We start from the raw sequence: 288,358 nt of genomic DNA on the forward strand, positions 1-288,358 counted from the left end.
ATAGTCAAAATCCCTGTTAGACAACAAAGGCGGAGGCTAGTCATTGTATTTCCTGGATACAGAAGAGCTTGGCAATTAAAACGGCTTCGGGGAGGGAGGCGGAGAGAGGGAGGCGGAGAGAGGGAGGCGGAGAGAGGGAGGCGGCGGCTTTATTCTGTTCCTATGGCAGCGAAAGCTTCGTCGGAGGCTGCTCGCTGGTGTGCCGCTGTTAATGTCTGGCAACTTCGATTAGTGGTTTGCGTTCATTGACACATTTGGGGTGACTACACGCACGCACACACACACACACACACACACACACAGAATCATCTCTGTACATCACTTCAGTACCAACATTGGAAGTTGGGAAATCGGGCCACACTTCAAAAGCTGCATGAATAGATAACTATTTGTATCACACACAAACGCACATAGTGATGCAGACACACACTGTAGACACACTGTTATGGAGGAAATTAATGATTCTAATTAAAAGATTAGAATGACAAATTCTTGGACATATGGGGACCTTTCCTTGTCTATTACAACAAAATCAATGTGTCATAAGCTACTGCAATGTGTGCCTTTTATTATCCCTCTATGTAACTTATGTACTGTTTTGCACAATTTTAGATACAGCGGTCTGGCGGCCCCTTTCTTTGTTTTTATTATTATTTTTTTTTTTATATCTGTCTATGTCCATGTGTATGTCTGTTCACTTTGGTTAAGAACATGCTTAAATAAAACATATATATATTAAAAAAAAGATTAGAATGACAAAAAAAACCTGCTGCTTTTGTTCCCCAGGTATAAAGAAGCAGACGCCCCCTTTAGCTATGTGAGACAGGTGCACACATGTATAATCTCTCACATGCACGCACACACACACACACACACACACACAGTGGGGTGCCTTAAAGTCTGTGTGTTTCCGGTCCTTGGTGGAATGCCCAGATTACTTGAACCCCCTGTCTTTACGTCTTCATTAGCGCGAGGATGTCTTTGTGCATATTCACAAATCCCCCCTACAGGAAATGAATGCATTACCTTAACCGTGCATGCCAAGGGAAGGAAGGCAGCGGAGTGGAGGAGGGTTAGGAGAGTTAAAATGCCGTGTTAAACCCATTTGAGGAGACAAAGGGGTAAAGAATGTGTCTAAAGAAATCACAGTTCAATCCATATCTGAGCCTGCAAATAGTACCAGGGATGTTTTTCTTTTCTTTGGTCTAAAGCTGAAATCCTGTGTGTGTGTGTGTGTGTGTGTGTGTGTACGTGTGTGTGCACGTTTAGAGTGTACAATACCAGCAGTACCAGTCACGATTCGCACTTTGTGTAGTCCTGTGTGCATTTGTGTGTGTAACAGAGAGAGAGAGAGAGAGAGAGAGAGAGACAGAGAGAGCAGGTGGGGTTTGAATATGGTAAATCAATTTGTAGAATAATACAAACATCCACTTCTGAGAACACACTAGCTGAAAGAGAGCAAACAATGCCCGTTCACATCCTTCACACACACACACACACACACACACACACACACACACACACACACCCAGCGCTCCTGTCACACCCACAGGGGTTAGTGGTTTTCTCGTTAAATGGGTGTCATTATCACTAATGCCACGTATTTGATGCAGCATTATGCCTGCAGCATTCTGCTAGTCAGCTTCACTTCAACTCCTCCACTGGAAAAATGACAGAGAGAGGGAGGGAGGGGGGAGAAAGGAATGAGGAGGGGTAGAACGAAGAGGGAAGGAGGGAGAGAGAGAATGAGAGAGACAGTTCAAAGTTGGAGGAGGTCTTTTTTTTTTTTTCTCCTCCTGTCCCTCAGGGGAAAAGATAACTGTCTGTCTCGTATACTCATTTATTGCTTACCCCAGGAAAAACGTCTGATACATGAAAACATGAACACACACACACACACTAACACATGCAGCGATACACACACACCACACACCAACCACGCTCTCACACGTTACACACAACCATACAGGCATAAATCAGAGCAGACAATTAGCCATTGTGGATTTATCTCTTTTCTTTTGCGCCGCTCTCGCAGCGTGGAAGCGTGTTGGGAGGCTGGATGAAGGGAGGGAGAGAGGGAGAGAGGGAGGGGAGAGGGAGAAATCATTAAAAAATGAGAGCGCGGATAGACGGATGGAAAGATTGGGTATTAGCTCGACTCTGGCTGCTAAATCTACCTGCCTGATCCGAAGCTTTGTGTGTAGCTCGGTGCATTTCCGTAGGGGTGTGTGTGTGTGTGCGTGTCTGTGTGTGTGTGTGTGTGTATGTGTGTGTGCAGGAGACATGTCACTCAGCTGTGATGCGGGAGACAGTGACAGAGCGTTTCTGATAGCCAGTCTGCCACGTTCCTCAAACAAATCCCCCTATGAAGGCAGCAGTCAGGAGGAAGTGTACTCACGGCTGTTAACAGCTCTGACAATCCTCGTCTGTGTGTGTGTGTGTGTGTGTGTGTGTGTGTGTGTGTGTGTGTGTGGGCGTGCATGCGTGTGTGTGCGCGCCTCCCTGTGAAGCCTGCAGACATAAGGAACTGCACTCACAGCTTCGCAACTGTGAACAACTCTGACAGACTGTGCGTGAGAGCGACCACTCACACAGCTAGAAGTTTCACTGCTCTCTCTCTGTGTGTGTGTGTGTGTGCGTGTGTGTGTGTGTGTGTGAGAGCCTCCCCACGAAGGCTAACAGCTAACACAACTGTTAAGATGACAGGGCCCTGAAATACTTGAATTCAACGCCGTCCTACCTGTGTAGAAGTTCTGACGTCCCGTCTCGACGCGCGGCTACAGAAGCGCCGGCGCGCCTCTCCGGAGCGATACTGACACGGATCCACTGATGCTCTCTGCGCTCATGGGAAGTGTAGTTAAACAGCTATCAGACGCGCTGACACAAATGAACAGTGTGTTACCGCTGCGGGAATGTTCGCAGCCGTCTCGGCGCGCAGTGTGAGACGTCTCCTAATAAATCTATACGGAGCGGTGGAGTCTGCGCTGGAAGAGTAAAGCGCACTCCGTCCCGCTGCATCAAAGACCTTCATGTTGGAGGGTTTAAAAAACAAGTGTGTTCTGTTCTGTTCTGTTCTGTTCAAGCCTGCCTGGCTTCACGAGTTGTGTTCTATGTTACAAAGTCAAACCGTTTGTATATAATTGTCGGATCTAGTGGGAGGTAGGGCTGGGCGATGTGGCTGAAATCAATATCACATAAGGATTTTTTTTCAATGTCATTGGTTTACTGCAAAATTACATGTTAAACCTGCAATAAGTGATATCAGACCTTATAACCAATCCTGAAACTAACATGTGCTATGTGGAGATTTCATTGAGACATAATGATATAAAACCACTATCCACACGGCAGCAGCTGTGTTGCTGTTTTCACCTCTTTTCTAAAGCTTGTTGTCAAATTCCGCTCGAATGAAGCTCCTCCCGCTCCATTCAGTAGCTTTTCATTTTTTTTAAAACGAGCTTAGCACCTCCCTGCTGTTTAAAAGCGGTGCTCACCCTCTCCCATTCCTGAAAAAAAATTCCTGTAACGGCAGAATCGATGAAGCGAGCGAGTAAACTTGTTCAACTAGTAAACTTGCTGCCTGCCTCTTCACTTGTCATTGTGGGACATGTGACCTTCAGCGGGAGAAAGATCTGTCAATGTGAGTCTGGTAACTGGTGACACTTCTCTGTAGATAAGGTTAGCTTAGCTGTTAGCCTTTATACACTGTGCTTTGCAATGAATGTCCTTCGTAGGCTTCCGTAGTGCAGTGGCCTTGCTGTGTGTTATTGTGTTGTGGTTTCCGTTGCCCTCTGGTGGTCAGAAAATTTCGCTTATTGCAGCTTTAAATAAACAAATTGATGTTCATCGCATTTAACTTTATGGTAATGTTAAGTGTGATGTCAAATAAAACTCAAATAATATTCCTTAAAATGTTTTATACCTCATTTTGTCAGAGTTTTTAAAGAAGATGTGCTTGTTATCATCAATTTAGACAAGGCCATCACGATATCACAATATCATCATATCATCACGATATGATTCCACTGAAAGACGATAAACGATAATATTGAATGCTAAAAAGCTAACTGCTAAAAGTATGTCCACTGGCTGCAAGTCATAAGAAGGTGTAGTTTTGCTTCATAGTTTTGCAAATATCTGGTTTAGAAATCTGCAGAAGATAGCAAAAAAAAAGCTCCTGTTACCATTGCAGTCCACCCCAGGTCTGACAAATCATGATGATCATGAATCTCTCTGATACACTAGAGAACACTGTTCCTGCCCCAAGACCAGCATTAGTCTATATACAATAGACTGATACTAGGGTAACATGTTTGCCTGCTGTACACTTTTCCTGCTCCGAGAGCAGCATTATAAAGTACTATTACTAATCTTAAGGTAGCATTACAATACACTATTCCTGCCCCAAGAGCATCAATACTCTGTATACAATAGACTGATGCATGAGGTTGGTGTTGGTTGATGAGGATAGCATGCCATACACCTACAGTAAACTATTCCTGCCCTAATAGCAGCATTATTCACAGCAGAGTAATACAAGGGTGGCATGATATATGTATACAGTACACTATTCCTGCCCCAAGAGCAGCATTACCAGCATTTCTCTATACAATGGGCTTATGCAAGGGTAACGTGATAAATGCATACAGTACACTATTGCTGCCCCAGGAGCAGCATTACTCTGTACATAGTACACTAGAGAACACTGTTCCTGCCCCAAGAGCAGCATTACTCTTATCCATCTACTGTCCTCCACCCCAATCTGAATGCAGCTTTTGGCTTGATTCGATTCATCAACTCGTTATAATCCCCTCTCTTGGCATCGCCTCCTCCGTTAATTCTCCCTACACCCTCCGACTTCTCCCTTCATCCCCTTCCCTCACTCATTTCCCTTTCACCTCATTACTTCACTCCCATCTTTCTTGTATCCCTACCTTCCTCCTTCTCCCTGCTTCTTTCCCTCTCTGCCTACTTGCCTCCATATCATGTGATCAGTTTAAACTTAACTAGCAGCCTTTTTCCATTGAAGTTTACTCTGTTAATTATGATAACTGGGTAAAAAGCTGGGTAAACGTTTTCAGGCTGACATAATTCTTTTGTGATGTATGTAAATTCATAGTACATTTTATACTAAACAGTATCAAACATGTAAGTTATTTAAAGATAGGGTATTTTAAGGGGGGAAAGCATAAACATATGCTTTTCTGAGAATCTAATTGATTTTTGTTGATACTGGTGGTGGTTTGGAGCTCGCAGTTCACCCACATTTTTATTTACCACTACATCACTGCTTATAACCCTCGCTCCCTCCCCACACAGGGTGCTGTGATCACCCCAGCCGCAGCCATGGAGCCCAGTTTGTCTCTGCAGCCCTCCAGTATAATGGCTCCTCTCACCCAGCAGATGAACCACCTGTCTCTGGGCACCACAGGCACCGTGAGTATGCACTGTGTGTGTGTGTGTGTGTGTGTGTGTGTGTTTACCCTCTGAGGTTATGCCTTCTACCTCTAGATGCAGAAATTACTGGAAATAGGGATTTTTGTAATCAATTGTAATCGCCTTACTGCAGAAACCTCATAGCCAATTTTGCCTCAGTGAACTTTACTCTGACTGACAAGTAGCACTGTTTCCAACAAGTAAAAAAAATTGTGTGATGACTCTGGGACCAAGCCAAACTGTTAGTAATGTATTGTGAAATGTCAAAAAAAGAGTCTGTCTAAATGGGAAAATTGTCCAGTTTTCTCAGTTCTTGAAATCCAGTGTTTCTGCAGGACAAATTGTTCATGCTTATTATGATAAAGTCTCTGTCTCTGTAAACCCCCCCCCCTCACACACACACACACACACACACACTCACACACACACCTTTCTCTCTCTGCAGTACATGACTGCTGCAGCGGCTGCTCCTATGCAAGGAACCTACATTCCCCAGTACACTGCAGTGCCTGCCTCTGCCATCACAGTGGAAGTAAGGACAAAAAGACGTTGTTTCACTGACTTTATTCAGAGAGAAGGACACATAAGCCGCTTTTCCACAGTAGTCCATATATAGCACTTTTATGGGCCAGGGTGAACTTGAAATCTTTATAACATGGGATTGAAAGCATTTTTGGTTCATTTAATACCATGGCTCACCTGGTAAATCTGCGCTATTGATGAAAAGATGCAAAAAGAATCAGACATTTTGGAGAAAACCACTTGTTTTCAGGGCTCAGATATATGTTTTGTTAGGACAATTCAATTTGTATTCGCATTACTGTCTCCTGCAACCAGAAACAAGAGAAAATAATTTGTACTGCCTCCAAGATCCCAAGAAGTTTTTCTTCCAGTTTGTAGTTTAGTTTGGCTAAATGAAACTAATATTTCTGTATGAAAACTCAATAATCCCAGTTTGTAAGTCTTGATAATATCACAGAATTGGGTTTTGATTCTATGACTAATAGTTAAGGGAGAGTTTCCCACTATTTATTACTGAGCTCTCAAAGGCCAGAGGAACTATATCTGAATTCTTAAAATGAGTGGCAGGAATTGAACTGAACCCACTTGAAGCAGTTGAACCCATCACCTCTAATCAATATCAAGTGTGGATGCTGTCAGTGTATCTTTCTCTCAGGATAACACATTGATCTTTAGTTGATTTTCATGATGTTTAATTAACTGTTGGAAAAATAGTTAAAAGGTTTATAAAAAGAAAGATTGGGAAACTGGATTGCTAATGTCTCTGAATATAACTGTTTGCAGCTGGACTTATCATAAAAAGAAAGTGCGCTTAGTCAGCCTCCCTTGGCTGGATGAAGGTTGAAATGCGTTCTGACAGGAGCAGATCTTGCATGTTTCACGTGGGACTTGTGTGTAACTGTGCCTGTGGTGTCAGGGCGTGGTGACAGAAGCCTCTCAGCAGACGGCCCCCCCCTCCTCGCAGGACGCCAGCGGGCAGCAGCCCCTATCGGTGGAGAGCGCAGGAGATCATGCCACAGCCTACTCCTACCAACAGACTAAGTGAGTGTAATAGGTGCAAGTCTTCTCTCTACCTCTCTGTTTACCACATGCAAAAAAGATCAAAAAAGAACATTTGTACAGCTGCTGCCCAGTTGCTACATTACTGCTTTATTACTGCTGCACTGCACTGTCCACAGTAGTTTTATGCTTCAGTATAACACTTTTGTTCTAATGTACAACATTCAAGTAAGAACTGTCTAAAGTGACAGTGCTATTGAAGGTTACAAGCAGGATGGATTTCCATACTTACAACTAGGACTGCAACTAACAATTATTTTCAGTATTGATTAATCTAGTGATTATTTTGTCAATTAAACGATTAATCATTTAGTCTAGAAAATGTAAAAAAAAAAAGCAATGACAAATGCCCATCACAAGTTACCAGAGTCCAAAGTGATTCTTAAAATTTCTTACTTAGTCTGACCAGCAACCAAAAAACACCCAAAGTATTCATTTTATAATGATATGAAACAGAGAAAAGCAGAAAACCTTAGCATTTGAGAAGCTGTAGCAAATGTTTAATGTTTTAAAACAATGAATCGTTTAATTTTCTGTCAGTCGACTAATCGATTAAACAACTAATCGGTTCAGCACGACTTACAACTATATTACAAGTATGCGGTGGATTATGTCCTAGTGTAACAGAGATTGATTAGACTTGCCATACAATTTTCTTACAGGCAGATTCATCAGGACAGATAGACAACAACTCCTTCCTTCAAAACTTGATTTACAAGAGTTTTAAAAGTCTGCAGATTCATAGGTGGAGACTTGTAGATGTCTCTCCATGACCCAGATATGTCAGACATATTTTCAGTGAATCATGTTCAACAGGTTGAGTGTTGTGCCTCGCTTTCTCTAAACCCTTCTCTAAAGGCTGCTGGTTTCTGTTGCACACAATGGTTGCACACAAACAAGGTATCAGATCTTTAGCTTCCTAAGTTACCCCTTTTTTACTGTCTCCTTATTGTTTCCTTCAGATAAGCAGAAGATGGTGGGATTATTGCTGCATTGCCTTGAGAAGGACTGCACTGAACACAGAGGGAATCAAAGTGAAACAAGGAAAAAAAAAAAAAGGTGAGATGGACAACACTGAGGGGAGAATGCTTCCACTTTGCACAGGCACCAAATAAAAGAGAAAACGAAGAAAAAAAAGGGTGGGGGGGGGGGGGGAAATCAATTCTATTTCTTACCATGAGAAAGAGAGAGGAAAAGTAAGTGACGGGAGGTCGAACTCGAGGACAACGAAACGAAATGCATTCTGCGACTTTGAGTTTATCATTTGTCGCCGTGGGACTGGACTTTGCCTCCAGACTCACGGGATGGAAGAGAAGAGAAGAGAAGAGAAGAGAAGAGAAGAGAAGAGAAGAGAAGAGAAAGACTGAAATCTAAACTCAAACAGCAAGCTGTACAGAAAAAGAAAAAAGAACATTTGAATGTGCAGGTAGATTTTCAGACTTTTTTATTAGAAGAGGAAGGAAGCAAAGTCTAGAAAATAAAAAAAAAACAGGTTGTCTTCCTTTGATATTAAGCTACATTATTTTCATTCTTTTTATGATTTTAGTAGTTTTCTAGAATGTTAATGGTTTCTTAAATCTTTATTGCCTTAATTTTGTCAAACTTTGGAAAAAAAAAAGTTTTCCATAGTCTTGAATTGTTAAAAAAAAAAAAAAAAGTAAGACTGAATGATTGAATGATTTGAGAGGTTCTCGGGAGTTTTAGAGTTCCTAGAGCCACGGAGATGAAATCTACAAATATATCTGTACAGGATAAAAAAAAAAAAAAAATAAGGCTGTATTTGTATGAAGATGATTTTAAATTATGTGGTACAGTGCAACTCATGTTGTTAGAATAAATCTCCTGAGTCTAATGTGACTAGCGGGGAAGGGTTCATCCACTGCTTCATGGAAAATGCAGTTTAGTTTCATTACGGAAAAAAACAAAGTTTGGTTTCTCCATGGCATTCGTGTTTTTTTTTTTTTTATTTTTTTTTTTTACTTGCAATCTTTTAATGACCTTCAAAAAGTTGTTGTTTTGCCTGCTATGCTTGTCTCACTGCGAAAAGAAAAGGATAAAAAGTAAAATTTCTGACTTTGACAAAAAGCAGTAAAAAAAAAAAAAAAAAAGCTAGGATTTTTAAATGTGCAAAGAGCAATAGTTTTAGGGAAACTGTTGACAAATTCTTTAGTCTTTCTTAACTGTCGAACAAACGCAGCCTACAGGTGGCATATTTTATACCAAAGATGAAGAACCAGAAACTAGGTAGTGAAGAGAACTTCCTTATTTCGCTTTTTTATTTTCTGTTTTTTCATTGTTTTTTTTTACTTCTGAAACTGAGATTTCTCTTGCTTGATGTGTCATTGGTGTGTGAGATTAGAGTTTTAACGGTGACAGAGAATGTATGTCACTAAGGGGCTTAATTAAACCCACATAGGCGCACTTGACCGTGCCGCAAAAATAGCGCTCAGAGATTGTTTTGTTTTGTTTTGTCGTGTGATCCGAACTCGATGGAGATCCAGGTCTGGTGATAGTAGAAGAAGCGGGAGGAGGTGGGTGTACCATGATCCCAACACCCTACTGTATGTATGTCAATGGGAAATGGACTGAATGGCAGGGACATGAGAATGATGGGTGTGTACTCTTTATACCTGTGTATACAGAAAACTGGCTCCTTTGGCTGCATCTGTCATCCAAAATGCCCACAGTGAGATTTAACTCCCTTAATGATGGTTGGCCAACATACCGCGGATAAGATTGAATTCTTCCTATCTTAGATGTATCCATGCGTCCTCTTCAGCTTCATCTCAGCCTGAGCAACATGCCACTGTCTTGCCAAACACAAGCCATTTCAAATGTGAGCAGGGCCACGATCTCTGTGAGAGGAAAGGGCATTTCTGTCCCGCTAAAGGTCTGCCAAGAAATCACTGCAGCTTACTTACTGTGTGCGTGTCCTCTCCCAGGAGGACAAGGACAGAATTTTTGACTTTTTTGCATTGCCTTTTTGTTTTTCTTTTGAGAATTGACTTTGACGTGTGAGCTGCTATTAACTTTTCAGTATTGGGGAGCGAGATGGTGTCGGGTCGGCCAGGTGGGGGAGAGGTGTGGCCGAAAGCATCCTGCAGGTTGTGCGCCTCTGTACTGGTTAAAGAGGTACACTCTTAAAAAGGATGTGTCATTTTAACACATCTGTCTGTCTTCTTTGGGACTACACACACTTGTGTTACTTTTCAACACAAGATATGTTAATAACACACGTTGTGTTAAAATGTATTGTCATTAACATACTGTATGTTGTGTTGAAAAGTAACGTGTTGTCCCAAAGAAGACACACAGATGTGTTAAAAATGACACTAATTATTATAAAGAGTGTATGTTCCTGGTTGCAGCCCTCGAAAAACACAAAAAGATATGGGAAATTACAATAAACATCAATCTCTTTTTAGATATGGAAAAGCTGCAAATAAGAATCTGCATTATTTGCATTGAATAATAGCACATAGTATGTGTTTGAGTACAGCATGTCTGTATTTGAGTGTAATTGGCTGTCAGAGTTGGCTGCTATAATAAGCCAGAGACATGATTGGCTGTCAGTGTTCTGCTCTGAGGTCACACCTTCTAAGCCCCACCCCCCTGACCCTCCACCAATGAGAGGAAGGTAATGGAGATGGAGGAAACGCACTAAAACCGTGGTTCAACCAAAATCAAGCAGATACAAACCTCTATTGGAAAATAAATTATTGAAAGAGAGAGAGAGAGAGTAGAGAAAGAGAGAACAAAAGTAATATTTATGAGATCTTTTTTTGTACAGGTGTTTAAAAGAAGATGCAACAGAAATACTTTGATGATGCTATTTTTTTATTTGCTTGGTCATATGCCTCCCATGTCTTTCAAATTGTGATTCTGAGAGTGTCTGTAGAACCAGTGGATATTACTGTAGTTTCAAATGTCTCTTTTCTTTTTTGTTTTCTTTTTAGACAAATCTTTCAATAAAAAATAAAATGTTTCAAACAACTGACATCCTGGCTATACTGTATATTCTGCATGTGCAAAACAATACCACTAGAGCGCACCATAGTACACAATGTGAGGGGAGGGAAGGGTGTTTGTGTGTGTGTGTGTGTGTGTGTGTGTAGAAATTTTACAGTAGGTCAGTGGTCACAGATGCTAGAGAACCATTCAGATTTACTATTAAACATGCATAGTTGCATTTTCATATCTCTTCTTTTGATTATTAAATCCACAAGATTTGAAGAACAAGCCACTAATGATTCACAAGTGTCAGTATGAAATAACCTCTAGAGCTCAGCTGATTTCATCACTAGTGGATTAGTAATATTATTCAGTTTATTCAGCATATACAGCCCAGCACACAGTAACCTGCATCTCATACAACAGCCAACGAAATGCACAGTTATTAGATCGTTTTATTAGATATGTTATATATGGAGTTATTATCAAAACATGAATAATACAGTCAGTGCATCAGATGAGAATCATGCATAATTCTCTTGGAGGCAGAGAGAGAGGCAGAGAGGCAGACTTTATTGTCAATGCTACCCAAGTAGAATATGATGTATACATACTGTCTAATTACACATTTACAGGTGTTTCAACCATGCTGCCTTCAGTCACAAATGATGTCTGATCAACTTTTTTTTGTTTTTGAATAAAACATTTCAGAATGATTGAATTTATCTTGAAACAATGTCCCTCATTTGTTAACATTACTGTGTGTGTGCCTATTATGCCTATGTAAACACAGTGAAAGTTTATCTACAGAATCCAGGACACAGATAACGGCCACATGCACAAGGCTTTATCCTCAACTCAAAATTTTCATCAGTTCTTCATAACTTTCCTAAAATCCTCCACTGACTTTTTTTGGTAACACTTTACTTAATTTAAATCCTGTGCATTAACCTGTGAATGAACCTATAAATTATGAGTAGCCTATACAATAATACTCTATAATAATACTCTTTAAGTACTTAATGAAAATCGTCCCAAAACATAATTACAAACAAAAACCACACAACAAAATGTTCAAATCGGATGTGCTGAAAAATAAAAATTACAACAGAGTTCCAGCACTCTTAAATAACAATTAATTTTTGCCAACCAGCTGGCCACTGCCCGAAACTCAAATTCATGCATTTGCATTTAAATTAATTATCTGTTGGCAAATAATAGAATGTATTACTAATGAGCCGTTGGTTTTTTTTGTAAGTTCTTATTTTAGTATGCAATGTTTGTATACTTTGTACTCACATTATTGTGTTGTTACACAGTGTCAATACATTACATGTTAGGGAGATTTTCATTAAGTACATACAGAATATTATTGTGCACTGATACTTTTCAATACTGGAATAAAGCCATGACAAAGCATTTTTCATATAAAGAAGACACATTCAGTGCAATTGTAATACAGTGAAAATCATAATCAGTAGGCGAGTGGATGGAAGTGGATGGACAAAATGAGTCGCTGTGTGTGTGTGTGTGTGTTGCCGCTGTTTCGGGATATTCACACCACACAGTGTCACCTCTTTGCCTTTAAAACTGCCATGTCTCCCTGCCTTTAGCGGAGCATATGGCAGATACTGAAAAAGACCGGAGTCAATTGTTACCCCAAAAAATGTATCCCATTACTTTAGTCTAGCTGAGTATACCTGAAGTGCAAAATGAACTTGAGCTTGTACTTTTTTTTAGAGAAATCTATTTGTTTACCATCTACCAAGTAAGAGAAACCAATCTCAAAACAGTAACTGAACATCCGATCTGAAGCCGAAGATGCTAGCAGGATATATACAAGCTGAGTGTTTTCAGTCTCTTGGCCACTTCAGTGTTTAGAACTGGTTTGTCATCATTAAATAGCTTAGGCTCAAAGATACGAACATATTCATGATTAACTTTCCACAGGGGAACCTGGGCACATGCTACCGTAGCGCCTCCCAGCCACAAACAGCTACGGCGGCGGCCGAGGCTTACAATGACTGTCCGGTCCCTTTTGTGAGTGGCGTACCCGCTTTGACCGCGTCGCTTCAGTAGCAGGTGCGAACGAGGACGATGAAGAGGAAGACAACGGTTATGATGGTGAGAGCGGAGAAGAGGAAGATGAGGCCGGCGAAGACGGGGTTTGCCATGGGGAGGATTTCCTTCGCCTCGGATGGGATCATGTTGGACATGCTCAGCATGTAGCCCAAGCTCCAGCCTACACTGGTCTCCTTCACCTGGAGAGGAGAGGAGAGGAGAGGAGAGGAGAGAAAGATAAAATTTTGTCATTTTGCGTTTTGTTCTACGGATTTTGCCTGATGCACTTTTTCATTTGCATGCTGTTGCCCCCTTTTTTCTTTCACATGCCACCTGCTATACGTCGCTTTGAATTTCTCCAGAAGTCAAGAGTGTCAAACAGGCCTGCCGTGACAAAGTGAACTAATGAAAGCCCCGGGACCGCACATGACTCTGAACAGCCGTCTAGTTTCCCTGGAAAGTGTGTCTGTTTTGTAACCTCCTCTTAAAGGAGCTATCAATTTGTCCCGCTCCAGATCCCCCAGAGGCATGAGCCGGCACACGCAGCACAGTAACTCGCTTGTTGGCGGCTTTTGGAAACTGGGGGACAGCACCAGGCCCAGTGAGGGAAGCCCTTGTTTTCAGTGAATGAGTCTTAAAGGGTAATAACGACGTGCAATTTGGAAACAGTGACTGTGTATGTGTGACTTTTTTGGAGAGCTACTTTCTTGTTATGCGACATGAGTCTGAGACTGAATCTCACAGCCTGGGAATCTCCTTCTGCTGAGGGAGTTCCATTGTTGAGAGAGGCTTCGTGTCCCCAGGGTGGAGGCATGGAATAAATCGCCTGCCTTTCACGCTGGCATTCACTTTTTTTTTTGTCTGTACATGATGAGTATGCCAGGCATCCATCTCTGCCTGGCTCCCAATGGGTGGTCTCATCCGCTTAGCATGGAGAGCATGAAATATATGGGATTTAATGTGCTGCAAAATGGGAGATGATAGTGTTCAAAGAAGAACAGCTCAAAACCTATTGTCATATTTACGTATATTCTCATATTCTCTCACTATTTGTCTAATGTGAGCGCTTTTGTTGCAAGAATAGAGAATAAATAATAGAGCAGACAGAATAGAGTAGGACAGGCAGTGTCTAATGGGAGGAAATTATCTTTGCTTTCTGTCTTCGTCTCACTCTTAAACACTTCGTATTGCTCTTTTTGTCTTCGCAGCTCAGATACAACAGTGGGTCAGTCCGGCATCTTTCCTTTTTTGACCGACCTCTTTTTGGAACGCAATGTTTCTCCAGGTCTCTTTGTCGAACTTGTATCCGTCTGCCAGCAGGGTGAAGACATAGTGACCAGCGTAGCAGTACGTCTTAAGGAATCGGTCAGAGATCCAATCTTTCTCTGCCTTCAGCTGCAAGAGAGAAGAAACAAAGATCAGAGTTCAGCGATTAAGACAAACTGCAGCCCACATGAAGTGAATGTTAGTGAAGTGAATGTTAAATGCTAAATAGCGGCAGAAGAAATGACTGCAGACAGTAACAGACTGCTGTGACAACAAGCCCAAACTGACTTGTTCCAACATTCATCTGTGTGGCTGTGTATGCCTGTCACCACGGGCCTGTTAGTGAGTTTACACAGTTATCTGTGTAATGGGCCAGCAACATGGTAAACCCATGGTGTTTGTCTATGTCTATGTTTCATTTGAACTGGCCTGTGTCTAAAGGCTAAGCTATGGCCGTGATAGATCCATGGTCCCTGCCTCTATATTGTATGTCTGTTGTTAACTTTTCTTAGCATTTTTATACCTGTGAGCCAGAGACATTACATCACATTTGTAATGGACAACAAAGGTTTTTATTCTATTCTAATCATTCCTGCTTCATCTTACTTTACTTACTATATGGTATGCTGGGCATGATGTTCTTTCATCATGTTTGGAGACTCACAGCTGTAAAGTTTGTGGTAGAGAGTATCAAATAGGAAACGTTTCTGTGTTTCTTTTGTTTGTTTATTTGTCTGTTTGGTAACCCTTTAAATTACAGGCCGTTAATTACGCAGTAATGACTGGAAATAACTAAGTAATATCCAAGTAAAATAGATGTAATAACTAGTAACAGCATTACAATGACTACTGAGTGGTAGGTAATTACTGAGTAATATACAAGTAAAAAAGACGCTTTTTACCAGTAATTGTATTGTAATGACTAGTGGTTATTTTTAGGCAATAATGGTATACAACACTGACAGACTGCTCATTGCCTATTATTTCCCTAGTAATTACTGGTAATGGTAATATGTCGTCTGGTAATTACTGAGTAATATACAGGCCAGAACAGGGCTTTTTACCAGTAGTTGTATTATAATGACTCGTTATTATTAAGTAGTAAATTGTATGTGTACATGGTAACATCTTATAAATTTCACCCCAATTTCCTCCCCATGGCCTGTAAAATGTAGTGGCCGCTGTTTCCATGCTATAGCTGAGTAGTTTTCCAACAATATAATAACATCTTTGACATTTCGGCAGAATTACCTTACCATGGCTTCCATGCTATAGCTGAGTAGTTTTCCAACAATATAATAACATCTTTGTTCCATTTCTGCAGAATTACCTTACCATGGCTTGTAAAATGTAGCGGCCGCTGTTTCCATGGAATAGTACAGATCAAATAGAAAAGATCAAAACTGAACTAACTAAACAAACAGAAAACATAACATCAATAGAAAAAAATCTTAACTGAACAGATGTATACACACACACACACGCACGCACACACGCACGCACGCACGCACGCACACAGACACACACACACACACACACACACACATGCATGCATACACTCACTCACTCATTCACACTTTAAGCTTCAAAGCATTGTTCAACTTCTGATGGATGACTGGCTTCAGTTTTTTTCCAACCCCAAGTAATTACCAGACGACATATTACCATTACCAGTAATTACTAGGGAAATAATAGGCAATGAGAAGTTTGTCAGTGTTGTATACCATTATTGCCTAAAAATAACCACTAGTCATTACAATACAATTACTGGTAAAAAGCGTCTTTTTTACTTGTATATTACTCAGTAATTACCAGTCATTGTAATGCTGTTACTAGTTATTACATCTATTTTACTTGGATATTACTTAGTTATTTCCAGTCATTACTGCGTAATTAACGGCCTGTAATTTAAAGGGTTACCATCTGTTTATTTCTCTTCCTTTCTTCCAGCCTCCTTTCCTCCTTCCTTCCTTCCCTCCTTCCTTGCTTTCTTCCCCCCACCCTTCCTTCCTTCCTTCCTAAATTCCTTTTTTTGTCCATCCCTCCACCCCTTCCTTCTTCCTTTACTCCCTCCCTCCCCTTCCTCTGTCCCATCCCTTCCATCTTCCTTCCTTCCTTACTTTGCACTGTAGCAGCAGGCAAATTTGAGAAACTTACAACTGTCCAGTGTGTGTTGCAGAATTCGTCTACTGCAGCCTTGAATACATCCAGCTCTGAGGTCCTGTTCTGTCCCAGAGCCCTAGCAGTGTAGAAGAATCCAGCATATGCCTGGTAGGAACAACAGACAGAGTTATAGTAAATTATTATGAATGTACCGTACTGTATTTGTCTGCGTCTGCGTGCAGCTTCGTCACAGTGTGTTACCATAAATTCCCCAGTGACCGGTGGCTGCTGGACTCCGTTGAAGGAGCAGTTGGCTCCGGAGCAACTCTTGAAGTCAAATATGGACTTGACGATGCTCCTGCACTTGTCCGAGTCCGGAGCCCCCACCATGAAGATGTCTTGGTCTGGGTTGTAGTTCGCTGGCTTCTCTGTGCACTGCGTTTCGTAGATGGATGAGGCCTTCACCGTGATGCTGAAGCCCTCGGCGTAGCAGGGATTGGGAACGTAGGTCAGGTCCTGCGATGCCTGGAGGGTTAAGAGGAAGAAGAAAAGGGGAGAAGGGGAGGGAAGATGAAAGACAGTGCTTATCTCACGATACGATTCAATACGCGCTAAAATGGAGCTAATATCACAATTTATTTTTCTGCCCCACGATACGTATTGTCACATTTTTGTATCGCGATATATTGTATTTCGATATATCGTCCCATCCCAGTTGCTTATATAATCAACACCTTCTATATGTCCAAAACTTCTTTGCTTGAATTCCTCATGAAGCAAATTTACCACACACACAACTTGCCAATCAACATTTCACCCCAGGGCGATTCTCAAAACATGCGCAAGCAGTGCTGCAATTTTACACCCATAACATATTCTCATAGCATCCCTCCCTCTAATTACTATGAGCTTCAACTTTGTATTTACTTACAAGCTACCAGAGATAATGCATTTTCTCCCAGTCTAGCTTGATGACATTGACGGTCTGATCAATTTCCTTAATGACATAATGCATCCTTGACTGGTCTCCCTTTGCCTGTTAGCAGCTCAAGGACACCGTTCCCTGATCAACTCTTAACTGGGCGTTAATGGATTTTTGCGTGCACATGCACACAGACACAGACACACATGCATTCTCACCACCACATGCATGCAACACACACACACACACACACACGCACACAAAAGCAATCTCAGGAAAGGGCCTCTACCATATAGTGATTCCTTGAGAGATCTCATCTGCGCATACACACACACACACATACCAAAGACAAGCTGTGTACCTTGACTATTTTGTCCAGAACCTTCTTCTCAACCTCGTTCTTGCCATAGCAGAGGAAACTGTGTGTGTAGACGTTGTAAGGATAGCCGTACAGTTTGACCGGCATATAGTCAGACCCCCTGGTGCCATCCGGGACTGCAAAGGCAATCTGGGTGGATGCTCCACCAAGGTCCATGGACCCCACTGTCTTCGCCCCATCAGGACGGACATAGGCGTTCCACAGGTTCTTCTGCAAACACAATGGAAGGAAAGCTTTTGCAGACCTTTGGTGTGTAACATGCAATGGCCTACAAACTGATTTTGCTGATATATTTTTTATACAAACAATAAAGTCACATTTTCACAATAGAGATGAGCTAATTTTAGCAGAGATCCAAAAGAAACAGCGAGTGAAGAGGTCACATATCACGTTGCAAAATAATATCATCATAATAATGCTGCTTTGTATTGCTTTTTTGGCTTGAGAACAAGAACCATCATCCATCACTGAGCAGATGAAAATGCGAGTGTGTGGGAAGAAATTGGGAGTGTGTTACAATCGGCAGGGAGTTTTTGTCCCAAAACAGGCACTACTGGCTGGAAAGTGAGGTTTGAAAGCCAGAAATCTCTGTGCTTGGTGATGTAATCTCTCTATCAACCTCCTGCAGTTATGGTCATTTTGTGCTATGGAGCAAGAAAAATCTTACATATTGCCCCTTTGATATGGTATTTGATCTGTTCAGTTAAACAAAATTCTGTCAAACTTTCCAACGATAGAGATAAATATTGAGTTTTCAAGGCACCAGCTGAACCAAAACAAGCCTTTGGCCCAGCACATTCATTGGTGGCTACAAGAAGACTTGGGCTAGTCTTTGTTTCCAATACCATTTTCCCCAGTTTACAGTCTTCTGCTGCTATTCTTATTAAAACTAAGAGTTGGATCGCCATATCATCATCTCATCAAAATAAATTGTTTAATCCAAATATGTGAGTTGTCCCGACTGAACTACTAAAAACCAATGTATTATATTTGACATTTCAGTTCATTTCTGCCTTGTTTTCCTTACCTCCAGGAAGTTTCCCATGAGGTAGTTGACAGTGATCCACCCATACAGCCCCTCTTCCTCTCCAGTGATGATGGAGGCGTTTTGGAACATGAAGGGCAGAGACTCCAGGTAGCTTCTGAGGCTAGCCAGGATCTCATTGGACCTCTGCTCATTCTGCTCACTTATGGCAAAACAGAAGATGGATTAGGATTAGAGTCGGGGCAGAAAATGGATCGGAAGCAGTCAAAATTGGAATCAGAATAATCGTCATCATGTCATTCATCATCACCTTGTCATCATCATTATCATTGACTACAATAGCAACAACATCAATAACATCATATTTATTCTTATGAATGACTTGTATAATCAAATGGATCTACCCAAATCCACAAGGCACAATATAGCTGTCAGACTTGGGACAGTTTGACACTGCCTAACGAAAGTAAACCAAAAAAAATCAAATCTGGTTACCCATTCACTACTGTGGAAATGTCCTCTTCAAACAACATAACTTGGGCCCAGTACAGTACAGGCCCTAGGTCTAGGTGTAAGAATTTTTTACGCCCCCCTTTTCTATAAGAAAATGACTACTGTGAGAAGGCCCCATATGTGGTCCTCCCTGCATCACTGACCTGGGTGCAGTAGTCTGCAGTGTAAACATGTTTTTACTACTGGAGCTTCCTGGTGGCTCAGCAGGCTTGGGGGAAAACCATGTGGTGCATGAGGACATACCATGTGAACATATACTGTGCAGGTTGAATCTCTTCTGTCTTTCCGGTCACCCTGCACTATATTCTAGCTACTGAAGACACTTATTTCAACATGTTCTTACTGGAGCAGTCTCATTCCAGCAGTAGCTCCCAGAAAGATAGGCGTGTTTTTGTGTTTTCCAGCAGGAATGGCTTTGGTGATGTTGTCCATGCAGGCTTTGAAGGCTTTCCATGATGCATCATCTTTATCTGGGTCAACTTTCATTTCCGAGATACCGTCACCTGTGGACACAAGGCCAGGCTTACATTACTGCACTAATAGCCTTGAATAAAATGGCTGAGTAAATGTGTTTTTTAATATTTTCAGTTAAGCCAATTGAATAAAGGCTTTTAAAACTCAAAAATGATCAATAACCTCTGATTTTCCCCAAAAGAGCAACTCAAGATTTTTCTGTTCATTATATCCAAGAATTCAGTTGACTTTACCCTCACATTTTCATTTTGTCATCATTCCTCACAGTTTTTTGATACCAAAACAATTTTAGAACATACTGTACACACACAGTAGCTATAATTCACTGCTCTCATTTGAGAGAAAAGAACTCACCGGCAACTCTGCAGTTCTGCACCTCCGTCACCACTCCTGTGTCATTCTGCTTCTCCCCCGGCCACTTGTACAGGTATACGTTGGAACGGGACGAGCCGGAGTCGATCACTATGCCATACTGAAGAGAGCAGGGGAGAGAGACAAACAGAAAGAAAGAAAGAAAGAAAGACAGTTAAAAATTGAAGGAGAGAGACAGACAGAAAGTAAAGAGAAAGAAGAAGGCAGAAAGAAAGGAAGGGAGAGAGAGAAAGAGGTAGATGAATGAATGATTTTCCCTCTACTCACTCTACTTGCTCTTAAAAAAAATCCCCTCTATCTCTCTCCTTGGCTCTTACTCTATTTCTTTTCCTAGCACTGATGCTTACATTGTCACCATGGTCACAATACCATATAACTCTAAGGTTGACTTTTGCACTCCTTCATTTTGGCTGCTGGTAATTTGGAACTAGGAATTGAACCTACTCATGCACTCATTAAGTCACTCTTGTCAGCCAAATGCGCCAAATGTGGACTTTCAGACGCAGGCATCTCCATTTCACTCTTGTTTTGTGCACAATCATCATGTTTTCACTGTTCCAGTTTGCACTCGGGCCCAGCTGAGTGCACCCCTTATTAGCAAGAGACATAAAAGCCCCGTAATGATATTGTAATGTCTTCCCACAAAGAGCTGGGACTATAAAGGTAGGATTAAAAATGCAAGGGAGGGGTTAACCCTAACCCAACCACACATGGTCCATCAGTGCAGGGCAACCCCCCTCCGCCTTTAACCCTGTCACTGACGTCTGGATAACATTAGGCTTCACATTCCCAGAGGGATAGTTGTATGGGAGGTAAGGTATGTGTGTGTGTGTGTGTGTGTGTCTGTCTATGGTATGTGCGTGTACATTTGTGCATGTGCATAGTGTTCACCTCCAGCGTGTATTCGTGAGACTTCCAGGTGTCCTGGATGATGGCGACAGCGATGATGGCGGCGATGCTGGCCAGGAGGAGCAGCAGCACGGCCGCCGTGCGACACTTGCAGCCCCGCTCCCGCTTGGAGGCCATGTCCTGCGGGAGAGGGAAGGCAGACGGATCGAAGAGAATTGAGAAAAGAAGCGTGTTTTTTCTTTTAATGAAGGCATCTTAGTGCCGAAAGTGATGATACATGAAGAATTTTACAAGGTGAGATGAGCAATAATAGCACTTATCTAAACGCAGAGTACTACAGGGAGTACTCTGCTTTTAGTACAGGGAGGCAGAAAACAAGACTAGTAACAGATTTCTTTGAAATGTATAGTTAGTGGTATGTGTGTTTATTATCTGCCCAAATAAAGAGAAAGCCATTAAGTCACCCACAATGTTAAGATTCTTCTAAGGAAGTGAGGAAGTTTTGTAGTTTTATTTAAGGTCACACAGAAATTAAAAATGACTTTTCTGCCTTTTCATCTCATTCTGTCTATCATAACATACACCTATTTGACAATTTCTGCCAAAAAAAAGACAAACATTTTATTTTCTTGTATTTTTATATCAAAATCTCATTACTTTTACAGTCAACCAATAAAACCATCACAGATATTCGTACAGTTCCGCCCCTCTGCCCCAACTACTCTCCCTAACTGATATCCCATTGGTTAGTTTCAAGTCTGGGATGATGGGTTGGAGGGCATGAGGAGGACTTGGGTCCTAAGTACAGTACAGTTTTTTGACAGCCAGCAATTGTGCTTGCTGCTGTCTTTTATCTCCAAAAGCTTTGGTAGTTAATTTTTTTCTTTCTTTCTTTTTTTTTTTAATTTGAATTGAAAGCACACACAGACTTCCATGTGCCAGTGATCCTGAACGTTATTTGGAAAGTCAGTCTGTTTTCAGTCTCGGATCATAGAAACAGAGGTTCTGCAGCATGATAACCTCACTGGTGGATTATGTTCATTCGTGTACCCACCTATTCCAAAACAATCACAGGACTTGCCAAAACCTGTTCAAGTCTCAAGGAAGGATTAGAGAGGGTATTGGTATAGAGGTAATGTGCTGCCACTTTTCAACAGTACTGAAGAGACAATATTAACTTTGTGTGTACATCTGCCTGTGTGTCCAGTTCATTTGAGGAAGAATTAGCCGAAGCAGCCAGCCATTCGCAGCACTAACACCGGACAGCTGCTGGGGAGGTGCATAATGGGAGGTTCCTAACATGGCTACCACTCCACCAAAGCCTCCAGAGCCCAAGGCCATTCGGCATCAGAGAAAGATTTGGGCTGTAGGTCAGTGTGGCATCAAGCTGCAGGCGGTGGAAAAGAAATGTCACCTCACAGAAAGATGAGTTTCCATCACATCTTGGCCTCGTGCAAAAGCATAACACGGCTTGCCAGAGACATTTCCGCTGGAGTCTCATGGGTTAGTTCATTGACAAAGAACAGTGCTGCAAGCCGGATCCACTGTCCATGGATGAATGCTACGTACACAAACACTGGCTCACAACATAATGTTTCTCATATGCCGGTGTGTTGCTCTTATACCCAGAGGTGGGAAGTAACTACATTAACTCAAGTACTGCACTTAAGTACAATTGTGAGGTTCTGGCACTTTATTTGAGTATTTCCATTTTGTGAGACTTTCTACTTTTACTCTACAAGTTTTACCTGCAAAACATATGATAAGCTCATAAAATATGTTGCATTGTTAGAGTTTAAACTCCCCAACAGTATATGGAGCAGTTAGACCGACAACATTAAAATACTTCTTTAGGTTAATGCTTCAATAATTTAACACTCTGAAAGAATGACGACTTCTACTTTTGATACTTCAGTACACTTTACTGCTAATACTTCTATACTTTTACAGAAGTAAACTTTTGAATGCAGAACTTTTACTTTTAATGAAGTAATCTTTCCGTTATGGTATTGCTACTTTTACACAAGTAAAGGATTTGAGTACTTTTTCCACCACTGCTTATACCAGTGTACTTTTCTCATTTACATTTCTCACATATGAATGCGATTTGGCTGCAGGTCTGATGGAACACACACACACACACACACACACACACACACACAAACTCTGTAACACACTCAGTAACACTGCACACTGCAGTGCACTGTCTCTCAACACACACACACACACACCCTCCCACTCACTACCATACTTTCACTTACCCAGTGCTTCCAGTATCATTATCTGCAGGTGTTTTATTGTATCTCCCTTGCGTGCTATTGATAATATTAATAATAAACTTTATTTATATAGCACTTAGTAAATACATAAAAGCATGCATGGTAAGACATCTGGAGGGAAAAATCAAACCATTTATAAAGGACCGAATTTAGAAATAGCTGCAGGACAAGAACTAAAAGATGAGGTGCTAAAATGAAAAAAAAATCACAAATGACATATATATATATATAAAAAAAAAGGATTCAAGTAAAAGCAAGATGAAAAAGTTTTTAAAAGTGATTTAAACAAATACATCGAATTGACTGAGTAATAGAGTAATAGAGGTGTGTAGAAATAAAAGCACGTGTTACAATTTCCAAGTGTTTGAAAGATAAAAAAAAAAAAAGCATTAATCTTAGAGTTGAAGGAAGCTAGACTGTACCAATTTTTTGACATGATTTATCTAGGGTTGAACTGGAGTCAAAGATGACAAATTTCTGCAGCTTGTTGTTACATTTGCAGAGAGAGAGTGCCAAGACTGTTATGGGTGTCGGCGCATTAATGATAATGATAAGAACTTTAGATTTATCACTATTGAGCAGAAGGAAGTTGAGTGACATCCAGGGCTGAATATCCAGAAGGCAGTTTTGTAAAATGGTTAGCTCTGCCATATCACCAGGTTATTTATGCATTAGTTGTGTGTGTGTATGAGATGTGAGTTTTATCCTTGATATTACAGTATGTGCAAAAAAAATGTAATCTAAGCCTAAACCCCAGTTTTCCCATGTCACGTTATGTAATAACTTGGGGAAAATCTGTTGTTTTGTAACCAGGATTTGTTTTATGTGAAGTATACTCAAAGAAGATGAGGAAAGAATTTGTTCAAATGAAAATATTAAGTGGAGAAAAAGAAAAAAAACTCTGGCTAAAGTATGAAATCCACCTCTACTAACATTATTAGATATCAATATGACAGTGACTATAAAGATTTTGAAAAATACTCCCCCACGCTTTGCTTAAACGTGCTGAAAACGCTGTACCCTGCTGCAAGAGTGTTCAGTAATGAGCGGTCATGAGCGGTTGCGACAGCGTATGATTACAACGTTGCATCAATGCACAGCAGGTAAATGCTGCTATTACATCTCTGCCTGGCTATGTAGGTGTTATTATCAGATTCTCAAACAGTATGGTATCTCTCTCTCTCTCTCTCTCTCTCTCTCTCTCTCTTTCACTTTCTTTCTTACCTTCCACGCAATATGAACACAAAGTAAACATTTGGCTCCACCATTGTTGACATATCCATAACGGTTTGTTGTGTTTTGAAATGACAGACTCCTGCTTTTTAAAATTGCCCCTATAACTGCAGTGAAGCCAAACAGACAGGGTGTGTGTAGACACTGATGACATGTCAACAAGCTGTGTGATGTCTTTCACAGACGCTACCTTGGTCTGCTGAACACCCCGAAAGATTACACAATAGTTTTAAACCGCCAGGTTTTTAGATTTGGTTGCTTTTCCTTGATGGCTATACTGACATTTTTCATTTTCAATATGTTGGCTTGGTTCCAAGGTCATAACGTGTTCTATAGGAGATACAGGATATCTGTGGGATACTGACAATGTGTTTAAGTACTTAGCCTATCACCGCTGCTAGAGAGTCACAAGAAATATTGATCCAAAGTATGTCTAATTTATCTTTTCACACTTTTATCTACAATAAACTTCAGTCAGACTAACAGAATTTAAAAGCCTGAAAATACAATTGCATCCTACTGTGCTGCAACATTAAAGTATAAGAGTGTCTGCTCTGCTGTGTGTCTGAGCACAAAAACTAAATAGCAATAGTAATCCCAAAATTATTCTACATCGCTATTGTGTTACAACATGTATGAACATGTATGGACACCACGGTTTTAACCAACCTAATCATTTGCACTGAATGGACAGTGCATCTAATGCAACTAATGGTTTAATGGCACATCTTTTGAAGCAAATGAAGGAAAAAAATCATCTTCTAAAAGCACAACATTGATCTTTGGCCTCATAATTAGCCGGCCGGTGGTTAGTCTAATCCTTAACATCAATGTAAAGTAGAGGTGTGTTTATTCCTCCTGGCTGCAGGTTGCTTGTGCAGCTTCGGGGCAAGTTTACACAGACTGTCAACTGCTGTCCATTATACCTGCTTCCTCTGCACTGACCACATTTGTCAAATGAAAATTTCTCAGCGACCTAAATCAAGTTTGTGGACAGTTGCATGCGTTTCTCTAACAAAAGTTACCTGCTTTTGTAGGATACCGAGCGACAAGCCTGTATTATTTCATTTAGTCTATCTGACATTGCAGACACTTGGGAATTCAATGGCAGCACACATTTGAGTTTACCAGCAGATTTAGCATCAGCACATTTAATTGAAACCATTCTACTGCTTCCTAATGTTGGCCTCCCCCATTCCAATGGCTACTCTATTCAGCTATCTGAAACATTGGAAGAAAGTTTTCTCTCTCTCTCTCTCTCTCTCTCTCTCTCTCTGCAGAACAATCCTCTCAGAGTTTACTCTACATTTCAAGCACAGGGCAAACCACACAGTGCAGCAAGATTAGTTTTTCAATTGCCATGACAGATAAACACAAGGGTCAGCAACATGTGTCAGCAAGTCTGCACCTAAAGCTTGTATTTTTTTTTGTTTTGTTACCATGGATGAAATATGTCCCAGTAAAGACAGCGCTATGGAGCTGGGAGTCAAAGAATTCCCACATATTTGCCCATCAAGGTGTTGCTTCTGCTTGTAGGGACTGGTCCTGGCAGTGTGACCTCAAAGGGGCGAGGAGGACAGAAAAAAAATCTGGTATAACGCTTGATACATGCAGCCTATTACACTACAGCAGGTCCAACTGAACCATCCAACTCACCCCACATGAAACAAACTTACTAAATTAACCCTTCGGTCACATATCTTCTACTTTCGTGTACCGCCCCTGGTGTTTTCCTTTGGAAGGAATGAATGAGACAAGTTGTTTTATTTGCTTTTCCTACCTTGAAGAGCAGGCTTGGCGGATCCTGGCTTGGGGAAGGGAGTGAGACGACTCACAAGGAGGGAGAAAGAAGCACAGGAGGTAATAGGAGAGCTGGAGAGAGAGAGAGAGGGAGAGAGAGAGAGAGAGAGAGAGACAGCAAGAGCGAGAGAGTGAGAGTGGTCTGAAGATTGTAAGCTCCTCATTGATCGGTCCGCGAGGACAGGAGTGGTGTACCCCAATAGAGAGAGGGAGGGAGGGAGGGAAGGAAGGCGGGAGGGGCATTACATACACACTCCAGCTTTCACCACTCCCACCACAAGGGATAACATCAGTGAAAACTGCCAGGACTGTTTCCACACACAGGGAGCACAGTCAATGAGTGATACTGGACTGGTCCTAGTTCATTGTAAATGACTTAGGGCAGATACAACCATATACAGTACATGCTACCCCTATTTATGCCTTGTTAGTATCCCATGGGTGAAACAATGCGAGAAAGAGAGAGGCAGAGCGATTGTTCAGTAGTTTGTTGATGTAATCAATGGGACAAAGTGGTGTGGATGATTTACCGTCTTCCACACAGTTTATCACAACGTCAGCTCCTGTTTGATGGGCTTGAACTGAAGCTATCAGACAGCATAATCTGAGCTCTTCAATGCAAAGCGAAGTGGGAATTAAAATGGCTTTGTGGGCCATGTGACAAACTCTCACTGTATCCCTGGGGTTCTGTTACTTTTTTCACCCTGGGACTCAAACAACATTCTTTTTCCCCAATAACTAGAGACTCTTCCCCCCCTGAAATGAGCTTGAGGCCTTTTTGGGGGGCCAAACTTCTAGTTTTAAGAAGCTATTATGATAAAAAAATATCCTTTTTTTTCTTTTGAGCTGAGTTTTGATATGAGCTGCTTGTGTGGGTGGTGACAAGGTGTAAGTCAACTGCAAGTCCCCCTGGGTTGGTGTGAGCTAAACAATATTGTGGATGTAAATTGCTAGCCAAAAGGTTCACACCTGGAGCGACGAGTGACGAGCAAATAAACGCGGGCCACGTCATGCCCCTGCAGCAACTGTTAACCCACAAACCAGTCCAACGGAAGGTCTCAGTAATTAGCCCTGGACTGAGTCTGGGCATGTTGGCTTAATGATGAGGTCCCGGAACACCAAGTGGTCGGTGTTCCCGTGAGTCAGTCTGGAGGGAAAAGGTTCCGGAACATATCAAGACAACAAGCGCATTGGAGGCACGGTGGTGCTCAGTACAGCCATACAGCTTACTGTAGACCTAACAGCCTAAACATTACTAAATGACCGACTATATGACCTTAGAGCTCCGACTACTGGGGACCTATAACAATATTTGATTATTGCATAGGCTACATAATGCTCATTTTGTCCAAACTGCCCTTCAAGTAGCCGAGTGGACTAAAGATATAACTGTGCTGTGCACAACATAAAAATGCCCACATACTTGGCTGTGAGATACCCTAATCATAGCCTACATAAACACATGAAGGAAACTGCAATGGCTTCAACCATTGCAACACACATACAACACAAATACTTCCATAGGGTATCTATTTTAAACGTAGGAAACAATGTCAGCGAATAATGAAATGACAGCAATAAAACGTATCATGGTCATGCCATGCAGCTAGTCGGCCTAAATGCAACACTCAGCTGGACCGCGCTGGTTTTGAAATACCCACATTGATGTGGGGATTACAGCCCTTCACTCAACCAATTATATTACCAATTATTTCTGGACACTCAACATAACATGCACAATTGCCCACATATTTAACTGTTGGACTTACAGGTCCGCACTCCAAATAATTTCTGTTTTAATCTATGCAAATATGAATTTAGATGTTATTGTCCCAGCAGAGAACAGTTTACAAACAAAAAAAAAACACGCATACCTTGTCTAATTTTCCAAAAATAGCCCACACAGCGGACATATGGACAGCAAATTCAACTGTCTTTTAGCCATGACGCTGTCTGAAGTTTACCATAACACACTCAGCAGAGCAGCTCACTCATGTGATGTGATTACTATGCGCTTGGTGCTACTTTCTAATAGGGTAATTACCTGTCGTCTTATGGAAATGAGCCAATTCATTTTTTGGCAGGGAGGGGAAAGGAAGAGTCAATTATTGGGATTATTACATGGCAGACAAGACACACACACACACAAAAAAAAAAAAAACTTTCAGAGGTGCCGGGTCCACGCAAATAAGTAGGCTACCAGAATGCAGGTAGTCCAAAACCGCGAGGTGAAAGCTCTGGGCTTAATTTGAAACGGTGATATTCTGTTTTTACAGATGAATTATGTAATTTCCCCACGTGTGCGCACACACACACATTTTCCTTGAATTATTGTTTTTATTCCAAATCAAAAGGTTTGTTGATGTTTGCCGGCTTCAGCCTTTACTTACAGTAAAGTCATCGATCTTACAAACTTTGCTGTCACTCAAAGTGCAACATTCGGCTGTAATCCAGTATGTTTGTTTTGCTTACAGAGGCAGACAGCGAAGAGCTGAAAGCATACTTTTAATTGCGTGTGTTTCTCTGTGTGTGTGTGTGTGTATGTGTGTGTGTTTTCTGCAGCACTTTCTGGAAACATGAGAACTGTCTATATGCGTGTGTGTCTGTGTGTGTGTTTGTGTGTGTGTATTATGGTAAGGGCTTAATTTTCTGAGGGAAAACAGGAGAAACCACATTAGAGAAGAGTCATTAGAATGCATCAGCCTCCCCAGTCCAGATCAATGGGCAAAACAACCTCAACTAGCTCTCACACCGACAACACGCTGCCATACCAACCTGTCCTGAACAAGTCAAAAACTCCCATTCAGCCATGCATTCATTTATTTAGTCAGGCAGTTAGTCAATCACTCGCTCCCTACCTCACCCCTGTCCTCTCTCTCCTCTTTTGTGCTTTATCCAATTGCTAACATGTCAATGGAACATTCTAAAGAGGACTTTTGCCCGGAGCTAGCAACCCCTGCTTTGGAGCAGGGTTAACCCCAATTTTACAGGGTTTCTAATAAAATTCTCAAACCTCTCAAGCCTTGGGCTCACTGGTGCAGTATAAAGCTTGTCTCACTTAGCCGGAGCTAACTCAGCCTACGGCCGAGGGCTCAGTTATGTGATCTGAGCTGACTTAGAGTTTGCGATGTGAACAGCACTCTTGCGGATCTTGCAGTTGGTCTCACTACCTGGCTCTTGGCTTCACACTGGCCCGGTCATGTCTGTTCCATTGTAAGTCAATGGGACAAAGATCATCATTTTCATATCGTACATATTTTCAATTATTTTCCCTCAGTATGTTAATCTGCTGTTACAGTAGAAATGGCCCAATTTTCCCACAGGGATCATTCAAATTTCATCTTCTCTTCTCTTCTCTTCTCTTCTCTTCTCTTCTCTTCTAAAAAAGTAACACTTCTAAAATGGCACCATCTGTGCCATGTTAACAATGCCATCACACAGATTTTTGTTACTACCGCTGATGTTTGTTTACTATCACTGCGGCTGCGTGACAAATCCGTTGGATTCCATCACATCTCAGGGTGTGGGTGGTCCTCTGGTGTCTGGGCTGACTACAAAGACACTGATGGGGCCAGTCAAAGTGAATTACGTGTCTGATTCATTGGGTAGCGAATGAAGATAAAGTATTTTTAGCAGCCTAAAGTGAGATCTGACACCCAGCAGTCTGAATGAACCGGAAAGATAGACGGTTGGCAATTAGATTTGCGCTGAAGGAGGAAGCAGAAGGAAGCCAGAGAGCTCCTGCTTAATCTCATGTATTTCAATCCTCCTGGACACAGATTAGATGTCTATCCTACAAATAGTGTATTTCTTACTGTAGGGGTTCTACTAAGGTGCTAGATGCTAAGGTGTACCCATATAGGCTCACTTTCTTGGACATGTTTTACATGGGTGCTGCTGCTGCACTGTTGCCCCACCACCCTCACAAAATATTTGGGAAATCCAGCAGTACTAATGGAGGACAGATGCAGGGAGGCTACCCAGTAGTGATGTTACGTGCGGTGCTGAGGCTTCGAAGCGTGCCGTCCGTACCATGTGATTGGTTTGAGAAGTGCTTCGGATCTTGCCCTCTGCCCAGTTAAAGCACTGCCACTTTCCAGTTTTAGCACACTAATATTGCCCCTCCCGTCATGATAAAATTATTTACCCTAACCCTAAACCCTAACCTTGACCAAAGGACTGATTTACAAAAATATGTGGTGCATTACTCATAAGATTCTAGTTTATTATAGAGTTATGTTATATTTGAGTTATATGATATAAATGGGGACTTTGGGGGGATGGGGACTTTTGCTTACTAACACACATGTTTTACCATTTCCCATATGAAGCTCCACAACACACCTCCACAACCAAATTAAGTGTTTTGTTCAATGCTATTAGCAAAACAGTGCACTGATCACTATTCACACTATTTAAAAAAAGAAAAATCAGTCACAGAAATCGTCCTGGATACTGTGATAGTCTTTTTTTTTCTGACTATAAGAAGCCGGAGGGAATATTCACTAATACTTACCAAGATTTTTGTGGTTATATGAATATTTCACTGGTATTGCCCTAGTAGGATAGTACTCTGTGGTGTATATTGGTGTATACCGTCAGTCTCACAACGTTACCAACTATACATTAGGACATCGAAAGCCCACTGAGTATGTGTGTCTCTAATTTGAAGCTTTCACAATGCACTAAACATCCAGCTGAATCTCTGCCACAGGCCTGGGAGGAAATGTTGTGGCCGCGCTGTGGCCGGATCGATTAGAGGACTGAGGCACTCCAAATCCACAGACAGACCCAGCGCTCCACCATTCCAGCATCTCAATTAGAACAATGACTGATAATGGGCTGTGCTCGCTCTTTCCCAAACTCTCTCTCAATTGATTTCTTGCTCTCTTTTCTTGTTTGCGCTCCTGCTGTCTCTCTGTCACTCTCTCCGCTGATGCTGACACATCTGTCAAACCTGTAATCTTTGATTTCCACACTCTCCTTCTCAACCACAATATAACATGGATATTTTTACAGCGTATGAAAATTGATCCAAATGTGTGGTCATACAATTGTAATGGATTCAATTCATAAGTTGGCATATCAATATCTGAGGTTACGATCAAACTTCATGCCCCATCATTATCTCAATTATAGTGAATTGATAGTGATGTGATAATGAATTGTCGTAAAAATCTCAGTGTCATGTCTGACGAGCAATATTGATGGTGTCTCTTATTTAACGGTTTGCAGCTCTTAAGGAATGCATTATCACTGAAGTAACAGGTAAAACAAACCCCCTCTTTCCTCAGAAATCCACTACGCCTGCTTGTTTGGAGCAGAACATTCTGTGATCTGCCCTGTGTCTTAGCTAGACACTGTAAATCTCACCTAAAAGCCTAAAAGCATGTGATGTTTGGATTTGGATTTGAAGTGACTAAAGGGGACAACAATTTTTGAAACACTAAGTGGACATTAGTGGACATTTTTGTCCACTAAAAGTGCTTGTTGCCACTGACAGGCTCAGATTGTTATTATAAGTGTCTGACAACATTATGGAAAGGACCCTACAGAGAAATGAAACGTTTTTCTTTACCTTTCGCTTGATCCGGTCTGTGTGTAACCAAGTCTCGCTCAAGTCTCGCGAGAGTTGAGTTGTTGCAGGAAGTTACACACAGACCGGATCAAGCGAAAGGTAAAGAAAAACGTTTGATTTCTCTGTAGGGTCCTTTCCATAATGTTGTCAATTGTTGTCCCCTTTAGTCACTTAAACACAAAAAGATGGGAAAATAGGGTCCAGGTTGAAAAATACCGAAGTTACCCTTTAAAATGAAGGCAGGGTTTCAACGTTTCTACCTTTTCCGTCTTTTTTCTGCTGTAAACTGTCTAATAAAACAAATATAAATGATAAGAAAAAAAGACAGTTCAGCTTTTAAAGAAGAAGTAACTCTCCATCACACGCATTTAGGAGGATGGGTGTTAGGAATTTGTACTGTTGAGGGTGCAGCTGAGCTGCAAGTCAACTCACACAGAAGAAGGTGGTTTCCGTTTAGTGGGCACACTGGGCACGTAATGCCATGTCTGAGTATGTGGATCTGCATACCTGCAAGTGCACACATGTATTTTCTGATGTGTGATGTTGAGTCATGAGACAGAGCCTTAATCTTTGCCTTAATCTTTGATGACAGCAGCAAAGATTATACAAACAAAATCAAGCAGGAAAAAAGTGTTGAAATTACCAACCGACAGTATAGCATTATTATAGCAAAGCCTCCAAGCCTGTTTAACTCCTGCAGCTGCAACCATATCTGTTTCATTCATATATACACACTCACTGGCCACTTTATTAGGTACACCTATCTAGTGCCGGCTGGTCATCTGCTGCTAAAGCCCAGTTATCATAAGGGCCAACAACTTGTGTGTTGTGAGATGCCCTTCTGCACATCACTGTTGTAAAGACTGTTATTGGAGCATTTGTGGCCTTTCTGTTAGCTTGAACCAGTCTGCCCATTCTCCTCTGACCTCTGACCTCTCTTATTAACAAGCTGTTTTCTCTCACTGGATGTTTTTTGTTTCTCGCACCATTCTCAGTAAACTCCACAGACTGTAGTGTGAAACTCCCAGGAGGGCAGCAGCTGCTTCTGAGCTGCTGAACCAACAGTCAAACCACAGTCAAAGTCACTTAGATCACACATCTCGCCCATTCTAATGTTTGGTCGAAAAAGAAACTAAACCACTTCACCATGTCTGCATGCTTTATATATTGAGTTACATCTACATAATTCGCTTTTTGGAGGAGCAGGCTATTTGCGTTGATGAGCAGGTGTACCTAATAAAGTGGCCAGTGAGTGTAGTGTAGATAGACAGATAGACAGATAGAGAGACAGATAGTTCCCCTCACCTATTGAAGCACTCTACACTGCCATATTGATAGAAATTGACCCACCGAGTCTCTCTAATGTGTGGGCTGGGACAATCTCAACCCAGGACCCTCCATGTGGCTTTGCCCCCCTCCCCACTGCTTAACAGGGCCGAATCCCTGCGGTCCCCACTGTGGAAAACTGTCTTTATGGTAATGATGATGCTGTCTACAGAGTACATAAAATGCTCTCCTCCTCCTCTTCCTCCTCTTCCTCTTCCCCACCGCTGTTACATCACCACTGGGGCTATGGGAAGGCCACCCCAAGGCAAGATGTAACGCAACCCCACATCTCTTGCATATCAAAGCTGCGAAATAACACTCACCGCGCTACTATCGAATTATCGAAAAGGAAACACTTATCCCTAATAGAATTCTAAGTATTAGTGTTAACAGCGATCAGAGCACAGTTCAACATCAGGCATTAAACGCTGGCCGTGTAATGTGATCTCTGAGGTCTCGGGTGTAGTTGTGACTTCAGATTCAATTATGCGCTGATGGCTGCTAGATAATGTTTTCCCATCGGATGCTTCCCGAGTGAAAAAGTGTCTTTGGCAAGCTTTCAGCTCGTAAATGTCGTGCGATAGATGGCATGAGGCCGCTGGGGCGAGTGTGTACAAAACACAGTGGAGCTCAGATAATGCTGAGACACTTGTGTGTGTGTGTGTGTGTGTGTGTGCAGAGATGGGCAGTATGAAAAAAAAAGAAAAATTGTTGAGTGAAAAAACAATATAATTTGTATCAAGATAATTTTGGGTATAGAATTTTTCTATTTAATATACTTAAATTACTTTTTTTGAATTTGTAAGACTAACTGAAATGGGGAGTTCCAATATTTAGATTTCCATAGGTTCTGAGATGCAGCCCTGTTTTGACTGTTCCTATGTGTCACATGACCTGCTTGAAGCATGTGCCAGCTGGGAGTGATGAGTTGTCACAATGAGTTGTACTCAAAAGCAGCTAAAAAGAAATGGAAAGAGAGTAAACGTGGTGATTTGCTGACTGTTGAAATCTAAGGAAAAGTACTTGTCAGTGTATGTATTTTTGTATTTGAAAATACAAATTACATGTATTTTAATGAAATACTTTTGCTCACACCAGTAACTTGTAATTCATTTTGCCCATCTCTCTCTCTCTCTCTCTCTCTCTCTCTCTCTCTCTCTCTGTGTGTGTGTGTGTGTGTGTGCCTCCTCCTCCTCATGCCTGCAGGACTGTCATCTGTCTGACCTGAATGACCAGTGGGAGATTGAGTGAGATTTTTATTTTTTGTCTCATGACAAAGAGTTTGTCTCTGGCCAGTGCACAGCACTCTACACAAAAGGTTAAAGGTCAAAAGTGTGGTAAAGCCTGCAGACCTCATTAGGCATCAATTATAGCAGAAACATTTGACAACCATCCTATAAGATACATATCTGCACGCATGGAGATATTTCCCAAGCAGCTTTGCAACTCTAGCTGCTTTCAAAGTATCCACAACCAGTTCTAGGATGTGGATAAGCGTTTGGCAAAGAGCGCTGCTGATAGACAGTAGACTGCAAATATAGAAACAGTATCACTATACAATGTACAACAGTATACTTGGCCTTCAGAAACACTGGCTGTGCAAAGGGCAGGCCATGTATTAGAGTCTATCTGTTGGTGTCAGTATCAGCAGTATTAGTATCAACAGCATATTTTTGCACATGGCTCATGCAATGACAACTGCTTGGTGCATTTGTTCGACGACAGCTTCCCCGTTTGAAACCCACTGCACAGTTGCCCCCCTCTTGTGGTCGGATTGAGCAGCTGCAACTCTCATGAAATAAACTGTCCCTGGATTTACTGTGCAGCCTTGACTTTTATGCTCCCATCAAGTGGTGCACAGAGTGGTTAGCACATAGTGTTGGGAGAGAAACACTATTTTTTACAGGCTGTGGTCAAAACACATGAAACACCGACATAAATTCCAGCCATTGCGAAATGCTCTGGCGGTTTTATAGTGTGGGGTGCTTTATCTGGCAGAGTATCGATCCAATCAGCCCAAAGAAATGTTTAATCACAATTTGCTATGACAATTTAATTCCAGCATATGAGGAGATGATCGCTCAGACTAGTCAGTAATAATTAGCATGGACATGGGATATGCTGTAAAAAGCACTACATTACATTACATAGGAACTGTCACTTAGCGAAGTCTTTATGCTGGTGTTTCATTTATTCTATCTAGCTTATTTTTATTAAAACAAGTGAAAATCGGCCAATGTTGTGAGATAATTTCACTTGTTGCACCCATATCATGATTTTTTTTTTAATCAAGTGACTTATCTTCATGCTAATGGAGTGACTCACCCTATTTAATGATACTGTTACTTCCTTTAAGAAAACTGAAAATAATCTTTGGAAATAGATGGAATAATTTTACCCCATTGGCAGAGTTTTTCATTTGTTTTCAGGAAAAGTTTAAGACTGAATATTAGACTGCATCACTTGTTAAGAGAAACCTTTTTGCCAACAGTGAACAGAGCCACTCACAAGCATTAAAATCATTTATTTTGCACTGCAGCTTTTCCTCACAGCTAAAAGCTTACCAAGCTTAATTCAACAATACATTTTTTCCATCTTAGCATGGCAGATTTTTAAGCATATTTCTGCATATGAAGATAACACACTCAGACATAGAAATACTATCTATACATAATATAGACCCAGCGCCCTATGCAACACTTAGAGACACATTAGTTACGTACTGGCAGGACCCCTACTGCATATAAAAGGCACACAGTGTGGAATGACCCCAATGATAAAAGTATAACCAACAATAATAATACAGCAAATTCTTTGTAATGTGGTGTCATTTGTAAACCTACCCAAAAGAAAGGTGCCTCTAAACTGCATCTGTCCCAATGCACGCATTTTGGAACTGACTTTCCACTCGATAACCCAATTGAATTCAATGTCTTTAGTAAAAGCATTGCACATCTTTTATTCATACAGGCTGCTACAGGTCAAGCACACTATCACAAATATTTGAACCTGGACCTCTGTAAGAGCACTCCCATGTCCCATGTGTTTAAACATCATCCTAAATTACAATTATCTGGACAGACAGTCAAAGAAAGATTGACATGGCCTCTTCCCTTTGGCATATTCTCAACCAGCTGTTCTATCATATTTTTGGCTGTTTTAAAGATTGCACAAATTAGCAATCCTGCTATCTTCTGACACTGAGACAAACAGCAAAGAATACAATTTATCTCTTTGTATGTCTACACATTCTGTCATTGTGTCATTATTTTATCAGTGTTTCAACACAAAAATCAAGAGTAGAGTCAACCTGGGTATTATACTCAATATCGAGAGTATTCTAAATCTATTTTACGTGTGTTACTTGTTTTGGCCAGCAGAATGATCTTGATTTACCTGTTGAAGCAAATGGATGTATTCCAATTTAACTTTAGTCTATGGGTTTATTAGCAGGCCAACAATGTTGAACACAGTAATCAGGGCCTAAGGATTAACCTCTAATACCAAATCCCCGTCTGTATTTATAGAACACCGGCCGCTCCCCTCAGGGATTAGGATGCTCTGAGGAGGTTGAGAGACGAGGCATGGTCGTTGATGTGTGTGTGTGTGTGTGTGTGTGTGTGTGTCTACACCTGTCATCTTTCGTTGCGCTGCATTGAAGGTACAGCAGGACTATAAGAGATGATTTTTAGCTGGGGTATTACTCTTAAAATTGTAGCCGACTTGGATTTCATCTGCAACGCCTAAACCTGATTTATAAGAATACTGTAACTGAGTGAATTAATTTTGCACATTTAATCCTAAATTATGAGCCCTGAGTTACAGCTCCCTGCTCTAAAACAGTTAAAATACCTCAAGGGCCTAATGAGAAGAAACAATCAAATTTTATAAAATGTATAAATGTGCACATCATTATTTGTAAATCTTAACCTAGAAGTGAAACAAAAAGTCTCAACTCTATGCCAACTCCATTAGACTTTATTATGATAAAAATCCAACACTGTTTTGCATGCAGCACACTGCGTAGCCAAAGAGAAAGAACACCTTGATCAGTGATAGTCAAGCCTACTTTAAGCTAGTCAGATGTAATGATGTTACACCGCTGAATTACATACAGTATCTCAGGCAGGAGGCCAGTCTGGTGTGCACTGTTTCATCAGGAGAATCTGTGTTAAATGCTATGCATATGTGATGACAGACAGATGTGAGGGGATTTCTTCTAAGTAAGACTGTAGTTCAACAGTTTTGTGCCTTTGTCTGACAGGACTCTTGTTGGCAAGGCAACATTCTAACCCTGGAAAATGCCTATAATCACTACAATGAAAAGATCTGTGCCACATGTAGTCAGAAGAAAATCTATGTGTGTAAAAGAGCATGTCAATACATAATTTACCCAAATTGGATTTTTAAACCCTACGTCTGATCTTTTCATTACTGTCTGAACTGGGAAACACAAGATTATATGTGGTGAGATGAAATGTTCAAAATTTCCCCAAAACTAAAAATAATAAGACACTGTATGAATGAATATGGATAAAAAAAAGAACAAATTATTTTGATAGAAACTTTGTAAAGAAATAAGAACAAGAGGCACTTGCGCTGCCTTAAGTCCTGCCATGATATATTAAACATAACCAGTTATGCCGATGACATCATTAAGCTAATTAATAATTGCTAATTAATTAATTAGCAAATGTTTCTATGTCAACAAATGTATCTTCATATAACACATGTGTGACATTAATATAAACTCTGTATCTTAAAGCATTAAGGAGTTACAGTAGTTTCAAGAAAATCTGTTTTTCCTTATTAATATTTTAATTTATGCAGCAAAATCTGATCAGATCATTTACTTTGTAGGGGGAACCTGTGGTGTAAGCTCCTGAAGTTACTATCATGTATTGTTCTTGAGTTATTGTGTTCACAAGAATGTGTCAACACACACACACACACACACATAGACACCATGATGACATCATTTCCACAATATCACACAGGAAACAGCATTATAATATTTTACCCTCAAACCCTCTATGAAACCCAACCAAACCAGATATAATATGATAAATGAATCTGCCTCACCCTTTCATAATCGTATTCATTTCTAATCCCTCACTCAAACAAAATGGTCCAACAAGCACATATTAAAGCTATTTCTGTATGCTTACCCACATAAATGGACTCGAATAAAAGCCATGAATTAAAATCCATTCACATGCAAAGTGCAGTACATTCACTGAAAAAAAACCTCACAGAAACAGAGAATTCACCCCACACAAACTTTGATACACACAAGACACAGATGCCGCGTATACCATACAGTGAAGTGCACAAGGGCAGGAGTGCAGTATGGTGAAGACAATGACGTCATAATCATTAGTACAATGTGAGAGCTGAGTTCATGGAGAGAAAATATAGCTCAGTTGCAGATAGAAAATGGGACATTTAGAACTTGCATCCTTTGCTTTTATGCCAGTTTGGGTCTCACTTGCATTCATTTGCATCCCCATCTGAATTAAAGAGCAACTAAACCTCCCACCCAAATCTGTATAAATCATCTGCTATTGGCTGATCTTTGGTGCCAGGTGGTGTCACCTTCTATAGAGTACAAAAGGTGGTGACATCACCTGGCACCAAAGATCAGCCAATAACAGATGGCAATTTCAGTAGCATGCTTTTTACCAGTAGATGTCAGGCTTTACACAGATTTGGGTTGGTGTTTTAGTTGCCCTTTGGCTGCAGATAGAAAAAAAATCCTGTCTGGAAAGTGGCATGTGAACTCATTTTTCACTCCCTTTATGACATTTCATACCTGCAACATTAAACTCATACTCCCTCTCCTAACTTTGGTCCTCATTTAGGCATCAGAGTGGGCGCTCTTGCCCTCACAGAGGCGACTCTCTCTCCCTGCCCCCCGCGGGTCAGTGAGCAGGCTCCTGCAGAAGCTCGAAGGTCAGCTGTGTGATGTGCCGCCACGCCTCCTGGATGTGATGCGACTCGGTAGTGCGCGCGCACACGGCAAAGCGCAGGACGAAGCGGCCGGACAGCTGGCAAGGCACCAGGTGGATCCGCCGGCCGTGGTTGATCTTCTTCAGCAGGGCCTCGTTCAGCTCGTTGGAGCCCTGGGAGGAGGGATGGAAGGCGCGAGGGAGGAGAGGAGGAAGGGTGAATGGAAGGGAGGAGGGATGGAAGGAGCGGAGGAAGGATGAATGGAAGGGAGGGAGGGAGGAAGAAATGGATGGAGAGAGGAGGAAGGATGAATGGAAGGGAGGGAGGGAGGAAGAAATGGATGGAGAGAGGAATCAGTTAGGGAGAGAAAGGCAGTTTTATTTGATGAGAGGGACAGAGGGGCAGGATTGTTCAAAAATCTGTGAAAAAAATCTCCTGGCACATGTTGAAGACAAGGCTAAAGATTTTCCGTTTTCCAAGAAGTAAAAGTAATGAGACTTTGATCTAAAAATACAATAACATAAAATCTTTGTCATTTTTTTGGTATAAATTGTCAAATAGGTGTATGGTATGATAGAATGAGCTAAAGTCATTTACACCCATGCATGACACCCATACAATTTTGAAAGTATAGACAGTTTATATAGTTTGTTAGGAGGTGCACACTCAACCCTGGGGCAGAAAATGTGTGTATTCAGTGTCTCTGCCTATGAGAAGCTAAAACTATATTTCACTTTGTTGTAATTTGTCATCATTTTCCCAGCAAGCAGTATAATGTAAGTGCATTGAATTATGTTCCTGACACTTAATTGGTGTTATTGTTTTACCTTCATCTTTGCCAAGATACTGTAAAGTTACATTTAGCAAGTTTTACGACTCTTTATGTTAGCCGTGCTAGCTGACAGACGACAATACAGTAACATTAGTAGCTTAAAATTAATGTTAAAAACATGCCTTACTGCCTTACCTTAGCAACTGCCTTATCTTGGCTGTGACTGTTTTGACTAACTGACTGACATTTTGCTTACAAAGATAGAGCTACAGATGTTTAGTTTCACAGCTGTCGAGCTAGCATGCTTACTGATTTGACACTTTCTGAGCTTGGCTAAACTACTAGCCATGTTTCACTTTATGGTAACATTAGCTAACTGCCATGGACGCCAGTCATATTTGGAAACATGAAATTTGATCAGCATTGCATCCTTGTGTGTTTAGCAGTGAGCTGATTATTGTTGGATAACCACGTAATGACACTTGCCTAGATGAAAATAAGGGAAGAGGACAAACTGCACTTATTCTCATATATCATATTACACTGTGGCCAATCTGCCAACCTAACTGGTCGCTTAATGACTCATCGGTGACAGTCCAGTTTGGTTTATTTAGTACATATTGGCCATTTGTAAGGCGGTTGGAGTGGATGCAAGTACAGTACAGTGCAGAAAATCTGGGGTGTGTTGCCTCCTAAAGCACTGCAGTCAGAATTTTTTGGCCAGTAAAACACAGACCTTAGCCTTCCTGCCAATGAAAAACAAATAAAAAAAAAAAATGAAAGAAAATTTGATTGTATTGTTGCTTTGGTAATTGAATCTCCTGCCCCAAGTCTGTGCGTGCGCTCCAGCTGTGACCTGTCTGTATGTGGTTCTCAATCCTGCTCCTCAAGACCCTGAGTCCAGCTGGTTTTCATTGTAGCCATCTACTCAGGGACTGATTTACACCTGGGATGCCAGGTGGATGCAATTAACTGCAATTAACTAGCTAGCTGGTAGGATAGAAAACCGGCAGCAGGCTACTCTGTCCTGAGGACCAGAATTGAGAACCACTGGTCTATACAATGGGTACTACATGAGTTCAATTCATAGTATTCCCATAATGTCACATGCATTTCCTACCAGTATGGCGCTTTACAATACACACAGCTCATTGGCTGTGTTTGTCATTTGATTGTAATCACCTGTTAATTTATTACAATCACCTGTTATTTTCCTACCAAGATGGCCGTGTGATGATGTAACACAATACTATGAATAGGTACTAGGGCAATGGCTCTCAGGAGCCAGAGACCTGCTGGTTTTCTCCTCTACCTAGTAGTTGATTACATTCACCTGGTGTCCCAGGTGTCATTAAGTCCCTGATTACACCAGGTGAATGTAATGTAACTCCAGGATTGAGAACCACTGCACTAGGGTAAGGAAACCTGCTCAGCTTTTAAAAGACCATGTGGCTCTTCAATTCAAATGCAAACTTAAAAGTCACTAGCTCTGGATTGACAGAGTTTTCACACAACAGTGATATAATGTTGGACGGTGTTACCTTCAGTCTGAAGCAGACCAGTCCCATGATGACCTCAGCACAGATCTCAAACCTCTTGTCTGCTCTCACCAGACTCTCAAACTCTTTGGCTAGGCCCACTTGCTGTAAACAAAACAGAATGTGATATGATGTATGTATTAGTATGCAGTATGTGATATACATGTAGACAATACACATTTGCACTGCTCTCAATGTGCTCTTTTCTTGTAATTGCTTGTTGCATTACCTTAAAAACATTTGCTATTTCATCTCATCTAACATCATTTGTCACAATACAGAACCACAGATCTTCAGTACTTTTGTTTTTGTTCCCACAGAAGATTCATTGGCAAAAATGCCCTTTTCAAAATGATAACCTCTACATATGTGAGAGTAAGTTGATCTGATGTCAAATGCAAGCAACCACGATCAAAGCTGTAATTTCTCATATTTTCACTAGATGGCAGCGTTGCATCATTACAAGGTGTGATTCATTCAGCCCCTTTCTGAAATACATCCAGCCATAGACGAGTTCAAAATCTGCACTCAATAACCATGAAATAGTCATTTTCAAAAATCTGTTCACAGACAATGTCTTTGTGGTCCAAATGGCATTATGGGATCAAACATAATCCTACAGTATAATTCATCTACTTATCATCAAAGAGCTCAGTGAGACATTGGATGCATGGTGAGACTCTAAACATGTGCTTCACTGCATGTAATCACATTTATAGGAGCGAGGTAGACTGTAATCAAAGAAGTAGAGAGAGAGAGAGAGAGAGAGAGAGAGAGAGAGAGAGTCCAACATGTTCAACTCCCGTTTTCTTGCCAATTCCTTCCTAATGAAGCCAAACACTGGCCTAATTGGCCAACAACTGGCTGACCACCACTTTGATTCCTCATTCCCAGCCAATAGTTCACCATCACTCAGAGGTGTTTAATGAGCTAATATAATGACCTCAGTGTCCGCTTTGCCTCTTACTGTATGCTGTCTGATAAAGAAAGTCTCATATCTTACAAAGATCATGCCTCTGTCATCAAAATGCTTCACTTTTACAACTTCCTGGTTCACGGGAGGCTGCTTTTTTTTTTTTTTTTACATTTTTTCTTTCTTTATAGAGATTTCATTGGTTTTCCTATGACCACACTTATGGGTGGGACCTATATCCATTCTGTTAATGAGGAACACCTGAACCTGTCTGATTCATTGCAAAAACCTACCTGACGAAGAGCCCATGAGGGCTCGAAACGTTGAATAAAGTAAGCAAAATATTGGGAGCTGCCACAGTGTTGCGAGTCTTTTTGAATTTTCACGGGAGGCTGCTGCCAGATGGTAATTTCAGCAAAAAATCTTCCAAGTCCGTCTCATATTTTTATTTTCCCTGTTCTAATCCAGTCTAGCAGATGGATGTACAGTCGTGTGACGTGGGTTATGGCCGCAGGGATGAATGCTGCTGCTGCTGCTGCTGCTTCATTTCAAATAAACAGAGTGAACACAAAACAGGCTCATCTGATTGACAGAGGAGACTGGAGGGAGGAAAGATGGAAGATGAGGAGGACAGACAGGAGTGAGCCAGCAAGAGGAAGAAAAAGAAGAGGCAATGGGAAGAGGGATGAGCAGGGATGGGAAAGGGTCAGGAGGGGGAGTAAATAAGAGAAACGGTTGCTATAAACAGAAGAGACAGACTGCGCTTATGACTGACAGGATATGCTGATGTGGGGGGAGGGAGGGGTGAAAAGGGGAAGGATTGAAGGTAAGGAGGATCGGGAGGGGTGATGGGTAAGAGGAGGAGGGTGACTTTTACCATAAAGAAGAAATAAAGAGCAGGCGTATCTGATTGCGAGGAGTGGCTGAAGTGAGTAGGGATGGAAGAGAGAGAGAGGAAAAGAAGGTGAAGGAAGGTAGAGGCAATGGAGGCAGAGGAAACGTGAACGAAACGGGAAGCAAGCAAGTTTGTTGAAGCTCTAACCCCTAACCCCAATTATAAATAGCAGTCAGACTACAGATTACTCATCAGATTACTCAAAAATGTTACATCAGAATATGTTTCTAAATCGGCGTAATCCAATAAAACACCAATTTTAACCAGAATTTGAATCAGCAACCTGTAGCTGGTGAGACTCACTGAGATTCTCCTTCCCACACCCACAGGCAGTGGTGAGAGTGGACAGAGTCAGAGACAAAGAGACAAAACAGTTGAACATCATTCAGCTGGTTAGCCTACCTTGCGGATATGAGCCTGCAGGCCTTTGAGTCCGTACATACGGAAGACGAACCACATCTTCAGTGAGCGGAACCTTCTGCCCAGAGGAATCTGCCAGTGCTGCGGGACAGAGGATAAGAGGAGGATGGAGAGAGAAGAGAAGAGAAGAGAAGAGAAGAGAAGAGAAGAGAAGAGAAGAGAAGAGAAGAGAAGAATATGGCTTCAACCTCAGTGTCTTTTATGTCGATTGGTTTATTCAGTTCCTCATAAATTGTGAGAAGCCAGAGAAACTAAATGAATAATAATTCATCTTACCCTATAATCTGTAACCAGTCCTGTGAAAAAAAAAAAACAGGAATCATAGTTATTATGTTATTGGGTTTTATTACATTAACAGGAAATTGCAATAACTGATTATGTAATCAAAGTGGATACATATTCATCTTTTTTTTTTAAATAGCATCTTAGTTAATAACCAAATTCTTGAATGGATGACAGTTATGCATTGACCTTTGACTGTTACTACATCATCAAGTCAGTTATTACATTTTTGAACAGTGGAAAGTAATGGCAAATATATTACATTTACAGGATTATTACACTATTAGCTTTAAATTGTCATCACATTAATGGCTTATTACACTACCGGGAAGTTATTACATTAACAGTTGCATACAGTTTATGTATTCTATTGACTATTCTATCTAAGTGTAGACAATCTGCAATCCCACACATCACATCCCCAGCCAAACCATCATACTCCTCATTTTGATCCAGTGCCTGTGACAGGCCAGCTGTTTCTGTGTAGTGTAAAGATCCTCCAACAAGAGAAGCCATGTGCTAAACACCTCACTGATCACAGCACTGTCACTCCACACACAGGCCATTGTCATGTGAGATCTCAGCGGCTACAGATAGCTTGCTGAAGCCCATGCTAGCTGTTGCTAATAACCACTAATTAGATTGGACAGCCCAGATTGTATGAGCAAGGGCTTTTGTAAGACGCCTCAGAGTGGTGGGAGGCAGCCGTGTGTCTTTCTCTCTGTCTGCCTGTCTGTCAGGCAAATTATGGTGCAGCTCTCAGTGCATCTGCAGGCTGGGAGCAGGCACACAGTAGTGGACACACACAGATGGTGAAAAGTAATAGTTTGATCAGGGGCAAATACAGTAGTTTTACCCCTTAAAGTAAAATTAAAGGATGATGAATGGATCTAAAGGTCTCGAAGTAAGGGCTTAATTAGACATTCGGTAGTTTTACTCATTCATATTTCTTAAAAATATACCGATTCAATGTTAAAAGTCACTTCAATCCATCAACACAAATTAAGCGATAAAGTAAGAATAAATTATGATATCACATTAAGAGAAATAATAAGAAAAAAAAAGGTGGAAATTCAGTAGTTTTTCCTCTTAATATATCTAAGACCATGTACATTTCTCCTTTAAAAACTACCAAAATTTCACTCAAGGCTTTTAAGGTACAGAGTAAGGATTTTTTCTGGGATAAAATTAAGGAATTTGGTTTTTCTGTGACTAATGGACACACACACATTAACTTATTTATTATTTAGTGTTTTCTGTCACAGTCACAGGCCCAAGTCAGTGAACAAGGTTATACCACATAGACATGTTCAGTCATTTACAATAGTGAAGGCCAAGTGACACTGTTCAAATGGAAGAGTTTACTCATGACTTGGACAATTAAAGTACAAGCAAACATGCACACACACGCACCTGCCTACCCATAGAGTACAATGCATAATACTAATGGTGAGTATTAATTAAATTAGGTCACAAACACTGCTTGTCAGTCAGCCAGTCAGCTTAACTTCAGGTAGGATAAGATTGTGAGATAACTAAGCTGGCACAAAGACACACACACTCTCTCTCTCTCTCTCTCTCTCTCTCTCTCTCTCTCTCTCTCTCTCTCTCTCTCTCACAGGTCCAGCAAAAAGGTAATCTTTTAAAAATGACTCTACCTGACTCTTGGTTTTCGTGTGTAAGGTAGAGGGGATCCATCTTGAAGGCTCCAATAATGTCTGATCTCTTCTTTACCCTGTTGACAAGCAGGGAAACAATAGTTTCTGTCTCAAAATATAAAAAGGGTACATTACAGGGCGTCAAAAGATGCCAAGACAATGTGTTGGGAGGCATGACTGGAATATTTCAGTGTGTGCCATTCTGTTCTGTGAGGGTTCACATAATGGTAGATTGACCAGTTATAATCAAGGTTAGTTCTAGGAGTCTCTCCAACAACAACAGCAACATTCACTGAGCATGAAATAAGGAAATGCAGTCATCACAGGGTCAAGAGGTTCTGTGGCCTTAATCCTCTTTTCCTTCAGAATTTGCATTACTTACAATACCTTCCCCTCAACCAGGCTGAGACTGTGCTGTAGCATAAAAAGCAGAAATGTTAAAGGAAGCCTAAAAAGGTGGGTAACATCTCATGAACTTATACCATTATGGCAAGTTAGCTGGGTCAGGTAGAAATGGAGGGAAAGGCAGACACCATGTTTAAATTCATGGTTTCAGCATTAAATATGAGAGTGAAAATCTACTTTTCTTAAACCACTAACATTCTAACCGGCTCTAAACTCTAAATCTGGTGTGACAAAAGTATGTATTTTCTCAGGCAGTTTTCTGAGAGTTTAGTGTATTTGTAGTGCAGAGAGATGCACTGCAACTCTTTAGCATTTTCAAAATTGGCTGCACAAAGGAGACAAAGACTCACAGAGTATTATCGAGTGCTAGCATTAGCTTGATATCTGTTGTTTTGTCTTTTTGATAGCTATTCAGCATAATTCCTAGCCTTTTGTGACCCTGAAACAAGTGACTATTTATGGTCATGTAGCTGTCCTGACAAGAAAAAAGAAAGTTATTTAAAGGACAGTACTTGTATTATATTAGAAATGTTATTGAAACTCAAAACTGGTCATGACAGACTGAGTCACAGAGGTAATGGAAAGTGGCCTCGACATCACTGGCAGCGGTAAGAAACCTTTCCCCTCCCCTTGTTTCCAGGTTCCAACTCCGCTCCGTTTCTATTTATAGGAAGTGTGCGGCGCACGTCTCATTTTGTTTGCTGCTGACAGACGGGGCAGATGGAAGGCGTAGTTCTATTTTCGCTGTATAAATGATGCAGGTGTAGACGGATGTATGTCAGTTTTGTTATGACAAACGTTACTGTAACTAGCTTGGATGAGAATATATGTGACCTTTCACCAGGGTCACTTTATGGGACCCTCAGTCACCGCTGTGGTAAGACAACTGAACAACAAAATACAGATGTTGCATATTAAAAATCATCATCTGAGGTGTGTTATGTGATGGTTGAACAGCTTACCACATTGTAGAGCAGTCAAAGTTGACTAGAAGCCATTTGTGTGGGTTTAAGTTGAAGGAGTCCGCAAACTTCAAAAGGAATAAAAGGAAAGGAAACATCAGTTGTTAATGAATGATGAAATAACAAGAAGGAGAATGCACTAGGTTCTTACCCTAACACGTAAAATAACTAAGATAAAGTAGTGGCTTAGCGTCCAGCAGGTTGGAAAGAGATCACACCACAATACACCTCATTCACAAGCAGGCACAATTTATTTGAAATGCAAAATAAGCAACATCTAGCCGACAGCAGGCACGGAACACTGGAAACAACCCTTTGCTTGGATGGTTTGTTCAAACCTTTTCTAATCTGTTCCAATCTTTTTGTCTGTTATCTCTTTTCTAATATCCTTTTTCTCCATCTGCCTCCACAAGCGCAATAAAACGGCAGTGGCACTGGGAGACAATGTGAGACAGACTCCTGGCTGACAGTTGCCATGCTGACTGATTCAAAGAGGGCCTGTTGCCTGCTTGCCCATCACTCATATCCTAGCAACCAACCCTCCAGCAGGGCCGCGCTCCAATCCAAAAAACTTGTTCCCTTCAACATGTCACTGTTTCTTCATTGGCCCCATGTGATACTTTACAGTTACATATACACCACTAAATGTAACTGCATATGAGATTGTGAACAGCCACTGTTAGAGCTAACTGTCAATCAGAGAAAAGATGAAAGAAGACTTTATAGTCAAGACCTTTGCTCCCCCCCAACATTGTTTGAACTTGTGTGTCTAATAAACAGTGATATTTCTCTGGCGAGGAGGAGCAGCACGGTCCTATCTAAAGGTCTACCGCCGCCTCAGGAAATTACTCTGTCCTTATCTCTGCGTCTCTGCACAGCCTTCAGCTGGGGGAGCTGCAGCTGCCTCGGCAGCCTCAAAAGCGGACTGATGCTCCCCCGTCTCCTGCCGATTGTTCGGCCTATTACTCACTCTGGCACGCTTCCCTCTTGACATTAACGCTACGCCATTATCAAACAGAAATGAAGCAGCGGGATATAATCTTCCTATGTGTTTTGTCTTTCCTTTCATAGATTGGGTGAGTTGAGAGTTGGGATTTTAACAAGCAATTGAACAGAAATAGTTTTTGGCCACACTTACACCCAAATAAATCTCTCCTAAACACATTTCGACGGACACGGTCAAAATCCTACAATGTCATTTTTCTCATTAGTAGTATTCAAGGAACACCTTGATCTTGAAAATTTGGCCGGGAAGCTGAAACATTGTTATTCGCTAATTTCAGGATATCTGAAAAAAGTGTTCATCACTACATAAAAAAAAGAATTAATGATTGAATGCTTTTACACACCTCAATGCCGTTCAGCAAAGGTCTGAATTCAGGACAGATAAACGCACTCCCAGCGTACGCCGCATCAATGTGCATCCAGATTTTCTCTGCATTACCTGGAACAGACAAGGACCATACAGGTTATGAGCATCTGTAAAAAAAAAAAAAAATTCTCAGAGCAAGCATATTTTGTCAATCCAGATTTACTGACTGTGAATGGCCTGGAGTATAAAAGTAGCATGTACGCAATGATACACATGCATAAATTCATCTGTTGTCCTTCTTTCAAAAGGAAAACATTGATGTACAATTTATGATTCATTTTTTATTGTAGTGTTTTCCCATGTTGTGTATCATGTATCAAGTATGTGTTGCACTGCTGTGACAGTTGACTCACACATGGGCCCCAGCTCAGTGATGTGATCAAAAGCACATGACGGAGTGGTACCAAGCGTCGCACAGAGCTGAAAGACACAAACAAACAAATCACTAAACACTCCTGTGACATTTCTTCTAAAAAAAAAAAAACCTATCAAACAACTGAAATAACAAAGACTCAAAGATCTCATTTGATTATAACACCACATGAAATCTAGCTTTGCCTGTTTACAGTCACTAAAGAATCAAATCTGTTCCAGAAAGGATTGAAAGTCAAATTGCCAGTGCACCCACATTGTATTTACTATGGAAATGAAATGTACGTTTATACTGTATGTGGAAATGAAAATACTAATTCATGTTCATAGCAGCTGACATACAGCCTTTCACACAAGCACGGATATCACTTTCTCATATGAACACAGACATAGGTATCACTTCCGACAAATGTAGATGATTCAGAGCTGCTTGACCATTGCAAGCCCCTTGACTATTGTTGTGGCCATTATTCACTGATAGTGATCCATAGGTCCAGATGAGACAGGGATTATTGGCCTTAACCAGATACACACACACTGGGTTTGGCACAAACAATGTTATCATTCAACAAAGGCCTCAGGGTGTCCACAGCGTCACCAGGGAAGGTGTGTCACTGTGAGTGCCTCAGCGAGTGGCTCTCTAAGTGGTTGTGTGGTTGTAAGGTGTGCATGTGCAATAATGACCCAGACAGCAAACAAGCGTTATATCAACCTAGAATCAGTGTTAATGCATCAACGCAACAAACATTGATTCAACGCTGAAATATAGCACTGATTCAACATCAGTTTTGCAGCCTGAATTAATGTTGATACAACATTGAAAACAGAACACAAAAATCATCAATTCAAATGCAATCATTGATCTGCCTATGCAAAGCAGCATTCAATGGTGAATGCAGCTGTGAACTGTGTAGCTCATTGAAATAAACAAGTGGATATGGTGCACCAGGATGCTGGTTCAAGCCTCAAGTCTTTTCATGTTCACATCATGTAACAGCAACAAGTATAAGCTGATGAATGAGATGGAAGAAGTCTTTGGCTATATAGCTCAGTGAGATAAGCAGATTTGGTTTGACTCCTGTCCCTCTCAAGTGTTTTCATGTTATTGTTGTCAGTAACGTGAACCCTTGTAGAAATGAGATGATGAAGACAAGACCATCCAAACTCTGAAGTAGCTCAGCAGGATAAGCAGCTGGTTTATCCATCACTACGTCACAGTGTGAGTATTGGTTCAATCCCTGATGGGGGAGAAATGTTCTTGTGAAAACCAGGTCTGCAATGTCTTTAACCTGACTGGTAAACACACTGGCTTACACAGCAATATACTGTATACTGGCTCCTATAGGCCGTTCCAAAGAAATACACAGCATGTACTGTACATACTGATCCAAAGGAACAACAGACAACATACTGGCTCCTACGGGCAGTTACATTGACACAGATACTATATGTGATTGACATACAGTATATGTGGAGAGAGTAATACCAAATGTAAGACAATCATAGTTGATTGACAGTCATATAATGTAAAATTTGCCTCGTCATTGGCACTGCTTATAGAGTAAACGGGCTGTTGGCTTTGAAACCAAACATTTACTCTAGGGGACTTTAATAGTGTCAGCGTGTTGCACTTTGGACTCACTGTGCAAATGACAACCACTTTTATCAAATTATAAGTTGTATTATTATATCATTTGTAACTGTAAGTGTTAACACTGTGAAAAAACAGATAATTGATCAGCCTGGGGCATCCTGATATAGCTGTCAGTATTCCTGTTGACATCATCATGTTTATGTCTGTGCACTGGAAATATTCCAAGTGATTGATGCAGAAATTCACAGAAATTACATTTTGGGCTTAAGCATTAGTTTCATCTTGTGTGTATGAACAACAAGAGAGGGAACCTTCAAATTTCAATACAGAAAAAAATCAATGTAAAGGCAATGTAGGCCGCTCCAGATAGGTCTACCATCAGTCAATGATGAATCAATGTTACCTCTTCCGCCTATGTGCGTGTGTATGTACCTGCATCTTCCCCTGTGTCTAAGTGCAAATGTTTGTGTGTTTCCCTACATAGAAAGGGATGAGTCCGGCCGCCTTGTCCTCCTCCAGCATCTTCTTCAGCGTCGCTCCTTTGATGGCGTAGCTGTCATCCGTAGGAACCTTCTTCATCCTCACTCCTCCTATCAGACCGGCCCGCTCCACCGAGGAATGAGCCTGAGGAGGGCAGGGGGCAAAACATTTGGGAGTGGGGCAACGGTAGGCTAATGGCTAAGCCAGATAGGACCCAAAGATCTGGATGGTTACTGTGTCTTTATGGATTGTTTTCTCACATAATTGCAGTGAATATACATTGAAATTTTGGGATGAGGCTGTATCATACGCAGAATAACAACCAGAGAACTCAAGTGATATATTATATTATATAACAACAAATTAAAATATTTGATTACTACACAAAAAGAGATGTGTCATTTAGGTATGCAAATAAAGCGCAAATGGTCCCAACATCAAGGAAAATGGAAGAATGAACATTGTTCTTGAACTGGCAGTAGAAAACTAACCGCTCTCCCTGTAAAGGTCTGTGTGGCCCTCAGGCGGCTCCCTAACCCAATCATAGAGCCAGCCTGGTATTAAACCTGATCAGAGCTAGCTGCTGCCTGACTGACCCGCTGTCTCTCTCTATCACTGAGGAGCTCTTTCACCATTACTGAGGCAACCTTTAATGATCCAAGGACAGGTGGACTTTTCTTGAGCAAGAGGGAAATTTTGCAGGACTAATGTACTGTAGGTCTAGATGCAGGCTGACTTGTACTATGGCACTGGCTACCCTATAACCTAATGTACCTACATGTACACTCATAAAATCTCTAGGTCTTGTTTATTACAGTGGAAAGTTCAGACCTAGGCAGGGTTAACCCAAAGCATTTTGACACTTGGATGTCATTTTTTGTTTGCTAATAATTGAAAAATAGTATTAGTGAAGAGATGTTTTTTGTCCTTGTATCAGCTTAGCATAGTGTAGAAGAAAGCTACTCCTTTTAAGACAGAAAGACTGGATGAGGATCGCTCCCAACAGACATGTCTTGACATAGAAACTCCAGATTAAGCTGCTTTAATGGAGAATCTTTGGGCAGAATAAGAGGAATAAGAGGGAGTTCTGGCCTTGCCTCTACTATAGATGCATGACTTACAGTAAGTTATGGGTGTCCAAGATTATACCCTTTTTGCACTTACTTGGTCAGAGGTGTAGGCCACCAGTTTGGACATGATGTCGGCCTCTGAGGATTGTGGGTCGGAGGCCTGGACCAGCCGGACTGCTTTACAGCGAGCAGCCAGCAAGGACATCAGGGTCGCTTCACTGGCTGTGCTCTAAGAGAGAGGAGGGAGTTTGTTACCAGTTTGTGGGATTTTATTCATTTGGGGAAAAAACACAATGGAGAGAGAAGAAATCTGATTTTTATGTGGTATAATGTAAAATACAAAATAAATACTTTCTGAAAGAATAGGGTGTTTTTATGACAGAATTTTGTTTATATAATGGCATTGGCAAAACAGATTTTAATGGTGTTGTCAAATGTTTCATATAGACCTTTCTTACTGAGATGTCTTCATTGACAGCTACACTGTAAATAGGACATTCTATTCACATTCATTAATATTTTTCTTGCTCAACAGGCCTTTGTCCCTTGTCTATGGTGTGTCTGTTCTATTCATGCATGCAAACACACACAAAAAATGTTAAACACACACACACACACACACATTGAGTCAGCTTGTTGTGCTGTTGCAGATTCCCTTTGATCCTGTCTGAAAGCCCACCTATTGATTGATATACACTCAGCTTTCCTCCATCTTAATTTCGACTCAACCCCCTATTTGGTCTTTCTCTTGACGCAAAATTACATATAAGTATATAAGTATAAGTATATAATAAGTGCTCTTGTAGGAGCTTGTGAATATAGTATGTGGAATATCAACAATATGCATCATTTTAATCACATTAACCTACTTAAAGTAGATAGAAAAACTAATGGTATCACCACTATTCATGGTTCTTTCACTTCCCCTTTATTATAAACATGATATTGCAGTAATTATAGCTTGACACAACCAATTTGCTCTGCAATAAATCAAGTAATTTTGAGGGGCACCTTGTTTGGGTTTAGGTAGCTGGCAAAACATCTTTGTAAATTTGAGATAAACTCTTCGAAAGAGAACTCAAAATATCAAACTTCTACCAGAGAATGAGGGAGAAACAGAGACAGAGAGAGAAAGAGAGACATTGAAAGTGTGTGTGTGTGTGTGTGTGTGTGTGTGTGTGAGAGAGAGAGAGAGAGAGAGAGAGAGAGGGTGAGGGAGAAACGGCTTTGAAATCACAGACCTGAGTTTTTACAGATGTTTGCTGCGATGAAGAAAAATGAACAGCTGTGTACAATACTTGAACTGACTTCTGAGTCCAATCATCTGTGAACTAAATTCAGCACAGTTTGTTGCTTGATCTTATGTCAAAAATAGACTCAGAATACTCTCTCTGCATGGTTTTCTTTGATAGCACCGTGACTTGTCGTGACTGGACACAACAGCAGTTTGAAATAACTATTTTCTTATCATATCACAGCTCTGTGCATGAATAGCTATGTAAAGAAAGCAGAATGGCTGTTTCCTCATCTGCCTCAGATCCAGCCTGTAGATGCCGTCCTCCTGGCCACGGTCAAGTCCGGAAGTGATGCCTTTTACTCAGTGATCTCCACCAGCCCACTGCTCTACCTCACCCATCCCTCCTCCCAGCCCCTGCGCAGACCCCTCACACTCACCCTCCCCTGTCCCCCAAACCCCGAAAAGAAGAGGGCGGGACAGGGGGAGGAGCCAGAACGCCACAACATCCGGCCAATCAGTGCTGCTGCACTGTGCGACCAATGCTCTATAATTCTGGGCGCGCACACACACACACACACACACACTCGAAAACAGTTACACAATTCAATGGATCCAGTGCCATTAGAGACATAAATGTATGTTGGTGAAAACATCCAAGTTTAAAAATCAGACTGTGACAGGGACGATTATGTGAAAACCCCATTCATTTTCCCCATAGAGAAATTACTTTAGATATGGAAGGGCAAGGCTCACACCCAAGATTATGACATCACTGAGGAGGTCTATGACAAGAATCACTCTGTAGGTAGGCCCTTTTAGGATGGAGCTGGTCACAACATCAGAGTTCTTTAAAAGCAGACGCTGAGCTGGAAACCAGTCATGTCACTAACAGATGAAGACCGACAAGGATGGAAACTATAAGTAGAGAGACACTTAAGCAAAACAGACTGTCAACATCAGGATGGATGTCTGCCGCTCCCAATTCTGATTTTTTTCCCACCAATCCATCACATCTGAGCAAAAGAATCAGAATTTAGCACTGAGGCCGGCACTGTGAATGCAGTAGCTTCATATAAAAAAAAAATAAAAAAAATAATTACAGCACCTCTGACTCCATCAACTTTTATTCAACAGTATCACTGAGTATCATTTAGATTTGCAAACAAGATTTGCCCTCCTTGGTCTCAATCAAGACTCAGCACCTCCACACCTTCATTAGAGAAGAAATCCATTATGTTCAGAGGGCATCGTGACTCATCATACAGCCCAGCCTGACACAGTGGGAATCTTCTGAGGCAGCTTTATAAAGTAAGCATGGCATCTGAGGCATCTGGGGGCGTTACCGCCGGCAAGTCAATCAAACGCTCAAATCATTCAGTCAATAAACTCAAATTACTCAGCAGACGAGCAGGCTAATATAGGCTGAATCCGTTTGTGTCAAAACACATGCTGAGGTGGAGTAAAATCAAGCCTGACTTCTGAGCTGCGGGGGATCAGAGGCACTGGTAAATCAATCAACCCATCCTCCGAAACAGTCCGATTGGTATCAAGGCAGTGGCTCAAAGGCACCGGACCAAATTAAAAAGAAATATAATTTAAACCAACAACAACAGCAGAACTGACGCTTTCAGCTTTACCCAAGTTAACCTCCTGTCCTTTCTCCTTATTAGAAAAATCGCTCTTAGAGATAGATAGTGCTGCACTAATTCACTATTAAAGATGATGCATGCACGTAAAAGAGAGACTGTTAATCAGAAATGCCTCACTGAGCTGGTTTGCATTAATGCATTAATGTAAGAACAACCATAAAATGATCACACACTTTTATCCTCGCTTCGCTTTATTAGTCAATTAGTCACTCATTTGCTATTTGCCATTCATGAGTCTCCATTTTAATCATGAGAGCAGTGTCCTTTTCTGTCACTGAGGTCTAATGACTCACATAGAGGTGAAAAATGAAAACCCTTAAGGTCAGCGGAGGGGAGTTTTAAAACCATCTCGCCTCTCCTCTGTGTAGGTGTAAGGTCCATAATGATAGGCTGGCAAAGCACTGTCACAACGCTCATTAGCCTCGCTGCAGCGCGAGGAGGCCTATTGGTTGCCATAGTGAGCTGCACTTAAAAAGAGCAGTGGCAAGACAGAAACAAAAACACCATGATACGCAGATGAGCACACACACACACACACACAGACACAAACACACCCTCGCACTCAGGTGGTCACAATAGAAGAGGCATGAAATGATCTGTCATCAGGGTGCACTCTCATGCTCCACCACTCACCAGCCCACCAACACACACACACACACACACACACATACACACACACATACACACTCTGCTGCTGCTGTGTTTGTGTTAATGGAACACTAAACTAATGCTTAGCCCTTTGTGACACGAAACAATTCCAGTGCCATCATCCTCATGCCTGTCTATGGCTGACATATTAAAAGGCAATTTCCTGCCATTTTTCAGCTGTTGTGAACCAGCGAGAGAAAGATAGGACAAATCAATAGTAGACAAATTGCTGGTGAATATTGATTCAGAGGCAGTCAATCAAGCTTCCGTATGAACATTTTTGTTGTTTTGAAAGTCAAACGGGCAAGTGCTATGGACAAATTATGGTAATGAAACAACCTACAGAAAATGATAATTCTGGTTATTTTCAGCCTGGGCCTTATTTTCCTAGTTTTTGCCATCATGACGATTGATTGTGTTGAAAACGTCATCATTTACTTCACTGTTCATACCTCCAGATCCCTGGGAGCGCTGCTGTCCAACACACACACACACACAGGGCCAACAGTTAAAGGACTGTGCTTGTAATGGGCGGCTATGTATGTACATAATCTGTTTGAGTATAGTTGCTCAGACGCTTCACTTGACTTGACATTAATAAAGCTCACATCTTGTTCTGGAAATACATGCTCTACACGCTTGTATTATGTATGCTCTATCATGCTTGACTTAAATCAAACCAGGTACAATATCCTGGTTCCACCATGAACACTGCCAAGGTGACAACACTGCAAAAGTTGTTAATTTGGTTAGAAACCACTTTTTCAAGTACCTTACTTAAAAAAGGAAGGTTTGATATGGGCCTGTAGTTTCTTAGGACCCCACAGTACAAATGTTCAATTTCTTCAACAGAGGTTTCATAACAGTGGTTTTAAAGGCATCAGGAAAAACCCCAGTCTCAAGTGATGTATTAATGATTTTCAGAGCAGAGTTTGAAACACTATTGAAAACCCTCTTAAAAAATGTAGTGGGGACAGGGTCAAGAGAGCAGGTGGAAGATTTACTTCTTAAGTTCTGCAACAGAAATACTAGAAAATGCCCTCATGGATGTTTGACTTTTACAAGGTTGGTTATTGAAATTACCAGCACCTGAAGCGATACTAGCCCTGATAGTTGTGATTTTGTTTTTAAAAAAGTTAGCAAATTCCTCACATTTTGCATCAGAGGCTTGGCTTAAAATGTCAGAGACAGGGGCAGGATTCAGCAATGGTGGAAAACAGTATTCTAGGATCACTCCCGCTCTCTGTAATGATCTTTGAGAAATGGGCTTTTCTTGCAGCACGTACAGCATTGTTATATGCAGTTAAGGATTCTTTATAATGCGATGGACCTCAAGTCCAGATTTTCTCCACTTCCTTTCTGCTGCTCTACATGTTCTCTTGAGCTCACGGACAGAGTTATTTATCCATGGTGATATTTTGCCACTTAACCTCTTTTTGACCTTGAGTGGGGCCACTTTGTTTAGTGTATTACTCAGATCAACCATTTCATGTACTGAGCAGTTTAGATGACATGAGCCCAGTTCTCTTACAAGCTCTGAGAACTCAAGTTCTGCTGTTGGGAACCGCTTTTGAGCAACAATTTCTTTCATGTTCCTGGTTACAATCAAATGAGCATCAAAGAATACACAGTAGTGGTCGGAAACAGAGACATTAGACACTGATACATTGTCAATCATTAACCCTTTCGTCACAACCAGGTCGAGTGTGTTACCATGTTGGTGTGTAGCCTCAGTGACATGTTGAGTTAGTTCTAAACTGTCCAGTAGGTTGATGAATTCCATAGCCTTCGAATCAGACATATTATTTATGTGAATGTTTAGATCACCATTCAAAATTATTCTATCATATCTGGTGATAATAAATGATGCCAATTCAGAGAATTCTGGGAGAAAAAAAATGGTAGTTGCCTAGGTGGCCGATAGAGTGTTAAAATAAGTACTGGAGCAAGCAACAGTTTCCCAAAGGTAACATAGTGGGGTCATTTAGGTTCATTTAGGTTCTGTCCAGTGAATAATAACTTCATAATTTAATAGGTTAAAACAAAAGTGGCTTGATCCATTTATGGTTTTTACGTGGGAAAGACTGGCAGCCATCAAAGCACCACTGTGTTCACATTTAAATCACATTATTATCACGTTATTAAACCAACTTCACTTCACTTTACTGACTAGGTACAAGTACCTGTTTCCCTCTCTCTACGTATTCTGACAGGAAGCATTTGCATACATAGAAAATTCATTGTTTAAAACACAACCATTGCCATTATTCATGATATTTATAAATTGGTAATTTATTTGAATGTGATCTCAGCTTTCTGGCCTCCTAATTGATCAGCTGCCTTCTATGGAGAATCCAGTAATGGTAGCAAACATAGCTTATAACGTTTTACATACATACATAGAAGGACTGCTTATAATCAATTGTGACAAAACCTGGAAATAAGTTCTTGCGCCTTGTAATGTCATGTTAACTTCAACTACAGTCAGCCAAAAGGGATGAAAGAAGGAATCAAGAAGGATCCAAGCATGTACAACATGTATTTCATGAACAAGATGTACTAACCTCAATTAACCATAAGTCACACACACGCACACACACGCACATACACACACACACACACACACACACAGGCACACCCACATGCACAAACACACCCTTAACCTACTGTATATAATCCAGGATTCCTTGGTAAAGGGCCAGCTTAATGTCCTCACTTTCCCAAAAAAGTGATCGCTTATGACGTCCAGAAGTCAAGCTGGTCCTCACAAGTATACAAATACACACATGTATACACACAAACACACACACACACACTAACCTGGATGACACCTCCTCCGTGGCCATGAGTCCCAGCAAGAAAATCGTCTGGTAGCTGGAGCATCTTCCCCAGCCAATCTAACATCACTGTCTCCAGCTCTGTACAGGCTGGGCTGGCTGCCTACATACACACCATGAAACACAATTACAACAAAAATACAACAACCTGTTAACTATTTATGTATGAACTGTTTCAACTTCAAATACAGACTCAGACAGAGACAAAGAAAAGGAGAAGTGGTGAGTTACCCAGGAGAATCCAATACAGCCAATGGCTCCGCACAGCATGTCAGCCAACATGGCGGGGAAAGAGGTAGCTGCTGGAAAGTAGGCATAGAAGTAGGGGCTGTGCCAGTGAGTGATCTGCAAACACACAAAGCATGCAAATGTAGCTATATTGTTCTCTTATACAGTTATATATCATCAATCTGTGATGTTCGATGCACTCCAGGAGTTATTTAGTGATGAAAGTGTTGTAATCTACTTTTTAGGAGTACCCACTTTCCCTCAACCTGCCTCGTCTGCTTCTACTTTCATTAGGGATCTACTACGTTTCCCAGAATGCCTTTCAGCAGCGACAGCAATAGCATCATAAGAGCAGGAGAGAAATATCTGTTCCTCTTCTAAATGGATTTCTCGCTCTATGACTCACTCTATGACATTGATGCAAAATGATGAATCTTTGATGCTCTTTGATGCTTGTTTACTGTTGATGTTGTAGATAGTGGAAAAAATTACACTATCAAACTCAATTGTAGCTGTGCTGGAAATATCTGGACTCAATGTCACATGCTGTACATTTGGCCAGTTATCTGCGGAAATAAGATAAATATATCACCAAACAACAAAATGGACCCAGAAATGCAAGGTATATCACTAACAGCTGTTTAAATGTTATTGTGGGGTGGATTTTTCCTTTCATAAAGTCTCCTTTTTCTCTTGTATTTTTTTTATTTGAAGACTATAGAGGTCTTTTTAAATGTGTGAGTTTGAAGACATCAACTTACATATATATACGTATACATTGTCAGAAACAAAGGTGCAGCCCCAGGTGCACCTTTTGTCTGACAGTGTACCCTGACCGTACCATTTGTTAGCTCTTCTAGTGCAATACCCTTATGAAAAAGAGCTATAGTATGATACATTTTGGCAGGATACTATATAAGTGTCACAGCAAAACTATAAGCTGTCATATAAATATTATAGCATTATTATAGTGATACCATAGGCAAATAAAAAAATACCATAAATACAGTAAGGTCACTGTAAACTCACTATTGAGTATTAGACACACTATGTGCCTATAGGAATATTATAGGATATTATAGTAATTTGTCATCAGGTGTAACAAGGCATTGCTGAAAAGCTGGATGGGGGTATAAAATGTTTGATTGGTGGTTTGCAGCCGGAAGCTGCTTTACAGTTGTTGTGAGAAATGGCACCGGAAGACAGACTTCTACTATGTACAAATTATATTCCTATGACTTGCAAGTGATTGTATTCCCTGAGGAAACATTATTGCATTTGGTGCGGCTGCTTAGCAAATCTGTCTGCCACACTGTGTGACTGACTGCATTTCCTAGTCAAATCTCATTACATCTGCTTGTCTGTATGTGTTTGTGAGGATGCATGTGGCTGGGAGCCAGCAGCTGCCTGTTGCTGTTGTCCCTGCATTCATCCCTTACATGGTTTTCCCAGTGTGAGTCATCAATTATGACCAGCCACAGCTACCGCTCTCTACTCCCACTCTACTAATGAAGCAGAGGTGTTGGAGAGGGAAAAAATGATTTTTTAAAGCCCCAGAATGAGATGGAAAAGATAATAGTGTGTTAGAGGTGAGAAAAAGAGCCGCACCCACTTCATCTTAGGAAAGGTCCAGGATTTTGCAAAGCCTCTCCTGTTAATCACCAATCAAGTTCCCTTCAAGTTTTCACACTAGCCATTTATTAACATTTGTAAGTAATTATAATGTAAGTCACTGGAAACCATTGCTCTCCTTTCAAATTCTCAAGCACTATTACTCAGTGTTCAAACAATTGTAATGCCATGGAAATAAGTGGAATGGATTTCATGCAATGTTGAGAGAAATCATTTAATTTCCAAATGACTTGGCTTGCATTTTGAATGTCGTCGTAAGAGACTTGGTGAAGGATAGTTCTATCGTATTGTATCGTATCGTATCACATCGTATTGACAGGCTTATAAAAATTCTGAACTTTTCCTTCCATTCCTTAATCTACCCTAAGCTTACCATTGATAACATGACAATTCTATCTGTATGTGTCAGCTTAGCAGTGCTGAGGTGAGATGGAATAAATGATGATATGCATGAAGAGAATGAGAATTCATTAACATCACACTAAAACTCTAAATTTGTATTAGTATTAAGATTAGTGAGGGATTACATTGAAACAACTGCTATAATTCTGTCTCATCCCAGATTGTTGTGACCGGGTTAATAATTACATTATCTAAACTTCAGTTCATGATTACTACATCAGGGACATTGTACACTGAAAGTGAGACCCAGCAGATGACATTTGGAAGAATTTCCAGATGCCATAGGAGATTAACTAACCACATAGTTAGCCAGAGCAGCAAGACACAAGACATCTGAACGAATACTTCAACACTAGTACAACGTGTACAGCCTTTGTGCAAATCCCTGGCATCATCAGAATATTTTCACACAACTGACAACGGACAATCTCTTTACTGTAGCTGGAACAATTTGCGAGCTTGGAAGGTTTTATATGGTTATATACCATTCTATCTGACTTGTTGTAAATCAAAATTGAGTTATCTTTGAATGTTTTTTATGCTTGTGTGGTGTTCTTTTTTTTTTAAGAATCTTGTGAGGTTAAATATTCAGAAAGATAGAAACTTTTGCCAGATGGTACATCATATCTTTGATGCTCACTATCCATCCACCAATATCTATCAATATCAGAACTGCATTCTACCCAGATAGAACCTTATAATTCCAAAAACTCATGAATTATTGCAGTTTTCAGAGATGTTCTACTGTATATTGATTCAAATAATAATCAAATAAATTAATGAGTGAGTGAACTCACCCCGGGCATGATGACCCTCTCTACGTCTTTTATAACGTCCTCATAGGTCTCTGGCTCCAGCGGGGCCTCGGTGGGGATCAGGTGGCGAAGATAGCCCGGCTCCACATCCGGGTAGACCTGCCGCTGCTCTATGGTCTCCATGTAGTCGGCCACATAGTCCACCATCTCCTTCCCCCTGCGCCGGAACTCCGCTACATCCATGTTACCGCTGGAAGTCACACAGCAGGGTGTGGGGATGAACTCACTCTCATATCAATCTATTCAAAGTACAAATAGATATGAATTGGCTCATGATAGAGCATTCATTTTGAGTATTTTCATTGGTTGGATATGGCTTCTTCATGTGATTTTTTTTTTTACAAATATGTTATCCCCCTTGGTTTAATTAATTAAATAAAAAAAAACATCACTCAGCATTAACACGCCTGTGTGTCCAAACACATATTTATGGACTAGTGCATCCATAAACATGCAGATGCATAATATGCATGCATGGAAGAATCCATACACACACAAGGAAGAACCAATACACAATCAGCCAATAACACACACACACACACACACACACACTAACACTGGCTGTCAATTTACTAAATGAATAATAAACTGATGTTAAGTAAATTACTTAAAGGTTCCGGCTTCAAAATTTCCTGTGCTTAACATGGAGAGGTGTTGTTCTGCCTCTGTTTCTCAAAGTACAAACACTATGGCTTAATCCCATGCAATGTGCTCTAATCCAGTGTGTTTGTGTGTGTGTGTGTGTGTGTGTGTGTGTGTGTGTGCCCGTGTCTGTTTGTGTGCTCTATTTGATTGCCTGGCAGAAAATACCATTAGAGCCTCTTAACTTCATCTTAGAGTAGAGGGACACGGGCTGAAATAGGTTCACAACAGAGTCTGGACTTTACTGCAGTGGTCAAATTCAAAGCAATTAAGACACACACACACACACGCACACACACATACACTAAGCTTCATCCACGCTCCTTGTCATGGTTATAAAATTTCCACAAATGTATGAAACAGTATAAGCCAAATGTAAACCAATCTGATCAAAGTACCGAAAGGTGTTTCCACATCTAACACACATTTATAGTCTAGTTTATATAGACCCTTGTTATAAACTCATTCCCTCATAACAGAGAGTGCCAAAGGGTCATTTCATAAACCTTGTAAGACAAGATCTCATCAAGATTGCCTTGAACTCTGACATATATCTGCACACATAGAGAATAGCTACAGTAATGCTTGTACGTGGAAACACATTTATGAGTGTGAGAGGTTTAAGGATATTTCCTGTGCTGCAAAGCAGGAGCATGCTGTGCATTAGGGAATAAACCTGCAAGCGTAGATTATAGTACAAAGCTCAGCAAAACATGGCATGGTCATTCCTACAGGTCTCTATACAAGTGAAATGAACATTGCCCCTTGCTCTACACCGCTGCCTTATCATTCAACAAGTGTTCCACCCCCCTCTCTCTCTCTCTCTCTGTCTCTTTCTCCTATTGAGAAGCGGTGCCCCAGTCCTTACGTGTGTGCGCGTGTGCGTGTGTGCGTGTGTGTGTGTGTGTGTGTGTGTATATACACTCACATATTGAGGTGAGAGCTGCAGCAGCGGTGGTGTTGGGGCGGTGGATCCTCTCCTTTCCTTCAGTCTCCACAGACAAACGGATAGACGGACAGGCGGGTGGTGAGTGTGTTTGTGTGTGTGTGTGTGTAAGCAGGACGAGAGACATTTGCTCCTTTTATCTTGCCAATAACCCCCCCCCCTCCCCCCCCCTCCTCTCTCTCTCTCTCTCTCTCTCACCGGGCCAGCCAATGGGAGCAGGGGCTCACGGCCAATGCGGGAAGGACTGATTCACAAGGAGTTAATGAGGCTGTGCTCACTTTCCACCTCCATCTCACACACACACACACACACACATACACACACATGCACAAACACAAATATACAAAAGGTATACATCATAAATAGCATAAATGCATACTGTACATAGATACATACATACCGACACAAATGTCTGTGTGTGTGTATGTGTATGTGTTCTTGTTTTGTCAACCAAGAAATGAAGTTACTTTTATTTAAGTTTATATTTCTCAGTCAATATTTGTTCTTCAAGTCTATCTATGCAAACACTGCAGCTCACCTGAGGTCATCCATCTTTAAAGGTAAAGCTGGAATAAGACAAAACTGACCTTGTTTGGTGATGTTTGTGTAAAGTTTCCTCTGGCAAGAGTTTCACTCGTCTTTAACTTTAAACCTTTGTTTATCTTTATCTTTGTGTCTCTACCTTGAATCAGTTGCCCATGACATACTGTGTGCAAAACTATGTGCAAGCAAACTTTAAGCCTTGATCCCTCGCTATTTAAGCATGACTGATAATCCAAAGGGTGTGATACACCAGACCAGAGAACACTGAGGGTGTCAAAGGGTCATTTCCTAGTTGGACTAATGCAGTTGTCCTCTATGTGTGTGATCCCAAATGATTTATTTAGAGGATTTTTTGGCTTTGTTCAAAACATTTATTTGCACTGAATTCACACCAATCATAATTTTTGCCACAGTGTAAAAAAAAACAAACACATGTAAAATTGTTAAATCGTCTCCCATAGTAAGACATAATCAAATACTTCAATTCATATATTCTCCTATGACTAGTGTTGACATTGCTTTCATTACAGTTTTATATTATTTTGGTATAAGCTGTTACATGTGCTGCTGTAAATCAGAATGTGCTGAATTTCTAATTCTCAAAAAATCTACAAATTAAAAATATATATATTTGGAACTAATGAACTCCATCTGATTCAGTTTTATAACCCTCGGGACTTGCAGTGGTAGGGCGCCATCTAGTGGAAGAACAGGGAAATGCACCACCAACAACACTCAACATGATGGATTACACAATCATGAATGAACAGTCAACATTGATTGACTGATTACATTGATTAGTTTAACTGCACTGTCTCCTGTATCAGTTCAACTGAATGTCATTGTTGTTTGTTGTCGCTGTCAGGTGAAAACCTTGTAACGCCAGTGTTGGTGATATTCATGTTTTAACTTCAATTGAAGGATTATGTTTTCCTCTGTGGGTTGAGAAATTCTACCACTTCTATTCTTTTGAAACCCTTTAAAACCCTTCTGGACCCTCCGCAAAAATGCATTGTGGTCAAGCTAAAAACAAGGCTGTTTTAATGAGTTCCTGAAAAGCTGACATTTTGGAGATACAGGGTTTTCATCCTACAATCACAATACTCACCTTCATACCTGGTGTGACATTTTCTGATGATGAGAATTAGAGAATGGAGGCCAATTAATTACCATTGGCCTATTTTGGGGAGGCCGCGGCTTAATAGAGCTTATGATCAGAAGATTGTCAGTTTGGACCCGAGACTGGGTGGGAAAATTTGGATGGGGGAAGCATATGAGAAATGCCCAAGGTCAAAGGTCAGAGGTCAGGGTCAGCTACAGTTCGGCGCCAAAAGAGGACGGAGGTAATTTTTGGAAAATGCTGCAAATTTATTCAGGGAGACTTGTGATCGGGATGCGAAGAAACAGTTTCTATCTTATTTGATCTAGAATCTGGAGTATTCTGTGCAGGAAAAACACACTCAACTGTTCATATAATACTTATGAAAAGCTATGTTCATGGTTAAGTACAACACTAGAATGCAGATATGGTTCCCTTTTTTAATCAGACAAAATAAAAAAAAGACAAACACAGCTTTGGTTTTATAGCAATGTATTAATGTTTTATTCTAATTACAATAAACAGAATATATCAGTCCCTTATTTGTACAAAAATACCTGAAAAGGTTACAATTAAGATTTATAAGCCATTCAACTATTTACAGATCGAAGCAAAGCACATTATGAATACAGGAGCTTTCTCTTACAAAAAGAGATAACAAGTTACTGTTTTCTTTTTTGCATTCCCTGAAATACATAATAGTTTATATTTTTTTATATATAGATATATTTTTTTTTTACTTTACTCATTTGTACAGCCACTGTATCTTGCATTGTGACAATGTTATGCAAAACGCACAAGAGTCAAGGTGATGATCGATCGTTCTGTCGCTGCAGGGGCCGGGGCCGATTCACCTTCGGCTCCCGAAGCAAACTGAAACTGCAATTCAATAACTTGAAATAAGAGCGTTCGTTCTCAATCGGCTTTCACCAGAGTCATTTGGAGCGACGTGTGTGTTATGTTCGTCAAGTACTTCTTAAATCGCTAGTGTTTTTTCCACCTCACACCCCGGCCGGACAGGAGGGAGTGTGACCGGTCCCCTCTGAACGCTAGCTGTGTCTGTCATTCGGTCCATATGTCAGGTCAGGTTTGTGCAGAGAGAGAGGAGTCAGAGGCACCATCTGTGGTTACAGTTACCTGGCTACCCAAACTGACACTGCGCTCCTCTATCCATTATATTACATCTGTTTTTGAGTTTCTATTTATGAGTTTAAAGAGGGATTGCATCTGTAGAACACAAGATGAAATGCTGAAATGAACCAATTGGTATTAGATTGTTTTTTTTTTTTTAATTACTAACAAAATTGTGGGTGTTCCCTCCTTTTTGAGTTGGAAATGTGACTGTATTTGGGGGAGAGAGAGCTTGAAATCAGTTCAGGTAGCCAGGCAAGTTATTTTAGGCTTCTTTATAAACAGCTTCAACGAGAGAATTGAGAATACCTTTAAATGAACTGTACTTTTTTTGTGTGTGTGTGTGTAAGTAGTACTGGATCTACTTCGTTTGCTGCAAAGGATATTTTTCAAGTAATCGCAACTAATCACAAAAAGTCAAAGCAGACTGGTGGTGCAGCTAATGGAGAAATGTCATGTTGTTGCAACTCCCAGCTTAATGAAACAAACTTAAACAAATATTCATGAATCCATCAACACACTGTACATAAAAGTCCGCGAGATCTGATGGACCAGTAGTTTTAAAACATGCTCCAAGTCGACCCTGAGCAGCCCAGTTACATTCATTTCTCTTTAAGTGTAAAAATGTACATACCCAAATCCCCTGATTTAGTTTTCATGTGTTCACTACTTGAATGTACCTGCCAACTGTCTCGCTTTGTTAAATCTGAATCTACTTCCTACTCTGTAAGTAAGACACTGTGCATGTGATAATCTGTCCCACATGAGCTCATATGCAAATGCAGACTCCACCTCACCAGGCTACCTGTCCTTCACTTGTTCACATCTGCTACCATTCACTTCAATCAGAAAGAAAGCAATAGTGGAGTCGAGTTGGAGGATGGGCGTCTGAACCTAAGGGAACTTAAACAATTCAGTGACATCTCAGTAGCTTAAGATGACTTTCAGCGACTAGTAAAAGATGGATTTATGCACATTTATGATCCAGATTCCTGCCAGGAAATTGTCCACATATCATCACTGAGGTCATAATAGAACCCCCATGAAATCACCTCAAGATGCACATTCATCCAAATGATAAAACCTGCTAACTAAATTAAGTTTCTTCATTCTGGAGAAAGGGGAGTCAATGCAGTAATTACAGTGATCAGTAACAATGTTTTGTATTGCATGGCATTATGAAAACCCCATGCACTGCAGTTCAAAGGAGATGATCCAATAAATGTATATATAATTGTGGCAATACCTTACAGTGGGGGAGATTATGCAGTTCATCTTCAATTATATCTAAATCTAAGCATTTTTAGGGTAAAACATGTAAGATTTTCTGTGGAAAAAGTTTAGGTTGAATGTTTTTCCTACATCTAAATTTCTAGTATTCTCTCTTCAAGGCAAGGCATTCAAAGTGTTTGTGAAACACAGTGAATTATGAGAATGTTGAGGCTTGTTTCCCAAAACATTTGTAGCCATGGAGTCGTCTTTTTGTTTCAATTCATCGCAAGACAGTGATGAAGAAAAAAGGGATGGTAATTGTAATTCTTAAAATGAGATATGTTTTTTATGGATCTAGGAGATATGTGAGTACTGATGAACAAGAGCAACGAAGAACAATTTGGAGCTACTAATGCTTTGGGAAACCCAGGTTTTTTTTTTTTTATTTCACAACACTCCATCTGGCATCTATTTGGAATGACAACCTTAACACTATGGATACCAGTGTGCTTTAAAACATCACTTCATAACAAGTGTTGATGATGACAAAATGATGTTTGAGTGATCAAACAAAATAAAACAAAAAAAAAAAACAAAGAAACAAAATACAGGCTATCAACAGATGCTATGTCATTACAGTAATAATTAATCACGCTGGTCAATCATTTCATGGTAATGACAAAAGAAAACAGTACAGAACAGCGCTGAGAAAAAAAGAAATCTAAAAATTTCAAGTAATCACTCACATCAAGATAAATAAATACATTTTGCTGAAACAATACTTTAAAAAAAAATGATTGAGTCATTGCATCTTAGTTAAATAATGGTGACCATGCACAGAGTGTCAATATAGTGTGGCTATTCTGTATCTCAATTGTTCAATATAGCTTAAGATAACCTGTAGGTAAATACTCAAATAAAGTGATGGCTCTTTCTTAATGTTGCATCACAGGTAAAATACATCTCTACTGATCCAAAACACGGACTAAATCAAACGTTCAAGATTTCAGGCCTAGTCCTGGAATAAAAAATAAATCATAATGGTGTTTTCCATGTAATAAAATGTCCAGAATTATGGTCATTTCATGTGTGAGAAAGCAGCCATCCATGGTGTGATTCTAAACCTAATTCCTAAGTAGGGAAACTGCTCTTGTGTGAAGCGACAGACAAGGCTGGGTATAAGGCCAGGGATACACAGAAACTGAAATCCTTTCAATAACTTTCAGTAAGCGTTTACCGAAGTCTTCCCAGAGTGTAAGATGGCTGGGGTTTGCCCTTTACGTGCAATCCAGTTGCTTCCGTCGTGCCAGACATGATCAATCAACCCTCAAAAAGTAACTGGCTCCATCTCGGATAGCAACTTGACCCAGGTCTGCTGGGGACACTGTATCGCAATTTCCTCCACTGTAATTAATTATAGGACCTCTATCACACACTTGGCCAAAATACAAATGGAAATCCTTTTAAATACTTTTCTGTGTTTGACTGACCTTGGCTGGCATGAGGAAAACAATTGATTTATCCTGAAATTGTCCTGTCTGAGACATAAGGCAGGCATATCCAATGCCTTCAAACTGACTCAGTAAGAGTTTGATCCATGTCTGCTCCATCTGTTCTCAGTCTGCCGTTCTCACTGCTATCACTCAATAACACAACAGGTACCAGAGGCAACACAGTCCACTCATCAACTCAAATGAAGGGACTAAAATCATCAAGATGGGCCCTGTATTTGTAGTCAAAAGTTCTAGTCCTTAAAATTCCAGTTTTATTCTTTTGACAAAAAGTAATAGTTGACTATAAAGTGGGTGAAGCTCCTTGAAGGGAATGCTAGTGGTTATCCTTCCCTGTGCTCTGGTGAGGGGAATCAGACAAGCAGCTTGATACCCTCCAATGTCCCACCTGATCTCATGCTCATTGTCTTGCAACAGGTAACTTTATGAATTTGCCTGCATTGGAAGAAAATCACCACTGCATACTTGCACCAACTGCACTTGCCAACTTCCCCCAAATAAGTTACCTGGTTTCACTTTTCAGCATTGCAATCCCCAAAATGTCTACCTGGTTAAAAAAAAGTCAAAAGTATAGCTTTATTACTGTGTTGTTACACCCTGAATGACACTGATTCGATTGATGCTTATTCATTTTGAGGATTCAAAATGGGCAGAACAGAACTGAATACCCATAGTAATGAATACTTTAGGGAGCTGGAGCTGTGCAGTAGAATAACAACTAGAGAAAGGATCTTATTGTAGCTTATGTGAATAATAAAGAGCTACAATTATCCAGAAAGCAGCGACAGAATTTAAACAAAATTATTCAAGAGCATATTGGTGATAATACAGAATTGCAATGGATGTATCAATAAGAAAAGAAACCCTGTGTGGTCAGAGATGAGCAAATTTCGGTGAGGGTGGACAATACAGATCCAGTGTTGTCCAGCAAGTGTTTTTAAAAGAATACCTTTTGCAGTTCCAGATTTTTCCATAGCTATTTTGTTTTCCAGGCTAGTTGGACCGGACAAAGGGTTCAAAACCAATTCTCCCTCCGATGTCTCCAAACCTCAAAAGGATTCAAAAACAACTCCCTCCGCATCTCGGGCAAAAGTTTTTCCTGTTGAATTCCGACATGTCCTTACATGCCTGTGACACTAGAGGGCGGTGGTGCCGTGTCGCAGTTAAGTAACGTGACAGCGAAGAAATCATGCATCCGTCAAAGGCTACTCCCAGTTCGATGAGTGCAAAAAACTAAGAGACAATCAACTCTCCATCTATAGGCTGTGAGGACACACCTGAACACGAGACTACTGTTTGTTTGGAGAGAGCAGAGTGGTCCAGACGAAAACGTTAGCGTCCTGCTGATTGTCCAGTGGAAGGAAAATATAGTCTACGCTTGAGCTGTGTGATAAACTCGACTAGTAAACCTTGTGGATCGATGGGTCCAAGCTTATTGATGACTATGGGTAGTAGGATTGTGGAAGATTTTGTGACAGCGTTGACAAAAAAACACGGCGGGTTCATTTCCTTGAACTAGCTTCTCTCTTCTTCTCTTCTGAGGAACCCAGGTGAGCAAGTTGTGCGTCCGACTCCTCAGCATCCACGCAGACGACCGACGAACCGACCGAACCCGACGAGTCAGCAGTCTCCGGCAGACTCACGATAAAATAAAAAACGACAACAACGAAACGTTAGTTAATTCACCAGCTTCTCGAAAACGATAAAAACAAAAAGAACCGACCGACGGAGAGATTCTTTTTCGTTTTGTATGTTTTAGGCAGAGTCAGGTCAAAGTGGCAGGGGTCACGGGGTCGAGAAGGTGTCATAAGGCCACGACGGTGCAGGGGTGTCGGAGTTTACAAGGCAGCACTCCTCTGTTGAGCTGGTAGAACTCCACCAGCTGAATCAGGTCGGTGAATTTGGTGGAGCCGTCGTCAAGGCTGAAGAAGACCTGGCCGTCCTCTTCGCACTGCGGTCAACACCGAACGGCCCGGGCAGCAGGGGGCGAGCAGGGACACGCCACATGGCAAGAGAGAGGACAGGGCAGGGTGAGAATTAGAAAATCGGACTCAAGGGACTTAAGGGAATACACCAAGGTTTTGGCATATCGCTCTTTTGTGATCAAAGGTCTTGTCTGCCAAAAACTCTGTGTATTCCTTTAAGACAAAATCACACACTGGCAATAATTTGACACAATACAGATAGGCAATTGTGCTGGGACAAACAGATTTTATTTTTTCATTATAAGTCCACACTTCACAATGTGATATTCTACCCACAGGGATTTTGTCCCATTACTCAGTCCTCATCACTTCTAAGAACAATATTACCCATCGCCACTTGCCCATGTACCATGAACTGTGATGAAATGATGATACAGCAGAAATTGCCATTCAAGATCTAACGTCCCCTATGAAATTAAAAAATACACATCCAGCAAAATGTTAAGAACCAAGAAATGCCTACCGGTAGTATCTGGAAATGTTTGATTTTCTGGTGATGGCACAGTGTGAGCACAAACGCCTTGGGGTTACTCTGACTGACTCTCAGCAGAAACAACCTGCAGGGGGAGGAGAGAAAGGAGGACGCCAGAGAATGATTCAGCTAACTAAACATTTGCAGTCAATAATGTCACCCTATCTAACCCTATCTATGAAAATGGTATTATAAGCATATGGGATTTGGCATCTCAGTGATCCAGATTCATCCACACACATACAAAGAAGATCCAGAACTTCATGAACCTGTGAATCTATACTGACTCCAGATCAGCCTTACCCGTCCACTTGTCCCTGCTGGTGGATAATGCGATGGGATTCTTCTCTGGTTATCCTGCCGTGGAACCACAGCTGAGCTACGTGGATGACTGCGCAGAAAATAGAAAAAAAAACAACAATCCGTGTCAGACAGCTTCATATTCAGATTGTGATTTTAATTAAACTGGAGTCATTTGTGGCTTTGACTTCAACTGAGGACCTTTCTGAGCGGGTTCCCAGAGAAAAGGTCAAGCACTTATTCGCGTGTGGCAGCGTTTACCTGAGCTTAGTGAGGAGTGGTGTAGTGGACTGTGGCAGCCCAGCATGTTCATTCGTTGACTCCTCTTCTGAGGGAGACGCCACAGACACACACAACACAACAGGGATTAGTTCACATTTACTAACACTGGAGAAAAATCTCACTTGAGTTTAGTTAATGAACCAAATATTGGTCCTCAGATAGTAGTACAAACGGTGTAATGAGTATTCTGGTCATGTCAGGTGTCTTTTCATTATTAGGATTCAGTTGGTATAGGAGTAGCATTGAACCAACCATGGACATTAATATTATTATTCAATCATATGGGAATTGCCAGCATTGTATTGGAAAATATGTTTTTTCTAACTTTTTATAGGGGCAAAATTGAGCATCGCATCCTCTACAGTTGGTACACAGAAACATTGTCATTGTTAATCTAATAATAGAGTGTAAAAATCAACATTATGCCAGTATTTAATAAGCCCACACCCCATTAGAGTTAATGTAACACTTCTGATAGTTTTGAACAGCCGCCCCAAAGCCATATCAGCTCTGTAAGTGGACAATTGATACTTATTAACACTGGGAAACATGTTGTGTAACAAGAAGAAAACATGCTATCTTCAGAGATCATAGCAGGGTTTTGAGGTACGGTCATGGCATGGGTGATGGGGATGATATAAACACAGGCAGCGTCTCACCCTCCAGGCATGTCCCTCCTCCATGGCGGCGCTCTGAGCCTCCACAGGGTTGTCGATCACCCTGCCTATCCTCCCTGAGAAATCCATGGCCACAAGGGAGTTCTCCGACACGCTCCGCTAGGGGGCGACAGAGAGACATGACAGTCACACAGTGGACTACAGAGGCAGCAGGACAGAAGTGACAGGATGCGGCAGGATACAGGTGCAGACAAAGACAGTACATGGCACAGTGGGGTAGAATGTGGCACAGTTAAGCGTTTGCTTCATGTATGTCATCAAACTAGTTTGCTTATGTCAAGGATTGGGGAGTTTTTTCAAAGTGTTAGTGTTATATTGAAATAGAAGATACAGAGATGTCTGTTTCAAATTAATTTTAGTCAAAACTGAGACTTACCACAGGTGCTGAGAAGTGTGAGAGTAAAGTTTTCCTTTGCTGAGGAATCTTATAGTTCTGGTACAATACAATCCCATACTGTGAAGAAAAGGGGACGCATCGGTCAACCAAAACCATCAAATTCTTCATTAATAATCCAACACATCCTTGAATAAATAATGCTACTGCACAGTTTTCGGAATGGCATAGTGGCATAACAGCACAACGTTGAGAAATATTAGATAAATATTCTGCAAAGTGGTGTAAGCTGCAACAGGTGAGCCAGTGGTCTAGTCCACAGGGTCTTAAACTTTTTCAGCCTGACACCCAGCTTGAGTAAAGTAAGTCTTGCCTTTAGACCCGGACTCATTAAAACTGCTAGTACTCTTCTTAAGGGCACCCAGCAGAAATGGGTCACTGACCCATTTCAGGTCCAAACCCAGTTTAAGACATGCTGTTCTAGTATTTTCTGAACAAAGTTTGGTAACTATCCTGCAGTATATCTGCGGGGGTGTGACCATAACAACAAGAAAAGACAAAAAAGCAGGAAAATCAGAGAGAATTTACCCTAGAAATAGATGGGGGTGCTATGAAATATAGTGAAAAAGTAAGATTATGTCCCTTATTAGCTATAGTATTTCCTCACAGTGGTAGTACCTTAAAGAGTCGGAAGGCGGTCATCCAGCAGGTCCTGCTCTGCTCATCCTCGGCACACAGCATCCTCAGCTCCTTCAACTCAGCACGGCCTTTACTGGGCTGTCAATCAACACATTTCAGCCAATCAGGAATAGAGAGAACAAACTGTTGCCTCAATAACATCACATCATGACTGTATTGACTGAGGTGATTGGGACAATGACGATAAATTTGTCTTTTATCTGTTGACTCATCGACAGTAGAACAGATGCCACATCACAAGTAGGAATATATGAGTATGTGACATTAAAGTACCGTCCCATCTCTCTCTCTCTCTCTCTCTCTCTCATTACTCATCTCATTTCATTAGCGAGCAGCTTCATCTCACTTCAATCATCTGACACTGACCTTGATGCAGAACTCGTATTCTGTGGGCGCGCTGTGCTGCTTTTTGCCTGTGATGACACTGAAGATGTTACTGTCCTCTAGGTCTGCTAGTAACTGTAGATGTCTGGGCTCCTGGAGACACAGATAACGAATATGTCAGAACATCAGATATAGTGAGAGACAGAGACATATGCAGACAGACAGAGACCACCATCAATAAAAAGGATGATTCTTTGAAGGTAGAAAAGACTGTACTGCTGATTAATTATGAACATTTACTTTAGGATTACTTAAAATCCTAATATTACATACATACTGAGTTGTTCTTACCTTTGAGGTTCCTTTCGTAGAACAGTAGAGTCCTGAGCGCCGCAGGAACAAGTAAAGTTTCTTCCACGACTTCCTACCCAGCTCTTTCACATACAGATACCCCTGGATCTCTGGACAGCTACTGGACGCTAGGAAGTTCTGAAAGAGGGAGCAAGAAAGGTGTGGGGTTGAAACACGGGCCTCAGTACATTTTGTTGGAGCCATGTGTGTGTGTGTCCCTTCTAGGATGCATTCAGTGTCATCCAGTGTGTATGGTATTTGCCCACTGAGGGGAGCTGCAGAGGGCTGACAGGCTCTTGGCATGACATATGCATATTTGTGTTTTGAAGAAGGACTGCACCATCTAACTATCCTGTCTCTTTGAATGGGGAGTCATCTGCGTCTAAAGTCCTGACATGCGTATTATCATTTGGAAACGTATTTTTTTCCACTTACCGATGCTTGTAACAGTGAGATTACGACATTCGAGACAAGTCTGGTTTATGACTGTCCCATACACTTGTCATTGCCATGGTATCGACTGTAAACAGTTATGTCATGCGTGCAGTCCACAGTAGGGAGCTGACGGCAACATCTGGGAATATCATGTTATTAAAATGTTATTTCAAATTATTGTCAAAGTTGTACGGGCGCTGTTAACCCCCACTTGCATCAGTTGTTGTCAGTAACAGTTCTGCAGCTGCGTGAACCTGGAAGTATGATTGGTTGGTTTTCTTGATGACATGCACATTAAGGTGCATAGATTGGCCAGTTGCCCATCTTTAGCATTACAGATGACTGTACTTAACTTAATCTGAAAGCATTTTTATCTTCTATATTAAACATGGACAAGAGAAAACATAAACGCAAAGTCTCTTATGTCATGTGCCTGCCAAGACAAATACATACATTGCAGCCTGAATTCCCAAGACCTGAAAGTCCTGAATGTCTTGTGTCTGTCTGAAGTACGCTATTAATGACACACTTGCTTGGAAGATGGAATACTTGTTTCCGCTGGCTGAGGCTGACACAGAAGTACACATTTGGAGCTTGCGGTCTTCGTGTTTCACAGAAATATCACACTATGAAGTGGCAGGCTAAGTTATTAGAGCTGATTTGGAATCTGTGGCTTGCGGCTGGAAGGAAAACTGTTCCAGCGGACTGTTCAATATTTAAAGCACATGTTTCCCAGTGTTTTGGAAACTACCTCCAGCGGGCCTCATGCATGAACATTTTCTTGAATTTGTGGACCGCGCCTTCACACGCAACACTCATTCAGAAAGCTTTCTTTTTGAGCCACTACAACTTGCTGCTTTGCATTCACATATGGGTCTTGCATAACGGCGAATATTGGTAACACCTGGCTTTGACAGCGCACTGAGCGCAAAGATCTTCTGTTCAGAACACCCCGGATGCCTGACACAACTCTGGCACACCCCACACCCGTTCATTTATTGACCCGTGCATCTTTGCGGAGCAAAACGGAGCGTAACATCCATACGATCGGCGGGGGAAGTTAAAAGCTTTCTGTGAGTGGCACGGATGAAGGGGCGGATTCAGCTTGTGGTTCTGTCTCTGACAGCTCCATTACATGAGACGGGGGGAGAGCCAGACTGCATGTAAACCCTCTCTCCATTAAGACCAAAGCTCTTCGAAATCCCAGGAATCTTTTTCGTCTGCTCTCCTCCCGGGCTTTGTTTTTTTCATATCTCTTCACGGCCTAAGGTGGTGTGCGAGGCAGGCGGGCGGGCGGGCAGGTAGCGTGAATTTGTGCTGTGCAAACATACGGTAGGCAGGAGAGGCACTGCATGCTCTATTTCTGACTGCTTAATTCCACCCGTCATACATGTCGGGCCTGCGGTGCGTGCGCCGAGACAGTCATGTGTCAACAGAGGATCAACAGTAGTTATTACTACAGGCTCGGACGAGACACACTGTCTCAGGGTCAGAGGTGAGGTATGTCAGCTCGGTAGCGCAGCATGCAGAGGGTGCTGACTCTTAAAATAAGCTGTGTGCGTGTGGGTAAGAGAGAATGCGTGTGTGTGTGTGTGTGTGTGTGTGTGTGCATGCATGTGTAGGTGTCGTGTGTGTGTGTGCTGTGTGTGCTGTGTGTACCTGCAGGAGCTGAGACGGTGGAATCGTACCATTGCTTTCCTGGCACCACGCAACCATGTGCTCCGGGAAAAATGTCTGGTGGCAGAGAGAGAGAGAGAGAGAGAGAGAGAGAGAGAGGGTGCGGGACGGGACAGAGACAGACAGAGAGAAAGAGAGTATCAGTCACTGTGACAATAATTGTAGGTTAAGAAATCCTGACGACAAAAAAAAACGACATGCCAAACTCATTAGTCGCAACTGATGCAATATTTCACAATAATAAAGAAAACGAAGAGCGGCGCTTTGACAAGAAGGAACATTCCGTTCATTTCATCTTTAAAGCGAATGACCGCGACAATACTGGGCCATTAAAGTCTTCACTTCAAGAGATGTTAGCATTAGACAGAGCTGTCTGACTGCCAGTTCAGTTTTAAGACGTTTTGCTGATTGGTTATGAAAGAAATTCAAGCAGACACACTTAATGTGAAACTGCAAATACCATTCTTGCGCTTGTGAAAGAGCAAACACTGATGGAACTGGTGAACAGCGCAAAAACAAAATCCATGAATAGCTGAATGGCCCAAACATAAAAATGATATAGATAGCGAAAGGTGTAAGATATTTCAGCGAGCAGAGGCCGGGAGAGACAAGGCATGTGAAGAAAGCCATTACCAGGGGATTTCTGAAGAATTCATATTTGGCATAGTTCTTCCTGAAGAGGAATCTACTGTCGCTGTTCATGGAGGCCTGGACCTGAACCACCAGCTCGTGGTCTTCTAGACAGCGCTCTGAGGGGAGAGAGGCAGAAACAGAGACATTATCGTCTGTAATCCCTTTCTGATGAGTTCCCATAAACATTTAGAAGCTAACGTTCATTAGAAATATGTACCATTAATGCCGGTTAAGCATGCTGAAATGAAGCGGGAGGGGGGTTAGAGGTGTAGTACGGCACATATTTGTTCAGCCGGAAGTGTGAAAAGTAATATGTGAATGTTTAATTCCTATCTACACAAAAAGCTGTGAGAGAAAATGAGAAATTAGAAATCTAACAAAGTAGTTTGACTCGCTCTGAGATCCTCACCCATTATCTAACAAACTAGTCTTTAACCACAGTCGCAGCATTTCCCCCAGTATGTTATGTGTTTATAGCGCAGGCAAGTGTAAAATGTAATGAGCACTATGTTAATCTATAATCTGCAGTATGACAAATTTGTAGTTACTATACTCGGAGGAAAATTATCCCCTATCCACCTTTCCCGTAAGTCAGAAACAGAAACTCTGGAGAACTAGTCAAAATGAAACTGAAAGAAAAACTAGCTCAGCCTTCCAGATAAAAGGATTAAACCCAGCCACACAACCTTGCTAACCTCAACTGAGCTTCACATGCTGCATATATGACCACAGGGACCACACACTTTCTATAAATAGACCTTTTTTTTTTTAAATAATTAGATAGGCAATAATGAATTCAGCATGGATGGGATTGGTGAACAGGACAAAATCAACATGGATAAGAGAGTGAAAAAGTGTGAGAGGAATCAGGTTAGACAGAGTTGTGGGCAAAATCTCCACTGCCTAAAAAGTGGCTTGAATGGGTTCTGCTCACTAAACCAACTGACCTTGACTGATGGACGTGCCAAACGCACGTCAAACAGAGCCTGCAGGCTAAAGTGGACTTCAGCACACACACACACACACACACACAGGCACCCTGCTTGCATCAGACAAGGCCTCTCTCTCTTTGGATGAGAATGAAAGCGGCTTGTGACTCAACAGACAGTGTATCCTACTACGAACGTGGTCAGAGGCCTCAGCGGATTGGTATTCTGCGTGACGCCGAAGCCGGACGTGACTCAGTGGAGCCGCTTCCAACAGCGAAGTCCTGCTTTTAATAAGAGACATCCTTCCCCCGTAAATCAAATTAGCATTCTGTTACTCATATTATATGCTGATAGCCTTTTTTTTTAAGCTCAGGATGCAATATGAACTTGGGAGAAATCCGGCGTTAAAGCCCCCGTCTCGCAGCATTACCTCATCTCATCCGTCTCTCCCTCTTTATCTCTCCCTGTCACGATCCCTTTATCACTGTCACGACTCCCTCATTTTCTCTCCGCTCCTCTCTTTCATGCCTCTGTCTGATGAGTCACCCGCATCCGTGACAATGACTCACCCTGGCACCGCTACCTAGCCGTCCCATAGGTGTTAACCTTTGGAGGCTGACAAACGGGAGGGTCAGTGTCACTTATCTCCGAGGGCCATCGCGGCCCCATTCAGCGGGGCGGCGGGAGTTGGCGGCCGCGGACGGGAATAGGCCTCTCTATTCAAAACGCACTATTGTTCCCGGCTCCGGTGAAAGTTCTATTCTGGACCACCGCCCACACACACACATGTGCACACATTACGCATCACAACATGTACATGTGCAGCGCAGACATCGCACGGTGCACACACACCAGAGACATATGCACACACACACACAAGCAACTAAGCTCACGCACTGCCACACCCCAAATATTGCAAAAAATACCATACTTAATATGTTTAGAGTTATGTTTCAAAATATTCAAGTGACCAAAAACAGTATTTATACATGACATTCATTCGAAATATATTTTGGCACTGGAAATGCATCTACTCCTGTGTACTGCTGAAAATATCTATAATAGATATCTGCAAGTATATATTTTAAGAATGTCATCTACATGTACAAATACATTTCTGGGCAATTCTTGTATATTTAAAAACAAAAGTCTTGTTTCAAGATATGCAAAACTCCTATAGGAAGTATATGTCAAATATTTTTTTTGCAGTATGGCACAGATGCACAACAACAACAGACACACGCACACACACACACACACACACACACACACACATGCATGCACACAATGATTTTAAGAACCAGCGTCCCGGTGCTTTATCATGCTAGACCCGCAAAGAGTACAGTTGGAGTTACAGGTGTGCCAGAATAAGGGCTATAATAGCATCGAGTTGCTCTGAGCCAAACATGATGTCATACCCAACAAACCAACCTAACTGCATTTGGCAGCATCATGTTGGCAGCACTGATGAGAAATGTAATCAGATCACGACGGATGATGAAATATTAGGTTAGAGATTTGGGACCTGTGCTTTGAATAGTGCAATACACTTTTCTACAAGTTCCCACACGTCAAAACATAACATATGACTCTATCAGGGCCTGTTTGTGGATTTAACAAGGGTGAATTCCAAGCAACGTCAAAAATTATTTGGAAGAAAGAAAGATGTCAAATGATTTGGATAGGTAGCGGGAATGTTTTCATCGGTAAAAATGTGCCTCTGTATTTCACTACTGGGCACATTGCTGTGTATAAAAGTGCACCCCCTTCTCTCCCACATCTGTTAAAATGTACAGACACACAGACATGAAGCACAGAGCACAGGCTCAACTCGTCCTCCATAAGTGCTTTATAATCGTCCTCTCCTCGGGGGGAGGCTGGGTTTTCGAACGTTCAGCCGGCCAAAGATTTCCAAACTTACTGTTGTACTGCCAAGTTTAACACAAAATCACCCTGAGACAAATCCAAGGCTCTCTTCCTTCTTCATACAGCAACAAATGAAAATACCTTATTAGCACTCTGCAACGGAGCAACATCTTTCACTCTTGTTTTTACTCTTTTAGACTCTGGTCTTGTGTCATTTTACTGCCACATTTAGTGTTCAGTAGGGATGGGATATGATATCTCACTATATGATTTGATACGCGATATGGGGTTCATGGATTCAATACAAGTTCAAGTTCAGTTTATTGTCATTCCTCTCCTTACAAGTTATGCAAAAAGCAGGAACAAAATATAGTGCCCCCGGGGCCATAGTGCAACAAAAAAACAGTAAATTCAAACAAAGCAATAAAAACAAGCATAGGACAATAAAACATAAAAACAGTAGATGAAACATTATACAACCACGATACGATGTAATAAATAAAAGTTCAATGACATTTCTGAGCCACAGTTCTTTCTAGCATTGGCACTGGCTTGCTAGAATGTAAACAACAATGTAAAAATGTCATTACAAAGTGCAAATAATATAATTTGGATGAAGAACTTGAAATTGTGATGGGCAAGCCGTCTCATTTGTGATTACTACAGCAGAATAAAATGCAGCTAATATTGCATATTTCAATATATTGTCCCATTGATACCCCATTGGCATATTTTTTCACTTGTTTTGAGAAAAATAAGATTTCCAGACTCAACACTAGATTAAATTTGTTAAGATGGATATTTGTTTCAGTGCATCACACTCTCAACAGTCTTTGGCCAATTTCAAATGCAATTCCAATTCCACTTCATTCACTGCGACCGCAACGTAACGCTTAAATCTATTTTACCAAACTGAATGCTCTGCACGGCATATTATTTCTCATTTCCCAGCACATCCATCCACAGTCATTTTGACCTTTTTACATTACATTAGGCCAACGCAATTTAGAGGTCTCCGGGCCGGTGTGGCGGAGGCTTCTATTTTCGGGAAGGTGATGTCGGCGGTATGGCCACTCCTGAACTAAAGAGCCTCTAACATGACAGATAGCCTTTTAAATTCTTCATCAATCATCTCCATCACCTTCTCCCCTCTCTCCGCCGTGTCATTTATAGCCGCGGATCGATAACATTACACCGTCTATGATACCGAGAGGAGCAGAAGTCGGCGAAGGTTTTGTTACAGTATTCATCAGTTACGTGGCTGTCCATCCTCTGATCCATCACCTTCTCTTCCTTTACTTACTCATCTCTACGCCCTCCATCTAGCTGCCTATCACCTTCTCTCCCTTCAGTGGCAACAGAAGCAAATAAATAACATAATATTATAATTATCTACATGACAGTGATTCTTAACATATGGCTCAGGACTCTAGCATGAGCCTGTGTCAATTAAATTTTTCATTTTGGGACCCAAAAAGATGCAACTACATGCAATCTGCATAACTAAAATGAGCCTGCCATACTTAAAAATGCAGAGGACTTCTTATACTGTCTTAAGTACATGATAGTCTCTGTTGCTCTTCCTCTATCCATCCACCATTCTCTCCATCAACCATGGATGGAGAGAATGCCGGCCTGTTTCTGCTGGTTCCCCAACAGTTACTTAGGTACAAAAAAATATTTAGGAAACCCTGTATTCACCACTTTTTCTCCCTTCTTTCAGCCTGCCGATCGTACAAACTGAAGCCGGAGTCTTCATCAGCCCTCTTCTCCCATCCAACACCATCTCTTTTCACTGAGCAGTCAGTCCGCAGATCGATAACTCCATTAATCTCAATGACCTGCATCTCTGGCCTCACCTCTACAGCAGTCGCCTGTATTTAGCATCAGGTTTTAGGATGATAAAGTTCAAGATTATGCATCACCTTCAATCCTGCCATTGATCTGTCATTTAGCAACCATTATTCTGTCTCTTCTTCTTTTCCTAAACCTTCCATTTCCTCTTCTCTAATGAGTCAAACAATCATTAGCCTGTCAATACTAGAGCAACTCTGACTTCATGTGTGATGCTTCTACGTCCATTACTTTCTGCCCCCTCACAAGCTGATCAATAAGTTCAGCCTACATGTTACAAGCAGCTCAGTGTTCAGGTCTATCTCGGCTTCCCATGAGACAGCATTGCTCTGCCTCCGCTGCTCTGTCACAGCAACCTTTCACCCAGCCGGCCGCCGCGTTGCACTTGATTAGATCGTTGGACGTTATGTCTCTGTGCGTGCGTGTGTCGCACAGTATGTGCATGCACTCATGCTTGAATACATGCCTGCGTGAGAATATGTGCCTGAACTATCTGTCTGCCCAAGTATGTGGGCGAGCATGCATGCATACATGTGAACGCACCTGTGTGTGTCAGTGAGCGTAATGTATGTCTCAGCCCACCCAAAAGGTCCTTGTGTTTGTGTGGGCGTGTGTGCGTGTGTGTTCGTGCATTTGTGTGCGTGCGTGTGTGTGTGTGTGCAAATGTGTGCTTGTATGTGTGTGTGTGAGTACAGTTTGGGCCTGCGGGGGTTTGCCACTTACCTAGCCCTAGCAGCGGGTGGTGTTCAACAAGTGCCCAACTGTTGTCGTCCAAACAATGGCTTTTATAAACCAGGAGCTGGCACAGGTCCCTGGCTGTCATGTCTGCTGGGATCTCCACCACTTTACACATGCCGTCTTCACTGAAGATCTTCACAATCTGCGAGGGAAGAGACAGATCAGGATTGAGATTCAGTTGTGATAAAATAATCACTTTAATATAGTTACTGGGGGGAAAAAAGCAACAAAAGGCATTTAAACAGTGAAGACGCTCCCTCTCAATAACACAATATGAGGTTAGATATGATCGTTGGAAGTTGAGATGAATATTTAAATATGGATGTTTAAGATAAGCCCGCAGGGAAGACCCAAGTTGTCGTATAAGGTAAACCGTTTTTGAAAACACCGCCCAATGGGTTGGTAAAGCCGGCAATTATCTTCAAAGGCTAGCATAGCATTTATCATATAGCACCCCATACACTATGGCACACACAGGCTGGTAATTATAGCACACAATAGAAAAGAACAGACACTCAAGACACTGTAGCAATTGTGGTGTTAGAAATCACAGGCGAGCATTTCTTCAAGCGACTTGTTGCTGTAATATATAGCTAAGCAAATATACTGTACTGTATAACAAGCATCTCCTCTTGTGAACACAGCGCATAGCTGGCTATGCCAAATGGGTGCATGGCTTATGGGGGACATAAGCATGGTGTTTCCAATTATAGCGCATCAAGAAAACGTATGCAAATATCCCCCGATAAGACATCTCATACGCTTCAAGCTCAACTTCACAAACACAACAGGGCTTTTGTTCCATCACTTAATATACTGCGTTTGGGCCAGGAATAAGGTTATGGCCCTATTGCGTTTCAGACCGAACGTGTTTTTTCGTTGCATAATTTATCATCTTTTTTCCAAGTCCATGCATAACACCTGTTTCCATTCTTCCCTTGATAATATGTGCCCATCCACACACTCAAAACACATATTCACACAGAGACGGAGGCACCATAGATCCATCCAGGCTGTATTTATTATAGGTAACAACAATGCATCAGGCCCTGATCAGTAGAAACCCCACTCTGAGATCCCATCCGTTTAATCCCACCTAACAAACATCCACATCCACAAATATTGAGGCTCTATGGCGGCTACATTTCTTATATATCAGTCCCCTAGATACAGATGGGTACTGAAAAGTAAAGTCCTCACTTATTATGTCTCCCGTAGAGGTCAATAGGAACAATCCGGGAGAAATATTCACCTGAAAAATCTCTATCTGGATAAATGGTGTTAGCGTGTTTATGGATTTAGACAAATTGACTTCCACCGAGTCTGTAGGATGACATTTCACTAGTTGCATACACAGGACACACAAGTAATGGCCCACAGAGGAAACTACAGCAGCCTGCTTAACCTGCACAGGAATCTAGCCTCGTTAGCCTACACAGGAATCTAGCCTAGTAAGCCTACACATGTAACACACACTTCCAACAGGATATGTCATGACAGAGAAATTCTGTTCCCTTCCTGAGCGAAGACACAGCTTGTAGCATTACAGTTCTGCACAGCATCCAGGCCTGGAGCGCTGTATCCGTCATTCAGAAAAGAACCCGAAAAAAAGAGCAAGGCAGCTTCAAATTCATACAAAGCTTGCTGATGTATTTGACTCTTTTCCTTTTTATTGCATCTCGAAAACGGACAGATCGCCTCCGACCTTTTAGGTATTTACACATTCCGTCTCTTGCCTCGGGGTGAGCGTAGCAAAATACTTCAAAGAGAAACGGTCTAAAAATGTAAAAGAGAGAGGGGAGGCGAAGGGACGGGCGAAGAGGAGGCGAGAGAGCCGGAGACAGAGAGAGGGAGAGAGATAAGAGACAGAGAGAGGGAGAGAAAAGCAGAGCGGTCTTACCTCCACGGCCCGCAATAGGCAGCAGTCCGGGGAACACGAAGGCATTTTTTGGAGTGAGCCTGGCTCCCCACACACACACACAGTCACTAAGACAGAAAACCCCGCTGTCCTGTCGTCTTCTCTCCTTCAGGAAGAAAAACTGATACAAATCCGAATGCCGACAGTTGACAGCTACCTGTCACACAGCCTGGAGTGTAGTCCTTCAGCCTATCTAGACAGTCAAGGCTGCCTTGGGGGGGGGAAGAAAAAAAAAAACTGTCTGTGTGACCTAAAGCCGGCGCTCTGTACAGCTCACAGGACAGAGACACAGAGACAGTGAGCGATCAGATGGCAGTAGGTACAGTACAGCGCTTCCAGTGCCGGCTGTGTCTGACAACTATCTCTCTCTCTCTCCCTCTCTCTCTCCCCCTCACAAAGGGTTACAGCCTCAGCCACGGGCTCCGAGGCACACTGAATCAAACCACACGCTCACCGACCAATCATAAGGCTGCAGCAGGCTGATGTAATCATTCCCACACAGACCCAGGCGTGCGCGCACACACACACACACACACACACACTCAGAGGCACACACACACACACTCCAGTATACACACTCAGACACACAGCCGGGAGACGCGCGCACGCACCGTCTCACACACACAGACGCACAGTCATGCACAGGCACAGCCAACTTTTTCAGCCCTCTTGCAAGCTCTCCGCTCCGGATTCTTTTTAGAACTTAAAGCGAGAGGGTTCATTTGAGAAGGGTGCAGGGCGGCGGGGAGGAGGAGGAGGAAGAGGAGGAGCAGGAGGAGGAAGAAAGGGAAAAGGATGGCGTTAAAAAAAAAAAAAAAAAAAAGTTTCTTTGCCGCTTTTCTAACCTCCAAAATGTTCAGATGTTTTCAAGTGAGGGCTTGTTGGCTCGTCTCCTTTCCTTCTTTTGCCTCTCTCTCTCTCTCTCTCTCTTTCTTTCTCTCTCTCTCTCTCTCTCTCCCTCTCTCTTCCTCCCTCCCCGTGGCTTAACTTTGAACTCCCCAGTCAGAGCTCTGCCTCTCGCAGCAGTAACAAGACTCATTACAGACCAAATGAAATGAAACAAACCTGGAGCAGCACTTGAACACTCCGACCTTCTGCTCCTCCCTGGCGTCTAGCTTCGTGCCAACATTCTTTCTCTCTAAAGAACAAAAAAAAAAAAAACCTGGAGACTTTTGCACACACACACACACACCCAAACCCCCCACCCCAACACACGCACGTGCACATGTACACACACACACAGACACATCCCCCCCCCTCCTTTTAATTCCGATATTTAATACGGCATCGGACGGACAAAAGCCTTGACACACCCCGTCTGGGAGAAGCAAGAACACAGCCTTACGTCGTCCTTGAAGCTATTTCTTTTTTTTTTCTCCCCTTTTTTCTGAGGGTGTGTGTATGTGTGTGTGTGTGTGTGTGTGTGTGTGTGTGTGTGAGGTGAAATCCAGGAATAAGTAGAGTTCCAGAGAAGGAAGGAGGAAATGGTGGTAAAAGTGGTAGCGGTCAAAGAGATACGACTCAATTTACTATAAGGGGGGGGAGGGGGGGACTTTGGGGAGAGGAGGGAGGGATGGAGGGAGGGAGGGAGTCTCAATGTGGGGGAGGGGAGAGGAAAAAGAGACGTGTGTGTGTGTGTGTGTGTGTGTGTGTGTGATCGCATGCACACACAGGCACGTACGTGGGTATGTGTGGGACGGGGAGAGAGAAAAAAAAGAAAAGATACAGAGACAGACAGAAAAGAGAGCAGTGACGGGGGAAAAAGAGAGTGGGAAGCAGAGCGAGTGAGACGGAGAGAACTGTCTGGTGACACACTTCAGTAGAATGTGTAGTATGAATGCTTCCTACTGTTAACTACATATGTAGCCTGCACAGCTGTCTCTGCCGCCCGTCCCCTCCCACACACACACACACACACACACACACACAGAAACCAAGACACACACCCACATCTACGTCACAGTTAGTCAGCTAGAAGGGAAAACCCCAGGAAGGTTGCACACATCATGCCTGCTGCAATACAGGTTCACATACAGTGCTCTATCTATCCATCTATCTATCTATCTATCTATCTATCTATCTATCTATCTATCTGTTCTATTTTCCACAGAGGCTTGCACAGATCTTACTCATCTTGAATAATTTGACTGGGAGTGCAACACTGATCCTTAATTAGCTGTAGAGCTCTTGCAGCGCCACTTTGCCGTCAGACAGCCTCGGGAGTGGAAGGGAACGAGAAAGCTGACGGAGATGACAGAGGAGTGACACGTTTCAACTGACCTACTCCACTTCTCGGGCTTCTTAAAAAGGGAAAGAGGAGACGGGAGGGAAAGGGAGAAGGGCCGGGGCGAGAGAGGGAGAGGCTGACCGAGGGAGAAAGGTGAAGGGAAATGGGGAAATGGGGCAGAGGCTGGGGCAGAGAGAGGCGTTTGCCAGTCCACAGGATGTGATGTCACTCTTCCTGACGCGATTTAGAGACGTGTGTTCCTGCGTAGAGACCTGGGAGGTGGGTGAGCGCGGGTATTAGGCTCATGCTGATATTCAATAATATCGAATATTGCGATGTTTTGAGAAAGTCGCGATATTTTCTGCGGTAACGAATATCGCCTGCCCATTGTCCCCCACCCCCTGTCCCGGCCGCGACACCATGTGCTGCTTAGATCACAACTGTGCAAACTTTTAAACTTATAAACCTATAATCTACTAGTGGTAGGATAGTAAAAAACAAAACATAATCATAGTTGTAGTGAAAAATGTGTAATTTTACTTCAAGTAAGTTTGTAAGTAAATTAGCAAATTACACCAAATGGCCATTGTTTTTGCTTGAATAGTAAGATCAAATTTCTAGGCTATTAATAATAATAATAATAATAATAATACATATTATTAATGATTGTAATTCAGAAGAAATTAAATACAAAAACCCCCCAGAAAAACAATAATATTGAATATTGCGATATTTTGGCGGGATAGCATCGCAATATTAAATTTTCACCCAAGCCTAGTGGGTATGGTGGGTGGTGGGGGTCGGGGTGGGGGGGGCTTCCATCAGAGAATGAGAAGATTGGCGAAACAGAAAGCAAGATAGGATAAAAGATGGCAGGGAGGTGAGAGAGGAAGGAAGGAAAGAAAGAACAAAAGAAAGAAAGAAAGAAAGAAAGGAAGAAAGATGTAACTGTCCTCATTGAGGCGGTGGAGCAGAGCAGGGGCCTCTCAACCTCTCAGATGACTCAGGTCTGATAACTGCCCTGTGATGTAATCCCCCAGGGAGAGACTGAGAGCTTCAGGCAACAGACACACACACACACACACACACACACACACATACCATCAGACGTGCTCACACACACACACTCACCCACTCGGACGTGCTCACTCACACATACACATCCTGAGAGGTACGCTCGTGCATAGACACACATGCAAACATACAGTACATACATACACACGGTCTGATGTGCACATACACACTAGGATGTCTGCATGCACACATGAGTGCACATACACACACACACACTCAGAAATGCACACACACATACACATAAAGACACAGCCAGACAGAAACTGGACAGAAACAAACAGAGACAGAGGAAGTGAAGTGGACAGTATGAGAACACACGCTATGTAAACTGAAGTGTGTACACAACCACCCACGCACACACACACACTCGCACGCACACATACACACGCACACACACGCACACACACGTCCATCCCTGCGCTCTGAGACTTGGCTGCTGTTCTATAAATAGTTCCACTGGTATTACGTACACATTACAGGCCATTACATCAGATAAGAGTTCCTATGGCAGATAGCAATTCTTAAAGACTATTAGCCATTAGACTTACAAGCCTGCAGACACATTAGGATCCATTACATGTGGGCAATGTTTCAAGGCAATGAAGAAGGGCAATATTGTATACAGCCAGGATAGAGACTGTACCTGGGGAAAAGGAAAGTCAATGTAGGTAATGCAGTGGGAACAAAAGCATCATGGAAAAAAAAAAATGCAAGTCACAGTTATTGGCAAAATCACCTATTCATTCTGGTCTGCGAATGCTGCCTGAAGAATTTATGAAAAACATGAGAGCATAATTTAGAGTGGCTGCCTCCCCAGTCTTGTCTCACCACATATTCATATGCAAATGTCCCCTGATGTCAAATATGAGCTCATGTCAGCTCTTCCTGGAACACCGAAGCAACAGGGAAATTCCTCCCAGTTCACACACTGCATTCTGGGAGCTCATACGCTCTGGAGTACTTTCCACCCCATTAATCTGGAGGTCAGTAATAACAGAATGGTTTTACAGGGGCGGGGGAAGCTGAATAGCTGTCAACTGCACTAGACATGATGATGGTTAACTGCAATTTTTAGATTAGATGATTAGATTTAATGAAACTTAATGATGCCTGGGGGGACATTGGGTTGTGGCAGCAAGCAAAGAATTGGATGTAGCGATGGCTAGGGTACAAGAAAGGGTATAAAACGTTACAACCAATAGAAAACAAATGTGGTAAGCTATGATTTCGTTGTACAGAAACATTATGCTCTTGTGCTCAGGATGGATAGTCTACAGGAACTTAAGCTTTCTAAGGGCATTTTCACATTATAGTCGTCCTTTTAAAGCCCCAACCAGAGTTCGCCACATTGTTACATTGTATTGGTCCGGGTTGTTTCACATTACCTAATATCAAGCGGACGTATTGGACAGATAAAAAAAAAAGTTAGAATGGCACTCAGAGGGCGTTTTCACATTATAATGCGACATCTTGCCATTGACCGACCCTGTACTTTTGATGACGTAATCCCCAGCGATACGTCGGACGTCCTTCTGCTCTGGGGCAGCCAGTAGGTTTTTCTCTAGCTAGTGATTTCAAGGTTTAAAATCTATATAAGGAAGGGTCAAATGACTTGGGAAAAGTATCGACAAGACAGAAGGACTCCCCTAAAACAACCCAAACAACCCGTCACATTTCCTCATTTTCTCTCTTTGCATCGGACTTTATAAAAATTGTTTTCACACCAAAATGATCCACACCACAGTCTGCATGGAAGAGGACCGAGACCGCCGATTTTTGATGATCTTTTTGTACGTTTTTGGTCTGCACCCGAGTCCACATGCCTGTCAAAATGATCCGAACTTAGCAAAAAGTTTGTAAAGTCCGCACCAAACGATGTAGGTTCACACTAGTCAAAATGATCCGAACTTAGCATAAAGTTCGGAAAGTCCACACTAAACGATGTATGTGTAAAAGCCACCTAAATGTAGTCTTACTTTTTTAACACATGGTATACATGGATCATAGGATTACCAAGGAGTACACAATAAACTCACAGACTTCTTTCCATTGTCATCCTTGCTCTTGATTCAAAACACAAGCAAAGTTTAAGCAAAGTTGCTAAAGCTATCTTCTTTATGGAAACCAAGACAATCCTTTTGTTCGTCAACATATAGCTCTACCTACTCACTTTAACTAAACTGCTGAATGTGTCGCCAAAAAAGAACTGTAGCCATTGATAAGCAGATTTGGCTCACACAACACCCTCCCCACCCCCCTGCTCCCCCATATTCCCATTAACAAGTAACCTCTATAAAGGCCCTCTGCCTGTAATGTGCTGCTGTGTGTGGTCTGGGCTGCCCCTGGACACCGGCGTCCGGGTGATGAGATGGAGACACAAAAACCTGAATGAGCCCGGACGATCGCAGCAGCGCCTGCAGCTAACGGGAGTGGGAGGCGCTCGCCCGGGGGGGGGGGGGGGGGGGGGAGAACTCTGCTGACTCATGAGGATGGGATGGCGAACTGTCCCTTGTCATCCAATTACCACGTCAAATTAAGACCCGAGACATGGAGGCCTATCTGGGCTCAGCGCAGTGAAAGAAGGCAGAGAGGGAATTAGTGGGCGGGGGAGAGAGAGAGGGCGAGATAGGAAAAAGAGAGGGAGGGAGGAATGGTACAGAGAGGGAGATGTATAGAGAGAGAGAAACGGAGGAGGAAAAGACTCCCAGTGCACACTGACAATACAAAGTCATGTATGGTGGCACGCTGCCATCCCTGCAACTGTGCACCCATGCAACAGGCCATATTGGTTAGTTAGTTAGCCCACAGAGCCTGTTCTGTCTGTAAACAATGGAATCTTTTTAGCGCTCATTCATACAGGCTTAGCCAGTTGAAGGCTGGAGGACTCTGGAGCCGAGCCCAGTCAAATTTAGCAGTGCAGCGCACGAATGCAGGTCAGATGTTTGGAGAAGTCATAAATTGTATCAAATCCACGCTCTCTTATTGAATTATGTTATTGAATTATGTTCAAACAGCACACAAAACGAATCTGGAAAGGAATCAGTTCTCGGCGGTATCGGTATATCACCTAGTAAAAGCATCTATTTTCAATTTAGCACAGTGCAAATTGTGCTCCTGGGCAGAGAATTAAATTAACAAACATGAAGAAAATGTAGAAAAATGTCATCGCGTTACCCCATCAGGCGCACTGTCACGATGGTATTTGCATTAGCATCTGGTGACTACCTGATCTATTTTATTTTTTATTCCAAACAGAACGCTCTTATCAGTGAGGTCTCAGCCTGCCCGAACTACCCTGTCATCATGTTCATTTAATCACGTTTCATTTGAGTCATTTGAGTCCCATAACTGAGCAATATCTGCTGGTCTAGATTTGTTTTAGTCTTGCTCATTTGTTTCAGTTTTGCACACGCACAGTATATGTCTGTCAGGCCACCTAGTTGGGGTTGTGACGGTGCAACAGTCGCCTCCCCTCTCTCCACTGTAGCTACCTACTGAGAAACGTCCCGCAAGGAGCTAAATATTTCCCCAACAAGAGTAAAACCCGCGAGCGGATGCTTAATTGTGCACCGGGGCCGACTGCCAGCGGACCCTGGGCAGCAAATGTCCTTTCAGGCCACTGCTGATTTGGAGCCATTGTCCAATTACAGCGGGAGGGAGGGAGGGAGGACGGGGGGCAGGGGAACCGCGATTGGGCGAACAAAGGATGACATCATTGGCGAGATTTTGGCAACGCACTGGAATTGGTCCGCCGATTGTATGGCAAGCGGTTGGTGGTGTTGTACCATGGGCCCCGGCGCTAGGCGAGGGCCAGACCACCCATCTCCACTGGGAGAGTCCCAAATGAGAGAGAGAGAGAGAGAACGTGTTTATTATAGCCAGAGGGTTTACTGACGAAGTACCTAACCTGTGTTTCCCACATTTACATTTGCATTTTGTACATTTAGCTGAAGCTCTTATCTAGGGCAAATTACAACAGGGACAACATCACCATCTTCATAAGTAACCTACTGCGATAAAGTGTTCATAAAGCTGTAATAAAGACATTCAAGGGCCATCAGGACAGCACTAAGAACAAGACAAATTAAATCGGGGCGGTGCTTTGTTTCTCCTGTATATAAAAGAGGTACAGTAGGCTAGAATCCTCAAGCTTGGACAGTGAAAGTGACAGTGAAAGCGGAACATTCTAAACCGATACTGAAACTAAAAGGAGAGAGCGAGAAAGAGACATTACGAAGAAAGAGACATCTAAAAAGCTCCCTGTGTCCCACCAGTGTAAAGAGGACTACTAGCATAGCAGGCAACCACAGACAATGATTTCCCATTCAGAGGAATACAGTACGTGCCACAGTTCTGTACAAACTGTCCCCAATAATGAGGCGTTTTCTCTGGAGACGCCAAGATCACAGTCTCTTCAGTCTCTCGCTCTCTCTCTTTCCTCTCTCTCTTTCTCTCTTTCTCTCTCTCGACACAATTCCCAATTCCAGCTCTTTGAGTCAGGTTGCTTGTCCAACTCCGTCTCCATATTCCCTTCGATGGTGGCGTTTTAGCCATCAAACTTATTAAACTCCACAATATCAACATTTTGAAAGCTGAGGGACATAGCTACACTTCATATGGTGTCTCTCTCTCTCTCTCTCTCTCTCTCTCTCTCTCTCTCTCTCCCTCCCTTTTATGTCTGCCTGTACTTCTTTCATTCTTTTACTTTCCTTCTACTTCTCCTCCTTTTGACATCCATTAACAGTGTTAGTTTAATCTCTGATAGCTATTATAATGAGTAATTGAATGACCTATAACTAAGATAACGGTTAGTAATATCATACATTACAATACATAAATAATAAATAATAACACAAAGTTACTTTCAAAATCAAATTTCAAATTTTGTACTATTTAATAATGTAATGCTATGACTCGTTTCCTGTGGCACAAGTTAGATATGTAATTCACTTTCACAAGTAATATTGTAACAAAAAGACTCATTAAAAGGAACTATGTAACAAATTGCTTTTTGGAAGTAACGTCTCTAACACTGATCAGTTGTATTGTTATCACTGTGTTTTGTAACATTTTTGAATGTTTTTTTTCTTTCTTTCACTTTCCATCCTCCTTCCTCTTATCCCCATTTCTTCCCTCTTTTTCCTTCCTTCTCTCAGTGTGCAGTGGCTTCAGAAATCTGAGCTGTCCTACTTTCCCTGAGAGAGAGAGAGAGAGAGAGAGAGAGAGAGAGAGAGAGATGGGGAGAGAGGGAAGTGAGAGAGAGAGAGAGAGGAGAGGAGAAAGAGCGGAGAGAAAGAGAAAAAGAGACAGAGAGGACAGAGGGTGGGCCAGATAGAGGAAGGGAGAGAGAAAGAGTGAGAAACAGAGACACAACAGGAGAGAGAGCGAGAGAGAGAGAGGGAGAGAAAGAGAGAGAGAAAGAGAGAGAGAGAGACGCAGTCTTCCTGACCTACATGAGTCCAACTGCTCTGTTCAGCTCTGGCCAGATGAAATGCCTACAGGCAGCAACACATTGCACTCTTTGTGAAGTATACACACACACACACACACACATGCACACACACACAAACCTACGTACAAGCACACACATCTGGACTCGCGCACACATATGTCCATTAGCGTGCATACACACACACGCACAAGCACACACACACCATATACTGGTCTTGAATGCTGCTTTGCATGGCTGTCTGGGAGTAAATGAGTTAACACACACACACACACACACACACAAACAAATACAAGGTCTGGTGCTAAAAAGAATGCCACTTCAGTTACACATTTAAATGTGTGATCTGAGACGGTTTTTTGTGTGTGTGATCATCTAAAACCTACAGTACATTATCAACATCAATGAGAAACACTGGGTTCTCCATTAATGTTGGTTTAGATGAGTGTTGTTTGAACATTATCAGGTTTGCCTTTGCCCCAGATTGATAAATCAATAAATAGATCCATTTGATAATCTGAAATATTCTTCAGCTTTGCCTTCTACAGCAGTGACACATCTACGAGCTGACTAAGGTGGATCCCTTGCACTCATAATACCGCGGTTTCAAAGTTTAGTTCCTGACCCATGACCTGTGTTGACCTTTCCACTTTCTCTCTGTCAGTCTTTCCTGTCACTGTCCACTGACCGAACTCCCAACCCTGACCCCCTGAAACGCCTTGTGTCTATACTGAAAAGGCATAAGACTCGTCGTTTATCCTAATTCAGCAGCCTATATATATAGCACTGAAGTGGGTCATATGCCCAGAACCGCACAGGTATCGCCAGCCTATTTATAATCCTGCTCCCTTCTAATTCAGGGCTGAGAACAGTGACCAGGCACTCCAGAGATAGAACACTGTCAGGGATTCCCATTAGCTGGAAGAGTAATGGGATCCTGGCCTGTAACTGGGTGAAAGTCGCGGCTTCTAATCTTACTGTACCTCCCTTCTGGGACAGGGAGTGAAGGATGGACCATTAAAGATGTATCATCCCCCAAATGCCCAGGGCGTCCAGAGGCAGGCTCCCCAGAGAAGACCATTTTTTGATCATTTCTGGATTTAAATACGCTACTGTTTTTCTGCTACTTTTGACTTTTGGGGATTGTGATTTTCTATCATTACATTGATGAACAATTTAAAATGCTAGGATTCCCTCATTAATATATCACTGTAAAATTAACTGATGCCATATTTTAGTGCTGGCAAAAAACATAGTCTTGACACAATCAGAAGCCACAGTGAACTACTTTGTGCTAATTGGGTCCAATAGGGGAGTTCTAAAAATTAATTCATCATCAAATTAATTCAAATGTGAAAAATCCCCTCCAGCTCATTGGTTAGTTACACAAGGGCACATACATACACACACATGCACACACACACACATTCAAATGTGTAATGTTTTCATAGACAAATTCAGCCCGAAGAATTATGCTATCATACCTCAGTGAGTAGAGCATAACATTGACACTACTAGGGCTAAAGGCTCTATTAAATCCATAAATATGTGTATAAAATCAATCAGTGTTGTGTTTGTCTGTTTCCATCTAACTGCTAATTGAATTTTACATAAACTTCAAATTTCACAAAAACAAAATTAGGTGCGTTTCCAGCTGGGTTGAAGCATGTTGCTCAGTGTCGAAGAAAACCTACATCCACCAGAAAAAATGGTAAGAATCTTATAAGAATTTATTAGTACTGGTTAAGTTGTTATTGTTCTTTATTACATGGCTTCGTTGAATACTCAATTCTGATTAGCCGATGAACACATTCTGAGGTTGGTGATTTCTGAAGTGTGCTAGCGCTTTATAGGTGCACCGCTGGAGGCATGATTGGAGTGAGTGAAACTACGCTGACTTTACAATCTCTACCTGTTAACACCAGAGTGCTGTGGTAGGACAGTGTTGTTGGAACTAAGAGAACCTCTGAACAAAATATTGCATTCATGTGTTGACTTCCTGGTAGTGACTGTCCCTGTCCATGCTTGTGGCTTCTACCAAACTGTCTGGTGTGTGAGCCCACACAGAGCACTTAGAGCTCTGCGCCGCCTAAACAGTGCATACCATAATTCCCCCAAGCACTGTGCATGGCAAAGAGCATTACACACAAACTGCTGAGAACTTTGCAGAGAGAGAAACTTCCTTACTGTAATGCAAAATGTGGCTTTTACATTGAATGCTCGGGTACTAATCCAATTAAAGGATAAGGCTGGTGTTTTTTAATGCATTTCTTACCGTCAACAAATCCTATGAAAATAACAAAATCAGCAATGATTTTGTTTTGCCAGCAAATCTCGTCCATGTAGCCGGTGCCCAATGCAGCCATGTCCCAGCAGCCATAGAACTCCATTGTATTAAAAAAACGATTAAAAACACGTCACAGAGCCATGCCGTTGCTCTGGGCAGAATATTTCATCATCGCGATGCACCGGGCCAGCCGACTTTTTCCTCAAACAACTTAATAAGCCGGCTGTAAACACTTTGCGAACACAGGAAAGTAGTTCCGTAGCACCGAAAATAGTCCCCGGCATAATGAAGAATTTATTCCCATTGAATTTGATTTGGTAATAACTACAACAGCCTGACTTTTCATGGTAACAGTTAGTGATTTTTAAAAGTGAAACTATGTCTTTGTGAGCTGTATTTCAAGGTTTTTAGCTTACAATTGGAGCCAATGACTTCCGGGTTGACGGCTTAAAACGGTACGTGGGAAGTCAGAAAGTAACGGGAGTAGAGCAAACGCATTGTTGATTTTGTTATTTTCATAGGATTTGTTGACAGTAAGCAATGCATTAAAAAACACCAGCCTTATCTTTTAAAGTCAGTGTAGGCAGGATTTCTAAATCGGCATTTGGTTTGATTTGAGCAAAAGTAATCCCATTTGAGAGGACATTTTTGAGCATGCAAATGTGTCAAAATCAAAATTAATAGCGCTATTGCTCCGCTATCGCTTTTCAAAATAAATTTAGAGCCAAGCATCAGACAAATGAGGCAAACTCTGAAGCCGGAGGGTGTACTCAACTAACCCAGGTTATAAACATGCCAGATTTATCCAATATTACTTTTCATTTATTTGGAGTATTTTTGCGTTCCTATGGTTGATACTAGCTATAACCATTTCTATGGTTGCCGCCCTGCTGAACAATTTTTTAGGAGCTTGTAAATTATATAGCTTGTACTAAAATCATTTAAAATCAATATTTAATGTTAAATGATTAATGGATTTGGCAAGTAGCCACATAATAAGCGGGATAATATACAGTGAGCTGGTCATTATTGTGAAATAAGCCCCTTCAGTGCAGTCATAACTCACCCTGTTGGGACTTCTTTTGTGATAATGTCTAGTTTGCTGTACGTTATCCCTTACTTAGTGTCTTCTAATGGTGACCATATTGTAAGCTTCCATCCAAAGAAGAAAACTAAGAAATGCAGATGGAAATATTGCAATGCACTAAGTAATGGCCTTACAACCAGGAAGATATTTTACAGGTAACATTTCAGAATATCCAAAGCTACGTTTGATGTGCTATGCAGTGAAACTGAATACTACTGGGTAATCTTATTGGGAAAATTTGATGACATTTTTGCTGTTTCCATTCCAAATACCAAATCTGATGTATCATCATTTGCAAAAAATATTTGATGGAAGCCCAGCTTTTGTCTATAATAACATACATGTGACAATGTGCATGTCAGCATACCTGTGTGTCTGTTTACGTGTTTGCATCTGCATGTGACCAAGCGTGTGCGTACGCATGCGTGTATGTGCTTATGCAGTGTGTGCATGCATATGTATGTGTGTGCATGTCTGTGTGTGTGTGCGTGTGTCATTGTGGTGGCGTCGCGGTAGCAGGTCTAGCTAGCAGGTCTAGGCATGTTTCCATTTAGCAGGGGGGGGGGATAAATATGGCCCTGACACATGAGATGTTCCAGACTCAGCCACAACCTGCCTGGCTCTCCTCCAAGCAGCATTTGTTCAACAGCAGCCAAACAATTTGTATTTCACAGCGCTGAATGCTGCAAATCCACTCAGTCAGTCAGCGGCATGTACGTGTGTATTTGTGTATATGTTGGTATGCATGTGTCTGCTTGAGAGAGAGAGGGCGAGAGAGAGAGAGAGAGAGAGAGAAAGAGACAGCAGGGACGTGTATGCTGACAAAGGCTTACTGTAATGTCTGCATGCTCTCTTCACCTCAGCCACAAAGAGCATCAGATAACATGCAAGTGTGTGTGTGTGTGTGTGTGTGTATGTTTGGTGGCGAGAGGTAAAATGACAAGACGCAATGGTAGGAATAGTGAGGCCAACAAGCAGGCATGCATCACGTATACACACATGGATGCACACACGCACAAGCTCAAAAAACACCCACTTTTGAACGCTTTATTTATATCCACATCAGCTACAAATAATCACAATGCCATAAACAATCCAAATGGCGTAAACAGAACAAATCACACACACACACACACACACAAACACGCATATACACACGCACACCGCAAATATATACACTGTAACTTGCCAGTGATTACACGATGCAGGCAAGTGTGTGTGTGCGTGTGTGTGTGTGTGTGTGTGTGTTTTGTGTTTCACTTTAAGAGCCATTTAAAAGCAGGCTGGCTGCTAGAGGAGTGAGCCAGCAGTATTCTGGCGCTCTGTCACCTTTGATCTCCACACAGTGCGGCCTGCAGAACACATCAGCGCAAGAGTGAGAAGCAGAACACACACACACACACACATTAACGAAAGACACACAGAAATGAACCTTCGCACAAACAAATGCATAAGTAGGCTTATTTGTAAACACATGCAATCAGACACACACGGAGACATGCAAACATACATATACAAAGGCACACACGCAAACACGTGCAAATGCACACACATGCGTGCACACGCCGACACACACACACACACACTTTCACACACCACCGGCGAGAGGCGATGCAAGCGGCTGCGTTCCCACACACTCGGGCCAATGGCTCGGGCATCGGCAGCATTCCATTCTGCTGTTCCGTTTACAGTGGAAAAAATTGCCCTTTGACCCAGAGTATTTCCAACATCCAGGAAGGAGCCAGCCAGGGAATGCCATGCTCCAGCGCTGAGGGAGCTGAGACGGGTGATGGAATCCTACTGCTGTCTTTTCAGTAACCAGCTATCCTGTTTCTGCACTGCACTTCCAAGAGATCACCTGTCAATCAAACAGTGTCCAGTACTGTGACTTCTTTCTCCTTGGATTTTCTGTTAATGAAGTCTGAGTTTCTGTAGGTATCAGTCTTTTCTTTGTCTGTTCAGCCATGGTGGCTGTCGCTGCTCATGCTAACTACTCAGTTCTTCTTCTGTTTATTCCAAACAAACCACTGTTGCTGCTGCCAGAAATGTAAACTGCATCACTTCATGTGTGCCAGTGGATTTTTCCCCAAGAACAACAAAAACAAAAGCTTTCATGGACTGGGTATAGGTTAAATCGCTTGTGTGTTATATTAATAGAGAGCAGTAAAACTGACATGTATTTATATGAAATTATTACTTTACATCTTCCTTCTAGCTGCTAGTATGGACTGCCATTATGAGCAGTGAAGCAACTGAGAGGATGCAACATTGATATTCTGCTGCAGTACAGCATGCTTCCAGATCTTGGAGTAATGATGACAACATTAAAGAGTCCTTTCTGCAGCTAGTGGGTGTCCCATGCTGAGATGTGAAGGCAGACAGTATGCTGTCTGTCTCTCTCACTCTACTGCATCATACTTCCCTCGTTACTTCCCTCTTTGCCAGGAGTGAGTCACCGAACAAAAGCCGTTAGTTCTCATTGTTCTCGATATATTACATTTGCAGTCTTATGCAAGCCTAACAGTAATAATTTCAACTTTATAAAGATTCATTTTAAGCATGTAGCATGAATCCTATGCTGAGATGGAAGGCAGAACTCACTTCCTTCTTTAAATACTGCATCCTTCAACAATGATAACTTGATATGCAGTGATCAAAGCTTTGAGGATTCCTTGTAGCAGCTACACACAAAGCCAGAGAGGTGAGGGAACTAAAAGGTAGAGTGAGCAATAAAGTGAGAAATAAATAGGATCCAGATGAGAATAAGACACAAGAGAATACAGGACAGTACAAGTAATCACACCTGCTGAACATACTGAAAATAATACAGCAAATAAATAAAGTTACAGTGTCTTCATTCATAGATTTACAGGTTGACCTAGATATGCAAGAGTGCGTCACTAGCTATTCCCATTATGGGAGAACAAATGTATAGAAATATGTCCAAGCTTGCAAATGTGCATTGCAACTATTCATATGATCAGATTTACAGATGGAGGTCAAATGTGTACAGAAACAGATGCAGGACATGCAGATATACATTGTTAACTATGACCTTGTAAAATTTACAGATGGAGTTAACATATCTATATATACAGACATCAGTCCAAACCTGCCAATGTGCATTGTTAGCATTTATCATGTTCAAAATAAGTACAGGAACATGTATCATGTCATGTGCATGGCCACAGAACAGAATAGTACAACATCATACTTTTATGTTCTGTTTTTAGATTCCATAAGTAAAGGTAACTTTTAAAATAAAGACACAGATAGCGTCGGTGCTCCATTGCTCTGGTGTTTCATTGTCTTTTTTACAGTGCATACAGTAGAAAACAGGAAAAAGGTCTATCTATCATTTGTATTTTTAGATCATTGGTGATTTTGTTAACATGTCTTGACGATGATGGTAGCCATATCAATTTTTACACATTAAGCTGGCTCCACTGTCAGCAGGCTGTACAATTACAAGAATGAATTATTTGTTAATGCTAAAAAGCAGAAAGAGATACTAGGAGGATTGCTAGTGAGTTTGACGCAGCCTACATGATGCAGCATGCAGCAGCATTAACTTGTATTCAAACTTATGCAGCTGAACAACAATGCTGGCACCATGAGGCAAGAGCCCATTTGCTAACAGTAGAAAGCGGTGCCAACCACACCTCCACCGCTCGTCTGGCACAATGTGCTATTTTAAGCCTCTTACCTCATCGCGTGTAAATAAGCATCGACGCATTACAGCCAGCTCAGATGTTTTTAGACATATTGCACATCCCTCCCCCTTACCTAAGTTCAAGAAGAATTTTAACGGAATTAAAAGTTGGGTTTGGGGGGGTTGTATTGACTGACAAACTGACACATAGGCCAAGAAATAGAGAGATTGACAGACAGATAGAGCGATAATGAGAGACAGACAGAGGCAGAGAGACATGGGTAGGGGATACAGCCATACCATACAGCACAGTGTCCTACATCAGCGTACAGGACATCCAGTCCAAGTACAGTAAATCCAACAAATCCTGGCAACCCAGCGCTCAAGTCAGTGTTCCCCAGCTAGGAACTACTGGAGCAGCTATGGGAACACAGTGTCCAAGTCAATATATAACAGTGCTCTCTATTGCACTACTGAGGACAGGCTGTCAAGAACCTAGACCGTCAAGGCGAATGGATAGGCTGGCCAACTGCCTCGCTTTCTACGGCTTCCTAGAGGTTTTGCCCATAGCACGTTTTACATGTACTGGTTTTCTCTGCTAGGTAGAGAGTCTGCGCTAGCTGCTTGTTGGCTAAAAGAGCAGCCAAAGTTAAGTGGAAAGATGTTTAGAAGAGGGAGAATATCATAAATCCTAAAATCTTCTTTAGGCCAATCCTGAAGACCACCATCTGTATGCACTTGGCCCATTAGCCGTATAACGTGAAGATCTGCCTTCCGATTGGTGTGGTGACCCTAAGCATTGATTTTCCAATTCTGTAAATTTGTGCCATTAGGTATGCATACACAGCACCAATTTCCCGGTAAGTTGGAGTTTGGTATCTTCAGCATCTTTAAAAAGAACAGTGTGGGCAGATGTCAGAGCTTGTGAGATGGATCCGTATCACTAACAGCTTTGTTTTACTCTGCTACAGGTAACCTGGTTTCTACACACTCATCAGTACAGGTTCAGTGAGTATTTCATCTGACATGTGTTCTCAATCTTGGCACACAAGCCTGCTGTAATGACATCAGAAAACTACTGCAGCATTACGTAGACAGTGAACTTGGAAAACTTGCACTTGATCTCACAAGCTGCAACATCATTTAGATCGCTGCACTTCGTAAAATGCAGTTTATTTCTATACCTTCTCAAATCTAAAAAATTTAAATATTGTGCATCTATTTCAAGTTTTGCCTTTTGATAATGTAGAGCTAATATGACAACAAGGAGGGCTAGGAGTGGAGAAATGAAGGAAGACAGGAGGGAGAGGAGAGGGAGAGAGAAGGGAGGTAATTGTGAATCATACGGTCATGTCAGACAGATTGCCCAGTGATCCCTGACAGCCCTGGTCAGCAGACTGCGCCGCATTCGCGTGCCTCCTGCACAAGGGGCCAGGGAGCGAGGGAAGGAGGAACGGAGGGACAGAAGTATGAGAGTCTGTCAGAAAGCGCCCGGAGGTCGGAAAATTCAGTAAACTAAACAGAGAAACTTCTCAACAGCAGGCTGGCTGGCTGGCTGGCTGTTCTGGCTGGACTGGACTGGAGGTTTTGGAAGGCAGGGAGAGGCGTGGTATCGAGACAGACTAAGAGATTTAGGAATAGACAGAGATAAAGACAAAAAAATGGGAGAGACAGGCACAAAACAGAGCACATATGGTTCAAATGATCAAGGTCAGGGGTCAGTGTAGCCTCTTGTTAAACCCTGAACAAATCACCCGCTCCTCGCAAGATCTGGACCACTAAAGGGAGGCATATGTGATTGCGAGAAAGCGGCGGCACCACTGTTCCCCATGCCTCCACAGCTGGAGCCCGAGCCAGAGGCACATGTGTGTGATGAGACGGCTCAGCGGGAGGTTTCTCAGTGGAAAGGTGCTGAATTGAATTTCCACCGAAGAACAACCACAATGAGACATACTTTCCATTGCCATCACAATGGACAGACATTGCCAATGCTGTAAATAGTTTACAGAACTCGCAAAGACAAACACGCAGACGTGAGCGCAAACACGCACACATGCACCCAGAAAACAAACGTGTGTGCATGCTGTGTGCAATGTACACACACACACACACACACACACACACAGGAATTCAATTTTCCACAGCTCTTTCTCAACAATGCCTCTTTGCAAAAGTTTGGTGGTCCATGCAAAATAAAAGCAGTAAAAACATTCTGTTCTTCCGATATCTAGCTACCTTTACAACCACATTTAAGATGTGTACATTCTAAACAGATGTATGGTGATGCTTCAGCACATAAAGTAGAACTACTTTCTTCCCTTCCTGTTCCATCCCTGCTTTCTACTATCAACTATTAATAAAATAATAACACTTTTGATTGAACTTCATAAAACAAACATTGGTCAAAAATAAGATAGCATATAAACTCATTAAGCGAAGTAGAAGGATGAGGCACTGGATAGATCTTTGACTGAAAAATTCCAATAAATTAAAATAGTTTGGGCATAAATGCCTAGTTCAATGGCACCGTTGTTTTTAAGTCTCCACTCAATCAAATTCAAAGCAATGGAAAAGTTATTATGATATTTGGTGTAATGGTGTAATGTCTGAATATCGCTGTATGAGGCGAGTGTGAAGACGCCTCTTTTTGGTCTCAAGTCCAAAATTCACAGCCTTCCTGCTCCATTAATCCCCGCTCTCGCTAAACATCTTGGCTCCCAACTGGATATCGGAAACAACATCGCTGTGATGTGGTGCCATAACTGCCATCAGTGAGTCACTGGGCCCAGATATAGTGGAGCTGCTAAAAGGAAAGTTGGTAGGAGCTGCTGGGGGAGCTTTTACTTATCGCTTGCTTACATTTTCACTTACATCGATCGCCTGATTGCTGTGAGATCGCAGGAATAATATGTAAATTCTGCTTGAGGGGGCGTTTTTGCATTAAGATCCCCACGTCCAAAACCAGATGTACCTCCACTGCTAATCCCCCACCCCCCGCTCCACTTCCTAGTCTATACTTTACTCCTAATGGGCCACCTGGGAATTCAAAAACCAACAACATTCCCGTTCCGAGCAGGTCACTCCTTCTAATAACTTGGTTTCTGAATATTTACCAGGCCCTCCTGCTTTACTGATATAGAGCCAAATTTATGTCACAGCTAGTAACTCAAGGCAAAACACATAACCACTTAGTGAGGCATTAGTCTTTGACCTATTTACCGTATGAACCAAGATTTACCATCTAGTGCTGAATTTATGTCACGGCTAGTAATTCAAGCCCATGACATTCCGGCTGATAAAGAAACAACTTTCCCACTCGTGAAGGCCTTATGCTCTAATAACATTCAGCCATTAAAGGGATAGTCCAAGATTACTGATCTGGTGCCTGATTTATGTCACAGATGGTAATTCAAGCTCACAACGCCCCCGTTCCCCGAGAGCTCTGACTGTCTGATGGTGTTTAAACATTTACTGGATTTCTCAGGTCTATCAATTCATCGGCTAATTTATGGACCGAGGTTCAAGCGAGCAGCTCTGCTCATATTAAATTCAGACTCGCATCTTGGCCGGTGACTAAACTGAAACTGCAGTCTATGATCTTGTACCATAAGAGCCATAACCAGAGCAGACCAGGATCCCAGCCAGGGAGAGTATTTATGAGAATAGTCCGCCCTCATATTACTGTAAACTGGTATGTTACTGTAACCAGCGCTGGCTGGCCCCATATGAAGATCATTAACAGAGACGACGGAGAGACTCTGGTTTCCAGGAATAGACAAACTAGTCCTTACATCTTTGTCCACATATGAACACACACGCACGAGCACAAGCAGGCACACATAAATGCAGGTGCACATGTATGTGCTCACACACACACACACACACACACACACACACACACACACTCCTCCTTCCACTTTCCATTGCACTTTTTTCCTCAAACACACCCACACATGTAGGCAAGCATGTGTACACACACACATGCATGGTAGTATACAGTGCCATCACATGCAAGCAATCACAGGCAACATGCCTAAGATGAGTAGCTAACACATGGGGCAGATGCAGAGTGTGGAAAATCCCTAAAGCTTTTTGTGAATGTCCAACCAGAACCTCATATCCCTTTTTATAAAAGAAAGGACGTTTGACAGCGTCTCCCATACGCATACACTATTTCACGACCAATGCAGCCAAACCAAATGATTGATAACGCATAGGGAAACATTAAATCCACATGAACACTGCGGGGTAAAATCAAACTGTTTTTCGCAATTCCTGGAAAGTCGGCCGTTTGGAGAGAGATGAAGTTTCTACGGCCGGACAGCGGCGCGTCTCTGGAGGGGTTTTGACTTACGTAGATGCCAGTGGAGGGTTCTCCGGGGGGCAGGGACCCGGGGCTGAGCACGGGGGAGCTGGCCGGACTGCAGAGCTCAGGGAAGGGATTGGGGATGGCCGGGAGAGACGACGTCCTCAACTGCTGCTCCTCTTCCTGCAACCTCCTGGACCATGTAGACAAGACAAAAATATTCACTTAAGCCTGAGGTCGTGACCCGGAATAGCCTTTTGAAAAGTATTTTGGGTGGAGAACTTTGAGATAAGACCCTCTGACATGTGTGAAAGATGCGGGGGGAGAGAGAGAGTTAGTATTAATAAGCCATCGCTGTACAGTATCCAGGCTCATGTCTGTTTCTGTCTGATCTCCCCATAATGAACTTTCCAGCAAGTGGAAATCACAGATCCCAGCAGCCTACTGGCTCATTTTCTGCAATATTCATCGCTCATCAATATTAAATCAACACATCACTTTCAAGCAGCGTTAAATTGGGCACATACAAGCTTATGGCCTGCAAGAGGAATGATGATTTGACAGTCAGTCATGAACTTTTCAGCATTTAATCATAAAAAATAAAATAAAAAAAAGAGTTTCGGCAGGTCAGTTTGTGAAATTCTCCCAGAATCGTTCTCAGACTCTCTCTCTCTCTCTCTCTCTCTCTCTCTCACTCTCTCTCTCCCTCCTTCTCAAACTCCATCTCTCTGTAGAACCCAGTGAGTTCAAAAGGGAACAGGCCTTTTGATGTCGTCCCATCTGAGCTAGAGAACAGGGTTATCCAGAGGTCAGCCCTGAATAATAAGAACTTCAGTGCCTGACTCTGTGTGTGTGTGTGTGTGTGTGTGCGTGTGTGTGTGTGTGTGTGTGTGTGTGAGCCCATAAGACAGAATATCAATTACCCGATCATCCCCCCTCTGTTTCTGTCAAATACTCCAGAGAAGGAGAATAATGGGAGCTGACACCAGCTCTGCTGTGTGTGTGTGTGTGTGTGTGTGTGTGTGTCTGTGTCTGTGCGTGTGTATATGAGCGTGCGTGCACACGTGCACGTGCATTGCATGTGTGCGTACCCATGCTCGCATGCATATAATAACAGCCTTAGGGAGAATATGGGTTACAACTCTCAAACTGAGAGAGACATTTGCACTCAGTACCGAAATAAAAGAGAATTTTAACTTTCTCCTGCTGGTGTCGTAGTTTGAGACAAAGAGAGAGAGACAAGGAGGGAACGGGTCAGTCAAGGGCTACAGATAATGAGCGGGGGGTGAAACGCTGTGCTAAAGGCGCAGAGGGAGGATAGGGTGTAAAGCTTCCTTGGGTGTGAGCGCTGTATGTGTGTATTGCGGGTGTGTATGTGCGAATGCATGAGGCTGGGAGGGGTTACCTAAATGGTAAATATGTACTTATGTTGCGTCTTTATGAGTGTGTGTGTGTGTGTTTGTGTGTGTGTGTGTATGTGTGTGTGCATGTAAGCATATCTTTAGATGTGAATGTGTATCTAATTTTTTATAAAATAGATTGTTCCAGTCTTCAGTTCTGATTGGCTGAGATGCGTTTGAAGTAGCTGTAAAATACCTGATAAATGACATTTGACTGTAGAACAGTTAGATTAAATATTCATTCAATAATTCAATAAATAATCATACCATAAATAAATAAATAACCTTAACAATCAGGTTTAGTTTATTTAGCTACAGTTCAAGACAAATATTGCTTGGCAGATAAACGTATTATTATTTAATTTTCGAATTTTCGAAGATTTATTATAGGCAGAGCGCTCTTTCTACCGCTGTTCTTTCTACTCTGCTTTGCGTGCCCAACAATGCCTCTTAGCTGTTCTGAAAACACTACAAAGCACAGCCTCTTATGGCTTATTGCTTAAATAATGATAATAATGTGATATTTTACCGATCCCCATATAGACATTCTTCTTTCGCGTGCCCCAGAGAGGTGAGAGCACAGGCTCGGCTACGGAACGGCGCCCCCGAAGTGTCGTGCTGCCCCGCTACAGTCAGACTTTGTTGTCGTTGAACTTTTATTTGTGAAAGTCACGGCTTTGTTCTTTGCACCCTACCTGACGGCGAGGATGTGCATGGGCTGTGAGCGCCGGAGGCCGGTTTGGGGGGAGTCGGTGGAGGAGGAGGAGGTGGGCGGCTCCGGGGAGACGTGCGAGTGCTGGCCCTGCCGCGGCTGGCTGTGCTGCGTGTGCTGATGATGATGGTGGTGAAGAAGATGATGGTGGTGGTGTTGGTGCGAGGAAGAGGTCTGTCCGTTGTGCAGTAGTGGGGCGGACTCTGGCTGCTGGCCGCTGCAGGAGGAGTACAGGCTCTCCAGCGAGGAGTTCATGTCATTCACCAGCGCTTCCAAATCCACGTCATCCTCTGGAAGAGACGGAGAGAGAGAGAAGAAAGGAATACATCACAGATAGAAACTAATATAGAGAAGTAGAGGAGCCTCGTAATGACCAGTTACCGCAATCCAAGCCTCCATCACTATTTCAATTTGAGTGAAACAGAGAGAAAAACATTCAAATAAGAGTCTGCTTCTCTCTATCTACATCTCCTTTGTGATTGGAAAAGATTTAATAAGGGAAAGCAATAACAGATAATGTCTTTCACCTGGATTCACCTCATCAGCGTACTTCATGAAAAGGTTACGTGTCCCCAACATTTTGCGCATTCAGTTCTCTATTAGAAGGAGAGAGGATTACTGAAGTAGAGTACAGCACTCGCCAGTATCTCTGGATCCACTGCCAACTTACAAACGCAATGTAGAGTAGAGCAGTGGGTTACAAAACTGTCGAGGACAACTGAACAGCACTGACTGAACAAAGCAGAACACAGCAGAAAGCGGCACACCAGAGAAAAAAACAACAAAAATGAAATTCCTATGAGAGTACAGTGCGTCTACAGCCTTGGTTTCAAACAGTCGAAGCACACAAGAGAAAGAGGTAAAGTCCCTGGATATTGTTGGGACTTTCCCACTTTCTATTTCAGTTTCTCTATTCGTTTCAGCCTGGCCGGGATTTGAACCCTTGCCCTTTCTCGGTTCGTGGTGTACCGCCATAACCTTGGGCTGCCTAAGAAATAGAGAAAACACAGGCATACACAGCACACACACACACGCACACGCACACATCATCAGTAACCAGTTCTGCTGGAGTGCTCAATCAGCAAGACTGTCTTAACGACGCACATTGTGCTGCCCTGTGAGCCACATCTCCAGGGATAACACAGGGACAAGTACAAACCTGCCCGTAACACATTTCAACTCCCAACCACCGGAGTTCACGGGAAAGGCATCTCACTGTAAGCATCCACTCTAAATTCACCACATGTATCAAACATTCTGCTTTTAAAAGTCTTTAACAGCAGGGATGTAGAAGTCTTTTTTTTTTTTTTTTTTTTTTTTTTTGTTCACAGGAGGAATCTCTCCTTAAAGCCCTTGTGAAAAACTCGAGGCAGATTTAAATTCATGAAGTGAATTTTTTGACTTCAGGAGCGTTCAAAGTTTGAAGTGAGCTCCATTGAAGGGAAGCTTGCATCTAATTGCATCTCAGTCGTGACACTTTTATGAATCTGGGTAAACTTGGAGTATAACTTTAGCTCTTTCTAAATTACAATCTGTAGTGGTGACTCAGTCTTGTGATTAATAATTCTTCATTATGAAAGGGAGACCTCTCTCATGAGTACACAACCACGCATCTCATCACTGCATCTAGAGCCCACAACCATACTGTAGTATGCAAGAAAACCACTAGGGGGAGACAAGTATATAAGTATAGTATATACTGTATTGTATAGAGCAGGGGCTCTGAAGCTTATGGGCTCATGAGATGGAGCCCCTAAACAGGCCAGGGGCCCCCCATTGGATAAGGTTTTAGCTAAGGAACCCAACCTGAGAAGATAGATAGATATGTTTTACAAATTCATATAAAATCATCTATATATAAAATCATTACTATATATATCTGTGCTATCCTCTAGTAACAGTGAAACTAAACTATTTCTTTATTTTGCTAGGGACTCCCTACACTCTCAAGGACCCCTGGGGGTCCCCAGACCCCACTTTCTAGTCTGCTGGTATAGAGCCACAATAGATTAATTTGCCTTCTATTATGATACCAGAGACATTTTTCAGTTATTCTGCTGTATCCTTCTGGTTGATTTTGTCTGTGATAATGTGCAAAATGGGTGAATACGAGGTTTTTTTTGGTGACCGAATGAAAAACATGCCCAAAAAAAGAGAGTTAGACTATAACATATAGATTTCCTCTGTGAGCTCCTACTCTATCCAACAGGTGTCTATCCCTGAACTACTGAAATATGGTATGTGAATGAATTAATGAATTAATAAATGAATGAATGAACAAAAGCATCTCAAGTCCCATTGTTCAGCTTTTAGTACGCAGGCCTGCTGTAAGATGTCCAAGGGTCTTGAACAAAACGCGGCCTTATGACTCATGACATGACCGTAGCTTCTCCACCGCTCCGGGTGCGGGACAGCTGTCTCGCTTGTCAGCCTTTGAGAGCGGTCCTGTCAGTAGGTGTGAAGGTCAGCCAACAGTCCCACTGTTCCACAGACAGTTGACGTTAAAATGATTTGCTTAAATTTGGGCTGGCAAAGGATTCAGAGCCTTGCTAATGGACACGCGGCAGGAATTTCGCCAGACTGAAGGAAAGAGCGGCAGGCAGAGTGAAAATAGCAGCCACAGGTTAGCGGGCTTGTAAACATCCCCATCCCGGGATGGGGCAGTGTAACTTTGTCTCCGGCACTAGTGGCTAGAGCTACCTGCTAAAACTAATCTGTGCCCTTTGAGGAGCTTTTCCTGAAAACGTGTCAGGTAGCCGTATCACAGGTGCCTGTGAATCACAGATGGTTAATCTGCCGGTATTAATAGAGACAGGTAAGCTGGAGCAGCTACTTATAGATAGCCTGGAGAGCTAAAGAGCTATATGCCACAGGACACAGGGTGCGTATGAGGCCAGATACAAGGCTAAGGACACTACAGGACACAGAATGCAGGACAAGATAACTAGCACTACCGTTATATTCATTCAGCAGCGGTGATATAGGGGAAAGAATCAGGAATTTGTCTTCTCTTTAGGACAACGTATGTCAGGACATCATGGGTGTGGTGGGGGTAAAACAGAAATTGGGATGAGAAATGAGTATATTTCCAAATAATACTGTAATAATGAAAACAAAAAATGGCTGGAAAATCACATTCCCATTATCAATCATTCTCACTAGGGGAGACATGCACCCTCAAGCAAGTGGGAGAAAATAACTCTCCTAGTAAACCCGACCTAGATTGGCCCCTGGAGGCCGATTGAACTGTTTGCTTACAAAGACACACAATCCGCAAACTCCCACGTTTGATATACGATTCGTGTGTCAAAATCAGTCACGCGATCGAACACAAATAAGCATGTCACAATCAGGCAAACAAAGGTACCGCGTCATACACCCAGATGCAAGGCAGACAGATGGATCTCACACACACGCGCGCGCACACACAGGGGAAAATAATAACATGAAGATCTGGACCTGGGAGCAAACCGTGGTTGTTTGTCTTTGACGCAGAGTTTAGAAAATAGAAGTTACACCAGCTACTTGGCCTTGGCAGGCAGATGAGGGGACGTAAACACCTTTATTTATGCCCACCAAACACACGGCGGTCACGGCACGCCTGACCCAACAATATTACAGCCATTAACTAGATCCTCTTAAAATATCAGGGCAGCTCATGCAGCAGGAAGCAGACACTGCTGCAGATGTAGCCACAGCCGTGGATAGAGAGGGTTTGAAGCCGTGACGCTGTTGCTGTGCTCCAAATGCTATGGTGAGTTTCCCTACACTCTAAAGATCAGCATGGTACTCAGTAATGGCAATTTCTGCAAGACCGTGCAGTATATACTGTATATGCCACTGATATCTGAAACGGCCGTTGTAGAGGTCCCTGTTTTGCTTGCTGATCTATTGCTCCACCTCCAGGGCGACGAGCAAAGTGGCTTATAAAGTAGAATGGAGAGACTTACCAGCCACAACTAGCAGCATTCGACTGGTGGCCAGTGGTGATTTAAAGCCCTGGCTACCACTGTATGGTTCAGGAGTTTGGGGATGTGGCAGGAATAGCAAAGACCAGGATAAACAGGGCATGGAACCAATCATGTTTGGTACCTATGAGGCTTTGTATACAGTATATCGGCATAGTATATGAATAACCAAAAAAACCAATAAACAAAAAAAAAAAACATATTCCTAAATTCCATCATCTAAAGAACATTGGTGTGTTGTGTATACTCATTGATAAAGATGGTAGATACTTGGTGGATGTGGTTGCCGTTTGATAACGCACTCCATTTCTCACTCCATAGGAACTGGACTGATCATTCAAATTCAAATATGGAGGCTGTTCGCCATATTTCAAAAAGGCCTTGAAAAACTATTCATCTGAAGGCTTCAATTCAGTAAAAGCCATGAGTTTATACTGCCATTCATTGTCTTCGAAACACCCATCCATCCATCCCTCTATCCATCTGTCCTTCTATTGATTGGCCCATTTATGCATGCATCAATTATCCATCCATCCATCCAAACTCCTGTAAAGACTTCATATTCGTCTGGTTATAGGATGGAACCGGCATTATTGTTCATTTTCCTCATTTCTTCATTGTTTCTTTTTCCTCAATGGCTAGTGCTCACTTTCATCTTGCCCCGCCCTGACTAATTTATCCCCCTCCCTTGCCTTGTCAGAACATTTAACCGGTTAAATTGGGGGTAAAAATATCCCAAGCTTCCCCTATTGTCCGAAGCACGCATAAATACAGTATTAATCAACTGTAAAACTAGACTGGCAAGAATCTGCATGAAAGCTGTTCTGGATATTTTCTGATCATTAGCGAGCGAGACGTGGCCAAAACAAGACCATTGTATTGACAGCGCATCCATATGGCTCTCTGTTTCTCCTTAGCACAGGAATGTAGTCAAGGCATTCATTCATTCATGCATTCAGTCCCACTGGTTAAAAACAAAGGGGAGGGGCAACCGTCCTGTACAAAAGAGTGGTGCAAGGAAGGGACACACATATATGCATTACATACATGAATTGAGCACACACACACACACACACACACACACACAAGAGGGATAAACAGCCCCTGAATGCGAGCCCCTACAGAGGGCTTTCCAGTCAAAGGGATCAGTGGGACCCATAGAGCAAGCCTAAACTGTAAAGCGTGGCTCTGCACCGGGGAGCACAATACCTCTGGTGACGGCACACACACACACCCACTGAGGGCCGAGCCTCTTGCTGGGGAGAGAGAGAGAGAGAGAGAGAGAGAGAGTATGTATGGGTAGAGGGACAGAGGGAAAGAGGAGGAGCGAGGGAGGGGAAAACAGATATGGGGGGGGCGTCGCGCCAAAAAATAGAGAAACAGAGGTGGGGTGGGGGGTGGCGAATGAAAAAAAGAGAGAGGTCCAATCAGGATTATGAGGTGAGAAGCACTTCTACCATTACAAATCAGCACATTTCATTCACATCACCTCGTAATCCGTAACACCCCACCCTTCCTTAACCCCCTATTACAGAGCCCCATTCTTATCAGGAATGTGGTCCCTCGCTCTTTGGGTGTGTAAGTGCACATGAGTGTGTGTGTGTGTGTGTGTGTGTGTGTGTGTGTGCATGTGTGCCTGCACGTGTTTTCCCATGCGTGCGTGCCCGTGTCGACTCTCCCTCTACAAAGGCATAGCTGGAATAACTTGAGGTGGGAGCTTCATTTCCAGGCCTCAGATCGCAGCCAGTCAACCTCTCCGGAGCCACGCCGTCAGATTACTGCACTGCATTGGTACCATTGATGGGATTTGTTGCCTAGCAGCTGCGTGCCCATCTGAGAAACGGCCCACCCCGCCCCGCCCCCACTCCCAGCCCCACACCACACACACCCCCCACCACACACACCCCCCGGCGTCAGCGGTCACACCCATGTTGCCAACCAGCAGTCTGAGTCCCGGTGCCCCGAGTTTCTCTCCTACAGGCACGCATGGAGGCGTACGCATGTCTGTCCGTGCACAGGCATGCATGCATGCACACACACACACACACACACACACACACACACACACATACACATTCCCAAAGAGACGGTTGGCCCAAGTCACTCTCTCCCTCTCTCTCTCTCAATTTTTTCAGTTCAATTTAAATTCAACATGCTTTATTGTCTGAATGCTTTATTGAATGTCATAAGAACAATATTGCCAAAACGCCTAAGGACTAGTGTTGGGGGTAACACGTTACAAAGTAACGCATTACTGTAATCACATTACATTTGTCTGTAACGCAGTAATGTAACGCGTTACAGTTCCTAAATTCAGTAATCACATTACAGTTACTAATCAAACAATTATGTTGTTACTTGCGTTACATAAGTTCTTCAATTATCTGCAGGATCTGGGATCTGGAATCTGCAGGATTATCTGGGCAGATAGAAAAAAATCATCAAACGTGCCTTTTCATGCACGCTTGCGCAACAACCTCTGACCTCTCGTGTGACTTTGGCTAGAGACAGTTCGTGCGGGAGACTTTTGAGGGGTGGAGATATGCACATTACTTTGAATTTGTTGCGCGAAAGGACAAGAATGTGACGGTAAAGTGCAAACTGTGCCCAGGCCAGAAACAACTATCCACTGCTGTGAACACGACATCAAATGGTTTTCACCAACTTTGCTGTCGGCTTTGTGGTATTAAAGAGCATAAAAGAAAGATCTTGTGTATGTCCTCCTTATTAGGATAGGGATTTGTGCTGATATGTGGGCATATGTAAGGTTTAACGTTATATTGTTAACTGGCAATTACGTGACAATGCATCTCAGGCGATGTTGCGGAGTAACGCAAAAGTAATGTAATGAGTAGTGTAACAAATTACTTTCTACATGGAGTAAATAAGTAAAGTAATGCATTACTTTTTTAAAAAGTAACGAGTAATGTGTAATACATTAGTTTTTTTGCTTAACGACCCCAACACTGTTAAGGACAATGAGCTGAAGAGACATAATTAATCTAACAATCAGTTCAATCAGAACCACTCAGATAATTAAACATTTGGGGGGGAAAATACTGCCAAAGCCTGAACAGTATTAAAATATGATAATGCAACAATAAACATAAACAATAGTAAGTGATGGTTACAATAGATTAGATAGATAGATAAATCAAGATTATTAGATTCTTTTAGATTCTCTCTCTCTCTCTCTCTCAAAAAATGACAGAAAGTGCTGCTGTCATGTGAAAATCCTGTAACTCCTATTTGGGTGTTTTAAAAGTCCACACGGCCCTTTATGCACAGAGCAAAGACCCACAACCCTACGGACCATGAAGCTGGTTAAAAACCCATGACGCGTTCACAAACGAGACGGTCGTTTTTTGTTTTTTTTTCAGTTTGTGAAAAGCTGATTTTTTTGTCAGCTACAAGACTGAAATCATGCTGCTGTGTGGCTGGGAGAAACAACAAAGAAGAGACTTGCACAGTTGCACAGTGCGAGTCTGTGCCATCTCATCTGTGAAAACGGCACTCAAGTATCACGCGTCATGCCACTTACTCTGACTGGTCAGGACAACACTACTGTCTCCTCCTCATTCTTCCATCTAGTTAGGTGAAGGTGGACTGGATTAGGTTAACCTATATTAACCATTTGCCAACTACACTGACTTTTACTGATTGAATATCACTGGAAACATGCCAAAACATCAAATTCACACCAGAATAGTTTGTAGATTATTATGTTGATGATCTGTGGTGCATCATGTGGGGCAAGTTCTTTTGCACGACATCAACAATTTGCTCGCAAATGCCCTGATAAGCCGCTCAATAGCTTCTCATTCCAGAAATATGAAATAATGGCAGGTCATGTTCCAACAAAGCCATGCTGTTCTCTCCACCATAACACTAATAGGTTTATGACTGCTCCGGGTTTATGGCAAACACAGCAAGTAGCTGCAGGCTCTATTAAAGTCCTATAAGAATAAAAGAGTGGATTTGCTGGAAAATGAGTTTAATAACGTCGGCAAGGATTATCGCCCCACTACTAATAACAGCAGAGGTACCGGGGCTGAATTCAAATCTCTGCTCAGCTGATGCAGGATAGCATTGTGAGCAGCACAGCATGTAATGTAGCTTAAACGTGTCAAAGTACTGTGGGACATTATGAAGTGGTAAAGTAGTGAAGGTAAAGTGGCAGCCTGCTGGTCACAATTTGTCACCCATTACTTGATAATAAAAAAAAAAGAAAGAGAAAGAGAGAGAGAGAGAGAGAGAGAGAGAGAGAGCAAACAGCAAATTACAATGTTATCAAATTTTTAATAGAGATACTGAGTTGGCAAAATATCTTATCAATGTAGAGCAAGTAAAAAAAAAGAAAAACCTTAACCATGTATAGACTGACTGGCCACAGACTGACTTGCTGTAGAGGCTGGTCAGACATTTCTTACTCTCCTCCAAATACCAACATATTAGAGACACATATTTCACTAAATTGGCTGAGAAAATATCGACATTCCATAAACTGCATATATATATATATATATATATATATATATATATATATATGCTTTTGCCATATTACTGAATTTTATTTTTACTTTTTTTTTTTACTTTGATCACTGTATAGTTTGTGTATGTTCTCATCTTTCATTGTAATGTTGTCATTTGATTTTGCAATAAAGAGAAAAAGAGAAAGGTCTCTTTAGCAATAACGGCTGATTATCATTCATGCCAATAAAGTGAATTGATTGAATTGAATTGAGAGAGAGAGAGAGAGAGAGAGAGAGAGAGAGAGATTTGTATTAAAGTATTAATGGTTAATATTTGACAGTATCTACAAAAAATAAGCAAAACCACAACCTGTATCCACAGCTCTTTTTTTTTTAAACAGGAAAAGTCTAAAGTTGAAGTCAAAAAATTGTTAGGTGAAATTTATGTTTTACACTTTCCTACACCTCTACCCCACCCATGCTGATTGAAAAAGGACATTTCTCGAATGTGAAAGTCATCTCCGCTCGCCCCTCTGCCCTGTGCTCCTGAGCTCCCTCCATGCGGGCAGAGCCAGGAAAAATGACAATGTAATTTCTGCTCCATTTATTTCCCATGCCAGCGCCAAGCGTTCTCATTCACTCGCCGAGTCCTCGCAGACTCCCCGCCCTTACCTCCCATGCTGGGCCAATATTGTGCTTAAATCTCATGCTCCGATTGTCATGGATGAACCCTGTATGGCACAATTAGATAGACGGCGTAATTATAATGGCACCCCGTGTCCATGCAGATCACCCTTTGAACTGCTGAAATGTTTACAGCGGAAGAGACCCAAATATATATTAACCCCCCACCCGCCCCCGGCCTGGCGGAGAATAATGAGGAGCAAGCCGCTCTGCGCACTGTACGAGGCGTCTGAGGCACACACACACACACACACATATGCATAGGAGTAAGCCACCACCAACTTCCCAGGTAAACTCTATGGCCTCTGTGTATTCTATAATGTATGAAATTTAAAACAAATACACAGAAGGCTTATGTTACATCTTGCAAGTCAATGTACAGTAAGTATATTGAATGTACAGTAACACAATAATCCACACCACTGTATAAATTCTCCTAATGTATGTAATGTATGTAGTATATGTAATTCAATTCTGTGGACATAAGCAAGTATACTATTCTATGTCACGCAATACTAATGTAAATCTCAAGAACGCTCATGAGATATATATGTATATGTACAAAGAGCAAAAAACAAATCTAAAAACTATTGGATGCTGAACACCAACCTTGATGGTTAGGAGAACTCCGATTGGTTGACTGCTGGAAGCCTGGACCAATGAGATCGGTTGCTTGTCTGTGATTGGTGGACCGGTCTACATTGTCCTGCTGAGGGAGAGAGAAGCAAAAAAATAAAATAAAAAATGCAAAAAATATCACAGCACTGCAGTCAATCAACGGGGAGTTTGTCACAGATACAGAACTTTTTAACACTTTTTAAAATCCACCATAAAACAGAATTCACATGCTAGGTTTATTCCTGAGTCACACTCAAACTGACAAAGTCAATGGACAAATAAATATATTGATTTGAATTTGATTGGATTTGATTTGTTGCCTGTGCTTACAACTGCTTCAGAGCAAGTGTGGGATATCCATTGTGCGTGTGCATGTGTGTGTGTGTGTGTGTGTGGGTGTGTGTACGTGAGCAAATTGGCGTCTCGTGCTAGGCCAAACAGCAGGAGCGGGAACAGAACGTACTGTGGTGGACTACTGTGCTTGGCTTCCCCCTCTTAAAGACTAAAAACATAGCTACTGACACACACACACACACACACACACACACACATACACACTCTTCCCCTTACACGCCAGACCTCCTCTGATGCAGCAATAAAAGCTGTGGTTGCCTGTTCTGCCTCATTGAGAGTAGTGACATGCTGTGCAAGTGGAGCTGGATTTTTTTTTTTTTTTCTTTTGATTTTTAAGGGCGTTTTGACTATGATAGATGATATTCCTTTGCCTTAGGTCAGTTTGGTTTGTGTTAGTTACACTGTATCATTACCTCCATAGATAATGAGTTACAAATGATGAAAAAGTTGATGGTCACAGTACCGAGCATGACTTTTTGGACATATATGTACATTTTCTGGTTGGTGCCCCATTGAATGCAGCAGGTCCAGACTGTACTTTAGGACGTGTTATGTCCTATACAATAATAATAGCATTTGTAAATTCTGAAATCGAGTGGTGTTCCTCGTTTAAGATGGCGCCGTGGCTTTTTCGTTGAACCTCTGCGCCTTCCACTCACAGAGCACAAGAAGGCAAGAGTATTAGCCCACTAATCACTATTTAGCCTTTGCCTTGCTTAATTAAAATGCCTAAATTAATTAAAGTACACCCAAATCAAATTTGACAGCGCATTACAACTCTAACAATAAAACACAACCGTAATCATTCTAAATACAGCTGTTTTGTGCTTAAATTCGGTAGGGTTTGGCAGGTTTGGATTTGTGTTTTGCAAGAAATTTGAGGTCTGATGACAGCAGGAAGGAGAAACGCCGTCCGCCATTTCCGATGCAAAGCCGCTCATACGAAGCAACCGTAATGGTGATTTTTTTAGTAGCGTACTCCATTTCCAATGCACCTTTTGAAAATCCTATACATAGCCTGCTTTGACATTAACTTCAACAACAAAGACTTTAACGAGTGGCGTAAAGACAATCGACTCACTGCGAGAATAAAGCTTGAAGCGGAATCTCTCTCCGGTGTCTCCATTCTTCAAAACGAGGGCTAGGGCCTAATTGCTTGGAAATACATCATCCATGCTTTGCCTGCAAAATGTATCGCTTTTTTAATGTATAGCGAAAAATAAGTCATTGCGGTCAGGAAGATCAGCGCAGAGTTCCTCTCTGGTGTCGGCCTATCTTCAGACTAAACTGGATAATGTAACGTCGGGATATGGTTCTGTCCCACGCCAACCCCCCCCCCCCCCCCCCTCTCTCTCTCCTCTATACCAACTAACCCAACCGCATCCAATTATTACGTCGTATTGTCTGGTCTTTGTATTGTCTTCAGCTGCTGCCTTCATGGTCAGATCGCAAAGAGATTTTAGATCTCAATGGGGCTAACCTGCTTTAAAAAAAAAAAAGTTAAGTGAAAGAATAAAACAGCCATGGCATCACCCCCATTTATTCCCGTGACATAGCAAACCCAGTCATCGCCACACACACACCGTCTGGGGGTCCGGCTACCAGACTGTGACTGATCCCTACCCAGTCACCCAAACAGCAATGGGACGCTGGTTGGCGGGATGGTACAGCAAAAAAAGTGTGTGTCTGTGTGTGTGTGTGTATGTGTGTGTGTGTGTGCATATTCAGCAGGACAGGACGGCCGTGGTTCCGCTCCACTGAGCAGCAACCTAGGGACCCGGTCACACCATGTACTGGTCTTGAATGCTGCTTTGCATGGCTGTCTGGGAGCAAATGAGTCAACACACACACACACACACACACACACACATACACACACACACCACCACCTAAAGGACTTAGCAGACATTGAAAGCACACCTTCGTCTCCTTTGCGGACAATACCAAGAAAAATCCAAAACCCAGACAGTCTTTGATGCCCCTATAGACTATTGACAGAATGTTAACTTTGGGGATTTGAGTCTATAGATATTGGCCATTTAGCATAATTCTCAGCCACAGCCTCACTCTATGTTTGGTTATAGGGTTAGTGAAGCTTAAAAGGTTTAGATGACACATAAAAGCTCAGAATTGTTTTTTTGTCTGGTGCAAAGGCACGCAGATGTTCTCTTTCTTTTATCCTTGTTCTTGCATTTTCTCATCTTGCGTCTCCCGCTCTCTCGCTCTCATTCTTTTACACACAAGCGCAGGCACACACACACACACACACACACACACGCACAAGTGTTACTCGAGTTCTTAGAAAGGGGTCAAAACAGCACTGAGGATAGGCCACGTTTTGACAAGGAGCATATAAGGGCCCTTTCATATTGATGAAGTTGAAAGGAACTCCAAATAAGAGTCAGGGGTTGAGGGTTCAGCTCTTTAAAAGGGGTCAATGGAAGGCCAGGGACAAGGTTAAGGCTTTGAAAGCAAGACAGACACAAAGGTCACAAGAGGGAAAAGACTGAGTCGGATGTCAGAGCTACGCATTTAGAAGAGGTCAGACTCAGGTTAAATGTTATGACCGGGGGATTGAATATGAATCAGTACTACACTCACTCGAAGGCTTTTGGCTAGGAAGGAACAGCTACAAGACTACTTCAATTAAAGTTTAAAAGTAACACATCATGGTTTCCATTCTGGCTAAATACACCCAGATCTGGATATTCTTAGAAAGCCTTGGGGGAAAAAAAAACGATGATGTGGAAATTTTACTCGAGCCTTCTTAACCTGCAGCGGGCATCCTTGCTGTGTTTATTTAGAGAAACAGGAGCATTTCCAAGGCTGGCTGACAGCCTGTTAACTGGGATAGTCCTATTACAGCATACATGAACCCTAGAGAGCAAGTGGAAATCCCTTCTTACATAATTAACCAGAATGAGATCACGAGCTCGGACCCACGTCTGTCCTGGAGCTTTAGTTGGTCTGTTTGTTTATACAGTGGAGTCTCTGCTTTAGCTTTGGCTGTTGTGTGGGGGGAGGCTTGTCGAACTGATAGTGCGGGAAGAAACTGGGTTATGGTAACAGGCTAGAGATGACTGGCTAAAACTCCCTGCTCAGGTATTCAAGAGCTACTTCTCGCCTATAAGAAATATAGAAATGAAGGGGAAGGATGCAACTGGAAAGTAGGTGAAGGCAGACACCATATATGGAAACTCCCTATTAACACAATGTTGAAATCCTACTGAAACTGTCATTGTGTTGACTGAATGAAGGACAACTTAAGCAGCAAGATGCAACATTTTCACGTTAAAGTAACAAACAAATCGTATATATTGTCAGCCTATCTGTGTGTGTACATGCCTAAATCCTGCATAAAATTGGTTTTTAAATGAGCATAGCAACAACAAAAATGGCAGAAAGCAGTGAGAAGTAAAAACGCAGCAAAGCTAAACATGCAGCAGACAAGACCCTTTCCAAAACACAAGTGAAAAACAGCATTACTTTTTTTTTTATTGCAGACTGCCTGCGTCCACAATAATGCTTGTGGTCGCTTGTCAGTTACCTCAGCCTCAGGCTGGATGTGTTCAAAGTAGACAGCTCAACAAGCTGAGTGACAAGTGATGGGGCATGAACCTGCCCAACTGAGGGGGAGGAGGGTGGGACTAGCAAGCCTCAAGGCGAGAATTTGACTATTTAAATTCTGGGTATGTAGACATCTTGAAGAGTTTGACTTGAACATATCAAACAATACTTACGCTGCTGCGCTCTCAGCCATGACTCAAAATAAAAGTCTGTTTTACTCCAAGGTTTACAAATGTAACAAAAAACCTTTAAAGCCATAAAATACATCAACTCAGCTGTCACATATCATCATCCCTTGCACAAATGATGAGTGTCTTCAATCTGATACATCACCATGTAAACAGTAGTGGGGCACAGTGGCTCAACAGGGGCCATCAAACTAATATTTTTTTTAAAAGTCCTGTTCGGTATGCCACCCTTGGGATGCACCATTCACATGTGGTATTACAATGGCATTTCCATCTAGATATCTTATCTGTATAAGAGGAAACACATGTTAAAGCAGGGATAAATGCACACAGCACGCCATGTGATCGGAATGTGATCAGATCTGACATGCCGCCTCCGGAGAAGGTCTGGCTCGCATTATGATTAGATCTCACCCAGAGTCACCCAGGTGTAAATGCAATCCATACAATGTCTTTGCTACGTAGAAACGTCATAACTGCAGGTAGAAACATCATCACCACGGTCTCTGCTCTCTGCCAGCCCTCCAGGATAACTTGTCTTTGTTTGTGTTGCCTCCTACTAGAGAGAGTTGTGGAAAACGACCCCTTCTGCAACAGAGGGAAAGTATGTAGGCTAGTCCTACAGTGCAGTAACATTACCTGGTGTATCTACACCTGCCATGTTTGTTTTTGTTGACAGTAGACAGACTTGCCCCCTTACCTCTCCTGCTTTGCATAGTACATATGAAAAATTAGATCCAAAAAATGAACACAGCCAACAAGCACTGACACTTTCCCTGCTGTACTGAAAAAACAAACCATTACCTCAAAACCCAGGTAAATACTGAACCATGACTTTTGAGAATTGTTCCACCTCCTAGTTACAGAAGCAGTGACAGTTCACACAGAGGAACAATCTTCAAACATTATGCTTAAGTAATGGACTCTGCTTCTTCATCCAGTATTTTATAGCTAGATAACCTCCTGCCCTCAGTGTTCCACTGGCCTGTCATCAGGCTTTAGGTTCCTAAACGTCAGCTACGCTGTCTTGGCCCACTGTAGTTAGCTCAGTTAGGAAGACCAGGTCAGGCCTAATCCTGGAGACCGAATAGGAAAACACCAGCATTAGCAAGGTAGCCACACACTCATAGCTCTTATCCAAAAAGGCCCTTACAAAAGTTAACCCGATGTCCCTATAGAGACTTATAGATAGACTGGTACTCAATAGTTTCTACTCAAAAGTACTCACAAGTTTATAGTGACCTTTTCGTACTTTATGGTATTTTTTTCTCTTCTATGGTATCAGTATATATTATTCCTATAATACTCCTGCATGGACTTAACGTTTGTGACATTTGCATAGTATCTTTTCCAAATGTACTATCCTGTTCTTTTGTAAGGGTGTTTTGATCAGGCTGTCATCCTGCCACTAACAATCCTTTCTTGCCTCATACAAGTTGCACTGGCTTGTCACATACCGTCATTCATTCACCTGTCACAATCATACAATAGAAATAAGATAAAAGTGGCGATGTAATCCCTTGCGCTTAGTATGAATGTAATCTTTTGAATCACTTCAATCCTTTTTGAATTTCTGCTGTAGTTTATCAGTGCAAATCTTCCTCACTTGGAATTTCCCTGCTTCTTCTTCTGCGCTGTAACACTGAATGGGTTTCCTCGTTCAGAAAGTCAAGGTACATCTGTTATACCTGAACGCTATGCCATATATGCAAACAGCCGAGTGTGTGTGTGTGTGTGTGTGTGTGTGTATGTACATCAAGCTGCATCCAAACCCTTGCCAAAGACAAAAGAACCAATCAATTACTCACTCCAGAGTTTGAAGCTTAATAGCCTCCAAGAATGGGAGAATAGTCCTTGTCTGCCAAAAAACATAAAAAATAAATCCCTGCTTGATTCACTTTAAAAACATGTAAATGAAACTCAAGGCAGAAAAAATGTTATGCAGACGGGAGAACCGTTAGCTACGGCAGCGTGAAGGCACTGAGCCCACAAGGCAAGCAGAACGAAGACTAACCTGCATATATTACATATATTTACATTGCTCTATTTATGGACACCTTACGTGCTGCTTCACTGTGCCAAGGGGAGTTTCACCTCAGCCTCAGCCCCATGTCCTTTCCCTGTAATCTTGTTTTTGTTGGGTTGGTTCCTTGAACTGTTATACAGTGTAGGTCTCATTAAAAATTAGCTTCCTTTTACAATACTGTCAACTGAAATGTCAATGTGAATTGGCTGGGGTCATTTAACCGATCACTGCAGCCAATTGTTGCAGACACACACTGAAAACTCACACCACCATCCCCCGCCTTCCCCTGCCACAAATACAAGTATGGACGCACACGCGCATGTTCACACACGCACACACACAGGCTGCCTAACGGTGAATATTTAGGTTCATGAAAGTCTGTCTCTCTAAGCTGTGAAGATCTGGAGGACTCTAGCAGGCTGAGCTCTCTGTCCTCCGGCTCAAAGACCAAAGGTCATGGCTTTATCCATGACCCAGATGACCAGCAGACAACAGACTAGCTTCTGATGAGGCTAATGGTGCTACTGGCCTAACACAAATGTGTGGAGGCCCTTTGCTCCATGGAGGCTGAAAAGAATGGATCAAATAAAGCAAAACGGCAGTGTGAGACCAGACCAGTAGGGTAAATTCTTGATTCAGATGATAAGCAGGCAACAGGTTAGCCTCTGAGCAAGCCTGTGGTGCAACTAGCTAAAGCTAATACAACTGTTTAGAGGCCCTTTGCTCCACTATGTTGGTGATATGTTGGTGATATGTGGTCAATACACTTGTTTTAAAACAGGGTCTAACAGATAAGTGGAACAACCCTGATGACCAAAAGTCCAGCTATTACTCTGAGAACGCAAATAGTGATGCTATTGCTAAAACACATAGTCCTTTTCTCCACAAGAGGCACAAAGGGAATGAGTCAAGTAATCCAGCAAACAACAAGCTGGCACCTAAGCAGGCTAATCAGGATACAAGCTGATGTTTACAGGCCTTTGTTTCCACTCAAAGCTGAAAGGAATAAATCAAGTATGTACCTCCACCCACTATATCTTCTGAATTAGCGAGTCCTCTCAGGGCATGTGAAAGTGGGACTTCTGGCTTCTACAATGCATTTGTCAGTGACTCGTGAGAAATGAGAGAAAATAACACCCTGTAAGTACATAGATTCAGAGCAAGTCAACCAAATTCCATCACTGTGCACCTCAACCTCACAAAAATGAGTCATAAAACAGAAGAAAAAAAGGCATCAAGGAAGGCAAATAAAAGTACTTGCTGTCACCATACAGTAACCCCATGCAGTTAGAAGGGTAAGAGAGCGCACAGTGGTGCACCTCCACTCACCCTGTGGTGAGGACACAATTCTGGCTCTGAGCCAAGCATCCTAGAACCTCTTGGACTTATATAAGCTATCTGCAGACAGAAGCTCAACACAACTCTCCATTCACAGGCACTGACTTTGACAAAGGCCTTCCATGATTGAAAATGTCATGTTTCCAATGTAATTGAACAAAGAAAGGATTATTGTGAGGGTCCTGCAGAAATAAAAAAAAAGCCAACTTTTAAGACATGAAGAAAAACTGGCTGATTTTATTTATTTTTTTCAATAGTGCCCCAGCATTTCAGACTCAATGGGGTGGCTTTCAACGGTTTTTTATACCAGGATCATGAAATATTCTTTCCACCGCATATGGAAACAAACCAAAAAAAGCCTTTCAAAACAAAGGTTGCAGTCTGCGAGGGTGCATGCACATGTGAGTGTGAATGAGTGGACGGACCATAGAATCAGAATGAAAAGAGCAGGCATCACCTGGGGGTGCATCAGCCAAAATGAACAAGATTCCATTGTAATTCTGTTGGACCCACGCTCTTACATCACGGTGCACCCGCCCCACCCCCCCACCCCCCAGCAGCACTATGTGAATGCTATGTGTTCACCTCAGTGGAATGTTGTGACCATGCCACTGCCATTCACTGACTCCCCCCCACCCCCCTTCATTCAGACTCCAGGCCTTAAATCTATGGGCCGTGGCAGGTACATTCAAATCCAGCAAGGGAGCTTTCTCCACGGCCTGCCCAGGCCCTGAGCCCCAAGACTGGGAAGGACCATAGACTCAACCATTCAAATACTTGGAGGGATTTTGACAAGGGAATCCTGGTAGCTTGGTGGGCTAACGCACATAACATACATTTGCGACTAAGGATGGGACGATATGCTTACCTCACAATATGATTTGATACGCGATATGGGGTTCACGATTCGATACAACCACGATACGATGTCATAAATAAAAGTTCAATGACAACAAACTATGACTGTGCAGAATTATGTTTATTTCTGAGCCACAAATCTTTCTAGCAATGGCATTGGCTCGCTAGAATGTAAACGACAATTTAAAAATGTCATCACAAAGTGCAAATAATATAATTTGGATAGAGAACATTGTGAAATTGTGATGGTCAAGCCGTCTCATTTGTGATTAATTTACTGTAATGCAGCCTTTAAGACCAGGAAGAAGTAACATTTAAGTTATTTTACAGTATTACAATAACCAAAATCCCAGACAATATCTAGTTTCATAAACTATATAAGTTTTTAGTTTGGGGCTAGGCTCAATCCACATTAAAGTTTTTACTGACAAGAGCTACAGTGCCAACCCACCATAAATACATCCACAATTTCCCCCCTTACCTAGGAAAGTTCACTCTAGATTTGTCAGCCTGAACCCCAGTCTCTCCCAAAGTTAGAATAAGGCCAGCCAAGTCTGTAATGTCTTAATCTGGTTTTCTGTGACACTGCATGACGGTCTTTGGAGCTGTCCCATGGATGAAAAAAAATGAGACCTTTGGACGCTGTGACAGGACCCAGTGTAATTTCATGGGAATGTGGGCACATTTTCTGGTTTGGAACTGTCAGCATTACTATTAAACACAATTAATTTGTGTGCAAGAGCTCAAACAAACATCCAGTAAATCCAGCTCTGGAAAGCACCTCTTCATGACATCACACATTGGAGTGTTGCTTGTTTGGTTTCTAGTCTTATGAGACATCAATTCATGTCCTCAACCACTGACTGAGCCGTCCAAGACTGCTGGAATAGCATGTCAATTCTGTTTTAGGCTGGATTTCAACTTAACAAAGTAGCTATGAAACAAGAGCAAAATCGACAGAAAGGAAATTGCCATTTACCTGATAATTTGGATGGTGCAGGAAATAATCCGGACATCCGGCCACAGCCATGTTTTTTGTTTCTCAATTATTTCGTTCTGTTTGTGTAGCTGGTTCAGTTTTGACAGGAGATGGACAGAACAGAACCTGCAGAGGGAGAACAGCAGACAGATGGAGGTTAGTGGAAAACTACAAAGGGAGACGGGGGAGGGTGAGAGAGAGAAAGAGAGGATGAAACTAGGAAAGGGAGATGAAATCTAAGAGCTGAGTAGACAGATATAGCACAGAGCACTTCTTAACCCACATAGGCCCACAGTAAACAACATCGACAAGCCACCAGCTAGGATGAGACCAGTGGTTGTGTACCCATTCTAAACTGTGAGTGAAATGCCGAGTCTCATTCAGAATACACCAAAAGTAGCAAGTAGTTTCCCTTTTTTCTCTATTTTTGGGCCTGGAATTGACTCCAAAAGTGAAAATGCTTTGCAAAAGATTTCATACTACAATACACTTTGTATATAAGAATTACTTGTTCATTAGAGTTTGCATCAATCCAATCCAGCTATCTAAAGTATTAAAATGAAGTGAAAACGCTGCTTCACTTCACCCACTTCAACTCGGAGAATAAAGTGGACTGGAGCCATAATATCACAAAGTCTGTATTTTATTTGCCTAATGAAAGAATTTACATGAATTCACACTAACTTTACAGTACATTTATATAAGGTATAGAGATATACATTACACAAGTCACAGGCCCTGTATTACATGCAAGGCCTACATACATCGACTTCTATGTAAAAAGTAGGACCTCTGCAATGAATACATCTTTAAGATTTTATACATTTTATCAATTAGACTTGTATGCACTTGTGTGTATTGCACATTTCATGTATTTTCCGCAGCACACTGTACAACAAGTCGACCCTCATGGGACTTTAAAGGTGCTCTTCTAATCTATGACGCCTCCCTCCCGGCCATCGCTGGGTCAAAATAACCGCAAATTCAACAACCTGGACTGCAGTCTATTTGAACTTCTTAAAGTGGGTGTCCTATTAACCTCTTGGCACCGCTACCACTCAACAAACACCTGTAAACACTGACCTCAAAATACACTGCAGGCTCATCTCCAGGACCCAAGTTAGACCCCAGGGTGTATTTTCAGCCAAGCAGCTCCGGCTCACAACTATGATGGTCTTTTATGCACCAGTTCATGACCCCCCATTGGTATTTCAAAAATATGACCTGCCATTTTATAGACGGCTAATAATATCTGATGTTTGCGGTAGCGGTTGCAAGAGGGCTGCCTTTTGCGGCTGTGGTGTGTGTGTGTGAGTGTATGTGTGTGTTAGCATTTTTGCATATACACGTGTGGCTGCATGTGTGTGCACACTGTATGAGTGTGTATGTGTACACTGTTTGTGTACAGCTGTGCATGTGTGTGTAAAGGCCCTATTTTCAGGGGTTCTCAGGGTCTTTGAGAAGCTCTACTGGTGTTTTTATAGTTCTGTTTCTAGTCGTGTCTGATTACATAACTAGTCAGTAGACCTTCACAGGACCGCTCTTCCCCCTGGCTAGACAACCAGCACACTGTAGACTGGACAATCTGAACAAAAAAACAAGGATTGATGCATAGACATAAATCCCACACTACACTACACTACACCGACAAAGATGATGCAAGCAAAAACGCTAATGAGGCGGTAACTTGAACAAGTAAATCCAACATGGTAGCATATTGTGTGTGTCAACATCTTAACATATCTGTGTAGTAACAATATATCAGATTCCACTGTATAGACAATGTATCACACTTTTACTGAGCTGGTTCGTCTACATACTGCCTGGAACTGTGAGGTGGAACAAAGTCTGTCTCATTTCTGGGAGACAGTAGTGAGTGTTCAGTGATGCCAAACTGTCCTTAAGTACAAGAAAAACTCACTTAAAATACTTAAAAGGCGCATAGGTAATTAATGACTTTTATCAACCTCTATCAGCGACCAAGGAATTGCAACAACATCGACAGGTCTCTGGCACAGTTTACATAGCTTGTATAAAAGTCACATTTTTATGATAGAACGAGTAAGCGAGCTAATTAGAGCAGAGATCCAACAGAAATGACTAGTGAAGAGGTAATATATCACGAAGCAAAATACTGTAATAATACTGCTTTGTCATTTGCTGTGTTTGGCTTGAGAATGAAATGTGTTGCAACGCCAGTTACTGTACTTGCTCATAGCACCGAAACTGAGTTTTGAAAGCCAGAAATCTCATCATCTGGTGAAGTAATCGTTGAGTCATTGGTATTGATCAACAAACCCCCGCAGATATATTCTGGTCAATTTGGGCTATGGGGAAGTAAACATTTTACTTATTGCAGTTTTCCCCTTTAACAAGGTGTGGGTTGTCCTCAAAATAGTGTCAGCGGATCAGATATAATGAAACTGCCATTAAGGGTCTCACAGAATGTCACCCTTTCCAAACTGTCGAGCGAACCAAAATTGACGGGAGTTTTTTAACCTCCCAAATTGGGCTCGCAAATAATGATCCAACCATGAATGCATTCTAAACAAAGAGCTTGGCACCGCGATCACTAGGACCGCTGAATGGGCTTGCTTGTAATGAGTCCATGTGTGTGTATACGTGTATGTGTGTGTGTGTGTGTGTGTGTGTGTGTGTGTGTGTGTGTATCAATCCATGTGTGTGGCCTGGCTGGCTGGCATGCAAAGACAGCTCGTCATTTACACATTATTTACAGACACACAGTTTACAACAAAAACAAAAACAAATTCAACCTAAAAAATCGCTAAGCAGCCCCTCATTAGGAGCCACAGACAAGCTGACTAGCTGTAACAGAACTGTACGTTTGTTATATTTCAAGGACTTGGTGCCAGAGGGGCATATGTAGGCTTTCACTAGACCCAAAAGGTTCATGCTCCACTGAAGCCCGGTTTAAATCTATAGCAAAATTGCCACTTTATGAGGATTAAATATTAAGCATTGAATAACACTGGATGAATTGACACTTAGCTGTCCAAGATCGTGGGGCTAAAATGTGAATTCTGTTCCGAGGTAGAGTTTTGCTGTCATCACTGAATAATATATTGACCAGCACTGTCATCAGACTGTGCATGTGATAAAACATGGGAAAAAGCTCAGGCGTTCCACGTAGCATTAAAATACCTCCAAATCCCAGTCTCTTAGCGCTTACATGTGCCGCGGCGACTCGGCCTGACTGACATATTGACCGAACACACACGCACCTATGCTTAATTGCTCCCTGACATAATCAAAGTCATTCCAGCCCGGGGATTAGACCCTCCCAGAGCCCTTTGATTTGATTCCTTCCACTTGAACAGTGTACTGAAACCTAACCGTCTCTGAACAGTGCAATTATCCGGACGGCGTCGACGCACTAGAAAGGGGGAACTTTGGGGCGCGGCGGCTGTACCCAGCGGTGAGGTGGCTGCATCTGGATTAATTAAAGTGATTTTTGCTCAAGCCTGCATGAAGGAGAATGTTAGCGAGTGGACTTCAAACACAAGGGGGCCTTAACAATGGCTATCTCCAATCACAGATCCTCACCACCACCGTCCCGGCTGAGAACATGCAGCAACAACACAGCAGTCTACTGGGGATGGGACGATATATTTTACTGAGGACAGATCTTCCTGACAATTTGGGAGGGGTTTTAGTGTGTGTTAATACAGCCAAGGTTTTCTATGTATTTCTCACTGTTAGGGTAAGGTATGGTGTACAGATTGTTCTCACTGATGTTACCCTACATTACACTGGAGCCAATAAGCCATAAAGACTAAGACAGTTAGGGCTTTCATGTACTCGTAAATATAATGCTGCGATGGGCAAGTGAAGCTCTGCAACTCCCATAAACACATGCTGTATTAAGCTGCAGACTGTAGCTGTAGTCGAATAAATAGCGGCGGGCCAGCGTGCTCGGTCAGTCGGGGGGTTAACCGGGTGATATGTGCTTACATCGCAAAGGTCCAGCTTTAACATCCCCGGGTGATAAGCCCCGCAGGGAAGCCAAAGGCCAGGCCTGGGATCACCAGCAACCCGGGCTATTTAAAGTAAAGCCTAATTGAAACTGTAGCGACATTTCCCCGAAAAGATCTCCTCTTTTGCATGGTGGTGGGTCAGCGGCCGGGGCTGGGCAGCTCAGCTCAGCGGACCAAAGATGGATGTTAAGAAGACTTTAGAGGCTGCAGGACTGCGCAGGACTGTCTGTTTGTGACTGATGCCACCAGGGCAAATACCTCATACACTGTAAATGCACTGATTCAAAAAGGAATAATGGGTTATCGAGCAGAAGCAGAAGAGAATGTTTTTTCCCTATTGTGAAATATACATGTAGAATTATGTACATTTAACTTTATTTATGAATGGTTTGAATCACAGAACTTGAATGGATAGAACAGTCATTCCCATTCAAATCAACGTTACTGGATAGTCGGAGCGGCGGCCATTTTTATGTGTACCGCTGGGCTAGCTTCTGTATAAACCGACATACAGCAAGTCGCTGAGGTGAGAAGTTGTGCAGCAAGAACCAAAGCAGCTTCTCTGTCTCCTTGCTGCCATGGTTTGCTAATATGCTAATGTTGACAAGAAGGGCTAGCGAGAGAAGTACAATCTTTGATAATGCTATGTTAACCTCGTCACGAACGTTAGCTTTCAGCTGAGTTTTGACAGTTTGCTAAGCGCTCGTACAACAGACACATCTGCATCTGACACACTTTACCGCCTTAATGCCCAGACTTGGGTTGTCACCATAGCAATTAACCCTTAAAATTCCATAATTGGCATTTTATGCTGTACTAGCCAAATTACCATAGCAAACCGTGGAAAGACTGTTCTACCCATTCAAGTTCTTTGGCTTGAATACTCAGATTTTTGGTCATTTTGGCTACAAATTACCAGGATTTTATCACATATTAAATAAAGGTCATAAAGTATTTCCTTTGCTAAAGCATTTCAAAAGCGTCCAAAATAAAACACCTTGACTAGGAAATGGAAATATTAAACGTTTAACCTCACATACTGTATGTAGGCCAACTCTGAAATAAATGAATGTCTAGTGAGCTGCACTGCCAAACATGCTCTGTTTACTAAGGAGTCAGTTTAATTCTTTTAAAGCTGTCTGTCTGTCTGGTGTGTATACCTGCCTGTCTGTCTGCCGTCCCACTTGGCCCAGTCTGCCCATCTCTCTCTCTACCTGTCTGTCTACCTGTTTACTGTCTGTGTAGCTATTTGTCTGGTCTGTCTACCTGCCTACCAGTCTCTGTTTGGCTCTGTGCAGCGTTCGCTGGTCTATAAATTCCCCATCCTCTCCTAATTGGGAAAACATTCTAAATAGTGGGTGTTATTTATAGTGGGGTATCCAGACACATAACAGAAATGTGTGCAGCATACCGGAAGACAACACAGTCTAGTCAGATGCAAACGCTGGGAGAACTGTGCAGTAACACTCCACTGGACAAAAGTACATTCATTTGAAATTGTTTTGACATGCAACACTGAATGTTACTGAATGGAAACAAATAGCATGGCATGTGGCTTATGCCTTGAAGGATTATGTGTAAGTTAATGAAAACCACTCTGCTGCCAAAGCCACTACAGAACTTATGTCTTTAGAATAATACAAAAGGTGCATTATAGGACCTGTATTCACCAATTAAATCCCATTGAACAGGCCTCTCAGACAGTATGAGATACTGTATCCAGTGCATACAAGGTCAGCTTGGGAGAAATGTGGGCCAGGCACTAATGTGATCCTAGCTGGAGTTACTGGGAGTTACTGATAGCCTGGTGTCAGGTCTCTCTCAGTCTGGGCCTTCCGGCAAAAATAGCACAAGTCAGAGTGTGGCTGGGTCAATTCATTTTCGAATCAGACAACTCAAGAAGTATTTTCTCCAGCATTCAAATATCGCTGCATGTTTTGGCATGAAAAGACTGTCTTGTCCAACCTATAAGGAAATAATTGAGCAAATGCAGTTTCTGGTTACATTTCGAACTGACTGGATAAAAAATGACTTTACCCCAAGCGCTGACTCAGATTGTCCAACTGAACACTAAAGATTAAGTGTCATCATTGTCTTTTTACTCAGATAGAGAAAAAAATTGAGCTGCTCAGTAGCAAACAGAAGACGACTGTTATTCTATACAGCTCCCAGATCCCTATACGTCAACTACTCCCCTTGGCTGTATATAATTAAAAAATGTGACACTGTACACTTCAGCTGATCGGACTGGACACCGCGTAACGCAGAGTTGTTCAGCTCTGCTCGGTCCTCTGTGGAATGCAGAGAGCACATTCTTTCCACATAGGGTATTGGGTGAAAAAAAAACGTGTGCAATATAGCAAACCCCCAACCCCCCCTTGAAATGGCATGCATTGATTTGTAGGCCGGCCAGGGAAAGAGTGGACGGTGATGAGAGAAAGTGAAGAACTGGTAGAATGTGTGAGTGTGTGTGTGTGTGAGTTGCAAGCTTCCTCCTTATGTATCAGAAGGTCAAAAGGAGCCTTTTTTTTTTGCTCCTCCAGGGGTCAGATAGAGCCGGGGAGCCCAGTGTTTTATCTGCTAACTAGAGCTGGAACTAGCTTGACACCACTTATCTTCAAATGGAAGTGAGGAAGGCCTCGGGGTAAAGCTGCTGCTGTACCCAGGGGGAGCAGTGTGTCTGTGTGTGTGTGTGTGTGTGTGTGTGTGTGCCTCAGCAAGCGGGTGATCTACATCTATCATCTACAATATGTCTAAACTCGCCCTCTCAGTGGGCTGTGAGAAGGCAAAGTTTAAAAGGCTTACACGGTGGCAGTGAAAAAGGCATTCGAGACACTGAGAAACTCAATAAATCCCACTTTTCTTGAGGTAAATCTATGTATACAGAGCTTCAGATTGCCACCATAGGAACACTGCAGCAACAGGAGGTTCCACATGCAGTGATATCCGCTGTAGGTGTCTCCTCACCCTGCCAACTATCTTAAATTAGTACTGCATGATTTCCAAAACAACAGCAGTGCAGCAACTATGTAAAAAGTATACTTCTACATCTTCTATGATTTTTTAGTCACACACCCATAGCCAGAGTCGTGGAACTGCTCAGTGGTCAACAATAGAAAACTGTAATTGTCCTGAATGTGTGTGCATGAAGCAGGGTGTTGTTGAATTACAGAATCCATGCTAAGCAAACCATCCATAAATAAAGTGGGTTTTTTTCCAACAGCCACCAATTCTACCCTTTCCCCTTGACCCCCTTCCTCCTCTCTGTGCAGTTGCCCACAGGCAGCATCGGACTCACAAGGGAAACGTAATGTTTGATGAGAGGGGGATGGCGTATTATGTCTCCCTTGCTGACACAGAATACATAATCCATCCATATGAATGTCAAAAAGGAAAAATCGAGGGAAAACAACGCCTCAGGTCCCTGACATCCCTACCGCACCACCAGCTACCTCCCTCTCCTCCAAAGCCTCGCCCTGCCCTAGCGCCCCCACCCCACACACCGCCTCTCTCCGACCCCCCTCCCCTCCCCTCCGCCCCGCAGCGCTCCAGTCCGGAACATAAACAGCATCTTAATTCAAGGGATGGCACGGATCCAACTCGGTGTCTGGGGACCTGTCGAGAACCCATTGAAGTGAATGTGTTGACCGTGGCGCAACCCCTTCGAGAGGGGAGGTCAATTATTGTACTGTACATGTTTGAACTAGCCGGACGCCTTAAGTGAGAGCATTTAGCCCCGACACTGAGAGTTATCAAAACTTCCTATAGCGAGGTGACCTATGGAAATGTTTATGTGAGACGGGGAGGGGTGAGGGAGGAGAGCTAAGGCGGCTGCTGCTTTGTATTGTGTTGCTGCGGTCTGGAGACGTCCCCCCTCCGCTTCCCACCGCCCCCTTTACCGCCCCTGTATGCAACCTATTCCACTGTATCTATTTTTACACGTGCAACTGGCAAGTCAACTTGACCTTGAACTTGGAAATAGTGTAGCCTCGTCATCAGATAAGCCAAACAAAACGGACCCAGAGCAGAATTAGTGAAGAATTCGTTCTTCAAACAACTGTAGGTCACTGAATAAAGGGAGTGCCAAAACGCTTACAGTGCATGGAACTATAATAGCACTGATAATGTTACTGATCAAAACTTTTGGTGTTGCAACCAACTCTGAAACCAAAAGTGCAAATCATCAACTTTAAAGCGTCTCAAATGAGGTTGTCTGAGTCAGTGTGTGTATGTGTGTGAGTGTGTATACGGCTGTTGTTTCTAGAGCACTGCAAGAGAGAGAGGGAGAGAGCGAGCTGAACAGAGCATCTCTGTCCTCCTCTGTTTTAATCAGCAGATTAGATGGTAGTCACTCCTCACTGGATGTGCTTGTTGCACATGTTGATTATTCATTAATTGGCAGCTTTCATTATTTGGGAGCAGCAGCGTAAAGTGGGGCTATAAGAGAGGGCCTGATGTCATGCCGGGGGAGGCTGAATAGCACCAGTCTCTGAGAGAAAGGCCTTTTGGAAACGTGGACAGTGCCTAATTGGATGAGGATTTCATTGGGCTGCTTGAGAGAACCGGTCTTATGCAATGGGCGAGATGAATGGATGGGGCTTGGGAGCCGTGGTGCCTGCGCACAAGTTGGCTGCCATGGTGGCCCTGAATGGCTATTTTAGATGTATTCCCCTTCTTATGACACCCTCTTTCCTAAACCTGTTTGTAGCATAGTGCTTCTTCAAGTGATGGAAGTGGCAAAGGGGTGGGATGCTGTCACAGTCATGAGTGTGATATGAAGATCATGTAGTCATTATAGATCCCTTTGCAGTCAATACGAAACCAGTTGGTGCACTTTTTTTTATTATTATTATTTTTTTCTTAAATGGTAGCCATGAATTTAAAATGTTTAATGTGGTTTGTGCTACATTTTATAGTAGTATCACCATCCACAACAGCAGGAAACATCAGACCCAAATAAAATTGACCTGGTAAGTTGAAAACATTTAGCCTGTATCAATAGAAAGCTGGAATTCGATGTGGCAACTTGACGGGAGAAAGGAACAAGGTTTTTTTTACTCTCTTACTCTTAGGAATGTTAACAAACTTGCGTATCTGAAAAAAAAAATCATATTAACAAGGACTTAGCGTAACTCCCTATTCCTAAGCACCAAAGTACACTACTCCAAAGCCCTAATCGCTTCTAAGTCTGGGCATAATATTAAAAAACCTGAGGGTAGAAAATGTAATTATGTACAACAAAATACATGCATACAAGGCCAAAAGTGGCGTTTTCAGAGCGTGAGAGAGAATCAGAAGGAGGTTTAGGACAGTGCTGAAATGCAAAAGCAGAAAAAGGCCTGTATTGTTCCATAGTTTCTCACCGGGAAATATGTTGTTTTCATTGGTACGGTACATCTACCAAAACCAACTAACCATGGTTTGTTTTGATTTTCCATCACAGATTCCAGCTGGTACAGTGAAGCGCAGATCAAAGGAGAGAGGCCGACAGAGATAGAGACAGTGAAACTAGGAGAGAGGTAAAGCCAGAGAGAGAGAGAGAGAAAAAGAGAGGGAGGGGGACAGGCAGATGGAAAGAGAGACATGAACTGAGAGACAGATATGGAAAGACAGAGATAAAACAGCAAGAGAACATAGAAAAAAAAGAGAAAAAGAGATAACCAGAAAGAACGGTGCATATATGCATTAGAGAGATCGTTTCTTCTGGCTCGTCACCATGCATCCACACCGCATTCCCTGCGCCCGCCCGAGTTCCAGGCTCCCTAAGGTGTTCAGTTACCTGCAGGATAAAGGCAACATTCTTGCCTCGCACACAGCCTTGGGTTTCAGCCACATTTGGACCAACACCAGGCATTGAGAAACTCAATCCACTGTACACTGTGGTGGTTAGACAAGCAAGCATTGCATCACCTTAGGTCACAAGTGGAAGGCGGTGAGAATCGGGTTTGTACAGGTCCGTATTTACAGTATGGAGAAGGAGGGGGAAGAATAATACCGCAAAGTTTTTCCTCTGGCAAGCATGTAACTTCTTCGAAACGACTTCTCACAAAGCAGAATGTGATTACTCAGCGGTTATGGTTGAGATACTAACTACATAAAACATTAATTGGGCTGTAATGTCACCAATAAATGGTCAAATTAGTCTCTAGAATTGTAACTTGCGGTGAAGTGCCAATCCAAACCCTGCAGTTTGTAGCATGTTGCGAACATACTTTTTGCGCCAACTATGTGAAAACTGAACCCAATGAAGAACATTTTGACAAAAGAGAGAAAAGAGGTAGTCATAATGTGACTGAACTTATAACATGACATATACTTATAATATGAGTCCATTACATTGTCCAAAATGAACCTTTAGCCAAACGTGGAATATCAATCCCTAACATTATTGGATTATATTCAACCATTGATAGCTGGGCTGAGCAGATGGGCATGGAGGGAACTCGCTCTGCTTTTAGAGCCAGGCAGTCAGCCGAGTGACATGAACTGTGCTGTGGTCCCCCAGCAGGCTTGGGTTAATGGTGTCATGACATCAGGGAGGGGGTATTAACAGTGTATAGGCCTAGGCTAACCAGTGCTGAATGACTGCTGGCTGACGCAAGGCCCAATGGAATGCTGCCTGGGGCAGGACCACAAGCTCTTATAGCACCACTACCAGCTACTAAGATAACTCTGCCACATTTACCCTTGGGTATAGGAGCTGAAACTATACACACATGAGCGAAAAGAAAGGGGATATTTCTATTTTCTCAAAGACCTATGAAAGGCAAGTAAGGCACTGGGGTGTAAAATGCGGCTCAAGTTTTGACTGTGCAACAACCTATCTGGAATGAATACTACCAAGCGCATAGTTCAACCAATCAATAACAACCGATGGAGTATGAGCAGATAACATCTTGATGAGATGCAACCAGATACATCTCAGATTCTCAAGTGTTTCTCGACAGACAAAGCACACAGGTCTGTAGCCTGGAATGAGTTGAGTATAGCTTATCGTAAGTATAGTTATATGCAATATGTGCAGTCAGCAGCTTTTTGGCAGCCTGTAGTCTTGCACAGTTCATGCCCCATCATGCCTGTGCTTACTGAGCATGGACTTGAAACAGCAAGACCGGTGCTGAGGGTGAAAGAAACCACAGCTAGAATGGTGTGAGGTTGCCATGTGCACAGAGATGTGACCACAAAATAATAAAATAAAAAGAAATAATGGCCAGGAGCCAGGAATACAGAAATCACATGCTTGAAAGACAAAACTGTCTGCATCATTTCACAGACTAGAATCATCAGCCACTTTATATTGAACCACACTTAGAGGTTAACATGCAGAAGATCACGCGTGTGTGCAGTGTGTAAGTGCTCCAATGAAGTAGGTTGCCAAGTTGCGTGGAAAGTCAGTGGTTTGCCAGATTGTGTGTTTCGCTTTAATGATTCTAGAAAGGCTGCTGACTGTGCTTTGCTTGCCTTAATTCTAAGAGGTATGCTGGTTCACTTGGGTTAAATTTAAGGCATACTAATAAATCAAAGTAAATGGGATCTGTTAATTAATCCAATATTAATTAATCTAATAAGGGTTGAGTGACAAAGTCACAATGCTATGCAGTAAACATGCACTCTGAACTACCACACAAAACATTAATCTATACTCAAAGCATCATCCCCTGACCACAGAGATGACAGACAAATAGCTCTGCCTGTCTAGTGGACAAATCCAAAATTGGCACCAATAAGAGCGTCCTACTATATTTTTGAAGACTCAGGAGAGAATGCTATATCTCAAAGTTTCTAAAAGGTTTTCTCTGGGGGCTTGCAATCTTGAAAATGTGGCCTGAAAGAGCAGTTTTGGGATTAATTAGCTCCACAATCTTGCAGTGTACATCAATCCTAAGCATCTACTTTCAGCCTAACACTATATTTCCAGTGAAAGCCCTGATCTGCATTCAAAACACACAGCTCCACATCAATAGTTCCCAGAATCATAATTTTGGACGGTTATGCAACTTTCTGCAGAACCCACACAATGCAGCCAATAAAGAAATTGATTTGGAGAAGTGCCCAAATGACAGGGCAGATTAGGCTATCTATGAAGAATTGCAATGTCAGGTCATTTGCGCATAAAGTTAGATTAGATAATGATCAGACTCTCTCTCTTTCTCTGGTTATTGCTGATAACATCATAAAGCAACATGGTTTCTCAAAGTAGTGTATTATTGACATGACTTGGGTAATTTTTGAGTGTCTTTGGCAGCAGGCTGTTCAAAACAAATACTTATTTTTTAGCATACAAATGTCACAATGATTATGAGAGTAGTGGTACACCTGCAATTACAGTATCTGTGCAGTTGGAGGCTTGAATGAGGTTTCCTAACATATTTCACATCAAGGAAACCCTAAATAGATGAATGTTAGACAACATTTGATAAGACTTCATCCCAATAAACCCCAGCTGAGACGGTTTTTGCTGTTACATGCATTCACTTCACTGGGGACCCCCTGGAACCCACGCAAGGACCCCCGGAGGTCCCCCGGAGCCCAGTTTGGGAACCACTGCAGCAGGCTACATGAGTATCCCTGGGAAAACGCCTCTTTCTCTCTCCCCACCCCCAAAGCAAATGCTGCCAAAAGGATAAGGCGAGACCGGTGAAACTCTCACAGAATAGGAGGGAGGGAGGGAGGGAGGGAGGGAGTGGGAAGCGGGGGGGGGCGGCGGGGGGCGAGGCAAGGCAAAGCAACACGGGGGCTCCGCGAGTCCTCACTGGACAGAAAGTAGGCTAGGGGCCACTGTGAGACTGCAGTTACGCAATTGTAAACAAGTCGCCACATTGCGGGCAGAAGGCTGTCGGGATCAAAATACTGTCTGTTTCCCCCTTGAAGGAGACGAATCATAATAAAAAACAAAGCTGTTTGTTGGGGAAAAGCGTCCCCAGCAGCTTATCGGCAGGCGCAGTGTAGCCCCGGGACAGACAGGCTGAGTGCACGGCGGAAGCTTACACTAGTGGGACTACAGTAGAGTCAAACCACTACGATCCGACACATAACGCGATCAGCTTGTTTTGGAAGTTCAATAAATCCCCCCGTGCTGACAGAGAGGAAGGCATGGACCCGGGTCCCGCTAGGCGCGGTGGTTACGCGCAGTGCGCACATGTGTTACGACCCGCAAAACAGTGCGTGTCATCACAACAGCACATTCAACTTTTATCACACGCGCTCGGCGAGGGATCCGCGCGGACTTGTTGTTTTATTGCCCGCACAGACTTAGAAAAAAAAAACCACATAGAAATCTCCTTCACATGCACTCACCTTAGAGCCAGTTCTCTGGTAGATATGGAACAAAAAGGATCAGTGGCAGTGTTGAAATGGAGAGACGCTCGACAGCGTTGCCTCGGCTCCTCTGGATCAGGCCACGGTGGTCAACATTCCCGGACTGGATAGATAGAAAGATAGAGAGGCAAGAGGAGGAGGCGAAACAGTGGCTGCAAAGACTGCGGGGCAGCTCATCTCATGCGCCCGGAGAGGACACACACACACACACACACACACATACACACACACACATTCACACGCGCACACACACGCACGCAGCAAACAACTCCTCCCCCCTCCCGACTAAACCACGCCCATACATGAGGGGTGATTAATGCGGCGTTCACGTCTTATGGGAATAAGGGCGTGTTCATGCTATTCTGCTTTTTTTTGTGGGGAGAACAGCGCTGCCTCACCCGCATTTTGTTGATTGACATGTGGAGGAGAGATTATGAATTAGACTAGCCATAAAATCTGTACCTGGTAAGGAAAAGGAGAAGACAGCAGATTAAAAGAGGGAGTTAAACCCAAGATTTTGGAATAAGAAAAAGTGAAAAAGTGTAATGAAACAACTTAGTTACTTAATAGGGACAGTGCCGTGCTGTCCCAAACATAAAATAAAAAAAAGTAAGCATGTACGTCCTATTAAATCTATTCAAGCATGGTGATGCTTCCCCCCCCCCCCCCCCACAGAAAAGAGAGAAAAGAGAAGGGGAAGGAGACTCCTCATTAGCACTATTGTTAAACTGTTAAAAAAGTCTCTTCCTACTGAAGCTGTCACAACATTTTTGTTTGCTATACTGTCAAATATTGTGTTGTCTTTTTGAGAAACTAATTAGCTTATTACCACTTAACTGCTAACTGGCTAGCAATGGCTAATGAAAGCCATGTGTAACATAAGCATACATTTTATTCCATGTATATTTAATTCTTTCTGTGTATTTGTAGTGCAGAACAAAATTACTCTGGCTTTTAAGAAACTGGACTCGATGCTAACATTAGCTTGTTAGCTAGTCATAAGCTAGTTAATCAGCTTGTTAGCTATCATTTTATCTTGTTGACATCAAATCCTGGCCTGTTAGCACTGTGTGACCCTGAAACAAGTCAAGTCACTTTTTTATGGTTGTGCTGACAACAAAAATAGAAAGACATGTCAGTGGCAACATTTGTATTAATATGCTTCAAGGAACTCCAAATAAGTGATGACAGACTGAGTCACAGGTGGTGGAAAGTTGGCCTCTCAACATTACCGGCAACGGTGAGAACCTTTTTTTCTTCCCTTCATTTCCGGGTTGGAACTCTACTCCGTTTCTACCAGAAAAAAAAAAAAAAATCAAGTCTGGTGCACCTACGCAGTCTCCTCATATTTTCCCTCTGAAATTGAAACTGTTTTCTCGAAGATAGTAATCAGACACTCGTTAAGGAATGTTACATTACCACCTGGTTGAAATTGATAGCCCCCTTTATTATCTGATGTCCCCCTTTATTATCTATATCTTTAAATCACTTTAAATCACTGCTGGAATAGAGTCTGGGTTTGTTGGAAACTCAGAAATACACTGAGAAATACAATAAATCAGAAAGGTAAATGAAGGCCTTTCTTGTAAGGATTGTACACATTGACAAACAACCAGGTAATCCTCAAGTTCCCTTATTAATTTTGGCAATTTTTGCACTTCCCAGAGATCACCTGTCAATCAAACAATGTCCAAGTACTGTGATGTTTTTTTTCCTCGGATTTTCTGTTGATGAGTTTCTGTAGGTGGCGCTCTTTTCTTTCTCTGTTCAGCCATGGTGGCAATCGCTGCTCATGGTAAATACTGAGTTCATCCTCCCCACATGGCAAGAATACCAAAATGATCCATCATGAGCCTAAAGTTCTGGAGACTCCACTTCTAATTTTGGTCCCAGTTTAAAAGCCCTGGACTCATAAACACACTCAGAAATAAAAAGCACTGATAGTATCTGAGTTACGTTTATTACACAACTGCAGGGTCAAATCTCAATGTCCCAGAGTTACCTCTCCAGTTGCACATTGCTCATGTAGCTGGGCACCTATTTTATTCCAATTTGTGCACTGCTTAGAACCACTGCATTTGTATATGAAATTGTAATATTATGGTTATCCTGTCTGTTACTGACTTCTCTTATTGGGACAGAAATAATAATATAATGGGCTTTCCAAAAGCAAAAAAACATCTTAACACCAAATATCCCACAACATTCAAAGACAATTGCAGATAGAATTTAAGGGAGCTGTATGCCAACTCTCTACCATCTGTATCAACCCTAAAACTAATTATGGCTAAAAATGAGTAGCCATAGGGAGTGAAATGTCTGATCCCGCTGACAATGGAACAAAGTCGTAATAAGATGCTTTTGAGAAACAAGGCCCTGTTCATTCTTCTGATTATTTTCAGTGCACAGTGGAGATTGACAAATTAAATGGGGGGGGGGGGGGGGGGGGGGGTGACATGCAACAAAGGCAACGACTTCAATTCAAACCCGCAACATGGAGAGCACAGGGTCTCCTCCATTTTTCATACTGCCTGAGACACTTCAGACTGGGTTAAGCTTAAGGATGGGAACACACCATAGGAGTCTGCAGTGCAAAAGGTCATCAGTCTCAGGCTGTGTGTGTGTGTGTGTGTGTGTTTGTATGTGTCTGGATCAGGAGAACAACAGGAGTCTCACACTGTGTGGCCTCAAGGCATAATCACACACACACACGTACACACACACACACACACACACAGAACACAAAGGCAAAGAGCAGGCATTGTACAGCAGTTGCATCACACACACACATCGCGTCACTCACATCAGAGTGCCACCATGCAACATAAACAAAGCATTCTTCCTATGTGACTGGCATGGAGACATCAACTAAACACACATTATGTTGATTTCACCTCATCAGACATTCTGCATCACACAGGCCTTTTGTTACCGTTGATTGATCAGATACATGCGAGACTACTCAACATTAAAAAGCAGAGTCAATATAAACCCCATGCTGGTAGTTAGCGTCACTGTGTCCATCACTCATAAGTCTGGCAGCGACAGAGACAAAGTCATGTAATGTAATCCAAGCCATTTGGAGAATGGCTTTAACTAAACTAGTGCAGTGCCCGTTCGCCCCACTGCTGCACAGAGCGCTGTTCACTTGTTTATTCAAAGTTTATTAATATTGAACGTGTCGCGTGTCCAAACTGCACCAAATCCGACACTGCACTTCCTTGGGTCCCCAGCAATACACCCGCCAAGTGTGAAGTAAATCGGACAAACGGTTCTCGAGATATGCGACGGACACACAGACAGACAGAGATTCCCTGCTTTATAGAACTAGTGCAGTGCCCGTTCAAAACGTGCCTGTCTGGAACGGGCCGATTGCTGCTTGCAGCTTTCTCGAGAACCGCGCGTGCCCGTACCGCTTGAGCCCCGCTGCTGCACAGAGCGCTGTCCGCTTGTTTATTCAAAGTTTAGTAATATTGAACGTGTCGCGTGCCCAAATTGCACCAAATCCAACACTGCACATCCTTGGGTCCAGAGGCCCAGACTCCACCAGTGAGACTAAACTGTGCTTGAACCGTAGAAGCAGTTTACGGCCTTCCATTGGTTGATTCTGCTGCCAATCAAACGTGTCTGCGCTCCTATTGGCTAGTTTTACTGCCTTCGCCTCTGTTTTTTTCTTCTGTGTGTGCTCGTTCTTCTCTCTCAGGCAGTTTAACTGAGCGGGGCGCGTGCCTTTGTCCCTCTCAGCCAGTCAGAGCCCTGAAGCCCCGCCCCGCTGCACTCAGACACAGAGCTGAGCGGCTCGCTGTTCGCTTGTTTAGTCAAAGTTTATTAATATTGAACGTGTCGCGTGTCCAAATTGCACCAAATTCGACACTGCACGTCCTTGGGTCCCCAGCAATACACTCGCCAAGTGTGAAGTCGATCGGATGAACGGTTCTCGAGATATGCAAAGGATACACACACACACACACACTCACTCACAGACAGAGATTCCTCAAATTAGTAGATAGATGATGATGATGGGTGGGAATGGGAATCGAACCTGTATTTTCTTTTTCTGAGTAATAAAGCTGTAAACGTAAAGAGCAGAGGTGGGGACTCAGACCTAGTCAGACCCAATTCGCAGTTTTAATTGCTTGAGACCTGACTTGATGCATGAAGTCAGACTTGAAAAGATCTTGTGTATGTGTAAATTACTTACTCATAACTTTAAAGTGATGAGATTTGTTCCAGCAGACGACTGAGATTTCTGTTTTCTGAATTTGTATGGAATGATTGAATTTATTGAAGTTGAAACTGATTATAGAAATCAAACTCATGATGCTCTTACCAAGTTCTTATCCTATTAAAACCATATTGCATTGAAAAGTCCTAGATATTTAGTTTTCCTTAAGCTATTAAATTGATACTGGACTCTTGATTTTTTCTGACTTGCTGTTCTACATTTAGACTTGAGACTTGACTTGACACTTGTGCCTCAAGACTTGAGACTGACTTGGGACTCGAGCGAAGTTGACTTGGTCACAGCTCTGATAAAGAGTGAAAAGATACAATGTTTCTTTACAATTTAAATTGCATCAACAACAGTTTGATTAAGTGCAACCCCGAACCCCACCCACCCCCTCTTACACACACACACACACACACACACACACATACACACACACCCCATCCCCACCTGCATACACGGTGGCTGATTTGTTCACATTTAACAACGTGGACCATGGGCAGGTGAAGTCATGCTTACTCATTTTTCCCCTAAATTATATTAGTCAATATGGTGGACGCAGTTCTCATCCTAACACGAGGTATGCCATCCTCAGTCACCGCTTTGCTAAATTGCCCCTTGCAGACATGTGAAACTGTCATGACAACAAGTCCAAACCATAAAACAGGGCTGGTAAAGGCGTGACCAAACCTCAAGCCTAAATTCATTTATTTCTGTTGTATTATGTGGTGTGATGTTCTGGTAATTCCTGATTCAGCGGTTGTTTTCGTTGCCAAAATGGTTGCAATGGTTTGGAACCCTTACACAGGCACAGGCACACAGGCACACAGGCATACACACAACAAAAATATCACCCACACCCACACACTCATCCACCCACACACAAACACACTACAGATTTGTGAGGCAGAAATCAGAATGAGTATGAATTTTGACCCACAAAAGAGGCTGCGGCCCAGCAGGAATTTACAGCCCGCTCCGGCCAGCGCAGCCAGGATCGCCCTCTGCACCCTCTGACTTCTCCCACTGTTAGGACTTACTGAACGTCACCATGCACTGGTCCGCTAAATGCCGAAAAGTTAAGATGATGGGAAGAGTGCTTCAGCGTGCCACTTCACTCCGTATCTGCATATCTGAGGGGAGGAACCTATCTCCCTATGTGCTGATTTGAGAAATGAGTGTGTGCGAGTCCACTGAGCAAGGACACAGATAAGCTACTCTTATTTACTCTCTTGCCCTGCCTTCTCACTCACCATGTGCTACCATTATATCCCTGTCATCCAGGGCAACCGAAAAAAACGCATCAGTCATAAAAGATAGCGCAATCCTGAGAACCTCTACTCTCTCAGAAAAGCCTCAGCTACTTCCTCCGCTTTTTCCTTTGGCTTATGGAATTGTCAGTCTGCTGTACATAAAACAGAATTTATCCAAGCACTTGCAAACCTATCTGACATTCAGGTACTAGCCCTGACCGAAACCTGGATCTGTCCAGAAAACACAGCCACACCAGCTGCGCTTTCAGCTGACTCTACTTTCTCCCACACACCTCGTTCCGTTGGGCGTGGAGGTGGCACGGGTGCCCTCATTTCCAAAGATTGGAAATTCACTAACTTTCTCCTCCAAGCAATAACTCATTCTTTGAATACCATGCAATCATGGTTACCGCTCCTGTTAAGCTATTTGTGGTTGTCATATATCGCCCACCAGGGCTACTGGGGAACTTTGTAGTTGAACTGGACATGCTACTCTCAGCCATTCCTGAAGATGGCACCCCACTGATGGTCATGGGGGACATGAATATCCATCTTGACAAACCCCAAGCGGCTGACTTCCTTTCACTTCTGTCCTCATTTGACCTCAAACAGGTCTCCACCGCTCCCACACACAAAGCGGGCAATACACTCGATCTGATTGTGACTCGAAACTGCTGCACAGCAAATCTGACTGTCACCCCCTTACATCTGTCAGACCACTTCTTTATTCAATTCACGGTTTCCTTACCGGAACATCCTCACGTTCCGCCGAAAATGGTCTCCTTCAGACGAAACCTCCGGTCCCTCACACCGGCTCAGCTCTCCAATGAGGTCTTGGCTACCATGCCCCCTCATAATGAATTCTCCTCACTCCATGCCAATGAGGCTACAGACACACTCTGCTCCTCGCTAGCCACCTCTCTAAACAATCTCTGCCCACTCTCATCCAAACCTGCTTGCAACACCCCTCCTAGTCCATGGCTTACCAGTGTCATCAGAGAGCAACGGGCGGGGCTCAGAGCAGCTGAGAGAAAATGGCGCAAATCCAGAGATCCCACTGACCTCAGTGACTATCAGACTCTCCTATCTGCATTCTCCTCCCATCTAAAAAGTGCCAAGGCCACTTATTATCAGGAGAAAATCAGCAGCACCAAAGACGCTCGGAAATTATTTTCAGCTTTTAACTCACTCCTCAACCCTCCACCACCTCCACCCTCAACTTTGCTCACTGCTGACCTCTTCGCATCCTTCTTTACTGATAAGGTTTCTGCCATCAGTAATCAGTTCTCTGAGCCTGACCAACTCAGTATGTTGCCGCCAGCTAACAGGGCCTCACTCCTCTCATTTTCCCATCTCACCGAGGAGCAAGTCTCCAAGCTTCTGCTGGACTCTCGTCCCACTACCTGTCCATTGGACCCCATACCCTCCAACCTCCTGCAGGCCATTTCGCCCACACTTATCCTTGCAGTCACGCACATCATCAACTCCTCACTTAAAACGGGTGTGTTCCCCACTGCTTTTAAGCAAGCCCGGGTTACCCCGCTGCTAAAGAAACCTACTCAACCCATCTCAGGTTGAAAATTACAGGCGGTTTCACTCCTCACCTTCCTTTCCAAGACACTTGAGCGCACAGTCTTTAATCAAGTCTCTGAATTCCTTTCCGAGAACAACCTGTATGATCCTAACCAGTCTGGCTTCAAACGCGGACACTCTACCGAGACGCTCTTGTCTGTAGTGGAAACACTGCGATCAGCTAGAGCTGCCGGTCAGTCCTCTGTTCTAATGTTGCTTGACCTATCGGCTGCCTTTGACACGGTTAACCACCAAATCCTCCTCTCCACACTCGCTGAGCTTGGCTTCTCAGGATCTGCTCTCCGCTGGTTTGAGTCCTACCTCTCAGGAGGTCTTTTAGAGTGTCTTGGAGAGGGGAAGTGTCTAAATCCCACTGCTTGTCCACAGGGGTACCTCAAGGGTCAGTGTTTGGACCCCTTCTCTTTTCAATATACACCACCTCACTTGGTGCAGTCATCCGCTCACATGGCTTCTCATACCACTCATATGCTGATGATACCCAGCTCCTCCTATCGTTCCCGCCAGACGACCCCAGAGTCTCGGCGCGGATATCGGCATGCCTCGCCGATATCTCGGCATGGATGAAGGAACGCCACCTTCAGCTTAACCTGTCAAAGACTGAACTCCTTGTCATCCCAGCCAGTCCCTCTGTACAACAACAGATCAGTATCCAGCTCGAATCAGCTCAGCTCATTCCTGCAAAGTCTGCCAGAAACTTGGGTGTCATGATTGATGACCAACTAACCTTTAAGGAGCATGTGGCTTCTGTTGCTCGGTCATGCCGATTTGCCCTGTACAACATCAGGAAGATCAGACCCTACCTGTCTGAACATGCAGCACAACTCCTAGTACAGGCGCTTGTAATATCACGCCTTGACTACTGCAACTCCTTTCTGGCAGGGCTCCCGGCATGTACGCTCAAACCTCTGCAGATGATCCAGAACGTGGCGACGCGTCTGGTCTTCAACCAGCCCAAAAGAGCATATCACTCCGCTGTTCATATCCCTCCACTGGCTCCCAGTTGCTGCCCGCATCAAGTTGAAGTCCTTGATGCTCGCCTACAAAGCAGCAACCAAAACGGCTCCTACCTACCTGAACTCCCTCATTCAGGTCTACGCTCCCTCCCGCCCACTACGCTCTGCCAAGGAGCGGCGCCTGGTGCTGCCACCACAACAAGGCCCTAAGTCTCTAGCCAGACTCTTCTTCTGTGGTTCCTCGGTGGTGGAACGAGTTACCAAACTCCATTCGATCCGCAGAGTCCCTCTCAATCTTTAAGAAAAGGCTAAAGACCCAGCTCTTTAGTGAACACCTTCTCACCTGATGGACTGTGTAATCCAAAAAAAAATAAAAAATCTTTATCTGCCTCTATGCACTCTATGCATTGCCTCTATGCACTGCCTCGTAGCACCTATGTCCTGTTGGACCAGAACTTAGCTTTATGGCACTTATTCTCATTGTTCTCTCCTGACTAGATCATTGCTTGTGTTGTATTAAAATCTCATGTGTACGTCGCTTTGGATAAAAGCGTCTGCCAAATGGGAAATTGTAATTGTAAATGCATTTCTCTGTTGGTAAAATACCATCACTATCAGGAGACTGGACACTGCTTTGTTTTTGCTATCTGACTTTGTGGAAACCGGGAACGGTTCTTCACACTGTGCGCCCTAAGATCATGAAGGGATAAAGAAAAAAAAAACATATTTCACTTTCTAAATGGCAAGGCCCATAGCTTCCCCTTGAGGTGAGTCCCAGTCTTGAACGTGTAATTCACCCATCAGTATGGCCATGCTACCAACTGAAACCATTTAAAAGCATACTCTTAGTTAGACAAAGCATAGCATTTATATCAGAGTGAGCTTAACCGACATATTCAACTTACAAAAGCATGGCAGACTTGTTGACTTGGTATCTAAGGACATCGCATCTACATTACATCTAATCTGCTGCTATAAAGAATTCTCTACAAATATTTGCATACGCAATGTGTATTTCCATGTGATTTTGCAACTCATATGGACTTTTGCATCATTCAAGTGGGTTTATGTGTGTGTGTGTGTGTGTGTGTGTGTGTGTGTGCAATGACTAGTGTTTCAGGAAACAGGTTAATGCAGGTTAGGTTCAAGCTCTGTGAGAGTCATTATGTGTGGCCACATGGTGATGAGTCAGGGTCATGAGCTGCTGCTCGGAATAGTAGCTCATCTGTGGTGTGGTAATACAGAGAGGGAGAGGGAGAGAGAGAGAGAGGGAGGGAGAGAGAGAGAGAAAGAAAGAGAGTTGTGACATATTTCATATGGACAGCAAGGAGACCACAGTCTATAGACAGCCACACTGATGGGAATGGAACAGTGAATCAGACACATCAGAATGACACTTTCAAGGTCAACGGTCATGACACCACCTGTCTAACCTCTGACTTATCGCTATCTAAGGAAAAGAGCAGCAATTCATATCAAATTACAAAAAAATACAGGAATGACACTTGGATTTTGTTTGTTTTTGATATGAATTAACTTTGACCTGCAATCCATTCATTAAATACTTAAATATACAAATGTTTCCAACCCCAACTGATATGATACTCATTTATAATATTTTGTATGCAACGCTCTTAAGATAGCCAGTAACTTGAAAAAATGAAACACAATAGGTTTTACTTTTACAATCATGTTCTAAGAGCAGGAGTGACTTCTGTCAAATGGTGGATATCTGGTTCTTCAAAGTCCATTTACAACCATAAAATACTAAGCCCAAGGCTTAAATCCACTTTCACCATTAATCAGTTAAAATGGCCATGAGGACTGCATGCACTGTGTTGCTCTTCATAAAACTTGCACTCAGAGTATACTGGGCAGCAGAGGGCAATCTGGGAGGAAAAGAGTGCAATAATTGACTGTGTATTCTGCACAATACTTAAAATAGTAAAAAAAACACAACAAAATGTTACATTAAAAGAGTCAGTTCTTGCTTGATTACAAAATCATTTATTGAATCAAAAATTAGGTAGACAAAAATAACAACTGTGCAACCTTCCCAAAAACAATGTGCACTTGAAACTTAAAAAGCAACAGCTTATAAAACTCTCACACTAAATCATTAGAATATCATTCTGCCAATGTACCATTTAAACCAAATCTATCACTGTGATGATTTTTCTTTAGTTTACAAAATATACAAGGCTATGCTGTGCTGTAGGATATTGTGTGTGAATGAAACCATTAGCAGAAATGAAATAACCCCCTCCAATAAAGAGAAAAAAAGAAGAAAAAAGAAAAGGTTTTCCCTCAGAATAAAAGGTACATTATTTTTTGAGCGTTGATCTGAGCATAAATTAAAGTAGATCTCTATGAAACTAGGAATGTAACTCCCTTTACTTATATTTATATCACAATATGCAGCAGCAATCATGTGCACACCTGAATATGGGTCCTCTAGGGTCTATCATTCAGGTCTTCACTCTAAAGGTGATTCAGTGCTACCAAACTACTTCATCTATAAATATATTACACCATTTTGATACACATTTCTCTCTATCAATCATAGCTACTCCATTCTGTAAGCTTTACATACACAACAGAATGAAATGTACCAACACCTGTCTAAATCAAGGCCACAGGCAGCCTAAACTACTGCTGACACACTCCTACAACAGCGGGTTTGTATTATATAGCCATTACATATTGGTAACGACTTGTTGATTAATAAACTAATCTCTTTGCTCATGGTGGTCTCCACCAATAACATACTTCCAATAACAGTGCTTCAAAAATGCTCTGAAATGTCAAGGAAGGGATAGGTTAGTCTTAATTTCTCTCTATATGTAATCTATTAAACATTTAAGGCATGGTCAGTTATACCGTCAGTGTACAGCAAAAACAATGACTCACCAATTTTGTTAGGGGGGTGATGGGTGATATTGTCTCCCATGTGAAAATAAACGTGCCCCGGGCCTGGCATGAAGCCAAACCAACGATAACTGCATTGTAAAATATCAAAAGTGCACAGGTGCCAATGGAAAATCAAGATTTCTGCAGACACTGACCATGTATGACAATGTGAGTAGATTTTAAACAGCAGCATAAATGAGGGTTAGAAGCCAAAAGTGGAGCAGAAAGAGCTAGCAGGCACTAGTCAGTCACCAGTTCACTACTCCTCACAGCCAAGTATTGTACAAGTTGGCATTATGGACCAGATCTGGGCAAAATAATACACTTCCTCAACCTTGTTTTCCCTTCTTTAAGTGCACTTAAAAACATGTTTTCAATTATTTTCATTATTCTACTTGATCCATTAAACAAATCTTAAGTTGCCCATATCTGGGAACATCATCAGGTCTAACTTATTGCACCCCATATGGAATATTTACAGCAAACATCATATACATAACACTGACTGAGCAACAGCATAAGGCATCCATAACTTAACTGTTAAAAGCAAATAAAACGATCAAAACAAATATGATCTGAAAGTAGCATCAACCATTTAAACTCGAAATATTTATTTCTTTGATGAAAAAAATGAAATAAAATAAAATTGGCACATGCTTTTTACACCCTTCCAGTTATAAAAACTACTGAATTCAAGTACAGATGGCGAGATATGTATAGGAACAGTGATATGTTATAGAGATGCACACAGTATGACAGACTGTAGCAAGGAATAATGGAATAATAGCCTAGAAACCAAAAGTGTTAAATTTGCTCCAATGAAAGCATTACATGACACGCATGCACGCATTTCCAAGCAAATGTCAGAAGCTATGTGAAAGATCTTACTTCATGAGCTGAAGCAACTTCAAACTCTTCGCCTCTCAGCTGTATCAGTGAGAGCTTACTAGTGTTGTTTGGCTACAGAGAGCAATGCGAGGGGGCAGAGCATCATTCCCCTTGTAAGAAGAAATGCTTCAATTCCTCCCCCTTGATAACAACAGATTTCAAAACAAGAAACGAGGAATTCCCCTGCCTACCACTGCCTTTATTAAATCTGAATAAATTGCACATTAGCTAAAGTATAAGGCCCCAGACTGTTAGTCAGAGCTGTGGGAGCCCTTCTGGAGAAATCCCTTTTTTCTGTGATTAATGTCATGCATCTGAACAAGATGCCTCAAACAGTCAAATAACCTTCACTTAAAAATTGAATTCAAGCCATTTCCCTGGACTACCGCTGCAAAAGCACAAAAAAAAGAAAGAAATGGAATTTGAGAATCATTCCTCCATGCGGTCATGTGGGCTTCCCCCCTTATTTCTGAGGAAGCGTTGAGGAGGTTGCTTGGATCGTCCCCAGTCTGCCATTCACTTGGACTGTCTTTGTGGGTGCTGCCACCTAGATATAAGAGAGACACAAAATAAAAACAACACACGTCATGTTTGTACTGCACCAAACTGGTCTTGAGAGGAATAAAAGTTCATGATATGCTGCAAAAAGTTCTATGATTTTGTAGATTTTGTATTGAAGCACATTTGAGAATAACATGGAGCAGGACAGAACTACAAATCCTATTCCTCAAAAAAATGCGTAAACAATTCTAACCATATTCCTTTAAGTACATTCATTCTTTGTTATTATTGCTCCTGTCTGCTTTAAACGATGCAAAAATGCCTCGCTATCCTCCGGCAACTTAACTCAGAACAGTCCTGACCTAAAATTCAACTCTATCCTCTTGAAAATATTACACGCGGCAGTACGTTATATCTGTCAGACGGATCTTCATACGTGTTACAATCTACGTCTCACTTCCAGCTCCCCAGCTGCCGCACCACAGGAGGCTTTGTTCTGCCTCAGATGCGTTCCAACGAGGCGAAGGGGAGACGTGAGACTGAGTTCAAATCTCTCTCTATGCGTCTTTTCGCTCTCTGTTGCTCTCTCCCTATCTGTTTGTCTGCTGCTGCTGCCTCTGGCTCTCCTTCCTCTGTCTGTCTGTCTCTGTCTATTTTTGTCTCTTTTTTTCTATCCTTCTCTCCCTTCTTAGATTCATCCAAGGAGAAAGTTTCGGTGGGTGAAATGATTCCGGCATGTGCTCTAAGGGCATGAAATTGAAAAAAAAAAAAAAAATTAATGTCATCAGATGTATACATTTTTTTAATTAACTGCTTTTAAGTTTTTAAATTAACTGACAATGCACTTTGCTCACTGTGTTTTGCACTCAGTTTTTATTTATTTATTTGTTTAGATTACTTGTTTATTATTGTTTAGTTTGTTATGCATCAAACTGAGGGAGCTGCGAACACAACTTTGTTGACAATAAAACAAAATCTTAATCTTATTCATTTTTAGGGTGCTTTGGCTGTGTCTATGCAAAATTTTAATTGGATTATGCTTTCTTTGTTCTATTTTTTGTTGGTGTATTTTTCCTTATTGTATAGACGGAGAGAGAGTTGAAAGCCACCGAGTTTAGGTGGAATTTGATCCATCCATTTCGATTTCATCCAACGGGATATGTGTGATTTTAAAGTTTTACTCACTTTTACTTACTGTACATCATCTCTGTGTGAAATATCTTGCTGCATTATTGCTCCTCAGAAGTTTCAACCCCCCAAGAAGAATTGTTTGGAAAATCCCATAGTACCAATACAGAGTATGTTAGATATGGAGAGTAGGGACATCTGCAACAGCTACCACAACAGCTGTATGGTCAAGGTGGATTGTGGGTAGCAGTCTTTCCTACCTTCTTTAGCCTCTCAGCGGCAGATCCAGAGCGGATGGCCTCCAGCATGGCCTCCCTGGCCATGGCGGGGTTCATGTGGGCGTTACCGCCTGGAAGCACCGCAACGCCGGGCTTAACCTGGGCTGGGACAGGGGGCGCGGGGGGAGGTGGAGGTGGAGGTCCATTGAGGGGCGGTGGCGGTGGTGGGGCGAAGGCAGCAGGAGAAGAGAGTGCAGGGGAAGGGCTGGAGAAAGAGGGAGGAGTGGGAGAGTGAGAGGAGGGAGGGCCTGCGTCGCTCTCCTCCTCCTCGGCAGCGGTCTTCCTGAACTTCTCCAGCTCGTCAGCAGCCCCAGATTTGGTCTGTGGAGCGTAGAGGAGAGAGACAATGGTGAACTGTAGACACACACACACACACACACACACACACACACACACACACACAGGCAGGGGGACAGCTGCTTTCACACACACACACACACACACAAACACACACAAACAAGTGACACACACTCGTGCACGAACACACAAGCGTGGATGCATGTGCGTATATACCCAACCTCTCATTCTCTCACACCCACACCCCCTACTGCACTACAATGTAAAGGTTTAGGACTTTATCAAAGAGATTTGTACTCTAAGTTCACACATATGCTGCTTGTACAACAGAGGCAATATATTGGCAAAATTCTATTCTATTTACATATACACATTCCATAAGAGACGTTCAAAGAGGGCCCACTATATTTATCTTCCATCTTTTTCTTTCTTTTCTTTTTTGTTGGAGAAAAACCCAAAGAGTTTGAGTCCGATTTAGTCATGCAGCATTCCAGAGATTCCAGTTCTGGTCAGGAACCCTCTAGAATAGAACCGCAGATGGGCCTCCGCTACAGCAGCACATTTCCTGCCCCTGTCATTCTACATGGCTCCTTACATGACAACAAACCACAGCTTGCAGTCCACATACAGGGATGGAAATAGACACCCATGCTTGCATAACATGCTTCCATGCATAGTTCTGTGAGTCGCTAACTAGCTAACAGACACAGATGTTAGCATTTGCATTCTCTTTAAACACACTGCTGCAGTTTATTCATAATACAATGATCTTTTTCCATAGAGGAGTTGTAACAGTTATGATACCAATCTTTCAGATTGCGTACACTTGTTTGTCCCTTTTTAAGTGTCAAAAAGGAAAGTATAAAAGAAGAATAATTGAATTTACTTTTTCTATACTCTATACTTTTCTATACTTTTTTCAATACCTTTGATGGATCACAAGTAGTACATGAGCATTCACTTGAGATTGAGTAGAGCATTTGCACTATAATGATGTTCTAACCAAAAATGACATAATGTATTCTCTATGTACTCTCTATGTTAGTGCTACTATCCCCCTTGATAGAAATCTGAACAAATGGTGTGCTGATATTTGACCAAGAGGGTGTTTTACCTTCCTCAGCCTTCCAGAGATGCTCTGAGCTCTGATGGCAGCCAGCAGAGCAGACCTCTCATTCTCCTCCTCAACATATGACGCTTTCTTCAAGCTGCTGGGACCAGAACCGGAGATCTAACATCGAGAGAAGAGGAAGAAAATCAAAACCTCTTACTGCTTTTCCTGTCAACACAATCATGAACATTCAATTGCAGTTTGTTTTAGAATTTCCAATATGTCCCCCAAATCATGTTGGTTTCCCTATCTCCTTCTCATCCATCCATACATCTATCACTCAATGGGTCTCACCTTCTTGAGCCTGTCCTTGCCTCCCGCAGCCTGGATGGCCTCCATCAGGTTGCTGTGGAGAGACGTCTCTTTCTCCACAGACTTGCAGATCACTGGTCTGAACTTTTTTACCGGCCCAAACACTGTCACCTGCTGCGGCTCGGGGAGCACGCCGCCGCCGGACACGATCACGGAAGGTTCTGGTTTCTTCGCCAGCGCTGGATGGCTGCTCATCTCTCTGTTGGTCTGAAGATAAGATATGGAGTATCAACTGTACTGTAATATAATATAAGATAATAGAATAGAGTATGTGAAAGAATACTTATGGGCTTAGAGAGCTCATGACTTCAATAAGATTCCTCCATAACTTTTCATATCTAGGTATCACATTCCTTAAAGTTATAAAGCTCATTTTACTGTGAATTCACTTTCTTTAAACCGAGAAACAACATGAAACATATATATACATCAGGTTTATACATAGACTTGCACTGACCTGGGCTTGGGATGCTGTCTTGAAGGCTGGGACCTGTGTGGTCGGTGACTGTAGAGGACTGGTTTGTGTTGGGCTGGGGCTTCTGGCCTGGATATGTTTAATATGATCTCTGCCATCACTGGCGGTCATATTAATTTGGGTGGGGCTGCGAGGCCGTATATGCTTACTGTTGGCTGTTCCCGTTTCTAGAGTCTTAGAGCTTCCTTTGGTGGATCCAAGGCCGCTAACAAATCCTCCCCTGTCCTGCCTCACCTCTTCAGGATCTCTCTGTCTGTCTGACATGTACTCAGGATAGCTCATAGACCTCTTAGGGCCGGGAGGGTGGAACACAGAACCAGAACTGATCTCCTTATTATCTGATACAGACGACTGGGAGGATTGGTGTGGATTCACATGTATGGACCGACCGCCCTTCTGGAAGCTGAAACTCTGTGTTTTCAGGGAAGCAGAGGACTCGGGGATGTTGGGGATGCTGTTGGGTTTAGTCTTTGGGGTGTATTTAGTGATGGCAGAGGCCACGTACTGGCTGGAGGTTCGCCTGGATGGTTTAAGGAAGGACAGGTCTCTTTTCTGGTCTAGGACAAGAGGAGGGGGAAGGGGAGGTTTATTACTTGGCTGCTGTACATGATTGGACACTGACACCTTGCTCTCCGCCTCTACCCGTTCCTCCTTCGGAACTTCAACGACTTCTTTCACTGGTTCTTTCGCCTTTTCTTTAACCGTCTCTTTGGGCTTGGCCTTCTCTGCAGGTTCATTAGATGGACCTTGTGTCATTTTCAGGTTCTCAGTCTTATTGGTCTTCAATGTAGTTTCTGAGAGAGCAGTGTGAGTATTTCTCAGGTCATCAGCGCTCTCTTTAGCCTTGTCGCTAAGACCTCTGCTGGGTGCCACAACACTTTCTTGTCTTTCATTTGAGCTCCAGAAGGCTTTGGCTGTTCCCAGAAGAGGGGAACCCTCGTTGGAATTAATCCCAGACTCTGACGAACCACCAAATTTGTTGCGGGACATCCCCGGTTTCACCATGTTCCCCTGGTCATCGATCTTAATGGCACCTACAGTTAAGGTGATAGCTGGCTTTTTCGTCACAGCATGGCTGACAGAGGATTTGGGAGGGATCACAGTGAAAGTTTTCATACCAAAGCGTGACGTGGGGTTGCAGGTGATTTTGCTGTGCGGGGTGGTAGCGCTGGTGGCATTTTGGTGGAATCTGTACATAGGAATCGCTTCTTCTTCTTCTGTGGACACCGATCTCTGATTGGTCAGTGGCAGACTGGGCTTCTTCTCTTGAACATTGAGAGTGTTGCTTTTAACTGGACCAGGTTTGATCTGAGTGTTGTGGCTTTTTTTCTGCACACCAACACTGGATTTTACCGCTGTTGTTTGTTTTTCCTCTTTCACAGTCTTGGTCTCTTTCATTTTTGTCTCTATTGTCTTAGTCTGTTTCTCGTCTTTCACTTTACCAATCATAGACTTGTTCTCCAGTGATTTCCTGCGCTGTGCAGGCTGAGATGGCTGCTGTGTATTTGCACCGCTGCTTTCTTTTCTGCCATTTGTGCGAGCATTGTTGTTTTTGTTCTGTATCTCTTCACTGGACTGGTGACAAAAGCTTGGACCTGTGATAAGATGGGATAAGATAAAGTCATTTAAATATATAAATAAAATGCATGAGCTATGTAAAACCCTGAATAAATGGACCCCAAAACACTCATTATTCTCTCTACCTTTGCTGCCAGTTGACTGAGTCCTGGTCAGTAGCTTTGCCTCATTGTCTGTCATGTCATGTCCGTAGTCTTCCAGTACTTCATCTATGGCTGTGACTGGCACGTCCATGTCCACCACAGACACTGGCACCTCGTTGCTGTCTGTGGATAAGGTATAGGGCGTCTCTTTCGCTGAGACAATATCCATGTGGCTGATGTCTGGAATGGGAAACAGGACAAGGGCTAAGAATTTAAATGGTGGTTACATGATACTACCTACTTTAGGCGCATGTTAAAAAAGCTGTGCTGCCCTCAACTCTACATGTAAATGGAACATGTTTTTTGAGATATATTTAGTGCTAAGAATGTCGGGGTCAGCTGAGGCCGCCACTCACCTGCAAGGTCCGCCTCAAAATCTGCCAAAGTCTGATGGAGCCGGGCGGTGAGTTCAGGGTCCTCCTCATAGCTGTCCTTTAACCTGCCTGACTTCTCCTTTGGGCTGATGTCACCGTGTCTGAGGATGGTACAGAAGGACAAGTTTTGAAAAGACATCTGCACACCTACACGGGCGTGCGTACACACACACAAATGCACACACACACACACACACACACAGATACACACACAACGTTTTTAACAAAGCCAACCCCCCAGTCACCAGCTAACAGCCGATATAAACCTTCCAGTTGATGCTGGGATTAGATCCAGTACCCTTCCCGTTACTAATGTGCCTCAGTAACCTAAAGGCTAAATACAGGTCAAATAACATTGGAAAGAAAATAAACCTTTTAGTTTTTTAAATTTTTTGCTTGTTCAAAGTTGAACTTTATTATCATTGGAGCCTGCTGTCTTTGAAATATGCAGCTGTAAAGATATTATTACCACAGAGTTCAAACTTCCTTCACTCTCTCTTCGAGGGTTCAGCAGAGCATTCTCATGAGTCGCTGATGTATTAGCCATAACAAATTGCACCAAGGAGGCCAAACCAAATAGAATTTGTCTTCTAAGAGACTTGGACTGGTCTACTTTTCCTCAACGACTCTGAGAAAACAGGGTTATAGCGCTTTTCCTGGAAACCCGAGGAGCCAGCAGCATCAGGCCAGGCCCTGGATTCAGAAAGTTTCTCTGAGTAAGAGCACTGATCAAGGATCACTGGTCTGGGCACAGCACCATACACATTTTACAACAACTTAAAAGGCAAAAAGTGATCTGGGGCAGTAATCACTTTCCAAAAAGCCCTTTGAATGAAGGCCTAGAACCATAACTATGAAAGCCCAACACTAAGGGTTGAGGGTGCCAGCTTTGGCGACAACTCAAATATAACACATGGCGGGAACCGCTCTTGGTTAGTATTGTTGGCACAGCTAAAAACGTAGGGAGGCTTCTAAAGCTGGAATCAGGAAAAGCTGAAACAGTGATGCTTCACTTTCCAGGTGAAAATACAGGTGTGAAACTAACGTGAATGCCAAATACAAGAATCTAACTAATCATTTTTATGCAGATTTTGGCTTATTAGTGGTTAGGCAGGCTCAAATCCACAACACTGTGAGCACCACACACATCCTAGCCTGCCAAATCACCAGGGTCCCACAAAGTACAAGACTTTGGTCAGAGTTAAACCATATCTCACACATTTAGATGACTGGGGTAACAAATAGGTTATACTGTATCACTAGGCATGATCATTTAGGTGACCTATGAAATAACTGCTGTCAAAAGAGGTTTTTAACATGTTTTTGCAATTCTCCAAAATGACTAGACTTAAAGTCTATTAAAAAATAAAAGGTGGCTGCAGTGTGAGAGATGTGAGGAAGACGATGGGAAGGAGTATGGAGAGAGATGAATAAATGCTGGGAAGCATGAAGCAAGATACATGAGTCAGAGTAAGGTAGACTCTGTGAATCATAGTCTGTCAACCCAGATTCCTTAATGTATCTGTCTCGCTACCCAGAATATGTTTTTAATCAACTTGCTGGACAAACATAGATCATATATTAGGTGAATGAAATTATACACTCTCATGACATCTACTTCCCTCCCTCATCCTCACTCATACTTTCTCATCTTTCTCTACCATTCCTGTTTGGTCATTAATCCCTCCCCTTTCTCTATCCTGTGTCTCCCCATGCTTCCCCTCTTCTGCCATTTATCCCCCTCTCCACCCAATTACCCACACTTCCACACATCCATCTAGCCCCCTACCCACCCCTCCCTCGCTCACAACCCCTCCATCCCTAACCTCAATCCATTTATTCCTCCCTTCCTCCCTCTTTAACCTCCCTGTCCATCCATTTGGGCCACTCTCCTGCTCCAAAGCTGTATCTAAAACGCAGAGAGCATCAGTTCCAGACATCTGACCCTCCGTACCTGTGTCTCGATCCCCAGGTGGCACATCCCTCGTCGCTGTCACTGGAATTGTCCCTCACTGGCCCCAGCGGCCTCTCTCCTCCGCCTCCGCTGCTCCCGTCCAGAGACAAACTCCCATCCGGGGACGTGGGCTGGGTGTCCGACGGGGAGCTGACCAGGCCCGAGTCCTCGCCCTCGGCCGTGCCCTCGGAGGCGGCGTAACCCTGGTCGGGCAGGCTGCTGCCGCCGCTGCTGCTGCTGCCCAGCGACAGAGTCTCCTCCTCGGGCGCGTCGGTTTCTGGGGCCTGGCCACCGGCTCCAGACCTCTGCAGGGAGTGGAGCCAGGCTGGGGGAGGAAAAGAGAGGATGGAGAAAGGTGAGGGGAAGGTGTTTAAGAAAGTGAGATCTAATTTATTTTCAGTTGTTATTGTAATCAGTCAAATTTGTTAGCAATGGTGATTAAGAAAACAGGGTTCCCACGCTCACTTGGACATCCAATCCAATGACTTGTCAATGAGTCTAGGTTTTGTGTGCTGAAATTTAAGGACTGGAAACTGGCATGTTTTGACGTGACATTAGTCAAAATTAGACATCACAGAGGCCTCGTTTTTTTACTCATGATCTTGTCAAGAAATCATGGTGACATCACTCATTTTGAAACTGAACACTGCTGCTACATCAACACAAATATCCATCATAGCTTTCCTCAGGATGTGAAGTGTTGATACTAGGATGGAGAGAGGTCCAGAGAGCTTTTTGATGAATTGAAGTGCTATATTTTAATATAAAATCAAGCACTTTCAAGACTATCCACTCATTTTCAAAAACTTTCAAGGCCTTATTTTATTTTTCTCAAATCTACAGATTTCCAAGGCCCGTGCATGGGAACCCTGCATAACAAATCTCATCGAGGATATTTCTTGTAAAGGAATAAAAAGCACAGGATGCACAGCAGGCAAGGAGAGCAGGAGACGTAAAAGAGAGAGAGAAAGTTGTGAAAGTTGAGAAAGTTGAATGTTTCAACATCTATTCTGGCACCGCACACACAAACATACACACACACACACACAAACCAAAAAACACAAGCCAAATATACAAACATAAGCCAAGAGCACAACCACTTGTGGCTTGATAAAACAGCTTTAATGATGTGTGGGTGGACTTACTGTAAACAAACCATTTTAATTAGATTTTTTACTGTTAGAGTCTCCAATGATAGATAGTATTGCTTCATACCCCCCTCATCTCTTTAGTACAGTCATGCTCTGGTCAATCCTGTGGGCTTTGGAGAACTTATTTAGTCTGTCACTGATCTCATTGAACTGTAAGCCAAGAGAATAAAAGTCAATGTACCGTTTGTTAGGTTTTCAGCAGCCCAGCCAGCATGCAAGGCAGTGGGAAGTCATTAGGGGACGCTTTAAAATGACTTTAACAGTGAGTGACCTTGTTTGTAAAACTCTGTGTGCGTGTGTGTGTGTGTAAGTGTGTGCATTGTGCTCATGCATGCGTGTGTTGTGTGCTGTGCGTGTGTGTGCAAGTACGTGTACTTTATGCCTTCATGCTTGCACGTGTGTCCCATGCATGTATGTCTGTGTGTGCGTTCCTGCACGTGTGTGTGTGTGTGTGTGTGCACTAGGCCTGTCACTTTTGGGCCTGGTCCTAATGGTGTGGAGAGACAGTCAGTTCCAGGAGATGTGGTGATGACTCACAGGGCCGTCCTCCCAGCTCCTTCCCAGCAACAGCTTAGTCATGCCAGCTACAGCCACAGCCAGCACACACACACACACACACACACACACACACACACGACCGCAAGTATACACACCGTCTTATGCTCTCATATGTTTACATATAAGCTTGCACGCACAAATATAAACACGTAAATAAACATAAACACACACACACACACATGCAGAACTCTCAAACACACTATGACCTCGAGCTCATGCGTCTATCCAACACATAACAAACATTACACAAATGTCACCTCACCATCATCTTGCCACATCAATAACACACACGCAAGCAAAAATTTGTCTCCTTTCCCATCCAGATCAATGCTGTGACCGGTTATTCGTGCCAAAATCTAACCGTGGCGACGCTCCATGCAAAATCCCAAGCCAAAAGTCTTGATATTGAGTCTCCAAACCTTTAATTTAAATAATCTCATCCAAACACATTTTCCTTTTATCAGTCACATCACAGATTGTTTTTACGGTCAATTATTTTTGCACTTTCCATAAACATATTTCACTTGCTGCGCATGTTCGTTATCACAAATCTACAGGCTCAAATGAGGCTCTGAACTCAGGCAATTCAAAGACGCTCGTAATGAGCTACACATTTACAAATCAATGGTTTAGAACCAGAAGAGCGCAAATTACATTTTGGATTAAAATGAGTTCAATGTCAAATCTCGATCAGATCTGTTTAGCACCAAAAGTACATTGTTGAAATATGGGCCAAGACATTAACCAACACCAATAATTTAAAATTGCTCTTCATTGAAAAAGGCTTAAATATAGTAATCATAAGGTTCTTATACCCTTCTGGCTCCAAGCCCTTGAAATACTCACTACACAAAAAGAGCATTTCATAACAAGTGTAATATCCCAAATTGTAAACAACGAATACAGTGCTTCCTACTATGATACCAATATTTCCCCCCCGAGGCCAGGTTTCTTAAACCTTTTCAGCCCCGGGCCCAAATGACCAATGATTACTCTTGTCCTGGAACCCAAAACATTGACCCCTTTGTCATATGGGAATCCACCAGAGAAAGGCCTGTGACCCATTTTGGATCCCGACCCATCATTAAAAAACAACAAAAAAAACAAGCTCTAAAGAATTCATGCAAGTAGGTAATAACAATAATAATAAAACATTTTTTTAAACAAATCAGTGTCTAGTGACAATCACCTATCTCTCTCCTTTTTCACATATTATTGTCTTTGTGAGCTACCCTGCAGAAGAGGTACTTTTCAGGTTATATTTCATCTCAGATACTGCATTGTGTTTAAAATGGGTGGGCCAACATCAACGCAGCATGTCATTGATAGATCACCCTTTCCATAATGTTGCAAAAGGCAGCATGCATTCAGGTCTCAGGTTTCTAAACCAAGCCAAAACACCAAGCACAGAGAGGGAAACATACGCTGTCCAACCATTGATCTGCGGATATCGCATCACCAAAATATCGACTGATAGATATCGCATGGCCTCAACTCATAACCTCATCTCAGCACGTCACTCATCAATCACGTTGCAATCGATACGTCTCAGGTTTAGCTCATCTGTCTTAATATAGTCCTCTGATCACATTCTGTGTATCCCCTTTTAACCCCGCCCTGATCTCATACACACTCAATACCAACTAGCGCATCGAGCTGAAATACAAAACCACTTACAATATATACAGACATGTTTGTAAAAAAAACTCAAACAGAAAAGGGTGAAATTACAGGTACGGGAGAGCATGATTTGCTTTCACTTGCGCCATTTTGTGTCCTCGACAGAATAAAACCCAAACTCTCTCAAGGGGAGGCTGCTGCAAAATGACATCTGCGAGGTGTTGCTGTGACACCAAGTGAAAGCAAACGATACACAGAAATGAGAAGGATGCGACAAAGACAGCAGTAGAAAATTCCTCATGAGAATAGGGTGGTGAGCAGGAGAAGAAAGGTCCAGCAGGAGGGTGGAAGAAGGGGGCAAAGAAGCAGCAGCAAAGGGAGCAGATGAGAAAAGATCGATGGGCGAAGGCGGGGTCAGGCGGGCCGCAAGAGAGAGAGACTTCAAGAGCGTTTGGAGCGCAGACGGACCGGCCCGCAGCAGTACACTACAGAGGAGGGTTTGGGGATGGTGGGGTGGGGTGGGGAGGAGGAGGTGGGAGAGGCAGAGAAAAGAACAGATCACATGAGAGATTGATCGATCGGGAACATTGCACTAAGCAGGGTTGAGGATGAAAGCAGCCGTCCGGAGAAAGACCTAAAAATGAATGAAAAAATCAACAGTGAAGTAAAAACGATGGCAATTCGACTATGCAAGGGATACATACAGCAAGCAATATACTGTATAAGACCCTTCCATGGTACAGTAGTCTTTTTGATAGGAGTTCCTTTGCTAGAGATCTTGTCCAAAACCCCTACGCATGGTCCATATCAAGTATCATGCAAACAAAAATCCTGCAAGGAGTTACACAGCAAACTATAACATGGCTCCCGTTTACAACACATCTACTACATGACCATAAAGCCCATGAATGCAGTATTTAAAAAGCTTTCTTGTTGATGAATGTTGCACTGGTGTAAAACCATTGCACCAACCAAGACTTATGGGTTTGAATCTTGCAAGGGTAACATACAAAACTGTCCATGCACTGTATACAGTACGTACCATATAAAACCACTAGAACACCATGTCTTTGGATTTGACTCACAGATGAATTACAGTATTTCTCAACAATCCCGTCCATTATGCATCTAATATACGCCCATGTACTGTATATGGGCCATATAAAAGGCACTCTGGTTGATTGGTGTGGCCCCCAACCCTGACCTTTTGGACCCAGTAGAACTAACAGGGCCCACAGGTTGACATTTATAGATATGAAGCACCTTGACCTCACATGGGCCCCGTAACACCTAACAACTCAGCTGCCTGGCTCGCTGATGGAGATGGAGAGCATGTGAGGAGAGAAAGCACACACACACACACACACACACACACACAAGTTTGACAGAAAAGGATAGTTTCAAAACTGCAATCGAGAAAACAGTTTGAAAAACAGGATAGCAGGGCGGCGTCTAGGAAAGAAAAGAAAGAGTGAAGGAAAACAGAGGGGGCTAAGGGTTCAAGATGTGGAAGTGGACCGTCAGTCCATCCGTCTGGAACCTACACTGGGGAGCTGCTTCCTCCGTGGGACTCTGTGGGGAGTCAGTGCCTGTGGACTCTAAGGGAGGGGAGGATGAGGAGGGGGGCAGGACGAGCTGCGGCGGCTCCTGGGACGGGACGCGACGAGGTTTGGGTGGCGCTGGCCGGTCAGCAGTACCTGGAGGAGAAACAGCATGCAACATGAGATCTTTGGTTGTTTGATTTTGGCGACATCTTTGGTGCTAAGCGGTCTTTGCTGTGGTGTTTCTGCACTGCACTTCCCAGAGATCACCTGTCAATCAAACAGTGTGGGCGGGACTGTGACATATTTTCCTTGGATTTTCTGTTGATAAAGTTTGAGTTTCTGTAGGTATCAGTCTTTTCTTTGTCTGTTCAGCCATGGTGGCTATCACTGCTCATGCTAACTACCCACTTCTTCTTCTACTACTACTTAAGGATTTTTCCTGGGAAAGACCTACCAGACACCGGGTGTTTAGAACAGCAAATGTACCAGCTTTCATGAACTGAGTATAGGCTGAATCACTGTTGCGCTATATCAATGAGCGATAGAGAGTAGCAAAACATTTATATGAAAATGTCAGATTATTACTTTAAAAAAGCAATTTAGGATTTTTGCCATTACAGAATGACTCTTCCTACATGCAGTCAGTATCTCCTTAAGTAAATATAGGATTGCAAAGTTTAAATGGGAAATTACACTGGATTTAGGATTTATATCTGTAATGGCAAAATGGGATTGGTCCTAACTTTGAATTTTGGCATCAGGTAGAATAGACAGTAGAGTGTTTTATTACATAATGTCGCCACATTTTAACCTTCATTCAGTTAGATAGTTATTTATTGAAGCAATGGAGATGGGCAATGTTGGCAGAGATGGAGACTGGCAAATGGGACAAAATCAATATGGATAGCATAGCGGGCTGTCAGGAACAAAGGCATAATTAAACAGCCTGTTGATCACAGCTGCCTCAAAAGGATGGTGATGTATCATTGCCTTGTGACGCGTCAGTGTGTTGTGTCTTAGTCAGCAGGTGCTGTGTATACACTATTTTATCTCAGTTTATTTTGTGTCGACAAGAGGAAGGAACTGAAACGGCACTGAGGGCTGAGATGATAAACTACACCATCATAACCTTGACAGCTACTGTAGCACAGCACACACACACACACACACACACACTACTAGAGGTTCACTGAGGCTTTACGTGCTAAACTAAATCATGATAACCTTGACACAGCCTCAGTAAAATGTCTACAGAAAGATGCACGCTGGTGACATCTGCGCTATATCAGAGTTTGTCAAACCTGACGCCATAGAAGGTTCTATTGAGTAGATTTACACAGGAAGCGCTGATCTAATTTTGAACTCGACCCCGATCTGTTTCAGTCAAAAGCTGCAGTGAAAAGATCAGATGAGTCATAGTGGGAGAAAAAAAATCTGTTTTTCTGCTCCTGTGTCAATCCAAAATGCGCTTTTTTGATTAAATTCAATTTCAATTCAATTAAAATTCAAACAACATATTACGTCATGAGTCACATAGTGTGTCACATAGTGAGGAAATGTGTTGTCAGCTCACAGTTACAGGCAGATGAGGTGAGAGCAGCAAAGTGTTCGGAAGAGGATGCATCGTAAGCCAGAGGGGCTAAAGGAAGGATGTGCCTATCAACAGCTCTTACCTACAGCAGATTAAGATGAATAATGCCCTATTGTCAGTGTTTGTAGTGTATATGAGAGTGTTTCAATAGTGTATGAGAGGTTTCAATAGTGTATGTAAGAGGTTTCAATAGTGTATGTAAGAGGGTTTCAGTGGTGTATCTGATTCTAAAACTTTTCAGTAGTGTTTTTGAGTGTTTCAATAGTGCATGTGAGAGGTTTTCAATAGTGTATGTGTGAGTGTTTCATTACATTTTAATGTGTAAGCATCTCATACATGTATGTGAGAGGTAAAATATGTGTATGCGCAAGGTAAAGGTTGAATTAAGTCCTATACGGCACCTCATATAGAAACACACACACACACCCATGATTATTTCTAGTTCAACGGTTCATAGCTCTATCTCTGTTTACCTGGAGTCAGGGCATCTCCCAAAAATGAAAGACGATTCTGACTTCTGCTCTCACATATATCAAACAAAAAATGCAAGGCATTGGAGGCTCTATGAAAAATACATTACTGTGTACATTTCTATTCCCTGCCTATACAAGCATCAAGGCAGCAGCCTATACTGTAAGGTGAGGGCGCAGTCCTAATGTGTATATGAGGTGTAAGTGTGTTTCCTCCCATACCTTATAGTGCATCGATAGAGCTTGTCATTAAAGCTAGTTGGCTTTTTAAGCATTTGGAGTGAGTCATCTATAATTGATGATGACGTGTAATGGCATGAAGTCAGTGGGCTTACAACACATATGATCCAGTATATCAGGGGTCTCTTATTGTAGTATATATTAAGGTATCATAAAAGGTTTGATAAAAAGTAAGTTATGTGTATAGGACAAAATGGTTTTGGATAGAATGTGGCATATGAAGTACAAATTTTGCATGGATAACTATATTTGACTGTTTTTTTTGCAACTAAGCCTTTTAACTCGCTCATGCAGTGTATACTTTCTCACATAAAATAAAGAGAAAAGGGAGTGAGAGATAGAGAGAAAAAAAGATCGAAAAGAATAGGGGGAGGTGGAGATAGCACAGGGGGTGGAGAGAGTCAGACAGAGGCGAGGAGGAGAGAAAATAGGGAGCGAGTCGGAGCGAGAGAGAGGAGAGAAAGCGCTGCACTGTCAGCAGAGTGTCAGGAAACAGACCGACAGCAGAAGCCAGGTCTATGAATTTATAAATCCCCCCCTCCCGCTGTCTGTTCCAGCCCGTCTCATGCACTAACCTCCTCATACTTCATACTTTCTCTTCCTTTCATCTGCCTCTCCATCATTCTCTCTCTCTCTCTCTCTCTCTCTCTCTCTCTCTCTCTCTCTCGCTCCCCTGTCATCCCGCTGCCTAAACCTTCCCATGCTCCTTTCCCTGAACCTCATCCTGAACCCCATCACCTTTTCTTATCCCGCTCTCATCTCTTCCCCTGTCAGACACCTCTCTGCTGCGGCCCAGCTTTGCTATGGAGAAAGATGGAGATTATACAGAGATCAATACGAGGCTGACTAGAGTTCAAATAGATCCAGTTTAGATCTGTGATGGATCTGTCCGTCTTTATGTCTGCTGGCTTTGAAGGTTTGCACAAGCGTTTGCATACATATGCGAGAGAGAGAGAGAGAGAGAGAGAGAGAGAGAGAGAGAGAGATGAAAGTTGGATGAAAAACATGAAGAATATGTATGAATGTATATTCCCTGAAAAACTCTATTTTTAATGGCTAATTTTGATGATTTATTTTCCTCACAAACATGCGTTACATAAACACAGAAATACTGATAGTCAGTGGACAGTGGAATGTCTGAATACACAGCAACACACACACACACACACACAGATACATGGGTGGGGATGGGAGTCATTTTCTGAAATGTTGGTTAATTGAGCAGTTTTTAAACTGTCATGCCAATAAAGCACATTGAATTGAACTGAATTGAGAGAGAGAGAGAGAGACAGAGAGAGAGATAGAGAGAGCGAGAGATAGAGAGAGTGAGAGAGACTAAGAGGAGCGTGAATGAGATGTGTGGGTGAGAGACAAGAAGACTGTATTGTCTTGCAAGCTATGATGAAAACCAGCTCCACTAGTTCCTGAACGTCAGCCACGACAGTTATACTCTCACACACACACACACACACACACACACACACACACACACACACACACACACACACACACACACGGACAGTCTGTCTTTCACACCAGTTTATGTTCGTCATCCGTGACAGTTTAAGTTTCAGATGTTGCTGAAGTGTGACAGCTCAGTTCTCTAGGGCAGACATCTCACTTTCTAGTTGGCAGAAAAACCTCTTCGGGCAACTTGTGACTTCTGACTGTACTGCTTCTCCAACACTGGGAGGAAGAGTGTTTACCTTCACTGTCAAGAGTTCAGTGACGAGCAGTTCCTTTCCTCTGATGAACATTGTGAGCGGAATATGAAATTGTGATATGTCAGTTGGTATTCATCAAAATGCAGTTTTAGAGAGTAACTCATGGAAGGTGTTAAAATGAAAAGGTATTGAAGAGAATGATGTGTGGCATAACGCTATGTGCAAACGCCAGGTAGATCTCATTAGAGCTTCATTGCCCATGGTGCTGTGTCATGGTACTTTTTAACAGGAGGTAACTTAATCATTTCTGGATCATTTCTATTTTAGGGTTATTCAGATACATTTCAGGTAAACTTCAAGTGATTGTTTTTTCTTCCAAAATTGGTTATTCAAATGTGGATATAGTTGTCATTCAAAACTGTGTCAGGCGCTAGTGCTTTGTCTGTCCATAGTGCTGTGATATAGATGTTTACCAATGGTATTGTATCATTCACTTATGACCCTATACTGTACTGAGAAGTAGGCTTGGGTGATATCCAAAATGTAATATCGCGATGCTGTCCCACCAAAATATCACGATATGTGATATTATCGTCGTTTGCGATTTTTTGGGTATTTTATTTCTAAATTTCATCAAATTTCTAGGCTATTAATAATAATTATTATCATATAATTTTTGTATATATATTATAGAAATTTGATCTTACTATTCAAGCATTGGAGGAAACAGTGGCCTGCTATTTCCAGGAAAACAGGCTGATTGTGGAAAAGGGAACCCATTTGAAATAAAATGAAAAAAATTTCACTATACAACTATGATTTTTTTGGGTGTTTTTTTACTATCCTACCACTAGTAGATTATAGGTTTCTAAGTTTAAAAGTTTGCACAATTGTGATCTAAGCATCTATCCAAGCCTACTGAGAAGTAACTCTGTGTCTGCTGTGCGATGATTTAGATGATGATTTTTTGTTGTACCTCATTAATATGTATATGAGTTGTTGCCTAGTATTGTTTGAGTTAACTATGTAGTGTGTCTGTTCATTGTGTCATAATGTAGATATTTACCGATGGCACTGTGTCTGTTATTCTCAACCTCATCCAGTTTCAGGTTGAGGGCCGACTCCGTCTCTGACCCGGAGCTGCTGGCCGCAGCCGCCTCTTGATCCGATTGGTCGGCCATGCTGCTGGCCCCCTCCGACTCCTGCTCCATCCTGCTGCTGGGGGCGGAGCTGGTCGTGGTGAGCTGGGCCCGGGCGGGTGTGGACACGCCCGCCGTGCTGCTGCTGCTGCTGCTGCTGCACAGGAAACCGGCTGGATCCGGGTCGACGTCCGAGTCGTCGATGCTGTGGCTGAGGTCGGAGCTGGAATCCTGCACCGCCAGGCTGTCGAGGGTGGTGCTGCTCGACGCCGGGGAGCTGGGGACCGGGGTGGCGTGCGCCGCCGCTTTGGGGGAGATGGGGCCTGTCGTTACTGCTGCGGTAGGAGAGACGGTGATCGAATGCACCGCCTTGATATGGGAGGCCGGGGCGGGCGTTTCAGCAGCGCGGCTATCGGGGGTGGGAGTAGCAGAGGTCGAGGTGTCGTCGGGGCCTGGGGTGATGGAGGCAGGGGTGGGGGGAGGGGCCGGAGCCTTTCTTTTCCTCTGCTGGCTTTCTGAGCCAAGGCCCATCTACGAGACAAAAAGTGAGAGAAAGGGAGAGAGAGAAAGAGAGACACACAGAGATAGAAAGAGAGTAGAAAGTTAATTTGTCGGAGCACCTTTTGCGTGTGTGTGTATGTGTGTGTGTGTGGTCTAACCATAAATCAACTGGTAAATTCAGTGTGCCAGGAGTCAAGCAGAGTGTACTACTAAGTAATTAAATCGAGTGGAGTTTTGGCAGGACTCTGACTCTTCAAATCCATCAGAGTGCCAACATTCTTCTTAAATTATCCTACGACAAGTCATATAATATCTGGCAGGGATACAGTAAATTTGATGCAGTGGTATTCTGATACACCAAACTGATATTAGTATTTTACAGTGGTATTTCTTATCAGTATTTCAGGGAACATCAACCATCAGTCAAACTGAATGCTTTCTGGCTGAAGGCACTGATCACTGCAGGTGTTTGGGCAGAATGAATGACAGTCAGAGGCATTGGCAAAACGATGTGATTTTTTTGAGTACCATGCACATCTGCAAACCAAAAAAAACATACTTTGTCTTATCATATTGTTCCAGTCTCTGCTTTACTCGCTTTCAGTTCAGTTTTAACACCTTTATTGGCACGGTACAACTTAAGTCACTTAAGCAAGAACTCAATGATAATGACAAATGATGATAATTTTAAATGATACAAAGTGAACTTTGGCTCAATGGGAACAAGTGGTTCAAAAGAAATCAGTCATCTCCATTATAACATTTATATATGTTTTATGTTCTTCATAGTCACCGCTGGTAATAGAAACCAATAAATTCAAATACTGGTGGGGAAAGATTTTTTGGAGATTGAAGGAATTTCACATAGATTTGCATAGGAGGGAGAGCAGACTAGCTAGGCAAGAGAGAGAGAGAGAGAGAGAGAGAGAGCGAGAGAGAACAGTCTTAAGGGCACGGCTGATGGATTATCACCATGAATCATCAACGAGCTAATTATTGTGAAACTATGTGTTTTTATCCGTGGTAGACGAACACATTGACACCTTGTTCTCCCGGTGGATCTTGACTTTCTATGAATTCAATTTTCTAAGAATCACTTTTAAGTGCTTCGGGCAGGTCCCAGCAGTGTCACTCTCCATATTTCTAAGAAATCTCAAGTGCTGCAGCTTTGCACCGTTTATCTTTCCCTCGCTCTGACACTCGGCAGAGAACATGCCCGGAGCTGCATGCAGCGTTGCATCATGCAGCGGGACGAGAGCTGATCAGGCCACCTTGCCTTTCAGCAGGGGAACTGGGTTCACCCACGTGAACTCAGTGAACTCACTGCGAGGCATGTTATGGAAATCCAAATGGCCCCCCAACTGGTTGCCTTTCTTTTCACTGGTCTCCCTCTCCTCTCCCTCTCTGGTATTCATACATACATGAATACAGACATACCAGTGGATGTGGGCCAAAGTTGAAGTTGAAATGGATGACTGACTTGCCTACGAAGATGGATGTGTGTGTGTGTGTGTGCGCGTGTATGTGTGTGTGTGCGTGATCCCTGCAGAGTGAAACATAAGACTGCAGCCAAGCCCTACTATGAAAGGAAGAGAGCCGTGGCCTCAACACACACACACACACACACACACACAAACACACACACACATACAATTGTCTCTGTGACTGTATGAGTGCATACACACTCTCACACATACACACAAATGCACACACACTAGCAGGAACAGTATATCTCATATCTCAGGCTGAGCTGGGGTATATGGATTAGGGGGTTGTTAGGGGTTGCAGGGTTAAGTGTGTGCTGCTCTCATGGGCTTAGTGGCGCCATGACTGGGAACGCAGCATGTACTTAAGATGGTTAGAGACTGAAGCCAAGACTCAAGACTCTGTATTATACCACATTCAAGGTCACACTGTACATTAAGTCAAGCTGAGTATATAATATAATAATGTAAGCACTGTATTTATGTGTGTATATCTTTGGGTTTTTACTGAACAGTTTTTTTCTTCTGTTCGAGAAAATGAAAAGTTGTATATTACAGTGCAAGATGGTCTTTTCAGTAGAAAAATAGAAATGGCTCCTTTGTATTGTCGAAGAGAAGTTTACAGTGATTCTTTTCAAGTAGCTACCCATGTCAAGAGGCAAGATGTGGACACTTTTGCTCAGGGCTCAGGTCAGCAACAAGTCAAAGGACGGTCAAAGTCTCAGGTGGATTCACAAGTCCTGACCCTGTACGTAGAGTCATCACATCACATCCAAGTTGTGTGAGAGCGAGTGATGAGTACAGAGCAGTTTAAAAATCTACATAGACAAATTAATATGGTAGAAAGACGCAGCATCACAATAATCAAAGACTGTAGAGAAATCTGTAGCACTATAGAAGTTAAGTAGCATGACAGAATCACAATATATGGATACGGGAGGTGCTATACACTCTTTGGTCCCTTTTATTGGCATTGAAATGTATTTGAATGTATTTGAAGCCCCAACATTCACAAGGTCAAGCTTGTCATCACCTGACACCTGACTTTAGAGAAGCAGATTCCATGGTTCATGGTCTACTAAAACTCCATGGGGGATCAAATACTAAAGGACAGTGTATTCTAGACTCTTTAACTCAATACACTTTTACACACTGCGAGCAACACGATCAAAAAGTCACCGGAAGTCCATTCATTTCCTACAAAGCTCAACAAGCTTGTCGCCATGGCTGAACTTTTCACGGTCGTCAGCCGTCAATAGCCAATACCACGCTTCCTTGTTTCCCAAGCAATGTGATTTAATTTCATGAACAATAGTTCAGCCTGTTAACTGTTAACTGAACTGTTGTTCGAAAACACACGGCTGTAGTGTAGTTTTGTGCTAAATAATGGAGTAAATATAGGTCCACTTTTCCGCTCATTATGTGATTGTTTGGCTTCAGAAGACTTGGATCATGCTGCACGAGCTATATGGAGTAATTTTATGGTCATTTTTTTGCTATTCTTGGAACTCTAAAGATCAGTTGTTTTGGAGAAGGCTGCTACGGAGTTGTACTGTTCCTTACATCCCTAGTATAAATACATAACTTATTTTTATTGGTCAAAACTTTGTAGCCGCACAAGACCAAGATGCAATTGGAGCCTCTCACACCGCCCACAATCGGTCAGACCAGAGCAACCCATCAACCAACTTGCTCGCATTTTGTACAAGCCGCTCTAACCTGGCAACATGCTTCTTTGGTGCTACGAATTATAAATGAGGAGAATACTGTAGGATTTATGAGATTTCTCCTCCTCTATTCAGGCTTGTGTGGGCTACGATTAGTGTTCATATTCAGAGCGTGGACATCTAGCAGCCACGGCGGCTGATCCATGGCTCGTGAGAAAGCAACACGACATATGAGGACACGGGTGTGTTTTAAGTGTAATGCGCCGCTACACAAAACCCATAGGAAGCCATGCAGTGTATGGGGCAGTTTGGTGTGTCCATTAAATTTTCCAGTCTATGGTTTGAGAGACGCAGGGCCCCATGTTGGAGCATGTTGATCAGATGGGGCCACCCATGAAGGCTTCGACCTGATGGCGTGACCATTCATCAGTTGTTTTGAGGGACTCTTGATGGGTGAGGGGCTTTGTACCAGGGCAACATTACAGCGCTAATGTGGAATGTGAAATGGAGTATGTGTGCCTATGTTTGTATAGGAGGGGAGGTTACAGTGTGTTGGTGTGCGTGTGTGTGCATGCATGAGCACATTCGTGTGTGCATATATGTATGTATGCACATATATGTGTGTGTGAGAGATAATAATAGCAGCTGAACTGTCTCACCAGTGTGAGGGCATTGAGGTCAAAAACATCCTAACAGCGGGGTGGAGGACGGTGGTGACAGTTTAGCGTGTGTTTGGACGTGTGTGTGCGTTTGTTATAATGAACATGTGTGGGTGTGTATGTACGATGAAAATAATTTTATGTAAGAATTCTGGAGAATGTGTGTGTGTGTGTGTGTGTGTGTGTGTGTGTGTGTGTGTGTGTGTGTTAGAAGAGGCTAGCTGAGGACAAGAGCAGAAGGAGACAAATGGCCGACCCAGTTCCATTGTCATTTACACTGTCCTACTAACCCACTCTTTGAGGATTTGAATGTTTTCTTTACCTTTTGCCCACATTTACAGTGATGATCATATATACACAGGGCAGAAGGATCACATGTAACAATTGTTAGAATAATGTGAGTAGAGTAACAGAGTGATCTAAGTAATCTCTCTCAAATAAAGAGCATCTGGAATCCATAGCAGCTACTATAAAATATGGAGATATTACATGACAGATACATTTGCAAAAGAAAACAGGTAGATGATTGCTTGATTATTTTATATTTGGAGGGAAAAGGGCATTTTTTGCAATTACATTGAGATTACAGACACATAATTCTGTTTGGAAATAATGGTTGAAAACAGTTATAGAGGATAATGATGATATGCCATTTGCAGTCTGTGAATTGGATTACATTGTTACAGTGCAATGCATATTCTGTTGATTCTGAAGGTAATTGAAGGTAAACAGATTACCTTTATGACATGGGTGTCTATGTTACTGATTACAATTAGATGCAAGTAATCACTAATCTGTAATGGATTACATTTTGAAAGTAATCTTCCCTGAATTTGCTCGCTTCATATGCACAGATGTACAGAGGAGTGCACACGCACACACACGCACGCAGACGTGCGTCCGCTCACACACACACACACACACACACTCACACACAGCCACAAACTGTTTGAGACTGATGCAAACATACAGCCATACATACGCCTCATTTGTTCGTCCCATCCGTCCTGGCTGGTTTCATACACAAGATGTTTTGACAGGTTCAAGTGCAACAGATCCCATCCTGCATGGGCAGCGTGGCAGGAGACGCGTCCCCCTGCTTCTGGCCCCTAACTCGCACTCATACAAATCTTTGAGGTCAGCGCATAAGAATAGTAAGCCTGCAGCGTCCGTCTACACCTCAGTCACTCCAAGAACAATCCTAATCACACATAATATTTAGGTTGTAATTGGACAGCAAAATTCATGTATGGCAAAATGTGAGGTGAATGACTGGTTTTACATGAATAATTTGTTTATATTTGTGATTTTTATGAACACTGATGTAAAACAGATCAGTTAAGAAATGTACAAAATGCTTATTTTCTATGTGCAACTGAAACTTTTCAAGACCGTAGTATGAATATATATAAAATTTTGATGGTCCGCTAAATTCTCGATTACATCTTCAAGGCCTTTTTGAGGAGAGATGTACTGTACATGTACCTACTAAGGCAGAGAAAGCCCAGGCACTTGATGTTTTCAGCTGTCGCACGAATTAAGAAACACAGCAGCACAGAAAGTTCTGGAAGCATGAAGGATGAGGACAAGAGGTGGATTGAGGAAGGGCTGGCTGTTTTGGCAGCGGCGGCCTCCCCCTTTCTTTGCTCCCGACTGATTGAGAACACAATGTTTTGTTCTTTCGGAAACGGAGGAGAGCGATAGAGCAATCTAGCAAATGGGTAAACATGCTTCTCTCCGTCTTTCCAAACCTCGATCGATGCCTCGCGTCGGAAACGGCCGGGGTTACCTTTCCTCTCTCTCTGCCCTTGCTCTTGCTTTTCTTATTTCTTACGCTTCTGCTTTCTTGTTCTCACACTGACAAAGGCCAAGCGCGGCTTAACTAACCGCAAAATACAACAGCAATGAGAACGCGGTAACAATACGGCTGACCTTCTGAGCGGGGGGGGGGGGGGGGGAGCTGTGAACGGTCAGCAAGTGTAGTGAAAAACAAAAGGGAGAGAGGGTGGGCAGCGAGAGCAAAAAAGAGAGAAAGAAACAAAGAAACAAAGAAAAGAAAAGAAAGCAAGCCTGAAGGTAAGCCACAAACAGGAACACTTACAGGAACAGTGCCTGTGTAAGACACGCTGAACACAGATCCAGTAGCAACCTGTGTTTTGCCTGGCAGACTGAACCGGAGCTGTGCATTAGAGCAGATTAAAGCCAGCTACCGTCGTAGACAATTACGGGACTGATGGATGGCTGTGAAAGACAAGCCTCCCTCCGCTGCCAATTCTCTATTTTCGCAAAGTGACAGATCATCGGGAGGAAGCCCAGCCAGCTCGATCAATCACAAACCCACACAGACGCGGCCAGGAATGCGGCGCGTGCAAAAAAAAAAAAATAATAACTCCCAACACTGGAAACGGTGTTCATAACCTTCGTCTGCTACCTCGCCCCGCCGGCCATATTGCTGCACACACACACACACGCACATGCATACACGCATATGCATTCTCCAGCCAGAAAACCTTCAAAACCTCAGTCCCTCACTTGTCTTACCTCAATAGCCAATAGCCATCATTCAGAACTGTCCATGGTCAAACTGTGACACTTTAATGTTAATTTCACTTGAGTCAAATCTAATCTCTAATCTCAAATCTGCTCTTACAAAGGTGTTCCTGCTACCACGCTTCATTTGTGTTCGTTCGACTGAGAGACAGTCATCAAACTTTAATCCCCCATCATGGTTCACTTGTGTCATCTCCGCAAATTAGATATGTTATCAAACATTAATCCCACTTGAATATTGACTTTCCTTTCTCCCCTCTGGCTTGCGTTGCTCTTCCCCCACTCCACCCCCCCCCCTTCCCACTTCCCCCTCTTTTTCTCTCCCTTTCTCCCACCTCCCTCCCTCCGTCCCTCCCTCCCACTCTCCCTCTCTCCCTCCTCTGTCTTTCTCCTCCCTTCTCCTTTCCTTGTTTTTTTCCTCCTACGGCCTCTCTTTGTCTGCAGGGTTCAGCAAATGAAATTTTAGACCTGAAACCCGGCAAGATGAAGCGGTTACGCGGCGCACGGTTTCGCAGCCGTTTTCTTGCTCGGCTGCAAAGTGAAGCCCGTTCATTTGGAAGCGCTGCCAAACGTGTAACGCCGCCAATCACCTCATCTGTGGACTGACCGCATGTCCGGCAGTCCAGTGAGAATTCAAACAAAGCTGTGTAAAATCTGAGCTTTTTCCAGTTTCCAGGTTTTTCCAGTCACTGTGAGTAATTACTAGAGAGAATCAAAATCTGCTAAAGCTAAAAAAAAACAACAACAAACAAATGAAATGTAGGACCTCTGAAAGTGTATTAAAAAATAAAAGGCTATATTAAAGTGTAGGTAAATAATCTATTTCAAGACATTTAAAAACATTTCAAGGACCTGCAGACCTGTCTTCATACTGCTGTTACTCTTGTTACTTCTTCATCTCCTGCTCTTCAACACTCCCTGTCCTCTGCTGAACTTTCTTCCTGTCCCGTCCTTCTTCTGTGAGGTGAGCTTGGTGCTAAGAGCATGCCAACCAGATTTCATGCTGTGCTGCCTTTTTGGAAATATGACCCCAGCGCTTATACATTTTTAATGCCGCACAACCAAAATACACACATCTGATACTCGTTTATGAGGCCTGACGTTACCTTACTTTGACTTTCCGTCTCTCTCTGTGACCCTCTCAGTCACTCTTTCTCTCTCTTTTCTCTCTTTTATTTTTTTGCTTTCTCTTACTCTGTCTCCCCCCCCTCCCCACACACACTCACACACACACACACACACGCAGGCTCACTCAAGGAGCACCTTCTGTTACTGAGCAGTGAAGCAGAAAGCTCCGAATTTTCTCAGAACTCCCAACCTGTATCACGAGAGGCAATGTAGACACGGCTTCCCTTCCAAACCACAATAACAGATTACTTATCGCAGTGGAAAAAAACACACACGCACACACACACACGCAAAAAAAAACCCAACAAGATTGTGTTTCTCTGAACTCAATGTTCCAAAACATAATTCAATTCAGGGCTGTTCTCACAAAGGCAGACGCAGATATTGTTGGTTGTTAGGTGAAAGCAACAAAAACTGTAAACTTCTGACTCCATGACAACTTCTGCTCCCTGAAAATACCTCCGCCACCGACATGACCCATCCATCATACTCTCCAACATTGGCTAAGACAGTATTCCTGGAATAGTGTGTCATGTGTTTGCAGGGCCCTTCCCATGCTCAGTGTGTATTACAACAACCTGCCCCTCAGAAATCAGAAGGGGTCAAAATCTACTCTCATTAGTGGTCACTGACTCTGTGTAGCATATAAACCTGCAGAGAAAAGACTTTATATTCCTACCTGAGAAATAATCTTTTGTATGCTCTTGACCATCTGCATGCTAGGGATGGGTCGATATATCAAAATTCAATATATCGCAATACAAAAACATGACAATACGTATCGTGGGGCAGAAAAATTAATGGCGATATTAGCTCCATTTTATTCTGCTGTAGTAATCACAAATGAGACGGCTTGACCATCACACTTTCACAAGCTCTTCATTGAAATTATATTATTTGCACTTTGTAATGACATGTTTACATTCTAGCAAGCCAATGGCATTGCTAGAAAGATTTGTGGCTCAGAAATAAACATAATTCTGCTCATACTTGTCACTGAACTTTTATTTATTACATCGTATCATGGTTGTACTGAATCATGAACCCCATATGGCGTATCTAATCATATCATGAGATAAGCGTATCATCCCATCCGTACTGCATACTGCTAATTTAGCCTTACAAGGAAGGATCAAGATTGTTTTCAAAGCCTATATCCTATTGATCACTAATCACCCCTTGGAGTATTGAAAAAGCATTTCTGTTTTTATCAATGCGACTGCAAACATGTCAGGAATGATGTCCATCAAAATCACCTCAAAAAGTTCTATCATTTATTTGTTATCATTTGTTTGTATTTTATTAACAGCTCACACAGGTAAAGTGGATGTCTTGCGTGCAACGCTTTAAGAAATCGTTTCATTACCATGGTTTTCACTAACAAACACTAACAGGGTGTGGAACCAATTTCTCCAAAACAAAAACACCAGCATAAAAGTAATGCGAAGGAGGGGCCTGAACCTTGAGGCCTTCATTTACATTACAGTTACATTTCAGGCATTAAGCTGAAATATACTGCATGATATAAAGCAAATGTATGATGCTAAAAAGCTTATAATTCTGCTAAATTGCCATCTGGATTTCCTTAAAATGTGGCAATGAAGTTGACCCATATTGCCGCCGTAGGCTATAGAATCATTCAACGATATATGAGTCTCATAATTTTGTCAATGATGTTAATCTAACTACGCTCTTACTAGGACTTAAACTGGCCACCTACAGTGATCTCAGCCTCTCCAAAGGCTATTTGGAGCATTCAGCTTCATTATAACAATCTCATCAGTCTTATAGCTTTCATCAGGATGTCAATGTCCATTACTGTGGCTTGTAAGTCACTGTTAATTGACCAACTAAGCTTGTGCAGAGCAGAGGGAGGTCCATAATGAGGACAGTCATCATGAAAGGCTGTCCTCACATGAACTTCGATCATGTGTCTAATCTTCTTCTTCTTCTTTCTCACACACAAACCGAGGTCATATAGATACAGACGAACTGAATGAGCAGCACAGTGGGGTAGATTGTGGCACAAAGCAGCATGTTGAAGCACTGGCCAAGTTCCTATAGTGTTTCTTTGGATATGATAACGTATGGTGCAGCAAAACCCAAAACACAACTGCCGCATTTGATGGCCAATTGTGTGTGTTCCATCCCATCCATTGTGGAATGGACCTGTACCAAAATGTACGACGTTGTGCCAGGTTTTTTTTAGTGTAGCTAAATATTGCCTACAATAATTACTATGCCAATTTCCATGTAAATGTGAATGTACAATATGGATTCTGATTGTGATCTGATTTGAAATATTGAATTGCTCAGAGCTCTTTAATGCCAATCCCCCCTGAGAAACTGTCCTGACAAGACCTAGCCGCTTTGACAGCCTTCACTGTCTGCCATGCATCTAAATCCTTTTTATCCACATGCACACACACCAAACGCAGAGCGAGCACACTGCTAACCTTTGAACCTCTCACACTTCTGCTCTGTCCTCAGATGACGCTGTCTAATCATACTGGTGGCTCCTCAGTCACTAATCTCTGTATGGCACATCTGGTCTCTGTCATAGCTCTTAATCTGGCCAGCTAAATTACTATCTCTCACTGTATGCCTATCATTTCCAATACTAAGAATAATGACAACTATTACATCTTAATAGTCGCAAAGCGCTGTAAAATAAACCTCAAGAACAAACCCTAAACATCTATAATTAAAAGTAAGTAAAAAAGTAAGTAAAACTGTATCCCAAAAAGCAAGTCATCTGGTAGCTAGTAGCTGTTAGACTTAAGCCACTATGAGTCGATAACCTGCTTGAACTGTGGTGAGCTGCAGACTTCTTGCTGAAATGCACTGGCCCAGTTAAATCTTGAACACAACCTTGTTCTTTCAAGCTCCATTATGAACTACAGTGACCAGATAATGGAATATGCTGGTTCAGCTCAGCTCTGTTCAGTTCAGTTTAGCTCAATTAAGATAAAGGTAACCTCTGCAGAATTTTGCTTAATATGTCGCTGTCAAATGAATTGTGATGGCAGCCGCTTTCTTGCGGGATATTTTCATTATTTCCAGTCTCTGTTGCGTTTGATGGCTAACTTACTAGAAAACTGACAAGACCAAACTGGACCGAGTGAAACTATGAATCATTTCATTGGGGCTGTCTCCAACATCAACGGCCACTTCCTATTCTCATCACACCTCATTTCTCAGAAAGGTTTTATTGAGAAGTTCCGCTCCTCTACGCTCATTTCACTTGAATTAGAGAGTACAACAGCATCATTCCTCCAGAAAAACAAGCCCTATTATCAGAGGGGAGGATGAAGGAAGTTTGCAAAACAGCATTTCCCAGAATGCCGTCATAACGCCATAATGAGACTGCAGGGAGCTGTTGCTCTGATGCAGATGATACAGGTCACTGTGACCTCGAGCCAAGACACCCAACGGAAAAGAGGCTGAGTCAAAGAGATACTGCAGCTTTCAGATGTCATATTTCAAGTTAACCCTCAACTCAATTCAGACATTTCACATGGTAAGGACCTTCTTTCAAGCTGAAAAAGCTGCTTTGTATCATCCTTAAATACAATTAAGCATTCATTTGTGTGTGAACTTTTGTGTGTGTGCATGTGTGTGTTTATGTGTCCATACAAGCATCCATTACGTCTCTGTACGCCTGGTGCGTGTGGTGTGTATCTCTTTGTGTATGTGTCTAAATCTAAGAGACACAGCTCTGTCCCCTCACCTGGTAGGCCTCAAAGCTATAGTGTCCCAGGCTGGGCGTCGGGGCCCCCGGCGGCACCGGGGCCCTCCTCTTCTTGGATTCAGTCTTGGGTGACATCCTGGAGATGTTCATGACCGATTGGGACTGTCCCAGGGTGCTGGGCCGAGCCTCCACACAGGGAACCATGGACACTGTGGACAGACCCTGGGGGTGGGGTCACAAATAAAGAGGGGTTCAGATGGAAGAATACTCAACTATGCTAAGATAGGAACAAACAAGTACATGCATAAGTGCTTCCGTTTTATGTCTATTACTTTTTTATTCTCAAACATGCATATTAGGGGCGTAATGATTCAACGATTCGGACTGATGCACCGGGCTTACTGTCTAAGAAACAGCTGCATCGATTCAAACAGCTTGGGAGGGAATAAGCTAAATTGATGCAGGCTCAGAAAAGCCCAATATAGCAGCCATATCTTTTTTTTTATTTTAGCACCTAATAATGTCATCTACTCCTTGCGTGTTGTCAGCCCAGTGAAGGTTCACATCACATGTCTCCTCGCCCCTCACTCAAAGAAAACAAACTTTCTCTCAGACTATTGTTTTGTTAAGAAAAGAAGTGTGAGCCCACTCTGGGTTTTATAATAAAAATGGAAAACTTGGCAATATGCAGAACTATACTGAACAAAAATATAAACACAACACTTTTGTTTTTGCTCCCATTTTTCATGAGTTGAAATAAAAAATCTAAGACTTTTTCTATGCACACAAAAGGCTTATTTCTCTCAAATTTTGTTCACAAATTTGTTTAAATCCGTGTTAGTGAGCACTTCTCCTTTGCCAAGATAATCCATCCACCTGACAGGTGTGGCACATCAAGATGCTGATTAAACAGCATGATTATTGCACAGGTGTGCCTTGGGCTGGTCACAATAAAAGGCCACTCTAAAATGTGCAGTTTTTATCACACAACACAATGCCACAGATGTCGCAAGTTTTGACTGCAGGAATGTCCACCAGAGCTCATGTTGCAGCATGATAATGCACGGCCCCATGTTGCAAGGATCTGCACACAATTCCTGGAAGCTGAAAACATCCCAGTTCTTGCATGGCCTGCATACTCACCAGACATGTCACCCATTGAGCATGTTTGGGATGCTCTGGATCGGCGTGTACGACAGCGTGTTCCAATTCCTGCCAATATCCAGCAACTTCCTTTGCAAAGGAGAAGTGCTCACTAACACGGATTTAAACAAATTTGTGAACAAAATTTGAGAGAAATAAGCGTTTTGTGTGCATAGAAAAAGTCTTAGATTTTTTATTTCAACTCATGAAAAATGGCAGCAAAACCAAATGTGTTGCGTTTATATTTTTGTTCAGTATAGCTCTACTAATCTGACGCCCCATGCTGAGAGACTCCATGGATACTCTGTGGGAGAGAGAGTCCCTGCTTCACCTCCTCACCTGCAGCCAGCAGTAGCACTGGCTACAGAAAAGGTATGAAAATGTTCTTCCATGTTCCGCTGGACAACAGCTCTGCACTGAAGCCATTGCATATGCAAACATAACAGCAAGGTAGTATTAGTAAATAATGGCCTTAAAGGGTAACTTCGGTATTTTTCAACCTGGACCCTATTTTCCCAACTTTTTGTGTTTAAGTAACTAATGGGGACAACAATTTTTGAAATTGGTCCAGTATTGAGCGAGATCGCGTCAGCCGGCAGCCGCGAAACAAGCTGCAATGTAATCCGACGGGGCAAATGTGAACCGTCAATGTACGTCCACTAAAAGTGCTTGTTTTTGCCACTGACAGGCTCAGATTGTTATTATAAGTGTCTGACAACATTATGGAAAGGACCCTACAGAGAAATGAAACGTTTTTCTTTACCTTTCGCTTGATCCGGTCTGTTTGTTATTGCGTGTAACCAAGTCAATCTGCTATTATAATCTATAATGATTTATTTGGCCTATTATACTTATTTATTTAGACAATCTGTATGACTTCCACCTACTCGGCCCATTACTGTCCTCTCCGGTGCTGCTGGATAAAGCCGCGTCCTCCTCATCCTCCTTCCCCGCCTTGAGAGGCTCTGACCCCGGCCTCTGTTCGCTCCTCTCCCCGCTGTGACAGTCTCTCCACCGGGACCGGTTCGCCTTGTGTGCCCGGCGGCTCCCCGGTGTGCTCTCCGTTTCGGGACCCCCTCCCTCAGTCGCCTCGAAGAACGGGTCGAAACCTGGCGGTAAGATCCCGTTCCGCCCCACCGGGGAGAGGAGTGGGGAGGGCGGCTTGGGCGCAGAGGGGCTGCCATGGAAAGTCCGAAGAGCTCCGGCAAACGCTTGGGTGTGATAACGCGGACCGGGAGCCGTACAGAAAACAATCGTTATTGGGGTTGAAGATCCACTCCGATGAGGGTGGGAGAGTCGGGTCCCCGTGAAAAACAACTTCCTCCGGGGTGTAGAAGCAGGACGGTGGCGGGGAGGCGACGGGACGGCTCGCCTGGTAAAGGGACCATTTCCCCGGTGGAGGACACTGCTGCCGGGGCTCGGGGTAAGTAGCAGTAGCCTCGGTAGTCTGGTAATCTCCCCGCTGGATGGCTGTTATGGTCCCTGAAAGTTGTGTCATGGTTTTGTCTAGAGAGTTGGACCGACTTGTTGGCCCCGGTCTCGGTTAAAAACGGTGAATTAACAGAGCCAAATTCAGACTTGGACACATAGTAGGTGCAGCTTGGTAAATACATGGTGCATTGTAGTTTACTCTTTCTATAGGCTGGTGTTGTGTTTTTTAAGAGTAGGCTTTATTGTGAAATAAGCTATAAGCCTATAAGACTTGGTTACACACAATAACAAACAGACCGGATCAAGTGAAAGGTAAAGAAAAACGTTTCATTTCTCTGTAGGGTCCTTTCCATAATGTTGTCAGACACTTATAATAACAATCTGAGCCTGTCAGTGGCAACAAGCACTTTTAGTGGACGTACATTGACGGTTCACATTTGCCCCGTCGGATTACATTGCAGCTCGTTTCGCGGCTGCCGGCTAAAGCGATCTCGCTCAATACTAGACCAATTTCAAAAATTGTTGTCCCCTTTAGTCACTTAGACACAAAAAGTTGGGAAAATAGGGTCCAGGTTGAAAAATACCGAAGTTACCCTTTAAGGATTATTTTGAGTTGACTGATTTTCATTTTTAACTATCAACAAATGAGAATAAAATAAATGCAATAGGATGTTATCATGGTCATCAAAATGTGAAGAAAACCATTTTAATGTATATCTTTCTCTCACACACATAACTGGATGGATTTATGCCTAAACATTCCTTCTTGCAACCGGTGGCGAAACAATAGAGAGAAGTAAAAATGGAACGGTTTGCACTATATTGAATTGCATATCGTATTGCCACATCGTATTACATCTAGACAAGGCTGAATCAAATCATATTGAATTGGTAGCTGCTTAAAATGTATCTTAGGTTGAATCGTTGATTCCATATCGAGATGCATATCCAATCAGTCTCATAAGGAAAGATGGACACCCCTAAACACACACACACACACACACCCCTAAACACACACATACACATTCAACAGACGCACACATTTCCAAAAGGTGTAGGCCATTCTACAGTCACAACAATTATTGCAACATGTATCTGAACAAATTCAAAGTGCCACCTCATTTTCAAAGGGTGGCTGCTCCTGACTGAAGCATTGGAAGAAAAAAGGGGTTTTCAATATCTGATCAAAGCGAGCCCAAAGTGCTCCTGAAAATCTGAACCTCCCCACGGCTCGGCTTGGTACAGACCCCTGGCACAACGGGGGAACCAGACCACGCCTCGCCCCCATGATCTAAGAAAAGAAACGTGTTTAAAAGCAGATTAATTGATGCGTTCGGACAATGCCTGGATACGGCATAAAAGCAGAGCGAAAAAGGAACATAAAGTTCAGGTCATTAGAGGTAATTGGACCCAAGGCTAGAACATCTCACAGTGGGGAGGGATGGGAAAAGAACAGTTGCTCTGGAAAAGCCTTGAGGAGAGCAGTCCGGTAGCTTTTGAAGATGGTAAAACGATTGTTATGCGAGCTGTCCAAATTATTTATCTTGTTTTATTGAGGAACCTGGTGTTATTTAACTCCCTGTGCTGTACTTTCCTGAGAGAGACAGAGAGAGGGGAAGGGGGGGAGGATAGAGAAGGAGAGAACAGCACAACACACTTTTAGGACTTTTTGTACTGTAAAATATTACAGCCACCCTGATTATGAAATGCATCTCGCTCCTCGGCTACAGGTATTAGGGCTTATCAAGACATCATCTCCCTTAGGAACCTTGTTATATGAACTGCCTTTCCTTCCCTTGTGTCAGTTGCTGCTGTGTTACATCAGAGAGGCGATGCTAACACGTGGTGAAGGGTGGAGGAGAGAGACGGCATCCAGAGCTGAGTCACAGAAGCACACTGCCTTAAGCTGGGAACTGTGTGTGTGTGTGCGTGTGTGTGTGTGTGTGTGTGTGTGTGTGTGTGTGTGTGCGTGTATTTCTTGGCTGCAAGACAGACCCTTCCAGATGAACTTTTCACACGGCAGTGTGTTCGTGGCCGACACTCTCACGAGAGAATTAGCAAGAGCAAACAGTTGCATATTCTTGCTCTCTCTCTCTCTCTCTCTCTATGGGGAGGAGAGGAAGAAAGGAGGAAATGGTCAAGGAATGGTGCCATTTCTATTTGGAGTCCTAAAGAGGAGCATGTTCTCACTTCACCTAGAACACAATGTTCAAAGTGGGAAATTCACATGAACTCTCTCTGACTCTCTCGCTTGCTCTCTTCCCCTCTCTCCTCTTTTGTACACAATCTAAAATCTGTTTAAACAGTGAGAGAGAGAGGAAAAAAGAAGGTAGTCAGTGTAGCGTCTGGGGAAACCCAAACTCACAGTATGTTGGTAATTACACAGCGGGTAACTTAAGAGGTGACTACAGAACCCATCACCCCCCTGCATAACCAGGAACATTATTGTTATAATAATCTCTGGGGAATGCCTTCCAGCCCTAAACGCAGCGATCGCACTGCCAAGACCGCACAGCCCAAATACAGTCGCACTCCATGACAACAACATCACCACCTACTAAAATGATAGCCATACTCTCCTAACCTCCAGTGCTCTATCCGTGTTCTGGGACACGATGTGATCTGATGTCATCTAAAATTGTCAGCCATGTCGCTGAACATCCTAGGCCATAATCATACTTCACAGAGCGTAGGAAAAGCATGTTTTCCCCTATTTTGTATCCATTTGCTCAGAGAAGGGAGTTATGTAGCATCGGCTTTGCCCTATAATATGATGCTCTTCGAACATGTGAGTGTTTTAAGACCACACACACGCACACACACACACACACACACACACACACACACAAGCAGTAGTTTAGCCCCTAATGAGCAGAGATAAGAGGTTGGGCTTTTAGTGCTAATGTAGCCAAGGTAGGGTAATCTGATGCCTTCGGACTGATAACACTGTGTGCCTCTATGTGTGTGTGTGTGTGTGTATGCTTGTGTATGTGTGTGGTCTGATAACACTCACTGGCTCAGAGACAATCATATCAGAGTGAAAAAGCTCAGCTGCATAAAAGCCCATTGGCAAAGCAGATATGACTGAGAAACCGTAAGACAAATAAATATAACTCCTACGTTGTGAATTAAATTTCAAGGTATTCTAGGATTCGACAGCAGAGGAAATGCCAAACACTGTGTCTGTATCGCTTTGAATGTCCACTCTATACTATGGTGTCTCCATAGTATGATTTTCTACTCATTTTCTTGTCTTTCTTCATTGTTATTTGTTTCAAAAAGAAGACAAAAATGATGATGAAGACAACAAAGACGACAACGAAGAAAAAGCAGAACAAGAAGAGGGAGAAGAGGATGATAATGGTGATGATGATGATTGGATGTTAGGTAGGCCAACTGCCCAGTGCTGAAGGCAGCGCAGGCAACAAAGAGGGAGAAGGGTGGATGAGTGGAACCAGAAGTCTGGAGCTGGGAGGGACGCTAATGAGCCAGAATGAGCCAGGCACTGTTCCTCCAGCTAATACAATCAAACGCCGTATCGATCCGAGGTGAGCCACACATGGCTGCTGCTGCTGCTGGAGAGGGGATCGGGGGTTCGAAATCGAATAAACGTGATTGAGTTACGGACATAACAGGTAGAGAGATCGGCTTAATGCAGCTTCTAATAGCGCCTGGTTTAACATGGACGTACGCTGCAAATGCGTACTAGAGTGGTGCTGGAGAGTGTTTTGTTTGGAGTAAATATTTCTGAATTCAGTTGTTAAAGGTTTCTGTCATCAAAAATCCATCATTCAGCTGATGTGGACAATATAGAAAATAAACATAACGCTAAGTTAATTGGAATACTGTAATATATATAGCAAGACAGGTGATCTTTAGATACTAGATTTCCAAAAATGTGCCTTCACCTTTGGAAACTGACATATACCTTGCATGACAATATGAAAGGATTCATCAATATATGGCATCCGGTCATAGAGGCAGTAGATCCCTCTGGGTTGGACTTTCTTCTGCCTAATTAAAGGTCTTGGAGTTATTTGTTACCAACTGTCTTGTTTCAGCTGTATGCCTGTTGAAGCCTAATGTGTGTCCTTTCCTTTTTTTTTTCCTGTGTGTGTTGGACTCATTTTTGTCAATTATTTATTTAAGTACGTTGTGAATTGGTGTGATTATTCCTGCTGTTGTTACCGTCATTGTATTTGTTGTGAAGAATGAAAAAAGATTGGTTCTGTATATGCATTTGGATAATGTGAAATAACTTATGTGAACGCAAGAGGAACCTCAAACAAAAAGATTATTTAAAAAAAAGAAAACATCATTCAAGCTCAGTTCAGATTTTTTCCCCTTATTTTCCAGGGTCTGGAGTTTATAGTAAATCTCTTCAGGGCTGGTCGTAGCCAATAACATAGGCTTTACTCCAGGAGCACACATTGTACAGTGTCATTCATTCATGACTGAAAAATAGTTAGACAGTTAGACAGTCTCTGATCAGTAGCTACTCCTACTGAGACTTGTGATGAATATGCAGCCCTGAAAGCCTGCTGTCTAACCTCCTGGAGACAGTTGCTGCCCTCTAGCGGAAGACATGGAGAATGACCACAAATCAACAAATCATGTGTACACAACAGATGGGCCATGTTCTGTGGATATAGCTTTAAAGTGAAGGCCTTTATCCCATCCATCAAGCTGAATGCCATATCCGACTATCACTCAGACATATAGGATCTGAATGCTTCAGAGAGGAGAGTTAAGGTTAAGAGGCAAAACAAAAAACGCCAAATCCCACTTGGATATCAGTTAGTTACCAGATACTGTAGGTGTCAGAGGTGTTAGCAGTACTTACGTTGGAGTGTGTGTCTGTATTTTGCACTACTTTATCATCAGCATCATCCATGTCCACAGATGTTGCCTCAGTCTGCAAACGGAAGGCACAGCTAACATGCAGCATTCAACTGTTCAGCCATGCAGTTAGCAGGCGTCAGCTATCACTTTGTATTAATACAACATAACATAACATGAATGGCACGCATCACTCAAGGTTAGTCTGTTAATTATTGTAACCAATAAAATGTTTCCATGGCATTTATGCACTGCAAATCAATAAGATAAACTTTGGACTATTGAATTATCATGATCTACTGTATCTTAATTCAATAATCCTGACATATCAACATATCATAGGCCAGTATTAAACTCCAATATTAAAACATGATTACAATATTAAAACTGAAATGATTAGTGTCTTCCCTTAACAGTCAAATGAATATGCCTTTTATGTAAATGCCATATAAGAGGCGTCTTACCTTAGATTTCCTCCTGCTGAACTTGAAGATTCCCAGCAGGCCTTTCTTCTCGGCTCCGCCCAAACTGGTAGTACTGGAGCAGATGGAGTCTAGAAAAAACAAAAAGACAACATCACTTATCACTGCTACAGTAGGGCAGAATAGAGAGGAGAGGAGAGGAGAGGAGAGGAGAGGAGAGGAGAGGGGAGGGGAGGGGTATGGGACAAAATAGTGTTGGACCAGATGGAGTCAACGCCTCACAGATTATAGAAAAGAAATGAATAGAACAGAGACAATTGAAAATTATAGAAAGCAAAGAGACCAGGGTAAGGCAGAGATTAATTATGAGGAATTCAGTAGAATGAATTGAGAAATGATTCCAACATGCATGAATTTGTTAGGTTAATGACAAAACTACTGTACTCTATAATATACATGGCATATGAGCCAATAGCCTTTTTAGCCCATACACAGAACAAAAACATTGAGTGTGTTTCCGAAAAGTCAAAATAGTTTTCATCTTTTCATCATTTTGAAACTGTCTTAGTGACTAATTAACAGTCACAAAAGCCACTCACAGAGAACTGAATGGGATGATCTTATGAGGTTTCCTCAGTAGAGGGCACTATAGCTTTATTTTTCCCAAGGCCCACCTCTATCTCACCTTCACACTCTACAAAGCATTGACTAAGAATTTCTCTTGATAACACTGTTGGCTTGAGGACAGGGAGATACGGCTGTGGAGGCAAACTAACCTCGGCATTCAAAAACCACACACAGCTATAGAAATGGGTTATTTGGATAGTATGCTGAGGAAAAAGATTAAGGGAAGCTAAATTAAAAGCAAATCATAACTCAAAGGGATGGGCATTGATGAAATGAACACAAGTAAAATCAAATGTTTTCTTTAGGATGGATAGCTGACAAGCAAACAAGCATTTCCGCTACAGTAAACAAGCAGGGTTAATGAGCAAGCAGCAGCAATTTGGGGTTAAACAGCTACATGGATTGGTGGAGACCAGCGACGCTACGGCAGACAACAGTTATTATGAATAATACCTGAGTAGTTAAGAGCAGGGGCAGAAGCCATTTTAGGCTGGAGAACTGGAAAACATCACAGGGTTTAAAGAACACATGAAGTCACTTGCAGATTATTGATCAGCATTGAAAAGGACTGTTTAAATTGGTGGAGAACACAGGTGGTTTTAGGCCCGTTTAGGTCTATTAAAGTTTTCTTTCTATCATAGTTTATCTCAGAGACAATGTCCACCACAAAAAGCCTTCTAGTGTTTAACCAAAGGAAGAAATAGTTCATTTATCTTAACCAATTATGACTCAAACTGAAATACAAGTACATTATCATAAACGGGGCCAGGTTATATGTCATTCATAAAAACTGCGGAAGGTTGTATAAAGTATTTGACAACACACTAGCATTACACAATACAGTAGCATTTAACCATAAAAGTAACATCATGTTCTAAAAGCTAAGCAATTACATCCTTTATGAGCATAAAGCATGACCTTTTCCTCGAAGATCATACTCATTGACAATGACATTATCTCTAAATATGAGCGGGCGTGGGCTTACTGCCATGGTAATGTCCCATAACATCTGATCTTAAACCGTTGCACAACATCCTACGAGCTAAAGGCTTAAACAGCCTCCATAATAAAGAGAACACACCCGGAGAGAGCATGTATTTACCAAGGCTAATTTAGCCAAATACTGTATGTAAACACAAGCTCATGGTTTTGTTTATGCTATGCAGTATCAGCATCCTGATTAAACTAATGTTAATGGACCTCGCTGCATTGCATTTTATGTCCACAAGTACTGTAATTTGAATGTTGGTTAGATTGCAGAGACTGTAATTGAATGTAATGTTGGTTTAGTGGCCCATTGCACCGAAAAGATGATCCATGATCCATGCTTTGCTCTGCACCCATTTTATGCACAATCCTTTCTCCTCTCTTTCCTGACTATACAGTGCTACTATCTGAAAGTGATAAAATGCTGAAGGTGAGTGGACTCTGTAGTTTAAAGGCAAACTGCAATGTCATACTTTATTGATCATCATGGGGAGTTTCTCTTTTCTCTTGCCCCCTGCATAAGGGGGTCAGAGGTCAGGGTTCAGCTATACGACAAGACCGCTAGTGCCTGATTTGTTCATATTTAAAGGCCCAACGCATAATTGTATAAACACATATATTTTGGCATCGATTCACAAAACTTCCTATCTGCATTTCCCCAAAATGTTGCCAGTATATCATGGCTTTAACTAGCTTACTCATAGAAAAAACAAATACTTCACTGCGCTCAAGGCAAAATAGGTGCGCTTCATCCAACTACTCAATATGCAATAAGAAAAAAAGGGGCTTGCACTCCAAAAGATGACCGGATATGCAACTGCATTCAAAAACTTGAATGCACAGAGGGCAGAGAGGTACAGACGTCTCAGCTACTTGCTTTCATCAGTGAAAACAATCAGAGACCATGCTTGACCGATTTCGAGGCAGTCAGCAAGGCTGAAGTCATCCCTAGAGAACGTCTATTGCAAAAATCACACAGACTAAATAAACCAAGGTCTGTTAATTATATACTTATGTACAGTCCTTTTACACTGGTGATTAAATCAGTAGTAAGTAAACACCGGCATATTCTTAAATCTGACGTAACTTTAAATAAAGCGTCTGAGCATCCGCCAATGTTCACACACAAACGCCCAGACAATATAAAGATAGGCTGGTGAGAGCTGGTGTGCTTGCAAGCCTGCATTTATACAAGGTGCAGGATTTGTGTGTCTTGTGACCATGTCATACGTTTGTTCTCATACAGGGAAAAGATATGGCATAAGATCATGTATCACGTGCAGTTCCACCCATGTAGTCTATTTGCTTATATGCCCATGCAATAAGTTCTATGTTGGTAAGACCTCAAGGAAATTAAAGGTAAATCTGGGTGAACATAGGAGCAATATCCAAAGAAATTATTGAAATTCACTGGTGACAAGACATTTTTTGGAGAAAAATCATGAAAAAAAAAGGATCTGAAATGTATTGACATAGATACAGTCGCCTGTAATCAAAAGGGTGGTGACATACTGTAGAAAAGTCACTTTTGAAGTGTGACACTAGATGGATTTACAAGCTCAACATCGTATTTCCAAATGGGTTGAATGAACAGCTCATTCTCACCCCGCACCAGCTGGTTGATCAATCACATGATATTGTAGGTGATCTATATAGTTGATTGTATGAAGTACCTGTCAGTACACTGATGAAAGCCAAAAGCTGAAACATCTGTGCCTTTCTGCCCTCTATGAAAAGTTTTTGAACGCAGTTGCGTCTCAGGTCATGTTATGAGTGTGAACCCCTGTTTTTTCTTAACTAGCCTACTAACAATAGCCACCACCTTTTAATAGCAGAAACTAGGGTTGGGTCAATTTATTTTCAATTCTATCAATTCAAAAAGTGGATTTTATTCAAAATAATAGCAAATTGGAAATCTTTGCCATTAAAATCCATTCTATAAGGAAATTATTAAAAAAAGATTCTCTATTATGGGAACTGCAGTTCCAATATACATTATGAATTGAGTGAATTGAAAGTGAATGGACCCCAAACCCTGGCAGAAAACACAGAGTTATATACTAGTAGCCTGTAGCATTTTTACCCAGACTCTGGTCGTGCACGTAGAGCTCCTTGATGCCCAGCTGTGTGAGAGATTTGTCCAGCGGTAACTCGTGGCGGCTGACGCTGTCCTTCAGGAGCAGAATGTGCGCCGGGTCGAACTCGCACTTGTCGCAGATGACCGGCACCAGAGTCTGAAGCGGCACCAGCGGGTTGACCCGCACCACTGCCTTCTGGCTGCGGTGGTAGTTCACCACCAAACGCACTGTTTTCTGATACAAAGAAGGGAGAGGGGAGGAGAAAAGGAGAGGTTGGCGTCAAATGACTGGATTAAAGAAAAAGACATTTAGGTTTACAGTGTAGGAAGCTGTATGTAGTGGGACTCCTCCAATGGCTACATCTGTATGTCAAAGGCATGTGGGAGAAAGGAATGAAAGAGGTACAGAGGTAGAAAAAAGATGGAGACTGGGCAGAAAGAATATCCAGAGAGCAATGTACAAACTATAACTAATTAACATATAAAAAGGTTATGCTTTCTTTGTATCTTGTTCTGAGACGAAAATAAAATTTTAATTGAAAATATAGGGAGAGGAGAGGAAGGAAGAGGGAGACACACCCAAACATGCAAAGACAACTAAATAATCAGTAACTTAAGGTTAGACTTTACCTTCTGACAGAAGAAAGGACATTGTTTAATAGACTAGAGATGGAGCTAAGGACACTAAACTCAGCTATCTGAGGCTGTCTGGTCTGGCCGTGTGTGTGTGTGTGTGTGTGTGTGTGTGTGTGTCTGTGCCTGTGCTATTATGTTCATGCACGTGTGTGTGTGTTTCAGCAGTCGGCCCCACAGCACTACATGGTGTTCTGTTATGGAGAACAGAAAGACCTGCCGCTCCGTACAGGAGCCCCTTTATCACTGAGCGGCCCAAACACACAGCGTGTTCAGCTTCAAGATCACCTCTGTGAAAACAAGCGCACCACTCAGGAGTCAAGAGCCTGAAGAAATCACACAATGGCTCTTTCAGTGGGTGGCTCTTCAAGGACATTTGTATTTGAAGTAACACCAGTCAACACAATCAACAACAGACTTATACTGTCTTTAGACCAGAAACTATTACATATACAAACTGTGCAGGTGAGATACAGAAACCCCCAAATAAAAACTGCAACTGTTTTGTTTGCAAATGTGATCAAAATTGAAATTGTGTAACCTGGAAATCAAATTTTGGTGCATTTTGGTGCCTACAAATAACTGTCTTGGTGCAGCTTTTTTGGGGTAACTTCTATAGAGTGAGCATGGCAACCCCTCTCCAGTTATCTGTTCTAGCCAATCAAATGTCAGCTTGACTTTGTTTACCTCAAAGCTCTTTGTTTATTGGCTAAAATCAAATCCCCTCCTTGAGGCTTCCTCTCACAAGAAATTATTTTACAATATTGCCCATTTTCAATGAAAAAACTCTAAATTTACTTTTTTACTTGGTAGCACTGGTGCTCCCAACTTCAAGTTTTTGATGTTGGGAGCACCAGCGCTACCAAGTAAAAAAGTAAATTTAGAGTCCTGTCACACCCCAAAAGCTATATCACACCAAAGTAATTTCATTTTAAGTGCAGAGAGTGGTGGGGCGATGAGAAGAGAGATGGGACAGGGGAGAGGGGTGACTGATAGCAGCGCCTGAACCGGTGTCAGTCTCTGGCCTGAGGCCACCGGGGGTCAAAGGGAGAGGGAGCAGCCAGTGAGCCCTGAGAAGAGCAGAGAAATAATGCATGGTAACTAAAGGTAAGGCACTCATCAAATATTCACACTGTAGGAGGAGAGAGGAGGAGAGCCGAGAGGGCGAGAGAAAGAGGCAGAAAGGGAGAGAGGGAAAGAAAGAGACTCATGCTCGGCAGAAATAATAAAGAGGTGCAGATAAGCTTGTGAGATGTAAAAAGAGAAGGCAACAAGGGAGAGAGAAATAGTGAGAGTGAGAGAGAGAGAGAGAGAGAGAGACACATAGAGAGAGATATAGGAGACAGAAAGGAGAAGGCACTCTCAAACTGAGAAACTAGAGTGTCAGTACTGACTCCCATGTCATGCTCGGCCAGGTTAAGTCCCAGCCGGCTTCCTACCTTAGCATGCGCCCTTAGCGGTTTCACTGGCCTTGCTTTCTGCCAGCGGTCAGTGGTAAAAGGCAGAGAGGGGAGGGATATTACATAGGGCTACAGGGTGTTATGGTAATGATGTATGCATACGTGCAGATTGCAGAATTGCAGAATACTAAGGCAAAAACAAACCAGAATATCTCCAGTATTCTGGACTAAAATAATCAGATTAAACTACATTACTTCATGCGGAGCACAACAAAACCTGTCATGTTTGCCATTATTGAGCTAATTTACAAATATATCTTCATACAGTGTGATTTGCCAAATTCAGCAGTAAACAGTAAGACATTAGGCATGATGTAAATGCTAGCAAATAGATATCGACATGCAGCTACACACCGATATAACACAAAGTCAGAGTTATTTCTTTACTCCTGCAGCATTTCCATTAATCACTTTGCACTAACCTGCTATTGTGTCAAATCCTCACACATACATGTCACTGCAATCAAAACGCACAGGAATCCAAACCGAGCATAAAAAAATATATTTCTGTATGTTTGAAACATAAAAAAAATGCTTCAACATGTCTAAATTCAAAAATGCAAAGCACGCATGACAAAGCAAACAAGTCCGGATCGCAGCGTCAGGCACCTCACCTCTGGCACTTTGGGTGCCGGTCTGCGCACCACTTTCTCCTCCCAGACTTTCTCTTTGATGAGGACGCAGGCCACGTTCAGGGAGCCCAGCAGCGCGTTGGGCTTGAAGCCCAGAGGGTGGCCCTCGGGCGACAGCAGCTCCAGGGTGTGCAGGGCCGGATTCAGGTGGTAGCGGCTGCACAGCTCGACCAGTAGGTCCATCAGCGCCTTACTGAGAGAGGGAGAGAGAGAGAGAGAGAGAAGGGGGGGAGAGAGAAAGTGAAAGAGGGGGAGAAGAGGGGGGGGAGGGAGGGGAGGGAGGGAGAGAGAAAGAAAGAGCCGCAGGAAGAGAGGGAGACAGAGAGAGAGGGAGAAAGAGAGAGAAGCAGGATGGAGGATAAGGTTACACACTCCGACCTGGCTTTAGCTCCAATAGATAGAGTAGTAATTACTTGATACAACGAAACAGAGACACACTCTCACCTGTTATAAGAACAGACCGCTAATTGGTACAGACAAAGGCTAACTTAAGATTTAAAACACTCTGAGATAGTTTCACAGGCATAGATTGAAGGGCTTGAAGGGCAATAGCGCAGTTTTTGACATATAGGTTAAAGGTCACTCTTTGGCTTGAATCCTATTGTACAGATAATTGTTGGCCATTTTGCGCTGCTGTAATCACAGAAAATATATGAAAATGTCATCCTGAAAAGTCACAAAAATCACTCCATATGACAGAAAAGAGAGAAAAGAAAAAGTGACACATCAGAAGTGGTAATGACTTTTACATCCTAGTACAGCGAGTATAGAACCAGACTGAAACTCACCTAAATAAAATATACTTATAAAAGCAGTATTTAGCTCTTCTAATAAGAGATGGTTGTGGGAGCATAGCCATAGGCCCCAAAATGGCAGAAAAAAGGCAGAAAAGCAATTGTCGATTATGTTTCATGTTAACATTTGCATGGTTTATATACAATGCAGGGAGAAATTCTGTCAGCGCAAAGCTTGAGTGGGTGTAGACTGAAGAGGTAAAGGGCAAAGGGTAAATATACTGGCATAAAGGAGCAATGAGAGACCAACTACCTATTACCTGTTCATATGACAAACTACTTAGGTCCATATAGTCAGAAGTTCTGAGGTCTTCTTTGTGTGTGTGTGTGTGTGTGTGTGTGTGTGTGTGTGTGTGTGTGTGTGTGTGTGTGTGTGTGTGACACTGATGTGAAGCAAACGGAGGGGTAGGCCTATAGTTCTAGCTGTCAATCCTCAGATAAAGAAACCAAGAGACAGTCAGACAGTCTCCAATGCTTTCTGGGAACAGCCAGATCATATGACAGAACTGAGAGAGATACTGCTACAAAGGACACCATTGACAATCACTAACACACTATAACTAAAACAAAATCCACACAGGCCATATGAGTCAGCCTAAGCAGAGCAGTCCTGGGGAAAAAATGTCTTCAAAAATCTTCTGTGACACAAGGACCAATCTAATCCAAAGATAATGCATTTATAACTGTCAGAAATTCTATTAAAACAGAATTGAAACAGAATTTTACTTCTTAGAGATACAAATTAAGAACAATGATGATAAATGAAAGGAGTACTTGATCTGTCTTATTGTGGTTGTGATGTGATGCAGATATTTGAGAGTGCTCCAATGACTATAGTAGTTCAAAAATGCCTAAAGAACTGTGTTTTGTGCAGAGATTGGCATCATATGTGTGTTTTATCATGGTATTTATCAAATCTCCTTGGCCAGAAACAGGAAATGTTGATATAACAGTGGCAGTATCCTATCAGAACTCCTCAGATTCACAACACATCTGCTCAACAGCGCTCCCTATAGGGAAACATCCATGCCTATGACTGGAGTCATTTAATTTGCTTGAGGTAGTTTACTGCTTGTTGCATTATGCTTTAATGCGCCTCAACAAACACCAAAGGGCATGTTTGATCATTCAATCAGCATAATGATCTGCGTCACAGTCTACAATCAACAGTCCCGCTGTGTTATGTGTCACTTAAGCTTAATTATGGATTGTATGTGTCATAAAGAACAGTAATACACAAAAGAGAATTGCCTGTAGACTCTGGAACAGCCAACTATATACTACAATATTACTGTAATTGCTTTTAATAAAGGCTACCAGCTTATTGATTTGTATGTATGTCCTGCTCTTTATCTTGCACTTTTACAGAAAGCAATTGTAATTGTTGCTGCTGTTGTTGCTGCTACTGTCGTTGTTGCTATTGTCCTTGTTATTATTATTAGCCCTATTATTAACTCTATTGACCCTATTTAACCACCTAAGCTCATATATTAACTAATGGTTAAGTGTTTTGTGGGAGGCCAGTCCACATCGGTATCAGCTGTTTATGATACGTTTTGGCCTTAATGACACCTACACCTGTCTTATCTGTGTGTGACTCAGCTGAAAGGCCTATAAAGCCTGGGGTAGGGAGGCCTCATGTTGTCATTGAGCAGTATCACCAGTTGTGCCATAAACGCATCACATCTGCAGTAAATCCTTGAATGAAGAAATCAGAGGCCAGACTTGTGACCACAATGTGCTTTTCTTATTTCAAATAAATAAAAGATAGTACCAAAAAGCAGTGTGCTGGCTGTAATTACTTGGGAGGCATAAACAGAACCTTTTTAAATAGGTTTTAAAGTCACACTGAAATGAAAAATTACAAAAAAATGCCTCTGTTATGTCTGGCCCCAACATCCTGTTTCAACAGGAAATACATCACATTAAAGCAGCAAAATGCTATCAGAATCCATTTCATTGTGTGAGAGATATAAGCTGTTTTGAAAATAAAAAAGTTACCAAAACCTTCACAAAAAGTTTGCTATGTTTGACCAAAGAAAGGCAGCAAAAAGAACATTTGACAAACCAGCTTACTTTACTGTGCCTGAGTCCCTCTTTCTATGAGAACTAGCACAGAGACACTGCTAACCTCCATTGTGCCTGTGGTCATTAACAGAGCCCCTTGTTGTTCTGTACCAGGGAGGCGTCCCTGATTTTCTGCCCCAGAGGAGAGAACCTCATTAGGGGCAGAGAGCGCCGACGGGTCAGCCTTCATATGTCCATACACTCTCTGGGACAAAGCTGGTGCTGAGACAGACGGGGAATGGGACCCCTTGACAAGGCCCCACTGGCACAGACACCCAAACAGACCCAATAAGCAACAAACACTTCTCATATTGTTTGTGTGGTGACTGGCAATGAAGGTTACTTCACAGATGGGTTTGAATCGAGATCCTGAGAATTATTTATAGTATGTACTGTATATACTAGGGATGGGAAGATGTGCTTATCTCACGATATGATTCGATATGCGATATGGGGAATTCAATACAACCACGATATGATGTAATGAATAAAAGTTCAATGACAACAAAGTGTGTTTATATCTGAGGCATAAATCTTTCTAGCGATGGCATTGGCTGCTAGAATGTAAACAACAATTTAAAAATGTCATTACAAAGTGTAAATAATGTAATTTGGATGGAGAGCTTGTGAAATTGTTGATAGGCAAGCCGTCTCATTTGAAAATGGAGCTAATATCGTGATTCATTTTTCCGCCCCACGATACGTATTGTCACATTTTTGTATCGCGATATTTAGTTACGATACATCGTCCCATCCCTATTATTTAACCAGGTAATCCCACTGAGATCAAGTCTTTTTCAAGAGAGACGTAGCATTATAGTAGCATTATGAAAAAACAAAAGTTGCAGTCAAACAATACATCAGCTAAAAATATAATTAAAAGTCACATTATAGCTAAGTGCAATGTCAAAATTCAGGGGGACAAGCCTAAACAGATCATGGCTAAACAAAGCAAAAGGCATCTTCTCACCTGCCATCCTCGGTGACAGTAGTCTGGTATCCCTGTGGTAAGGTTAAGTGTATATCCACAGTGGGCCGCAGCACGTTCTCCTTGGCGTCCACGCCTGCCGTCCCTCCCCCGTCCGGTACAGCGTTCCTGAAGATGTGGCGTGGGGCGGGTTCGGGGGCCTGCGGCGGAGGGGGGGCGCGCGCCTTCATTCTCCTCCTGGGCGAGGACCGAGGGAAAAGACACATAGAGAGGAATGTTATTTACTTATTGGGTGTTTGTTGTTGTTTCCTTGATTGTGTGTTCTAGGTTTTCCATAGAGGACTATATTGGAATAAATAGTGGTATTCATTTCCCATGCTGTCCCCTGGGGTGTACTTAGGTGTTACATATATTTTTCAATACATGGCTGAAGAATCAATTCAGTAAGGATACAAACGATGTTTCTGTCAAACCACTGTGACAGATAATGATATCTGGGTAATGGAAAGAGTGAAGTGTCTTACTTCTTCTTTTCATCTGATACACTCATCTGTTGTTTTCAATATTCTGACATTTTTATTCATTTTTATCCAACGAAATGAAATGATGCAGAATTATTTTTGTTTGGGTGAGTTCAGTATTAGTTAAACAGGACCATGCAATCCACTGCCACCGCCTCAGAAGCGGCCTGAATATCAATGACTTTCTGCCTTTCTGTTTCTGTGTGACTCGATCTTTCTCTGTGTTCAGATTACATAAGAGCGTCTACAGATCTGCTGAGACTGTTTATTTGGTTGTCAAGATGATTCAGCCTTGTGATGCTGTTTATTCCATCTGGATCTTCAACTCAGAGTCCCTAATAACTCTCTAATAACACCCTCTCTAATATCAACATGATGGCATAATGACGTTACACATTACCAGTTCTCACTGCTAGATAATCATTTCCAACATCTTTTAATGAAAAGAACATAACACAAAGCCACTCAAATAAATGATACAAAAGGGCAATGCATTAATTCTGCTATAGCTTGATAAACCTACTGAACTACACCTGGACTCTGATTTCATATACACTGTATTATATATACTGTTAAACTCAATGCAAAGGGCTATGTCACACAGTAAGGAAAAAGATAAACAACGCTGTTTGAACACAAACAATATGCCTCATCTTATCTTCATCTGTGCTTTTATGGTTTACACAAAGATGCACTGAGATAATGGCTTAACAAATTGATAGTAACGTGAACATTAAACTGATTGAGTTGCACCATTCACGTGTTTGTTCACAAAGCATCTAATAATCAAACTGAGCGGAGGAAAAATGACAAACTTGGAACTGCAGTGCATTGGTAGAAAGCTCTGGATTTAGGAGTGAGACTATAGTGCGTTGCAAATACTAAAAGCTGCTATATTTTGGGTACTGGCTTAGGTGCATGCCATTCATAATTTAGTGTTCATCACCCCCACCTCCTTTTCTTAATAATCTTAATAAACTTGAACAAAAACATGTGAATGCTCTCAGACACAAACCACAGTGCTACGGGTGGAGATGTGACAGATGTCAATGACATGCTGGCGACTTGCTGCTATCTCTGCACACTCAGCCTCGGCACATTATCTGTACTTTCCCTGACACACAGACACAGCCGATATGATGGAAATCAAACACTTACATACAGCTAACAATGACGAATGGCTTTTCTACGTTTTCTATTTCAGCACTCCCTCCCTCTCTGTCTTCTCAGCACAAATATTAGCCTTAGATAAAAAAAAACGTCCCACTCACGTCAAAAAACAGTCCTTGTGTTGATTAAGTGTTCCAAAAGCGTTATATATCAGACTGTTTATAGATCCAGCTCCAAGGATTAGAGACAGACTCTCAGTGTGTGTGTGTGTGTGTGTGTGTGTGTGTGTGTATTCCAATAGTGTTTACTCCGGGGATCCTTCAAGGCTCTTCTGCTCGAGGCGAGGAGAGCAGAGTGGAGGAAGAATGCAAGTGAACATACCAGCGCGAGCGGACTCTAACCTGACTAAAGTTAACCATTAACAACTAAGTCGGATATCAACTAACTCTCCCGCTGGACCCACAGTGTCACTGACCCATGATGCAATGGAGAAAGTGGTCCTCAGTGGGTACATCACAGTACTGACACACCTAGGGTTAAGACTCCACTGATCATAATGGAATTAGCAATCTAAATACAATGCTGATAATTTCTGCACTAACTGTAAGATGCTTTTGCTAAAAATGTGGTTTATTTGCTAAGAATAAAGAGAAGATAGAGTTAGATCTTACTGAGCAGCCTAGAGCCCCATGTATGAGCTTAGAAGTCTAACTTTTTTTTATTTTTCTAGTGTGCCTGTTGGTGTCTCTGGTGTGGAACTGGACTCAAGCCCGACTTAACACCATCAGCCAGTTTACCTCTCTCTGTTTGTCTCACCATATCATTTCAGTCTCTCTCTCTCTCTGTCTCTCTCTCGCTCTCTCTCTCTCTCTCACTCACACACACACACACACACACATACACACACGCACACAAAGACTCCTTTAGCAAAAGCCTAGTCTCCCACAGAGTCGGAGTGGGCAAGAGCAAACAGAGAGAGAGAGAGAGAAAGTGTGAGAGAGTAAAGGAGAAGGAGAAGGAGGGAGCGCAAAGCAGGAAACTCAGTTTCTCCTCTGGCACAGGGGGGCAGTAAGTGCTGAGCTTCCACAGTGACTGAGTTACAAATGGGCTGCCACACAGACACACACACACACACACACACACACACACACACACACACACAAGGTTACAAATGGACCTTTCAGAACCACTCTTGTTCTTTTCGCTTGACTGAACCGCAGTAACGAGGAGATATGTCTTTTCACTGTCTTCTACTGGATCCATTAGCCTTTCTTTTTCACTGGGGAAAGTTGTGTTCCTTTGAGTCGTTGATTGGTTTTCATGACACTCAAATTAGAGTTTCTCACATTTTAGAGTAAGTTTCCCAAATTTCACCATCGACATCATGAATAATCATCAGTGTCACTGTCAGTCGCAACATAGAGGGAAAAAATCCTTTCCATGTAAAGCACAAGAATCCTGATTTCACCTCATACCGCCAAAAGGAACTGTTTTGAATTCAGCAGATGTGAGTCGTCAATCTACAGTCTATAGCTCAGACCCAACAATTAAAGGAATACACCAAGTTTTTGGGAAATTGGCCCATTGGCCAATGATGAGAACATAGACACTAAAATCATCCATGTGTCCCCTGTAGATCATTTACACTTTAGCATACAATATGTTGCATGATAGTAGGAGACTAGCATTATCCAAAGTAAGAAGACTGATCTTTTAGTAATAAAAAGTTGTTAGTGGTTTTTGCATATGGCCTGTAGATTCACAAATTTAAAAAATGAAACTGCCATACTTGGCTGCATAACATTTAAGATTACTTAGCATTTCAGTTTAGCGCTACAACAAATTCTTATTTTCTCACTTTTTGTGATAATACTACTTGCCTACTATCACTCAACATAGCATATGCTATAGTGTTAGCATGGAGCACCAGGGATGCTAAGGATCTATCGTGGACACGTGGATGAGTTTGGTGTTCATGTTCTCATCACTTACCAGGTAAGTTGCCAATCTCCCAAAGACATGGTGTATTCCTTTAAGGCAGTGACACTCACAGTCTGGCTGGTAATTATAAGTTGGTTGAGACAGACAGACAGGCTGGCGGGTGAACAGACTGACAGGCAGGCAGAAAGACAGGCAAACAGACAGGCAGACAGAGAGACAGATAGGCAACTTACAACAGACACACACACACACACACACACAGGGATTCATCATACAGGATTGTAGCAGATCAAACATTCTTATACCGTTATATGTGTCAAATAGAACAAGTCACACTGTTATTAATATTTTATTGGACTCGCTATGCCGATTTAAAGCAAATCATAGCTTATACTGGTAGCCTCATCTCAGTGGGGAGTAATAGAGGTATACAAACATCTACCTGTAGTCCTGTTTGTGTGCTAGCCTCATTAACAGATTAGTCTCAGTGTGTGTGTGTGTGTGTCTGTGTGTACACTGTGCATGTCTGTGTCCACATTCCTCCATGACCCAAATACTGTGCTCACTGCTGAAAAAGCCACTCAGAATAAATCAAACCTGTATGTGTGTGTGTGCATGTGTTTGTGTGTGTGTGTGTGTGTGTGTGTGTGTGTGTGTGTGTGTGTGTGTTTGTAAAGATAGATATCAGTGTGAATACAGGACAACACTGAAAAAAACATAGTTACTTGGTTAACTGAATGCATAAATTAAACAACTGTCCCAACAGAGAGATGGAAAGGTGTCTGATGATTGCAAGTGTGCAAAAGTTGCAAGCATGCAAAAATAAAGCGTTTCTCAAATGACAGGGTTGGCCAGGTCACTGCAAATACCTGTGCGTCACTCAAATTACTGTTGTTATTTCAAAAGTCAAATACATAACAGTGCTCAGACTCACAGGAGAGGACTGTAACTTTCTCAGAGTGGAAAGAAACAGCAAGTGACTGTAGGGCTGTATTCATCCCAGCCATGGAAACGCAGCCTAAATGTTCCAACACTGGAAGGTCTTATGAAAATAATGGAATATATTAGTGCATGGTCTGGAGACTGCTGTGTAAAGAGAAGAGGAACTGAGCTGCAGTCGGAGTCAGAGAGTTTAGAAGAGAGATAGAAATGAACTGTAGCTGTTTAGCACCAACCCCACCAAGACAAATCACATTTACTGTCCATGTGGTGGACATGGTGGATAAAAAGTGATTCAAGTGTACTAGTGACAATCATCACTGTATTGCCTGCCAAAAATATAAAGCTCTGCTCTGGCCCAAGAATTAGTTTAGAGAGAGAGAGAGAGAGAGAGAGAGAGAGAGAGAGATGCAAACAGACTGTCCATTTCCACTAAAAACAATAATAAGTGTTGTGCATGTGTCACAATGTTAAGATCACAATGAAACTGCATTTCAGAGCATCTTGCTTCCTTAATGTGATGTATTTCCTGTTGAAACAGGATATTGGGGCGGGACATAATGCAGGGAGGGATCCAAAAGTGTAAACCAATGGGAGATCAGTTAGGGAGAGAAAGATTTGATGGGAAAGGCAGAGGGGCGTGATTGTTCAAAAATCTGTGATGGTTTTATTGGTTTCTGGTAGTTGATGAGGTCACCGTTACAGATTTTCCAGGAAGTAAAAGTAATGAGATTTTGATATAAAAATACAATAAAATAGTTTTTGTCAAATATGTGTATAGTATGATAGTTAGAATGAAAAAAAAAAAAGGAGAAAAAGTCATTTTTCAGCTCAGTGTGACTTTAAGGCAGCAGACAGGGCAACAAACATTCATTAAGTCAGTAAGTCAGTCAGAGAGACAGTCAGTAAGACAGACAGTGAGTCAGAAAGACAGCCAGTCAGTCAGGGACATGGCCATCCAGTCAGAGAGACCAAGTGAGGGCACCTATGAGAGTCTGTTCAGTGTGACACAATAGGACCAGTGAAACAATGTGCCACTATCCTCTAATGAAGACAACCCACTGGGAATGGAGCAGATTAATTGGCCCACAGCACGGCGCCGACTGACCTATATTCACCATGACACACTTTCTACTTTCTGAGAATGTAAACAATGGATGGAACCATTGGCATTTTATCAGGATTGATAGAAAAAAAACATCACAAGTTTTACAGTTTGTCTGAATCACACAAACACCGCACAGGACTCGAATTCAACTCTGCTGCAATGCCATAGACCTGTTCCAGTTCAAAACACTCTCTCTCTCTCTCACACACACACATATACACACATACACACACACACACACACACAGAGGCCACATTACGGCCTAACCTTTTCTAAAACACTCCCTGTATTTTCAGATCTATTCTGTCCCGCTATAGAGACGTTCAGCTATGTAATCAAAGGCAGTTTTTGGAGTGTGGAGATTCCTAAACTCTGTAGTTAGCCTTGTGGAAATCTACTGAGCATCTACAATAACCGCATCAGTTAATTCTGTTAATAAAAAACAAGATTAGGTCTAAATAGCTTTACAGAGAAATCTCTTATTTGCTGCCAATGTCATCAAAGCCAGTTAATACCACGACAGATTAGGTATTTATCAAGATACACTGTGCATGAGTGTGTGTGTGTGTGTGTGTGTGAGAGAGGGAGAGAGTGTGAGAGAGACAGAGAGACAGAAATTCAGACAGCCGGAGAGACAGACAGAGAGTCAAACACCACAAGCAGCCAAGGCAGAAACATGTTAATCTTTATTAGACACACAGAATATCCTGGAAAAATTTTAAGTGCAATATAGTGATACCTGCCCCAACAATATCGCATTGACACACTGATGTTAAGTATTATTGTTTTTATTTGCCGTTTTAATGGAAGACAGCATAACAATGTCAATCAGGTTTTAAATTAATTTCAATGATTTGCCCTTTCATTGCTTATAGTGATCATATTTTATCATATTTTTTTTATATTTTTTTACTGCAGTCAGATGGAAGAAAAAATGCAATAATTGCAATATTTTATAGTATGGAACCACAATAGTTAGTGTTTTGCAGAACATTAGAAACACAATAAGGTCCAAAGTATGTATTTGATGTTACTTAGTGATTCCCACTCTCTGATGATATATATTTTCTGATACAAAAAATCTTTGTCCATGGATAAAGAAAAATATATATCAGGAAATTTCAAGTACATGGCATTATTTTGTCAATTGAGAGGAAAATCGATTCAAAGCAATACTGCTGAATGAATACTAATGAAAACATGAATTCAGTCAAATTGCTGAATGAATACAAAACAAATATTCAATTTAAAATGTGCTTCATTCATTATCATAAATTCAAACAGTGAAGAGTAGAAACATCAAAGTAAACAAACATATTTTATCACTGAGTGCCACTTCAAGAAAGCAGCCACCCACCCACCCACACACACACACACACACACGTCAGCACCAAAGCCACACTTGTCTGTGTGCACACTTGAGTTTTCACCCCCCTATTGTGCATCGGACAGACTGTGAATAGTAGACATCCTGGACTCTCAGCCACTCCACACACACACACGCACACGCACACACACACTGCTTCCAATACCACCTCCAGCTACCTAGCTAGCATACCCCTCGGGTGTCATGGTGTCCCCATGGCAACCTATATTTACACCACTTGACTTGACTGCGGAGGAGTGCAGACCTCTACTTAGTAGCAGCTGTGGATTTATGATACAACTCGGACGCACACGCACAAAGGGTGAGCGACCCAGAGAGAGAAAGAGAGAGAGAGAAATATAAATAAACAGAAAGAGAGTGCAAAAGAGGGAGCAAGAGAGAGAGAGAGAGAGAGAGAGAGAGAGAGAGAGAGAGAGAGAGAGAGAAAGATACAGAGCTTGCTGCAGAAGTGTGTTGGGGGGACATTTGAGCCCAGGAAGGCATTTGTTTGCAGTTGCTAGGCAGTAGGCACGCAGCCTCCCAATTCAGCATATGCCTTGATGCTCAGATTACCAGCCATGTGGCTGAAAACTCCACCCTGTTACTTGCTCAGAGGGCAAGTGGCACCAAGCACACCGGCTCAGTGATAACGCCAGTTTGACCCACCACAGCCAGAACAACGACACCACTGCTAGATGAAAGGAAAAACTGAGAAAAACTAAAACATGTATGGTGAAGTAAAAAAAGAAATCGCCCCCGTGTTTGACTTTCTTCCTTTTCACATATTTTCACATTGGATTTAGTCAGATCTTCTGTGGGTTGTAGTAGTTTATGAAGAGAAAAGAAATGACAGTAAAGTTTGATGCTTCTCTCATTTGTTTGGTGTGCAAGTTAATCAAACATCAACATTAATCAGGGTTTGAATACTATTTCATGGTGCTGTATATTAGAATTTAGCCCTTGTTACCCTAAAAAAAATAAACAAATACTTATGATTCTATTATAATACATACATTTTTAATAGATTTTAATTGCATTTGTGTTTTATTGGCTATAGTGCACAGTGGATCGTGACAGGAATGGTTGAAGAGACGGGATGACGTGACAAAGGTAATCAGTCAGATTCAAACCCACATGATTACATGGTACTGTATGTGCCATGACCTGCTGAGTCAGCTGGACACAAGTATAGCTTTAGCACAGTCATCACACAATTATCCCAAACTACCACTGCTCCAAAAATGATAGGGGTCATCAACACCAGTTTGATCAACAGTATAGGCTCATTCAACACATCACAAAACTCAAAACCCATCATACACTGCATAGTGCTTTGCCTCCTTTAATGCAATATGTCACCAAATGTCAAAAACCAAGGCTCACTGAACTTTGCAGCAAACCCATTTACATCAGACAAAGCACAAACAAAATGCACTTTTTAATTTGAAAATTAATAATTGAAACAAGATTATTTTTTTACCCTCATTATGTACAATACAATGTCAATCATCTGCTATTATCTCCCACAACATGCCTATTTTTCCTTGTTGGTTCACATATATAAAACTGTCTTTCTCTTCTATCATCTCACTCATATGTGCAGGTCAACAGTCTATAAATAGGCTAACATATTTCAACTGTCCCTCATGACAAGTACTGCACTGTCCCTTCATCCATTCATCTAACGTTAACTGAAAATCAATCTGAGACGCACACTAATGGAGGGTGTAACAGGGTGCATCAGGGTAGCACTCCAACATCTGACTCTACTATTTGCCAACTATCACTTTACCAAATGCCATGCCATCGTATCAGACATAGTACAATTCGTACACACACAAACACACACACACAGACACACACACAGACATACACACATACACACTCAGGATTTGACTCTTGATTAAATAAGATTGTGTTGGGGCAGGGCTGACCCAGTTTAGACTACATCAACCTGCAAGCTGCCACTGGATTATCTACCTAACCTGACTGCATTGTGGATTTATTCTTAATTTGTGTAGGAAAATCCCCATCACTTTAAAGTTTCTATTAGACTTGGGCCAGTCAGGTTATCCTAGCATGGCTGCAGTGTTTAAATAAAGTCAGAGCATTTATAATAAGAAAAATATGTCTGGTTTATAAGGTTGCAAAACAACATTAACATGACACCTGATAATCAATTAATGACTTCTCTATCCTTATTGAAACAACCAGGTTGCCCTCTGCACAATCTGCTCAACAGGAGGATGAGGAGTCACTGCAATTAAAAATTGGCATCAGTCACATAATAACCCCAGGGAGACATACAGACAACACAACACCTCAGGTGCTCAAGTGAATTGTTACTCCTTGGGACCAATTAGCCTGTTTTACATCCAGGCTGTAGTACGGTGATGAGCTCAGGCTGACTCAGCACCCGGCGATCCAGGCGTCTCTCTTTTCACACATACTCAAAGGAGAGAAAACCACTTACGGTAACAACACCCCGCCCCACCCTACCCCGCCCCTCTCCTTCCTCTTTCCCCTCCCCTCCCTCCTCTCCTCTCCGCTCTCCAGACATGTACTAGTCATCTGCTCCCGGACAGGTCAACCGGTTCACTTGTGACCAGTGACACAGAGACACGCTCTCACACTCATGGGACTTGTTTCCAAAACTAAAATAATTCCAACCAAAAATAAGAGCAGAATACTTTAAGAGTAATTCATGAATGCTATGTTCCCAGATCATAACTTACCCCACTGTCTGTATATAAACAGCTGGAAAAAGCATGACTTCCTTCCCCTTTTACAAGACTTTGTTGCCCAGCTATGATTTACATTGCTGTATAAGATCTTTTCAGGATATGTACTCAGTACTTGTCTATTTTCTCTCATTCATCTCCATCCACCCCTTTCTAGCCTGGTGGATTTAACAGGTGGCATCAATAAAGGATCACAGCTTTCCCCTGGATTTACCTGGTCAGTCTATCTCATGGAAAATACAGGTGTTCCTTATATTTAGTTCACTCAGTCTATAGGATCACATGGCTCTGCACACAGTTAATAGGCTAATTCCTTTAGCATCCCATATCTATCAGCCTTAATCTACCTAGCCTTGATCTTCTGACATTTCACCCTTAAAATACCTATCAATTCCAAATCTTCAAGTTAGACATTTTCTAATGTAGTCTAACGAGGTAGAGATAAATAAATCAATTATTGAGTCCCGTACACATTTGGGGTCTAATCAGTGTTTGTTACAGATGCACCTAATGTATCATATAATAAGTTATGAGCTGGTTCTTTCACTGGGCACCAGCTGGCTGCTGTGGGCTCCTGCGTGGCACAGAGGCCCATAGGGGAGGAAGAATGGAGGGAAGAAGGGAGGGAGGGAGGGAGGGAGGGAGGGGGGAAGGATAGAAAGAAGCAGGAATGAGGAACTCTCTCAGGTGGCACAAAGCCCTGCATGGCAAGAAGAAAGGAAGGAGGAAGGGGTGGATGGGTGGAGTCCCACCCGAGGGATGGATGGAGACAAGGGCCGATAGCGGGAAGGAGGGAGAGATGGAATGAAGTGGCAGAACGGCAGGAAATAACAATTAGCCTGTTCTCTATTCCCTTAAGCTGCTTGTTCAATTAGAGAGGTCCTGCTGGAGAGACGAGTGGAGAAACACTTATGTAATGGACTTTGTTGCTTTTCAGCAGACAGGCGCGGCTGTTAGGCAACCCAAGACTGTGACTTATGTTGGAGGTCACATGACTTCTACTGATACTATTTTAAAGATTTAGAAGAAGTGTGGAGGTGCACACATCCAACCTATTTATATACCAGGTGCTGGGTAAAAGTAGACTTGAATGATGAATGGGGCAAAAAAATATATCCAACACACATTGGGGAAAAGCTCAGCTGATTTCTGCAATATTTTGACAATAAGGCCACAATCCTCGCCACAAAATCCAGTTTTTGCTGGAGAAATAATTTGTGGTCAAACAGCAGTGCAAATATAACTAAAGGGAGTGTTCTGTTTTCCAGTGTTTGGATTTCTTTTTCTGCATTTTATAAATTTCACACTTTAACAATGAGAAGTCATGCTAGACAAATTGAGTTTGACATGAATTTGAAATCTGACTGTTTTGAAAATGTGGGGACTACTGTAAGGCACTGACACACAAGTTGATGGTTTTGTACTAATGTCTTGACAAGGACGTTTACTTTTTTTTTTCTCAATAATCTAGATGTAGCCTTGCATCAGTGTAAGTGCTAATCAAAGACTTTTAAAACCATCCCAACTTGTGCCAGAGAAAACACACTCTCTCACCTTTGCCCTATCAGCGGATCCCACCGCTATTGCACGTCAGTTGGAGTTAGAGCGGTCTCCCTCTCCGCTCTGAACGCACACACACAACGTCTGTCTTCCTCTCCCACAAACCCACATACCACAGTGACTACCGTCTGACAGCGGGCTTCCAGAAATAGGTCCGAGCGGCCCAGAACAGCTGCATAACAAGTGTGGAGACAGATACACTGTACTGTACATGGCTGGTAGGACACTGATACTGATACACAGGCAATATCTTGAGGCAAGGGCGATGGCCAATACTAGTTTTCAGCAGGGCCGGGGATTGTCAAACGGTATTAAAATCTGTTGGATAACAGAGTGGAGCCTAAGGAACAAAACAGTCTATAAATACAGACGGTCTGGATGTTTCCTATCATGGCAGAGAGAGTGAATTACTTTGACTGTGCACAAACCAAAGACCCATCAATTACATTCAACCTGGCCTTGCAATAATCTACTACTGGCTGCACTAACCACTCAAGATATTGCTGTAATTATCAATGAAATAAGGATTAAGTAAGGAGTTCTGACAAAATGCACTTACAGCACTTAGTTGAGAAGCCAAGTTTGTGTTCTACTTCATCTCATCTGTACAGTATGTTGGCAATTATGGCAAAAAAAAAAAAGTAAAAATTATATGGCACAAAGTTCAACAGCCATAAGCTTGTGCCTTCTACCATGCATTGACCCCTTTTCAAACTCATAAACTGAGCAAAGGTTGGATGTTTTTGTTCCAGTACGTTCAGTCACTGTGTACTTTGGTCGAATATAAATCCGGAGCGCACTTGTCTGGGCTTCTATACTTACAGAACGAGCTCATGGAAGCATTGCATCCATGCCCGCCCAGCGCTATATTTAAAGCGGAGCGTAGGTATCTGAAATGGGACGGCCCGTGAAATGGATGCAGATACTGCCAGACGCGTCCTGTACCACTGCCAACAATGCATAGCCTCAAGTACTCTCTCTCTCTCTCTCGCCGGTCTCAACTTTCACAGAACTTAAATTTAACCCATCATAAAAAAACAGAAGCCTAAATATCCAGATGTGAGCATATAAAGGGTATGCTAAAATATGATTTTGTTTTCTTTGCTTAATACAAATAGCCTTCAAGTAAAGGGAAAAAAAGGAGGGAACTCCCTTAGCAATATTCAGCAATAGCGGCCGACCACACAAACCCTAGAAACTCTAAATAGAGAAAATGCTGTGCAGGGTGTGTCTTTGGGTGGGGAGGTTGTGTCTGCATCTGTCTCCGGATCTCCCATCGCTTGACATGGCGCTGTGGGATAACATTATCTTACATTACACCTATCTCAGAGTATTTTAGGACGCTGTGTGGACTGACAGATACACATGTATTCATGGACTAACTTAACATGTTAGTCCACTGGACACATGTGGTTGATGGATTCCAGAATTTCAAATGAATGGGCATTTGGCTGGTGACTGGTGTTAATCTCCCTCCATATACGCATGAGTGCACAAATGCCCACAGGCACACACACACACACACACAAACAGGACACTTGGTAGCCAATAATTATCTCTGGGTGTGTTCTGAGAAGCATTGGGCTGTTATTTGTTATCCCATACTGTATTTATCTGGATAATCTGCCGACTCGGCCTTCGTCTGAGTTTGTTTTAAAATGTTACTTTGAACAAACACAGAAGCAAGGACGCCACTTAAAAAGCCACTTAAAAAACAACTGAATTCACAGACAAAATGTGAGACCTACCAAACAGTGAGGCAGACGGAAGCACCGATCAGGATGTTGCAGGTAACTGGTTAGTAGGGATGCACCGATACCGATACTGGTATCGGTGCCGATACCAGGCTAAAATGGAATATCGGTATCAGAGATTTTACCCAAGACTAAAATCTGATACCAAAAGCCATGAGTAACATGTACGACATAAAAGCAAACTGTCTTGATTTTATGCATTTGTGGCACATAGAAGCCTGTATTTCTCAAACAGTGGGAAAAACACGGATTTTATCTCAATAATTTTGTCCATTGACCCCAAACTAAGGAAGTAAGCCTGCACTGTTCAGTAAAAGTAATGGATCGGATCGGTACTCAGTATCGGCCGATACTTAAACTTTCATACTCGTAATTGGTATCGGCATTGAAAAAGTGGCATCGGTGCATCCCTACTGGTTAGGTTAGTTTATTTTTTTTCCTTCTTTGCATTTCATGAGGCACTTTGAGGACTTTGAAGATGCTGCTGTACCTCGAGCGACGCAAACGGCTGCAACTGCACTGAACCAATGGTGGTGTAAATGGCAACAAAGGTGTTTGTCAGAGTGAGGGCGAGGGCGGTTGATCATCATCACAGACGACTGAAGCACGTGATCAAATGTGAACTCCAGAGGTTCTGACGCCACGTGTGATTATCTCTCCAGAAGAGAGAGAGAAACAGAATCTATTAAACTCCAGAAAAGGTCTGTAAAACTCTTTGAAGATTATAACAACGCTATAATGTCGGGACAAAGCTGTTCTTGGGGAATGCAATAAATTTAGAAGTCATTCGAGCCCTGAACTCTTTTCATTCTGCATTTTTTAGTTAGTTTGTTGGTTAAATCAGAAGAGAGCTCAGTGGTTTTTGTAGGAGTAAATAATAAAACTAAGAGGGTGCAGCAAAACCACATTAATCAGAGGACTGAAATGAAACTCCTTGCATTTATAGTAGTCTCTCTCTCTCAACACACAAACAAGTGCACAGGCAGACACACACATACACACACACACCAGGTCCAGACATGTACAGAGGAAAACACCAGTGTGCTAATTAAGACTGTTGTGTATACTGCAGATTTTCAGACAAACTACTCCCCGCACGCTAAATACACTCGGTGCTCCAACTCACACACAGGAGCAAAAAAACAAATCAGGTCTGATGAACCATGAACATATAAAAAAAACTGAATGTCATATCCAATCTCAAAACTATCTTTACTTTTCCCCTATCTGTTTAGCTAAAGTATTATATTGTGGAACCAAGGTTCATTTTATCTGAGGTGAGGAAGCAAAGCAGCCATTGTCATTCGTTCATTCATTCATTCATTCATTCCAGTCTGTGGTAGGACAGCAAGTTGCCTTTGGTGTCCGTCCTTAATTACAAGCTTGGAGAGCTAGGAACTAAGGCTTCATTTAGACTACTTCTCCATCACTCCTTAAGTACACACACACACACACACACATTCACCCGACTTCCCCAATTCACCCACTGCTCAGATTTCAAAAACCAGATACAAACCAATTTCATTTCCTTCAAAAGAGCAGTGTTCTCTTCCCTCACTGTCTGTCTATCTGTTCTGTGTGTGTGTGTGTGTGTGTGTGTGTGTGTGTGTGTGTGAGTGTGTGTGTGTGTGTGTGTGTGAGTGTGTGTGTGTGGTTTAATGGGCTGTGTTTCATTAGGACCAGGCCATGTAGTAAAGCAGCGACTCCCTGTGCGATGACGAAAGAGAGAGATCACAACACAATGGGAGTTGTCATGGTAATTTATATGGACAGAAATGTCACACACACACACACACACACACACACACACACACACACACATCGACCGGATAAAAAGGCACTTTGGCTCCACAGCCAACTGACACTGTGACCGGTCCACTTTGTAATTTCGCCAAAAAGCTCTGGGCTGTGTGAAACCTCTCTATTAAAGAGTATCTGGTTAAGGAGGCATTTTCTGGAAAGGTCAGAGGGGAGATAAGCCTAGCTTAATTCAGCTCATCAACACTCTCCAGCAGTATCACATGCTACACATGATGCCACTGAAGACGACACACTTTATATCCCTGCTGCACTGTTCCTGCACTCCTACATAAAGGGAACTGTATGGAAAGCTCTGCCATGTAGGACACATAGAATCCTAAGATGAGAATTACAATGTTGAGTTAAGTTTTGATGAAGTCATCAATCCTCTACCATGCTCTCTAGTACACAGCAATTACCATAATTTACGTCCGGGTAACACATATTCATGCTCACGCTATAGGAAAGATGTTATTCACTCTGGTCAGTGGGCCTAAGAAAGGATATTTTGTGCATATCCACTAACTAAGACATGATACACTCTTATTTCAGCTTACTGTTACAAATTATAGATAATGCACAGTCAAAAACATTAGGATAATGAGCTTAAGTTTGGCCGTTGTCATTGTTTTAGCATGACTTAACATGGCAGACAGTGAAGCTGATAGTCTGTTGTTTTATCTCATATTCACCTTCCAAAGAGAAGTCAACATACAAACTTCTCTCCTTTATACCAATATTTGAATACATGAGTTATCCACCATTTGGAACAAAAATCATACTCTTACAAAATAAAGCACATTACTATTAGTTAGTTAAATAGTTAAATAAGTTAAATATGTTTTTTGTGAGGATAGAATCACCCACGTTTTGGAAATATTGACTGCAAAAAAAATGTCCAAACTACACATATTGCATTCGGAAATGAAAACCCTCACTTCCACTTGCGTGCACTCTATCACTGTACGTCATATCTGAAAGGCCAGGGACTGTTTGGTATTCAAATTCACAGTCGGCGATGCACTTGAATCAATAAGGGGGAAAAAAATAACACATGGACGGGAAGTGCAGTACATCATCCAGGAATAATTAAGCTGACATTATGCATTGTTGGAAAGCAGTAGGTGATTTGCTCAGGTGGTAAAGTGACGTTTCCCCACAGAGTCTCCTTAAAATCAGTTAACAAGTGGGATTCATGTAAAGAAAAAAGCATCGCCCTCATCTCCTCCCCCCCCCTCAGACAGTATGGGAAGTATGGGCAGTTACTGCAACACATTGACTCAACTGATGCTGTGACAAAAGGACCAAAGAGACACATTCAGTTAGCAGCCAAGCCCCGAACAATAAAAGACACTTTTGTGGAGAGCACCCACAGTTGTTGTTGTGTCAGTCTCTGTATAATAGAAACCAACCGCACTGTTGCACTATGCCTAGCTCCTAGGCTGTTCATGCTCGCTGTGCTGACTGTGTGTGTGTGTGTGTGGCAAAGCTGAGACTGTAGGCAAATGCATGGCAGTACATAGAGGTGCGGGCTCCTCTGGGTGCTGGAATGCTCTCTCTGTTGTCAGTACTGACTATAGGCTACATGCTTTTCAGGCTGTAGTCACTCATTATTATTAGGCTGTAAGCAGTCATGAGGCTGTAATTTAATGGAAGTAACTCAATGTTACTTTACTGCCCAGTGAAACTGTTATCAACACGCCCTTACAGAGAACTATAAGAACCCTATGGTACATTTTAGAAGGGTACAAATATGCAGTATATAATATATACACAGCAAAAGCCCCCATTGGAATATTACAGTGAAACCATAGATGATAAAAAATAAATCACCATGAAGTGATATAATGTCACTATAAACTCACACCCTAAATCAATATGAATATTATAATGATTTTTCAGAACTCACTGGGAATCAGCAGTCGGACAATCAATGAACTGCATAACAACAGAAACTTAACGGCTGTGATTAAAGCTAGGCTACACATAGTTTATAGACTAGGCTACTTCAAAAATCTTTCCAAATAATTAGGGTAGTTACAATAAGGTAATAACCTATTTGGAAAGATTTGTGAAGTAGCCTTAAGTGTAACAGGCACAAATTTCGGTCTGTAATTGCCAATAACGACTTACCCTGTAGGCGGTTTGCTGGCCTCCATCATTGTTGTGACTGTGGCACTTTGATTGTGATGATCCAACTTCAAATGATATCCACAATATCCTGGACACTTAATTCCACTGCTGCTCCTAAACCCCGTGGATATCCATTATCACCTGCGATTTAGCACGGAAAAGTTAGACCAAAGACATTTTCCAGGTTTAGGAATAATATGATTTGTTTTTATTGTTTTTAAAAAGATATCTCTATAACGTGATCCGACAAGTGACAGGGCGCAGAGATGACACGGTCACTCTCTGTGACCTGGAGCACAAAGACCGCAAAGTCTCCACGAAGGCTAAATGAGACTGACTACAACACAAGACCTGGATACATTTACACCATTTAAAATAACAACTTACTTTGGCCCCAAAAATCCTACTGACTCATTCTTATACTTGTCAAATCCACTTGATAATAATCTTCGCGTTTCCCGACTGATTTTCCTTTGGCCAGTGTCAAGCCAGCTACAATAAAAACACGGCTTCCGGTAAAGGAGAATTCAAAATAAAAGTCTCATTGGCAAATATACAGTATTGATACTTTTGAGTAACACAAAGTACCAAAGTAGGCTAAGTGAGGCTGACTAGGCGGACACAGTGATCCGCTGTGTCTGCCCGTGTACGTTCATTTCAGTTCATTTTCAATGAGAGCTGTCGTTATCCGGAGGGATGACGACGGACAGAAAGTTCAGCCCAGGTGAAATTTTTCTGGACAGACGGATTCGTTCAGCCAATCAGAGGCGTTCCTAGGTTTGTCTTGGAAAAAATAGCGCCGAACACAGAGACAACGCCACGACCAAAACAAAGATAAAAACAGAGAAGGTCGGGTGTAACATTGGCACGACTGTAGGTTTTCCAGGTCAGTTTCGTATTTAATTTATACTGTATAGTCTGTTTCTTCTCTTTTCTACGAAATAGCACTGTTATGAGCAACGCCTTCTTGCTATGTTTTCTACTTCTGCCTCGCCCTTGTGGATGTGGATGTGGATGCTCCAAAACAAACCAACAGACAGAAAGATATCCTTCAGTATTTCTGTCCGGTACATTGTTTGGAGCCATTTTAAACTGTTGTTATATGTTGAAATGGCTCCAAACAATGTAGTAGATAATTTGTCTGGTATGGGTTTTGTGTTTGAGTCTTGGTGTGCTTTTGGCAGCCCTCCTGGACTGCTCAAAATGTACGAAATATTCGAGACACTTCCTCTTTTCCTTTTTTCCTTTTTTGAAGTAGGCTACACTGATGAGGTGAATCCAGGTAAAAACCACTATCCATTATTGATTTCCCTTATTAAATCTATAGCAGTCACAAACGAGATAAGCACAGTGCATTTTGGACATAGTACATATGTAAATAGGCTACATATGCAGAACATGTAGGGGAGAGCAGGGTATGTTGTCACACCTTTTAGTCATTGGTGTATTTCTCAGTAGTGCCTTACTACTGAGATACAATATATATTTTTCACCACACACCAGGTAAAACTACCCGTCCCTCACCTATCCTGGGATGCTCAGACAAATATAAGTTCTGATACAATTTCTAACAGTATGATATATTAATGTACATGTAATGTACACATTTAATTTGATGTTTTATCATGTAAAAATAATTCTTAGTCACTTGAAGAAATCAGTAATAATAGTAATCTGCCTATGCAGCCTCCCTCTGTGACTGTATGTGAGGCCGGTCCAGCAGTGAGGCCACTTGCTACAGAAGCCAAAGCTTTGTGGGTGTACCAAGTACCAAAATCATACTAATTCAGAAAAGAATGAATGTAAAGATATTTCTAATCATAAAAAGTATTTGGATAGTTATGACTACATGCTCCGAAATAAATGTGACAACATGCCCCACCCAGGCATTCCTGACAACGGTTGCTTCCCTAAGCACACAGCTTCACTAAACCAATCAAATTTATGATCAGGTTATAGCTGACCCTTGCTTTTATGTGTCACAATCAGGGCTTGACATTAGCACCCGCCCACCCGCCAAATGCGGGTAGAATTCGGGAGTGGCGTGTAACACAGTCACTCTTACTGGCCACTTTGGCAGGTGGCATTCTATATATATATATATATACATATTATTATTATTTTTTTAATTGTAGTCTTCTCAAAAGGCATCTGAAATAAACTCATTGCAATGTGACACTGCGACACTACAACTCCCATGAGCACTACCTGCACACAGTGTTTGCTCATTCGTCTGCTCACTGGTCCATTCGTGTTACCTTGCGCTTGCGCGCCAGTGACCGACAACCTGAAGCCCCTGTGGAGAACTGGAGAAGATGTGGCGGCACATAACAGGTGTAACGAAACCCGGAGAGCAGACAACACACAAGAGAAAACCTGATGATGAAACGGAAAAGGAAGAGGAGACAAAGAAAAAGAAAAGACTGTTCAACGAAAGGGGAGGTCAGGTCGAGAATGGCTGGTATATGATCCAGCCAAGAAAATAATGTACTCCACCGATTGTAGGACGTACGGCAGTGAAAAGGTGAAGGGGGTCTCTATTCTGTATTCTCTGTGTGTGTGTGTGTGTGTGTGTGTGTGTGTGTGTGTGTGTGTGTGTGTGTGTGCGTGTGTGCATGTGTGTGTGTGTGTGTGTGTGTGTAATTTGAATTGATTAGACAAAAATAATTTGTTCTCTACTGATGAGATTTCTTCTACTCTGTATTATAACTGCTGTTAATAAATATTTAAATAGACAAAGTTTTTCTCCTGCTAGGTTTTTTCAGTTTAGTTTTTATCTTTTCAATTAATCTTCTACACCCCTGCACCACTTTTATTATATGCAATAAGAAGCTACTCTTTTTATGTCTTTGTCTTAATCGGTTGCATGTTTTCATACAAAAGGAGCTTTACACACAACCTTATCAGAGCTGAATATTTGATGACTGTAGTGTTATACATTTTATGTAGTCTTGATTTGGGTGTTTACAGTGGTCATTTACATTTAAAAGGGTTGTAAATCTAGTTCTTCAAGTAAATTGTAGCACACCATAGTCAACTTTAATCAAATAAAACATAATTTCCCAACAACAAAATTGTGGCTAGTGAAAATGCTGAGTGGCTAGTAACTTTGGAAAACCACTAGCCACAGTGGCTGGTGAGCAAAAAAGTTAATGTCAAGCCCTGGTCACAATGTATAATTATTTTGGTTTGATGAGAAGAAAAACACAAGATTTTAATTATTTACTTTCAGGTATACAAATTGTTTGATTGAGTGATTGAGTTGAGTGATTAAGTTGAGTGTTTTGACTTAGACTGTTGTATTCAACATAGGTAACCTCTTATTAAGAAAGTAAACATTTTTGTAATTGGACTTTTAGCTCTAAAATATTTTGTTTCAGAAATAAAGCTACTGAGACAACTTACCCACGTGACAACTTACCCGCTCTCCCCCTACTGTAGGCTACCTATATGTAATTCAGTATAATCGTTTTTGTATCCATTTTACAGCTATAGTTTCACTCCATATATAATTGAATAATTCCACTGAGAATTTTAATAGGCCTTATTACTGGTCTGTACACCCCAGTATTGAACTGTTAACTGTGATTTTCTTCCCCCCAAAACTGAGCTATTTTACGCTTTTATTTTGAAGAGAAACGCGTGGTTTCCGGTCTTTCTCTGGCTGTCTCTGGCTGACTTGACGCAGCTCTCTCCAGCCCGCCTCAGTCGTCAGCAGATCTCACGTCAATCATTAATTGGGAATTCACTGAGCAGCACCAGCTGGCGCGCGACAACACCAATATATAAGTGCACCGCAAATATTTAGAGATAAATAGGTATCAAACTGGGAAAAGTTTTAAAGTTTCACAACAGCAGCAACAACATAAATAATAATAATAATAATGTTTATAATAATAATACTAGTAATGACAATAATAATCAGCTTCATAATAATCATAATCTTCGTGATCATATCGTTTGCAGGTGAGAGTGAAACAATCATCGGAGTCGCACGTTACTCGTATGACCGTAGGCCTATTATTATATTTTGTAAAGAGCGTCACTGGATACAATATCTCATTGAAATTCAGAGAATTCAAACCTTTTCTCCCGGCATGCTTTGTGATAACTAATTCATGTTTGAACTCCTCCCTTGCACAACTAAGATCATGATCCACCAGCAGAGGTCACTCAACGACCACTGCAGGCTGCTGCATGAACAGCTGCTGCATGCTGCAAGAGTGGTGAGCAGATGGGCAGAATCATCCTTTAAAACAACCTTACCTTTACCTTGATTCATGCAAAATCCACTTAAAATAAGTTAAGGGAGTTATTCATAGAGGAGAAATCCCCTTAAAAAAAAACCTTCATTTTTGACTGTTTCTGTTACTTTAGAATATAATGGAAAAAATCAGTGAGAGAGGAACTTTACCATTAATAACTCTGTAAAACATGCACAGAAGGCATGAAAAAATGAATCCACCCATTAATATATCCTTTAAAAACCCATGATACTAACCCTTACTTTTTAAAAGCTATGTTATTTTTAATGGATAATTAATGTTTATGTAATGGAGAAATTAATTAATTAATTACATTTCAGGGATAAAATGAAGGGGTTTGGTTTTGTAGTGTATTGTAATACTACTACTACTAATAATAATAATAATAATAATAATAATAATATTAATAATAATAATAATAATCATAATAATACAAGAGGAAGAAGAGGAAACTTTATTTATATAAAACTTATCTAAAATAAGCAGTAAAGTGCTTTCCAAAAGCCATAAAACAGGAACAAGAACAGTAAAATGAGATGTTAAACACATTCAAAAGAAAAACTAGTTAAAAAATAGTGTTGAAATGCAGAGTTCCAGCAAACGTAGCTACAAAGGCCTATTTTATTTCAACAGAACCCCCCACACTCACTCACACACACAAGTTACCGTAAAGACTGTGGCAGTATAATCATGCAGACACCACTTGGAAAGCTTCGGCTGCATGTGCTAACTCTGAGTCACTTGCTCCAATGCTTGCAACTGCCAATAAATTCAAAAATCTCTGAACAAACATTTTGGACAAAAAAATATTGCGTGGCCTTCACGTAAAATCAGCAGTCATGTCAAGCCGTTATGTAACCATATGTTTTGGGACAGTTGGTTCTCTTGTCTATTTTTGGCTGTTTAAACAATGTGTGAACTGTGGTCTCATGATAATAATCTCACAGTGACAGTAAAGGGACGTACAGGAAGCAACATCAGCACTTGTGTGCCTCTGCCAATTAGGGGAATGCTCAGTTTTAGACAGCCACTTCATCATTGCACAGCTGAGGACATCTCGCCAGTAGGCACCTAAGGACAGAGAGGAGAACAGGCTGGACCGGAGGCACTGATAACTGGACAGGGAAAATGGAAAATATCACCATGTCAGGCGAGTGTCATTTACAGCAACTACAACCATTTTTGACAATCTATAGTGTTTCACAGAATTGCTGAAGTAATATTTGCGTGTCGGTCAGTGATGCTCAAGCCTAAATACAGTACAGTGCTAGATTTATTTAATTTTTTTCCTCATTTACCTACTGCATTATTGCATTTGGATTGCTTCTCTTCAACAATGCTGTAAAGTCTGAAGTCATTTTACAAAAAAAAAAAAATGCTGAAATGAAGAAATGGGTAGTATTGGGTGGTTATCCTGATGAATTTGAATGTTTACCAATATTATAATTTTTCCTGTATGTGTGTGTGTGTGTATGTGCATGTGTACACGTACAAACATGCATATGTTTATGTGTTGATATGACTGATAGCGCAGAGACACACTTCCAGCTAGTCAGTGATTACGTGTGCGAGCCAGCAGGTGTCAGAACGAGCCTCACTATCAGTTTACTGTTTCAGTGAGCATTTACATGTGGATTTACACTAGGGGACAACACAGTGACAATACCATCTGCCAATAAGACAGATGAGATACATGGTAACAGGCCTTCAAATACAGCAGCATTTGTTTGTCAGTGCAGGCAAGCTGACCATTTTGACTTATTAAACCCTAATGTAAAGGAATTCAATCTGAAATTCTTAAATGTTGGCCTTGAGAGCATGATTCAACACATGAACATAATTTGAATTAAAAAAATCCTCTCTTTGCAGATGGGGCAAATAGAACTATATATGACGACTATTATACAGATGGCGGTGAAGATTTTGCCCCATGCAACAACGGCAACGTCAGGGACTTTGGCACGGTGTTCCTGCCCACTCTCTACAGTTTGGTTTTCATCCTTGGCTTCATCGGTAGGTGTGTGTGTGTGTGTGTGTGTGCGCACACTGAGCATAAGGCTGAGAATAGTTGAATAACAATTACAACTGCAGCACAATTGTCCATTGATCATGATATAAATGTCCAAATAAGAACCATTCTGAAAGTGCAACACCTACAGGAACTGACCCTGGTGTGGACCAGTATTACCCCCACCCCTGTGTGTGTGTGTGTGTGTGTGTGTGTGTGTGTGTGTGTATGTGTGTGTGTGTGTGTGTGTGTGTCACAATAAAAGGTAATCCTCTGATGGATAAGATACAGACAAGAGGTGGATATGACTAGTTGGCAGAAAGAGATGTGAGTTTGTAGAGATTTGTACCACATCAGGGATTGAGATTCTGTTTTGCTTCCAAGGTAATGGCCTGGTGGTGTGTGTTCTGGTGAAGCACCGCAACCAGACCAACCTGACGGACATGTGCCTGCTCAACCTGGCCCTCGCCGACCTCCTCTTCGTCCTCTCACTGCCCTTCTACTCCCACTACGCCGCCGCCGCCGACTGGATCTTCGGCAACTTCGCGTGCCGCCTCGTCTCCGGTGTCCACGTGCTGGGATTCTTCAGCAGCACCTTCTTCATGGTCGTCATGACGCTGGACCGCTACGCGGTCATCATGCACGCCCACACGGTGGCGCGGCATCGCACGCTGCGGATGGGCATCGCTCTGACCGCGTGCGTGTGGACGCTGAGCATGTGCATCTCCCTGCCGACGCTGGTCTTCACACAGACGCAAAACGAGTCTTCCGCGATCAGCTGCGATTTCTACCCAGACAGCGATATCTGGGAGGAGTTTGACCTCTTCGCGACAAACATCTTGGGTCTCGTGATTCCCTTGCTGGTGATGATCGTTTGCTACTCCAGGATCATGCCCACCCTGGTGAACATGAGGAGCGCCAAGAAGCACCGCGTCGTCAAGCTCATCGTCATAATCGTGGCCGTCTTCTTCTTCTTCTGGACCCCCTATAACATAACCCTCCTCCTGCGCTTCCTGCAATCCCGAAATGTGATGGATGCCGATTGCGACGTGATGGCGAGCGTGAGCCTGTCCATACAAGTGACTGAGGCCATTGCATACAGCCACTGCTGCCTGAACCCCATCATATACGCCTTCGTGGGCCAGAAGTTCATGCGGCGCGTGTTGAGGCTGCTCAAGAAGTGGGTGCCTTGGTGTTTCCCTCGCTTGCCCAGAGAAATGTCAGAAAGCTCATACAGGAAAAGCTCCATTACGTCCAGGTCCTCTGACGTCACCTCCACTCACATCATGTAGCCGGCTGGTAGATGTAGGATGCTTTAAGGCCATTCTACTGCGACGATGTTTTGAGTAATTCTGCTAATGACAGTGATGCTTATCCGCAGTGTGTCCCCTCCAAATGCTGCCCACATGTCATGACCTTTAGATGGGACCTTTTCATTTCATGTTTTTTTTTTTACCGTAAAGTGACAGATTTGGGCAAGTCTGTTCTCAAAGAATAGATTGTGAATAGATTGGTCCTTGATAAACTCCTCTACATACGGTTTATGAACTCAGGTGCGGATATTTTCTAAATGCCTTTGCAATGCATGTCCCTTGCTTGGTTTTGACATTGAAGGTAGCGGCCTTGACTGAAACCTTAACAGGATAACCACAAAGATTGTTTATGTGTGTCTAAAGCCTTTAAAACTTTTGCACTTCCTTTTTCACACATTTGTTTTGCGGAGCCTGCAACTTGATAAATAGACAGCAGAATGGACAGTTATGGTATGGAATATTTGTTTTTGCAGATACAGTGTGTCCATATGGCCATACACACACACACACACACAGATTTTTTCTTTGCCCATGAAATGTAACTTTTTTTTTAAATTTTGCTTTGTATTTTCTTTTCACCATGCATTAAATTGTAAATAGCAAAATGCTTTTGATTGTCATGGCGATTTTTGTTATTCTCCATAACTGTGGAAAACCCTTTTTCCCCAGATGCTTATTGATGAGTCAAAGCTACAGAGGTAAACATGACCCAAGGCTATGCAGCACTGTTTTCACAGTCAAAATGTCATCATATGTCATGGTTACAAGCACATGTTTGCTCATCATGTACAGTATATATGCTGTAATTTTTCACATTGTTTATAGGCTATATTGTTTTTTTCTTCATATTCCTTTTTTATTTTTCTTTATATGGCTCTCATTTGTTATATATTGCATATATATCTTTTTCTGTATATCATTTTTCTCTTATTTTGTACTGAATACATTCAGTGGTTCTGCTGCCACTACTGATGCTGTTTTGCACACACTCTTAATGCTGTAATCAGTACTTTTCCATACTTTTAACCATACATTTATACTTCATATGTTCTAGTGTTGAAACTGTCTGTTGCTGATGTTTATATAACCTCCTCCTATTTGCTGCAACGCTCCAATTTCCCCAAGGGGATCATTAAAGTTTCATCTCATCTCATCTCATCTCATCTCATCTAGTATCTAACTAATGTTGGTTCAACAAAGAAAGATTCATCTAAACTGATATAGTAAAAAGTAAAGGTAATTGTGAGAATGCCCCAAGCCTGACATATAATTAGTTAGGCAGCACATTTATTGTTGCTATTATGATATTGTGCCATAAATCTGAGGGACAATGGGTTTGTTCCGTTATCAAGAGCACTGCCTGGTTTTGCAAAACTTGGTTGAAGAAAATCTAGCTTCAGATTTCCTTAAACATCAGCATATTACATTTTTTTTGTTTGTTGTCGATTTCAATATAATACTCTTCTGTGCCACTTTTCAACATTCAGTTCCCACTTACGTTGCATTTAAAGCCTGCACAAGCATTGAAATATGAAAAGGGAAATCAAAATCATGTGTCTTCATGAATTAGTATCATAGTGTATGTTAGTTTAAAAAGTGCGTGCACTTTTGAGAATGGATTTTTTTTCCAGGTTTAAAAAAGAACAAAGAAAAAAAAAGAATTGCTGCTCAGTACAACACTTCCATCATCACCCCCTACTCCTTCCTTGCCACACATCGACACATAAAGGGACGTTTCTCAGAAAACCACATTGACACCTCTCTCCGAGTCAAACACAATGTGGAGGAAAGAGCAGAACCCAGAGTTCACTTTACCAGAAATGAGCTCTGCGAGATGATTTGACACAAAAAGTGAGCCATGCATTCTGAGCACGTTACCCAAAGCAAGAGCATACAACTGAAGGAGCAGTGATTGTGGCAGAGAAACTGGTAAGTGCATTTCACTTTTTATATCCACTTTTAACCTGCTATTAACCAGACCTGTTCCTCTCGCCCCCGCCCCATGTGCACATAGACACTTTGTAGTATGCTGTGTGTGTAAACACTGCCAGCCACAGGAAGTGGGGGTCGGCACGAGTGTCGCAGCAGGTGGTGTGTGTGATAGTATGTGTGCGTTTGCGTGACAGAAAGAGTTAGAGATGTGGTTTAAACAAGTTTGATTATGGTCAGGATAAGAGGAAGTTTAGATATTGTGATATTCATAGACTAGCTCTAAATCTGCATCTAGACTTAAGTGGTGATGGCTATTGGAGATGTGCGGCCTGTATCTCTGAATTTACAGTACATTCGGGAGGGAGCAATCTATAGTGTAAAGTTATCATCAACCACCAAAAGTTATTTTTCAGATTTGAAGAATTGTTTTAGGTTTGAAGTACGGCGGGTTTAGGAAAATTGGTGGCTGTTTCTAGAAATTTCTGATTTTTAGAAAAGCTTTTTAGATATGACTCACTGAATGATAGACAAAAGTGTCTGTCTTAAAATGTCATCTTAAAGGGCATGGAAGTCCTTCCAGTAAAATCTCAGTGTTTTCGTTGTATTGACCCCTTCAAGTATGTTAATTAGGTTAATTCCCACTGACTAGATGCTAGGAGTTTCAAATGATTTGTTCTGTCTTGTTTTCAGTCACTGGCTCTACAAGATGTTTCATGTCAATTATGCAGCCTCTTAGGGTTCGATGATCAAGATGGTGTAGAAATCATAAGAAAAAGTGAGAGGCATATCTTTCATCTCTGCCAATTGAAGAAAAGGTCATGTTTTGAGTGAAAGTCCTATCTCAACAAAGCCTGCCAAAGAATGCCTTTTGACAAATACATCTCAGCACACGAAGGCAGGATTCGCTCACCATCAGATTAAGATAAAAGACCGAAGAACCGAAAAGGAAATGAACTGCATTTAACCAAAATGATCCTTCACCGTTCCCACCAGATTCTCCCACTCCCCTGTCACGCAGCAGTATGAACGCAACAACGATCGAGTATGAGTATGATTATTACTGCAATCAAGACTCTGATTCGGTTCTGTCCGATGGATCCGTGGTCTTGCCGGTTCTGCTCTACCTGCTGTTCGGCCTTGGCCTGCTAGGTATGTCTGAAAAGGCCTACATCTTACTGAGAAACACCTTATTTACACATTACATTTGCATTTTACAATTTAGGCATTTAGCTGATGCTCTTATTTACAGTGATTTACGATCAGGGCAACAAGAGAAGAAGCAATTTCTATATCACCAAAAATAATAAGAAGTTGTGTAACTTGTGTAAGTTCAGGGCTTTAATGGCCTTATAATATTCATGGGACTGTAGAGCAATCATGTAAGAGTGAGCAAAAGAAATAGAATAAGTGCAGATCAGATCTACTTATGGCTGTCTTTAAAAAAAAACAGGGAAAAAGATACTTTACTCTGCTTAAACAGTCATGAGAACGTCAGATCAGTGCCACAAATTTCCCTGTATAAATAGAACCTCAATTTGTTTCATTTTACCAAATAACTCACATGTGAGCATGAATACAAAGTGTAAGTATTTTGCTTTTTTCCATTGCTCTAGGCAACGCCACCGTTCTCTGGGTTCTCATCCGGTACATAAAACTGAGGAGTATGACGGACGTCTGCCTCCTCAACCTGGCCCTGTCTGACCTCATACTGGTTCTGTCCCTGCCCCTCTGGGCCTACAACTCCCACAACCACCAGGGGTTTAATGGACCAGTTCCATGCCAAGTGATGACAGGTGTCTATCAGGTAAAATAGAGTGAGGAGAGTAATTGGTCATGCTTCAGAATATATATCAAAAAATAGAACACGCACCCAAAAAGGTGCAGATTTTTTTTTGGCATTTTTTATGCTTTATTTGACAGAGACAGTAAGGTATGGTAGAGAGAGCGAGGGGAGGACATGCAGCCAATGACCGCGGGCTAGATTCGAACCCGGGTCGCTGCGGGAAGGACTGAGCCTTATGGTACGCGCTCTACTCAGTGATCCACCGGGGCGCCCCCAAGTTGCAGATTATTAACAATAAGAAACTTTAGCACTCCTCCTTACATTTGCTGTGACATTTAATTTCCGCACCAACTATCCATGGGCCACTTAGGGTGTGCATGGCATTCACAGTTCACACCTTGATGAAAACACCATATCTGAAAGGAGAGCGGAAATTAAATGTCGCAGTAAAGCGTCACTGTCAAGTGAAAACCTGCTGACTCCAATTTTGCTGATTTTCATGTTTTAACTTCACTTATTCCATGCTCCTCTATGAGATAAGAAAATGATACAACCCTTGGTCTTATTAAAATGCTTTCACAACCCATTGGATAAACTAAAAAATGCATGGTAGTTAAGCTGAAATCGAGGCTGTTTTTTAGTTCCGAGATACAAGATTTTCACCCGAAAACAGAGAAATGGAAGGTGCGATTATATCTGTGAGACATTGGGTACTGAAACATGATTTGCATTTTTTGTCATGGGGAACACTCCATACAAAACAGAAGAGAATGGGAGTTTCCTCTAGTAATGGCAGCTGTCTTCAGGTGATTCTATTGTGTTTACCAACTGTCTGTATGAATGATGCATGAATGATATAATGAGCCTTAAAGTTGGACAAGTGTCAGCTCATGCCATCTCCTGTGCTTCCCTCTCTTCTAAACAGCTGGGGCTCTACAGCGGGACCTTGTTCGTGACCCTGATGAGCGTGGACCGCTACCTGGCCATCGTTCACGCCGTGGCAGCCATGCGAGCCCGGACGCTCCGCTACGGAACTGCGGCCAGCATCGCCATCTGGGTCGTGTCCGTCATCATGACGATCCCTCCGGTGGTGTTCGCCAAAATGGTGATAGAGGACAACGAGATGAAATGCCAGCAGGAGTACCCAGAGGACACGGCGCGGTTGTGGAAGATGTTGCGGAACTTCAGCGAGAACGCGGTGGGGCTTTTCCTCTGCCTTCCGATTATGGCCTTCTGCTACGTGAAAATCCTCGTCGTGCTGCACAGGTCCAGGAACTCAAAGAAGGACAGAGCCATGAAGCTGATATTCACCATAGTGTGTGTGTTCGTTGTGTGCTGGGTGCCTTACAATGTCATCGTTTTCCTTGAGACGCTGCAGATGTTTGAGATCATGAACAACTGCGAGACTGCAAATTTGATAGCCTCCGCACTGAGTGTGGCTGAGACCATTGCGCTGGCTCACTGCTGCGCCAATCCGGTCATCTATGCGTTTGTAGGGGAGAAGTTCAGGAGGTCACTGGGCAAGGCGCTGTCTAGATACCCATGCTGGAAGCACCTGTGCAGAGGGGATGCCCGAGACACAGAGAAAGAGACTTCCAACACACCTGTCAAATCAGACTATTAAGGCTTTATACACTCAGTTATCTTGCTAATGCGTGGTAGTGTGGTCTTAGATGTATTGTAATTCACAGGCTCGAAGACTGCAGTGTGTGTGTGTGTGTGTGTGTGTGTGTGTTGTCATGAGTGTGATTGGTACTTAAAAGAGCTGTAAAATAGGCGCTGCTTCAGTGAATTCTGTGGTACAGAAAGAGCGGAATGATTCATTCTGAAAATGTGAGACTCAAAGCATAGGTGTAATGAAAATGACTGTATTATATTAGAATGTTTGTTTTTTTCTTTTTTTGCATAAACTTCAATAAACTTGTTCTTGTTCTTGCACATGAAAATAAAGGCCACTTTTGCTTGGTTCAGCTTAACTGGAAAATAGCACCAACCTCTTACTGCTTTGACTTGTGAGATAAGACCTGCTGTCCTGTGGAAGGGAGTGTGAATGCTTGTGTGGTTATGTGTGTATGTGTGTCTGTGCACATGCTGTGTGTGTGTGTGTGTGTGTGTGCTACGTGTTTGCATACCTGCATTTGCACAGATGCCACAAACTGTTTGTCATTAGCACTCATTTTAAAAAGACTTCCTGTGGCTGTGCCCACAGAACGTTTTGTTTAAATACAAGCAGACATAGAAATGATTTAAAAAAAAAAAAAAGATACTTCATCTATGCAACACACATCATCTGGTGTGTCAGGCAGTCATTTGCCTTGTCAATGAAGCAGGGCTCTATGCTAATCTTTCTCCCAAAGAGCACATGTGCTACTAAGTTGAAAAAGTTAGTAGCACACAAAGAAATTTAGGGGCACACACAAAGAAATTTCGTTTTTACACAATAAAAACGGTATTAAGTATACATATAACATACAACAGCAAGGCATTCATTCATACATTTTAAAAAATGCTAATATATATCTAAATTCTCTCTCTGTCACACACATACACACCCATTCTCCCTCTCTCTCTTTCTCTCACACACTCTGTTTTCTTTGTAAAGGGATTGAAGCTATGCACACAAGTCTAAGGCTGCCCCACAAAATGGTTTGTATAGCAATGATAATATTACCACAAATATAAATAACACTTGAAAGAGATTTCTATATAAAAAGTAATCAACTGATTAATGAACTATTTTTCAGATTTTCCAGAATTATTTTAAACAATTTATTCTCTCTCTGTCACACACACACATACACACGTTACGCTAACGATAACGCTAATGACAACTTCACTGCCTCCATCACATCTTCGTCCTCCATGACGACATCGTTGGACTCTGTGGTGTTCTGATCAGAACGTTGCTAATGTTATTTTTCACAAAATAAAGGCTAATCGATTTCATTTCAGCAGCACAGACTGACTCAAGCAAAGCAAAGCAGCAAAGTGTTCAATATCGCCGCCGACCTTGGCGATTGCATTGATAGCTGAGTTAAGACTGGCGCATTGAGCGAAGCGTTGCATGCAGAGAGTTTTTAGCATGCCTAAAAGCCATGACGCAAAACAACACAGCTTCCTCAAAGAACTATGAGCATTGTTGTATGGTGGTACCACAATTCACACCCGTGCAAGGAGACACTTTTTCCAATTTGCATATTTGTAATCACATATGCGAGCAAATTGTCACACTGTAGAGCCCTGCACTGAAGGCCCAGTGTGCTGGGTTGTAAGCCACTGTATCTTCCACCGGTACCCTCCCTTTACACCACAGAAAATGTGACATGTAGAGCACCCACACTCTGCAGTGCGCTGCAGTGCAAGAACATGAGATCATGAAACCATTTTAGTCAAACATCCCAGCAGCTTCTAACTGTTTGACCTAATTTGTGCAGAGCAGAGCAGAATCCTTGTCACCAACGTGGCCAAACTGTAGCAATCTACCTGATTATCAGGCCAGGTAAAAGGGACAGGGAGAGAACAGGACAGATCAGTTGGGTCTTCTGGACCTAGAACTCATAACAGCCTACCTTTTCTACATAGGTAGGCTGTTCTCTCTTTTTTATTTGTATAGCACCTTTCATACACAACATGTAGCTCAAAGTGCTTTACATCAATAGAGGGCAGATAAAAGACAGATAAAAATATACAATTCATATAAAAGAACAAGCAAAATGCATTGCATTAAAAGAATCAAATCAAGTAAAATAGAAAGATAAAAGAACACAACAAATACTCCCACTTTTAGATGCACATTGTGAGTGAACCCATATGTTTTTCTTTAATTTTCTTTTCCCCTGTCCTTCCTGATTCTACTCTTGATCTGATATTTACATCAGATCTCACTGCCTTAAGGCCCATTCACATCTAGAACGATAACTATAAATATAACAATAAAAAGATTTCAATCGTTCTAAGTAAATAGAATGTCTGTGTTCACACTACAACTGTAACTATAAAAACATCCAAAACGACAACTATAACTATATTCTTGGTTCCATCTCAGAGCGATTTTTCTGGCGGTAGAGACAACGATAAAACATTTTCAACCTATTAAACTAAAGTTCTACAAAGGACGGGGTGGGAGAATTCAGATGGCATTCCTTCCTGAGGAACTGATGACAGAAGTCCAGAGGAACCTGGCGCAGTTTGACAAAGACCATCGCCTCTAAAAATGTTGAAAAGGTCTGGATCGGAACAGCTCTTGGGATTGGCGGTAAGGCTGTTTACTGACTTGGAAGCTAGTTAACTCGCTAACTTTTGCTAGCATGATGCTAAGAAAATACCATAATCTCTTGGCCAACCTGACTGCAAATGCGCTATTGTCCTACGTTTTTAATATGACCGGGAGGTAACAACATGTGTCTCCAGTAGCCTGTTGAAAAAATAGCACCAACCTCTTTTACTGCTTTGACTTGTGAGATAAGACCTGCTGTCCTGTGGAAGGGAGTGTGAATGCATGTGTGATTATGTGTGTATGTGTCTGTGTACGTGCTGTGTGTGTGTGTGTGTGTGTGTGTGTGTGTGTGTGTGTATGTGCTACGTGTTTGCATACCTGCATTTGCACAGATGCCACACACTGTTGGTCATTAGCACTCATTTTAAATAGACTTCCTGTGGCTGTGCCCATAGAACGTTTTGTTTAAATACAAGCAGACATAGAGATGATGAAAAGATACTTCATCTATGCAACACACATCATCTGGTGTGTCAGGCAGTCATTTGCCTTGTCAGTGAAGCAGGGCTCTATGCTAACCTTTCTCCCAAAAAGCACATGTGCTACTAAGTTGAAAAAGTTAGTAGCACACAAAGAAATTTAGGGGCACACACAAAGAAATATTAAGTATGGCCTACATATAACATACAACAAGGCATTCATACATTTTCAAAAACTCTAATATAAATCTAAATTCTCTCTCTGTCACACACATACACACCCATTCTCCCTTTCTCTCTCACACACAGTCTGTTTTCTTTGTAAAGGGATTGTATAGCAATGATAATATTACCACAAATATAAATAACACTTGAAAGAGATTTCTATATAAAAAGTAATCAACTGATTAATAATAACTAATTAAACCTGTTTTTCTCTGAATATTCGGCGCCGATATCGTTGTAGTGTGAATGTTTGAGCAACAAGATATCGTTATAGTTTATAGTTATCTTTATAGTTCTCGTGTCGCGGGTCAGAAGTGTATTAACACCCCCTATGTATTATGTTTGAACTCTGCATTTATACAGCCAATTCAATGTGGGGTTGAAAAGATTGTGGGGCGGGGAAAGACTGTATTATGGACAGACTGGGGGTAGGGGGGAGGAGATTATCCTGGTTGTGTCCCGTGCTTTGTTTCCTGATCCCAATTAGGCTGATCGGGCGCACCTGTGGGGGGAGGAATGAGCAGGAGGAGCAGAAGAGGAAGGGACGCTGAAAAAGAGAGGTGGTCGGGCAAGAGGCTGGAAGCAACGGCCTTAGATCCTCCGCACGCTAGTCCACCGACAAAGCTGGAGCCGAAAAATCGCCGCTTCGCCAAGACACAGCCTACTACGAGTCTGAACCCCTGGGCTGGCGGGGAGGCAACGCACGCAACCAACCAAGCAGAGGGACGGAAGCTTTGTACGGCCGCAGGCTTCCTGTCCTCTTCCCGCTGGAGCACGAGGAAGAAGGCGTCGACCGTCTGCGCAACGGCTCTGGGGTCGGTAAGCGGTGCTGGAGGCATCGGAGAGACTCTAAAAAGGGATTGTTTTAATGTTCTTATTGGGCCAGTACAGCGCCGACCAAATTGGAATTTTTACCTTTCTCTATTTCTTTCTGTTGTCCGGTCTGTAGCTGTGGGCCCCTGTTTTACTTACCTGTTAATAGCTGGTGGGCCCCAATATGGTAGCCCCATCCAAGATAATTTATCGAAGCCTGAAAGTCGTGTGATGTGCTTTATCTCTTAAACAAATGGTGTTAAATGATTTAGCTTGATTTTATGCATGTAGTGTGGAGGAGGATATACGTTTTTGGGGTTTGCTGAATTGCGGTGTACACTGGCATGGAGTGAATTAAAGTAGGCCTACTAGTGTTATCTTTGGCATCGGTTGTCATAGTTGCACAGGCTACTGAGGAGTGTGGGCTGACACTAAGGTTACGGGGAAGAGCAGGGCAACCCACCTATGTCTGTGTGTTTTAATTTCCTAATTAAATGTTAATAAATAAATTGTACTAAGCTTACCCTGTCTCTGTGTGTGTGTCTTGGGGATTGAAATAGGTGGTGTCAATTGAAGTGGGCCAGTTGCCCTAAAAATCAGAAAAGTGGTGACAGTTGCTCTTAAGTGTGAATGGGCCTTAAGGCAGACAAGAATCATAGATTGTCCTCTTGGTCAAAAACCTCACCATCCACAGATGGATGAGAATCATACAGGGTAAAGCTCTGCTCTGAGGGCTCTTGATGGAATATAGAACAGCAGGGATTCTGTAATGTAGGCCGGTCCTAAGCCATTAAGAGCTTTGTATACAAGTAAAATGACTTTAAAATCAATTCTAAAGGACACTGGGAGCCAGTGCAATGTAGCTAAAACCGAGTGATATGCTCTCGCTTCCTTGTTTTTAAAGTTTAGCTGCATGTTATGTCTTGCTATAATCTGTTTTTGTGTATCTTGCTCTTCCTGATGTTTGTCCTATATCATTCTGTTCTCTGGTTGACTGTTGATCAGTTAGATCTAGTAAGGCTCATTCTCTGAAGTCTTCTCTGTGAAGACGGGCTGTATAAATAAACAAACTTGCACTTAAACGCACAGTATGTCATTTCTGCCACTAGGGGTCTCTCAATCAAAACAATAACAAAAGACGTAGTTTGATGTCGTGAAGTAGCGTGGGATCATGGGAGTTTTTTTTTTACGAGGACAGCTTTGGCGACAGAACGCGCAGCAAACGGGAATGAATAATTGTGATCCATCACGGGTGAGCAATAAAAACAATAGAGTGGCTACCTAGTTCGCCGACTTCCTTCCTCACTCTTTGACGTATCACCTGGTGTTTCCCGTGTTTCCCCGGAAGTTAGGGGGTAAAGGGGATATGACACCACTGACAAGCGACCAAATGAAACGCACCATTACCTTGAATAAAATTACGGATTTCTCTGGGTTTGAACATTGTTGGAAACATTTGGGATAAAGTACACAACTCAAAAAAATATATAACATAGGTGTAGTCGTTTTTAGATATACATATTATGCCTTTTTAAACTTGAACTAGAACTCAATTGCTGACTGAATCTAAATGCATGAAAGATGTGGAGATCTGTGAGCTAGCCAGACCTCAGGAAAGGTCTCAGGCATTAGGCAGAGCTTACCCCTACACATTGGCATTGGCACTTCACTGTCACTTCACTGTCACTTCTTCTTCTCTCTCCAAGTGATAAACACAGACAACACAAACAAAGCTCCGTGCAAGCCACCAGCTGTGTGCTCGTGTGCCTGCAGGCCTGGTCAGAGTCAGCTTGCATGGCTCCAAAGCTTGCAGATGTGGACTTGTGGTTGGTTACACACCTACCCACAAGCATAGGCTCTCGGCTGAAACAAGTAAAAGCAATAGAGTTTCAGGAAGTGTCTAACCATAGATCTAACATATCTAAGCCCTCAGCCCACCCATGAGGGTGCTAGTGCTTTGGCTAATGGTGTGGTTAGGGTATGGGAGTGTTGCCGAAGCTTAGTGCATTCAAAGTTCAGTTGTCACACCAAGGCAGTAAAAAGCGAGTTAGTCGGGTAGAGGGCACATTCCAACTGGGTGCGCAGTAGAGCACCTGTTTGATTTGGTCTTGTATCTCAATATAGTGTGATTCAAGATGAACACCACCAGCAATTATCTGGTTAACAGCACTGAGAGGTGAGACATTTTTTTTTTCACTTTTATTTGAGGAGAGATGTCAGTAAGTTGTAAATGTCTATACAACTCACCAAGTCTATACTGTCAATGACATTTTAAGCCAAGCCTCTGATGCAAAATGTGAGGAATTTGCTAACTTTTTTTAAAAACAAAATCACAACTATCAGGGCTAGTATCGCTTCAGGTGCTGGTAATTTCAATAACCAACCTTGTAAAAGTCAAACATCCATGAGGGCATTTTCTAGTATTTCTGTTGCAGAACTTAATAAGATTGTAATAGAGAGTAAATCTTCCACCTGCTCTCTTGACCCTGTCCCCACTACATTTTTTTAAGAGGGTTTTCAATAGTGTTTCAAACTCTGCTCTGAAAATCATTAATACATCACTTGAGACTGGGGTTTTTCCTGATGCCTTTAAAACCACTGTTGTGAAACCTCTGTTGAAGAAATTGAACATTTGGACTGTGGGGACTGAGTAACTACAGGCCCATATCAAACCTTCCTTTTTTAAGTAAGGTACTTGAAAAAGTGGTTTCTAACCAAATTAACAACTTTTTAAATGAAAACAACATTCTGGAGAAGTTTCAGTCAGGTTTCAGAGCCAACCACAGCACAGAAACTGCTCTCACCAAAATAGTCAATGATTTGCGACTTAGCACTAATGCCAACAGGGTCTCAGTTCTGGTTCTTTTGGATTTGAGTGCAGCATTTGACACCATCGACCACAATATTCTCATAGATCATCTCGAGAACTGGGTTGGTCTCTCTGAATGTGTCCTAAACTGGTTCAGAACGTATATTACAGGGAGGAAATTTTTCATCTGTCTTGGAGATCATGTATCAGAGAAACATGATCTAACTTCTGGTGTTGCACAAGGAAGCTGTCTTGGTCCCCTGCTTTTCTCACTATACATGCTTCCATTAGGTGATATCATCAGAGAACATAATGTCAATGTACACAGCTATGCTGATGATACACAACTATACATTTCTGTAGAGCCAAATCATGCAGATGCCTTAAGCTCCCTCACTACTGGTCTATTGGCTATCAATGATTGGATGAACACAAATTTCTTAAAACTGAACAGTGTTTCCTCTAGGATTTTTTTTTAACAGCGGGGGAAAGGGTTTTGTTGTACCTGGGTGGTGGACGCGCGTAGTACGCCGGCAGTCAGAGTGAATATCAATAGGTAATTAAAAAATATCATAAAGTGACACTTGACTGCAAAACAAACTTTAGAACATACTCCACTCTCACTTTCTGCCCTCTCCCCCGTTTCACTCTGCTTTCCTGCTTCACTCTGCTCTCCTGCTTCACTCTGCTCTCCTGCTTCACTCTGCTCTCCTGCTTCACTCTGCTCTCCTGTTTCACTCTGCTCTCCTGCTTCACTCTGCTCCACTACTCCTACTCCTGTCTACTTGTCTACGACAAACTGCGACTTTCTTGACTTGAAAAATTATCTTTTAAATTGACAAAACATCATATGTGTAATTCATGGCACAATTCAAACGGGATCAAACAATTATTTGTCTCTCGCCGTTGACTACCGTACATATTTTTTCCGAAATAAGGTCCCATGGGGGACAGCGGAAGGGGAGGGACTTAGGCCCTCTATTTCTCCTCACAAAAATCGCTCCAGGCAGCGCTTTTCCACATCAAAAAGTGCTATGTGTGAACGCAGCCTTAATCTACCTTTCTCTCTCTTCTCTTTCTTTTTCTCTTCTTTCTCTCTCTCCCTCTCGCCTCGGCCGGGTGTCGCCACTTCTTGTATCTGTCGTTTCAAATTAAAAGCCCTCTGCAGAGTCGTGTAATTGCGACTTCATGACATTTCATAAAATTCTGAAGCAGCGGCGGCAATAATTTTGCAGTGGCGGGCCGCCGCTGCAAAATATATATAACAGAAACTCTGCTGAATGAAGATAAGACAGAAATACTTTTGGTCGGCCCCAAAGCCAAAAGAGAAGAACTCTCCACAAGACTTGGGAACCTGAATCCCTCGATCAAATCAGAAGTAACAAGCCTGGGTGTTATCTTAGATTCTGATCTAAGTTTTAATTCCCATATAAACAAGGTGACCAGAACAGCATTCTTTCATCTGAGAAATATTGCCAAGGTGCGGCCCTTCCTAACCCAGAAAGATGCTGAAAAGCTAACTCACGCATTCGTTACAAGTAGACTGGACTACTGCAATGCCCTTTTTACCAGCCTCCCAAAAAAGTCTATTGAGAGGCTTCAGCTTATCCAAAACACGGGGGACAGAGCTTTACCCTGTATGATTCTCATCCATCTGTGGATGGTGAGGTTTTTGACCAAGAGGAGAATCTATGATTCTCGTCTGCCTTAGGCAGTGAGATCTGACGTAAATATCAGATCAAGAGTAGAATCAGGAAGGACAGGGGAAAAGAAAATTAAAGAAAAACATATGGGTTCACTCACAATGTGCATCTAAAAGTGGGAGTATTTGTTGTGTTCTTTTGTCTTTCTATTTTACTTGATTTGATTCTTTTAATGCAATGCATTTTGCTTGTTCTTTTATATGAATTTTATCTTTTTATCTGTCTTTTATCTGCCTTTTATTGATGTAAAGCACTTTGAGCTGCATGTTGTGTATGAAAGGTGCTATACAAATAAAGGTGATTATTATTATTATTATTATTATTATACATAAGACAGCAATATGCCTCTATATAATTATGTGCTGTATTTTGTAATATGAGACGACTATGAGTGATGCAACCATACGACTTTTAAACAATCACTTTTTTTGAACTAGCTAATCAATATTTCTTCTGCTTTAACAGAGACAGAACCTCCCCAATTCCCCCCTCAAGTTTAAGTGCACAATACATTATTTAGTAAATTTGATATTGCACTTCCATGAATGTTTAATCTGCATTTAGCACATGAATATTTCCATAATAACTACTTCTCTGCTGAGGTCTATATGGCATGATTTTCAGGACTCAGTTCACGTTTATACAAACTTGTGTAAGCTTAATAAGAAGAAAACTTAAAAAGAAAAGACACATATACTTTAAGCTGTATCAGAATTAAAAATGAATCTGAAACTAGACTAAACAGTGATACACATCAGCAGGATGGCATTGTTCTCCTCTGTAAGTAGGTCATGTTTTTAAAGTCTGTCTTGTCTCTGTCCGTCTGTGTCTTGTCTGTCCCTGTCCTGTTAGTGTGTCCTCTTAGTCTGTCTTACTCCTCGTACTCCTCTTAGTCTTTTCTGCACTCTGTCTAATCCTGTCCTACCTCACTGCCAAGTAATTGTTTGTCTGGTTCCTTTTTTTCCTTTCCTTTCCCGTTTGTTCGTTTAGTTTCCTTTATTCCTCCCCTCAGAGGATACATACCATGTAAATGCTTGGAAATGAATTAAAATGAACTAATATAATGAATGCTGTAAGTAACTGTACAGCTTTTGACAAAATTATCTTTGTGCATGCTTCGCATTTGTAGTCGTGCGACAATATGACAGGAATGTATGAGTATGAAAAGAAATGGAAGCAATGGAGAAGAAGGAATGTGGATGGAGATTGTTGAAGCACAACAATCTGGTATTTCCTGCTATAGTCATACTTTTTTTAACCTAAAAAAAAAAATGATCTGAAATACTGGAAGCTTCCCTAATCATTCATCTGTCTTTCCTGCTGGCTCGCTCCTCTATTTCTCTCCCAGCTCTACCCAGGAACCTTTCAGCGAGAACACCACTGACTATGCTTACTCGGACTACAACGACTTCACTGACTACGAGCTGGGGCGGTGTGTGTACGAGAGCCACGGGGCCCACTATCTCCCCGTCCTCTACTCCGTCTTCTTCATCGTGGGCCTCCTGGGCAACGCTCTGGTCCTCTGGGTCATCGTCTGCGGGGCGCGCCTCCGCAGCATGACCGACGTCTGCCTCCTCAACCTGGCCTTCGCCGACCTCCTCCTGGTGTGTTCCCTTCCCTTCCTCGCCCACCAAGCCCGCGACCAGTGGTTATTCGGAGACGGCATGTGCAAGGCGGTCCTGGGTGCCTACTATATCGGGTTTTACAGCGGGATCTTCTTCATCACCCTTATGAGCATTGACAGGTACCTGGCTATAGTTCACGCTGTGTACGCTCTGCGGGCACGGACGCGCTCCTTTGGGATTCTTGCGGCCGCTGTTACCTGGGTGGCCGCATTTACGGCTTCTTTTCCTGACCTGAGCTTTCTTGAAGTACAGGAGTCTCGAAAGAAAGACGGTAAAATGTATAAATTCTGCGCTCCTTTATACTCCAAACCTGGTACCTTAGCACCCGGCAGGCACTTCTGGAGCGTCTTCGGCCTTTTCAAAATGAACATTCTCGGCTTGTTGATCCCGATGGCCATCATAGCTTTCTGCTACGCCCACATCATTCGGAGGCTCCTGTGCAGCCAGTCATCCAAGAAACAGGCCATCCGCTTGGTTCTCGTAGTGGTGGCCGTGTTCTTCTGCTGCTGGGTGCCCTACAACGTCGCGTCACTCTTCAAAGCCTTGGAGCTGCTGCACGTTTATACGGAATGCGGCAGCAGCAAGGCCATCAGGCGGGCGATACAGGCCACCGAGGCCGTCGCCTACTCTCACAGCTGCCTCAACCCCGTCCTGTACGTGTTCGTCGGGGAGAAGTTCAGGAAGCACCTCGTGAGGCTGGTGAACAGGGCTCCGTGCAGGCTGTGCCAGATCATGAAGACCTTCATCCCCCAGGACAGAATCAATGGTTCGGTCTACTCGCAAACCACCAGCGTGGATGAGAGGTCCACTGCTGTGTGAAGTGGGAGTGTGTGGGGGGTGGAGTTGTGTGCTTTTCGTGGGGGATATATGTCATGTGTGTCTGTGTTTGAGTCGAGGCGTTTGTGTGTGTGTGTGTGGAATGGTGGGGAGGGGGCCTTTATGATATATTGGAGTAACCATTTACTGGCTGAACTGAAAAGGAACCATCACCTGAGGTGAGGAGCCATAAAATGTAAAAGCACAACTTACCAAAATGGTCAATAACTTTGAGAGAGGCCCGAAGAGCAACACCTCCATTCTTTTGTCATGTAGAACTTGTTTAATGATTTTGTACTTTGAAAGGTACTGTACTGTACATCAGAATTTATAGTGTAAATATATTGTAAATACAGTTTTTGGATACATTAAAATTTTCACTCAGATGAATTATTTGAAAAGGAAACATATCTTCACCTGCACTTTTAGTCTAGTCTAGTTATGTTTTTTTATATAGCCCTTTATCACAAGCATGACTCAAAGGGCTTTACATAGCATCATATACACTACATGTCATATACATATTACATCATATATATACATACTACATATACACATCCTAGACTATGTCATGTAGGTTACATACATCATATACATCATATACTATGTCATATACATAATTTTAAGTTAGAAATAATTGCAAATTATTTCTAATTAAATTTTATTTTTGTGCTACTGGCTGAAGATGGGCGACAAGCTGTCAACCACAGACCAACAAGTCTCAACTGCCAACTTTATCCTGTTAATTATTATATAAATAACAGCTGTCACCAACAGCATCAGCAACCTCACCAACCTCCCTCAAATATCAGCTGCCAAAAGAAACAGCTAGCCTAGATGGGCCATACCCTGGCCTTCATTTAGGGGAAATACCACATAGAAAAACGGCAGCAATTCTAACTTCCGTGAGGTGAGAGAGCCTTGATCTCTCTAGGTTGTTCCCTTTCAGCCAAGGGTGTAAAATGCATTTCTTGATATATATCATGTTTCTTATCTGTTGATTGTTGGAAAGCAGAAGAAAAAAGAGAACAGGGAAAGTTAAGAACAATCAGAAGAAAAGAGGAGACAAATAGTGAAAGATAAAATGACTAAGAAACAGAAAGGGCAGTGGAGATTTGAGAAGGATAAACTACTGACCTTGTCATTTTAATTTACCAGTATGATTTTGACATGAGTCTTCTTCATCATAACACCTTACAGAGCTCGGCAACCTTTGGAGGGATTTCACTACCCATTCATAGCAGTCTTCTCCATCTAAATAGCCTCTTGGTCACTGCTGCCAGAAATGATGGAGATGATGCAACAATTTGATAAAATCGAATGGCCCTGAATGCAGTTAAGGAGGAAGAATTGTTCTTGCTATAATACAAATCAATTCAAGGTGCATATATGCCTATATGCCTACTAATGAGCAACTACAGTATGTGACCAGTGACTGCAGGACAAGACGATACCCCCAGTGAAATCTGTCCATTTCCACTATGTACAAGCATGCATGTTGCAGGAATTTGTCCTAGTGGATAGATGAAACAACGCTAGTTTTCAGACAGCATACACATATACGTAGTTCTACAAACAGAAACATTCATTAGCACTGGCCACCCTGATCCCCACCACTGTATCAGTGTTGTGTGAATGAAAATGGATAAAGCTGTCACACCAAAACAAAGCAGTTGCCTGCTGCTCCCTGTGGCAAACTTAGTGTTCTGAGTTTCATAGCATCTCTGGCGGTGAGTTTGCAAAGAACACGAGAAAACCACAACTTCAGAGGGGAAGGAAATAACCATGTTCTTTTTGTGTGTCACCTTTGCCTTTGCTGCCTCTGAGCATTTGAAGAGTTTCGTTACAATATGAGACCCACTATTTGAAAAAAAAACCATGCATACTTGCAAACATGCATAATTGCTTGCACAATACCACTTCAATTATGTGAGTTTTTTTAAAGGATAGCAGGCGATTTAAGTATTTAGCTGAAAAAAAAACATTTTACTGCTTTTAGAAATATTGAATGATGATCTTAAGGTAATCCATATCCCACACCGCCACAGAATAGAATAGAATAGAATCTCATGGCAAAAAAAAAATCAAATTTGCATGTTGTAAGGAGCAGCAGTATATTAAGTGTACTATATTGCATTTTACAAGTGCTCCAATTTCAGATGCATACCTGTACAGACATAAGGAAACAAATCTGCTTTATTTTACAGTTTCCAGTGGTTCATTAATTAAATCACAGTCTTGCATACATTGTGATATCAATCTCACCATCTCAACCATTTTTATCAGCTCACATTATCAGTGCCAGTGGCAACAGTAATAGTGGGTATGTACAGTTATTAATCATGATTACATAAAGGCAGATGGATATTCAGGTTAGATACGTTTGGAGGGAGTTCGAACTAGTGAGTGATACATTCATCACTATCATTTCTACTATGTATGAAACCACAAGATTAAATCATTGCCAGGTTTAAATATTGTTAATGCAGAGTCAGGCCAGTTGTGTCCTACTGTTGTGTGCCATGCATGTGTTTACATGCATATTCATTTTCTGTTTATATTCGGGATATTAAAATATTCAGTTTTGCCGCATGTAAACCGTATCCTGTTTAACCGGGATAAGACCATATCCCGAAGATAAAAAAACAAATACGCTAGCTGGGATATGTCAATAAGTATATTCTTGCATTTAAACACCCTATCCCGTTTGTTCTGGGGTTTGGCAAACGGAAAACTATATGTTAGACTATCTCCATGTATACAGGTATATGAAAAAACTATCATTCCATGTAAATGCCATATCTCGACTAAGACCTTAGCAGGGACGTGCAGAGAGTTCTTCAGGGGCAGGTGCTCAAATGAAAAAAGGGGCATCTACAGTGTCAAACAGTCTGTGGAAGAATCTCTGTGTTTTAGGAGTGCAGCAATGCGGTGTTGTTATATCCCTTTACTCATCTGTTATATTTGCTTCCATCTCTTGTCTTTCTGTCTCACTGTCCTCTTCTTTCCCCCCCTCATCTCTCTGCATTTCTGTCTGCCTGTGCTAAATATTAAATACAATATTATCTTAGTGATGAATACTCAATTATCTTATTCTATTTCTATCATAATAGTACAAGCTGAAGACTCTAAACAAAATGTAACAATCTTTATTGGATAGATTTTAAGATAAAGTCACTAAATCTATTTTTTTCCTTGCATGATGAAGGTAAGTCAGCTGCCCTGCCACCGTCTGACTCCCCAGTCTGCCTCTCAGCTGTTGTCTTGAGTCCCTCTAGCTGCCTTCTGCTTTACTTTCTCTTTTACTTCCGCCCTTCTTGCTTTCGAGGGCGTCTTGCAGCCACTCACTATATAATATGTACAATGAAAAAATAATGTTTGCAAACGAGAATCTGGGCTACTGGGCTGAGAGTCAATATTAGCAGCAGCATCAAACTAGCTAGCTATAGTCGATTTGGTCCAAGTTTCAGTTAGCTACACTGATTCATTGACAGCCTACATGCTAAGAAATAATTGCAGGATATGTGATTTTTTTGCCAGGTTTAACTAATGGCTGCAACTATCTTTATTAAACTAACCGATACCTATCACAGTAGGTCTCCCTGGCTCGTTGTCCTCCTGCTCTGTGATTGTGTTGATAGCGCAGCTGTGTTGGGCGGGGGGGGGGACGTCCACATGTGAGAAGGACAGAGAAATATGTATATATCTTTATTATGCAATCAAACAGAATAGGTTTGAGAGCAAAACTTTCCACACTGCAATCAAAAAATAGATTTGAGAGCAAAACTATCGACACTGCAATCAAAAAATGTTTTATTGCAAGTAATATAAATTTGTGATTAAAAAATGTATTAATGTGAATCAAAAACTTTTGTTTGTGAATCCAAAAGTTTTGCTTGCTGTTGAGCTGAATCTCGTGGGCGGGACCTACGCTGAAAGATGTAAGACACGTCTCTATTGGCCAGTCTCGATCGGAGTGACAGCTTGGCAACATCCACAGTTAGTAAACGAGAGAGGGAGTTTTGAAGTCCATGGAGAAGACAGAAAATCAATGCGCAGGTATGTTTACACATAACTTCTGTCTTAGTAATAGCAAGAATGTTATGTTTGAACTGGTGCATGTAGACTGCTTTTGTTTAACGATCTGTGATGTTGTAATGGGTTAAAAAAATACATATTATTTTGTCAGCCTGTAGCTGCTAGCTTAGCTCAATTAGCTAGTCACTCGCTCGTCATAGGTACGTTACTGCCCAGGCTGCCTATTAGCCTGCATGACGTTGTGCATGTAGCTACTAGTTAACAGGACTATTTAGTGTGCTTGCCGTAGGCAGAGCACACTCTTACTATCTTGCATACTTATTATTAGTGTGCTTGCCGTAGGCAGAGCACACTCTTACTATCTTGCATACTTATTATTCTTTTTGTGTGATTGCTGCCCCAGCAATCACAGGTATAATATTCTCGCTCTTTATTATTATTAGTGTGCTTGCCGTAGGCAGAGCACACTCTTATTATCTCACATACTTATTAGTGTGCTTGCCGTAGGCAGAGCACACTCTTATTATCTTGCATACTTATTATTAGTGTGCTTGCCGTAGGCAGAGCACACTAAGGTAGAATCAGATCAGTATGGATGTATTTGGCCCATTATTCTGTAGATTAAAAGTCTAGTGCAGAGTTTTTAATGGCTGGCTTGATGCATTTGGGACAGATGGAGATCGGGAGGGACGTTAGCTGGTTTCTCACACACAGTAGCTGAAGCTAACTGAAGCTAAGGTACACACACAGAGTATGGTGGTTTCTGCGCGTCGGCCGACGCTTAACGGAGCTTCTCACGAGCTCTTTTTTTATTAGCGGAAACTAGACATCCAGATGAATACGTAGGTACCAGCCATGTTATGCTAGCTCGCTGGGAAGCGGGCGTAAGATAGCTCCAAAGTCGGCGAAGTTTAGCTCTAGGATTGTGATGCGTTTAGGGTCCTTGGAAAGCTGGGAATCTGTAGTTTCATTCCAAACATGTTGTTGTGGAGTGATGAGAAAAGTATCCCAGTGCCTTTGAACGCAACTGGCTCTGTTTACTGAGTCTAGTCTGTCAAATTCAAAAGGGGCCAGTGTTACAATTACCTAGGTATCTGGTTAGATGAAAAAATGTCTTTTAAACCCATGTCAATGAACTGACTAAGAAAGTAAAATTTAAACTGGGTTTCTTTTTTTTAGAAATAAGCAATGCCTTACCATGAGTAGTAGGATGCAGATTGTATAAGCAACACTTTTTATCAGTGCTTGATTAGGGTGCTGCTGGGTGATGCATTTTATAGGGATTGCTCTTGTTTTTCTTAGTAGACTTTCTTATTTTGTCTGCATGTGGATGGTCTGGAAATAACTTATTTTGTTTGTTGTTTTGTTTTCTTGTAGTTGTGTACACAGGTCTGTCTTGCAAACAAGATCTCGATCTCAATGGGCTTACCTGTTTAAATAAAGGAAATTAAAAAAATATTTTAGGACATTATTATTTAAACTCTTTGTGATCAGGCACAGTTTGGACAAAATACAATTGGTTTACGGATTTACGGAGCGAAATGCTAACAATTGCAATGCTGCACCGCTTAGCAAAACTAGTGAACGCCAAGTCTAAGGGCAGGGGCATTGCAAGGGCGGCAAGCACACTTTAAATTTTCTTTAGAAAATTTTCTAGTTCTTATTCTTCTTATGGACAAAAGTTTAGGATGCATCTCCTCCTACAGTTTTTACAGTACATAGACATATTAGACATCAAAATGCGCGGCTCATTGAGGAATCGTGTGCTATTACTTTTCTAAGAGATCCATCATAAGCTCTTATGATGATATGAATGATTAAATGGCATTTTTAGACGCAATACACACCCATTGTAAAAGGATGAGAACCTGAGAACCGTGTGGACTCAATCACAGGATCACAGAGCCAGAAATTGAAGTTTTGTTTTGTCCTTGTTTCTCCGCAGAGATCGGGAGCCTCCCACTCAGTAGCTGAAGCTAAGGTAGAATCAGATCAGTATGGATGTATTTGGACTTTTATTCTGTATATTAAAAGTCTAGTGCAGAGTTTTTAATGGCTGGCTTGATGCATTTGGGACAGACGGACCGCGCTGCGGAGATCGGGAGGTACGTCTGGTTTCTCACACACAGCAGCTGAAGCTAACTGAAGCGATGGTACACACACAGAGTATGGTGGTTTCTGCGCGTCGGCCGACGCTTAACGGAGCTTCTCACGAGCTCAGTTTTTAAGCTAGAGCGGAGCTTTTTTTATTAGCGGAAACTAGACATCCAGACGAATACGTAGGTACCAGCCATGTTATGTAACATAGCTCCAAAGTCGGCGAAGTTTTTGACAAAGGTAAATGGGCATGACTATTTTCAAACGGGTCCCTTGACCTCTCACATCAAGATATCTGAATGGCTCATTAGAACCGCAAGAGTCTTAGCTTTACAGCCATATCTGACATATGTCAGCTACATAGGGTATATGAGCTCCAGGGTACTAAAGACACAGTGTTCTGCATGCAGTGAAAAGATGTTATTCTCGCCTTTTTTTCTTTCCCTATTTCTGCACACTGTGGTACCTAAACAGTCATGAAATTGGGCATGGCTACAAAGCTGAGACTCTTGTGAATCCAAAGAGCCCAATTGCATTCATGTGTGATTAAATATGGCCTCATAGTAACCATTTCAATGTGATGACAGCATTTTTTATAACTTGACCTTACTGTATAAAATGACATGAAATGAAATGGTCGAGCTCATTCATGTCAGTGCTTCGACACAGCCAGCAGATGGCGACAGAGACCATGAGTTCCCCACATGGGCTTTCTGTCAGCCTCGGCGCCGACTTTGTGATGCGTTTAGGATCCTTGGAAAGCTGGGAATCTGTAGTTTCGTTCGATACCAAACATGTTGCTGTGCAGTGATGAGAAAAGTTTCCCAGTGCCTTTGAACGCAACTGGCTCTGTTTACTGAGTCTAGTCTGTCAAAATGCTAACAATTGCAATGCTGCACCGCTTAGCAAAGCTAGTGAACGCCAAGTCTAAGGGCAGGGGCATTGCAAGGGCGGCAAGCACACTTAAATTTTCTTTAGAAAATTTAGCCTTTTCTAGTTGTGTTCAACGATCTAACGTTAGTTTATGTTATATTTGTGATGTGCTGTATTATTTATACAAAGCAGAGACGGCTTTTGGATTCTTCATGGATGGAGTTCGGAAAAATGGATGGCCATCAAGGCAAGCGCATTAAATTAGTGTTCAGAAGAAAGATGGCAATAAAATGTCAACACACACAATTTTAGAAATAAAGTGAAATGAGTCATTTAAAAACAAACAAAATACCAATCCATGTTCCCAACAGCTGGGGTGACTGGTAGTGAATGTTTGATCTCTACTCTGCTTCAATTCAATGACATTTTGGGTCTTACCTGCACTCATTTACAGTTATTTCAGTGTTGAGACCTGTTGTAATAAAGAAATAAGTGGAAATTATGCTTGTTTCTAACACAGTAAAATATATTATTTTGTACCTTGTCTTTCTCTTTCAGAGTATGAGCCGATCAAGGGGTTGAAAATGTAGACAGCCCTAGATGCATGTTTACTGTGCGAGGAACAGGTCGTGGCAGCTTTATTGCTGGAAAAAGCGTCCATAACCAGAGGTAACTGAATACCAGAGTTCAACTGTTTCAGAACATATTAGAATGCATATAACCAACCCTTAGGGTAAAAAGTATGAATGTTAATATTAAATCCCATCAGTTTCCAAAATCTATGCCATTAAGTAATTTTGCAGTTCTAAATTGATCTAAAAATAGAGATGGGAAATGCTTTGAAGTTGATTGTAATAACAGTTTTCGGGTGTTGCTGCTTTTTAATAGTGGACATTTTCAGGTTTTAATTCAGTGTAGTGAAAGCCTTACACGGTCTTGTCTCATCTGTATCCCCTCGCTCGTTTTTAGAGTGGAACGCCTATGGAGAGATGTTTGGAGTGTAACGTGTCAGTACTATAACGTGCTCCACAGTTTGGAGGAAGAGGGCTTTATTGACCTGTCCATTGCTGTCCACCTCTTCTGTGTGGGGTATGTCTTCATACCGCGACTACGATCAGATTTGCAGCATTTTACGGAGTGCTGGAATTGTCACCCCTTGCGCACAGAGGGAAATCTGACACCGAATCAGCTATGGATGATTGGGATGCTGCAAGCACCTGTGTCAGAGCCAGACCTGGCAGAGGTATGTATAAAGTCATATGAGACTGACCTGCAAAAAGGGTCAGATGGGGGAAGCAAAACTTAAATGAAAACACGGCATCTTAATATAAACAGGGCATGAAGACTGTTTGTGATCTCTGATCTGATATATGTGTGTGTAGAAGATGATCATTCTACATGCCAGTAATCAATGTCTGATGTATGGATGGCTTTTATTGGTCATTCCAGATCCAGCAAGCTGAGGAGCAACCCTCTCAGGAACAGCAAAGTGACAACACTGAGCATGGAGTTATTGTACCAGACATCCAATGCCCCCAGTCAGCTGAAAGACTTGCTGCACTACAGCACCAAGTGAACCCCACCACCGAGTCCTCATCCTTTGGTCGGGACATCTACTTGCGTGCTCTTGGAATAGCTTTCGGACTCTAACATTCTTAAGTGATACATGCATCTTTTCAACCTGACATAATTACCTCAGATCCTAACAAAGGCAGTTCTAGCTTAGTATCCAGAAGCAAGTTTTTTACTTTCTCAACCAGCATCCCACTACTATCCCACTACTATAATTGGAGAGCGGTTTGTGTGTTTGTATGTCACACCATGGAGGAGAGGAGAGGAGAGGAGGAGACGAGGACAGGAGAGGAGAGGAGAAGAGGAGACGAGAGAGGAGACGAGGAGGAGAGAGGAGAGAAGAGACAAGGAGAGAGGAGAGGAGGAGACAAGGAGGAGACAAGGAGAGGAGACAAGGAGAGGAGAGGAAGAGGTTATAAATTCTAGTTTATGTGAATTATACACAAATGAGGCCCAATTTGAGCACATATTTGTAGTGTTTTATCTAAATTTGACTTGCCTGTAATTAACATAAGCATTCTAAGGCCAAATGAAGAGATTTAGCAATTCACAAATGTATTCATACAACTCAAATAGTTTTTAGTGCAATGTTTTTTTTATTCAATCAGAACAGAACATTTTTTGTCAAAATGTGTGCCATATTGTTTTGAACCACATCAATATACACCAGGGCTTAAATCAAAAAAACATTCTGAGCCTGAAATGTTCTTGATAGATGGGGTGGGGGGGGGTTTCCCCTGCATTCATTATATTTCTCTATAAAACTAGTCCAATAACAAGAACAACGGAAACAATTGACACATTTCTGTGCTGAATGAATGAATATTCAACACACAACATTATTAATCAACAAACCTAGTGCAATAAGGATAACTGTAGAGCCCCCCAGGGGTCACCTGGTACAAAAAAAAAATGATGCGGAAATCAGTGGGCACGGTTTTCTTACAATTTACTCCTAAACCGTGCCCATGGATTAGTAAACCATGCGCACAGATTTGTAATATCTACGTCGATAACATCAAAGAGGGACTTTTAGGCCTATATACAGTGAGCCAGAGCCATTACACACAGCTTGGCATACATATAGTGAGCTGTAATAGCCATTAGGCACCTAGACCATAATGTGAACCATAACCATTGATTAATCACATCAGTAGGTCTAATTTATGATCCGATGTGTGTTTTGGTGACAATATGAAACCTATTTACTCCCTATAAATCATGCTTGTAGAAAAAGCATGTTAATTCAATTTTATATGCAACTCTGTGGGCCGCTGTGGTGTCCCTGTTTGACGTTATCAATATACATATTACAAATCCGTGTGCACGGTCTACTAATCCGTGGGCAAGGTTTAGGACTCCATGCGCACGGTTTACTATTCCGTGCGCATGGAGCCGTGCGCTGTTTACCAATCGGTGCCCGTATGGATTTCCACATCAATTATTTTTTTCTTACCAGGTGACCCCTGTAGCTCTGTAGAGAACAGCCAAAGCAATGCTACATTTTTATGCTGAATGACGATTGTAAATTGTGAAAGACAGATCACGTTCCGGTCTGTCATTGCTGCTGGAGCGCCGGTGTGGTCAGATATCGGAGCGCGCGCATAGCGGCGTTGTGTCTGGGATTTACCTCGTGTGGAAAGAGCACTTTCTTTCTGCTGGTTGAGCTCACAGTGCAGAACAAACACCCAGTTCCCTTCATTTGTCGCACCAAGTGTCAAACGGTTTCCCGTCTCCACCCGTTTATTCAGTCCATACCTATCGCCGTTTGTTTTTTACTCCTCTCTCGGTGACGCGTGTATCTTCACCAGCTTTCATAAACTGACAATGGACATTTATTTTACAAGCTACACTCTGTCAAAGCTTGCACCATATTTAATGGCAGTTTGCAAGTTGGTTTTAAAGGACTCGTAATCCCCCAGATGGGCTGTTGGAAGTGTAACTGTGTTGGTGCAAGCACTAACAATAGGATAACATACAGTGTGGCCTGGCATGTGCTCTAGACAGTTGTGGTCAAATAGTATGGCTATTTTGAATTTCTGTCTCTCTGAGACAAGCAAATGCCTGTGTGCCTGCCCAGTCATCCATTGCATCACCATGGGCACAGAGGGTGTCTCTCCTCCAACCTCATCTTCTGGTTGTGTGTCTTTGAAAGAAAAGGGGATGTTAGAATCAATGTCTTCTTCTGAAGTGACAAACTTTCAAAGCTTTTAAATATACCAATAAGGTAAGTGCAGAGCAATATTTTGTAATATATAAAACTCATTCACTACACAAATCACCAACAAAATCCTACACTGATGAGCACGTCATATCTATGGAACCAGTATTTTGTGGCTGACAGTTTGATATCCAGATCATGAAAATGTGTTACGCTACTGCCGAGATACACTTTCTTTCAAGGATCATTTGAAAATGTCGCAAAATGCCCTGTACCAGTGTACTTAGTAGCCAAGATAACTTTTTCAAATCTGGATATCAAACTTGTCCAAGATTTTGGACTCCTTCACGTGTTTAGTCGAACCATGTGGGCTCATTTCTGGGGCCGGGTGTGATAGAATGTAATGCGAGTCCACCTAAGAACAAAAGAGAATTACAGCCCAACAGATCAAGACTGATCCAACATCACTCATACACAGGTACTGACAGTGGCGATTTTACCGCGGGTGCAGGGGGTGCATTTGTACAACATACTCTACATACCTACTAAATGAATGATGAAAGCATACTACTCACTGGACAGGAACTCTTTTTTTAGTGCTCCAGTGTCAACCCCTGGTTCTCCCAGGAAGGAGACTTTCAAAGGGTTCACTGGACCGCCATTCTTTCGACGCTTACAGAGTTTAAGACCTCTTTCAACCATACTGTCTCTGGACACACAGATTTCAGAGGTCTTGTTACAGTCTATCTGTGCCGTTACCCAATGAAGAACATCTTCCTCACTGTTGAAAGTTTCAAATTATTCAAATGAACTACACAACGCACTGTATTTTAACAAATTAATGAAATGGTACACGGCCAGATTGGTTACCATGATATATGATCCAGATCGGAGCATGTCTTGACTGTGTCAAGCTGGCAAAGATCCTTTCCCATACTAATGTAAAGACAAAAGGAATACATTTATACTTGTCCTTTAAACATACAGTTCTAGATTATTGTCTATTACCTCACATCTGACCTGTGAGATAAATATCATTTTATGTTTATGTAAAAATCCATCATAACCATAATAAACACAGAGCCATCTTGGAACTACCCTAACCCAAAACCCTATAAACAAAGATACATAAGGCAAGTTGACATACAATCACCTTTCACCGCAGAAGCTTGCATGTAGTTCTATGTCTGACACTGGAAATGTTCTTGTGCATATTGGACATTGGACCTCACCTGCCTATATGCAGGCATATGGAAATGAGAACAGAATTGTTAAACCTGCAGTGTGGAAGATTACATCAGAGTCGTAAGGAGGAGCGAATTTTCATAATAAGAGGTGGATTCAAAACAAAGCTTTCCCCGCCCACTCCCTTCCCGCTCACTAAGTCCTAACTCATTTACATTCTTCTTCTTACACAAAATGTAAGTGTATTTTAACGAAAATAAGTTCCACTAGACAGCTTTAAGGCATAGATAACAAAGACTGACAACTTGATATGATTCCCTTATGTTTATGACTCATTTTTTGGCTGTTGCCCTCCATGCCATCCTCATTGTTTTTTGACTCAGTTGCTGTACCTGCTGAAAGCAATGTTGCTCATTGGACCGTGGTGCGTCTGTGCAAGGTCCTAGGACTGGGTTAGGAGATGTTGCCTCTTCCAGGAACACCACATCTGCCTCCTGAGCAGAGAAGTAAAACATGTAAAGTTATGCCATTGTGCTGATATGCTGAGGTTGGGGGTGGAGTTCATCAGAAACAGATACCCCTGAAGTTAGAACTGGAAGCTGGACTTTTACAGCTTTGATCTCACATGCCTAAGTGACATAGGAACCAGTTTTACCTCAGTTTCCGAGTTTGATGTGTTGTTGCAGTGGTCAATGAGCAGAGCCAACATCTGCAATGGCATCACTGTCTTGCATTGTTTGCATGTTGCTTTTGGCATAAGAGCAAATTCCGGTGCATCTGCTGGTAGTGGTGTTAAATCTAGCTCATCTTGGAGGGGCACTATATATAACATCTGTTTTCCTCCACCTGAGGCTCTTTTGATGACAGAACCAGTGTATCCCTCTGCCTCTAATGCGATTGCAGACATTTTCCTCCTTCCATTTCCGCCTTTAAAAGCAAGTAACACAACAATTAAAATGGTGCATAACCCTAAAGCATAGTGCATTTATTTTTTCTCTATTGGATGAATAACTTGCTCTTGGGAAATGTCACTAGTGATGACTTAAAGTGCACCTGCTGCTTTGAAAAGAAGCCATCTGTCTTGAAGATCATTCATCTTCGGATATGTTGTCCTTAGTAAGTAAGTAAGTAAACTTTATTTATAAAGCGCCTTTCGAAACCAGAGTTACAAGGTGCTGTACAATGAAAACATTAAAAAATAGAAAATAAAAAAGAAAGTTAGAAACAGAAAAACAGAAAATAACAAAATAAAAACATTACAAACTGCACAGAAGGCAAACACACATTACAAAACAAAGTGCTTACGAAACAAGTGAGTTTTTAAAAGCTTCTTAAAACTATCCACTGACTGTGCGTTTTTTATGACTAAAGGAAGACGGTTCCAGAGAGTGGGAGCTACAACTGAAAAAGCTCGGTCACCCTTAGTTTTAAGCCTGGATTTTGGGACAGCTAGAAGGCCTTGGTCAGAAGACCTGAGAGATCTCAATGATCTCACGGTGGCCAAGGGACACAATAATTCCGATATATAAAGTGGGGCCAGCCATGTAGTGCTTTATAGGTGATTAAGAGAATTTTAAAATCAATTCTGCAGTCGATGGGTAACCAATGTAGAGTGGCCAACACTGGTGTAATGTGTGACCTACGGTGTGTATTGGTTAAAAGTCTGGCGGCTGCATTTTGGACCACCTGGAGCCGAGACACAGAGGAGCGACTCAGGGTGGTGAACAGTGAATTACAATAATCAAGACGGGAGGAGACAAAAACATGAATTCTTTTTTCCAGATCTTGAAACAATAATACAGATTTGATTTTGGCAATGTTTCTTAGTTGAAAGAAACAGGATTGGACAACTTTCTTTATATGCAACTCAAAGTTCATATGTTGGTCAAAATAGACTCCTAGGTTTTTTGAGGCTTGCTTGACATTTGCTGCTAAAGGACCAATACACTGCTGTATTTGATCAGAAATGCTCTCAGGGCCTATAATAAGGACTTCTGTTTTGTCAGGGTTAAGCTGAAGGAAGTTGTGTGACATCCAGTCCTTGATAGCTGTTAAGCAGTCTTGCAAGGTAGAGAGCTGACTAAGGTCATTCGATTTGAATGAGAAGTACAGCTGTGTATCGTCCGCATAACAATGATAAGAAATACACTTAAAACGACTAATTAAGAATCAGCACGCATTAGGATATCATTTGAAACCCTGAGAAGAGCAGTTTCAGTACTGTGCCTCTGACGAAAACCAGACTGGAACTTATCAAAGATATCATTGTTGTCCAGGACATGTAGGAGTTGCTTACAGACTACTTTCTCCAAGACTTTGGAGATGAAAGGAAGTTTGGATATAGGTCTATAGTTACTGGGAAGCAAAGGGTCAAGGCCTGGCTTTTTTAAGAGTGGCTGAATAATTGCATGTTTAAAATAATCAGGCACACAGCCAGAGCTAAGGGAGCTATTTACATGGAGAGAAAGTGTGGGCCTAAAGAGCTGAAAACATCTTTTAAAAGAGAGGTTGGAACAATGTTAAGAGGACTAGAGGACGGACGCATTTGGGAGACAATGGCTGTGAGTTCTTCCAAAGAAATTGGGCTAAACTGGCTCAATAGATAAACATGGGCCGGACAATCAACCCCAGGGGTACAGGGAGGCAAAATCTTAGACCTTATGACAGTGACCTTATCCGTAAAGAATGATAGAAACATTTCACAGTCATCATATGAAGAGACCGGTACAGGGGGAGGGGCAGGGTTCACCAATCTATTGATTGTGCTAAACAAAGCTCTAGGATTTTTCTTATTAGAGTAAATCAAGTTGGAAAAATAGGCAGTTCCCGCCTCCTTCACTTTCTGATTAAAAGATGAAAGTAGTTCCTTCATGTAAGTAAAGTGAACCTCCAGCTTAGTGTTTTTCCACCTACGCTCAACCTTTCTGCACTCTCTTTTAAGACAACGTATGTTATCATTCATCCAAGGGGATGAGTTAACAGAACCAATCGATTTGTTTTTAAAAGGAGCTACCAAATCTAAGGTTGACAAACAGAGGTTGTTAAAGAAGCAGACTAAGTCATTGGTCTGGACAGGGAGAGCCATATCCTTACAAAGGTCTGCAAAGAGAGGAGAAGTTGTCAGCAGAGTGGCTATTGAGAGTGTGAGAACGGGTAGTGCATTTGGTGGATTGAATGTCAGCATTAAAAACAGTATCAAAAATAATACACTTGTGGTCAGACACAAATAAGTCGTCAATACATAGAGCATTAAGGTTCAGACCCAAAGTGAAAACCAAATCAAGAGTATGACCATGATTGTGTGTTGGCCCTGATACATGTTGCGTTAAATTCAGACTGAGTTGTGCTTAAAAACTCAGCAGCAAACTTATCTGATGCATCATCAACATGTATATTGAAATCACTAGGGCTGCCCCCGACCAAAGATTTTCCTAGTCGACTAGCAGTCGTTAGTTCAAGCCATTAGTCGACTAGTCGTCGCACGTTTATGATATTAAATTATGAATTTTTTTTTTTTTTGAAAAAACACACCCAAGTCGCAGCTACTCGCGGTCAGAAACACCGGTGAAATACACTCTGGTTCACGGGAAAAAAAAACACACCCAAGTCACGGCTTCTAGCGGTCAGAAACACCGGTGAAATACACTCTGGTTCACGGGAAAAAAAACACACCCAAGTCACGGCTTCTAGCGGTCAGAAACACCGGTGAAATACACTCTGGTTCACGGGAAAAAAAACACACCCAAGTCACGGCTTCTAGCGGTCAGAAACACCGGTGAAATACACTCTGGTTCACGGGGAAAAAAAACACACCCAAGTCACGGCTTCTAGCGGTCAGAAACACCGGTGAAATATACTGTGGTTCACCCAAAAAAAACACACAATAGGCGTAGGCTATCAGTCGCTTGCTTTGAGCCCCGCTGCTGCACAGAGCGCTGTCCGCTTGTTTATTCAAAGTTTATTAATATTGAACGTGCTGCGTGTCCAAATTGCACCAAATCCGACACTGCACATCCTTGGGTCCCCAGCAATACACCCGCCAAGTGCAACCCTGGTCTAATAACTTTTTAACGAACCCCTCAAACTCCCGAATGGAGTTTGAGGGTTTTTTTTTTTTTTGGGGGGGGGGGGGGGGGGGGTTTCCCTGCGACTAACTGACCAATGAAAACTTGGTCGACTAAGACTCTTCTCATCGACTAACGTTTGGTCGACTATTAGGGGGCAGCCCTAGAAATCACCAACAATCAAAACTTTGTCAAGTTTAACAACCACAGAAGATAAAAACTCAGCAAATTCAGTAAGAAAACCATTATTTGGACCAGGTGAGCGGTAAATCAACACAGAGAAGAGAGGATTAGCCAATCCAATCCTGAGCATATGCGCCTCAAAAATGTTGAAATCACCGATGACCACGGAGCGGCAGAGTAACTGTTTGGTAAAAACAGCAGCTAGGCCTCCTCCTCGACCGGACGTCCTGGGCGCACTGATAAAGTCACAGTCCGTGGGACACAGTTCAGTCAAGGCCGTGTTGTCACCACATTTCAACCAGGTTTCAGTTATAAACAATAAGTCAACATCATGAGACACAAAGAAGTCCATCTTAATCGGAGGTTTCGTGGTGTCTGACGGCGCTGCCCGAGCCACAGGTAGCAGGTTCCTGAAGTCTACACCACCGCCGGCTCTTTTCCCCCGTGTCCTCGGTCGTCTCACCAGGGGGGAGGCTCTATCTGTAACAACAGTCTGAATCGGGAGATGAACCGGTGAAAGTGTTAATGTTAATGCCAGGGGATAACTAATAAAAAAAAGGAAAGAAAAAAGGATCTATATGATTTTTAGAACAATGTTAATGTTACAAATCGATTAAAATCAGTCACTAGGCCTAATAGATGTGTCAACTATGCAAACAGCCCAGGTAATTTTCCAAAGACAAACAATTCAGCTCTTAAATCAGATCTCAATAAATCAGAACAGAAATCAGATTAAGAACAGAATCTGAACAAAAATTGCACTGAATTGCTGAAGCAATAGCACTACAATACCACTTTGTGACATACTGTATATGATAGCACTAGTGCTACAGGGATGATTAGGTCATTAAATTTAATGAATTAATTTAATTTAATTTAATTCAATTTGCAAATCATAGGAATAGGTAGAAACTGTGTATGGTTATTTTTGGAAGAAACATATTTGCAAGTGCCTTGAATCACAATGGCATATGGAAATGTTTAGCAACATTGTGTTACACCTGAACTGGCCCTTTTAAAACTGTTTGCTTTTCTACCTGGCCATCTCAAACTCAACAGTAGGTCTCTCCATACTCGTACTCTGACCCTGTCTAGGATCTTCAGGAATTGCTCTGGTGAGCAAAGACATGAAATGCTGAGCAGCTTTGGTTGCTGTACGCTGGTCATACTGGAATGGGAGTTAAGGTGCATAACATTGTAATGTGATCATACAGAGCAAAGCATAAATGTTATTAACAATTGATTCCGGTCATGCACAAGCTGTACAATACTGCCAAGCTGTCACTCCGATCGAGACTGGCCAATAGAGACGTGTCTTACATCTTTCAGCGTAGGTCCCGCCCACGAGATTCAGCTCAACAGCAAGCAAAACTTTTGGATTCACAAACAAAAGTTTTTGATTCACATTATTACATTTTTTAATCACAAATTTATTTTACTTGCAATAAAACATTTTTTGATTGCAGTGTCGATAGTTTTGCTCTCAAATCTATTTTTTGATTGCAGTGTGGAAAGTTTTGCTCTCAAACCTATTCTGTTTGATTGCATAATAAACACACAAAATAAACTCCATAGAGAAAGGGGCAATGCACTGTGCACTGTGCAAACAATTAATTTGTGTTTTGCAGTTGCTCAAATACTTTTGCTCGTATCGCTACAATTTATTAACTATTCGGAAAATGCCTAAAATAAAATAATACATTTAGATCCGAAGGGGCATTTTGTTCAATTAAGGGAAAAGGGGCAGGTGCCCAAGCACCCATAGCCACCCCCCCACACACCCCCCTGCACGTGCCTGGACCTTAGCCACGATAAATCTCATATTTGGAATACAATGTACATGTAAACTCACCTATATAAATGTCAGGAATCCGACAAGCAGACAAAAAATGTATTTGAAATGAACAGATCTTAAGAATCTGGAGAAACAGGTTCACATTTTAAAGGTCCCATATGGTGTAAAACAGGATTCCCCTTGCCTCTGTGATTATAAAGGAGTTGGATGTGCTATCTAAACATGGTGAAAGTATCAAAACACACCGTCGCCAACTAAATCCACACAATCCATATTAGAAAAGCGAGCCTCTAAACGAGCCGTTCGGACTTCAAGACATAACATAAAACACTGGAAATGTAGAATATGGGACCTTTAATGTAGACTAATATTTGTCCCTTTAGTCTAGGTAGCTAGCTAGTATAGATAGTAAGCAGGAGGCCCAATGGTACGACCTGCGCAGCCACTGTAAAGAGGCCAAACACTCTCTGACACTTTGCCACTGACACAGACCAGCTGGAGATGCAGCTGGCTAATACACTCCAAAACTGACTCACTTCCTCCTCAAGGAATCCAGAATAAACTCCAGATACTTGATCCTGTTTGTTGGGGCCAGGTGATTCTTTTTCAGGTTCAGATGCAATCCAAGGGAGAGGAGCTGTGACAGCATGGCTTCTGTGTGGGCCTGAGCCAAACTAACGAAGCATAAACCAGCCAGTCATCCAGGTAGTTGTAAATGAGTATGGTTCATGCATTTTGTGAAGGTTGTGTGCAGACAGGGCCCAGCCAAATGGAGGAAGTAGAGGAAAGCAGTGTATTCGAAGGCTCTGCCCTGGAATGCAAACCGGAGAAATTGCCTGTGGTCCAGACAAATGGGGAAGTGAAAGTAAGCGTCACTAAGGTCCAGTGAACCAGCTGCCTGCCCTGATAGACTGAATAACTGTCTTGAACTTGAGCATTCTAAAGAGAGTGCCTTGAGGAACTTGTTCAACTGCTTCAGGTTTAGGATGGGGTGAAGATCCCCGTCCTGCTTTGGACCAAGGATGTAGCTTGAGTAGGGGTCTAACTGCTCCTTTCTCCAACAAGGCAGACATCCCGTTGGCCAAAGCTGCTAAGCGACACTAGTCTCCTATCTTGGTCTCCAAAATTCCCCCGGAAACGAGGTGGCCTGATTCAGAACAGCAACTGGTACCCAAAACTTTTCTAACCAAATGTTCTGCTTGATTTTCTCCAGACCTCCGTGAGCTTGAGATGTGCATGTATAGGTGCATGTGCATGGATCACCATCTTATTCAAAGTAACTGATGATAAACATGGGCACACAACTACTTCCCAGTGTCCTCAAACAAGGAACGCCTCAGTAGACCACTCAACCGTGAAGGTTTACAAAGCTGCAAACAAATTGCAAAGTGACAATTTAAGACTTATAAGATTTATAATACTCATAACATGCTCACCCAACCAGGAGGATAAAAAGAGGGAGTGTGGTTAGTTTGATAAAATGCCCCTGACCCAAAGGTAGATTCTCACATGTTTCCAGGTTCACTGAAATTAAATAAAACCAGTATACTCTTGAGGCTCCATGGCACAAGTCTGACAGCCACTGCTCTAAGATTACCAAACTATCAAATGCAATATCAGCTCTTTGGTGCCACCTAGTGGTGTAGCAGAATTCAGGTGTAGGTGTACAGTTTATTTGATTGTTATCTGGTTCTTTTGTGTGTGGGTGACAATAAGATCATTTTCCCTTATTCATATTACTCAGTATTGAGACGACAGCCTCCCCTTCGAGACAGCCAGCCCCTGCTGTTCCCCTGAATTTATCAGTCACTCATACACAGAATTCCCTGTCTGACAGTTTAGATGACTGAAACAAAGAGAAAAGTTATGAGTCATCAAAACAAGTGAAATCGAGGCCTATACCCACCATTCTTAGAGTTTTTTCTCACTAGTCTACTTGCCGAAAGATACCAATCTTTCTAGAAACCAATCTGAGTGTGCATTGTCTTCAAAGGTGGCTTTACATGTGAATGGGGTGCACACACAGCCAATCAAATCATCTGAAATACATCTTGCCTCCGTTCTGGTGAGTCATCCTAACCCAACTTATAAAACATGACAGCCTTAAGTATAACATACAAAATCCAGATTGTGTTACAAAATATGAACCATTATGCCAGCAGCACCTTCACGCTTGACTGCTTTTATACGTGAGAATCTTATAGCAAGATTGAGTGTGGAGATTGCACAGATACGACCTCTGTGGTTTCATGCAAAGCAGCTGCTGCTGCTCTCATTCTGCGAAAAAACAGTAGGGATTTCACACCTGATAACAAACATTCCATACACACCTCCTTGCAAAAACACCTGTAGGCACATGCAGATACAGGTAGATAAAAGATTAAATGTCAGATGAACTACTACTAAACTGCTTGCTTTAGACAACAAATATTATTTCAAATATTTGAAACAATTTCCTTTCAAAACCCACACAAACATGCGTGCAAAATGTATTTCCCCAAATAATCCCACATTCTGATGCAGTTTCAACACCACACACATATATGATAATCATCATGTGCATGTCAAGCCGTAAAAAAAGTTGTTTTTACAGTAACTTCTCTTTTTGTTCTTTCAAACCAGAAGTGACTAATGTTAGAAGTGGAATTGAGGGTGGGGAGAGCGTGCATTCTGTTGCACTGACATTTTACTGTATTACAGTCGACCGATTCATGCACAGCAGCGCTATCTGCAGCGGACCGATAAGATCTCTGACATCCCTTCTCAACTTCTTTGTTTCTGGTTTATCAGCGGTACAGATCTTCATCTGGGCAGACACGTTCACTTGGTATTACTGTGCACACCTCCTCCTCCTCCTCCTCCTCCTCCTTTTTGTTTCATCATTGGAAACCGTGGTTTTCCCCAAGACGGGCTAAATATGACCTCAACGTGGCCACATTTACACAGGAAGGAAAAGAAAAAAAAACTGATAATAAGCCCCATATGATCCAGATGTGTTAGTCTTCTCACAGTTTTTTTTATCTTGACATCAAAACATCAAACGGGAGTTAGGTCAGTCATATTCTCTGTGTAACTTCAGCCTATGTGTTTTTTGTATTATGGTTTCAACTGTATTCAATAAGACAAGCTGGCACACATTTCTGTATGAGTCAATGCATGTAAAAATGTGCATACAAAGTCGTTGAGGGACCTGTTGTTCCTTGTACGTTTAATGGCAAAATAACTGAGGACAAAATAAAATATTTACAACACATAGTAACATGTAAACACAACTTTCTGTACAAAGAAATATACATGCAAAAGTAAAAACAAGTCATAATAAGACATTCAAAATGACATTGCTGCAGTCTTGTACTATGTGTATTATGTATAAAATATGACATAGTTATGAGGTTTACATCCTGGGCATGGGCACCTTGCCTGACCCTCTCTGTACAGCTTTACATAACGAATAGGTTGAGTTTCCCCAAAGGCATCTTAGTACTCAGATCATATTTTTCCGTGATTAAGCTCATGGAAATTTGATGCGCTGAATAATAGCGTGCTTTTGGGAAACCCAGATCCACACCAATAAATAAAGAGGACATGAAATGAGAGACCTGGACTATACAGACCAACAAGAGTCCTTGAACTCAACACATTATCGACTCCTTTAACAATAAAACAGGTTATTCGATAATAACTTTCTTCAAATAAAATGAAAAAAAACAAAAACAATGAACGCTGTTTTAGTTTCACCCACCTCTCTAGATTGACTCACCCAACTGGCACTTAACGAAAAAACAAAAAAAAAAAAAACACAGACATCAGTTTTGAACAAGCTCTTCACTTTAACACATCAACTCATTCAAATGAAGTGGAAAATATCTCTTTTGTGGCGGATGCAGGATAGTGCTGATGGATCTTGATCGGAGGGTTATTGTGGAATATTTGACATGTTGGTGGTACAAGCTTTGAGTGTTCCGTTCCCCAAAAGTATAACAGCATTCTCCAGTCATTCAAAGTCACTATGAGACTTTTTCCAGGCCTGTTGCTTGGTGAGAATGTCAACCAAGTCATCTTAAAAGTCAAACTGAGACGCTAAAAACAAGCAACATACACCAGGATCTATCTACAGAAGCCAAACAAACTCACACAGCAAACCACTTTGTGCACAGCTTGAAAAAAAGACAAGTGATTCTGAAATGTTACTTAGTTTTTTTTCAGCAATAAACCACCAAACAATTTATTACAATAAGAATAAATAAAGCCAAACTGAACCTATGTAAACACTCATACGTTTGGGTTCAGCGTGGTCGTTTATAACTTAACATGATAAATCATAAAAACACATTTTAGTGGGAGAACATAAAGCATAGTCAACTTTGGTATAGTTACAGAAAATAAAAACGCAACAATGACAAACTTGAAAGCATAAGTGCCTATATAATATAGATACACATTTTTTTTTTATACATTATTTCGGAAACCCCCTTCTTGTTTCGGGGGGGGGGGGGGGGGGGGGGGTTTGAAGATATTAATACTGAACTTAATACATAAGAGTTAACACAATACAGACATCTATCGCAGTACCAGGTACGTACATGCCTTTTTAAGAATACGGCTACAACACAAGTCTTCATAAATAGTTGCATAAACGTTAAAGCTGCAACATTGCACATGGGAATTGATGCAAAATACGAGTGCATTTCTAGTAGCGGTTTTGTTTATAGTGAAAATCCAGCAGCAGAAAGGGTCCGGAGGGAGATCTCAGCTCCCCGACGCCACTCCCCACCTGACCGGACTCACTCATACTCAGCAAATGAAAAAAGCATTTTGTTCTGTTGGAGACGAATTCTTCAAAATGAAAATGAAAGGCAGGAACACTTTATTTACAAAGTAAGGCGGATGCAGTTAGAAATCTGAGGAGCTTTTTCCCAATAGCTGTTATTTTTTTCTCTAGTTAATTTAGCCTGTGTCTCGAAGTGAAACGGTTTCACCTTTCAAACTGTAAGGGGGGGAGGGGGGCATAAAGATAAGCAAACTATTGCATTGAATGGAACTACAGTGTGTTTCTGGAAAAAACATGGTTTTGGTCTTCGTCTTGTTCTAGAAGGAGTGGACCCTGCTGACGGGCGCCACTTTGTTCACGCGTCTCATTCATCTCGTTTTCGTTCTACTCGCTAGTTAACCTTCGCTTTCCAAAGGGTATACGAATAAAGACAATTCTCTGTTTCCTTACTGTACATGTTTTCTTTTACAAAAAGTAATCTCTCGTTACAAAAAAAACAAACATTTTCTCGCGTTCGACCGAAAGCAACCTGAATTTCTCTTTTTATAATACAGTATTGTTTTATGTTTTATTTTTTTTTCTTTTTCTGTTTAACACTGTCCAAAACACAAGACTTGCTCACGCTGGCTTGTTGAGAAAGCTTGGTTTTCTCCCTGCTAAGTCAGTGTTTGAAATCTCAAACAGATTCAAACAGTTGTTTTTGTTGTGCAGGCATAATGACATTATGCCAAGGAGGGGAGGAGGAGGAGGAGGAGGGAGGACAGGGGGCGGGGGGGGGGGGGGGGGGGGGGGTTATAAGAGGACAAAAGTGTCTAAATTTCTTGGTTAAAACCAAGCAACATAGATCAGAGTCAAAGGGCATATCAGCAGAGGTCAGTCAGTCAGCAGCAGTAGGACTTTTGTGGTTTAGTGGAGGAGAAGGAGATCATTACAAATATGACTCGCTGGTGCTGGTGGTTCTCTCAGTAGGTTTCTTTTAACACCGCTCAACTGAACCAAACTGAGCTGAAGTCAAAGTTACTCATCCACCAAAGTTCCTTGGAGAGGGCAGCGCAGGCAGGAATTCATTCAATGCAGATACTGGTGGCTTACAGGCTGGTGCTGTCACAGAACTGGAATAGAGTAGAATGGGCGTTGCCATTCGAATCAGCATTCCAATTCTGCAATTCTGTCGGCTCTCCAGTCAGATGTGGTTGAGCAGGCGGCTGTGAAGGAAGGCCTTGATGGCGCCCACGGGCCGGACGTCGTTCTGGTGTTTCCGTCTCTCGATGAAGGAGATGAGCCTGGAGGTGTCCAGGTGCGCGGTGTGATGGTGGTTCTGGGGCGACGCGTGGTGCGAGCCGGCGTGTCCGGCGCCTCGAGGTTGGAGCCAGGGCTCCTGAAGGCAGGAGGCGGCGGAGGGCCGTCGCTCCGGCTCGCCTTGGAGCAGCAGGCACACGAAGTCCCGGGCGGCCGGGCTCACGCCCTGGAAGTAGTCCTGGGGGAAGCTGAAGTCTAGACGGCAGATGTTCAGACACGTCTCCTCCACGCTCTCGTCCAGGAAGGGAGAGGCGCCGCTCAGAACGACGTAGGTCACCACCCCTGTCAATCATTCAGTCCGTCAATACACCAGTAAATGAATCAGTGAATGGCTGAATTGATCAATTGGTCAGTCAGTCAATCAGGGACTAAAAATTGGGAGTACATTTCTTAGCTGTAGCATACTAGAATTTCTTCTGAAACATCTTAATACTACCTAACGTAATGCAAAATAAATTCCATATAATGTTACATATCCCTTGTTACAGACCTAAGCTCCAGAGGTCAGACGTCAGTGAGGCAGGCTGACCCAGGACCAGCTCAGGAGCGGAGAACTCTGGGCTCCCCAGGAGCAGGTGGATATAGGAGGAGGGGGGGTTCAGCTGGACCGCGTCGCCAAAGTCTGTCAGCTTGATCACCGGCTGGGAAGACGCATGTTCCACCACGATGTTCTCAGGCTGGGGGAGGAGGGAAAGGGCATTTTAGCCGTGGCACCCAGGAAAAATGATTTCGTAATGCCAGCATATTGTACTAGTACTGGGGCTTGCTGTTGAGAAAACAGCTGAAAACCACCATCTAATGCAATGAATGTGTGAAACAAGTTGGAAAACACATATTTGTAAAATTCCATGATATTCCCTGACTCCCCAAAATCAAATTCCCTGACTGTCCCTGTCTGGAATACACCTCTCTAAATTCCATGATATTCCAGAAATTCCATGACCTCTAGACCTGTGTAGAAGGTGCATTGAGGGATAAGGGTGTGTATTTACTTTGAGGTCGAGGTGTGCTATCCTCCAGCTGTGCAGGTAGTGGAGAGCTTCCAGAATATCTCTGAGGTACAGAGCCACCTTCTCCTCCGTCAGGTTGCCCCAGCTCACTACATAGTCCAGGAAACGCCCCTGGTCTGCCCTGAACACAACAGCAACACATCATACAGGTAGTCAGAATGTTGTACTGTAGCACACACACACACACACACACACACACACACACACACACACACACACCAGATACAGTATGATAGAACACATGATGGACAAAGCTCATCCAAGTTTCATCTATTTACATTTTCCTAGCTGTGGGGGTCACCGCATCTAAATGAATGGAAAAGAAACATTATTCTTTACTTACATCTCTAGTACGAGCACGTAGCTGCTGGCCGTCTCATATGTGTCCAGCAGTCTGACCAGGTTGGGATGGTCCAGAGTCTGCAGGAGCCGGATCTCCTGCAGGACCTGTTCTCGACGCAGCAGCCTCTTGTTGACGTGTTTGGCCGCTACCGTCCGCTTACTCCCTCTCTGGTCGCACCGCTTGGCCACCGAGAACCGGCCCCTGGGGACCAGAGATGGGAACGGTACACTGAGCGTATAAAGTATTATGATCACCTTCCCAATATTGAGTTGCACCCCGTTTTTGTACAATCCATGTTTGCACATCCTCTTCATCTATACAGTGGCTGTTTTTTAATCTGCTGCCACCCATTTATCTACAGTGCTTTTCTCCCCCATGGAAGAAATCAATAAGGGATCATAACTGTCACTTGGATTCACCCGGAGAGTCTATTTCACAAAGGGGCAGGTATTACTAATATTTAGCACACTCACTGTAGTTAGTAAAGCAATAAATTACAATTCCTCCTGTTCTGACTAATTCTAGTTCCACTATTACTACTACTTTAACTACTACTTCTAATAATAAGAGCAACCATACTGGATGTTTATTAGCTTTGATGAGGTCCTGGAGCATTACATGAGAGTCAAATTCTGACTCTCAGACTCAAAAATAATAATAAAAATTTTTTTTTTTGGAATATGAATATTACCTTCCCAGTTCAGTGATCTCTGTGTAATAGGACTCAAAGCTGCTCTTCCAGAGGACTTCACTGCCATCATCAGGGGTTCCTGGGAACACATTGTAATCAGCATGGGTCAAGTATTTTAAACTGTACATCTAAATTATCCAAATGGATATATAGTACTAATCATATAGGATTTTGCGATGTATTTACAGTAATAGGACTTTGCATTTTTAGCACAGGTGGAAATCGAACCCCTAACCCGAGGCAGTGTGAGTACCATACTCTACCCATTAAGCTATACAAATCCAGTTAAATCACTGGCACATTCATCGTTCCAAGGTTCACACCATGGACTCTCACCTGAGACTCTGAGGCTGGCGGAGGAGGTGACAGAGCCTGTTACATTTGTGGCAACACAGCTGTACACACCACTGTCCTCTACAGACACTCCCAGGATACGCAGTGCTGCCTCTCCTGTCTCACTGTAGAAGGGGAGGAGGGCAGAGGGGACACACCATCAGACAACAGCCATTGAGAAATTGCTGTGATGATTGCTGTGATTCTCTATCATCTCTATCCATTTTTAAAGGTGGGATATGTAGCATGTGTTTCTCAAAATGCCAGAGCACATTTCCCACTGGTTCTGGCTGCAAAGAGGATGCTGCTACTTGTCCTCTCCCCTACTGACCTTATTCACATGGCCTTATGGACACTCAGTGTGGGAAACTACCTGGAAAATTGGTAAATATATAAAACTACCCTGACTTCAACACATAAGTGAGGACTTCAGGTAGCCCTAACAGTTATCAAATTACTAACAATCTCAGGAACAGCAACCACAATTTAGCAGGGAAGCTAGCTAACTTTAAATGAAATTTAAATGATAAATGTTTGTATGATGCGTCTTGGTTCACAAAAGTAGGACAGGGCTGGACTTGCTCTTCAAGGTAGTTTTCCATCCCAAGTATTCAAAATGGCGACTGTGTGAATAAGGTCAATCCCTGGTGTGGCTTTGCGTGTGTTTGTTTTGAAGAGCAAGAAGGGCAAGAGCCGATAACATCCTTTGATAACAGCCAATATGCATTCTGACCAGGTAAGCTAATATGAAGTTGGGGCTATGCTGCTAGAATAGCTGAACTACAATAAAGTTGTGTATTACTTGAAAAATAAACATTGTTCCTGTTTTGTGCTGTCAACCAATCCATCAGATGTCCCACAAAATTCGACAACGTAAAATGCAGTACAGAGGCCGGTAGAGGCAGACAAAGGTCTCATTTATGGTAATTCAACTAATATCTCAAAAATAATGTGGTAATGATTTATTGATGTTAAAATGCTAAATGAAGCACCTTTAAGAAAAAGTTAAGAGAGTGAAGAGTGAAGTCAAAACACAGCCTAACCCATCACCTGTAAGTGATGCTGTAGTGTCCGTTGTTGCTCAGAGTGCTGTTGTCAGGTCCCCGCCAGGTGACGGTGGCCCGGGGGCGACCACACACTTTACACCTCAGAGTAACGCTGTCGCCACTCTCACATGCCATGTCGCTCACAGGGATGAGGAACTCTGGAGGAGCTGGAGAGAGAGGGTAATATCTTTAATCTTAATTCAGTCTGAAATCCAATTCCCTACAACGGGGTTTCAAAGACAGGAAGAGATGGACGATTAAAAAGAACCACCACAATTCATTCAAAAGATAAAGGTATTTGAGGTTAATGGGCTGGGTAAGCCAGCAAAATCAGTTGTGCATTTGCATTAGTGCTCTGCAATGTGTTTCCTTTATGATACACACAAACACACGCGCGTGCACACATACACACTCCTTGGCCAAAAGCGACTGTGTGTACGTACCATCATAGATGTAATTGGGATTCAGAAGCTGAAAGAATGAAGTGAAAAGACAAGATTGGGTTTCTTGAATTTACAGTTGTAAATTAAGACTTAAAGAGAGGACAAAGAGGCAACACATTGATTCATAATCAAACTCATAATCAAAGTTGTGTCTTCCACTCTACCTTGACAGAGACTTTGTTGGCCAGGCCGTCCTGAGACTTGCGGAAGCCATTCTCCACCTTGCTCTCCTTCCTGCTCTCCTTGTCTCGCTTCTCAGACTTGCGGCGGATGCGGAGCGCTGTGTGCCATGATAATGATTTTCTAAACCGCACGAAAAAGGAGAGAAAATTTAATTCTTGCTGATTTTTCAAGTCAAAAATCAGCGTGTAACAACGCATTATGTAATAACACCGCATTATGTAATAACACCGCATTATGTAATAACTCGACAAAATGTAATACATTTTCACTTCATTATGTAATAACACCCGCATTTTGTAATAATCTGCCGCATTTTGCAATACACAGCCTGAACGCAATATGTAATAAATTTCCCCACATTTTGTAATAAATTATTACATATTGCGGTGGTTATTTGTCATACACAGTGGCAATTCAAGGTGCTTTACAAAGATTAAAAGATTTATAAGAACAATGAATAAATAAATAGTGGTGTAGATAAAAACAAGATTTAAAGTAAGTTAAAGAACTCAAATAACTCAACTAAAAGCATCCATGAACAGTGTGGTTTTGAGTCCTGATCAATCAATCAGTCAAGTTTTTATCTGTCACGTGTAATCATTCAGGTACAATCACAGTGAAATGTAATCCCGTCAGTTCTGATTCAAAAGTTTAGGCTACTTTTAAGATGGACAGGGAGTCTGTTTCAGAGATGCGCAGCATAGTGACTAAAGGTTGTTTCACCAAGTTCAGCCCTGGCACTGGGCACTACTAGCAGCCCACTCCCACTTGACCTGAGAGGCCTAGCAGGAGTGTACTCCTTAAACATGTCTGTAAATATATTATAAACAAGCAGCATTGCCTTATATTCAATTCTGTGGCTGACAGGAAGCCAGTGTAGTGACTTAAGAATCGGGGTGATGTGGTCTGACCTTTTGGTCCCTGTAAGAACTCAACTGCATTTTGAATAAGCTGAAGCTTTTTGATGGTCTTTTTGGGGAGCTCTGTCAAAAGACCATTGCAGTAGTCTGCTAGAAATAAAAGTGTGAATAAGTTTTTCCAGGTCGGCTTTTGACATGAAGTCCCTGAGTTTGGCTGTATTTGTAAGCTGATCTTGTTACTGCTTTTATGTGGCTATTTAGACTAAGATCAGAGTCAACTATAACGCCGGTCTAATTTAATATTTGGAAGTTTAATTTAGCTTAATTGTTAAAAATATAACGTGTACAGATGAAGACATCCATTTTGGTTGGTTATTACATAATGCACTGTTTTATTACATTTTCATCATTAAAAATGTGCAACTCCCGCATTTTGTAATAACCACCGCAATATGTAATAATTTATTACAAAATGCGGGGAAATTTATTACATATTGCGTTCAGGCTGTGTATTACAAAATGCGGCAGATTATTACAAAATGCGGGTGAAAATGTATTACATTTTGTCGAGTTATTACATAATGTGGTGTTATTACATAATGCGGTGTTACACAGTGTAATCTAAGATATTCGAGATAATGTCACGCATCCTTACTTGATGGTTCCTTCGGGGAGTTCGGGGGTGATGGAGGCTGAGGTGTGTCCCAATACGTAGCCAGGGATCCAGCCCTCGGCGGCGGGGCAGTGCTCGTTTGACGCCCGGTACACCAGAAACATGTTCTGCTGGTTGCTGGCTAGCATCTGGACCACCTCGCCCTGCACCACGCTGATCTCATCCTCCTTCACGGCCACGTAGTCCTGAGTCACCAGCATGGTGGACACACTGCTGCTGCTACTGCTTTCACTCTGTTAGGGCAGAGGATTGAACAGCTTTAGCCTTTAGACCAGGCTGCACACCCAGAGACACACAACACTGTATCACACTGTGAGACTGCACACACATCCACATTTCTATATGCACGCATACGTCCATATGTACATACTGTTAGCAGACACACCCAAACCGACACATACACACACATGCACAAACATACACAAAGACACAAATAATAAACATAATAATAACTAGAAGTAATACATCACCTATGGGCATACATAGTGAGGATATACACATGCATGCAAATGTACACACATACTTTATTGGATGCCGAGGAGGGGAAATAGGTGTATTAATAGCTCCACACCAATCAAATGCTTCATTTGATTGACAGTAACACACAAAATGGCCCCGCTAACATCCCTGATCTCATGCGGCGAAGGAAGCATTACCAAACACTTTGTTATCACGCAGAGGTGTGGTTAGAGCAAAATTAGGGCAATCGCTTATGTCTACAGTGATGACCTACTGGTCTCTATCTAAAGCAGCGGTTATGTTCTCCAGAAGTTGTAAGACAGAAGGTATGATCCCCAGGTCAGAGAGACGGATGGTTTGTGTTTCTCAAAGACAGAGAGAGAGACTGAAATAAAGTAGAGGATTTCCAAGCAAGAAGAAACACAGAAGGCAGTTTTATCAGCCTGAAGAAAGACAGAGTAGCTGGAATTGAAGCAAAGAGCAGCTGGTGTAGGCTTGAGGCTATTCATGGCAAAGTGGAGACTAAACCAGCTGGCAGGAAACGGACAGAAAGGAAGGTAAGAGGATCAGTAAACAATAGAAAGCGAAACAGCTCTTCATACATGATAAAGTTTTGACCGAATAGAAATCCGTGATTACTGCAGGATAATTGCTTGAGAAGATTTCCATGTAACAATGGACAAAGGTGAAAGAGAAGCGGACGTTTTTTAACAACTGGTGACAGTGACTGTTAGTGCCTATTAGCTGCAGTTGAGAAGCAAACATATACTGTAGCCGACAGAGAATGCTTAAGATAGCAGATACTACACAGCTGCTCTATCAGCCATACCCACACTGTTAGTACAATCTGAAAGAGCCAGAAAACACTCTCTCTTTCACACACACACACGTTCTAGTGACCAAGTTAGTGCGCTTAGATAGCCATTAATCTCCAGTGCTTCAGCAGTAGTAGTAATAGTAGTAGACGTTGCATGTACAAGCCATTCTCAGAGCCAGTGGCAGGATGACTGACTGACCAGCCAGCCAGTGAGGAGGGGGTTAGTGACTAGTGAGTAGCACTCGGCCGCACAGAAGCCCGGGCCTTGATTTGGCGTCTTACCCCATTGCTCTGGGTGGAGTGTATGGACTGCTCGCTGGTGGAGGAGCATGTGCTCATGCGGTCTATGTCCTTACTGTGGGTGGAGTGGCGATGATGAGAGGGCGTCCCGTGGCCTCCTCTGCCCACAGAGTCCCCACCACCGCCACTGTCACTGGGGTAGGAGAAAGAACCAGGCCGGCTGGCGGGGGAGGGAGGCATGGCCGGGACCATAGCCCAGAAAGAGTTGCCTTTGTGAGCCGGGCTGCTGGGGACAAAGGCCTCCTTCCCTTGACCTCCTCCTCCTCCTCCTCCAGGGGACTGAGGAGAAGTCAGAGGCAAAACCGTCCCGACTCGAGGGTTTTTGAGAGACAGATTCAGAGGAGCCACGGCCATCTGCGGTATATTAGCCGTTTGGTGTCTCTGGGGTTCCTCACAGCCTCGCAGGCCCTGCCTGGGGCTGCCCTCGGCGCTGCCCGACGGCTTGTTACTGTTATTACTGTTACTTCCGCGAGGGCCATCCAGCACCCTCATCTTAGGGACCTCTGAGGCTAACAGCTCCCCATCCGTGGCGGTGTCTGGATAGGGGTTAGGGGGGAGGGACTGAGGGGTCTGGGGGTGGCAAGGCGACCACGTACCTGCTGATCGGTCGGGCCCCTCGGGGCCCGGGGGGTGGTGGTGGTGGACGGGCTGGGGGAGGCGCGAGGAGGGCTGGGGGATGCGGGAGGGTCGGGAGCGAGGGCCGCAGAGAGAGGAGGAGTTGCCCCCTGATCCTCCAGAGCTGCCGCCACCACCTCCTCCTCCTCCTCCTCCCATGTTGGAGGTGCTATTGGAGCTGCTGCCTCCTGCCAGGCCTCCAGCACTGCTGCTGCTACTGCTGGGTGGACCGCCTGACCCGCCGCCACCCACATGGTTCCTCTGGTACTCTATGGGAGATGTCAGCGCTGTGGGAGCGCGGGAGGGATAAGACCGAAGAGGAATTATTTTCCATATCGATTACAAGTCCATCATTTTGGTGTATGTGTACATTGCATAGTCAAAACAATACACCCCTCTCTTACCGTTGAGGAAGTTGCGCTGGTTCTCCAGTATCTGGCTGACCTGGTGGATCCAGACCTGACTGACCCCAGGACCGGCCGAATGGAGGGTGTACCTCTCCTGGCTGCCACTAGACGACCTGGAGGTCAGCGTGAACTTGCAGGGGTCTTCTGGGTTTTCCTCTAGACCCAACCAGCTCACCTGAGGGGAGAGAGAGAGAGGATGGGAGGGAGGGAGATGAAAGGGGAACAGAATAGAGTGGAGAAAGGTAAGAATAGAGGGAGAGAAAGGAGTTTGACATTCCATTTATGAATTTATGAATGATCCGCCTAAGTGAACATGTAATCCAAGGATGTCTACAGAGTTTCATCATTTATTTGTGTGAGGTTTACAACTTGTTCTGACAGTAGCTAATACTCTTCTTCACATATGAAAGAGTTTGACTTTTTTTTGCCATTTCAGTAAGTTGCACTCACCTTGATGCTGTTCTTGAAGAGGTAGCCAGGAGTGGAGTAGCCCTTCTTTTTGTCCAGGGGCTCGCTGAAGATGACGATCTGCTCGAAGAGGAAGACTCTCCTCTCCTTCATCCTGGACAGAAGTCCTCCATCTTGGTCCGAGACCATGAAAGTATCCTGGAGGAGTAATCTGCCCTGGGCCACGATCTTACCCTGAAGGGAGGAGGAGAGTAGAGGGAAAGGGAAGAGAGGAGGCAAGGGTACAGGATATCAGAGGAGAGACGAGTAGAGGAAAGAATACTGTTAGAAAGGCAGAGAGGCAGCAAAGAGACTTTTGTCTATTTTGTTGTGGAGAAACAACATGCCCATCTCCATCACTTGCTGAACATTGTGCATACACAAGGGAGTCAAAAAAGAAAATCAATCTGTGACAGCAGAAAAACTAGTTATAGTAAAGCTGTGAAAAATGTATAGACACTGACACCTAGTGACAGATGTCTTCAATTACAAATTGAGTGTAAACTATTAACCTTAAGACCAACCACTCACCCCCATTGTTGTATTTATCCAAACACACACACACACACACACACACACACACACACACACTTCTGAGAGAGAATAAAAAATCAGTCTTACATCAAAGCCTTGAAGGCGCCCGACGTTCATCATGTCATTGCAGCGCTTGGGGACCACACACATGACCTCTACAGCTTTCTAAGGTGGTACAGGAGAAGAAAACAAACTTTTAGAGACAAGCTGCTTGTATGTCAGTCAAGTAGAAAGACACAAGAATTGTAAAGGGCCATTCTGTGTTCTTAAACTTTTTCAGACTGAAATACAGTGCAGCACGTCTTACCTCCAGCTCTACTATGTCCGCTCCAGCCTTCTTGGAAACCTTGAGAAGATCCTGTACAAAAAAGTATAAATGCAAACAGTAATGTTCATTCTGTGGATAGTACTTTTGAGTCTCTATGAATGATGCTTGTAAAGTACGAAGCAGTGTTGTGTGGGTATATTTACCTTCAGTAGTAGCTGGTACTTCATTATGCGTTGGACAGGTTTGATCAGCAGGTCAGTGATCTGCAGTCTGTGGCCCAAACGCTGCTTAAGGTCCTGGTGAAAAACACATGACAATATCGTCTTTAGGAAATATTATTCATGTGGTTAATACTGCATGGTTAATGACCTAGAAGAGACATTGATACTAGCATATACTCGCTATATTTTACAGCATGAGTCAGTGCAGGGTTGGGTAAAGGTGTAAAATGGTTTGACATTCTCACTTCAAAGTAAGTGTCGATGTACTCCGACACAATGTGCTCAGACTTGGGCTTGTTCTGGCAGTACACGATGTACATGTGTAGCCTCCGCTCCTGCAATAAAAACAAAAGCAGAAAAACAAAGGCAGCGTTGAGAAGTAGAGAAATATTAGAGGTTAGAGACATTATTCCCTGACTCCCTGACTGAATGCACTTGATAAACTAAAAATGATTGACATTTGTTTTTTCTTTTTCTTTTCTTTGCTGTAAACTAAATCAATTCCACTTTTTTTTTTCTTTCCCACCTGTTTGACAAACAGAGGAGCCAGCCTATCAGGATCCTCCAAGCACTTCTCAATCTCTGCCAGGAAGAAGCTGTGGACCAATCAAGAGAGAAACATGTGTTTTAAGGAAAATGTGTCTCCTGTGCTATATCGTAATTCCTAAAAACTCCATGCTATGGGAGCTAATACAAGCTGACTTTTAAGTGAAAACAAAATTATAATTTCAATCAGTAGTGGAATTTGTCACAGTTGATTGAAGAAGACAGTCAGCGTACTCTTTGTGCCAGTCATAGATCTGATGGATGTTTCCGAAGACGATCTTGTCTTTTCCTCTCATGTCGTCCGGAACGCCTTCCTCCTTCATTCTGCTCATGTAGCCCTGGGGGGAGAGAGTCAGCTCGTTTGTAAAAATACATAGCAAATACTGACCAAATAACCTAATTTCTAATACTTCATTTTCAGGCACTTTTCCATTTTTCAAATTTTGATAACGTTTTTCACCTCCACCACTGATCCCAGGTCTCTGACGTAGTCTCTCTCCGTCTCCACCAGCTCCAGCATCACATAACTGAGGACAGACAACAGAAATTGTCATTATCCCAGACAAATGTAATCCACACTAATGAAGAAAGATGAGAACAAACGAAGATACAGAGAAAGCTGTAAACTCACTGTCTTCTCTTGAGGAAGCCGGACTTGCGCTCTTCCACCTCATCGATGGGCGAGGAGGAGGAGAGGAGGGAGTTGTCGGAGGGGTTGAAGGAAGGGGAGCTGCTGTCGCCCTGCTCCACCGACAGAGAACTGGGACGATCCTCCAGGGACTGGCGGAGAGGGACAGAGGCAGGGAGGGAGCAGAGGGAAGAGAGAGAGAAGGAGGACAGAGGGGAAAAAACAGGAATGAAGATCTCAGCAATGCATTTCTCCGACAAGGATCGAAACCAGTACCGCTGTGTGACTCTAAAGCAAACCGTAATGCCTTGATTTTGATATGTGTCTACATGTAGGCCAATGGGCATGTGTGCTGGGTTTATGTGCCAGGTTGCTGGAACAGGGGACAGCTGGCATAGTGAGTCACAGTCACTGACAGATGACTGGTGCGCCATGATGCCATCCTCACCGTCAACAACACCAGAAAAAAAAATTAAAAAAATGGAAAACACCCTCCCAGACCAGAGATACACAGCTGTGAATGTGTGTGTGTGTGTGTGTGTGTGTGTGTGTGTGTGTGTGTGTGTACGTGTGTGAATGCGTCATTCTGTTTATCATGTCCATCTTACCATCTTGCTCTTCACCAACTCCTCGATGGCGCTGACCAGTTCTGCAGCGCTGGGAGTCTCTGAACTACTGGGCCGACCGGACAGACGAGACGCAGACTGAGAGAGAGAGAGAGAGAGAGAGAGAGAGAGAGAGAGAGAGAGAGAGAGAGAAATCATTTATTTTCCAATTCCTATCTCTATTATATAGGTTTTTACAATATTGCATTTCTTGCTTCCAAAATGGACTGATGTCTTTTGTGAAATGAGAATATTTACAGTCCTGAATCTTAGGGAGTTCTGTCTTCTAAGATTAAAAGCTACAGCAACAGTTAAGGTCAGTCAGTGTTCAAATAAAACTTGGTGATACTGTGTATATAATCAGGCTCACCATCGATGAGTTTGGACCCCCTGATAGTCCACATGTCCAAATAAGGACTGGGTGGGTGTGATCTCCCTAATAGAAGGGCGAATTGGGGGCCTTGTTGGAGCCAATCACAGGCTAGTGTTAGGGACACAGGGGTTATGAGGCGGGTTTAGGTCAAGGGCAAGCTCTGGGATTGGACAGTTCTGTGAGCATGAGCACCATGATTGGTCAAACAAGTTAAGATACAGAAAGTGTTGCTAAATACTCCATTGGAGAAAAGGGTTGCCTCTGCAACCGACCCAAGCCTGAGACAAAATACCAGACCAGACTTAAACCTCATTCACTACGGCAAAATGGAGTATTCACTTCAGCAACAGCGGAATAACTAAACTCCAAGGGAATCCAAGTGTCAGTCAATGACTTGGCGAAAGAAGGAACGGGGAAAAGGCAAGAGGAGAGTCAAAGAAAGAGGGATTGAAAACGGAGAGGGGAAGGCGGTTTTACATGGAGAGGTAGGGGAACTGGGAAAGAAGAGAAGCAGAACAGAAATCAACGTAATGCTGAAGGTAGGAACGTGCGACCGTCAAGAAAAAAAGAGAACAAAAGAAAACGGATTAGTGCCAAAGCAGAAGTTCGGCAGCGTTATTCAATGTAAGCTCTGTGTGGCTAAAAAGTAACTTTAGTGATATTTAGACAAAGAGCCAAAAGGTATTGAAATTATTCAAATTAAACAATTGGCTGCTCAAATTAACATGAATTTATGTGGATAAAATATCTAACTATCTATAATCTACATATAAAATATCTATAACCAAAACTACAAGTCATGAAATGTTGTGGCATTGTCAAAAATAATTATATTTTCCAACAAAAAAAGAAAAGAAAAAGGGAAATCTGGCACTGACCGAACAAAATCTATATCCCATACTGTCCGTGTGTGTGTATGTGTGCCACTATGTGACAGAACGAAAGCACATAAAACTACTCTGACTTGGTTAAGCTTAACTGGAAAACGGAAGCCACATTTGCACCACTCTGTCTTGGATGGTACATGTGTGCTGTGCCTGTGTATGTGTGCGTAGGAACGCGTATCGTCCACTGCCCTGTGCGTCCCACCTTGTCGTCCTGGGAGTCGGGCTGCAGCAGGCTGTGCTGCTGGATGGCCATGGGGGGCGGCAGAGGGACGGCGTCGGCCCCCTCCTCTCCCTCCTCCTCCCCGCAGCTCTGCATGCCCGACGAGGAAGACTTGGACAGGGTGCCGCTGCTCAGCCCCTCATTACGCATACGCTGGAGAGAGAGAGGGGGGAGAGAGAGAGAGAGAGAGAGAGACAGAGAGAGAGAGAGAGAGAGGGAGAGAGAGAGAGAGAGAGAGAGAGAGAGAGTTAATGTTTTGCATATTATACTACAGAGCAATGTTGGGTCTTAAAATGTTCTGACATGGTCACAGAGAAAACAGTGACAGACGTGCAGAATGAATAGAGTTGGAGGGGGTTTAACAAAGGTACATAAAGGAAGAGAGATTAAATTATCATAAAGCAAGGGAGAACAGATTGTGATGTGTTGCACATGTAGCGACACATAATATTGCATCCTTCTTCCATCCTTTCAGTGAAGAATACTAAACAGAGAGAAGGAAAAACGCCCCCAAAAAGCTCAGTGTTTTTCAATCGTTGGGGCGCGCCTGATAGGGGAGGCGAGAAAAGAAATCAAGCGGAACCAATTTTATGAATTAATGAAAATCTGTTGTATTCAGCTGCAGCCAGACAAACACCACTGGCTATCGAGTGTCAATGTAAACACAAATAACAGCAGGCTGAACATAGAGAAATTGAAATAAATGGCTCAGCTGCAATTTAAGCTTCTTATGTTTTTCTTACCTAGGAAATACATTTATTGCAACTACAATATGAAAACTTGTTACTACGATAGGGGGGGGGGGGGGGGAGGTGGGGGGGAGTCACGTGAAATCCTCTCACCTCCTCCAGGGTCTCGTCCTGCGGCGTGGCGGCGCTGTCGTCGGAGTCCTTCTGCGAGCCGGGCACCGCGTCCACGTTCTTCCGGGCGCCGTCGCGGTTCTTCTTGTGCTTGTGGGCCAGCTTCTTGACGTGGCCGTCGGCCTTGCCGGAGCTGAGCCGCCGCACGGGGCTGGTCAGCCACTTCCTCAGGGTGTTCCCCGGACGCTTGGGCCCCGGGGAGCTGTGGGGGCCCAGGGTGTGGCTGGAGCCCGGCTGCAGGGCGTCGTTACTGGACACGGACAGGGTGTCTAAAAGGCGGGAGAGGAAAGAGGTACATTACATTACATATTGACATGAAGATTGATTTTTTTCCCCCCCTTTATTCTTCGCAAAACCAGACTGTCAGAACATTTTTAATTATGCATAAGGACTCAAAATGGATCACCAGCCTGTGGTCCCAACATGACAAGAGTATATTTTCTTATACAAATCATTAGATTGAAATCAACAAAGGTATTGCATTCTCTGAGTGTATGCATACATGTTTGTTTCCACTCCATATGCCTTCCCTCTGCATTGAAATTAGATCTATACATTCAACCAGTTTCAACTTGTTTAAAAAAGCATGGCAAACAGTACGCAGTGTTATGTAAAACCTGCATAAACTGTTTTCCCTAGTTGCTGTGTGCGTGCGTGTGTTTGCATATAGTGTGTGTGTGTGAGAGAGGACTGAAGAGAGAGACTATATATATGATGTATTTCTCTGAATATGTTTGAATGTGTGTGTGCTATCTGCGGTAGGCAGGCTGGCCTCCCCCTCATGGCTCCTTGGGGAGTCTGTAGGAGGGGAGCTCTTCTTAGACTAGAAGCGGAAGGCTGACTGAGGGAAAGTGATAAAGGGATTCTTCAGGCCCAGTCTGAACACTTGAAAGGTACATCCACCTGTGCTCATTCACTCCTTTTCTCCCTCCATTCTTTCTTTCCTCCCTCCCTCCCTCTCTTCCTAACTCTTTCTCATTCCCTCATTCCTCCTTCCATCCCAAACTTCCTTACTTCCTTTTAGTTGCTCCTTCCTAAAGTGACCACTGATGAACTGGGCTGTTCTGTATTCTGTACTGCGTTACTGACAACAACAATGTCATGGCCTGCTGTTGGAGGGTGAAAGAAAACATCTCAGCCAATAATAAAACAACAGTAGTATGGAGAGCCAAGCTAACTGACCACAGTGCCTTGGGCTGATCACAGTGCGCAACTCGACCCCAACTTTTATACCACCGCAACACTCCCAGAGGAAGACCTTTCACTTCCCAGAAAGGGGTCACAGTTCAACAAAAGTCCACAGCACATTTTCAAAGTATCACAGGCACTGCTGCCAATAAAATAGCGAGGAAATAAAAAATAACTCCCTCGATATCATACAGAACTGCAGCCAACACACGAAGATCAGAAGTGTGCCTCTTACATTCTACTAAAAATCCTACTGGGACACATTTCAGGCCTACATTATACCGGCTCTAGAGTTCATATCCAAGCCTCTGGATTCGCTCCTAAACTGGAGATGTACTCCATCAAATCCGACTTGATGGAGAACCCGATCGGAGCTGTATTTCAGCGGAATGAGAGCATTCCCTCACAAAAGGGTTCTCCGGAGATGATGTTCTCATTCTGCAGAACAGCAAATGACTTCCAGAAGGAGCCCGGCCGCAAAAACAAGTGCATCTGCATGGGGGCTGAGGCTGATGCTAACAAAGGACGCTGCTCTCCTCCCACATCACTCTGCCTTTCAATGTCTGCATCGCATCGGCCTGAGCTGAGGAGCTGCACTGCAAAAATGGCCAAATAATGAGTAAAATGAATTTATCTCATTCCATTGGCAGATTTTCTTTTATTTCATTCAAAAAACTTTTGATTTTAAAGACTGAATACTGAATACAATACATGACTAAGAGTACAAGGCTAGAGATCCTAACTTCTGCCCTCTCATCATTCAGCCCTTTAAATGGGTAGAGAAGTGGCAGCTGGTGAAGATTAAGCATTGAACATAATAAACCATGTGACCAGGTTGAGTGATTTAAAGTGGCTCTGTGGGCCTACTTCTCATGAATGGCAGGTGTGGAAATTCTGCCCTCCATTCAATGAACACAATGCACAGCACTGCATTGTTGAGTGCAAGAGTGTGAGTGTGTGTGTGTGTGTGTGTGCGCTTGCTCCTGAATGAGCGCACCTGCATGTGAGCGTGTGCGTCAGTCATTCAGGCTCTGGGAGACTTATTTTTACTGCGCTGAGCTGATACGAAGCATGTGTTCTCACATCGCACGCAAAGGGAGAAAGCCCAGTTCCTGGAATAACAAGCATCTCCCACATCAGGCCCCATCTTCTCTTGACTTGCTTGGAAGACAGCTATTTCTTATTTTCTGCCACCATCTCACCCTGAGAAAGCCGGGCTTTCAGACAGGACATTGAGAGATATCTCCAGCACAACCTGAGCGATAATAGTCACAGCCTTTCAACCGCTCCGCAAGACCCCAGAAGCCGACTGCATGATTTTCTCAGCCGCTCTCGGGCGAATAATAACCTGTAGAGGTCGAGGCGGTGCAGGTGAGAACACATCTCTTTATCATGCTTTTATCCTGCAATTTATCCTCTACCAGATAGAAAGTCAGGCTATATACTGTGCCATCTCCCGGGGAGAGGAGTAGGCTTAAACTGTTTGGGTGATTTATAAATTCCATCCAAAGGGGCTATTTGGGGAAGAGGGGAGGCGTGGAGTGGTAGTCCGTCTCGGGGGCAATTTGATGGAGGATTATCCCTTCTGTTGGCACAAATGTTTGCATGCAATCCCCTTGTTAAAGATAGATTTTTTAGGGAAACTATGCGGTTTACCTGCCCTCCCCCTCCCCCCATCCAGTAATAAATGAAAACCAGAGTTGTGACTGTTCGTTACGATACCGCACTGGAATGCCGTACCATCATGGAGCCTATTTGAAGCCAGGGCTTAAAGCAAAAAAAACATTCTGAGCCTGAAATGTTCCTGACTGATTGGGTGGTGGGGGTAGTTAGCACACTGCACCATCGCACCATTTATTTCTCTATTTCTCTATAAAACTAGTCCAATAACAATATCAATATACATATTACAAATCCGTCACGGTCTACTAATCCGCGGGCATGGTTTAGGACTCCGTGCGCACAGATTACTAAACCGTGCGCATGGAGCCGTGCGCGGTTTACCAATCGGTGCCCGTATGGATTTCCACATCAATTATTTTTTTATTACCAGGTGACCCCTGGGGAGCTCTGTAGAGAACAGCCAAAGCAATGCCACATTTTTATGCTGAATGACGATTGTAAATTGTGAAAGACAGATCACGTTCCGGTCTGTCATTGCTGCTGGAGCGGCAGCTGTAACTGTCGCTCCCGGTGTGCTCAGATATCGGAGCGCGCGCACAGCGGCGTTGTGTCTGGGATTTACCGTTATCGTGTGGAAAGAGCACTTTCTTTCTGCTGGTTGAGCTCACAGTGCAGAACAAACACCCAGTTCCCTTCATTTGTCGCACCAAGTGTCAAACGGTTTCCCGTCTCCACGCGTTTATTCAATCCATACCTATCGCCATTTGTTTTTTACTCCTGTCTCAGTGACGCGTGTATCTTCACCAGCTTTCATAAACTTCGTTTCCATATTTCAGCTGTGCTACACCACGGAATCGGTGCTACATTGTGATAGAAAGTATCTTGCTGTTCATTGGATAAACAAAAAAACTTGCTCGCATTCCATTGGTAAATGTATTGCTTTGCTTCGCTGAATATGATTGGATAAAACGCATCAAAAACAGAAACCCACATGGAGTGAGGTTTTTTTTTTTTTTTGTCGAAAATAGTTTGTGAATCTAAAACGTCCATATGCCGGAAATCCGGCACCTGGCCGGAGGTCTTTAAGCCCTGTGAAGCTGTAATTCTGATCACTCAGACTGGCTTTGCATTTATGTCTGTCTCCAAGGGGCCACCAAAAACCTAGTATACTTTGGTAGTAGCTTTTAGGTAACCCCAGTACATACAGTATGATCCATCATTCATACTTTCATAAAGCAGAAAGTAAGGGTGCTGAACAGAACTGCAGAAAGAAACTAAACAGGCCTCTTGGAATGGCAGGGTTTTACAATCCTGACTGGGATAGGTGAATTGCAAGCCTCAACATTACACGTGCTGCTTTATACATATATATATATATATACATATATATATATATATATATATACATATATATATATTCATACATGGAAACTGTGCACACTTACAAGCACTGCACAAGAGACTGTCATTGTCCAGCAGAAACCACATATTTTGCTTTTTTTTTTTTTTTTTTTTTACTGTAATTGACAGATGACACTGACTTCCACATAGCAAATTTTTACTAACCAAGTCAAACCATTGCTAATGCATTGCAAATGTGCATTGATGGGAAAATAAACTTTCTCTCTCTCTCTTTCACTTCTTACAAAGTTTACTACAAATTGACTTACATCACCATTACCCTCCACTTACAGAACACACCTACTTACATACTGTGACGCCTAGGTGGAGACTTGTGCTCTAAGTTTAAAGCAGACAAACAAGAGAACCCATAAAGACACGGGGGTCAGGACTTGTCATGTAGAGCAAACAGACCACAATGCTTACAGACATGCTGGGGTCACAACCTCTCATGTAGCCATGCTGTTAGCAGGCGGGTCTCAAGTATTATATGAGATGTTGCAGGACAACATCAGCAGATTTGGCAGAGCAATGTAAAAACACTTTACATCGCCGCTCTGCCAAATCAAAGGGGTGAGAGACAATTGCTTCTTCGCCCCCATCATTGAAATTTAAACACCGCCTGTGTGTTGATGTGTGTAGTATATAAGCAAACCAAATCAAATCAGATTATAAAACACTTAGTAGATGCAGAGAGATGACATCATCCTTGTGGTCCCAATTGTAAGCGTATACTTTTGCCTCCAAACATCATATAAAATGTTAGAAATAAAGAAAGTTATGGATAAATACAAGATATACCCCAAATAATAATCGAGCCATGGACAATATGGGCTTTTGGCACTCCGAAAAATGCAAAAAAGGAAAACAAGACTTAAACTCAGGTACACCCGAGGAAAATAGTACCACCAAATAAAATAGTAGCACCTGTCCCATGTGTTTAATGGGTTAAATGTGAACACTTAAGACAGTGAGCTAAGCAGTTACACTGTTAGCTTAATGCTTTGATAAGACCATAGAGATCTTGTTAACGGAGAGGTGTAAAGGGGTGGAACACGGGGTCAACAGCCTTGACACATTCCTCCACGGTGGAAAATAACCCCAGGCACACACACACACACACACACACACACACACACACACAGACAGACATGTGAAGAGCTGTGGTCTGTGGCTGTGGTAGAGGCCATGACCTTTGCCCCTGCAGGGCGTCTTTCATCATGAAGACACCTCAGGGACAGCTGGTCTGGCTCTAACACTCATGGGAAACAAATATGGGAGATACGTCGGTTGAGACTGCAGTGCTGACGCTAGATGCAGAAGATCAGAACTACTGGCAATCTCCACAATGACCGCCTGAAACTGCACGCAGCAACACCGCATTAGGACACTTTCTGTCAGTGTTACCTGTATTCTTCTACAGTGACTATCATTGTAAATGTCTCATCTCCATGACGATCTCTATGCCAAAACACTATATATTAGGGATAAGACGATATATCGAATTTCAATATATATTGCTATACAAAAATGTGACAATACGTGATCACGGTATTAGCTATATTTCATTCTGCTGTAGGAATCACACTTTGTAATGATATTTTTAAATTGTCGTTTATATTGTAGCAAGCCAGTGCAATTGCTAGAAAGATTTGTGAACCGAATCATGAACCCCATATTGTGTATTGAATCGTATCGTGAGATCGTTCCGTCCCTAATATATATCAATTTTCAGCTCATCAGTCAGTGTCATCGCTAAAATCTTGAGAATTCTGACTGGAAAAGTCTCATCATTTGTCCACTGACTTCAATTACCTATGATAGGCTTTAAAAAGTTCCATAATTTGTTTAAAATTGTGCAAAAACAATTTCAAGAACAAATATCGCTTCTATCTTTTAAATGATGGATGTGCAATTTTGGAATAAAACTCTTCATATTCATATTGGATGGCATGGGTTGGATGATAAATCCTACAGTATCAGCACTTCTGAAAAGTTTGATCAGGATGGGCAATATCAGTGGCCAGCAGTTGACCTAATTGGTGAACTGATGTCTCTCTGTGCCCTAATCGCATCAAACATGTCTGGTTCACTTCCTGGTTGACTCATCAGCAGACTCACCAGGGCATCCTGCTGCTGAGGCAGCTGTGAGGCACATGCACATCTTCACACAGCATTACTGTTTGAATACAGTAGGGATGGGGCGATATATTGAAATTCAATATATCGCGATACAAAAATGTGACAATATGTATCGTGGGCCAGGAAAATGAATCGCGATATTAGCTCCATTTTATTCTGCTGTAGTAATCACAAATGAGACGGCTTGCCTATCACACTTTCACAAACCCTCCATCGAAACTATATTATTTGCACTTTTACATTGTTGTTTACACTCTAGTAAACCAGTGCCATTGCTAGAAAAATTTGTGGGGTGGGGGGGTTAGGGTTAGCTGATCCATAGAATGTGGAGAGGGCGTGCCACAAACAGTCATACTTAGAAGGGGCGAGTAGTTGGGAAGGGAGACACAGAGTTGAGAGACCACCCGGTGCGCATACTGACAAAACTATTCTATTATGTTGATGTTTTTTATGCTTTATTAGATGGTGTACAGTGGAGAAACAGGAAAAAATCCTCTGTGATCCAACTATTCTATTCCACTACATTTTACTTGACGCTGCCTCATCACACAGCCTTAATTCTCTCCACAGGTAGCGATCCTCCCAACTGGGTCACAGTAAACACTAAACACTGCTGCCTATTCTATTCCACTCTATTCTTTTTGACCCCATTATTTTCTACTGTCCCTGAGGGTTCTGTAATAAACACCCTCTGCCCATCTGTCAGGCACCAATCTCACCCAGCATACAGACAAGACACACAATCATAATCTAGTCACTGTCACTCCAGCAGATTTAATATCTCATCACATTATGATGCACTCACTGGACTACTTTCATTCCCATAATGCTTAATCCACACTTGATCAATCAAAACCCAAGGAATACCCATAAACAAAAACACTTTGTCGCATCGAAATATAATAACAACAGGGTATCTGATGTGGAATCTACAACAAACAAGGACAAACACTCAGAAAACCTTCATTTTTTTTGCAGTTTCTTGGTGACTTGGAGACTACTAGTGCACTGTCAATGTGAAACTGTCAACTATCTTTATGTCCTCCATACAGACTGAATAGTAAATACATTCTATCATAAGCATGCCCAAGCTCTCGCTATATTATACACCGTATAATGTTTTTTAAAAGCAGAATTGCCATGGGAAGTAATCCTTAAATATGTAAAAAACAGTATATTCTCCACATATCAAGCACATACCCAATTAAAAACAAAACAAAACAAAAAATCACAATTTCCATACCATGCAAACCCAGGTACAGAATATAAAACAGTATATGTTTTACATTAAGAACAAAATATGAATATACCCTGACCTAGAAATACTGTTATGTTCATATCAAAAGCATAGCAAGAACATAAAACTCTGTTTGTCCTACACATTAGCGTGTTACTCATGTGTTACACATGACAGAGGCACGTACCCAGGTCCAGCAGCCAGAACTTGCAGTTGTCAGAGTGTCCTTCCTGAGGTGAATCCATGTGACAGAGCGGACTTAGAGTCACCAGGGACTCGATGCCATGGGCCATGTCACCCAAATATCAAGCCTCAGGAATATTCACCGGAACTATTCACTCACAGCATCCTCTCCGGTATGACAACATGCTTCTGAATCCCTCCGCAAGCCCGAAAAATTAGTCTTCAAATGACTCGTGGTTCAGAGTAAACTGCAACTATGTCGCTGAGATTTCAGAGAGAGAAAATGTAAAGTCCAGCGGTGAGGAAAAAGAAGTCAAATGCAGCATTAGTGGTGGGATGTTCCCTCTCTCTCTCTCCCCCTCTCTCTCTCTCTCTCTCTCTATCTCCTTCCCTCCCTCCCTCCCTCCCTGGTGAGTGGGCTGCTGGGAGGATATTGGGCAAGCCTCCACTGTGCCTCTGCTGTTCCAAGGGGCCGCTTGCAAGCATGCAGCACATCTACCGTATTACCCTTTGTAGAAGCACCCACTCACTTTGTGTGGGCGTGTGCATATTTTACAGGCATTAGGATGCATAGAAGTTCGGGCAGTTCAGCAGGAGCGAAAATAGACTTTGTTATGAAAACCGAAACGGAACTGAGCGGCGAAATGCTCAGTGATAAAATGATTTTTGGATCCAATTTCTTCATATATAGAGCTCACACACAGGCGAGTGTTTGGCTAGAACTCGGAATGTACACTGGGGGTTTTCATGGGTCTGAGCCCAAGTGTTTTTAGCACTTTTAACCCATTTTAGTCCCCTGTGCGCCATGTACAGCCTAGAGCAGCTAGGCAGGCTAGATGTACAAAGATCTCCCTGTTAAAAGTGTGTGTGTGTGCGTGTGTTCCCTCTTAGTCAGGCTCCCTGGGCACTGAACACACACTTTCCTGTAACAGCACACACGCACACACTGGCTGCGTCTTACACAGAGTCCCTTTATCAATAATGCCACCGCTACACGTACCTTTGTACTTAATTCATTCTCAAAACCACTGAGATTCAACGTGCATGCTGTTGCTAATTTGGAAAACAGTTAGGTAAAAGCAGGGAGGGTGCAGCTGAAATGACAAACAGCTAAATTCCAGTAGTAAAATTGAATATGTGGGCAGAATCTAAATGAGAGTCACCACAACCTTATTTCCCAGGAATCTGTAGGTTTACACAAGTTTCAGCAGCTCCTTCAGCAACACAGGGCTCCTTGTTTTAACACCAGGAAAGCACACACACACACACACACACACACAATGAACACATAGACGTGCATTACCGACATCTTAAACCAAAACATCCTTGAACCAGACCAGACAACTAGCTTCGAGCTGTTATATGCGAGTCATGTTCTGAATTCATATGTTGCTCCCAACTTTCAGTCCAGGCTAATTCAAAATGATTCTCACCAACTGGAATTTGAATGGATATGAATAGTGACAGTATTTAGGACACAGACCTGTCCACCTGGAACCATTTCAAACTCTATTCTATTGTATCCCATCCTATTCTTCCAGGCAGAGTCCCTGGCCCCCAACAGCCAGTCTCACAGTCAATTATTCCTGTATCTGTGACACAGCAGGAGTAGGGGCGATTTCCCGGAGAACACCCTAATCCCCTAAATCGTCGCCCTTCCGCAGCTTCACTGAAAGGGGCCTGCACGGTTGGTCAGTAAAGTCAAAAGGCTGACAAAGTAGCAAAGCCTTTTTTTTGTCATCCTCATCTTCCTCCTCCTCAGCAACCTTTTTTTGACTAGAGCAACCCCTGCAGCGAGAGGCTTTGTGAAGCCCCGCTCCTTTTCAACGCTCCGTCTGGCCACACACACACACACACACAAATTCATGCAGTGTGGGCTGGTTATGCGCAACCAAAGAACCAAGGAAGCAAGGAAAAGAGAGACAAAAAGAACATCTTCAGAGAGCAAAACAGAGATGAGAAAATTGAAGAGAAAAACTGGAGCTGAAGTTAAAAGCGCCAAGTAGAAAGTAAGAACCAATAGAGCTCGAAAAGCTGCTGCGACACCAAGGGAGCATCATTCCAGTCTTTCTTTATGGATTCATGGTTTAATACCAAGCACCTGACCTACTTTTTTGGACACGCACACACTACCTTTCTGCAAAAGAAGACGCTGGGAGATTCTAGACTTGATCCTGAACCAGTAAATCAGTCAGCTGATTCCAAAGTGGTGCATTCCTCTATGTACTAGCCTCCTATAATTTGAAATACCAACAAAGAACTTTTAATTTTGACTGTAAAGTCAAGTAATGTTTGTGTGTCAGTAATGTTTGTATGCTATATCGCCATGGAGACAAGTTGTACGGCACTCGCCCACTCTTCCTAATTAAAGAGAGAAAGGAAGGGAGCAGAAACTAAACTTTATTGGCATTCTGTCAAGGCACGATAACAGCGGGTCATACCTCTCTGCTTCCCGTGGACAGCACTCCTCCAGCCGACCAATACGTAGAAGCCTTTCCTCTCACTACATTTCATTAGCGATATTTCCTCCTTCAACAATTCAATACTAGTTAGATGATTCCCAAACGTTTTAAGTTACGGGGAAAAAATCAATAAAGTAAAAATAAAAATTACATATATGTTGAGGCCATGATTTACTACATCAATAGACCTCCTTCCGTCATTTTGGTTAATTCATACCATACATGCATACATATTTGATTTTAGCCCATTGCCATAATTAGTTGAATTTGGTTGATTGACTTAATTTATTTAGTTTAATTTGCCTGATATTGCCTGACAGAGATTCATTAATCAAGTTTTACTTTGGGGAAAACACTTAGGATGGAGTTATCAAGGCGTTATGGTTAGTAAGAAACAATTAATAAGGATATTGAGAGCTAATGGGATATATTGTCATCAATATTCAGTCTTGGGGGATGTTACAGACTTAGACTTTGTTATAGATAGTTGATCAGTTGCAAGGATTTATATCAGTCATCATCTGAAGCAGGTGTTCGGTAGCTCTCCGACATCACGTCTCAGAAAAGGGGTTGGTGCTGTTGTACTGGTTCTATACAGTATATTAACTTATTTCATGTGCATGTTATATTTGCATGCTTTGAATGCAACTTGAGCGCACATTTTATATATCATATGCACATGATAGCATGTCGTGGACAGAAGTTAATACTTTGTTATCATGAAATTAGGGATGTCCCGACCAACTTATTTTTTTGTCTCCAATTGGATCCGAGTCATTTAATATTGAGTATTTGCTGATACTGTGCCCTGATCCGATATTTTTGTCTATTTTTTTAAACAATTAAACAGCTGTGTGCTGCAGGCATCACTCAGCAAAAGCATTAGATGTGAAAGTGTACAAGCTGGCAGACTGATGGCTAGCCAAAGGCAGTGTGAAAGGATTTGGAAATAGCAATGCCACATTTCCAATATAACACCTTTTGCCAGTTTCTCTGGAAGGGGCGTAACATACAGAGAGCAGCACGTTCCATACCATGTGCCTCACTACCACAAGTGGTGGTGGATTATGTTTTATGGTCTATGTGGATAACGCCCGTTTACGACACATACATGTTTACCACAATTGGCATAAATGGAGCCAAGGGAGAGAAATTAAATAATTAAATGGATTGGAATTCGATTGGGCATCATGTAGCCGATACCATAAATCTAAATTTGCCTTGATCTGGTCTGATTCCGAGAACCACTCCTGGGATTCCCTCACCTCCAACTCAAAACACATCACAAGGTACAAGCGGGTTGTGCGTGAGTGTGTGTGTGTGTGTG

General features: G+C 42.4%; 9 protein-coding genes across 15 annotated transcripts in view; 4 read left to right on the plus strand and 5 right to left on the minus strand.

Annotated features, from left to right (window-relative positions):
* LOC139931834 (RNA-binding motif, single-stranded-interacting protein 3-like) overlaps positions 1-11,014 on the plus strand; it is a 116,871-nt gene extending 105,857 nt beyond the window's left edge. Inside the window, exons 11-14 of the mRNA XM_071925444.2 lie at positions 5,320-5,436; positions 5,882-5,968; positions 6,875-6,999; positions 7,980-11,014. Coding sequence (XP_071781545.1) covers positions 5,320-5,436; positions 5,882-5,968; positions 6,875-6,999; positions 7,980-7,983 — 333 coding nt within the window. The 3' untranslated portion in view covers positions 7,984-11,014. The remainder of the gene's footprint in view (positions 1-5,319; positions 5,437-5,881; positions 5,969-6,874; positions 7,000-7,979) is intronic.
* entpd3 (ectonucleoside triphosphate diphosphohydrolase 3) lies at positions 10,988-26,385 on the minus strand. Its single transcript, XM_071925483.2, has 10 exons — positions 26,185-26,385; positions 20,935-21,072; positions 20,026-20,143; positions 19,541-19,700; positions 18,727-18,886; positions 17,682-17,909; positions 16,660-16,923; positions 16,453-16,563; positions 14,287-14,424; positions 10,988-13,229 (listed from the first exon to the last, which is right to left on the minus strand). The coding sequence occupies exons 2-10, from the start codon at positions 21,067-21,069 to the stop codon at positions 13,041-13,043; spliced, it is 1,503 nt and encodes a 500-aa protein (XP_071781584.2). The 5' UTR covers positions 21,070-21,072; positions 26,185-26,385; the 3' UTR covers positions 10,988-13,040.
* Positions 26,386-37,837: 11,452 nt separating this feature from the next.
* Positions 37,838-61,421, minus strand: ddc (dopa decarboxylase). Of its 4 annotated transcripts, XM_071925474.2 has the most exons (13): positions 61,221-61,421; positions 58,393-58,506; positions 58,145-58,264; positions 51,885-52,019; positions 50,721-50,864; positions 48,628-48,694; positions 48,252-48,346; positions 46,903-46,970; positions 45,536-45,612; positions 43,872-43,891; positions 43,578-43,676; positions 41,371-41,472; positions 37,838-39,230 (listed from the first exon to the last, which is right to left on the minus strand). In XM_071925474.2, the coding sequence occupies exons 1-13, from the start codon at positions 61,419-61,421 to the stop codon at positions 39,030-39,032; spliced, it is 1,443 nt and encodes a 480-aa protein (XP_071781575.2). In that variant the 3' UTR covers positions 37,838-39,029. The 4 variants fall into 4 exon arrangements, with proteins under 4 accessions (XP_071781575.2, XP_071781576.2, XP_071781578.2 ...); XM_071925475.2 differs by lacking the exon at positions 58,393-58,506; XM_071925477.2 differs by lacking the exon at positions 50,721-50,864.
* Positions 61,422-64,943: 3,522 nt separating this feature from the next.
* Positions 64,944-138,529, minus strand: grb10b (growth factor receptor-bound protein 10b). 2 transcript variants are annotated; one of them, XM_078287019.1, is made up of 17 exons: positions 138,335-138,529; positions 125,043-125,168; positions 115,724-115,823; positions 105,974-106,280; positions 103,927-104,071; positions 81,864-82,020; positions 76,492-76,607; positions 75,841-75,915; positions 73,747-73,884; positions 73,438-73,548; positions 73,051-73,149; positions 72,415-72,492; positions 72,021-72,137; positions 71,341-71,407; positions 71,083-71,170; positions 70,771-70,864; positions 64,944-70,273 (listed from the first exon to the last, which is right to left on the minus strand). In XM_078287019.1, the coding sequence occupies exons 2-17, from the start codon at positions 125,091-125,093 to the stop codon at positions 70,127-70,129; spliced, it is 1,890 nt and encodes a 629-aa protein (XP_078143145.1). In that variant the 5' UTR covers positions 125,094-125,168; positions 138,335-138,529; the 3' UTR covers positions 64,944-70,126. The 2 variants fall into 2 exon arrangements, with proteins under 2 accessions (XP_078143145.1, XP_078143144.1); XM_078287018.1 differs by lacking the exons at positions 103,927-104,071; positions 105,974-106,280; positions 115,724-115,823; positions 125,043-125,168; positions 138,335-138,529 and adding an exon at positions 83,779-84,175.
* Positions 138,530-148,373: 9,844 nt separating this feature from the next.
* On the minus strand, positions 148,374-215,462 carry cobl (cordon-bleu WH2 repeat protein). The gene is made up of 19 exons (XM_078287364.1): positions 215,389-215,462; positions 215,002-215,142; positions 198,071-198,265; positions 194,222-194,432; positions 191,521-191,749; positions 188,904-188,948; positions 187,866-187,954; positions 187,406-187,477; positions 180,028-180,210; positions 168,236-168,839; positions 163,205-163,357; positions 158,332-158,656; positions 156,356-156,478; positions 155,986-156,176; positions 154,265-155,877; positions 153,790-154,014; positions 153,499-153,615; positions 152,070-152,408; positions 148,374-150,727 (listed from the first exon to the last, which is right to left on the minus strand). The coding sequence occupies exons 2-19, from the start codon at positions 215,028-215,030 to the stop codon at positions 150,644-150,646; spliced, it is 4,827 nt and encodes a 1,608-aa protein (XP_078143490.1). The 5' UTR covers positions 215,031-215,142; positions 215,389-215,462; the 3' UTR covers positions 148,374-150,643.
* Positions 215,463-221,051: 5,589 nt separating this feature from the next.
* Positions 221,052-223,705, plus strand: LOC139913306 (C-C chemokine receptor type 3-like). The gene is made up of 2 exons (XM_071901279.2): positions 221,052-221,279; positions 221,659-223,705. The coding sequence occupies exon 2, from the start codon at positions 221,718-221,720 to the stop codon at positions 222,564-222,566; it is 849 nt and encodes a 282-aa protein (XP_071757380.2). The 5' UTR covers positions 221,052-221,279; positions 221,659-221,717; the 3' UTR covers positions 222,567-223,705.
* A 1,659-nt stretch (positions 223,706-225,364) lies between these two features.
* On the plus strand, positions 225,365-228,246 carry LOC139913308 (C-C chemokine receptor type 8). The gene is made up of 3 exons (XM_071901281.2): positions 225,365-225,668; positions 226,133-226,323; positions 227,228-228,246. The coding sequence occupies exons 1-3, from the start codon at positions 225,542-225,544 to the stop codon at positions 227,924-227,926; spliced, it is 1,017 nt and encodes a 338-aa protein (XP_071757382.2). The 5' UTR covers positions 225,365-225,541; the 3' UTR covers positions 227,927-228,246.
* A 9,487-nt stretch (positions 228,247-237,733) lies between these two features.
* LOC139913309 (C-C chemokine receptor type 4-like) lies at positions 237,734-239,363 on the plus strand. The gene is made up of 2 exons (XM_071901282.2): positions 237,734-237,774; positions 237,896-239,363. Exon 2 carries the CDS (start codon positions 238,104-238,106, stop codon positions 238,989-238,991), a length of 888 nt encoding a protein of 295 aa, XP_071757383.1. The 5' UTR covers positions 237,734-237,774; positions 237,896-238,103; the 3' UTR covers positions 238,992-239,363.
* Positions 239,364-260,004: 20,641 nt separating this feature from the next.
* Positions 260,005-288,358, minus strand: part of triob (trio Rho guanine nucleotide exchange factor b) — an 87,843-nt gene continuing 59,489 nt past the window's right edge. Inside the window, exons 36-60 of one of the 3 annotated variants that reach the window (XM_071901285.2) lie at positions 276,778-277,064; positions 275,918-276,088; positions 274,459-274,554; positions 273,854-274,002; positions 273,683-273,749; positions 273,457-273,560; positions 273,203-273,272; positions 272,922-273,011; positions 272,659-272,751; positions 272,495-272,545; positions 272,275-272,352; positions 271,657-271,848; positions 271,204-271,381; positions 271,006-271,086; positions 270,167-270,915; positions 268,591-268,841; positions 267,057-267,195; positions 266,893-266,920; positions 266,454-266,616; positions 265,407-265,528; positions 265,071-265,149; positions 264,380-264,580; positions 264,019-264,157; positions 263,517-263,703; positions 260,005-263,308 (exon numbers count right to left, since the gene is read on the minus strand). In XM_071901285.2, the coding sequence (XP_071757386.2) occupies positions 262,911-263,308; positions 263,517-263,703; positions 264,019-264,157; positions 264,380-264,580; positions 265,071-265,149; positions 265,407-265,528; positions 266,454-266,616; positions 266,893-266,920; positions 267,057-267,195; positions 268,591-268,841; positions 270,167-270,915; positions 271,006-271,086; positions 271,204-271,381; positions 271,657-271,848; positions 272,275-272,352; positions 272,495-272,545; positions 272,659-272,751; positions 272,922-273,011; positions 273,203-273,272; positions 273,457-273,560; positions 273,683-273,749; positions 273,854-274,002; positions 274,459-274,554; positions 275,918-276,088; positions 276,778-277,064 (4,163 nt within the window). In that variant the 3' untranslated portion in view covers positions 260,005-262,910. Of the gene's footprint in view, positions 263,309-263,516; positions 263,704-264,018; positions 264,158-264,379; positions 264,581-265,070; positions 265,150-265,406; positions 265,529-266,453; positions 266,617-266,892; positions 266,921-267,056; positions 267,196-268,590; positions 268,842-270,166; positions 271,087-271,203; positions 271,382-271,656; positions 271,849-272,274; positions 272,353-272,494; positions 272,546-272,658; positions 272,752-272,921; positions 273,012-273,202; positions 273,273-273,456; positions 273,561-273,682; positions 273,750-273,853; positions 274,003-274,458; positions 274,555-275,917; positions 276,089-276,777; positions 277,065-288,358 lie in introns of all 3 variants that reach the window. The other 2 variants (XM_071901284.2, XM_071901283.2) reach the window with 2 other exon arrangements.

Source organism: Centroberyx gerrardi, chromosome 12 (genome assembly GCF_048128805.1).
Source record: "Centroberyx gerrardi isolate f3 chromosome 12, fCenGer3.hap1.cur.20231027, whole genome shotgun sequence".
In the NCBI taxonomy this organism is placed as follows: domain Eukaryota; kingdom Metazoa; phylum Chordata; class Actinopteri; order Beryciformes; family Berycidae; genus Centroberyx; species Centroberyx gerrardi.

Excerpts from the sequence above, each read along its gene's own strand:
- entpd3 (XM_071925483.2), bottom strand. The coding sequence starts at position 21,069 with ATGGCCTCCAAGCGGGAGCGGGGCTGCAAGTGTCGCACGGCGGCCGTG. Across the intron at positions 20,144-20,934 it reads CTCACGAATACACGCTGGAG|TATGGCATAGTGATCGACTC; the intron begins GTGAACACTATG and ends TGCTCTCTTCAG. Across the intron at positions 17,910-18,726 it reads TCATGGGAAACTTCCTGGAG|AAGAACCTGTGGAACGCCTA; the intron begins GTAAGGAAAACA and ends TTGTGTTTGCAG.
- ddc (XM_071925474.2), bottom strand. The coding sequence starts at position 61,421 with ATGGATGTAGCGGAGTTCCGGCGCAGGGGGAAGGAGATGGTGGACTAT. Across the intron at positions 48,695-50,720 it reads CCGGACTCATCCCTTTCTAT|CTCTGTGCGACGCTTGGTAC; the intron begins GTAGGGAAACAC and ends TGTGTCTTTCAG. Across the intron at positions 48,347-48,627 it reads CACTGAGCTGGGGCCCATGT|GTAATGCAGAGAAAATCTGG; the intron begins GTGAGTCAACTG and ends TGTCTGTTCCAG.
- grb10b (XM_078287019.1), bottom strand. The coding sequence starts at position 125,093 with ATGGCTGTGGCCGGATGTCCGGATTATTTCCTGCACCATCCAAATTAT. Across the intron at positions 104,072-105,973 it reads ATGCACATCCTCGCCGTCAG|GAGGTTGCAGGAAGAGGAGC; the intron begins GTAGGGTGCAAA and ends TACATGGTCCAG. Across the intron at positions 75,916-76,491 it reads AATTCTTCAGAAATCCCCTG|ACATTTTTCCCGGAGCACAT; the intron begins GTAATGGCTTTC and ends CTCTGCCACCAG.
- cobl (XM_078287364.1), bottom strand. The coding sequence starts at position 215,030 with ATGATGGAGGCCAGCAAACCGCCTACAGG. Across the intron at positions 163,358-168,235 it reads TAACAGACACAGTGCCATCG|GTACTGCTGACCGGCCAGCG; the intron begins GTAAATATCTAC and ends TTTCTCCTCCAG. Across the intron at positions 158,657-163,204 it reads GGAGGAAGCAGCTCCCCAGT|CCTGGCTCCACTCCCTGCAG; the intron begins GTAGGTTCCAGA and ends TTCCTCCCCCAG.
- LOC139913306 (XM_071901279.2), top strand. The coding sequence starts at position 221,718 with ATGTGCCTGCTCAACCTGGCCCTCGCCGACCTCCTCTTCGTCCTCTCA.
- LOC139913308 (XM_071901281.2), top strand. The coding sequence starts at position 225,542 with ATGAACGCAACAACGATCGAGTATGAGTATGATTATTACTGCAATCAA. Across the intron at positions 225,669-226,132 it reads GTTCGGCCTTGGCCTGCTAG|GCAACGCCACCGTTCTCTGG; the intron begins GTATGTCTGAAA and ends CCATTGCTCTAG. Across the intron at positions 226,324-227,227 it reads TGATGACAGGTGTCTATCAG|CTGGGGCTCTACAGCGGGAC; the intron begins GTAAAATAGAGT and ends TCTTCTAAACAG.
- LOC139913309 (XM_071901282.2), top strand. The coding sequence starts at position 238,104 with ATGACCGACGTCTGCCTCCTCAACCTGGCCTTCGCCGACCTCCTCCTG.